Below are 288,358 nucleotides of genomic sequence, written 5' to 3'. Positions count from 1 at the left end.
TCATGGGCCTTGAATCTTCTCATTGTGACCCACTGCATCTCATCCTCCATATTTTTATCTTTAGGAGAAGTTAGTACTGAATACCTTCCTATTGCTTGAGGAAACTTTAGACCAACTTTGTGTGACACTGATTGCCTTCATGCACATGAATTAATTGTCTATAGAGATCCATCGGAACGATTTTATCTGATGGATAACTTGGCAAGATAAATAGAGCACCAGAATAGCAACCAACACGGATATAAGTAAAGGTTGGGAATTGGAGAAAGACACAACCATACTCATTGACCTTGTCATAGGCTTATTGTGAGAGTCTCTTATTTTTTAATTCCTTGTCAAACATAAACTTCCATGCACCAAATAATGCATCATTTATCCTTCTAAAGTGGCTTCTCCAGTTGTGAATGGTCAATTGATAGTAATAATCCCATACCTGTGTCTGCCTCCTATCTCCTCTTGTAGAAAATCCTAGAAAGTGCCTCATGGAGGCAACTGCATACACTAGGTAAGAGGTCATGTAGAATTTGAGAGTAGTTATGACCTCCTTAATTGAGCACAGATTGCATCACTAATATTTTCTCCCCAATCTATCTTGTTAGTCCCCTTCTTGATGATATTCAAGTATAGGAACATCCAGGTCTGAAAATTAATGTGAGTATGGAATGCCTTTGATTCTTGCAAGTAGTGTAACCATACCATTGTACTCTTCATTTAAATCTCTCCTATGGAGAAACTTGGGCCATCTGGATGTTGTGGAGGCTCTAAAAGTTTGCAAGAAAACAATGTTAATTGTTTTCTCACACTTGTTCATATTATTTTCATAATGATCCTGAGCGGACGTAGGTGTAATGTCCACAACTTCATCAAAAAATGGTCATTTGAAAACATTGTTGAAGAATTCACTGTCTAAGTGGATGACTACATTGCCATCAACATCCTTAACCTATCTTGTATTGGCATCAAAGCGGTCGACAATTGCTAACACAAAATCAAGATCTTGGGCTTCCATTGGGAAGGATGCATACTTGTGCAAACCACTAGCAATGAGGTTTGCCATCCTAGCAGGAGATTAATCAACCCACTCCAGAAACTCATACATGTTGATGTGCCCGATCTCAGTATCCTTGATACGTTCCACATTGGACTTTACATAACTCTTGGGGAACATATTCAAGTATCTATGATACTTGCACTTCATCTTTTTTCCTCCAAATTTTCTCAAAGGATCAGACATTTCCAAGGAGTTGAAATTTTGCATCAGAGATCAGTTCATGAGCCAATTACATCATCAAACAAATGACTTTGATAATAAAACAAAGTTAGAGGAACCAAAACAACCTTAGACAAAAAGACAAGAAATCTGATAGATCGGGTTTTAAAACCCAATCTACAGATTAGCGGATCAAAACTGTAGGTCAAACTTTAAAACCCGATTTGTAGTTTTATGGTCAAAAGACTATAGGTTGGGTTTTAAAACCCAATCTGCAGTTTGGGAGGGAAGGATCAACATGTCAGGTTTTAAAACCTGACATGTCAAGGATAAGTCCTGAAAACCCGACCTATACTTTGGCAAATATAAACCAACATGTCGGGTTTTAAATCCCAAAATGCCAAAAGAGTAGATCAAGTCGCAGGTTGGGTTTTAAAACCTGACTTGTCAAAAGGGAAAACAAGGATAACTAGCATGCCAGGGTTTAAAACCTAACATGCAAATGAAAAAGGGGAAACAAAGCACGTTAGGATTTAAAACCTTGGCATGCCCTAGGGTAGATCAAGGTTGCGCATCGGGTTTTAAAACTTGATGTGCGACTGGTTAAAAAAGAAAATGTCAGGGTTTTGTTTTTTTAAACAAAATTGTCATATCACATGAAAACAAACTTGTTAACATGCAAAAACAAACCAAAAATAAAATGAGCAAGGAAAAAATAAAAACAAAAACATGCCATCTTGCATAAAAACAAACAAGAACTCCATCTTTGAACAAAAAGGGAACTCAAAAACCCTAATCACAGAAAGAGATCAAAAGAATGACTAAAAGATCATACTTGAAATCGCCAAAAAACCAAAGAAAAATGAGTTAAGAGTTGAATCCCTGGTAAAACGTGCCCCCCCTGACAAAAATATGCTTTCAGAGCTCAAGGATGAAAATAATTAGCTTAAAAATATTGATTAAAGCTTTAAAAACAAATTATAAACTAACTAATAAGTGTAATAAATGCACTTGAAGTGGCATGGCGCACTGCAGGTCAGGTTTTAAAACCCCATCTGCACTGAGATTAACTTGCAAGTCAAGTTTTAAAACCTGATCTACATATAATGGGGAAAGACCTACAGGTCGGGTTTTAAAACCCAGCTTGCACAAAAGGCATATAGACTGCATTGCGGGTTTTAAAACCCGAAGTGCAAAATAAAGGATTTTTGCAAGATAAGTCAAAAAACCTAAAAGACGCAAAGCAAGGATGAAAATAGACACGACTTATGAGGTAAAATGATCGACCTTGGAGGACGCGGGTTATGAAATGGACAAGTTTCATAGGGGTTGTCCCATGATTTAGGCTAACTGAAATTGACAACAACATGTTGGTGCAAAATTTACTAGTTGGCCTTGTTTGTGGTTATTTGTGCATTATTATGTCTACTTTGAGATTAGAGAATGGGTGATTAGAGTATTTGGTTATTTGTTTGTTGGGACTTGTAGCATGTTTATCATGATGTCATGATAGTTTGGTTATATTTCACTGGTTACGCCTTATATTGAGGGCTTTTGATAGTCATGGATTGGTGGTATAGGATTGATTCGTGTTGGTTTTTTGGTATTTGTATCTTCTTAGCTTGGAGATATTAGTATCACTTGATGGTGCTAATATTTAATTGTGTGCAGACTTGGATGATCTTTATTTAGGTGACAATTTTATCATGATGCCATGTGTGACTTAGTATCACGGTTCAGTAAGAGTTGTTGGATATGATGTGGATTCACCATTGGATGGTTTATGAATTTATTTAGTGTTGCAGATTTTTAGAGGAGCTCTTAGATCTTGTTGTTGTAGAAGGGCATTCCACATTTGTAGGTTCACTATTGGGAGATGGTTATCTTCACGTGAATTGGAGATGTTGACATCTTGGTATGCCATGGAGTTCTTTTAGTCTTTGGTTGAGGTGTCATGACTTGTTGACTGACAAATGTTCCTTGGTTTAGAGGATGATTTGTATTATTTCATTCTATAAAATTGATCATGTGTTAGAGTTTAGACATGATACATGTGTTTGATATGTTCATTTGGTGCATGTGATCTCTTAGGAGGATATGCGAGACCATGTTGTCATGTTTAGAATTCTGATCCTCGAGATTAGAGTTTTGGCATTGATCTTGGTTAGTTCTCTTCATATTGAGTATATGATCATTTTATTGATTACTACATGATTATGCTATCTTGTGTTTTAGAGTTTGGCATGGATTGATTATTTATAGGTACTCATAAATACTTGGAGACTTAGTTGAGATGGATAATCTTGATGAGATTTCAGTATGAAGTCTGAGGAGGCTACACATTGGTTGGAAGTGGGTTAAAAATGAACCTATGGCGAGGTTGTTCTTGGGTGAGTCATGATGACTTGGTTATTTAGATGAGCATTCTAATTCCCCACTCTCGTTCTACTTGACAATTTACAACTTGAGAGGTATTTCCCATTGTTCCTTTCATGTGCATTATGTTTATGCTTTATTTTTCATAGATATGGATCTTGGTCTATGTATAGATGGTTAGTTCTAGAGGATTCATTTGAGAGATGTTCGACATTAGTGTTGGTTGTGAATTTGAGTTGATATTATAATGTCATTATGAGGATTTTAGGAAATGATTATTGGGTTGATTTCCTTTATTGGGAATGGACACTTTGAGTTTGATTTCCTTGGTTAGAGAGGCTAACATCCATGTTTGCATTACACATGATACATATGTTTGTTTGATCTAAGTGTAATGGGTGAAAAATAAGGGTTTCCACCACAAAAAGGATGAAAACCACTAATTTTCGCATAGTGACCTATTACATTCAAAAGAGGGTTGAATCCAATAGATTATGGCACAAACCAACAAAGATAAGGACTGGAAATACTGATTGGATTCAAGGGGGGAATTTGTTTGCCATTTTTTGTGAGTTGAATTGCTGAAATCAAGATAAAGTGCTGAGAATGAAAATAAAAACATACACCAGGATCTGAGAATTATAAGCAGTTTCGGATTTAATCCCCCAAGAAGCTCCAAAAATGCTGAGACCATAGCGAAATTTTCCCTGGTCCCCCGATATTTTCGCACAAAAAAAGGGGTTGATTTGTCTCTGCAAATAATGCTAATTATGAAGATCACAACTTCGTTCCTGTTTCCTGCACACAAAAAGAAAGGGAAACATGTTGGGAATAGGGACTTACCTAAGTCAAACCCCGGTTTTGGAATTACACATGAAATAGAGATAAAAGATAATTGAATTGTTGTAATTGAAGATTCTCCTTTTGAGGGAGATGTTGAATAACGACTGAAAACCAAATGGTATACCTCTTTGTGAGGTTTTGTTTATCTCCACATGGGATTAGGGTTTCATGAAGTCTTTGACAAAATAGAATGTGAATGTCCACTTCAATGCTTGAATCTTGACTTTGTTGCTGCTCCAAGGCTTGAAGGATGGCTGATTACTTGCTCAATTACTTGAATGCTTGAATGCATGTCTGTATCTTATGCTTCTTATTGAATGCATCTCCAAATGAGAGGGGATAGCTTCCTTTTATACTTGCCTGTCAAAAAATATTAATTTTCTGACATGAGCCAACACAGAGCGGGGTTTCCCGCTCAAATTTGAAATAGAAAAAAGGGTTTTAAAAGGGCCCCAATTAGGGAGGACCAATGCATGGAATTAGGAATAGGGCGTGGCTCTCTGGTCCTACCCCCAATTTAGGGCTAGGACAAGGTTCCTAGTTGGTGTAAAAATAAAAAATGTAGTCATACTTGAGTGATATTAGTAGAATCAGGTCTCAGTTAGGCCTAGGGGCATAAACGCTAAGGTAGGAATCCAAATGCGGTCAAAGTTATACAAGGGTGCAATTTTAGAATGCTACATTTAGCCCCCACTTTAGCGAGAGTATGAAGTCAATCATACTCTCAGTAAAGTACAAGGGTTCACATTGAAAAACATTCACCAAGTCACCAAGAAAACAAGGTACACGAAGCCCACAGTGGACTTTAGAATCTTACAATTTCCATGACAAGATAAAAGGGACATCATGAGAGAAAGAGAGAACCATTACTACAGACTAGTAATGTTCTCTTACAATGAGTCATGAAAAGAAAAATACAAAAATTATGAAGCAAAAGACTAAGTTTGCTAAGTAATTTAAGTATCAAGATATGAAAAAGAGAGAGATCATTGAGCGGGGTTTATGCCCCCACGTTAAAGCGATTTAATATGCCTTATCAGGAGAAATTTCTTTAAGGTAGGATACACTAAAAAAGACAAACACATTATCACAATAAAATGCCCCAAAGAAAGGACAAATTAAAGGATAATGATCACAAGACAATGAAAACACAGGGTGGTCTTGCTTAACTCTAGGGTTAGCATAAATGTCTTCATCCCCCAAAGAAATAAAAACCTCCATCGAAGAAGGGCACATGTGTCTTTTGAGTCAACACGAGAACCAAAATAGATCTCAACACTTTGCATCGTTCTTAAGTAGACAACACTAAGGATAACAAATAGAAGAATTGAGAGACAAATAAAAGGTCACAAAAAAGAAAGAGAGGAGAGAGAGAGAGAATCTACGAGACAAATGAAGCTAATCAAGAAAGTCATCCGCTCCCCATTTTGCTAAACATTGTTTTGGTAAGGTGGAGAATATGCAAGATGAACAACACCGAGCATAGTAGATGGAGCTATCACAAGTTCCAAACAAGGACCATTCTCTAATGATGAGTCACTTTGTCTGTTACTAGGAGATAAGATTAATGCTTTTGAAAATTGTTTACATAAATCATTATCAACATCAATATATTCATATTCATCATCTAAATTATTAGCATCAACATTTTCATCATGAACAACATTATCATCTATTTCTTCTTCAAGATTAACAAAAATAGGAGCTCTAATAGGAATAGAACTTTAACCATCATTCGTCTTAATCATTTTATGTCTTGGAGATTTAGGTTGAACCTATTGGTTAGGAGAAGGTTGAGAAAATGTTATTATGTCAATAGTTGGCATCTTCAGAGAAGAAATGGTTTGAGAAGAAAGTTCACGAGCTCTAGCATGACGTCTCTATTGGCGTTCTCTTGCACAACAATTTCTTTTAGTTTTAGCTAAAGTTTGTGAAGGTTTAGGTTCATCAGACATGAACTTATTTTCTTATTTTAAGGAAGGAGGCATAGGAGAAGGTCTCTTAGGTTGAACAATAGGATATGTCAGGCACTTCCCTTTGTAAGATGTAGGAGGCAGAACCACAACATATAAAGGAGGAATATAAGGTGTAGGAAGGAGACCAAGTCCATCACAAGGAGGAGGAATAGGTCTATGATTATGAGGAATAATATGCTTATCCTTAGGAGGAAGATTAGGTTTATCCTTAGGAGGAAGAGGGAGAGTATCCTTAGGAAGAGGAATATGTTCATCACTAGGAGGAAGACTAAGTGTTGCATTTCTAGATTTAATAAAGGATAAAATAATTTCATTTTTCCATTTTTGACATGATTTAAAGACATCATCACTTCTAGGTTGAAGAGGTTGGAATTTTTCGGACCAAAAGTAATCAAGACAAACATCTCCATGCCTCATCGTATGTTGATACATGCTATGATTAAGAGTTATAATTTTATCATCATAAGGAAATTTCAAACATTTATGGACAGTAGAAGAAATATACTTCATGGAAGAGAGCCAAGGATGTCCCAACTTCACACAAAATTGATCGGATGTAGGAATGATAGCAAAGACAACATCTAAGCACTTAGTGCCAACCTTAATAGAATGTGTGATAGAACTAATATCAGGACTAGAGAAACCATCAAATATTTTAATGACCACATTAGATTTATCATGTCACTTGATGCAATTGTATGGTATACAAAAATTCTCTAGTTATCACATTAACCATACAAGCCGAATCAATGAGCACCCCTCGTGAGGGTATGTCTTTGATTCTTGTAGTGATATATAATGGGCCATCAGATGCCTAGTTAATAGTCTCACTACGATCAAATGTAATGCATAAGTCCTCAAGAGGTTCCATTTTATCAATAAGGTTCACCACATTATTAGACTCAAGGCCAAGATCATTAGGAGAGAAGGTAAGATGATCAGTCAATCACATTAGTGGAATGGTAAGGTAAAGGATTAGTGAAAATTTGAAGATTTTGATTAGGAGGAGCTACAAATTTACTTCCTTTATCATTCACACCATCCATAGACATGGTATTGTTATCAATCAAGTATTGAATATTACTCTTTAAGGAATAACACTTTTCAATGTCATGTCCAGGTGTTACTATTTACTAAGTTGTCATTAGTTTTATGTCCAAAGTCATTCTATATACTCTAGTCGGTTACTACTACTGAAATATTCAATCGGTAAGCACAGAGCAGTCGGTTATAGAAGAAAGTAGTCACAGAGCCTAGTATACACCGAGCTGTCTACCGAGTAACACTCTATGTCTACCGAGCAACAAAAATGATATACCGAGTGAACACACACTGAGTGAAACGTGTTACTAGATTCATTGAACCTAGACACACATGGGAAACATGTTACAAGATTGAGGAACAAAGAACCGTTATCACATTGGAAATTGCACTTAAAGATTTTGTATGATCTTGAGGTCATCTATCCAATGAAATATTTTGTATGGTTATTCATTCGATAAATCATGTTTGTAAGATCGAAGCAATGAACGGATTGCCGACATAAGAGATCTATTTATACAACATGAATTAAGGATCAAATAGAGAGATATATGAAGCAAGACATGTGTAATAGATAAGGAAGCACCGATTATTGTGACTGTTAGAGACACAGAGGTCACCAAGAAGGATTTCAGAGAACAGTCAAGGAACAGAGTAAGGAGAAGGGTTTATCGAGTTACTTTATGGATTACTGAGGTATGCTATAAGCAAGGTAATCTCATTTTGAGCACATAGAATCTGCTATAACATTTCAGATGTAAAGTTGCAGATATTTGTAAAGATTTTATTGTAAATTGAGTTGTAAGAGAAACCTTTAACAGGGTAAAAGACTCTAACAAAGTCTATAAATTGTAAAGCCTTTAACCAGGTGCAACATTTAGAATAAGTGTTGTAAAATCCTTTAGCAAGGTAGATCTAACGAGCTTGATACTCCTAATAGGGTAAGCTATCAGAAATAGCTAAACATGTAGCTCTAACCGAGAAACCTTTATTATTGCAGTAGTGAAGTTGTGGGTGCCATCCCCACCACAGTTTTTCTCTCTAACCAAGAGTTTCTGCGTAACCAAAATATATGTGTTATGGTGTGAATTATGTATGATTGTTATTTATTTGTTTTAGCTTTATGTTATGTTACAACAGTTTTTGGTTTATGCATAACAGTAAAGATATTGTTGAAGAAAGGATTTGAAGTACTGATTCACCCCTCCCCTCTCAGTACATTAGCTTTCCATATTGGGCCTAACAATTGGTATCAGAGCTTCAATCTTGGAAAAGGGATTAACATCCTAAAGAGAAAGATCTTATCAATGGAAGGCTATAAAGAATCTCGGAGAATTGTGTATCTGCAAGAAGAGTTGGATCATGCTAATCAAGTGATTGCAGACATGCAAAGACAAATGCAAAAATCACTGAAAGTCAAAAGAAGATTGTTTGATGATTTGTAGGACTCTCAAGAGTTAGTGGAACAAATTGAGACATCATCTGAGAACAGTATATCTGAAGAGACTGAAGAGATGATTGGAGAACTGAAGGAAAAGAACAAAGCACTGACTGATCAGCTAAAAGTAATGAAAAGAGAGCATGAACATTTCAGCACACAGATGACTAAAAATCTTGATGCATTGAGGACAACCAAGGATAAAGTAAGAGATCTAGAAAGAGAAAAACAACAGCTTGAAGCATTAGTATCTGAAAAGAATGATGAAATCACAAGGTTGACTGGGATTCAACAAAATCTGTCAGATCAATTGGGTTATGCACATCATGAAGAAAATTTGAAAGATGATGAGAATCAAGCATTAAAACTTGAGCTATCAAGATTGACCGATGAACTTGAAATAGAGAATAAATCCAAAGAAACACTAAAAAAGAGTTATGAAGCATCAAAGATGTTGGATGAGCAACTTAATACAAAAAGACCCAACAAAGTTGCAGGACTCAGTTACAAAGGAAAAGAATCTATCGAGAAGGGAATCCACACTACCAAGAGAGGAGAATCATCAAAGCAAGCTAGAAACAAGAACATCAAAGGAAAGAAGCCTATTTGCAACTACTGTGGAAAACAAGGACATACTGCCAACATGTGCCAAATCAGAAAAGGTAAGCAACCGAATGTCACTAGGTCTAATGGTTATTGTCACAATTGCAATAAATATGGTCACACATCTAACGAATGTAGGACAAAGTCTGCTAGCAATTATCAGAAGGCAAAATTCAAAGGGTTTTGTAAAAACTGCAATAGATATGGACATAGTACCGAGAAGTGTTGGTTTAAGCAAAAGAACTATATGTGGTTTGCACACCGAGCAAATATTGGAAGCTATCAAACACACACAGATCCTAACCGACAATATTCTACGGTACCATGGGATTACAATACAAGGATATGGTGTGAATGCTATGGAAGATATGGACATATAAGTGCCAACTGCTTTATAAGGTTTGGAATGAACAACCGAAGATCATAGAGAAATCCTGGTATGACATGTTTTCATTGTCACAAAGTTGGACACTTGGCTAGAGATTGCAGAGATCAACCTAGACAAGAAACTAAGGAAATAAAAGGCAAATTACAGATGATTTGGAAAAAGAAGGAAATTGTGTCAAATAAAGAAAGCACCTTATCTACCGAGTTAGGCGCACCTATTCCAAATTAATCGGTAAAGGTATGAAGGGAATGCATTCTCTCAAGGTTAAATCTTAACAGTTCCTATTTTATCATGTACTTAATTCAAAATCTGCATAACTAAAGATGCATTAGGAAATTTGAAATTTTATCAAGTCTTTTGGAAGCCTGTCTAGTCGGTAAATACAGGAAGTCTGGCTACTCGGTAAAAGCATAAAAAGGAAGTGGTACCGAGGGCATTTAATGTTTTTTGACCTAACTGCACGAAGCCTGATAAGGTATATTATGTACTTAAAGCTTTTGCGCAGTCATTTTACACTTACCAAGTTTTCAAGAAATCAGAGCAAAGCGATTCAACGGCGGTCAAACCTCCTCTGAAGCGAAATTCAAGGTATTTACATCAATCACAACACATTGTCAAGCTAGTTTACCGATCATATCAGTTGTGAATATCTGTTTTACATTTGTTAAGTGGAAAGCGTCTGCCATTTAAAATTTTTCAAACCCTAAGGATCTTTTGTTAAGTGATTATTCGAAACTTGAAATGGCACCTAAGATCTAGAAGCCCATTGTTGTTGAGAACATTGAAAAGACCTCACTGAAATACTCTCTAACTCCCAAAGTAGCATCTGAACCGGATGATAAAACTGCATTTTCACTCATTCCGGATAGGGTTTTACTAGTTGAGGATGTCATATTCTTCACTAAGTGTCGTGTTGAGGAACTAGGTCATATTGAGATCAAAGACACATATGATGAATTGTGTACCGATGGGAAATTGGATAGCAAGTATGAACACTTTAAAATCAAGGGATTGACTAAAGCCCTAACCTATCCCCATGTCTTCAAACCCCAATGGATCAAATTTGTTCTGAGTAGAGTTCATGATGATTTCATGTGGTTAGAGGAGCAACCATTCAAAATCACCAAGGAAATCATTCATTTGATCACCGGTTACCCTATTTTTGATCATGCCCGAGCTCAGAAAATGATATGACAAAAGGAATTGATCACTTTAACCAGAGTTGAATTTGATTGCAGAGGACTGAAACTGAACAATGTCACAGATGCAGAGTTGAAGTTTGCCATTAGAGTAATAGGTTATTGTTTGTTTCAATCGGCAAGGGAAAACAATGTACCTTGTGCAGCAGTCGATTTAGCATATAAAATTGTGAAGAAAGGAATGAAAATTGATCTATGCGAAGTATTGTTGAAAAACCTGTTTGAGAATCTAAACACCATAAGGAAGCCAAAGAAGAACAACTCAGCTAACACACTGAAGTTTGGATCACTTTTGGTATGCATGTTTTTCTATTTTGAGAAATTCTTTCCATCAATCGGTAATGTAGTTTAGGAGCTACACTGACCAATCACCCATCAAATCAATGACTTCATCAAATGGCTTGGTGATAACTTTAATGATATTATGGATGATTACTTTAGCAAGTTTCAGGAAAAGATGCATAACAGGTATAGAATTCCACCCAAGTCAGTAGAGAAATACAAGGATGATATATGCTTTGAAGTGGACACCGATTACTGCTATATCAATGCTGTGGAACCGAGAACTCAATCTTTGCCACTGATGGGTTATGAGATTGATTTTGACATCACACAACAACAGATAGATGCTTTTCTTACATTACCAAGGCATGCTACCGAGCTGAGATACGGTACATATGAAGAAGTTAAAGAGAAAGTTAAGATGAGCATTGTAGTACCAAAGGCTACAAGGAAAGCAACAAAAATGATCAAGGCATTAACGGAGAAATTTGGAGAAGGTTCTTCCTCCACACCTATCAAGGTCACTCTAGTCATCACCAAGGAGGAATCTGAAACCCAATAGGCAGCTATTACATTGAGCACCGAGTTGCCTAAAGGGAAAGTTTTGAAAAGGAAGAAACATGATACATCAAAGGTATCACTGACTCCTTCAGTAAAGCGCCCAAACACAAGATCATCTGCAGCATCACCGAGTAAGAAACCAAAGAATGTTGCCGCACCAAAGGTAACAAAAACTTATAATAAATCTACTTGGAGACTCATTTTGACTAAAGAGTCCAGTGACACAGAATTTGAAGACAAAAGTAAATTTCAGATTGTCAAGAGTAAAAAGAAAGATGTACATAGTGTTGATAATTTTTGTGCTAATCTGAAGCAATATGGTGGATTTGGAGCATTCAGATATGTAAAATATGACTCCAGATCTGATGCAGAAAAGAGATAAATTGAAGAAGCCGTAATCTACACTCTTCTGAAATTCCAATTGGTCCCATTGGAAGTAACTAATTCTCTTCCAAAAGAATTGTATTCACATATTGATAATAGGTGGAAATATGCCATGGACTCAGAAAAGAAGATGGGAGAAAGAAGTCTGGTACATCTCTTTCTAGACATGTTGGTAGATGAGATCAACGAACATCTGAAAAACTACCACACAAACTTCTTAGTCAAGCAAAGAGCCTTGAAATTGATGAATGGCCTTTATCTAGATGTAGAGAATGAGACCAAGGAAAAATGGCAGGAAATCTTTCGAATCAAGAATGATGGTGAGCAAGTTAAAGTTGAAATAGTTGATGTCACCGAGCAAGATCCTGATATCACCGAGCAAGACCCTGCTGACACTATACAAATTGATGAGGATATCATGGACATCGAGGCACAAGAACATGAAATGATAGAAGGGAATGCATATGCCGAACTAGTATCCAGTGAGTCAGTTTTGGAACAAGTTCAGCCCTATCCTCCGGTCACTCAACCTATTTCAACCGAGGCCCCTCAGGATACTGAACAGGGAACAAAGGGTCACAAGTCTACAGAAGGAGAAGCTACTTCTCAGGCAACCGGGGAACAGACTTCTCAAGCTCCTTCTAGCATTGGAAATGTTACAACTGAGACCCTGAGCAAGGATTCATCAAAGGCTACATCAGAGGTTCAAGAAATTGACAAAAGTGTTGCCTCTACTGAGCAACCTACCGAGGGTCAACAAGCCTCCCCAGCCATTGTATTAGTTCAATCGGTGAAAACTAAAGAAAAGAAAATGAAAAAGAATAGTTTCAAATTAGATTTGTCAAAACCAATAGTGTTGCCAAAAGTAGACATATCCAAATTAAAAGGGCAAGCACTCATTGAATTTGGTGAACTATGCAAAGCCAAAGCAGAACATGAAAAACAAATGGCTATTCAAAAGAAAAACAAAGTACTTTAGAAGGTGAAAGCACTATTAACAGATATGCTACCTAAAGCTACAGTGACAAAAGATGCAGCCATCCATATTCAACTGGATGAACTCCTCAATCAGATCGAGACATCTAGAGTAGACACATCTGAATATTTGAGCAAATTGAAGGACAAAGAGCTCACTGCAAAAATGATTGAAGAGGTACAGAAAGCCATTGCTATTGGCAAAGTAAAACTTGTCAAATTTATTGCTGAATTGTCCCCTCAACTCAAGCACATTCTTTATTTATTTCAGAAACTCTGTACATTCTCTTTATTCATTAAAGATATCAAAAATAAAATAGAAGTGATTGAGAAAGAGATCACCGATCTCTCAAATAAGTTGACCACTGAGTCAAATTCTATTCAGCATTTCTATACAAAGTTACAAAAGCTCATGGCTCAACAATTGGAACTTAGGAATGAAGAGCACAAAATAAAGATGGACATTATGACTCTTCAAACCTTATTCATTCCACACTTGTCCTCTGTCCAAGAACATATCAACAAGGCCACCTCCCTATCCACTCAACCAGAGGGAAGCACCTTAGATGGACTAATTTCACTGTTAGCTGACATTACAACTAAGAATTCACTCATGGATAGTGTCAAGGATGCCCTCTCTGCCGCTCTTACCGATGCAAAGACAAAGTACAAATCCATTTTTGACCAATTGCCTCCACTGAATGGTAACTAAGTTTTGATGTTTGTCAAAAAGGGGGAGTATAGTATCAAAGTATCAAAGTATCAAAGGGGGAGTGTAGTATACAGGGGGAGTATACTGAGCAGAACAGAGATCCCTATGCATAGTTAATTTTGACAGGGGGAGCAGTGAACCAAGCAGTGACAACCGAGCAGTTAATACAGAATATTGATCACAACGCATGCATAATCAAAGTTTTGTTCAGTATATTGATAAGGGGAGTATATTTGAATATACTATTTTATTGACAAATGCATATACTGTCTGATTAGTCAAATTTTGTAAGTATATAGAGTTTTGAGTTATGACTTTGAAAGAAGTTTTGTCAAACATCTCAACTAATGTCAAAAGGGGAGATTGTTACTATTTACTAAGTTATCATTAGTTTTATGTCCAAAGTCATTCTATATACTCTAGTCGGTTACTACTACCGAAATATTCAGTCGGTAAGCATAGAGTAGTCGGTTATAGAAGAAAGTAGTCACAAAGCCTAGTATACACCGAGTTGTCTATCGAGTAACACTCTATGTCTATCGAGCAACAAAAATGATATACTGAGTGAACACACACCGAGTGAAACGTGTTACCAGATTCATTGAACCTAGACACACATGGGAAACGTGTTACAAGATCGAGGAACAAAGAATCGTTATCACATTCGAAATTCCACTTAAAGATTTTGTATGATCTTGAGGTCATCTATCCAATGAAATATTTTGTATGGTTATTCATTCGATAAATCATGTTTGTAAGATCGAAGCAATGAACAGATCACCGACATAAGAGATCTATTTATACAGCATGAATTAAGGATCAAACATAGAGATATATGAAGCAAGGCATGTGTAATAGACAAGGAAGCACTGAGTATTGTGACTGTTAGAGACACAGAGGTCACCGAGAAGGATTTCAGAGAACAGCCAAGGAACAGAGTAAACAAAAGGGTTTACCGAGTTACTTTATGGATTATCGAGGTATGCTATAAGCAAGGTAATCTCATTTTGAGCACATAGAATCTGCTATAACATTTCAGATGTAAAGTTGCAGATATTTGTAAAGATTCTATTGTAAATTGAGTTGTAAGAGAAACCTTTAACAGGGTAAAAGACTCTAACAAAGTCTATAAATTGTAAAGCCTTTAACCAGGTGTAGCATTTAGAATAAGTGTTGTAAAATCCTTTAGCAAGGTAGATCTAACGATCTTGATACTCCTAAGAGGGTAAGCAATTAGAAATAGCTAAACATGTAGCTCTAACCGAGCAACCTTTATTATTGCAGTAGTGAAGTTGTGGGTGCCATCCCCACCACAGTTTTTCTCTCTAACCAAGAGTTTCTGCATAACCAAAATATATGTGTTATGGAGTGAATCATGTATGATTGTTATTTATTTGTTTTAGCTTTATGTTATGTTACAACAGTTTTTGGTTTATGCATAACAGTAAAGATATTTTTGAAGAAAGGATTTGAAGTACTGATTCACCCCTCCCCTCTCAGTACATTAGCTTTCCATATTGGGCCTAACACTAGGTTGATGATGATATTGACAAAAAGCTTTGGAATCAAAGTAAGGTGACAATATTTTTGATGGATGAAGTGGTTTAATAGTGGGAAGCTTCAACACATTCATTTGTAACAATTGTGTCATAGTACTATGCAAATATTCATTAAGAGGAGTGAATTATTTTCTAAAGTATCTGGATAAAGGAGGCACACCTGTTGTTGCGGCTGCTACTTGAGTGTTGTTGTTGTCATTGAACTTGATGAATCCCTTATTCGGTTTGAATTTCGCAAAAAAATGTTGATCACTTTCAGTTTTATCAATCAGAGCCATTGAAGATGATTGTTCCAATTGAGTTACAGTAAGGTGATAATTGTGAAGTATTGCACACAACTGCATAAAGGATGTAAATTCAGAAAATATAAGTTTATCTCTGGTGTCTTTTTGCAAATTCAAAATGAAAATTCTTTGAATATCTTGATCAGGTACAGGAAAATAAATTTGTGAATACAAATGTTTATATCTACCAATAATATTAGTCGCTTTTTCTTTAACATCTTGCTTACAATGCATAAAATTAGTCAAAGTAATCTTAGGACCAATATTATTGTGAAATTTCAGAATGAAAGTATTATCCAATTGTTGAAATGAAGTAATAAAATAGGGAGGCAAAGAAAAATACCATTGCAAAGTTTTATACCTAAGTGTTCTGGTGAACATTTTAGCCAAAAGTCTTTGGTCATGAGCAAAGTCACTACACAAAGTTTGGAATATTTTAACATGAGTCAAATGATGACCTTTTTAATTATAAAGCTCCAATTGAGGGACTTCTACATGTTTAGGAGGGACAACACTAATAATGTCATTGGATAATGGGCTCTCTACATCAAATGTGGACACATTATACTTAAATCGACTCATGAAAGCTATTTTGTTGTTGTAAGGAAGACACTGTTTGGGATAGATTATTGATGGTAGCTTTGGTTGATGGATTAAAATTGGACATGTTTGAGTGAGATGGAGTAACATTGTTGAATGGACGAGGAACTTGAGAATAAGGAGGTGGGACACTATGATAGGTAGGTATGGGAGATGATTGGGTAACAAATGGAAGACTCAACGGAGGAGGGATGGAGGAATTATGATTAGAGGAATTTCCCCCTTGAATAACATGTGTAGGCATGAAATTTTGTATAGAGGTAGCCATGATATTAGATGTAAAAGTGGGAACACTGGCCATTGGAGTAGTCATATGAATAAAATGATTACCTCGACTAGGAGGTTGTGTATAGCCAAGGAATTCAACACAACTCTTCATAGGCATAATATTAGTATCAACAATATGGGAAATACCACACAACACATTAACACCAAGTTTATCACTTTGAACCATTCTTTTTAATCCTTCAATCAATGGTAGAGATTCACTTTTCGAGTATTGTTGACTCATCCATTGTTGAAGATTTTCAAATTGATTGTCAATCTTTGCCAATTGGTCAACAAACACCCCAGTTAATGATTCATACACATTATGAGTATTAAAGAAAGAATGAGGATAAACAGGTTCATTTGTGGGATTGCTAGAACCACCAACATCCTCATGGAACAAGTTATCCAAATTAGGCTCCATCTCCTCGATAATTAAACTTTGGGAAGCCTTAATTCTACAACTTCTTCTCACGGGGATATTATAGGTTGGACTAACAATAGTAAAACTCATGCACAAAGGAGGGAAATTGAAATTTGAAATTTGAAATTTGAATTTTGTAAAAATGATTGTTCAATTAATTGAGCAAATCAATTTGTGATTTTCAAAAGATAAAGTCATTAACCTCTTAATTTTTAAAACTAATTTGAAATTGGATCTATGATTGCAATTTTGAATTTGAATTAACAATAACAATTAGATCTGAAACAATTAATCCAAAAATTAGACAACCCACAAGCTCAATTTTAAATTTAAAAATCAGGTTTTGAAAAATAACCTCTTAATTTTTAAAATTAATTTGAAATTAAACTTGTAAGTGAAAATTTGAATTGTGAAATAGGAAAATACTCAGATTTGAAATGATTAATCCAAATTAAGAAATTCACAAGCTCAATTTTAAATTTAAAAATTAGGGTTTTATTGAATTTAACCTCTAAATTTTTAAAATTCCCTTGGAAATCAACTTGTAAATGAAATTTGAATTTTAAATTGCATAAATACTCAGAGATGAGAACATAAATCAGAATTGAAGGTGTAAGGAGTCGGGTTCACCAAAATGTAATGGATGAAAAATTAGGGTTTCTACCACAAGAAGGATGAAAACCGCTAATTTTTGCTTAGTGATCTATTGCATTCAAAAGAGGGGTGAATCTAATAGATTTAGTCACATACCAACAAAGATAAGGACTGGAAATACTAATTGGATTCAAGGGGGAATTTGTTTGCCCTTTTTGTGAGTTGAATTGTTGAAATTAGGATACAGTGCAAAAATGAAGATAAAAACACAGAAAGAATGAGCTACAGATGCAAGAATGAGACACACACTTGGATCTGATAATTATAAATAGATTCGGATTTGATCCTGAAAGAAGTTCTAACCGTAGCGAAATTTTCCCTGGTCCTCTGATTGTTTCACACACCAAAAGGGGTTGATTTATCTCTGCAAATAATGCCGATTCTAAAGAGCGCAACTCCGTACTTGTTTCTTGCACATAGAAAGAAAGGGAAATAGGTTGGGAATAGGGGCTTTCCTAAGTCAAACCTCATTTTTGGAATTAAGCATGAAATATAGATAAAAGATAATTGAATTGCTGTAATTGAAGATTCTCCTTTTGAGGGAGATGTTGAATAATGACTGAAAACCAAATATTATTTCTCTTTGTGAAGTTTTGTTTATTTCCACACAAGATTAGGGTTTCATGAAATCTTTGACAAAATAGAATGTGAATGTCCACTTCAATGCTTGAATCTTGACTTTGTTGCTGCTCCAAGGATTGAACAGTGACTGATTACTTGCTTGATTGATTGAATGCTTGAATGTATGTGTGTATATTATACCTCTTATTGAATGAATCTCAAAATGAGAGGGGAAAGCTTCCTTTAATATTTTCTCGTTGAAAAAGACATTAATTTTCCAACATGAGCTGACATGGAGTTGGGTTTCCTACTCAATTTTGAAATAGAAAAAAAGGGTTTTAAAAGGGGCCCAATTAGGGAGGACCCAAGCATGGCACCAGGGCGTGGAGCTTTCATCCTACCCCAATTTAGGGCTAGGACAAGGTGCCCAATTGGTGTAAAAATAAAAAATTGCAATCATACTTGAGTGATATGAGCTAAATCAGGTCCCAGTCAGGCCTAGGGGCACAAACGCTAAGGTAGGGACCCAAATGTGGTCAAAATTTTACAAGGGTGCAATTTTAGGATGCTACACTAAGAGAGTGAATGAGTTGGGTGTTGTTATGGATTTTTATTTATGGTGTTTTGGAGGAGATCATACTTGACACAACATTTCTTCTTTGAGGTGTTGATAGAAGGACAAGCTATGGTTTAGAGGTTTTTTCTCTTCATTTTATGATTTCTTCCATGAGATTCATGATTATATGATTTGGGAGGATGGTGACATATTGTCAGAGAGTATGCAACTATTAGGGTTGCACGTGTGGATCATTTTGATTGTTCTTGGTACTCCATGTTTTGATTACTTATCACACCTTGACATGAGTGTTGATTGGTAGACTTGATGTGCCTTGAGATTATTTTTAGATTTGTTATTACCCATGCAATGGGAGTTTCTAGTTATGTATTTTCTTCATTGATAGGTTTGATATAAGGAATTTAATTTTGGTTCATGGGCTGATATGTCAATGACATGAGTTTACTGATGTTATTCATACCTAAGAGGTTGATGGTTGGATGTATTGGCATGTGTTGTGAATGGCATTTTTAATCATGCAGGGTTTTTGCCTTATGACAACAACTTGGATATGTTGTTATCACATTGGATTTGATGCTTGTATTCTTGGATTGGTGCATCTTCACCCTAGCTCGTTCCTCTTCTTCCTTAGGTCGCATATTGGAGGATGAAATGAGTTCTTGCTTGAGATGGTGGTCACTTTAGTTTTATTGTAGGTATCTTGATTGAGTATGAGAACATGTTGGAGATTCATGTAGTTTCATATATGACTTTGATGATGTATTTCATTCATGAATCCTTATGCAATGTAGACAACAAGTGGGAGAGTGTTAGGAATTAGGTGTTGTACACCTTACATGATGTTTATAATGTTTATTTTATTATTATGTGTGGTACACTTAGGGGGGTGTATAAGTACATGCATCACTAGGAGTTAACATTCTTAGAGCCACTTTATGTGCTGCATGTGTTGGGAAAGTGGAGGAATTGATTGTGTTGCATTTATGTTTTTTCATTGATGGAAACACCGACCGTATTGGTTGTTTACCGGTTTCCGGTAGAGCGGTTGGATTATGATATTGATCCGGTATGATTTTGTTTGTGGAATTGGTTTGGATCTGTCATTCATGCTATTCAGATGTGTATCACGATCAGTTGGTTTGGGATTTGATGAATCGAGAGCTATCATTTGTTCTAGTAAGTCTTTTGGTCATCGTTAAGGGTTTTACTGACAGAGCTTTGTTGAAGATGTTTTGATGCACTTGATAAGTGGTGTTGGTGCAGCTTCTAGATGGCTTTCAGGATGTTGTTGGTTATCTTGTTCGTGTTCCTGTTGATCGATGGTGTTGCATTTAGGACCGAACCTAATGCTATCTTATTCTACTAGGTTATGGACCGATTTATGTAACATGTTGGTGGATGATCCTAATGCATTACTTGTTGGATCTATTGATTGGATTATGTTGTTTTAGTCTTAGGTCGACTTGGTTGATCATTGGATTGCGGGTTTATATTATGAATTTATTGTATTATCTTTTAGGTGTCCGACTTAATTGTTTAGGTCTTGGGTTGGTATAAATATGATGTAAGATCTCTTTGTAGATCATGGTTATGGTTATGGGTTTATGGTTTTAGGGGTTATGCATTTATCTGTGTGCGAATAAGGTTGTAATCATATGCGGTCAATCATAGCTGATCGAATTGAGTTGGTGAAAGAGGTTTAAGAACTCCAGTACTGAGCTTAACTAGAATTGTACTCAAACATAGGAGATTCTATTCTTGCAGTTCACTCTCCTTTCCATATTGTAGTCTACATTTATTTTGTAGTCAGTGAGGCTCCTTTTATGATGAGTAGTGCACTTTAGGTTGTTGGCCTTCCTGCATGTGCAGGCCCCTCTTTTTTTAATCACATACTTACTGCAGAAGTATTATTTGATCGTGGGTAGGCTTCCCACTGTGGTTTTTCCCTTTACCAGGTTTTTAATGTACAAATCTTGGTGTTATCTTTTGTGGATGGTTGGTAAATATTGTGTGGTTTATATTTGTGCTTAACTATTATATCTCCTATTCTGGTATTTAGTTTATGTATTCTGATAAAAAGGTTTTAATGTTTACAGTTCTATAATATGTTGACAACTGATTCCCCCCCGCCTCTCAGTTGTCCACCGATTATCTGAGCTATCTAACAATTGGTATCAGAGCTCAGCAGAAGGTTAATTGCTTGAGGAAGATCCTATGACATCTAATAGTTCAAGTTCATCAAGTTCATCTGCAACTGTTTTTTGGAGAGAAATTCCTAGGCTTGATGGAATAAATTATAGAGTATGGAAGATTCAGATGGAGACTCATCTGAGATGTCTTGGCAAGGAGATTTGGGAGATCACCGTGAAGATATACACCTCATAATCCGACATCTGGCAATCCTCCTTTGATAGGCTTGGATAAGGACATTGAAAATGATTATAGAGCTAGAGAAGTCCTTTTGTGTGCACTTTCTGATCAACAAGTTATGGGACTAACAAACAAATCAACCGCAAAGGCTATATGGGATAAATTGGAGACTTTGAATGAAGGTAACCCTACTGTTAAAATTTCTAAACTTGATGGTTACTGGGTGAGATATTAGAACCTGAAGATGGAAGAAGATGAAATAGTTTCTAATGTATTGAGAGCTTTGCCACCGACTTACAAGATGAAGGCTACTGCAATTAATGAGTTGAGAACAATGGAAAACACTTATGTTAATAGGGATACCTTGGTTGTGAAGTTATTTGCTTTTGAGCTTGAGGAATTTGGTCCTTCTGGAGTTGCAAAATCTAAACCTTCTTTTCATGCATCTACATCATCTACGGGCAAGAGTGATTGGAAAACCTTATAAGCTAAAGAACATGAGGAAATGAAGAGAGAAGATGAAGAGTTTGAGCAACTTGAAGCCCTATTGCTAGAAGAGTACCTAAAGGTCTGATAGGAAGTAAGTATGAAGGACAATCACCTTTTAAATGTTATACATGTAATAAGATAGGTCATTTTGCATCTAGATGTCCTGAAAGGAATTCAAGATTTGAGGAAAGAGAGAAAATATATTTTAGGCATAACCATGATTATCAGAACAAACATAAGTATTGGAGGAACAAAGACAAATCATGCTACTATGCGGATGAGGAAAGTGTGAGTGATTCTGATGATGAACCAACACAAGATTCAGCTAGTGGATCGGGCAATGGTAAGGAATGTGTATTCTTGACTATCAAGGAAGATGATCTAGTACTTGAAGAAAAGGCCCTTGCTACTAAAGTTGAGGACAAGGATGAACGGATGATAGACAATGGATGTTCACATGACTGGAGATAAAATGAAGTTTCTATCTTTGCAAGAATTTGATGGTGGTCTGGTTAGATTTGGAGATGACAAAGCATACATGATCAAGGGAAGAGGAACTATATCAGTGGATGGTAAGCATGATACTGATAATGTTTATTATGTTGAAGGTTTAAGGCATAATCTTTTGAGTGTAGGACAATTGGTGGATAAGGGATTTCAGTTACAGTTCAAGGATGGAAAATGCAAGATTATCAACAGATCTGGATTGGAGATTGCAACCGATACTCAGACTAAAGGTAACATCTTTCATTTCAACTTTGGTGAGAAGACATGTTTGATTGCACAAATTGATGAGAGTTGGCTATGGCATAAGAGGTTGTGTCATGTGAATTTTGATTGCATTGTAAAGATCAGTTCTACTAAGGTAGTTAGAGATATACCTAAGATTGTGAGGCCCTATAATCTGGTATGTAAGGAATGTCAAATGGGAAAGCAAGTCAGAACTTCTTTTAAGAGTATACAAGACAAATCTAATGATATTCTTGATCTTATTCATACTGATTTGTGTGGTCCTGCTAGAATCAAAAGTTTTCAGGGTGATAGATATTTTATGCTAATCATTGATGACTATTCTAGAATGATGTAGGTTACTTTTCTAAGGGAGAAATCTGAAGCATTTGAAAAGTTTCAGATCTTTAAAGCTAAAGTTGAGATAGCCACATGATTGAAGATTAAATGCTTAAGGTCTGATCAGGGTGGAGAATTCACGTTCAATGAATTTAATAGTTATTGTGAAAAGAATGGGATAAGAAGACAATTATCTACACCCTGAACACCTCAGCAGAATGGTATTATGGAAAGGAAGAACATAACTATCTTGGATGCGGATAGAACTATGATGATGGAAGCTAATCTGCCTCATATCTACTGGAGAGAAGCTATGAGCACGACATTATATACATTCAACAAAGTTCATATCAAAGGAGACAACGATAAGAGACCTTATGAGTTATGGTTTGGTCATACACCTATAGTTAAGTATTTCAGAATCTTTGGTAGTAAATGCTATATCAAAGGAGATGATTCCATTGGAAAGTTTTATCCTCGATGTTATGAAGAGATATTTATTGGTTATTCTAATGAAAGCAAAGCATATAGATGTTATAACAAAATATTGCAAATAATTGTGGAGAGCATTAATGTCAAAGTGGGTGAGCTGAACATAAGTCAAAGCAGAACTTATGAGAGAGAACCAACAGTGGAAATGATCATAACTGAACCGATAGCACCTACACTAGAACAAAATATTGAACCATTTACTCTAGTAGTATCAAAAAATTCAGCAGTAACTGAAGATCAGAACAGAGGAACAAAAAATAAGAAGACTCCTAAGTATGTTAGGTTAAATCATTCAGAAGATCAGATCATTGGAGACAAGAATAAAGGAGCAATGACACAAAGAAGGTTGATAGTTGATGAGGTATGTTTAATTTCTCAAGTTGAACTGACATTAGTAATTGAATCATGTAAAGATGAATGTTAGATGAAAGCTATGTAAGAGGAATTAGATCAAATAGAAAAGAATAATACATGGACTTTAGTTCCCCAACCTAAAGATAAGAATGTTATTAGGAATAAATGGGTTTTTAGGAATAAATTGAATGAAGATGGACAAGTTGTGAGGAATAATGCTAGATTGGTTTGTAAAGGATATTCTCAGAAGGAAGGAATTGATTATGATGAGACTTTTGCTCCGGTAGCTAGGATTGAAGCTATGAGATTATTTCTTGCTTATGTTGCCCATAAGAACTACAAGGTTTATCAGATGGATGTTAAGTGTGCATTTCTGAATGGAGATCTTAAAGAAGAAGTTTACATTGAGCAGCCTGATGGATTTTCACTTTTAGATGACAAAAACATGGTTTGCAGGTTAAGGAAAGCTTTATATGGATTGAAACAAGCCCCTAGAGCTTGGTATGCAAGATTGGATAAATATCTTTTGAAGCTTGGTTTCACTAGAGGTAATGCTAACATATAATTTATATTATAAGATCACTGATGATGACATATTGATTGTTGAAGTCTTTGTTGATGATATCATTTTTGGAGGTGAGGATAAGTTATGTATGAAATTCTCTGATAACATGAAGAATGAATTTGAGATGTCTATGATTGGGGAGATGAGATTTTTTGTAGGTTTGCAGATTACTCAGACTGATAAAGGTATTTTCATCTGTCAAACTAAGTATGCTAGGGAGTTTTTGAAGAAATTTGGTATGGAAAATTCTAAACCAGTTGGTATTGCTATGGTTACAAGTGAGAAATTGACTAAGATTGATCCTACAAGGTACAATTTTATGATTGGAGGTTTGTTATATCTGACTCAGATTAGACTGGATATAATGAATGTAGTTTGTATTGTATCAAGATATCAAAGTGATCCTAGAGAGAATCATGAGAGTGCAGTGAAAAGGATTTTTAGGTATTTGCAAGGAACAACTGAATGTGGTTTGTGGTATCCTAAAGATGATGGTTTTATGCTATGTGCATATACATATGTAGATTCGGTTGGAGATGTTGATGACCGAAAGAGCACATCCAATGGAGCTTTTTTTCTTGGAAAGAAACTTGTTTCATGGATCAACAAGAAGAAGTCAGGTATATGGAAATTTTTAGTGGCTAATATTCACCAATTGGCTATTTATTAAAATTTGGCAATCAAAATCTGGCTAATATGTTCAACTTTTAAGGTGACCCGAATCGCCACATTTTTACAAATTTTTATTTTAGTGTTATTTAAATCAACAAATAATTTATTTTCTTGATTTTTTTAACTCAAAGATTCGCCACAATATTCGATACATGATTGGATTAGATTTGCCAACATTTTATAACTTATTGTAGAAATCTAAATTAATTTGCCAATAATGTATCATAATTATTTGTTACTTAGGGTTATATCAACAATTTTAGTTGCCACCATTGATTTAAAATATAATCTAATGACCTTCATTGTATTCCATGAGGTAAATTGTACCTACAAGTTGTAATGCTCGTGGGGGTTTGAAATTGCTTTTGAATTGTTGACCTCAATGAAAATCAATGGTCTAAAAGAAATATTTGGCCGCATGAGTATTACAAACTGTTGGTATATTTTTTCTCACAAAATACAGAAAGGGCTATTAGATTATTTGAAGTTAATGGTAGAAACTAAATAAAGTAGAATCCACCCTTAAACTTATTAATGATTTCCACCTTCAGGCCTTTACTTTTCTTTAAATAAATATTTTTTAAAATGAAAGGATTTGCAATAATGCATACTTGTATTATTTTTCAAGATTCGCCAATAATTTCTACCAAAAAAATTTACATAAAAAAATTGTCCAATAAAATTAATATTTTTCTTTCAAAAAAAGGAAAGATTTGCCATAAAAATGATTACTATTATTATTTAAAATAAATATTTGCCAATATTTAATACAATTTTTTGAGAGGGGGTTTCTTAAATTTATCACTAGTCATGTACCTCTTTATCTACTGCTGAAGTTGAGTATGTTGCTGCTGCTACTAATTGTACACAAGTTCTATGGATGAAGCAAATGTTGAAGGATATAAGGGTTGATTGTAATGAACCGGTAGTTATTCACTGTAATAACTCTGCTGCTATTGACATATCAAAGAATCCAGTATTTCATTCTAAGACAAAGCACATATCTATCAAGTACAAATTTTTGAAGGAGAAGGTGGAAGCAAATGAAGTCAGAATGGTTTATATGAACACTAAAGAGAAGATTGTAGATATCTTCACTAAACCCTTGCCTAAGGAATCATTTGAGTACTTCAGAGACAGATTGGGGGTTTCTGCCCCTCCGGTAGAGACTTGAGTGATGTTGATTGGCATCAATCCAGTATGCATTTACAAAGCTATTATTCATTTCAGATTGATGTGTTGGTGCTACTACTTAGGGGGAGTAGTCAGCTGTGTGGTTCAGTGGATTTATGATTTTTCTTTGATGTTTATCTCAGATTTTTGGCATTGATGTCAAAGGGGGAGATATATAAGTGAAAAAAAGAGCTTCACATAATATCATTCAAAGGGGAGAGATCAGAGGTTAACAAGGGTATCATTCATAGGGGGAGTTTGTTAGCTTCATTGTGATATCATCTTATGAGAGATTGTTGGTTGTCTTCCTTTGGGGGAGACTTGTTTGGCATTTCTTGGCACTTGCATGTTTTTCACATCTAGTGTTGCCATCAATGTCAAAGGGGGAGATTGTTGGAAAATTGGAGGAATGATTATGTTTTGCATTGATGGCAACACTGACTGTTTTGGTTGTTTACTGGTTTCTGGTAGGTTCCAGTAGAGTGGTTGGATTATGATATTGATCCGGTATGCTTTGGTTTGTGGAATTGGTTTGGATTTATCATTCATGCTATTCAAATGTGTATCACGATCAGCTGGTTCGGGATTTGATGACTCAGGAGCTATCATTTGTTCTAGTAAGCCTTTTGGTCACCAGTAAGGGTTTTACCGACAAAGCTTTGTTGAATATCTTTTGATGCACTTGATAAGTGGTGTTGGTGCGGCTTCTAGATGGCTTTCGAGATGTTGTTGGTTATCTTGTTCGTGTTCCTGTTGATCAATGGTGTTGCATTTAGGACTGGACCTAATGTTATCTTATTCTGCTAGGTTATAGACTGGTTTATGTAACATGTTGGATGATCTTGATGCGTCACCCGTTGGATCTATTAATTGGATTATGTTGTTTCGGTCTTAGGCCAACTTGGTTGATCATTGGATTGCGGGTTTATATTATGAATTTATTTTATTATCTTTTAGGTGGCCAACCTAATTGTTTAGTTCCCGGGTTGGTATAAATATAATGTAAGATCTCTTTTTAGAATGGTTATGGTTATGGGTTTATGGTTTTAGGGGTTATGCAATTATCTGTGTGCGAATAAGGTTGTAATCATATGCAGAGGTTTTGGTCGATCATAGTTGATCGAATTGGGTTGGTGAAAGAGGTTAAGACCTCTGGTACTGAGCTTAATTGAAATTGTACTTAGGCATAGGAGATGTTATTCTTGCAGTTCACTCTTTTTTCTGGATTGTAGTCTGGATTTAATTTGGAGTCAGTGAGGCTCCTTTTGTGATGACAAATGCGCTCTAGGATGTTGGCCTTCCTGCATGTGCAAGCCCCTCTTTTTGTAATCACATACTTACTGCAGAAATATTATCTGATTGTGGGTAGGCTTCCCACCGTGGGTTTTCCACGTACAAATCTTGGTGTTATATTTTGTGGATGGTTGGTAAATGTTCCGTGGTTTATATTTGTGTCTTACTGTTATATCTGTTATTCCGGTAAAAAGGTTTTAATGCTTAAAGTTCTATAATCTGTTGACAATTGATTCCCCCCCCTCCTTTCTCTATTGTCCACCGGTTATCTGAGTTGTTTAACAACATGTAACATTGAGATATTTGAATGTAAGTTGTAAAATTATATTTATTTAATACTAAAAGAAGTTATTTAATAAAGTACCCGATATTAAGTGTGGGGTCAATGGTTTTGTGAACTCATGGTTTTGAGTCACATGGTTTTACTTTACCGCTTGTTTGTATTTTGTGTGAGCTCGAGTCTATATAAGCAAACACATGTTTAGTGGTTAAGGTTGGTTGGGTGAGTGGGTTGTCATTGTATTGAATCTTTTTGAGGAGTGCATATATGAAACATGGCATGGGATGTGCAGATTCATGCTTAGACACATGAAGGATGCATGGGAGAGGCTTGATGTTTCAAAAATGTTCATTGTAATTTTGTAAGTGCTTGTATTGTTTATTTGCTAAATAATAAGATGGAGTATGGATGCTTTTGGAGGCTGGCTTTTTCCCTCTTGAGGGTTTCCCAAGGTATATCTTGTGTTATCTTGTGGCTTGTCTATTTGATCTATGCATTATAGTTATTATGTAAGTTTGTATGCATGATTTTCTCTCATGGGTTATGTTGGAAATGGACTAAATGAATTGGATATTGTTGTATTATTTCCTAACAAATGTTCCATCTAAATTTATAATCAACAACAATATTAATTTATAAAATCCTTTCTAATTTACCCTAACATGATTTTTTTCTCAAAGTGGTTGGTGAACACAATGTTTAATATGTGTTAGTTTACTTTATTGTTAGGGTTTCATGAGTGCTATCTTACAATCTATGCATATTTTGTATTCATAAAATAAAAAATATATTGAATTTTCCTATTTATATAGACATGAAGTGTCGGACCGTACTTATGTCAAGTTGTCTCGTCTAGAATAATATTGTAGAGCTCTTATAAACCTTTTAAAATCATTTTAAAACATATAATGGAAGGTGATAATCATTTTAAAATAATAAATAGAAAATATTATAAGATTCTAAGTATATTCCATGAATAAAAGAAGAATAAGTTGTAGAGTGGTAATAAGAAAATGAAAGCATCTTCTATGAGTAATATTCACAACTTTCCTTTATCATTTTTTCATTCTTATAGGAGACAAATTCTTGAAAAACTATTTGCACTTATGTAGTTTGTGGTGGATTTAAAACTACATCATAATGGGAAGTACTTGATAGTTTCAAAGATTTCATAGGATTGAGGCTCAATAAAGAATTTAGTAGTAAGGAAATGAAAGTATCTTCTATGAATAATATCCATCTTTCTTTCATTATATATATATATATATATATATATAATCTATATATATCATTTACTAAAAAAATAAATAGTGGATAAGAAGGTAATGCTTCTAATTGATTGGATTCTATTAATAATAATATCATCAATATAATAAGAGATTCTAATGATAGTGTGAAGAATAAAATCATTCGTGACATGTTTTTACTTTGATATATAATTACTAGAGAGACTAGAGGTAGTGAAATTATATGACTTGATGGTAACAATGCCCTAGAAAATAAAGAAACTATAAAATTGGTAAATTCAACAAAATGACATTGAATCTTAGGCTTCAATCTTTCTCTCTACTATGCCACTCTACTAAATTTTCTATGGTGTATTCTTCTAAGAATACCTCCTTAAATACTAATAAACAAATACTACATATCTTTATTACAAATGCCAATTATTACATGAGAGGCCTTTTCTTCACAGATCTTTATCACAACTAAAATATAGAAATAAGAACATAAGAGGTACTTGGTGTAGGAGATGATTGAATTGAAGTCATTTTGATGGCTTCTTTACAATCAGTACAGGGCAATTTGCATGGTGAACACAGTAGTCACTTGCACTTCCCAATAATGCCCTGTGTAACACATTAAAAAATGAGATTATTTTCTAAGCTGCAGGTTATTCTTACCAGTGACACAATCTTTTATAGTTTTTCACCTTTTGAGTGCACCATATCCATGATTTCCCATGACCAACATATGAGCTCCAAGCTTGTCAACTGCTTGGCAGATGACATCTCTAGCATCACCAACCAGACTGACAGTCTTGGAAGACACCTGCTGGAACTCACAATGCTTAGAACATTTAAAGAACCCCAGAATTCCATTATGTAACATTTCTGTGAATCTGAACTCTCAACACTTACATGTTTTTCATCACACACAAGCTGAGCACGTTGCAGAATCTCCATGGAGGTTTTCTCACGGCTCTTTTTAAGGCTATCCATCATTTCAGGGGTGATGAAATAACCTGCATGAAAAAACATCTATACATGTTAAGAGCACAGTGAAAGATTGGCTCATTTTTTGGCTCAATATGATTGGAATTTTCTGCCCTGTTTGAGGGCTGTGAAATATTGAGATGCAACATCCTTTGCCTTTACTTGTTTTTGAACAAATCCTGCTTAAAAGAGATTCTACATACTAACACACTAATCTACTGTACATCTATAATGAAATGATGGATCTTCGAAATTCCAATCGAAAAATATATAGTTAAAACAAAAACTACTCATTAAGTTATTATATTCTATGTTATTAGATAGAAAGCTCTTCTTGATGATGGATCGAAGTTATTATATATTACTTTATAACATGAAAGTTCTTCTTGACGATTGGATCAAGAAATATGACTGAAACATTTCAAAATGTCGAGGTGGGAGGCACAATTCCTTCCCTCCCAATTTCTAGCTTCTAACCCACCACTATAATCTCCCCACCCTAACTTGTTAGGGTGGGTGAGAACGTTCTTCTTGATGATGGATCAAGAAATATGATTAGAAATGCTTCAAAATATCGAAATGGGGAGGATAAAATAGGTGGGAAGAATAGAAAACTACAATACCCTCCCTCCCAATCTTTAATCTCTCACGGACCATTATACTCCCCCTCCCCCAACCCCAATTCTAACCTGTTAGGGTGGGTGAGAACTAACAGGTTGGGTGAGAAAGTTCTTCTTGAAATATGACTAGAAATGCTTCAAAATATCGAAGTGGGGAGGATAAAGTAGGTGGGAAGACTAGCAAACTACAATACCCTCCCTCCCAATCTATAGTTTCCCACAGACCACTATACTCCCCCTCCCCCAACCGAGAACTAACAGGTTGGGTGAGAACGTTCTTCTTGAAATATGACTAGAAATGCTTCAAAATATCGAAGTGAGGAGGATAAAGTAGGTGGGAAGACTAGCAAACTACAATACCCTCCCTCCCAATCTATAGTTTCCCACAGACCACTATACTCCCCCTCCCCCAACCGAGAACTAACAGGTTGGGTGAGAACGTACAGGTTGGGTGAGAATGTTCTTCTTGAAATATGACTAGAAATGCTTCAAAATATCGAAATGGGGAGGATAAAGTAGGTGGGAAGACTAGCAAACTACAATACCCTCCCTCCCAATCTATAGTTTCCCACGGACCACTACACTCCCCCTCCCCCAACCCCTCTGGATAAGTTAAATGGGAGGTCCAATTATAATTTCTTTCTTCTGCTCAATAGCTATTTCTCCTCTAACTATTTCTTTCATTTCTTTCATGATAGATCATCTAGTATGATCCGAAACGTTGACAGTATCACACAGTTTGAATCAAAAGTAAAGAAAACTAACTGTAGAAATTACATGAACCTAATAATGCCCTTATTGAAAACATTGAGTAAATATATTCAAAACTGATTGGAAATCAGAAAATAGTGGACTTTGATTATCATTGTTTACTACCTGGAGCTGGGTAGAGATTCAAGGTGGGTTCTACATGAAGAATGTAAACTTGGTGTGGATTAGGTTGGTGTAGAATGAGATTGTCCAACACCCATCTCAGTGCAAAAATGCTCTCATCACTTTCATCAACAGCAACCAAAACCTGTCTCACATTTTTCTGTTCTTGTGTTGTTGTTTTTGTTGTCTCTTGTTGATCGGCCATGTCTTCCTACTTCTGTCTTCCACCATTTTACAAACCCAAAAGCTTTTTATCATTTTTCACAGGGCGGTTGGATGGGAATATGTGAAAATGACACATCAATTATCTGGTTTATTACGTGGTCAATTGAGACAGATCATCCCAATTTGCATTGAGATGAGTAGTTCTTGAAATTTGTCTAGATTTGCATTAAGGAGAGTTTCTTTGAAGTTGTCTGAATTGCATTGAGATAAGTTTTTGATATTTGTGTGAAGTAAAACGAACCAGGTGGGTATGACGACAATGACACACCCGATTACGTGGCATTTGGAGGAATTTATTTACATTTGTCTGGTATTGGGATTTAAAATTATTAAAATAAAATGGTTGCTTTCAGTGAGAATTGAACTCACGACCTCCCGCTTACTAAACGGGTGCTCTAGCCAACTGAGCTATGAAAGCTTTATGCTTTGTTAGAATTACAAAATTTTATTCATATACTATATTCATTGGACACATTTCCCACCTCCTCCCCTTTCCCTTTAAGTGGTTTTGGTCTGTACAACCATACATTCTCTATCTTTCTTAGTTTTCTATCGTTCTGAAGATGGATCACAGAAAGTGATCCGAAACGTTGATAAAAAGTTTTCATCATCATCTTTTGCATATGGTGAGATATTATGAGTCCCCAAAGTCCTCATTCGATTAAGTGTTACCTGTTCATTGAACTTTTTCATATGTCAACAATCAACCCAAAAATCCCCCGCATGAGGATCATACCTCTTCTTCTTGTTCACATATTTTTCCATTCTCTGGAAAGGGTAATAATTAGTCCTTGCCAATTGAAAATGCCAAAATAAAGTGATATTAGCTCATTGGCCAACTCCTTGACATTAACTAAAGTGTTGCAGATAAATTACCCCCCCACCCCCCATCTTATATGAAATGTTCAACATTCTTCATGTGATTAAATTATTTTTCTAGTTATTTCCAATCATCATTTAGATTTAGGCCACAAATAGGGTTTTAAAGTGAACTCTTCCTCTAATGTAGGTAAATGTGGAAAATTGGATAAATCAAGTCCCATGAGGATGAAATACTTTTTGTTCATTTAAAAAAATCCTCTTGGTCCTATCACTCTCAATAATTCTTTACCAACAGTGTGGAAAAGACATCATTCACCCTTTTGTAATCTTTTATTGACTCTTCCAATTGCAACTACGGTTAATAATGGAAGACCAAGTTTTTCCTTGGGGTTTCCCCAACACACCAACTCTATTGAAACCTATAAAATTTTCTCTAATTCCACTATAAGAGGTATTAAGAAACTCTCTCTTCTTTATGAATTCAACCATTTGTGAGTACATGGAATTGCTGATAGTTGGGTCCCGATGAATCAATGTTGTCTCACCTTTCATAACACTGATAAATCTATGCAACCATAGTCCAAATGCACCCACCATAGGTAATCCTACAATTCTTCTTAACAATGTGATTTTTGTCATTAATTTTTAAATTGAAATCAAACATGTACAATATTTTTGGTAATTCAGAGACACCCTTTGGTTTCTTTTCATCCAAAATCCACCATGCATATAGGGTTTTCTTACATCTCTCCTCATTTTCTCTATAGGTTTTAGTGAAATACTCTTTCTTAAATTTACTAATTGTGGGTAAATATGTATGTTGAGGGTTCAAGAAATTCATTTCAGGGTCAATTCAACATGCTTCTAACCCTCCTTGGCAACCAACCTACTCTTCAAGTCATAATAGTGTATGCATTCTAGCACCAAGTCAAGGGCTTTTATTGACATGGGGAATACAATAGTCATGTGTAGTCCACTCTAGCAATATTCTATGCTCAATGGCCATGGGTTAACAATCTTTATTGATATCTCTATGTGGAAGTTGTTGGTATCAAAGTGTCCTAAGTTTTTATTTGAGCTAAACTTGTTTGTCAGATAATGTGTGACGACATTGAAGGAGATTAGAACTCATTCCTCATCTCCTTCACCTTCTTACTCAATTTTCCTACATTGGCATTTTGTTACCATAATTACCCATCCATGAGGCTAAGGTTTGGATATTTCTTCCAACTAAGTTCATCTTAGGGTTTGATTACTTCTTTTGCCTCTTGATAAAATACTTTAACATAATTAGTTTTATGTTAGCTAGATGAAACAAAATTGATACAAAAAGATCATGCATTGCAACCTTTATGTTCTGAAATGTGATTGTAATTACATTAGGGTTAATTAGGCACATACTCAGTTTTAATGAATGTTCAAACCTTTGGAGTAGAAGTCTGATAAATTGTGCAAATACCGATTTGTACATTTGGTTATGTTTATGTAAATAATTCACTCTTCAATTACACCTGTCATTGTGTCACCTTTTGAAATTGCTTACCCTTAAACAAATTGTTCTCTATTCAACAAATTTCCTTTGTGATAAAAAAATTGAGTTATTTAAATGTATTATGAAGTTGTGATTTTGCGAAAAAAGAGGCACATTCAATGCTAATTTATGGTATTTGAGTATTAATTACGAACAATACGAATACAAGTTAGTCAAAATTAGTTGACAAGCCTTACAACAATCACCTTAGTTTTAAATTTAATTTGGGTATAGTTTGGGATTGATTTTCTCACAATAGCAAGGATTTCAATATGTAGTGTCATAAATTGTATTCTTTACAATTTCACACTTGTTTTGGGCTCACTTTGGTGGTTGTTCCTTATGCCCCTAATTCATGCATGATTGTGTTCAGTTCATGACCATTTTTGGAAGCTTAGTACAATCCTCTACTCAATGAATGCCATTTGTTTCAACCCAAAATATTGGGAGTAGGGCACCTAGTGCCCCTGTCCAGATATTTTGATACCAAATTTGAAGCTCAATTGGTCAACTTTGGAAGTAGTGAGAAAGTGGTCCCTCATGTTAGCTTTCTTTAAAATTTAGACCTAAAAAGGTGTAAGTTGTGTACAAATACAACTCCCCCTCTTATTTGAACATCATCTTGAAATCATATTGAGTCCACAATCACTCCAATTGAGGATTCAATCAAGCATCTTCAAGATAATTGAGGACAAGTCTACAAATACGTATTCAATCTCCATTCAAGTTCAACAATCATGATCGAGTTATGTGTTTCTCTATGATGAAAGAATGCATCTTTGTGTTTCATATGACATCAAACTAGCAAGAGGTAGGGTAGAGAATCAAAGCCCAGAGTACTATAAAAAAAGAGAAGAAGCATATAACACCAAAACCGTTAGAGTAATTAGGGTATTATCTAATAAATTCTATAATTAAATCCTTTAATTACTTTATTCACTTAAGCTAAACTTAGGTGCTTTTTTATCTTTTATTAATATTAGGTTAATAATAGATTAAGTTCACTTAGTTTAGCCAATCTTTAGTTCTTTGTGCTAATTTTAGTTTCCTATTTTTAGATTACATTTCTCTTTCTTTCTATAAAGGCAAGGCATTGATTCATTGTAAAATATTCGATTTCATTATAGGTTAATCTACATATCAGATTTCTATATGGATCGATTCTTTCTTAAGGTTGCATAGCATTAATTGTGACTTCTTCTTTTCAGATGTGATAAGTATCTTTATTGCAGGTGATTCACGAGCTTGCGGAGTTGAACAAATAACTCCTCCATACACTACCAAGAAAACCGGTATCAAAACCTAAATTGACACCTAATCCCAAACCAAGTTCTCAAGCAATTGACACAACCATTAAGATTCCAATATTCAACACATACATAACTGAAGCAACATAACACTACGTTATGTTAGAATCCATATGGGAAAAATAAGGAAAGTTTGTAGACAAGGACAAATTATTGGATTTCACTAGGTCCCTAAGAAAGGATGAGCTTGAATGGTATATGGAGAATTATCCTACCAATGTTGCTACATGGGGAATATTTTTTAGCAAATTTTGGTATCCTTGTAATTCCTATAGAGAGTGTTACTAAAATGCGAAATTTGACACAAGGGGATAATGAATCTATAAAAAGTTGTGATAGGAAATTCAAAGAAGTATGGGAAAAACAAAAGATTGAATGATTCATATATGAATTAAACAAAGAAATTAGAGCCGGATTAGATGGAAGAGTTTGAAAAGTATGCTAATTTAATCACTATGGCTTACTACATAGAAGCCCAACCATGGAGAAGACCGAAAAAAGATGAGAATTCTAAAATATTGGAAGATTTATAGAAGGTATAAAGGATAGTTGATTAGAAATATGTCAGATTATTAAATATTTTAATCTTTCATTTATTTTTGTCCTCATATAAATGTAATAACCTTTCAGTACTGGATTGTCTTTTTGACTTCTGATTAGGACATAAATGTAGAGGTTGTTCAACTTATTTGAAAGCATATAAATAAGCCCAATTTGAATCCAATTGCAGGGAGTTGGAGAGTTATAGAGTTACAGAGTTATAGGAATACAACTCTTAGGACGAGTTTGCAAAGCTATGACATGCATCTCGTCTATCGAGTTAGCCAATTTGTATCAGCTCTCATGAAGTCCACATGCATACATCTCCTTCACAAGATTGCCTAACTTGTATGGGCTCGGGCATACAACTATCTTTCACAGAGTTTGCCCAAATTGGATGGATTTCGGGCATACAACTCTCTTTCACAGAGTTTGCCCAAATTGGATAGATTCAAGGGCATACAACTCTCTTTCACAGAGTTTGCCAAAAATTGTATGGTTCTTACATATTTTCAATGAAATAATTTTTTTATATGATTTATTATGTGTTTACTATACCGCCAATTCTGCTTTGGGTATTGTCCTCTAAATTGACAAAATAATTCAGATCAATAGTAATACCACAAAAGATTAGAGAAATTGAGCCTAAGAAATTGGCGAGTATATGGTGTCCATATTACAAGTGGGAAGGTCACATTTGGAATGCATTCCCAGAGGATAGAGGATAGAGTAGAGAAAATATCGACAGTAGTGAAAATAGTAAAACATAACTCGATATATCCTGATATATGTTAGGAATGGGACTTGCATTTAATTGAAGATTGTTTGAGCAATAAACCTCCAATCTAGAATGGAGGTACATGATGTTGTCAAAACCATAATTTTAATAATGAAAAAAAAAGGGATGTTGGCTATCAGATCCCACCTTTCTAAGATAACCAAAATTCATATGCAATACAAAACAACCAACAAGGCTACCAGAAAGACAACGAAACAATCAAAGTATCGAGGAAGAGGAAGAGGCCAAAGTAGTAGAAGAAGAAATGATGCCACTTGTTTTAATTGTGGGATTGGGCATTATGCATCATAATATTAGGCCAAGAAGAAGCGAAAGAGTACCTTTTGTGCGCAAGATACTCATTTAATGTTTACATGTGTATTGCCAATTTTTTTTTTTAAGAATTAGACTAATAATCAATCATCTCAAAGTGATGAGTTGTTGAGAGGAGAAAGGGTGATCTAGAGGATGCCACAACAAGGAGTAAGGGGATTTCATAGAATGAATGTATGGACCTCAGACACCTCCCAAGAGGACTCCAGAGAAGAATTAATTATGGAGAAAAAGAAAAATAAAGTGGGAAAGAAGAATAAATCTAATGTTTTTAGTAGATAAGGAACTGACATAGAGAGAAAAAAGAAGAAAGAATTAGTAGAAGAGATATTTAAAGAATACTACAGTTTGGAAGATGAAGAAGAGCTGACACAATTGTAGCCTAACCAAAGATGACATGAAAATGTAGTTGAGCAGGAAAAAAAAACATAATGCATTACAGAAAATGAAGACATGGCTATTGTGGCTAGATAAAAATATCTAGTGTTAAAATTGAAACAATGGGGTAAATACCGGAACAAGAATAAGCAAGTCAATCAATTGTTAGAGGATCAAAACTAGAAGAATGGTCGCTTACTAATCAATGTACAACTAAATGATCACAAGGTGAAGTATGTTATGGTGGATTTAGGAGAAAACCTTAATATTATTCCATCCACCACATGGGAGAAAATATGATGACCAAAATTTGTTAAAACACCCATGAATATAAGCTTGGCTCACAATTCAAGAATGGGGACCTTGCATACTTGGAAGAATGTGAAGGTAAACTTCAAGGGCATCAAACAATATGTTGATTTTGAGGTATTAGAGATGAATAAACCATTGGCACATTTTGAGATTCACTGGGATTAAGGTGGTTTGTGAATTCCAACATAATTATGGACTCCCAAAAAGAGGAGAAGAGGAGATATAATTCACATATATGCTACCAAAATAGTGTGAATCCCCCTAGGAGAACCAAATTACATAAGTTACATAGAATAGGTAACACAAGAATAAGTAGGGGAAGATGTCAAGAATCTTTACCCTATTTCTAACCTTTTGGATGGGTGAGAAGAAGATAATCTAAATAGGGAGGGGGAATTGGAGTTGGAAACTAATAATTATAGCATAGAAAGTGAGGCAGTTTTAAAAGCTTGGATGCATAGTGGACTTGACTTAACATCTCAGAGGGTATATGGATTCTAGAGAGCATTCATGATACATACTAAATCTTACAATACATGCAAAAGACACTGAAAGTTCCCATTATTAAAACTACATAAGAAACCTAAGTGCACTTTGACAAAACAACAATATACTAGACCATGGCAACTCTAGTTAACATAAGAAACACATGTAGTTAAGAATACATACTAGGAAATGAGACATCTTATGAAGAATATACTACGACAATAATACACAATACCTTGGATACAATCTAATAGCCTGGGCATGACAACCCTAACACTAGAACATACACTCCATATATGAATGCCCATGACAAACCATTGCTAAATTCCTCTATAACAACATTATCACTAGATTTGATTGTCCCCTAAGCATCATAAGTGACCAAGTGAAGCATTTTGATAACAAAACCATTAAGGAGTTACTAAAAAACTTTATGATTACTCATAACCGGAGCACCCCCTACCATCCACAAGCTAATGGAGCAAGTGAAGTGTTAAACAAAACCCTCAAAACAAGTCTCGCCAAGATATATAATGCAAACAAAACTAATTTGTATATCAAGATATTGATAATAGTTTGGACATATCATACCACATATAAAAGGGCTACCTCCCATACACCCTTCAATCTAGTTTATGGCACATAAGCTATCTTATTGGTGAACTTCATAGTCAACAACCTACGCATGACCCTCACTCTTAGACTAACTGAAGAAGAATCTATCAAGCACGGGCTAGAAGAACTAGACAAATTGGATGAAGATAGGCAAGTAGTTGAATCACACTTATGGGCAAAACAAAGAAGGTAGAAAGCCTAGCATGACCGGAACCTAAGGACAAAGCAATTTAATCTTGGAGATAGTGTACTTTTATATGGCAACAAATACAAAAATCAAGGCAAACTTAAAGTTCAATGGCTAGTACCTTACAAAATCAATGATATTAAGGATTTGAAAGTATTTTGGTTTGAGACTTTAGATGGAAAGATCCTACAGTGCTATGTTAACAGAGCAAGGATAAAAAAATTCCATCATGATTCTGGCCAAGGTTGACTTGAGGACAAATCCACTTTTTAATGTGGGGATGATGTTAGTTGGAAAATAATATACATACACTAGTCTAGAGATATGCTATTGTAAACTAGAAATGGAGTTTCAAATGTGATCTTTAGAAGATAGGTCATACTTTAGGGACACTATCTAAGGTCTATGTCCCCTTTAGGAAATATACGAAGATACAATAGATCTATTCACTAGAATAGACGAGAGATATAGATGAAATATAGATAAGAGATAGATAAAGGAGATAAAGGAATGTAATGACTATACATTGATATATGAATACAAATACTTTTGATTTTGGGTCTAATACATTTATATGATATATTATTTTGATTTACAACTTAGATAGGATCTAAAAAAGCTTCCTTGATGTCTCAACAAGTCCGAGTCTAGGGTATTAGACTACAACATTAAAAATCATTTGGGTACAAAACTCCAATAAGTATTCCTCAGAAATCATGCTAACAAGTATCATTTGTCATTTCAAGCATTTTTCCTTTGAGATTTTTAGCCTCTTCCCTACCAGGGTTAGCTCTATTTCATCCAATATTGTTGTAGTGAAGGTGGAAACATCACCATAGGGTTTGACTTAGGCAAACCCCTATACATCACGATATTTTTCCCTCTTCTATATGTGTAGGTTACAGATTTGATAGCCAAAAGTTATAAAATTATGTAAAGTAGACTAAGATGCACAATCCTAGATTTTTTAACAAGCGAAAGCCCTATATTATGTCAATTATCTCATCCCTTTGACACTTTTAGGCTAGGAAATTTAGAGGAATATATAAATAAAGCCTCTTGATCCAAAATCTGAGACTTTAGCTGACAAGAAGACCCTTAGGACTAAGGTGCCTATATTAGTGGTCCATCACTTTTACCTCCATATTTTAATTATAGGTTCTTCTCTATACCTCATTTCTAGATACATACTTCCATATTTTCTTCCAACTCTGTATCTGTCTGTTTAAGCCGAATCTTGTCAGTTTTCTATCATCTTGTCTAGATCTTTCATAATAACAACCAAAATCATATCCAATCATATCAAATCAAAAGAGGGAACACTTAATCATAGTATTCAGCTCTCCTTGAGGACTGAAGTTGAACCTAATTGATTTTTCCCTCAACAAAATGACCCTAACTGGAAATGGTAAATGAATAAGTTCCTAGTTTGCATTTCTAAGCCTAAAGACCCCATTTTCAATCCATTTCATTTTGGTGAGCATGACATAGCTTGCATTATTTCTTATTTAGATGTTTAGATCTAAGTTTATTTCCTTAAAATTTTCAAAATTAGAGGCATTAATTTATGAGATTCATCTTTTTAATATGTTCCCATTAATTATTTAATCATCATTTTGTTAGCTCAAATTGCTTAATTAAGTGGTTAATTGATCATATCATTGTGATATCACATAGTTTCATCAATGCTATCATTGAATATCATTGGTTAATTGATTGCATTATCATTATCCACATTTGCAATATATTTATCAATTAATTAAGGGTATTGAAAGCATAAACCAATTCCCCTATCCTTGCCTCTAGCTTTCCTTCTTTGTTTCATAGGAGTAACTATGTGTTGTTGGAGCTTTTACTTGTTTATATTTTTATAACCCATTGTTTTGCATCCAATATTCTTGTGAGAAGAAATTATAGACACATGCTTCTCATGCTATAAATGCTAATGGTCATGAGCTTGAGTTGAGTGTTAACTTATTACTACCTAAGAGATTGGGAGAATCATCTGTACTTAATCTAACACCTATCCTACCTAATATTATTAAAAACCATTCCCCTCATGCTTCTCATGATAAGGACGACCCTTCAATACAACTGTCTAATAAACATTGATGAAGCTTGACAAGGAATTGGAAAGTCTTCAACAACTTGTGAGTCAAGAACACTTGGTTGAAGAGGCTATTGATTGAGAATCTAAGGAAGTTGATACAAGGTGATGAACATGGCATGGATGTTCTATGTAGCATAGCTCACATGGTAGATGGAGACACTATGAAGATAGCTAGTTGCGTGCAAGTGTTTGGATATTTTTCCACTGAAACCTATGTTGAGATACCAATGCCTATGCTTACAACAATACCCGATGTTTCTACATACAATTCTTTTAATCATATATACCACTACACAAAATAGTAATGCTAATGGTATCGAGCCTAAATTGAGTGTTAAATTATTCCCACCTAAGAGATTGGGAGAATCATCTTCTCTTAATCCAAGACCTATCTTGCCTAATATTATTGAAAATAATTTCCTTCATGCTTCTCATGATAAGGATGACCCTTCAATACAAGTGTCTAATGAGGAATTGATGAAGCTTGACAAGGAATTTCAAGGTCTTCAACAAATTATGAGTCAAGAAAACTTGGTTGGAGAGGTAATCCCCTTGATTGAGAATCTAAGGAAGTTGATACAAGGTTATGCACATGGCGTGTATGTTCTACATAGCATAGCTCACATAGTAGATGAAAACAATATGAAGATAGCTAGTTGTATTGAAGTGCTTGTATATTCTACTCCTAAAACCAAATTTGAGATACCAATGCCCATGCCTACAAAAATACCCAATATTTCTACATAGACATATTCTATCATGACTACCACTGCACAAAATGGTAAGGTTATCCATGTTAGTAATTGGGTTAATCCTATCAATCAATATGTTTGTGTTCCATCTTCAACCAATCTTCGATTTGCTTCTCAAAACATGCATCAACCATCTCCTCCACCCACTTACAACAATGTTCCACATACCTACCATAATATCCATTCAAATCCTCCATCACAATCCATTTTTTCACAAGCCAATTCACCTATTGATGCTACCATAAACAATGTGTTGCAAAATGTTTCATCGTTACAAAAAAGGTTGGCCAATACAACACAATCTCAGTCCACTATCCCTTCATATACCACAAGTACTCCAGTTTTCATCTCCATCTTTCCAACCCAAATCCCAGAAAACATTGAGATGCCCCATTTTGAGAAATACAATGGAAAAGGTGACCCCCATACTATTTTGAAAATATTTATCACTTATGGAGTGACTTCTTCTTTGAACATAACACTCTCACAAAATTTTTCCCTAGATCCTTAAAAGAAACTTCTTTGGAATGGTTTTTCTTCTCCCTGCGTAGTAATTCATTTGACGATTTTCAACAATTGGTGGACAAATTTTTGCAACATTTTAAAAATAGCATTGGCCCACAAGTTACGTTGAGTGATTTGGTACATTGCAAATAGGGTGCTAAAGAGAAAGTGGTTGATTTCATTAATAGATATCCAACTTTATATTCACAAATGTCTCATTCTCTTATTGATGTTGATATTCAAAGTTTTTATTGATAATTTACAACCACATATTAGAGAAAAGACTTTGATTTTAGATACCCATCTTTCACACACTTGTGCACAATGCTTCATGAAAATAAACTTTATGTTAATCAATATAAAGGTTCTTCATCTTTGAATCTAGTTGATAAGTCTAAAAATGCTCATCAAACCTACCATGGCTTTAGAAAATAGAACAAAAACTTCATCAAGATAAACAACCATTCTTCCAACAACATTGAAAATCAAGTTGCAAACACAACAACCTTTGTTGTAGGTCACTTTTCATCTAAACCATTCAATAATCACAACTTTGCACAACTTTCTGAGTCCTTACACTCTATTAATATGATTCAATTGATTAACAACAATTTGATGAAGCTTCCCCCTACCCATCCAATGGATACCTCAAAGTCTTTGTCTCCTTCCTTTAATTCAAAGGATTTTTGCCAATATCATTGTCAACCCAAAAATGACATGGAGAGATGTATGCATTTGAAAAAAATAAATTCAAGACCCCATCAACTCTAATTTTATTGTGGTGCATGGTATGAATGATAAAGTAAATAAATCCATGACACCATCTAATCAAAACTTGCAAATGTTTATCAATCCTTTTCCTTCCCATTCCATGAATATTGTTAAGTTTAAATATGATAGTTATATAACCATTGATGACTTAATCAATCAAATAACAATGTTGTGAATTTGATAGAACAAGAGAAACCTAAGCCTAAATAGGAACCCAATATCACCTTTACTTGAAGTGATATATTGAATGCACCCGATGGTCCATTATACTTTACTCCTAGAATCAATAACAAACTCTCACGTGGGAAGATTATTAATCTAATGTATATGGTGAATGTTATTACATAGGAATGTCTCTACATACATGGATTATATCAAGACACAAAAAATATAAAGTCTTGATCAGGGTGCATGATGGATTCACTTGTCCTACCATAGGTTCCATCACCCTTTCTATCAAAGTTTTCTCTAAATGCTTAGGTAATATTTTTACCATTATCCCTACCTCAAACCAATTTCATCTGAAGTCGGGTCATCCTTGTCTTACACCCATGAAACCCCTTCCATAGTCCACAAGTGTTTGAAGTTCCCCTTTGACCAAAAAGTTAAGAGTTATAAATTGTAGTAGTTTTTGACCCTTGTCTAACCATGAAAACTTTACACTCGATTAATTTTAGCCTCAAAAACTTCAAGCAATCAAACCTCATGAAGGTGTCTTATTCCTATCCAACCAAAAATTTAAAGCCAAGGGAATAGCTAAGTTATCCTTAGGTAATCCTTCAGGATCCACTTTGAATGCTACCCCTAAATATCCTTCGACATATATAGATATAGAAGTAGTTCATCTTGGCCCATAGGTAACAAGTGAACCTTCATCCTAGATCTTGGATCCTCCCTAATCCTAAAGTACCTAGCATGTACATTGTGGTTCCACCTCCACTATCATATAAAGGACAAAGAATACAACGTCCAACACCATCTAGAACTCCTCTCATCTCTCAAGCCTTAGTGGTTCGTTTTGTTCCTCCTTTTGTTCCTCGAGAAAAGAAAGAAAGGGAATCAATGTTGAGTGATACCCAACCTCCTTCTTTAGAATATTTCAAATGAAATCGTAGTGTGAGAGAACGTTGATGGAGACATCATGCCAAGGAACATGAGCTTACTACAAGAAGCGAGTCTTCCCCTAAGTAGTCAAATGCTAATTTGGTCCTGCCTTATTAGCCTTCCGTACCTTGCTTAATGTCATCGAAAGATAAATTTGGCAATTCCAAGTGATTCTTCTTCTCCTCCTCTTATCAAATCTCCTATTTGATCAATTTAGATGATAATTTGATAATATGATTGAAACTGTTGAGAATAATAATGACGATTTATCTTTGATGTTTTCAAAAGCGTTAACTTTAGCTCCTAGTGACATGCATTATGATCCATCACTAGAGCATGGTCCGTGCTTAGCACTAGAGAAATTTTTCTGTTGTACTAGTTGCAACTCCTTTAGCATCTTGTCCACCATCTCTATACAAAGATGAACAAGATTGGTAGGCTGATGATTTGCTAGACTAGCTCGTTCATGAAATAATGCTTTGTTTTGTGTGTTTTCTTGCATGTAATGTGCTTCCCTGTAACATGTTGCTCGGCATGTCTTTTGTTTGTTAATCTCTCTTTCGATAACCCTTGATTGTGTTGTTGGAACAAGGATACAGAGTGATAAACCTTGTTATAACATTCCTCTATTTGTATTGTCATTCATCTATATGTCGCATGCATGTGTTGTAAATGTTATTTTTCCTAAATGTGTTTTTGTGTTGTTTTTTAAACTATGTGAAGCATTGAGGCTTTTTAATCTCTTCCATGTTGACCCAAAATGATCCTTTGCTCATCTTATGTGTTGTTCTTCCATTGTGCTTGTAGTTCCACTACATTTAAGGGACGAGTTCAATTCAAAACAATCATATTGATATACATGATTTATCTAATGTGTATATTAACCCCAATGGATCCCTTATGTTCTCTAACATGTCTTTTGACCATCGCCTTTGAGTTGCCTATGTTTGGGGGAATTGCACTATTATGATGTACTTGTCTTTTGAATGTATGTATGCTACCTTGAAGTAATAGCTCTTAGTTGGCATACACAATCACTTTAACATGGGGGCAGACATTGTGCTACACATTTCACTTTGTACACACACCACAAGATTGGTTTGTACACTTTGATCACACACCACAATTTGTTTAGTGTCATTGCATCACCTTTTTTGTAGTCTCATATCAAAATTTTTGCTTGGTTCCACTCCAACACCCATCTTGTAGTCTCATTTTCGGATTAGCTAGAAAACAAAGTTTTTGTTTTATAATCTTTGTTGGCATTAAACTCACCTAGCATAACACACCTTTCTAGAGCTGTGTGAGACCTTCACCCTTGTGTGAGTCACCTAGCATAACTCATCTTACTAGACCCATGTGACTCCCTTTTCTAACATAACTCCTAGTAAGCTTTCCTTACTAGTCCTAAAGTCATTCTTTTTCTTCTTTTAAGGCTCCTAGTAAGTTCCCATAGATCTAACTAGTCCCTAGATGGCATAACCTTCTTTGTTATTGCATGTTCCATGTGTGGATTACTTATGTTGATCATATTATTCCTTTTATCCTAATATTTTATATTGATAAGATCCCAAGTCTTGGGGGCTTGGTATGGTCTTATCTCTTTAGGGTCTTGATTAAAGTCTTTCTTTGTTGTTCTATACTTTACTAAGAGTATGAGCATAATTTCATACTTTCACTAAATTGGAGGCTAAATCTAGTGTCATAAATTGTATCCTTTATAATTTAGCACTCATTTGGGATAACTTTGGTGGTTGTGCCTCATGACCCTGATTCATGCTTGATTATGCTTAGTTCATGGCCATTTTTAGAATCTTGGTACAATCCTCTATTCAGCGACCTTTGTTTCGCCCCAAAATGTTGGGACTAGGGTGCCTACCAGCCTCGTCTAATCATTTTGGCCTCAACTTTGAAATTTGATTGGTTGTCTTTGAAATTAGCGAGAAAGTGGTCCCAATGTTGACCTTATCTGAAAATTAAACTCAAAAAGATGTAAGTTGTGTACATATACAACTCCCTCTCTTATTTGAACATCATCTTGAAATCCCATTGAGTCCACAATCACTCCAATTGAGCATTCAATCAAGCATCTTCAAGCCAATCGAGGACAATTATACAAATAGGTAATCAAACATTCAAGTTCAACAATCATGATCAAGTTACACGTTTCTCTAATGATGAGGACATGAACCAACACCTATCAAGCAACATCAAGCTTTGTATGAGGCTTAAAGGCAAGGAGTTTCACATAAAAGTTATCATTTGTCATTTCAAGCATTTCCTTTAAGGTTTTTAGCCTCTTCTCTACTAGGATTTAAGCTTTTTTTCATCCAACATTGTTGTAGTGAAGGTGGAAACAACAATAGGATGTTTGACTTAGGCAACCCCCTATACATCACAACATTTTCAACTCTTCTATGTGTGTAGGTTAAAGAACGAACAACCAAAAGTTACATAATTGTGCATAGTAGACTAATATACACAATCCTAGATTTTGAATAGGTAAAAACCCTTGGGCTACATTGATTAGCTCACCTGTTCAACACTTTTAGGTTGTTTTTTGGAGGGAAAGATCTATAGAGCCTCTTGATCTAGAATCTGAAGCCTCAACTAATGAAAAAAACAACAAGACTAAGGCACCTAGCTCATTGGTATGACACTTTCAGCTCTAGATTTCAATTACAACCTCTTCTTTGGACCTCATTTCCATATATGTAATTCTATGTTTGTTTCGACTTCTATATTTGTCTATTTATGTTAAATCTTGTCAATTTTCTATCATTTTGCCTAGACCTTAATAATCATAATCAAAATTATATCCAATCATATCAAATAAAAAAGGGAAATTCATAGGGTTCAACTCTCCTTAAGGACTAAAGCTAAACCTAATTGATTGTTCCCTCAATCAAATGACCCTAATTGAAAATGGTGAATAAATAAGTCCTTAGTTTGTATTTATAGGTACAAAGACCCCATTTTCAATCCATTTCACAATGATAACTCCCCCTATGGGTAATAATAAGTGAGTGAGAAGTATCATTCACTCAAAGTTTCAATTCTAAGGCAAAAACTCACTTGTGTCATTGTCAAAATGGAATAATGGTGTCATCAATGAAGGGCCGCTATGAGTTTTGACTTTTCAAATCAATGGTGTAAACATAATGATATGTGGAAATCATCATAATATGGGTGTGGGGAAAAATATGTGAACATGAAATATTCTTTCATAGTTTTTTGGTTCAGTAGGGGGAAAAAGCTTCACATAGGAAGATGACATCATGATGATGTTGGCCCAATGTGGTGAAAGGGGAATCATGTGATCCAAAAGTTTGGTAATCAAAATAAGAAATGTTTGGTATCCAATTGGATTTCCATTAACTATTAAAATTAGCTAAATGTATACATAATGTATATCAGATTGTGGGTGAAGCCAATTAGATTGAAAATTTAGTGCTCGCAATAGTTAAGTGCAAATGGGTTAGAAAAGTTCATAGGACTATATACTTCCTACATAGGCTCTGTACGATTATGAGCAAATGAAAGTGAACCAAAATTTTACGTTGAAATATGTAATTCTATTACAATTCAGATTCTCATGAGAGGATTAATCTTATACTATAGCTAGATCAGGTCCAAGGATGACAAAAGTAACAAGGCTTAGGTGCTCTAGAAAGGACTGGTTCACTAGCATTTATAATTTGCATAATTGAGGGCAAATACAGTGATTCAAACATTAGTGGGGTAAGGTGCCAAATGCTCGCAAGAACATATCTAGTTTGTTTTAAAAATTCTCAACGAACTCTAAAAGGTGATAGGCTATTTTAAAATGATTTATCCATTTTTTTAATGGACTTTTGACATTTTGGGAAAACCAAAATGAAGTTTAAACAACATAGGGGTTTTTCCTTTGACTATAAGCTTAAGCTTAAACAAAAACAAAAGAGGGGCTCCCTATTTTGCTAGGAACAAAATGGGGCATGTTGTGAACAAACACAACACCACCAAGACAAGAGGATGATATGACAACGTATAATTTAGAGTATAGTGCTCTAAGTTCAATAATCCATCATGACATATCCTTCATGGATTACCATGAGATGAAAACTAGAAATGGGCATAAAAGGATATATTCTTGAGTTCAACTCCAAAGGGATATAATAGTGGTTGGGGAAGATCACTATACCTACTTATGATGTATCACATGGCTGTTATGATGGATCGCATAGTTGTATAAGTAAAGCATGGTTGTAGAATATAGATACCTACTTCTCATTTCAAACATCATGTATGAAGAGGTGTTAGCAATGTGTGTTTAGTTTTGTCATTGATGTCAACCTAATATGTGTGTTGTTTGTCACTTACCATTTAAAGGTCCAAAAATGAATGTTCAAGTATTGATATGGTGTCTGATGGTGATATTGAGTGAGTATGTGGTGTTTTTAGAAGGTGACAATAGTAGAAGTTGAAATATGTAGGAAAGACTATTTAAAGTCTTTATGGGAGAATGCTCTTCATTCCTTCACTTTTGTAGTTGATGACTTACAACTTTGGATTTAATGTCTATGTTATGTGGATGTTGCATAATTATGTTTTTAGGTCCTCAACAATTTAGGCATTGAAGTTAGTTGTTGTAGTTTATTGACAATGAGACTATTTGCCAGGACTGGTCTGAAGAATTCTCCACATTGCTCCTATGTGTTGATCAAAGTGTTGTGGCTTGGAGGACATGTTCATATGGCTTGTGCAAATTTCCAGTTCAAAATTTAGGTATTGGTTTACTCTGCAAATGAAGTTATGTGATTCTGTTGTTCAGTGCTATCATTTGTGTTAGTCTTGGACCGACTCAGTTGATTCATCTTATTTGGATCATGCTCTTTAGGTCTAGATATGCTTTAGAGGTTGAGCGAAGGCGTTAATATGGGTCTTATCATGGTGTGTGAAGATTTAGATTTAGTAATTTGTATTGGATAATATATTTGGGTCTATTGGTTAACGTGCTTTACTATTTATCTACACATTTTGTTTGATGTTGACTTTGAGGGATGTGTTGTTGTGTATGGTTTTTTGAACTAATTTAGGAAGACATGTTGTGATATATTTGGGTCTTCTTTATCTCTTGGAGTGGATTGCATTTGGTGCAGTTGTTCACGGTGACCGACTTTGTGCAATTTATGTTTATTCTATTTGTGGTCGATTTAATTGAGAGTTTTGGTGAATAAGGTATATAAATAGATGTGTGGATGTGTGAATCAAGGCGTGAATTGTTTGAATGTGATGTAGAAGCATATGTGGGTAGCAAAAGTGTAAATATTAGTTTGTGATGAGCTTTGATGATATCTTTTATTGTGACAGTGTTTTAAGGCAGCGGATGTGTGTGATGTGTTCACCATGATATTGCTTTCTTGAATCAAAGGTTCAAGAACAATTTCATGATTAGGAGATCTTATTCAATAATTCATCATTCCTTTGTAACAATCGGAAGACAATGAGTCCTTTAGGTAGCTTGTGCAGATCTGTATCTTGCCCCAGGATTGTGCGTCTCAATCTACAAGTCCATTGTATCTTGCCCTAAGGTTGTATACCTTAGCCCATAAGTCTAAACTAGGAGTAGTGAGATTACTTGGTGTTGTGCCTAAAACTTTGTATTCAATTATTCATATAGTGAGTGTGATTCTCACTGTGGTTTTCCCCATATTGGTTTTTCCACATAAAAATCCAATGTTCATGTGTTTGGTGTTTGTTGTTTCATCTTTCTTTGGTGCTTGGTTGGTTAAAGATATTTGATAAGTGTTTGTGGTTGAATTTTTTTAAAGAATTGATCAAGATTGTTTACCCCCCTCTTAGTCTTTTGATGTGTTCAACAATTGGTATCAAAGCAAGGTTCCTCTAGGAAAGCTTAACCACTAGTTGAGGAAGGTTCGGGATAACACAAGATAGTGGTCACAAAGAATTTAAGTTTGATGGTTTAAATTATTCCTCTCGAAAGGAGCAAATGGATTTATTCCATTTGGAGTATGGGAATCTATTAAGGATGGTTATACTCCTTTGATTGGTGGTCCTTATACTTTGGATGGGATCATGTTGCATGAAAACAATGACAAGGCATGAAATGCACTTATCAATAGTTTGAGTGATTTTGTGCTTTTGAAGGTCATGTCCCTTAAGACTGCAAAGGAAGTTTGGGAGAAGTTGGGCAAAATTTATGAAGGAGATCAGAAGATCAGGCAAGTCAAGATGTAGAATCTAAAGTATACATCTGAGACTTTGAGAATGTATAAAGATGAGAACATTGACAATTACTTGCATTGAGTGAATGAGATAGTAAGTGCAATCAATGATATTGATGGAAACATGAAAGAAAATGAGGTTGAGAGAAAAGTGACGAGAGCTTTGCCTATATGCTATATACCTAAGTTGTATGCTACTCGGGAAAGTCAAAATATGAATACATATAACTTGGATCAGCTCTATGGATCAATTTTTTCCTTCGACATATCAGAATATCAACACAATGTTAAGAAGGAAGTTGCATTCAAAGTTGCCAAGGAGATTGGAAATGTACTTGAAACAAGTAATGATTCGAATGACGAGGAAGAAAACTTTGTGAGATGAATAAAAAAAGGATCTAGAAAATACAAAGGTAAGTTGCCCTTTTAAATGTTTAATTATGGAAGAATTGGTCAATATGCTAGTAGATGTACTTTCAAGTAAGATAATTATAAGAGACCCAATGATGATAACAAGAGAAAGGATAATTATAGAATAGATGATAGAAATAAAAGAATAGATGACGGAGATAAGCCAAAGAAATTTTTTTATTCAATTGAGACCCACTCATTTGAGGATAAAGATTGTGATGACTCAAATGATGAATTATTATTTTTAGCCATAAAAGAAAAGGATAATGAAAGGTCTGGTACTCCACATGATGAAGAGAACAATCAAAGATCATTGATTGTAAGGACTACACTATATGCGAAATAAGAACCTAAAGATTGGATAATTGATTTTGGATGCTCAAGTCATATGATAGGTGATAGAAGGAAGTTCCTTGACTTTGAAAAGTATGATGGTGGATCAGTGAAATTTTCTGGTGAAGAGGTTCCACTTATCTATGACAAAGGAACCATATCTATTGATGGTAAGCATAAGATAGATGATTTTTATTATATTAAGGGTTTAAGAAATAATTTGGGTGTGAGTCAACTATGCAAAAAAGGCTACAAGCTTATATTTCATGGGTCCAGATGTGAGATAAAAAAAAAAACATTTAGAAGGTTAGTTGCAGAAGGTATAAGAAAAAATGACAATGTCCATTACATAAAGGAAAACAAAGGAAGTAGTTGTTTGTTAGTGCAAAGCAGTGAATGTTGGTTGTGGCACAAAAGGATGGGACACATTAATTTTGAGAACATGGTGAAAAACAACTCTGTTCTTCCAATGAGATATTTGCCAAAGATTATCAAACCTACCAAAATAGTGTGCAAAGAATGTTTGATGGGAAAGCAAACAAGGAACAAATTCAAGAACAAGGAGTACTCTACTACAAAACCTTTGGAGATGATTCATACAAATTTGTGTGAACCTAAAAGGACAAGATGAGTAAATGGTGAAAGGTATTTTATGTTGCTCATTGATGATTATTCTAGAATGACATGGGTTACTTTCTTAAAAGAAAAATTAGAAGCTCTAGATAGATTTAAAGTGTTCAAACCTATGGTTCAAAAGCAAGTAGAAGCCAAGATCAAATGAATAAGGTTTGGTAGAGGTGGTGAATTCATATCAAATGAATTTGATAGATTTTGTGAACATGGTATTAGAAAATAATAGTCTGCACCTAAGACTCCAGAACAAAATGGAGTTGTTGAAAGGAAGAATAGAACTATTGTTGAAATGGCTAGAACTATGTTTAAAGATGCTAACTTGCTTGATGTGTATTGGAGAGATGATATGCAAACTATTGTCTATATTCTTAATAGGGCACAGGTGAGAGTAAATCACACAAAGACACCTTATGAGCTATGGTATGGAAGATCTCCCATGATCAAATATTTTAGAATCTTTGGAAGCATGTGCCACATTAGAAGAGATCAGGAAGACTTGAGAAAGTTTGATGGAAGATCTAATTAGGGAATATTTTTGGGACGCTCTATAAAGAGAATAGAATACCAGTGCTACAACAAGAGGCTAAAGAGAATTGTGGAAAGTGCAATTGTCAGAGTAAATGAAGAATGAAATCAGGTTGCTTTGGAACTCGTGACTGATATAAAATATACCCCTTTACTTTAGGAGAGAAAGATGTTTTAGAATATAAAGGAAAATCAGGTGCATAGGAGAAGGAACCTGAACAGGCACCTAAAAAACCTGCAAAGTACGTGCAGAGGAATCATTCAGAATCAAATCATTGGAGATAAGACAAAGGAATTCAGACAAGAAGAAGACTAGCTAATTCTAGTGAACAAGCAAATTTATGTTTTTTACCTAAGGTGGAGGCAAAAACCTTTGCAGAGGCTTGCAAAGATTATGGATGGATGAAGGCAACGAAAGAAGAATTGGATTAGATAGAAAAGAATGAGACATGGGAGTTGGTCCCTAGATTGGTGGACAAGAATGTGATAGGTACAAAGTGGGTGTTCTAGAACAAGATGAATAAAAATGGAGAAATCACAAGAAACAAGGCAAGTCTGGTTTGTAAAGGTTATTCTTAAGTTGAAGGTATAGACTTTAAGGAAACTTTTGCTTCAATAGCTAGGATGGAAGCTATAAGAATATTTCTTGCATTTTCTTCTTACGAGAACCTTAAGGTATATCATATGGATGTTAAGTCAACATTCTTTAATGGAGAACTTGAAGAAGAGGTTTACATTGAACAACCAAATGGGTTTCAATTGTCAAAATATTCGAATACAATCTGCAAACTCAAGAAGGCACTTTATGGACTCAAGGAAGATGCTAGAGGTTGGTATGCAAGGTTGGATATATATTTGTTGCAGAAAAACTTCAAGAAAGGTACCGCAGACTAATTTTTATTTCAAGGTTGAAAGTGACAAACTATTGATAGTAATTTTATATGTTGATATCATTTTTGGTGGAGATGATGAATTTGCAAGAGGTTTGCAGAAAGAATTTGAGATGTCTATGATTGGTGAGTTGTCATTTTTTCTTGGTTTTCAAGTAGCATAGTTAGAAAATGGTATTTTCATTTCTCAAACCAAGTATATCAAGGAGATGTTGAATAAGTTTTGTATGGAGGATTGTAAGCCAGTTGGGACCCTATATCCACTGGTTGTCATGGTTGTCATTTAAGCAAAGTTGATGAATCTCTAGAAGTGGATCAAAAACTTTATAGATCTATGATTGGTGGATTGTTGTATTTGACTACTTCAAGACTGGATATTATGCATGCAATTTGTTTGGTTGCTAGATATCAAGCTAATACTAAGCAATCTCATGATACAACAATGAAAAGGATATTTAGATACTTGAAAGTGACTCTGGATTTTGGTTTGATGTATAAGAAAGACAATAATTTCCCTTTGAAAGCTTACACAGATGTTGATTGGGTCAGATGTGTTGATGAGAGGAGTACAAGTGGTGGTGCATTTTTATTGGAAGATAGATTGGTCCCTTGGCTGAGGAAAAAATAGGATTTAGTGTCATTATCTACAACAAAAACATAATATATTGTAGCAGGATGCTCTTGCACTCAAGTAATGTGGATGAAACAAACTCTAAAATATATTAAGGTGATGTATAATGAGACAATTCCTATTAAGTGTGACAATACAAGTGCAGTTAACATCTCAAAAAATTCGGTGATGCATTCAAGGACTAAACACATTTCTATCCAGTATCATTTTAAGAGAGAAGGTTGTAGAGAAGGAAGTCATAATGGAATATGTGCCTTCAAAAGATTAGATTGCAGGTATTTTCACCAATGCGCTGTCAAAGGACACCTTTGAGTATCTCCGACAAAAAATAGGGGTTATTGCCCCTCCTACTTCAAACTAGATGTATAGAAGTGGTGCATGTTTCCAGGGGGAGATTCAAAGTCTATCTTTTGTCTCCTAGATTGATTTGGTGGGTGTTCTCAAGGGGAGCAGTGAAGGTTGTGGTTTCTTGATTGTAGGATAATGATACAGAATAGAGATATCCTTGATAGGGGGTGTGTTGTAGATATAAGAGATATACCCAAAAGGAGAAGACCTATTTAGAAGAGTGTTGGGCCCTTTTTCCTTGATGTCAAATGGGGAGAGAGTTACAATTGGAGAGTTACTTGTTGATTGTTGGTAAAAGTGTTGTCGTCAATGATGGAGGAGATTGTTAACATTGTGTGTTCAATGTTGTCATTGATGTCAATCTGATATGTGTGTGGTTTGTCACCTGACATGTAAAGTTCCAAAAATGAATGTTCAAATGTTATGGTATTTGGTGGTGATATTGAGTGAGTATGTGGCATTTCTAGAAGGTGACAATAGTGGAAGCTAAAATAAACATGAAAAGAGTATTTAAAGTCTTTATGGGTGAATGCTTTGCATTCCTCTGCTTTTGCAATTGATGGCTTGTGATTTTGAGTTTAATGTCCATGTTTTGTGGATGCTGCAGTATTATGTTTTCAGGTCCTCAGTAGCTCAGGTGTTGAAGTTAACAACTGCAATTTGCTGAGAATGATGTTGGCTATGATGATTGGTTTAGAGAATACTTTGCATTGCTTTTCTATGTTGATTTAAGTGTTGCGACTTGGAGGACATGTTCATATTGCTCATGCAGTGTTCCAATTCAGAATTTAAGTGTTGGTTTACTCTGCAAGTGAAGTTATGTTGTTATGTTGTTCGACGTTATCATTTGTGTTGGTCTCTTATCAACTCAGTTAGTTCATCTTATTTGGATCATGCTCTTTTGATCTGAATATGCTTTGAAGGTTGAGTTAAGGTGTTGTTATGAGTCTTACTCTGGTGTGTGAAGATTCACATTACATTATTTACATTGGATAATGTTTTTGGGTCAATTGGTAAATGTGCTTTACTGTTTATCTACATGTTTTGTTTGATGCAGACTTTGGAGGATGTGTTGTGTCTGGTTCATTAGAACCAATTTAGGAAGACATGTGATGTATTTGGGTTCTCTTTATCTCCTGAAGTGAACTTCATTTGGTGCAGTTGCTCATGGTGGTCGGCTTTGTGCGATTTATGTTTATTATGTTTGTGGCTGACCTAGTTGAGAGTTTTGATGAATAAGGTGATATAAATAGATGTGTGGATGTGTGAATTGAGGTGTGAATTGTTTGAATATGATGTAGAAGCATATGTGGGTAGCAAAAGTGTGAATATCAGTTTGTGATGAGCTTTGATGGTCATATAATTTAGTGTGACAATGTTTTGAGTTAGCAGATATGTATGACGTGTTTTCCATGATATTGGTTGCTTGAATAAGAGGTTCAAGAATAGTTTCATAATCAAGAGATCTTATTAAACAATTCATCATTCTCCTATGCCTATTGAAAGATAGTGAGTCCTTTTGGCAACTTGTGCAAATTTGTATCTTGCCCTAGAATCGTGCATCTTAGTTTGCAAGTCCATTGTATCTTTCCCTAAGGTTGTGCACCTTAGCCTACAAGTCCAAATCAAGAGCAGTGAGCTTCCTTGGCCTCGTGTCCAAAACTTTGTATTCAATTATTCATATAGTGAGTGTGATTCTCATTGTGATTTTTCCCATATTGATTTTTCCATGTAAAAATTTGGTGTTCATATGTTTGGTGTTTGTTGTTTAATCTTTCTTTGGTGCTTGGTTGGTTAAATATATTTGATAAGTGTTTGTGATTGAAAATTTTTAAACAATTATTGAAGATTGTTCAGCACCCCACCCTCCCAGCCCTACAGTTTGTTCAACAAGAGGAAGAAATCAAATTCACCACCATTCACTTAGAGGGTGTGGCTCATGAATGGTGGTATACTAACATCGTGACTGAATGATATGGTTTGATTACTACTCTAGAAAAGAGTTCAATCAAAAAATGATGGAGGGATTTGATAGGAAATGTCTAGATATTCATGTAAGAGGGTTAGCATAGTTAAGGCAAGAGGGAATAATTGAGCATCATATGGTAGAATTTCAGAGCTTATCAATGATGTTTCCAAATGTGATAGAGAGGAGGCTCATAGTGTTGTTCTTAGAGAGTCTAACCAAACAACTCAAGGGTTTGGTAAGGGTATTTCATCTACATTCCTTAAAAGATGCCATCAAGAGAGCTTTGAGTTTGAAGGATTCAGAGACTAAGAACAAGTTCTAATCCAAGAATGTATCGTTGGTTTAGCATAAGAAACTTTTTCATAAGAGTTCCCCTCAACCTAAGGCGCTACCTTTGAAGCCAAGTAGAATTAAAGAATCCAAGAATGAACTTCAAAGGAAAACTATGCTTTTATTCTAGAGAGTCGTGGAAGCCAAGACACAAATGTCTGGGAAAGGGATGGTACACTACATAGTGGTGGTTCCTGATTAGAATTTAGGGGCAAGAAAAATTGAACATTAGGTTGTAGTTAATAATGCAACATGAGATTAAGGAGAGGAGTCATTGGGAGGCAAGACTACTACACTTTTTGAAGCCCCTAGGTATCACCATTTTTAAGTTAAAGGGGTCTTACAAGGATGCAAGGTGATGATCTTGATTGGTAGTGGGGCTACCATAACTTCATTAATGAGGGTTTGGTGATTAGGATGGGTTAAAGTATAAATGATTTTGAGGGTTTCAAAATTACAATGGCTAGTGTATTTTCTATTGCAAGCAACAAAAGGATTCAACATCTTGAGATAACTCTAGCCCGAGATATAAAGTGTGATATTTTTTTTATGTGGTTGGCATTGGTGAAATAGATTTGGTTTTGGGTGTGCAATGGTTATATTCACCTTGCAAGTTCACACAAAACCACTAAAGTATAGAGTTGAGATTCAAAATTAAAGGATGGTTCTTTGAGATACATCTAAGAGGACTCTCAAGATCGTTTCAACAAAAAAGATGGAGAGGGATTTTCATAGAGACCAAGTGTCTTGGGCAATAGAGTGTTGAACCACCAATATAGGTTCATCCAAGGATGAGAGGTCTCCTCTTAACATCCAATCCATCTTGGATAAGCGTAATAAGTTGTTTGATGACATCCTTCCATTTTTGCCACCAAATAGAGGTTTTCAACATGTGATTGAGATGAATGGAGAAACAAAACCAACCATCATCCTAGGAAGCACAAGAGATTGATAATGTGATTGAGTTATTGAATATGGGACACATACAAGCTACCTCTAGCTTGTTTGCTTCTTATGTGGTACTGGTCAAGAAGACTGATGGCATTTTGAGGATGTTTAGTCCTTAACAAGAAGACAATTAAGAATTGCTACCCTATTCCTAAGATTGTTGAGTTGATAAATGAACTTCATGATGTAGTGTACTACACTAAGATTGATCTAGGGTATCATCAAATAAGGGTAAGAAAATAGGATGTACACAAAATAAATTTCAAGTGTCATGACGTACATTATGACTTCTTAGTTATGTCATTTGGGTTGACTAATGAACCAACCACATTTAAATCTTGAGGAAATTCATGCTAGTATCCTTTGATGACATTTTAATTTATAGTTAGACATGGGGGGATCTTTTGAGACACTTGATATTTTAGAGTAGCGGTCATTATTTGTGAAAGCATCAAAATGTGAGTTTGGCCTTGTCAATGATATTATATGTAGGGCATAAAATTAGTGCCCAAGTAGTTAATGTGGATGATGAGAAGATTAAGGTGATTGTGCATTATCCCCCACCTTAGAATATAACACACTTGAGAGGAATTTGTTTTTATCTTTGCACCTATTACAAAAGGTTTTCCAAAGGGTTTTCACAAATAGCAACCCTATTAACAAATTTGACAAAGATTACATCTTTCTCTTGGAATGATTTTACATAAAAAGCTTTCACAAAGCTCAAAGAAGTAACGAGTTCATGTCTATTTTAGTTATGATAATATTTAATTTGTGATAGATTTGTGGTAAAACCAAATCATAATAGCTTAAAAGTCTTCCTCAATTAGAAGGATTTTAATAACAGCGGCTTTATGAAAGGGAATTGGAGTGATTTTGATGCAAAATAATCACCTTATAGCATTTGAAGTAGAAATATTGAGGTGTCAAAGAAGAGTTCCTATCTACAACAAGGAGATGCTAGCCATCATGCACACACTAGCCAAGTTTGGAGGATATTAATTTGTGCGAGGTTTGTGGTATAATAAATAATAGCTTAAAGTTCCTCCTTAATAAAAAAAATAATTATCGAAATGATTTCAATAATAGAGAAAAAAAGTAGGTAAGTTATAGGCCTACGATTTTGACATTGAGTATGTTAAAGGGAAAAATAATGTTGTGGTTGATGTGTTATTTGAATAGCCTTATTTGTGTTCCATGACTAATATATCTACTAATTCAAAAAACAATTATAATAGTCGAATATGCCAATAACACATTTGTTGTTATTTTGGATGACAAGTACAAGATAATAGGTATAAGGTGTTTGATGAAAGATGAAGTATATCTTGTCTTAGAATGAAAAGATAAAAGAGAATCTTGAGAGCATGTTATGACATAGTAGTAGTAGGTCACCCTAGGTACTACCACACATACAAGTAGATAAGAGAACATTTTTCATGGAATGGACCCAAGGGTGATGTATTTATGCATGTTCAAGAGTGTTTGACTTTCAACACAACAAAGTTAAACATATATTTCCAATTGGTTTATTGCAACACTTTCCCATTCCAAACAAAAAATGGAAAAGCATCTCACGGATTTTATTATGAGTCTTCCAAAAATACAACGTAAGTATTGTACCTCAGTGGCAATCAATAGACTCACTAAGTATACTCATTTTTATGCTACATTTTCATAATATAAAGCTCCACAAATGGCTAAATTATTTTTTAGAGAGGTATTTAGATTGCATGGACTACTAAGAAATATTGTTATATAGACAATAGATTCATTAATTTGTTTTGACAAAAAACTTTTTTGATTGACAAACACAAAGTTGATTCGAAGGATTGGTTATTGCTCTCAAACATCTGGGCAAACAAAAATTGCGAACAAATCGATGATATTTGAAGAATTATGTTACAAAGCAACAAACAACATGGATTAAGTGGTTTCATCTTCAAGAGTATTGCTAACAACTTCACTCATCATATCTCTATAGGTATCACTCCTTTCAAGGAATTGTAATATGATGCATTATCATTCCTAGATTTCATTTTTTTTAGAGTTCTAAGAGCTAAATATATGGTACAATGAAGTCTAGATATTTTGAATGCACTTGACCCACAAAAATTTGTATGCTGATGGCCACCACTTGGAGAGAATTGAAGGCTAGGGAGATGGTTTTCTTAAGGTTACAACCCTATAAACAATCTTCCCTCAAGAGGACTAGTGCAAAAAAGTTCAAACCACAATTTTAAGAGCCTTATAAATCATTTGTAAGGAGAGGTTGCATATGAGTTGGAACTTCCCAGAAATAGTAAAGTTCACAATGTTTTTCACATGTCATGTCTTAGAAAGCTATTGGACAATAGATCATATCTTCTTCAAAGCTACCACCACATGACGATAAATGGAAATGATTTTAGAGCTTGACACTATCATCAATATGAGAGAAAAACCTAAGCAAGGGCATTCCAAAGTATTTGGTGAAGGGAAAAATCTTCCACTTGAAAATGCCACATGGAAAGGAGTGGGATATTCAACAATCCAAGTCTAAAATTGCTTTGGGGAAAACAACTCTGGGGAGGGAGGACTATCATGTTCCCTCTTCCTAAGCCCAACCTCAACACTATTTACTAAGCATGCCCATTCTTTGTTAAGGTTTGATCAGATTTAGAGGTTATGGTAGTTTAATTTTTCTATATAAGATATTGATCACAAAGTCTTTATAATTTCTTCTTGAATATTAACATATATATATAATCCAACGATTCTAAAATATATATTTTGTTGTAACTTGTTTGACACTTATTGATTACGATACCTCCCAAGTCATATTGAATCGGTTTTATATGTACAACAACGTGGAGACATGTCTCTACGCGAACATAGTTCTCGTAGAGACATGCCTCTACGTAGACATGTCCACGACTTGTTATCGACTGTTTATTATCGATGTTAGTCATCAATACACATTGTGATATAATTAAGTTCGATACACATTGCAATATAATTAAGTTCTATACACATTATTGAATCCTAGTTACATCAAGGCATTACTAATGATATCGGTATCATAGTATGTTGTCATTGATAGCATAGTATGATATCGATATCATTAGTATGGATATCGATACTCAATATCGATGTATGAATTATTATCAACAATGCGATAAGTAGTGTTAGCATGATTATTATTATTAAATAGTATGAATAACAACATGATTTACATCATTAGCAAGATTAACAATGGTTATATTTCAATCATGTATATATGTATATATAATATACATGTACAATATTAAATGTATATATATACATGATAGTTATCTTAGTATTATTAATCATGTATTATGATAATCAATAATCACAGTGAAATACAAAAAAAAGATACTAATCAAATGCTTAAGGCTGATAGGCCACTTATGCATTTGATTTCATTGATAGGAGTAATCTGACCGAAGCTACAAATCATTAACACTCCCTCTTAGCTAGGGATGATGATTACTATCCTGAATTAAACACAATGGATTCATGTATGAGTGAGAGAGATATCACCTCAATGTGATATCAGGAGTAATGACATGTCCACGAATATCAAGTCACATGATATTTGCCATACTCATAATATCCCTTATGATATGTGAAGAGGGGAAAAACCAGCAAGGTGGTATTCAGGTGGTTAGTGCACAAACAAAACACTAAAAGATATTAAAACATGAAACATGTATAAAACCACATAAAAACACGAAGACAAAGCTTATACCTTGCTATTTTTACCTCTCCCTCGGATTGAGCTTAATGAAGTGGATGATGAGGATGCGCCCTTGATGCTCCACTTGATGTGTTGCCTGCTTGATTTGGATGTGGATTGATCTCCTTTGCTCAACAAGAGTAATGGATTTGATTGGATTATTGGATGGATTTTGGATGGATTTGAATTGAAAGAAGAGGAGAAAAGAGCAGCATGACAATGCATGAGAAGTGGATTATTTGTGAGGAGACTAGGCTCCAATTTATAGATTGGATGAGGCCAATGGAGAGCCAAGATTGATTTGATTATAAAGGGTTGAGATTGATTTGAGATAGAAGGCATGGATCAAGGGTGCCTTGGGAAAATAAACAGGATTATAAAATTCCTTGGGAAAAGGGGGGAGAAATTTGAATTTCAAATATGAGGAATTAAAAATTCCAAAATAAGGATGCATTGAGGGATTCAAAGAAATTTGAATTTCTTTGATAGACTCAATGTTGATGTGACATGAGTGGGAATTAAAAATTGATGGATAATGAAAAACATGATTATGAGAGATTCTAGAAGGATTAATTAGGCTAATGAGATTAGGAAAAGTGATTTGTAGGAATCACATGACTAGGTTAATTAATTAGAATTAATCAACTGATGGGTTTAGAGGAAATAATTATTGGAGGGGACTTTAGAAGAATAGGGGAATAATTAATTAATTTGATAAATTAATTATTGGACAATAGTGATAGGATTAATTAAATTAGATTTAATTGATTTTGAGAGGAATCAGGATAACACAATTAAAGTCAATTAATTATGTTGATAGGCTTAAATTAATTAAATATTAATTTTAGGTGTCTACAATATGTGCACAGGCATTAAGTCACACGATGCCTATCATAAGGACATCCGCTCATGGCATATCCACAGATATTATGTCACATAATATCCACCATGAAAATATCTCAGTAATATAACTTATTTTGGTTACTCACAACTTAGTTAATATTGCTTAAGAGATATGAACTATCATGACATGTCCACAGATACCAAGTCACATGATATCCATCATGATAGTAAGGTTTAACTATTGTAAAGTCACCACCTTACAATAGTAACCATAAGAACAAGTGTACATCATTGAAAGATAGTCACCTTTCAATATGTTCACAGGGGCCCATGAAGTCATGTAATCACACACATGACAAAAGACTTTATACATTAAACATCTTTTAAACATTAGAACAATAATATTATATTGTTGAGACTCAATCTCAAAAAAATTACATTTTAATTATACCAAGCTTACCTCTAAAGTATTCCACCTTTGTTTTGGAGAGAGGCTTGGTTAGAATGTTTGTTGTTTGTTCATCTGTACTAATATATCTTAGTTGGATAACATTTCTCTCCACCATGTCTCTAACATAATGGTAAGGGATCTCAGTGTGCTTTGATTTGTCATGGAACACTGGATTCACTGAAAGCTTTATGCAACTCTGGTTATCACAGTGGATGATTGTGGGATCCAAGGATTGTCCAAACAATCCTACAAGAATTTTTCTTAACCATAATGCTTCTCGAGCCCCCATAGATGCTGCAATGTACTCGCCTTTGGTGGAACTCTATGCAACTGAAGACTGTTTCCTGCTACACCAGGAAATCATGGCCGATCCTAGGCTAAAGCAACACCCTGAAGTACTTTTACGATCAACTACACTTCTAGCCCAATCTGAATTAGTATATCCATGCAAATTTAGATCTGCATTGTCATACTTCAATCCAAGTCCAATTGTGCCTCACAGGTACCTCAGAATGTGTTTAGCTGCAACTAAGTGTAATTGTTTGGGTTTACACATAAGCTGAAAGAGCGCATTTGTTGCATAACAAATATCTGGTCTAGTGTTGATCAAATACATCAATGACCCAATCATCTGCCAATAGAGAGTAGAATCTGCTAACTCTGAGTTTGCAGCTGCTTCTTTTAGCTTATGTAAGTTTGTCTCCATAGGTGTAGACATAGGCTTGCAGTCCATCATCCCGAATCTTTTCAAGATGTCAATAGTATATTTTCCTTGATTTAGGATAATGCCATTACCCTGCTACCATACTTCTAAACCAGGGAAGTAGTGAAGGAGACCTAAGTCCTTCATATCAAATTCAGATGCAAGATCTTGTTTACACTTGGTGATGAGGTGGTCTTCTCCCGTGATCAACAAATCATCAACATAAAGAATAAGAATTATCATATCACCATTTATTACCTTGAAGTAGAGGTTAGGATCTGCATCATTTTTGGAGAATCCTAACTTGGAGAGGTAATTGTCTATCCTCTCATACCATGCTCGAGGAGCTTGTTTAAGGCCATATAGAGATTTCTTCAATTTGCAAACATGGGAAGCATTATCATGAACCACAAATCCTTCTGGTTGTTCTAAGTACACTTCCTCTTCTATAATGCCATTAAGGAAAGTAGTCTTCACATCCACTTGGTGAATCTTCCATCCTTTTGATGCGGCAATAGCAATCACAGTCCTGATAGAGGAGTAGCGAGCAACAAGAGCAAATGTTTCTTCATAATCGATTCCTTCCTTTTGTGAGAACCCTCTGGCAACAAATCTTGCTTTATATTTTTCAATCATTCCATCTGCTGCATGTTTGATTTTGAAGAGCCATTTTGAAGAGAAAACTTATTTGTCTTTAGGTCAAGGTACAATGTCCCAAACATCATTCTTGAGTATGGATTGATATTCTTCTGTCATGGCATCTTTCCAAACTTGATGTTGGAGTGCTTCCTCAACACTAAAAGGTTCAGACTTGATGATTTCACTCGTAAGAGCAACATAGATGGAGTATCTATTTGGTCTCTTGCTTTCTCTGAATGTTCCTTTTGGAGCTGCATAACTTTCTGCTTCCTCAATCATTTTTCTAGCCCATAGAGGTCTTTTACGATTTATAGTAGTCTCTGGGTTCGTTAACAGGATCCATAGGTTCATTGTAATTATTATCTTCATGTATCTCCCTCTGAATCTCAGACGCATGATCCTCTTCCATATCTGTAGGAGACTCATCATCAATTTTATTAATCTTTTTTTTATCTTTTGAAAGCAACATCTTCTTCAAATATTACATCCCTGCTTAGTTCAATTAATTTTTGTCCAGGGATATAGATTCTATAGGCTTTAGATGATTCACTATAGCCAACGAATATTCCCTTTTTCCCTGAGGGTTCTAGCTTAGTTCTTTTCTCTTTGGGTATGTGGATGTAAACATGACAACCAAAGATTCTAAAATGACTTATGTCAGGTTTTATCCCTGTAAATGCTTCTTCAGGAGTTTTTGTATCTAGAAGGGAGTGGGGACATCTATTTTGAATGTAAACAACAGTACTAGAGGCTTCAGCCTAGGAGGAGGTATGAAGGTTTGGGTCTTGCATCATAGCTTTGGTTGCTTCTACAATAGTTCTATTTTTTCTTTCTACTACACCATTTTGTTGAGGGTTGTAAGGAACAATAAACTCCCTCTTAATCCCAACATTATTACAAAAGTTTTTGAAGTTATCAAAAATGTATTCCCCCCCATTATTTGACCTTAGAGTTTTGATTCTTTTGCCTAACATATTTTCTACTAGAGCCTTGAATTCCTTAAATCTTACAAGGACTTCATTTGACTCTTTACATTTCAAAAAATATATCCATGTTTTCCTAGAGTAGTCATCTACAAAAATAACATAGTACAAGAATCCTCCTAAGGAGGTTACTGACATAGGTTCACATAAATCTGTATAAATGAGTTCTAATACATTTTTAGACTTACTTTCACTACTATGGAAGGTGCTCTTTTTATTCTTCCCTAAGGCACACCCTTTGCAAGTTCCTTCATGATCTTGTTTTAGTTTAGGTAAACCTGTCACACTTTTCTCTATGAAAGACAATGCTCAAAAGTGTAGGTGCCCTAATCTTCTATGCCATATTTCACTTGTAGTAGAAGATTCATGAATTAAGGCTTGAGAAGGAGGAGTGCAAAGCTTGTATAGGCATCCATGTGGAATTCCTATGGTGTGAGCTTTCTTTATATTTGAGTTCTTAGGCCATGCTAGAACTTTACCATCCATGAAGGTAATTCGGTATCCTTTGTCTTCAAGAGCTGAAATGGAAACCAAATTTTGCTTGATACCTGGTACAAAATAATATACCCGTCAATTGAAGAGAGATTCTAGAATTTAGTTGAATAGTGCAGATTCTGATTCCTTTGATAGGGTAGTTGGAGGCATCCCCAATGGTGACTTCTTCATTTGTATTTTCCACTAGACTGTCAAGATGTTCTCTGAATCCTGTTATATGACGAGATGCTCCACTGTCTATGACCCAAGTATTAAAGCTGGTAGATACTTGGCTTGATAGGGCTGAATAGAATACAAGTCTTTTAGAGTCCTTATCTGAGCTAGCCTTACTAGCCTCAACTAGGGAGGCTTGTGGCTTAGGCCTATCAGGACACTTCATTGCAAAGTGACCATATTTGTCACATCTATAACATTGTACTTTAGACATGTCCCTTCTTTTCTTGAATGAGCGTTTTCCATGGAAGTCCTTCCCTTTCCTTCATTTGGAGTTGCCTTTCTTCCCTTTCTTGTGAGAATTTGAATTTAGGAATTGAATCTCTTCATTAGAGGTATTTACGCCAATTCCTCTAGTGATCAACCTTGACTCTTCTTGAATGCAGTCAGTTTTTCAACGATTGAAAACTTAGGAAGTTTAGATCGAGCACTTATCCCTTGTATGAATCCTTCCCAAGATGTAGGGAGTTCGTTAAGGGCCAACATTGTTAAGTCCTTGCTCTCAATTGTGTGTCCAATGGTGGACAACTGATCTCTTAATTTTGTTATCCTCGTGAAGTAAGATGTGATGGTTTCTCCCTTGTTCATTTTGGCATGGTGGAGTTGACGTTTTAAAGGCAAAGCCTTGCTAGTATTATTTATTTCATACATGTTCTCTAGAGTTGTGAACAATTGATATGTTGTATCTAGTTTGGATATGATTGGAACTATATGATCCTTCACTGCATCCACTAGTATCTTCATAGCTTTGTTGTTGTTCTTTGTCCATATAAGTTTCTCATCATCTTCCTCAGGTATAGGTATTGCCTTCTCCACAAATGTATTCAAATCATGTTCTTTTAGTGCAAGCATGATTCTAAATTTCCAAGATACAAAATTTGCAGCTACTTCAAGTCGGTCCTCAAATCTAACACCATTCACCATTTTGTTTAATATAAAATTTTAGGGAGTTTAATGGTGGTTATATTGCCTCTTTTTATCAATCTGATCGGATCTTTCCTTATGCTAGCTCTGATACCATGTTAAGGTTTGATCAGATTTAGAGGTTATGGTAGTTTACTTTTTCTTTATAAGATATTGATCACAAAGTCTTTATAATTTCTTCTTGAATAATAACACACACACACACACACACACACACACATATATATATATATATATATATATATACATGTCAATTTGCAGAATTTATATTATCAATACTGATGATATGGATAAGTAAACATTATAAAGAGATTGTAATGCAGATCAAAATGGTATATATAATGTTGTCGATGTATGCTTAATCCAACGATTCCAAAATATATATTTTGTTGTAACTTGTTCATCACTTATTGATTACAGTACCTCCCAAGTCATATTGAATCAGTTTTATATATACAACAACGTGGAGACATGTCTCTACGCGAACATAGTCGGCGTAGAGACATGCCTCTACATAGACATGTCCACAAATTGTTATCGACTATTTATTATTGATGACTAACATCTATACACATTGTGATATAATTAAGTTCGATACACATTGCAATATAATTAAGTTCGATACACATTATCGAACCGTTGTTACATCAAGGCGTTACTAATGGTATCGGTATCATAGTATGTTGTCATTGATAGCATAGTATGATATCGATATCATTAGTATGGATATCGATACTCAATATCGATGTATGAATTATTATCAACAATGCGATAAGTATTGTCAGCATGATTATTATTATTAAATAGTATGAATAACAACATGATTTACATCATTAGCAAGATTAACAGTGGTTATATTTCAATCATGTATATATGTATATAAAATATACATGTACAATATTAAATATATATATATACATGATAGTTATCTTACTATTATTAATCATGTATTATGATAATTAATAATCATAGTGAAATACAAAGAAAAGATAGTAATCAAATGCTCAAGGCTGATAGGCCACTTATGCATTTGATTTCATCGATAGGAGTAATCCGACCGAAGCTACAAAACATTAACATTCTTATGGTATAAGTCTTTTGGATGTTGGGCAAGCTATCTAGAGGTTTTGGATGTCTGGGAGTTGTTTCCTAAGATTGAACTTACTAAGATGTAAACCCTAGCAGCTAAGGTTGGGATGAAAACCCTAACCTTACAATTTATTCTCGGGATTGCGTTACCCTTATCAAAATCATTCTTGTTTATACAATGCAAGACTGGTGTCAAGTGTTGTCTGCCATTCTTTGGAGTTGGGAAGGAACCATACAATTGTTTAGGCTGCAAGCCACCTATTTCGTCATTCTGGATGCATGTTCCACCTATGACAGCTAAGGGCATATAGTGTTGCAAACTACCTGCCAGCTTAGGGTACCACGGTATACAGATCTACAACGTTTTTTGGCAATTTTATGGCTAGGAGGTGTTGCCTTTATAGATTTCAATGACAAACTTACAACCACCGAGCACATACAATTAACACAATCACCACTCCACACTCGCTTGGAACCCCCTAGTCTTCCAATGTCTTTATAAGGATCTCAACTTGGGCAACACGAAGGAAGGGCTCATTTAGACTTCAATACTATGGGACGATACATAGTCAATGTTTACAATTGGTGATCAACCAAGGCATAACAAAAGTTCATCCAGCTAGAGCTTGAAAGGGATTTTATAATTTTAGTTTCTTCAATTGGAACATTGAACTGTAAGTCACTGAGCTATTGTGCAGCATCTTCAACTGCTCAAATCCGAACAGTTAATTCAATGATACAATATATATACATACACTCCTTTCCTGGTTAGTTTCGAACACTATAGTTTTCTATTATGTTTTTCATTACCTACAATGAACAATTTAATATGCAAATCAGTGAATAATCAGCGATTAAGGGTAGGAACAGTACAAATTGTAGCAAGGGAATAGATGGGACATACAAACAAAATCGGAGGGAATAAAGAACATATGGAGAATTATAATCTGAATTTGGTCATTGGTTTTAAGATAAATGAAGTTTTCCAAAATAGGTGGGGGCTGGAATAAAGAGACAAGGTGAGGTAATAACAAAATGGATGCAAAATTTTTGATGGGCACAACTATGTAGATGGCTCCATACTTTACTAGAGTGAGAAGGCCACTCTTGTACAATATATTATAACTAAAATTATATAATTTAAAAAAATTGTAATTCGTTACAATTGCATATCAAAGGATCAAAGGGTTTAAATGATGATGGCCATGATCCTTGACTGATTTTATTTAAAATTTATTAATATCATTATTGTATCTTTTAATTTCTATTAGTATTAGAGATATGACATTAAGTTACTCTGTGCACATAAATTATTATTTGCTATATCATTCAACTTTTGAAAATTTGAATTCTGTGATTGTCAGTACTTCACAGCATTGGAGAAGGGAGAAAAAGTTCAAGTGTCTGTCGATCATAATTATTACTAGGAAGGTTATAACACTTCGTTACTCTGCATGCACATAAAGTCTATCTTTTCATTGCAGTTTGATTATTTGTTATATTAGTCAACATTTGAAAATTTGTGCTTTCTGATTGTCGGTACTTTGCAGGAGAGGAGAATAAGACCAAGGCTCTGAAGATTATAATTAAAAAATATGCTGCATAAGATGGAATATTCAATTAGTAAATTGTTCCAACCTGATATTTATAGGGCAGTTAGAAAATGTGCAATCAAATCCTTTAGCTGCAGGAATTTTTACTTGATGTTGAGCATCATAATGCCAAAGAAATGAACAGATTAATCATCGAATCTCTTGATATTCACATGATTATATCATTTTCAATAGAAAGAGCAACAAAGTTGTCTGTAGATGTATATGAGTCTTCAGGTGCCCCCAAGGAGATAACATGTAACTGCAAAAATACAGCCTGTAGTTATTGAGCTTCACTTTTTATCAATATACAATTTCAGATGGAGGTTACTTTGAAATTCAATGAAGTCAAAGAGCATCTGTTAATTATACCTTGGGAATATCCTTCATATACAATGCGACTCAACTACCTATCTGGCAAATGCATTTTCTTGCTATGCATTTGCATAGTCATGAAAACTATAACATGAAAAGTATAGAGACCCAGAAGCCTTATGTTGTTAATTCTATTTTTCCAAGGAAGATTGACACCACTTCTTGACGGAGAGCTTCCACATCTGTTGCAAAATCTCCCCACCGATGATCTAACATCAACTCTTGAAGATGCTGTCCAAGATTCTTCAACACAGACTCAAGGTGGCAATAATCTCTAAAAATTTGAGCGTATGTGTTATTCAGTTGCAGAAGACTTCTAAGCGCCATCAATGCCTGCATGTAGTAGAGTATGCGACAGGATTTTAGCATATTAATCCAAAAGAACCAAGTCACTTCTAATGGCATTTTCATTCTATAAGGAGCATTAGAAGATGCTGAGAGTGGTGGAAACTGTGTGCAATGCCTGTCCTAAACAATTTCTAAACAGTAGAAAAGAAGTCACACAACAAAAAAGATGCAAAAACATGAAGGTCTGAACAAACATGATCGAATAAGTCCTCAAAAAAATGTTCTCATAGCTATTGGTTATTCTTTGAACATAATTAGCATAATCATTTTGATCATCATTGGCATTAATAAATAGATTTCAACAGTTGGTCCTATGGTTTATCCTTTATCTTAATTGTCACGACCGAACCATATCTATTCTGTAATATTTTTATCATGACTTCTGAGTGTTTGAACTTGGGGCTTTTTTATCACTTCCTATTCACCAGTCCACAAAGATTTATATGTTCTGACACATGTCCAGCTTAGTTCTGGTTACTCTTATTTGTTACGTTGCTATTGAGTAATTATGACTGCAGCAGCTAGTTAGAATAATATATTTATTGTCAAGAATTAAACATTTTCATTTATTTTGATTTCTTTCTATTCATATCTTGAATTTTTTAATAAATAGTGAAGATTTAGAGATCATTTTTGCACGTTCTCAGCTTTGTTTTATTTATCTGGTTTGAGCTCAACACTTTTCTTATCTCAGCGTACCATCGTTGTGTATATTTTTATCAATTTGGCATTAAGTTATTAACCAAAATATATTAGTTCTTATGGTCTATAAAATTGGCATTGTAATTCTGAAGAAACTCCTTTGTAACAAAAAACAAAATTAAAACCTAGAATCTAGGAAAATGACCTCTAGCCTTTTACAATATGTGCAAGTTAAATCTTGGGATTCTAAACATGCATTATAAACAAACTAAACAAGTTGTTTGTCCTTTTGTTCTTGGCTAAGGGCACAAGGCTTATCAGCACTTCCACTCAAGACAAAGGATTTCTTTTATCTTTGCCTAAAACTAACCAAATCCAATGACTAACAAACGCTCATGCTCTCTAGCTAAAAGTAGAGAATCAAAGGTGAGGGTACAAATTGAAATTACCTTTAGAGCAGCATACACAAATAAACTGACTAAAGGGGAACCGCATGCAAAGCTACAATTATCTACTTTTGTGAAAACAACAATACAAAGCTTGCAATCTCACAAAGTTTTTCAATCTACCCAATCAACATATGCACAACAATACAAAAGCTTGAATAATCTTAGCAGAAAGTAGGCACTAAATTACCATTTCATCCCAATCTAAGTGCAAATGGTGCTTACAAAGATTTACATGTAAAATGAATAAAAAGATAACTTATGTTCCTTTGCTATCGATAGTTTACTTGCAAACAAAGCCAGCTCAATATAAAATTTGGTCTGCAAATTCAATATCTTAATCAAGAAATCTTGAAATAGATTCTAATAAAACAAATATCTTTATAAATAGACTTTCTAAAAGGTTAGCTAAAAATAGAACATCTATATATAGATATTCCAGAAAATTCTCTTGACATGGCTATCTCTCAAAAATAGCAACATCTAGGCTTGAGCACCATAAAGGACTATCTGCATATCTGGGAGATTTGTGCTCTTAGAGGGGAGGTGGCCCCATTGCAGGAAAATCCTACGAGGTGACAGGGTTGCCCACCTGGTAGCAGAAAGGTGAGAAGGTTAGAAGCTGGTTCCACATCTCAGACAGCATAATGCAGCAGGTGGTTGCGAGCTCCAGGTTTTGCTTTTTGATTTGTTTTGTTGAGCTACTAAGTGTCGAATATCTTGCCCAAATTTGGAGTTGTATTGGTCTATCTAGGAGGGTCATCATGCTCATTTTTGGTCTCTTAGGCTGGTAGGGGACTGTTCCTCCGTATGTGTTTTTTTGTTGTATGGTGGTATGCTCGAGAGGGGCCAGTAGGTGCTCTTGGTTGGATATGACATATCTGTCATCCTACTTTTTTAATCTTAATAAAATATTATATGTTTACTGATAAAAAAAATAGCAACATCTAAAAATAATGCGAGCTAAAAATAACTAGTCCTATAGTTGGCTCTCCGCAATGGTTTTGGTGAAGATCCCTTATTCTAACCATGGCAAATCCTCTGAAGAAGTCATGAAACCCAAATGACCATTTGATGACTCACTGAGCAATCTTGGTGACTTGAATGATGAATCTGACTCCTTTCTCCAAAACTAGTGAAATTCAATGTTAGCATCATAGATATTATCCATGATAAATATCCACTAGGTTGCATTGACATCTTGACATCTAAGCATCTAGGGGCAGACTTGAACGAAGAATGCACTTTTCCTTCCACTTGCACACTTGAAGGACCCTTTTGGATGTGCTTAAACACTTACAGAGCTTTTTGATATATGTTTCTATTAAAACACTTGGCATGACAAGCTTCATGGGTGCCTAGGGACGTCTAATCTCTCAATTCACTAAGGTGTGATTCTTCACCTTGGAGCACTTTTGGCATGTCTAAAATTTGACATTTTGACATTCGAGTCATCTTGAACACCATTTTTCTCTAAGTGCACATTTGTCATGTTTACACTTTAAAAGTTTGATATCTAACCTGTTTGAGTCATTTGGAGTGCGCCTAGTCACTTAGGTGTCAAAACATCATTTTTTCATTCAAATTTGTTGCCGAGGTTTGATCACTTAATTGAGAAAGTGCACTTCTGTTCTAATTCTTCATTGCCATTTGCCACTTAAGTGAAAAAAGTGATTTTTAAATTCTAGTTTCTCATTGACGGTGCACTTTTTTACTTTCTAACTTTAAGCTGATATTGTCACTTAAGCAATTTTTCATGTTTGGAATTTTACCTGAGTGAATGAGGCATATCTTTTGTTGCACTTTTGTAAGTGTTATAAAACTTCACCTAAGTAATTTTTTGTTCTTTTTTTAAGCTAATGATGTCACTTAAGTGAAAAATTGTACTTTCTGTTCTAATTTGTATTTTAATAGCTATATATTAACACTTTAATTTGTCTCTTTCAAGAAAACACAAGATGGTCCAACACAGAAAATAAGCCTCTCTTCAAATCAAAAGGAGAAGCTCCATGGGATCTAAACTAAGCTAAACTAGCCCTAGACTAAGAACTATAGATGAGATATACAAAAATGCACACTTTCTCTAAGTGGGTTTGCATAAAGGAAATGGCTAGATTCATGTGTTTTTTCCTCAAATAAAACCACCAAGCTGTTAATAGTTGTGCCTTACAAACAAGATTATTAGATATTGAAAATAAAACAACTAATCTAAACATACAAACAGCACTTTCCAATTGGCTAAAACAGAGACTATGCTATTTAGTGCTGACAAGATTTGAAAGAATAACAACTTGAACAAAGGACAATAAAATGACTACAGGAAATAAATTGTTCAATTGAATATAAAGATAACACGTAATGAACATATGACATCGATACAAAGCTTGACAAAGGTACTCAGATTCAATTTAATCCATGGAAATACAAACACAAATGAACTAGCTTGAAAAAAATTTGTAGCATGAACATAGCATCCACTATCCTCTAGAATATCTTGTGCCAAACCACTTATTTATATGTTACAATGAATATGCTTTTAGGGATTTGGAAGTTATAATTAATTATCCCCAAAAAAACAAAGTTTCAAACTTTCAAATCAACCCCTCAATGCTAGAAAAAAAGTGAAAAAGGGAACTTTAAGCAAATCTATACTAAAACAACTAATTAAATAAGACTACCTAGAGTGGACTTGAAATAGGCCCTTATCCATCACCCAGAATTCTAACAAAAATAGCCACTGCCAGATATAGATATCACTAAAACTAGCAATTTGCATTTGTATCCCAGGAGATTTGGAAACATTTTTCATAATGAAACCTTGACAAACCTTTTGATGAATTCCTCATAGGAGACTATTGAATCTTCAAACATATTTAACAAGGTCAGAATTCCTCCCTTGAAAATCCTGACTCCAAAATTGGTTATGTTGGAAACACGGTTGCCATTGCACCAAAAGATCGACCTATTAACGCCTGATACAACTGCGTGCCACATAGAATCCACGGGAGGCGGTTAAGCCATGTAGAAAAACCCGTCGCTTGCGCTGCACAACACAAGCATTGTTGTCCCTTTGAAATGTCCTGTTATGGCACTGAAATTCCACTTACATACCTGAGAAAAGACTGAAAAGAGACATTTTTTGCTGCACACACCCAATGGCAAATGGCTTGCATCGATAGGGAAAAATCTTGAAGTTTTAGTGCTTTAAACTCTGATTTATAATTTCCCGGCCAAATATGTGTAGTTACGTCAATTTGAACCCAGCTGAGTGGCGAACCCAGCTGAGTGGCTTTCTTCAATTCAGCACCACCTTTATATGAAGTTGTGGTCAGCTTGCTTGATAGGTGCACATTAGGAGTGCAACTGCCACTTTTTTGGTCTTCGGTGGAGATTTTAAGTGACTTAAACATATTCAGCAATTTTAAAATACAAGGCAGAACTTTTAGTTGGCCAAACCATTGCCAATGTGTGCCTAAGACAGAGCACAACTCTTCAGAGTAAGACAAGCTTCCACCTTATAAACCTAGGTAGAGATCTTCAGTGGGTCAGTCATTGCTGACAAGGACCATTATCAACTTTTTCCACCTTTTATGATCTAACACTAAAACCTGCCAGTTTCCCTTGTGACACGTGCTTATACTGTTAAGAAACAAGGTGGAAGACACAATAGCAACATCAACACATAGCGTTTTAAATCTATTTAGTACATGCGATGAACCATAAATATATCAATGAAACAATGGAGAAAAAAACACCAATAAGCAAACCATATGAACACCAAATGTACATGGAGAAACTCTTGTGCAAAACAAAATTCAACACCGAAGAGACCCAAGCCTGTATTTATCTCAGTACATCAATATAATCACTTATCCCTCTGACAATTCTCTGGCAACATAACAGTACTTGAAAAAGAATTTATGAATCCACTACCCCATGCCTCCAATACATAGAAAAATGGAGAACTAGAAACAAGAGTTAAAATCATGCACCCATAACTAAGCGTCCATCTTCCTCATACAAAAATAAAATGCCTAATAGTCATGGTCAAGCATCTTGGAATAGTAACTCCTCTCATGCTCTTAATGCATCATAGATTCTGTCATAACCATCATATTGACCAATTTCCCTATCCTACGCCCTCCATGATAGCAGCCAATGCCTTGTTATGGCAGCTACCTTGGGAGGTCCTCTATAACTCCAAAGTTTGACATTTTCCAAGTAACCTCCTATTCAATGTCTTCTTACACAATAATCAAAGTATCCCAAAGAATCTAGGTGCCCACTCGATGATGTTTGATAATTATACATTATTTATCGTCTACATAATTTAATACAATAAACAAGACTTAGGATTTGCAAGTTGAATGGCAGAGCTAATCCTAACGTTTACTGGTCTAACCATGTTTTCTTTATTATGACAAACACTTTAAAATGGCTGAACCCCATCAAGCACATGCTTTGCTTGTGTGAACCAAGTTTTTGATCTTTCAAAACATGGTTAAGTTTGTTGCAGCATGCACTTATGACTAGTTTGCCACTTTTCCACTTATTCAAAAACCAAATACTCAGCAACACCATTCAGGAATGTGCTTTGCTTACTTAAGCCAATTTAAGTAGAATTCTCATTCACCCTTGCCACCTTGTAAAACATAGGTGGAAAAATCATGTCATGCTCCCATAGGAATAATTTTCCCATCACAAGAACCAAGGTGGATTTTTTGAACAGCTCAACCATGTAAAGAGTGTGCCACTTTAGTTATGCAAGGCAGAATGAAAAAACACGAGCACAATTGTAAGGTAGAAATTTTGATTGCTCTTGCCATGTTTAAGATGCAAAGCATAAGTTTTAAGTGGTAAAGCTCACTAATAAAGTGCACCTATATCCATGACAGCCATTTTCATATTTTTCCTAGTCATTTTCTGTGATCTCCCCATTTTTTACACAATGTTGTTCCGTAAGCCTCTAGGTGTGCTAGGAAGAACTCCAAAGATCTTGGAGAGTTAGGCTTCAGTTTTCCTTGGCACATGATGATGGCATTGAGCTCAGTTGGTGATTTGGATTGCAGTGACGCTTTTCGAATAAGTTACCGGTTTCCTTGCTTGGACCCCTCAGGTCCTGGTCCTGGGCCGGTTCTTCCTGGGTCCGGACAAGATCCTACCCAAGCCCTATGGGTTCATCCCTGCCGAACCCAGAAGAACCCAAGCAGAATTTGGTGGGAAACACTAAAAAGGTAAAAGCTACTTCATTTTTGCACAATAGAATAAAAAACATAACTACTTTGCTCCATTGCTGAACTTTGTATTTTGCTTGCCATTTCTCAAAGAGAGTTGAAGATTGATTGTTGCTTGTTCCTAGCTGGTTCTTAGCTGGTTCTTCTAATCCACCACGGCACATGGAGGATGATGATGATATTTTTGATGACCCATATGATATTTGATCAGTGATGGCTGATTGTTGTAGCTTGACATTATTATTTTTTAACTAAAACATTAATGTGGTGGTGTATTTACTGTTTTGCTATATTATTTGAACTAAAACTTTAACATATGATGGTGTATTTTGCCATGTTATTTGACTATTAGCATAGTGGTGTATTTTGAATTTAACTACTGCTGCATATATGCATATATTTTTTTTTTATATGTTTTTGTACTAACGAACCCAAAATCCCCAAAAACAATTTGCCGAATCCGCGAACCCGAATTTCAAACCCAAACCTGAGTTCGAACCGGAACCGGCAACTTAGCTTTTCGAAGCATTTTAGCCTCTTGAGTTGTTCTTCACACTTCTTGGAGAGAACATCTATTTGAAGCAATTTTACAAGACTCGGACTCACCTCCTATTTGGCAAGGTGATTTTTGACTTGGATTTGAACTCAATTCCCAAACTCAACAAAGACTCGAAAATTGAAAAAAAGATGCAATATAGAGATTTTTAAGGATTCAAAACTTGCTTCATGCACCCTTTAATAAATAAACTTTAGAGACAATAATGTGGTGTATTTACTGTTTTGCTATATTATTTGAACTAAAACTTTAACATATGATGGTGTATTTTGCCATGTTATTTGACTATTAGCATAGTGGTGTATTTTGAATTTAACTACTGCTGCATATATGCATATATTTTTTTTTTATATGTTTTTGTACTAACGAACCCAAAATCCCCAAAAACAATTTGCCGAATCCGCGAACCCGAATCTCAAACGCAAACCTGAGTCCGAACCGGAACCGGCAACTTAGCTTTTCGAAGCATTTTAGCCTCTTGAGTTGTTCTTCACACTTCTTGGAGAGAACATCTATTTAAAGCAATTTTACAAGACTCGGACTCACCTCCTATTTGGCAAGGTGATTTTTGACTTGGATTTGAACTCAATTCCCAAACTCAACAAAGACTCGAAAATTGAAAAAAACGATGCAATATAGAGATTTTTAAGGATTCAAAACTTGCTTCATGCACCCTTTAATAAATAAACTTTAGAGACAATAAACTAAGCAAATAGAAGCTACTTTGACCATATACACAAGTATACATCGATCACATAAGTGTAAAAATGGATTTTAATTTATAGCTAAAGGAAACAACATTGGTAGATATATAAATTTAATATTATAAACATTGTCAAATGTATAGAAATCTCATGGATTAAAAAATCCATGGCATCAAAACAAATATCAAAACTAAAAATATAAGTCTATGGCTCAGAGGAACCTACACTACTCATCCCAGCATCACGACAAGTCATGGGCTGGTGTCTAAGATAGATCCTGGATGATGATGTAGCCATGATATTTGGTTGTCTCAATGACTAGTGTGTATATTCATGTGACTGATTTATTATTAAAGTTTTCTTGAAGCCTTCAAGACTGCATGTTTTGTTGTCAAGCTCACTAACAAAGAACGGTTAAGTAAAAAGATAAATGGTTATGTTCTAGTTTGACCTTAGCTAGGATACTAATAGATGGGATTGTTCTATGAGTTGTCCATGCAAAGAATGATTGATACATTTTTGCATTATGAAAATGGTATTTCTTGCCAACTATGAATTAACTTGTATTCAGCAATACACTGGCTATAGCATGCCAACTTTGGCAACAGAATTTGTCCAACGTATGAAACAAGATAGTCCTTGATTGTGGCTTTGGCTGTGAAGATGCAATGATTTGCAACAGTGGATATGTATTTGTAGATTTTACGATCATGATTCATCACTGGCCTATTACTTAATTAGACTTATAGTTTGATGGGGGTCAAGGGGCATCGCCCCTTGTGAGGGTTTGGGGGCAATGCCCCTCACAAGGTCCAAGGGCAACACCCCTTTTACATTCCCTATTGCAATGGAAGGTGAGCTCAAGGGGCAGGCCACCAAGCCCAAATGAAGATCTTCAAAACCACACAAACCTTCATGGCACACAACATTTTCATATTTATTTGTAAATCGTAGATGGGCATGTCATAAACCAGACAAGCATTGAAAGTTAAACTAACTAAAATGTCGTATTAACACTTTACATTTATTTTATTATCTTTTTTCAACCTTTTTTCCCTAGATTGTGGCTGAGTCTACCCTATGGGACTCGCCAAGAATGGCAAGTCTGGAAGACTCAATAAGTCTCAGGACTTACTAGGTCCTTGGGTCCCAAGTCGCCAAGACTCGTTTTGAACCCAAAGTCTTGGCGAGTCCAGGTGAGTCTTGTAACTATGATTTATAGTAAGTTCCCATTTTGGTATCAAACATCTTCCCTCAACTTCAGTTACTCCTTAGGTGATCAATTTTGGTTTTCGGGGCCTTGGCAATGGTTTTCCCAATTGGATGGAAAATTTAAATGATGCACTAAAGTTCTAATGTTAGTGTTATAATATTTCACTTTAGTGTTATTTTTATAAAGTAACTTTATGTACCCTCAAGTGGATGCCTAGGGAAAGGGGAATTGAACATAAGTTAATTTTAAATTGTCAAATAGGACATTTGAGTGAAAATAGATTATTTTGAATTTAAAATTGCTCTTCTTTCCCTCCAACAATATCAAAGGAGGCCTTGGCCTCTCATTTCCATTATTAAGAAGTGTACACATAACAAGATGTTGTCGAATTGAACTGAAGAGTTCTTCCAAGGATTGATCGAGGATGAAAACCCTCATCAAATCACTGGTTTTGGATCTGAAAGATGGCCCCCAGCTGGTTGGAGTGATTTCACACAAGAATCACCTTTGTTTTCACACTTTTTGCTATTTGAGGTTTTAGAAAAAATGAAGATTTTCAAGGTCAATTAATTGCAGATTTCTTGGGTTGTTCTCTGAAGATTTTGGCATATATTTGTGATGTTTGAAGTGTTTTCAGATTTCCTAATGATGGCCATACAGTTTTGACTGCTCATGTAATCCTAGCAAGAGTGTATCACTTATTTATGCTTGTGGGTTGTGATTTAAGGGAAGAATTATTAAAAGCTGATTTGGAACAATCCATACATTGTTGGGCAACCTGATTTAGGAAGTTTCTGGTTGGTTTTGCAGCTGATATAATTTATTGGAAGAGGTCATACTTGTCCTTCCTGTTGGGCGTGAGACCTTAAGGGCATCTTCCAGTTCAAGTGTTGCCCTTTCTGAGGTGTTTTAGTGTTGGTGAGAGGCATCTAGGGTCTGGAATCCTATTCTATACATTTTGGAGAACTTCAGTAGTTGGTGGTGTTTGTGATTGATTCCTTGCTGGCCAACCTTGTTTTCTAAGTGTTCTTTCATGTTGGATATGCCTGAAAATGTTAGCAGACCTGGAACCTAATTTTTTCTATCAATTTATGGCAATACTTCAGTGCTGGGTTGATTTGTGTTCTTTGTGGAATCCTTGGTGAAGTTGGAGGGCTCATTGGGGTGATCATCTTGTTGTTTCAGACCTGTTACCATACTCAGAACAATATATTAGACTTGTTCCTTGGTCATCATTGGAAGATTTGAAGCTTTATGGAGGTGCTGGGTGTATACAGGCAGGGTTTGATCAATGGTGGTCCATTCTTGAAGAGATAGAAGGTTATTTCAGAGTTTCTTTTGCTGCTAAAGACTTTAACCAGTCCATTTAAAGACCTGTCATCACTCAGATTTACCATTCATCCTTGTAGAAGAGATTGTGGTGGTGAATTAGACCTGCATCACCACCATTGTCATTAAGTCTGAGGTATTTTTATTTGGGCTATGACTTGAACACCTCATTGATGCACACTTGGACACCAAGAAGACATTTTTTAGTGGTTTTGACCTCTGAGTATGACATTCACAACAAATCACTCATGTACCTTTCCCAACTTGAAATTGCCTTCAAGTACCTTTTCCTTTCTCAAGATGCAATTTGGAAACCCTGATTATGATTTCTCTGTTTTGACACTTCGCTGCCTTTCCTCGTATCCAAACTTCTTGTATTGACCTTGCCTATGCACTTGAAATACTCCTCTTGTAAGCCCTATAAAAGTGTTATAGCTTGAATTGACAATGACAACATTGACAATTGCAAGGAGCAAGAACTTAAATTAGACTTACAAACAAGAAATGATTGAATTGTGGCTTAAAATTTGACTCCTTGCAAAAATATCTGTATGTGTACAACATAGATATGTGGAGTTATAAGTTAAATAGAGAAAACATACATTATGACTTAAAAATTATTTAGACATCCTAAGGCCAGACCAGTTGAAGAATTTGTTCTAGTAACAGTTTCAGCAAGGGACAAAATTGGGTTATTATGAAGAGTTTGTTAGGTACAAAAGCATTCTATAAGGGACAAGTTGAATCAATTCTTAGTTCATCTCTTCATATAGGAGGCATTTAGAATCCTCCATACAATTCATTTGCTCATTCATTAGCATAAATATACCCAAGTGGGTCATGTCAAGGGTTTCAAAGGTTGGTTGCTCAATTCAAGAAGGAATAAAGGCTCTGATTAACAGTTCATGTTGTAGAAAATGATTGTGCATCAGAGAATATGTGACAAAAGCAGTCAAGTATGTTGAATAAGCAAGTTATCCACACAAAATCAAGCACCACAAGCATTGTAGAGGTGCTAACAAAAGCTAGAATGAATGTGAAGGTTCAAATTAAGCAATTGACTTTTAGGAATTTGAGTTTTCCCATATTGAATTTATCTAGGGTAACTCCTCGTGTTTATCTTTTTCCAAGTGCATTTGATTCATTTGCTTGCTTAATTTTCTTCAATGCAACAATCTCACAGGCTCCAGCACTTAAGGAAACATCTAATTGATGTGTCTATCAGATTTAAATCATAGTACTTGTTTATAGCAGCAACTATAAGTTGAAATCAATATCACATAAGTTAAAGAATCAGCATAATCTCTGTTGCATTGTTGCTCTCATGGAATAATTAAGAATCACTTGATGATAGCATAAAAGGGCCAAGAAATATTTTATGCAATGAATGTAGCTATATAGTGAGCAAATAAATAATTTTATAATGGATATAATGTAGATGGTATGTATTGATGGTGTTTTTATGCACTATGCAACAGGGAATAAAATACCAAGGCACTCTATCCTCTCTTAAATGAAAACTTCTCAAATGCTGAAGATTAGCTAAAAGGATCACTTGAGATGACTCCAAGGTTCTCGATATTAGGTCTTGATGTGTTGGATAGCTTCAATGGTATGATGTGATTTGTTGTACCTGCGAGAAGACTTATGTAATGGTTCGATTCAAGCTCAATGGTGTGACGCTCTTCGAATGATATTGCAATGTTGCTCTCTTCTACTTCTACTAATCTTTGACAAAAAAAAAAAGTGAAAAAGGAGTAGGGTTTAGGAATGCTATGTTATTGCTAAGAATGCAAGATAACGGACAATTTTAAGTGAGCTCAACTAAGCTTTGCTTTGACATATAGTAAACATCTCCACAACGCTAGTGCAATCTTCTAGGGATAGCTTGGTGATTTTCAAATCACTATCACAAACATAGACACCTTCAAGATGATGCATATCAATGATGAATAGTAATCAAAGTTAAGCTTTAGCTGAGAATGGATCCAGTTGACTACATGGGGCACTTTACCATCGGCAAGGTGTTAGTAGTATGGATAACGGACTCCACTTTCAATCATGCACATGCATCTTTCAGTCATCTAAAACACTTAAAGCAAATTCTATTCTAATTTTTTTTGTCTTTTCAATTTTAACTCTCATAAAAGGATGAAGAAACAAGCAAATTGCTTCAAAAACTAAATAAATCACCAACACTTCAATGATTTTATTAATTTCTGGAGCATCAAGCAACAATTCTTCAAAACTCTTCTAATTGATCTTCTCTAGTTTCTAATCTCTCATATCTAATGAGATACAAATGAAATGAGTTGAGCTTATATAGAGCTCTCAATTACAATGGATGGCCAAGATTAAAGAAGAATCAAGGGCCCAAATTTTGCCACCTAAACCCTAATTAGGGTTTGATAGAACCAAAATATCTAATTATTGCAAAGTATTAAATACTAACCAATGGGAATATGACATCCATTTGGCACAAAATACGAGGAAAAATCCTCCAATAGGAAAATTTGATGCCACATAGGATCATAACAAACTATCTTCTAGAATCTTGTTGCCTTTATCCTTTTCTCTTTTGGCAAATTCAACGAATCTAGATGTAATTGACTCGATCTCAATTATTGGCACTGCAAGCAGGTTCTTCAATTGCTCTTCCAAGCAACTGACTTCATCCAAGCTTGAGACGAAGGTTGTCTCCCAATCCGGTCCAAAGTCTTTGGTCTTGTTGGCAAGTACGGTGAATGAGTGAATATCATCCAACTATTTCTCAGAAGGCGCTCCATTTGTTCCAAAGAAGATAATCTTCACTCTCTCAGCTTCCTCTTCGGGAACAATATCAATTCCTTCATTCTTCTCCTTCTTAAGAATGATCCCAGCCACTTTTAAGATCTTGTCATGTATCAAATTAACTGCCTAATCAACTTGAGTGCATCCACCATTGATGTCCTAAAAAATGAGCCTTCTCATGTGAAGCAAATTATACCACTGTTGGAAATCAGATGATTGACCATCTTTCAATATTCCTTTGCTTACCAACGTTTGCCTTGGTGTGTTCTTCATTACTTGCAATATGGGTATGGTGAAGTCTCTAGTGTAGACAAAAGTGTCATATGCCACCTTGAGTGCTTGATTTCTCTCAACGATCACCATAGCTCTATCAAATATCTTCACTAACTCTCTTATGAATGCCTTTGCCCTTTTATAAGTCTTGGTGATCCAAGCGTCCATCAACTGTGCCGAGGCTTTCATCCTTTCAAAATCATCAACTATGTCTGGAGGAGGCAATGGCTGTGGTGTGGTTGATGGATCATGTTGCCTAAGTGGTAGCTTAAACCGTCGAAGATGACTTCTCAATATAGTATTTTCTTTTTCTAGCTTCTTGTTTTTCTCCACTTCCAGCTTGAGCATCTCATGAAGTGTTTTCACCATGTCATTCATATCTTCCAATGCTTGATCAGTAGTAGGACCTAAATCAATAGTCTCCAAATCATATTCCTCCGTTGTGATTTCATCTGCGAGCTTGTCTACTCTTGGAGTAGCAATCTGTATTATTCTAGATCCCTCGCCAACTCTTGTCATCTTTGACATCTTGGTTGCCTTTTTCTTTTCAATATCTTGATTTCTATCCAAGTAGCTTCCTAGATCAGTGAGGTTATCCGCCTCTACTACCACTTCTTTCGTCAACCTCTCTCTAAGCCATGCAGGTATAATCAACCTCTCTTCTCCTACTTGTACTTCATTCAATTGCTGATCTTCTCAGGGTGGGAGGTGACATCCTGGTCTTCATCTTCAATGTTCACATATGCATCACTACCTACCTTGTCATTGACCGGCTTAGGTGGAACTGCCTTGTCTTGAATGGTTGTTTTCATTTGTCTATCCTGTTATTCTAAATTGTAGATTCCATAGACTCATTCATACCCTGATCAATGCTTGCTCTAGATGGGTGATCTTCTCGGACAACTGCCTGATTTGTTTCTACTTCATGCACGGATGGAGTACTTGTAGAAGGGCGGTGTTCTAAACTTGGCTTGAGTTTCTTCCTCGGGGGCTCCTCCTTGTTGATTTCTTTCTGCTTAGATCCTTTGGAATGGGCTGACTGGGTGGCACTTCCACTTTGAATTTCGCTTTCAGTTTCATCATCGGAGTTTTCTACTTTTCCCATCAACTCAAATGTCAACTGAGTGCCTTCATTCTTCAACACGTGTTTGTGCATCCACCCATCTCCTTGTGTATGATCGGATTTGCTTCATTAAATCCTTTAAGTTTGTACTCTCTACCTCACTTCAATTGACTTTCAGCTCTTTGTCTTTGTCTTTGTCTTTCTCATACACTGGTTGGAGGCATCTTCCACTATCTTGCGCTTGATCAGGAATGTTGAAGACTTTGGTTGCTCTAACAATGTCAATTGGTAACCTTAAACGCATCCTCTTCCTTATATCTAGATCATCTTTAGCATTGATGAAGTGATCTTCTAATTGTAATTTATACTTATGTCTTCTTCCACTTGAAGTTGTCTCTAGAAAAGTATGGAATTAAAAGGAAGGATTTCAATTCTTCATCCACCTTCTTTGTTGCTTGCAAGGATGGGCATACTTCCAATGATCACCCCACTGAGATGGGAAAGGGAATCCTTGTTCTATGTTTGTTCTTTTGTACTTTGTTGTATGCCATCAATTGCCTCACCAACTCAAGCAATATCAATCTATCGATAGGATACCTCGGTAGCATGTAGGGCGGGCAAGAACATCATTGCACTCTTATGTAGGTGAACTTGGGAAACTGAATGAACCAAGCACCGAATTTCTCTACTAGCTCTTTCGCCTGTGGGGATAGTCTCTAATGAATGCCACCTAGTAATGTTCTTGTGATGTGCATTGTGAAGGCATCATTCACTCTTTTGTAGTGTGTCTTGTATGTATGAGTCAAATGCTCTCAATTCTCTAGTCCTTGTACCAACTGGGCCTCTATATGTTAATCCCGCATATTCACAAGCCCTGGCAAGTGAATATATGACGTATGAACTCATGTAGAATGTCCTAGTTCGCTCAAGCCTCTTGAGTTGTATATCAATGTTGTTGCTGATAATCCTTGCCTAGTTGATTCTTTCTTTTCCAATTGATATGATCTCTATGAAGTAAAACATCTAACTCTCAAACTGGAAGGCATGAGGGATTCCCATAACTCGACTGAGTAGAGTGATCAGGTCCTCAAATTCTTCTTTAAAGTCAATCCAGTGGAGTTTAGCAGGCATCTTGGATAGACTAGGTCCGCTCTTCAATAACCAGTATTTGTTGATTATACTTTTGGCATTTGTTGGGATCATCATCGTAGACTACCTTTGTGTTGATGTGTGTTTTATGCACATAACATTTCAGAATAAAATACCAAAGTAATTTACCCTCTCTTGAACAAAATCACCTTAGATGCTAAGGGTACGATCAACTAAAATGATTCCAAGGTTTCTACATGTCAGGTCTTGACGAGTGGGTAACTCAATGGTTGATGTGAATTGTTGTGTTCACTTGGGGACTTATGCAAATGTTAGGATTATCTTCCTTGATCATGAAATATATGGAATAGGTATGCTGACAACTTAGGATTTAGCAATGTAGTTCTGGACTTAATTCTTACTAAAAAAGGGGCAAAAGGAATAGGGTTCAGGAAATCTATTCTAGGCCTAGGAATGTAGGAAATGATGAACAAGTTTAGTGGAATCAAACTAGGCAAGGTCTCACAAACAGGTATTGACACAAGCTTAGTGCAATCGTCTAAGGTATACTCAAGGATTTTCAGACTATCACCATCAAACGTTGACACCATCCAAGTTGATGCTTGTCAAGGGACGCGTAATAGTTGAAGCTAAGCTTACTCAAATTTCCAGTCGACCACACAAGGCGCGCTTACCAGTGGCAAGAGGCTAGTGGTATGGATTAAGGATTCCACACAAATATATTCAACAAATCTTTCACTCAATCTAATAAACGTGAAAACAAATTCTAATCTAACGTGGAGGAATTGAGAACCATGAATGCAAAGACAACATTTGAAGAGCAAAATCACCAACAATTGAACAATGATTTAGATTCAAATGGCTGCAGTATATACCAACAATTATACAAAAACTCTCTTACAAATGAGAGACAAGGAGGTATATATAGAGTCTCTTAAAAACTGGATGGCCAAGATTAAAACTAAATCAAGGGCCAAGATCATGCCAACAAAACCCTAGAATTGCCCTAATTAGGGTTTACATAAAAAATGGTGCCACCAACATATGGTCCAATAAAAAGATACCTAGTCATCAAATAGGGAATCTTCTAGAAGATTCCTCCCTGTATCTCTCTCTCTCCTCACATCCAATGAATCCGAGCAAGCGTCCAAAGTGTTCTCCCAATTTGGCATGAGCTTCTGCAAACTATGAACATGAATCAACAAAGAGACCAAATCATTCATCTAACTCTTCTTCAAAGAGTCCAACTGACAAAAATACATAAGTTTCATCTTGTCTCTTAATTCGGTTAAGTGTAAACCACTAGCATCACTAACATCAACACCCAATAATTCCTCAATCGAGGCAAGGATCTTCATCTGAATGTCCCGAATCAATCCTTTCATCTCTGTACAACTCAGCTAGGTGTTCTCATAAGTTGATTTCTTCATGGCCAATGAACAGTACCAGCCATGGAAATCGTCCCTGTCTCCACTGTGCAAAATGCTCTCGCTGATCAACGTGGACTTAGGAATCTTCTTCAAAGCTCTAAGGCGTGGAATAGTCCTTTCCTGGATAGGCCATAATTCTTCCCAAATTCCCTCCAAATACTGGATTCTAAACATGAGCCCTGTTGTCCTATCATATGCTTGTTGGACAAACTGAGTAAGGAAATCATTCGCCAGTTTTCTTGCACTCTCAATCCACTTCTCCATCTCCGAGAGTGTATCTCTCGCTGCCTCATAGTGTGAATGTAGTCCATGATCAACCGCAATAGGGGAAATAAGGGTGGGATTCTCATGCCTTATCCCCGCAATATACTCTCTAAGTTTGATATTCTCCTCTGTACTTCTCCTTCTCTTCAATTTCTCTATCCAACCTTGCGTTGATCGCCCTAAGGTTATCACCAACCTCCTGAAACTCTTGCTCTCTTGTAGGACGGCCAAGGGCAACTGAAGTAATCTTGAAATCCATAGGAGTAGCAATGTCCGCCGTCACACCTCCAATAGGAACAGCCACCTGCGCAATCCGCATTCCTGTCTTATCTCTAGCTATGTGCGACAAAATCTCAGCTCTCTTGGGTTCTTTCTCCTTATTGCTCCTAGCTAAGTAGTCATCAATGTTATCAATAGGCTGTACCTCTATCATCTTCTTACTTTTTTCCGTACTTTTCATCAGCCAATTAGGAATAGCGGCCATCTCCATACCATCAACGAGACACATAGCTCAATCAAGTCCTCTCAATGTCGAGATAACATCATCATCAGGATTACTCCTGGTCAAATCATATATCTCATTTCCCAAACTTACCTCCAAAAGGACAGTAGGGGATCTCGACTGATCATCATTCTCATTTGGTGGAGCCGATGTCGTCGTGGCATGTAACTCCTGAATATTCTCTGGTAGTATCACTGTGTTAGAACATTGTTGGGTCTCTTTATTCTATTCTGTTATTTCAATTTCCTTAATTGATGAGACACTGAGAGGTGGTGAAGGAATGATAGGTAAAGGAATGATAGTCTTTTGTTTCTTCTTCCTGACCTCCTCAATCTTCTTCCCTCTGGCCTTGACTCCTCTTGGCATGTTTTTCCTTCTCTTGGGAGCTTGACTCTCTTCATCTACATGAATCCTGACATCACTAATAGTCCTCTGATTATCTTCGGAAGTAGATTCTTCCGGCTTCATCTTTTCATAAGTGAAGGAAACACCCATATCAACTAACTTATTCATCTAAATATCCACCCATGTACGGGAGAAACTCAAGACCTCTCTCATCAATACATTCAAATCAATCTCTTCTGATTCTGACCAATTAGACAATAAGATTGCCTTCTTCATTTCATTTTCATACTGTGGATGCATATGATCCCTGTCATCTAACACCTGATCAGGAATGAGGAAAAGTCCACACTTCCTCATGAAATCCACTGACATTTTGGACCACATTCGTCTCTTCACGTTGCTCGTCCATCAGGTTGGCCCAATAATCTTCTATGTTTGTCTTGTGGATGAACTTCTCTCCCCTGATCCTTCCAACTTTCTTATCTGGATCAAATCTTTCTCTTTTCTTGAAGGTTGCAAATTGATAGAATGCAAGCTCCTCACTCGCAATGCTGGCGGCTAAGGCAGACTGGCAAACCTCCAACGTCTTCCCAACTGAAATAGGGTATGCCATGTTTGTCCTACGCTTCTCTCTTTGAATGGAATCAAACTCTAGAAGTTGTCTCACCACTTCCAACAAGATCATTCTATCGAAAGGATACCTAGGAAGCCTATAGGGTTCGGATTGAAACCCATGAATCCTAAGGTACATGAAAGTGGGAAACTGAATATACCACGATCCATATTTCTCTATTAGCTCTGTTGCCTCCTTGGACAACCTCCTGTGGATTCCGCCTTGCAGCATCCGCGTGATGTACATTGTGAATACATCATTCACTCTCTTATAGTCTTCAATTCTATACATGTTCAGCTGGGGATAGCACTCATGACTCCTAAATTGTCCTTGCCCATTCCCGACTTCACCTCTGCATATCAATCCTTTGTATGTAACAAACCGTGCAAGCAGGTATACCAAGTAGGAAGTCATGGCGAATGACTTGGACCACTCTACATTCCTCAGCTAAAAGTCCAGATTGTCACTTATGATTCTAGACCAATTTATCAACGTCCCTCTAAGACAATCCTGGATGAAGTAAAACATCCATCCATCATATATTGCACCCTGCAGCATCCCCATCACTCTGTTAAGTAGGAATACTATGTCACTATATTCCTCTTTGAAGTCTGTGCACATGAGTGTCTTGGGAGCCTTGGAATGATGAAGCCTAAGCTCGATCATCCACTCTTTGTTTATTATATTCTTACACGCATCCATCTTCTTCGTGTACCAATCTTCATATTCATCCTTAGTTACATTCTTCATATCTGCTCCACGTGGAATTCCAAACACCTCAGCAAGGTAGGCAATGACAACGCCCTTAGGAGTTTTGATCATTCGCGAGCGAGTATCATAACATCGTGCACACTCCAGGATAAGCTCACTGCATTGTATGGATTGTGGGAATCTAGCGGCTTGAAAAATACCACTCTTCATAATGTTTACATACACTGGGGAAGGAATCTTATTTCCAACTCTGAACATCCGCTGTCGCATTAGGTTCAGGCTCAGGAAATGCATGTTTGTATCTGTAATCTCCTTCCATCTGGATGACATCTTGGATTTTGGATAGAATCCAATTTCCAGTATCTTCTGTTGTTCTCTTCTTTCCTTAAATCTGGACTTCGACATCACACTTGTATGAAGCTTGACGTTAGAACTTAGGAAAAATATAACATTCTTAATAGAATTCTTGACTTCTTAATGATTTAGGCTAATTAGGGTATGAAATTAGGAAAATAGTCAACCCTCATGAAATCAACACCTCCTTATACTTAGAAATTTCGTGCAAATCATAGTGCAAAGGAGTATACCGGATCAAGAGTGACTAGGGAAAGGTGTGAAAGGTTGTGTTTTCACAAAAAATTATGTCTGAGGATACCTTCCGCAATCAACAATGGAGGTCACAAATCTGAAGACAACTTGCAACTATATGAATAAACCTCTCAAAACATGTTGCAATTATTCAAAATATGCACAAACTTGATGAAAATGAACTTAAACAATGAAAGCAAGTCAAATCTGGGAATAATGGTATGGCTGGTAAGAGTTAAATTTTCTGAGGACAAGCAGCCATGGCGAAGTTGCAGACCTGTAACAGCCCTCGAATGGTCAAGTAATTGACTGAAAATGACCTCAAAACTCTCCCAAAGGCAAATCGTTGAAGTTGGAGCTGGCTGGCAATGAAAGTTTAATTCTGAAAATAGATGGACAGCCAACAATGGAGGTCACCCCTGCTGCAATAATGGCATTTAGGCAATGACAGCAAGTAGGGGGCAATGGCGGTATCAAGCATGCATGAAATCCATCAAAATATGCCACAAATACATGCCAAATAAAATCGTATTTTCCCAGCTATGGCGCCACCTTCAAATCTGAAACATGTCTTCAATGTGCATACAATCTGCCAACAATGGTCTGAGAACAGCAAAAAACCAAGGCGATATCAAGGAAAATCATCAAAGTTTGGAGTTGAAACTAAAATCGCCCTTCACCAAAATCGTGGATTTCTTCCAAAAATGGCGAACTTCACCAAAAATCGTGGTATGGGGGTCTTCAATGGCAACCAAATCAGTCTGATAACAGCAGGTTGCATGGCAGACTTGAGGAAAATCGCAACAAGAATCCTCTAAAATCACCAAAAGTCGCTGAAGTAGAAAGTCGCCACTTAGGAAAAAATCGCCGTCTCCAAAATCGAAAATCTGCAAACAATGCAGTCAATCAACTCCAATGGCAGCAATCAAGGGAAAATTGCCCAGCTGGAAAAATGGAGGGAAAAGATAAGTCTTCAATCAATCACTCCACCAAAACACTTCATCAAAAATCGCCAATAAGAGGGAAAATCGCCTTGCATGGAGACACATGGCAAATTCAATAATAAAATAATGTTGGACTCCTCTCTTTAAACTTGCTTTCATGACCAACTTTACCACACAAGCAATGTGGGATAAAACACTTGTTCTTATACTTGCTTGGGTAAAACTGATTTGCTTCTAGAAGGTTGAAAACATTAAATGCTTATTGCAAATCATTTAATTCTTTTTTAAATTTATTAAATAATCGTTGCTTTATTGAAAAACAATTAAAACAAGGCTCACTTTATTAAAATATTGCAATTTAAATCAAAATTTGAGCCACTTGGGAAAATCGATCCAGGTAGGGATTAAAAAATCCCATCAAAATTATTTAAAACGTCAAAATATTCCCCATAAGGGAAAATCGATCTTAGTATGGACAAAATTTCCAAACAAAATCCATCAAAATGCACACAAAATGGGGCTAGGGGAAAATCAACCTTAGTTTGGATGAAAATCCGGACTTAAAAATCACTTTATTTACTCAAACTACCCCTTGGTGGAAAATCGACCTCAGTCTGGATGAAAATCCAGACTTAAAATCATCAAAAATACTCCCAGTGGAAAAACGTCTTTAGTCTGGACTGAGGGTCTTCACAAAAATCCTCAAAACTTGTCACGAAAGACCTAGTGGAAAATCGACCCAGGTGTGGAATGTCATCCGCAATCCTATCCATACTTCCCTAGTGGAAAAACGTGGGTAGTCAAGACAAATCCTGACATAGTCAAAATTTAATCCTTCCAGGGGAAAAACGACCCTAGTATGGATTCACAGTGGTAGAAAAATGGAGCAAGTATGGATTTCAAGGGAAATCCATGTCCAGTCTGGATTCTGAGAGGGGAAAACCATGGGTAGTTGTCATGTCCCCTCCTGGATTGTCATATGTATATGGAGAGAAAGAGAGGGACCCTAAAAGAAGAAATTATTATAATTAATTAATATAATAATTACCAATGAATGATTATTTAAAACTTGTCATTGAGGTCAAAGTAATTGCTATGTTTGCTTGTACAGTCCCCATATATATATAATATATATAAGATTCAGCATACAGAAGACTGTAGTATATACAGGTCACAGCATAAAGACGACTCAGAAATATATATTATTATATACAGTATGTGTACGCACACAGATATACAGTTCATGATTATATACACATAAGCCTATGACAATATGCAACAGTTCAGTTGTACAAAACCCAGTCTGATCATACAGAGACAGTATAATCTATACTGAAATATATATATATATATATATATAGACAACAATTCTGATATAGGTCCAGTCTGATCATATCCAGACAGAATACTTTATATTGTAATGTATATAGACAGTATTATTGTCATACCTGTATAAATACATAAACAGAATATTTTATACTCTATATAGAGACAGCCATATATAATACGATGACAATGGCAGGTCATATTTCATATGTATGCAGATTATATTCATGTCCGCAACCAGTGGCAGATCATTTAGAGATAACAATGCAGGTATATTACGGCAAATTGTATTTTTAATACATATGAAGTTCGACATCAAATAATGGATCGTGGTTCTATGTGGTCAAGGTTAATACGATCAAAACATAATAGATTGTCTATGTACAGTCATAAGAGTAAAATGATTGTGGTCAAAGGATAATTTCAGTGATTAAACCAACAACGGTGGTTAACAATTGTTAATATTAAATATTAACAAATCGTAGCAAGTATAAGGGTGCGACATTTACAAGTCAGACAGTCGTGACTTTATATAAGGCGGTGACTGCTTGTATGAAGAAAGGCAACTCTTAAGGGAAGTTGAAAAGTATAAAGTCATTGGTGAATAGGATGTAAAGGGGGGGTGGCACGAGAGTTTTATTTGGGGAGCGGGACCTTGCTACCAGCAGGTAAGAAGTAAGGTATTAAATATGATAATTAATTAATACATATTAATGTTACTTAATTTATATTAGATAAGGAGTATGTTAAGGCAGTTAATAATATGCATTAAATTACCCTTTACTAAATATGATAATTAATTAATATATATTAATGTTAATTAATTTATATTAGATAAGGAATATGTTAAGGCAGTTAATAATATGCATTAAATTACCCTTTACTAAATATGATAATTAATTAATATATATTAATGTTAATTAATTTATATTAGATAAGGAATATGTTAAGGCAGTTAATAATATGCATTAAATTACCATTTACTAAGTATGATAATTAATTAATATGTTAATATTAATTAATGTATATCGTTCATTGAGCATAGGTAAGGAATATGTTAAAGCTATTTATTGTGTGTATTAATGGATACAATTAATTAATACACTAATCTACACACGAAAGAATAATTAAGGAATATAGATGTTATCAAAGAAGATGTAATGCCTATGTTAACAAGGATAAGGTACATTTGATATGTATATATGTTAAAGAATACTTAGGAATACATGTTAACATATAATGTGGATTATGAAATAAAATAGTACTAAATCATCAAAGTGTATTATAAATGCAAATGTAAACACATGTTGGAAGCTATAGGGAGGAAACTCCCTTAGTCTAAAGGAGGGAGTATGAAAATCCCTAGGGCAGTATATATACTGATTATTGATATGCATATGTAGGGCTTGGTTGATTAAGTTCAACCAAGAGGAGATGGATCTGGCCGGTCCACTCCGAGGACTTGGGTGATGGGATGCATCACCCAAGGCAAGGAATGACACATGGTCTTCCTTGGAGGGCTTGGGCGTAAGAGGTTACACCCAAGACAGGAATCGAAATAACGTTCGATTTCCTGGAGGGCTTGGATGTAAGAAATTACATTCAAAACAGGAGTCGAATTCACCTTCGACTTCCTGAGGGCTTGGAACCAAGATGGGTTCCAAGAAGGCAAGCTTCACGGCAGCCTAAGGACATACTTTGTATGGCATTCGTATCCTTTTTATTAGATTAAAATTATGATCATGTTAATTAAGTATTTTAAAATTCGGTTGCAATTTGGATTACATATATATTTATATGTTTGTTGTATTCTAACAATCTGTTTTTGCAGGATAGTGATCCCTAACTAGTAGGGACATTACAGTAGTCAGGAATATGAGGGGAAAAGCACCTCTAGTATGAAATTTTGACCTTTTAATCCTTAGAATATGGATTTTCATCTAGAAAATGATGATTTTCCCACTCATAATCACTTAGAAGCTTCGAAACTTAATAAAACTCAACTGGACTTAGGCAAATTCACCAAAAATTGGAGCGTAACACAAGAGAATTTATCGGGACAAAGTGCAAAATCAACTTGAATAACTCTCTAGGAGCGAGAAAACAACTCCAGAAAGTCCCTGAAACACCTTAGCACTTAAAATCACTGATGAGGACATTTAAAAACACGTTAACGCTCCAAAAAGGGTCAACATTTAGACAAAACTAGGATCATTTAGAAATCTCAATTTTCACGCGCTTGATCCTATAACCTCAAAAACCCTAAACGGCACTAGGCATGATCAAAACTTCGAGACTCGGGCACAAGAAACACAAAATTGCCCACTAAGCAGCCAAAATGCTAACCTAACAACGCAGGAAGCAAGAAAAGAGGGGGGTCCCCGTTAGCAATGGGGCAATGTGTGAAAAGGTCACAACACTTCGCGGCTTCCTTGCTCTTATATATCATGTTGCTGAATTCACGTATATGGAAGGCCTCGCTAATAGCATCGTCGAAAAGGTAGGTGAGCTCTCTGCCATCAGGTGCCACTATCATTCTCTTGCTTGCGTCATAGTGTTTGGCGCATTCCACAATTAGCTGTACTGCTGGAGGGAAGCCGACTGCTTTCACAATGCCACTCTTGATCATTAACTTGGAGTATCTGGAAGGCTTGTTGGTGTATAATGGCCCTTGAAACTTCTTCACGTTGATCTGGCCAAGGTTGGTGTTTCCTACATTGCTCCAATATGATGAAATCTTGGATTCCATTGTTTTTCCTCTCGAATCTTCCTTGATGAGGGCTAGTCATGCTCCTGCCATCCTCTACCTGTGAGAGTTGTTTAAATTAGTCTTATGACAAAAATGTTTGTGTTTACCTTACTGGGTAAACATGAAGAATACAGAAATCGAACAGTAATGCACAATGCAAATACAAAAGAAGTACCAGAATAATCTTTCCATTAATGTCAAAGGATGTTCATATTATATTCTGTCGTCAACATTACATGTCCTCCAACACCCGGAGGTGGTACAATATATGACAGCCGAAGGGGTGCGACACAACCGTCGCGACTCCAACTACCTACCCGTCGGCTAACTAACTGACCGCCTGTTGTGACGTTTTCACACATCGCCCCATTGCAAATGGGGACCCATGTTTTTTTTTTTTTTTTGCTCGTTTTGCTCGTTTTCGCTTTGCTTTTTTAGGGTTTTGTTAGTTTGTTAGTTGTCTGGATTTAGGGTCAAGCCTTAGGGTTCTAATTACCGTCTTTTCGGACCAAAATCCAGTCGGTTTTGGGAGCTTTTTGAATTTCCTTTTCTAGAATGCAAATTTTGAATGAAATGAATTCGCCAGAATGGTCTAATTTTCAATTGGAATGTTGATGCAGAGCTTAAATTTGTCTAAGTGTTGAAGATGAAATGTGAATTTTTGTCCAATTGAATATTTTTGACCAAATTTTGACTTTTTTGATATTTGATCCTGGGCATTGGAAATGATTTGTTTTTGCCTTGTGAAGTGATTAAATGTGTAAAATCATGTTATTTTGGCCTGTAGGAGCAAAATCGCTCCTGTCCCTCAGTGAAGGACGGGAGCTCGTTTTCAAATATTTTACTATTCCTGCAGGGTCAAGATGAATTACGAATTGGAAGTGATGGAGAAAGGCGAGATCTTTCCATTGAATATAAATTGAAGATTTTTGGGACGTCCATAACAGTGCTAATTGCCTAAATCGCTCCTGTCCCTCAGTGAAGGACCGGAGCTACAAATCCAATTTTGCTTTGTCCTTGCAAGATTTTAACGTCTTGACGATGTGAGAAGGTCCAAAGAGGTACATTTTATCAAATGAATATAACTTGAAGTGCTGTCGGGGAGATCAACAGGGTAGCAAGTCCGGCTTGAGTGAGGTCCTGATCCTGAAATTTGGCTAAGTCTGGAATGTCCTGATCCTGAAATTTGACTAAGTCTGGAAACTGAAAAACCTCCAAAAACTAGATTTTGCAATATAACTCCTGGAGGTCTGAAACCACTCTCAAACATCCTGAAAGTATATATGGAATATAACTTAAAGTATAAGAAAGAAGAAACATAGAAGGAAATGTCACTTATACTTAAATGTTATATTCCATTAAAATTGTCCTGATCGAGAGTGCGAAAAGTCAAATTTCGCTCGTGTCCTTCTCCAAGGGTCCAGAGCGAAATGCGCTCGTGTCCCTCTCCAAGGGACCAAGGCGAATCGCTCGTGTCCCTCACCAAGGGTCCAGAGCGAAAATGCTTAGTTGAGCCATTCCTGACCTTGTTTGGACGAATCGAGACATCAAAGGCATGGTGAAGGACGAAATGAGCATGATAGAACATCCAGACTTGATCAAAAACAAGGAAATGATGGAGTTTTGCCTAGAGGGTCAATTTCGCTCCTGTCCCTCACTGAAGGACCAGAGCGAAGTTCTTCATAAGGTACGATCTGGGCAAAGATCAAGCAAATTTTATGTTCGAAGGCAAGAAAGGAGGTCAATCGAACCCGTTGAAGACAAATTGAAGATTATCAAACGTCAACAAAGGACCAAAATGCTTAAGTTCGCTCCTGTCCCTCAGGAAGGGACCAGAGCGATTTTTGTTGTAGATGATTTTCTCGCCAAATTTCAACCGATCTCAAGGCATGAATGAATGAAAGGAGGCATTGCAAATCCGTTGAATATAATTTTCGAAGGTGATGAAGTGAAATGAGGCCCACAAGAGCAAAATCGCTCCTGTCCCTCAGTCAGGGACCAGGGCGATGAGGTACGTATCTTCCCACTTTTTCATTTTTGGGCGCTAAACAAACATTTTTTAAATTTATTTAAATGCTAGAAAAAAATCGATATTTAATTAAAAGCATTTAAATAGCGCATGGTATGTATTTATTAATTATTTTTTGCCTTTGTAAAAAATCGAAATTTATTAATTAAAAATAAAGGCATTTAATAATTAATTATTAATTTAATAAAAATCAAAAGGGAGCGCTTGGGTTTATTTTGTCAAGGTCGGCCTTTATTATTTATTTAAAAATCGTTTTAATTGCTATATTTTGCAAAAAGTCGGCCTAAGGTCAATATGAAGGTGAGCGCCTATAAAGGAAGGTGTTTATTTCATTTTCACATCATCATTTATCATCTCTCATATGCAACTTGGAGAAGGCAAAAGAGGAGCGAATTTCATACAAAGGAAGGGCGAAATTATCATTCAAGAAGAGGAGCGAATTCAATCAAAGGTGGTGCGAAACTACTATCCAAAGGAGAGGCGAACTTGAAGTTTCTATTTGAGCGAAGTTGCCTAGGACGTCAAAGACATATCAAAGATGGCGAAATTGCTAACTTGAAGAGGAAATCACGTCCAAGACTTGAAGGGTGGCGAAGTTGATAAGAGGAACGTTCTTTTGAAGATCACATCAAGACTATCGAATTTTGATTTTTGCCTAGGCAAATTCCTCATTTTGCATTCTAGAGTTAGCTCTCTAGTGAGGTATGGCGATATGGATTTATTGTTTTAATTTTGAATTGTTCATCGTCATTTCCTTAATTTTGAATTTTGGAATTTTGTTTTTCCTAGCTCAAGAGTCGTTTTTAGGAAATGATTAATAAAGGACTTATCATTAAGTTTCCTAAAAAATTGCTCTCTAATTTATGTTATGTATTGCAAAATCATGTTACTAATTTTGAAATGTTGTGTAGGCGTCAAATGGAGGTCTCTTCAAGGAAAATCAAGCCGGATCAAGGACGGTCTTCGCCAGGACGATCAAGCCAAGACATGGGCGACCTCTGTCAATCCAGCGTTCCAAGGCGAGGTACATCGTCATCCTGCACATCAAGGACAAAAGGAGTTAGAACAAGAGTTAATTAAAGATAGCCTCTCAACGACATCAAATTGAATATCTAGCAAGCTTCAAGTGTCAGATGAGGTGGCGTCCTAGTCATCATTTCTCCAATCAGTGAAGTCCATCTCAGCATGTCCAGATTCAATGTACTTAACTCATGGAAGGTGGCACAAACTCCGATGTACCTACCCCGGCTATCCATTGGTCGATTTTTCTAAAAGGGACATGTGTCCAAGCAATACAATTTTATCATTGGTCAAGCATTAAATGTTATGTAATGGTTGTAACAAACCCTAATTAGGGTTTTCATTGTAAAATCTTGGCCATTGATCTTGAATTGATCTAAGCCATCAAATTGTATTGTGGGCACTATATAAGCCCAGGCATTTCATTTTGTAAAGGTGGAATTTTAGAGGATTAGAGAGAGTTGTAAATAGTTGAAAGTAGTTAGTAGACAGAGAGTAGAATAGGAGGACAAGGCAAGAAATTGTTGCCATTGATTGTAAACAAACTCCATTTTCATTGAAGTAATGGTGAAATATGTCGTTTTTCTTGCAATTTGCATGGTTTCTTGTTGAGTCTTCAATCTTAGATGGTAGATGATTAAATGAATGGAGGGAATGTGATTGATTGATGGTGGAATTCGTACATCCATACTACTAGCAGTTTGTTGATTGCAAACTTGCCTTGTGTAGTCGACTGGAACCGTTCAGCTTAAGCTCAATTTCAATTTGTCGCCTCTTCATTGATATGCATCAACTTGGATGGTATCTATGCCTGCGGTGATGATTTGAACATCATAAAGCTCCCTTAGAAGATCGCACTAGTCTTGTGTAGATGTTCCATTGATGTCAAAACAAGATCTAGTTAGAGTTTCACCAAAAATCAAGTCATTGCTCCTACATTCTTCTTATTAAGATTAGATCCTCTCTTCGCCCTTATCCTTTTTCCATTTTTTTAATCTAAGTTAGTCAGAGCCTGTGTCCAGCAAAGCAGATCGGAAGTTCAATGTAAGTCCCCTTGTGATTCCAGCAAATCACATCATACCACTGGAGCTTGTCCACACGTGGAGACCCCACTAAAAGAACCTTGGAGTCTACCTAACTGATCCTTTACGCGAATCTTCAGCAGTTAGAGACTATTTTCTCAAGAGAGGATAAGATGCCTTTAGGTATTTTATTCTGTGTATGATTGTGTACAAAATACACGTCAACACCGCCGTAACTCATTATTACCGACGACAACATAAAAATAATAACATAATGATTATTCCCGACAACATCATCCCCCCCAAGAAAAGAAGTCGACTCCGACGACTTAATACAAAATAGAGATGAACGGCAGGAACTACTGACGCCAGTCGGGCCCGGATCTTATACACTTGCTGCGTCCTCGCCTGAAAACCCTTTTCTACTACCATCCGATGCTCAAGTGCGGATTTCACCAATATTGCTTCCTTTGCCATCACAGTCTGTGCCTAGCCCAAACTTGTCTGCAAAACCTGTTTTTCAGTCTCAGCTTCCACCAACTGCTACTCAAATGATACTGTCTCCCTAGCCAATTTGTCCTCGATAGCCACCCGTGCTGCTCTCCTGGGTACGCTGAACTAAGTCTCACGCGACTAGTGCCTCCAACCTGGTGGTCAGCTCCTCTCGAGCCCTCTATGCATCCACCACGGCAACCTCACGTCCTGCCGAGACATCCTCCGAGTTCCTCAAAGCGTACCAGTCATGCCTAGAGGTGGCCACAATCCACTGGCACAAATGCTAGGAGACACCTGAAATCCTCCATCACACTCCCCAAAGGCTAAAAACTGAACTGAATAACTCCCTGGTGTCATACAACTGCGCGGACCTGCAATGCCTTCCCTCAAACTCTGTTTGTTCGCAACCTCCAAATCCATCTCCCTCTACGGCTTATTTCTTCCTCGCCAATGCTTAGCTACAGGTTTCTTTCTCTGCAGGCTTCTTTCTCACAGTACGGACAAGCAAGCACAACACTTCCCGTGGTATTCTGTAGCTCAAAAATAAACTGGGGGTCTGGGGGCAACGCCCCCAGCGGGGTCGAGGGGCAGCGCCCTCGCGAGGTCGAGGGGCAGCTCGGGTCCCATGTCTCTAGGATTGCCCTTCATCCTTCTCGGTTTTCCTCGCTCGAGAGTCCCCTGTTTTGGTCCTATACCTGGCGAGTCGCTTGCCCGGCCTCTCGAGTCCCCTTCCATCCCCTCGGGTCCCCCTCCGGACTCCCGGGTGTCCTTTCGGCCTCTCGGGTCCCCTACATGCTTCTCGTGGTAGGGTTTCCATTTGAACCTATTGGTGGCAAGTTTATTTTCCATGGCCTTCTGAAGACCTGGAACCACAAATTCTACAGGGACCATAGTCTCCTTCCCGTACATAAGAAGAAGAAGAATAATAAAGATTTTGAAGGCTGCGGCCTTCCACACAGGGTTCCAATCATTGCCGACACTCTTCGGATTATTTACGTCGCCAGGGTTTGGGGCATCTCCCTTCCAATATTCTCTGTATTCCGGCAGGTACACCTCTGTTAGTTGCTCTGGTTCTTCTACTTCTAGCCTGTAGCTTTGGAACATTTCGTAATCCTCCATTTGCCAGTGGAAGAGCCCGTTAGTCGAGCATACCTCATCTTCAGAACATCCCTCCAATTCTAGCACCCCTTCACTATTCGGCTCCATCGCGTTCTTGCCCTTACTTTCATCGGGACCCCCTTCCCCTTTATTAGAGTCCTCCGAGTCGGAAGAGGCGAGCTCTTCGCCGACATTTTGGGTGTGTAGGTCAATGGTATATTTTCGCCCTCCCTTCTCTATGGAAAGTGTATTTTTCTTCCAGTTGTGGTTTACCCTTGCGTTGATCAACCACACTCTCCCCAGGATGGCGTCATAGCCTTTCTTCTTCGAGGGAATGACCACGAAATCTAACAAGAATGGTTGCGTACCAATTGTCACTTGCTGGGCCATCAACAGGCCGAGTGGCTTAATGCCGTGTTGGTCCGCTCCCACCAGGTTGAATGTGGGTAGCCATAGGGTGGGCTTCCCCAGCCGCTTCCATGTTTCTTCTGGTAGTACATTCACCCCAGATCCACCGTCCACAATGGTGTCCTTCAGAATGGTCCCACGAATACCCATTTCTACCACAGCTGGGTGTCTACCACTGCTCACGGCTAGTAACATCGGGTCAGTCGAAGGGCTGACGGAAACCTCCACCTGTGGTGTACTCTTCGTAGCGGTGGCGGGAACCCCTACCTGTGGTGCACTCGACGATGCGGTGCTTTGCACATTGGTGAGGATGGCAGTCCTCAATTGTGGCATAGAGTCTAGAAGGTCTTTTACCTTTATCGGCACCTCTATCTGCAAGATTTGCTCAATGATGTTATTTTCCGCTTCCGTACGGAATGATGTACTCGCCAACTCGTTGTCCCGTCGTTCTGTCGTCATCTCACGTTCAATATTGGCCTTTGCCTCCCATAATCTCTCCTTCTCCGTACGGGGGTCGGGATAAGTGGCTTTTTTCGTCTGGGCACGGGTGATCGCCAGTACTTCTTTCTCACCAGTCTTCTCAGCCTTCTCAATGTTGAGGAGATTAACCCCTGCCTGCGGGCAATTTGCGTCCTCATGGTCGCCTAGCCCACACCAACGGCAGAGGTGCTGAGGGGTGGCTTCCTTCGTGCAATCACGGGCGAAGTGCCCCCACTGATTAGAGGCCCTACATTGGATAATTGGCCGGCCCTTGGCGTCATACTGGAGACGGCTTCCATTATTGTTCGTATTGTTATTATTACCTCTTCCTCGCCTGTTGTTTCGATAGCCGCTAGACGAGGCGTTGTTGCTCGCAGGCTGGGACGTGCCGGCTGACGCAGATGGTTCTGTAAAGAGAACCTGTTGGCTACGGGTCCTCATATTGTACGGACACTCCTTGGTAAGGTGTCCGGCAATCTGGCAAATATCACAAAATGCTTTTTTCGGACAAGACCCCTTGGTGTGTCCGTGGGTACGGCAGTCCGTGCACCATAACTCCCCTTCGTCGCCCTTGCTTGTGCTTCCTTTTGTTGCCTTTATCTCTCTCATCATTCGCTCCATATCTTTTTGGAGAGCCCGTACCTTCCGATTAGAGTCGTCATCACTGCTATCACTTTTGTCAGAAGAGGAATCATCCTCCGACGAGGATTTATTTTTCTTCTTCTTGGACGTCTTCTGTTCACTTTCTAAATCCATTGCCCTGTTATAGGCGTCCAAATATGAAGAAGGAGGTACTATCTTCATTTTTCGTCTAAGGGATTTCTTTAGACCTTCCACGAACCACCGTTTTTTCAGTCCGTCTGTTGGCTGGTTCTCCATCTTTCCTAGCAGCTCTTTGAGCCGCCGGCTGTAGGTTCGGACAGTCTCGTCCTTCCTCTGTTTCGTGCCGTAGATTTCGGCTACGATCTCATTATCGTCTCTTAGGAGACGAAACTCTGCTTGAAATTCCTTCTTCAAGTCTGCCCATGTGCTAATCTTAGCCTTATCCGTATCCGAAAACCAGTCGATGGCTACACCCCTCAGGGTTGCGGGAAACTGTGTTACCCAGTCGTCCTCATCGGTAACACCATTCGCTCCCCAAATTGTTTCACAAGTGCGACAGTGGCGGACAGGGTCTTCTTTCCCATCCCCATGGAACTTTGGAAGTTTTTGTTTTTGTGCCATACCTTGCCTTTTTACTACTAGTGGCTGTTGTCCTACTCCGGATGGGTCAGATCCTATAAGGGGTGCTTGACCGCCGTGCCCCGGTGTCCCTCCGACACTCTTGGCAGCCCCGGTGTCTTCTCCCTCTCCTGCCTCCTCCCCACTCCTTGGAGTTTTGCTAGCCTCTGGTGTGTGTGGCAAGTCCCTCAACTCCCTCAACTGAGTTTTGGTACACTCTATCCTGCGGCGGGTTTCCGCAAGTAACTCCTCCCGACTCCGTGGGTGGCCGCTGGCCTCACCGTCCCCTTCGGAGCGTTCCTCCTCTCTTCGCTTATACCTCTGTCGCCTTTCCGCTTGTTGTTCAAGGATCAAGGCACGTTGGGCTACTGCACGTTCATCTATATATTGTTGCTTATTTTTGTCTTTATTCAATGTATTGGGCATTAATTCCCAGACCGCTTTCTATATACTTGACATAAAAAGTAGAACACTTTTATTCATTCATAATGTGGAAGACAAGTTTATGCCAACAATATGACATAATTATTACAATAAGTGTTCTTTTATTCCGTCCCGTATGGCTCACGGTTCAAATGCCCCTGACCTGGCACCATCTCGTTCTGCTTCCCGTTCCTCGTACTGCTGCAAAATTTCTTGGCGTCGCTCCTCCCGGGCAATCTCCTCCAGGCGAGCTTGTTGTGCCTACGATGCTTGTGCTAGCAATCGGGGGAGATGGTTCATCAACCGATTTACCTCCGGACTCACTTCCAACGCTGTCCACACGGCACTTGGTGGGACTTCCGCCTCCGCCGCCTCTCGTCGCACGTAGGTCTGAATGGCTACTTGGAGTAGAATTGAAAATTCTCTCGTCGCGTTGTCTTCTCCTACGTAGAGTTCTGTTTGGGCATCGTCGACTTCCGGGTTCACCTCACCAACGGGTAGGCCCATTGTGTCTGTGCGCCATCCGTGTCTCCGTGTCTCCTGTTCCGAGTTCGTGTCGGCAACGGCGCCAAATGTTTACCTTACTGGGTAAACATGAAGAATACAGAAATCGAACAGTAATGCACAATGCAAATACAAAAGAAGTACCAGAATAATCTTTCCATTAATGTCAAAGGATGTTCATATTATATTCTGTCGTCAACATTACATGTCCTCCAACACCCGGAGGTGGTACAATATATGACAGCCGAAGGGGTCCGACACAACCGTCGCGACTCCAACTACCTACCCGTCGGCTAACTAACTGACCGCCGTAACTCATTATTACCGACGACAACATAAAAATAATAACATAATGATTATTCCCGACAACAGTTTGCAAGTAGAAGTCAACTACCTAGGCTAAGAAATTCTGCTTTAGAATGATAATCCATCAAAATCTTTCCATATCGCCTTAAACCTTAGGAACCTAAATCAAATCCTTAACTTGCAAAACTTAATTCCAATTGAACATAACCATCTATGCTAACGAACCATGCCTTGAAAATGCTCTTAGATGATTAAAATGCAATGTACAAGACATCCAATGATCAAGATCACATAAAAATGATAAGCTAGAAGCTGGACCAGCGCTTAAACAAAGTCTGATTTTCTGCAAAAATTATCAAATCAACCTATCTCAGACCTGTGATTTGCCTCTAAAACAGACTGGTTACTTCAATCTGATTGCTTCTTTGACAAAATCAGTGGATTCAGTCATACTGTGACATAGTTTAGTAGTCCTTTATAATTTGCTGATAGGTGGATGAATTTGCTGATTCAAGAACTTCTGTCTTATGGATAATAATCAGTTTCAATGCTTCGGATGCCTGAGTCCCAATCTAGGCCAAAATCGCACTTCTTCAGGGTGAATTCGCTGAGGTATGTAATGAATGTCTTGCCAATATTTAATCAAAATTGAGATCGCTGTGCCTGGGACAGATTTGTTTCAGATGAATACGATCAATTTGCTGTATGCAATTAAGAACTTCGCTCTTTTAAATCATTTCGCCTTGATCCCAATCTGAGTCACATTCAGTGGATGACAAGGTTCGCTGTGTCACGAAATTGATTTAATTGACTTTGCCTTTGTTTTGGTGGAGATCGCTGCCTTCAAAAAGCTTGAAATGAATCTGATTGGAAATGCAGTCTATGAAGATGAAAATGTATCAAATTGCTTTAGCTCTCAATATCGATCATGTGTGTTTGATCAACTGAAAGGATCAAACACATCTTTTATTGCCACTGTACTGAGGTACGATTTCCCACCAAAGGCCGACTTAGGATCAAAACATTTAATGCTTGGCATCCAAAATAAGAGGCCGTCTTGGGATCTAAAAAATTCAAAATTAAATGAAACAGCCCTGCATCGTGGAAAGATCCAATTTTGATCAAATCGTGTTTACCAAAATAAATGCCATGGGAGATCGCACACATTTTGCTAAGGGCGGCTTCATTTCTTGCTTATCATGCTCATCACATTGTGGCTCATAGGAAATCGCATACACCTCGTTGCCTAGGACGGCTTCATTTGCAATGTCACACTTCATTAAATTGCATGTCATGAGGCATGATTAACTTAAAATGTGTCTTGTTCTTACCAAGGGAGGTCTTAAATCCCAAGTCGCGGATGTGCTTGGTCAAAGGATACAATATCCTTGGTCAAAGGATGTGTGATTTGCTTAAGTCGTCAATATCCTTAGCTTAAGGATGAAATGTCCTTAGCTCAAGGATGTAATATCCTTGGTTTAGGAAGTCATGAAATACATAGGGCGCTGATATCCTTAGCCTAAGAACGAAATATCCTTGGCTTAAGGATGAAATACCCTTGACTTAGGAAGGCGGTGAATACAAAAGTGTGGATATCCTTGGCTTAGGGATCCCTGAAATTCCATGCTTAGGGATCCCTGAAATTTTCCTCATTTCAATAGGCGATCAACAGATGAATCATTGACTCTCAATCATTGCAAGTATAGGCTTCACCTCCTGCTGATTTATTCTAAAGGAAGACACATAGCAATCTAATCTAAAACCCAAAATGGAAAGCAAAGAGAGGTCCCCATTTATGATGGGGCAATGTGTGAAATGGTCACAACAGTATGTAGTAACATCATTTTGCAGCCTTAGATTTTTGTTTCAAGAGCATACCTATGAATGGCATGTAAGGAAAAGTAAATCCCCATCTGTGAATTGTGCATTAGAACATGCAGGCCAATTAATAGTCATGCATTGCCAATCCTCTACTTCCTTCCAAAAAATAATATATGGGTTGAATGAGGTTTCTAGTATTGTAGATGAGGAAATTCTGGAGCTAAAATGTTTTAAAAGAAAATCAATGCATAAAGTAGGCAAGCATAAAGAGCACCAAACTGGAGAGAAGAAAATAAGGAGGGTCAGAAAACAAAGAAAAATCACAAAAGAATCAGAACATAAGGGAAAAACATATGGTGGATCAGATCATTATTGGATCCAGAATTATTATTGTGGATTCCAATAATTGTCCTTGAAAAAAAAAAAGAGTCAAAGCTATTAATGCAGTTGAGACAACTCTGTAGAATTAGTAGTTGTGAATATTCACAGTCATCACTAGATACCCAATGATCAAGGTGTAAGTATCTGGAAAAATAGAGCAAAAGAATGTTCACAGAGCTTCTACAAAGAAAAGAAACTCTGTTCAAGAAGAGTACATTGAGAGATACAATAGTTATGAAAGCAGATTTTACAATATAAAACAGGATTACCAAAAATTGTTATGCGAAATTTAGAGTGTATTGAGTAGAAACCTTTCAGAGCATAACGTATTTTAAAACATGAGCAGAAGTCACTAAAATAGTGAAATGTATTCTAGCCCAGGCGAAGAATGTACAGAAGATAAACATAATGACAAGATCATAATGTGATTGTAAGTTTAAATGGACAGACGACAACCCACTTTCACAGACAATATAACCTTGGTTGGCTGGCAATATAGAATTGCTGGCACAGAAAGAATAAGGATGACAAATTTTCACAAACAGGGTGACCTTAGCTGCTGTATTAGCCTATGATGGTAAAGAGAGCCAAAAGAAAGTGAACTGAAATTTATTTCCATCTTTAGATGTCCAGTCTGCTTAGAGATACAAGGTAAATATCTCATCTCTTCTGAGATACACATGGTTCTTTAGCAGTTCTAATATAGTTTAGAGATGTAAGGAACTTTCCATGCAGAAGAAACTAACTCTTGCAGTAAGAAACTGCTCAATGTAGGTTCATCCCATAATCCTCTTGTTCTTCCTTTTCAATCTTTGAGAAAAATAATGCTATAAGAAGTCTATGATAAGCCTTGCAGTAATACATCAGGTTGCTATCAGACATCTAACTCCAACCTTTAGGATCAAGAGCAAGATGACTCATTAATCATCACCCTCCTATCCCACTTTAGGTAAAAATCAAAATGCATCAATCCCTGTCCCATATACATAAGAAGAGTAGATGATAGGGTGGAGGTTACAACACACAAATAGAATAGATACAATTTTCTTCAAAATTGATAAACAAATTCAGGATTGGCCAATGTTTATGTACATAATCTTGCTACCATGGTACTTAAGCTTTTGCACACGCTTTTGGAAAAAGTTAACGTTATCATGCTAGGAGAAAAGAATTCAGCTTTCTTATAGCCAAGCCAAGACCAAAATCACACCAAAAGATGTAAAAACGATTGCTCAAATGAAAGTTCTTGTGTCCCATTTCAAGTTCAAAATCGTAGATCTTAACACTTCCTCTCTAAATAATTAAATAAACATTATTCAATAATTATAAAGAAATGGATTGAATTCACTGTACTACACAGGCTCAAGATTCTTTTCATCTAGTCATTTGAAAATGTTCTCTTTTTCAATGGCCTTCTTTCTCCAGCTTGTGAAGATAAGGAGAGGATAAATAAAATACTCTTTACTCCAGATTTTAAGCCATGTTTCCAAGACTGAATAATTAAGAATTATCTCTTTGACCAAAGTCTGACATCTATTGAATCAAATATCTAATTGTAGATAGATACCCAGAATAATTGAAAAAGAGAAACGTATATAAGGTACTGATGTACCCTAATATTCAATGCACTCAAGAAAAGAGACACTTGACGTAAGGTTTCACTTTCACCATAGCATATGTCTCAATTCAAAAGCGAACGCAAATACAATATCTTTATATCTCATGTGATGTTAATGGTCCATATGTGCCTGTATCTATAATCTCTTATCTAATAATATTGGAATGAAAACTATGAGGAACAAAAGTATCGATGAGGAAGAAAAGCTCTGATTTAAAACCATGTTGCAGGGTTCGCCCCCCTAGACCCCTGGTACTGGTCCGGTCCAGTCCTGGTCCGGTGCGCCTGTGGTCTAGACAAGGTCCGTGATTCACGGGCCTGGTTCGGACCAGGTCGAACCCAAGAGGACCCAGGTCAAACCCAAGGGTCTGATGGCCCAAAAATGGTGTTTTTTTGCAAAATTTAAATTTTTTTTGAAATCCACCACATAAAAAATGAAAATATAACCCTAAAAGTGAGTTTTAAAATATTAACTTGCTCATTTCACACAAGCAACATGACTACAAGCAAGGGGAAAGTTGAAACAATGATACTTGAATATTTTGTCATTTTGATTTTAAACTTGATGTATATGATGCTGTTATGGTATAATCAGGATGCTATGATTACAAGTTTATGTTGGTTTTGTTGTTTATATGATGCTATGTGACATGCTAATCTTAATTCATGCTTGTATATATATATATATATATATATATATGTTTTTGTACTAACGAACCCGAACCCGAACCGGCAACTTAGATTTAAAACATATATACCCATCAAGGTATAAAAAGGAGACAAATCTTGGAAATGCACAACCATTGGCTGAATTGCAAGTAGCTATTGAAGGGAATGTGTAGCAAGAAGAGAACACATTGCAATAGTCAAAGAAAGAAAGGCACAGCTTTGCAAATTGAGACTTGGTTCTATCCAAAATGTGAAATAGATGGGCACAATTCTCCAAAATCGACCTAGACAAAGGTAAAGAACCCAAAGATATTCTAGAGGAGCATACAATCACTAATTTTTCTAGCTACTCAACCACAAATCTGAGAAACTCTGAAAATAATCCTCATGTGTATTTCTTTTAATTATCAGTCTAACTTCCTATGTCCTTCCTAAGAAAGGGTATGCTATAAGCAAAATATTATATCTCTTTTTTTTTTGGAAGTTTTTAAGCCTACCTCATGTGGATGACTTGATAATGGCCTTTTTCTCTTGGATGGTACCCTTAAATTGCTTGTACTTTTCTATTTTTTGAAGTATGAATAAAAATTCTATTTTATCCATTTCAAGAAAACTACATGTTTGTATTTATTAGTGCAAAACATAATTATCTATTGAAGATACACAGATTTGTCAGGCCTCAATTTCAGTCAATAAAAGAAGCAATAACTAGCAAAAAGTATAATGTTTAAAACAGAATACAGTAATTTCTGCTCATAAGCTAGAGAAACACATCCAGAGAGTAAAATATATACCTTTTCTTGCATATCCAGATCAGGTAGCACTAAGAGATCCACCACTGATTTCAGATATTCTGCATCAGCTTGAAAAGAGGAAACCGAACCGGCAGTTTCCAACCCATGTTCTGCTAAGTCGGCCACCAAAAATAAAGATTTCTTACGCAATCTTATATCACAGCTGGAATTACGCATGAGTTCCTAACCATAACAAGTCATAACTTGTGTTGATATCTCTTTTATCTTTAAATGAAATTATATTTCAATATCAGATGGAAAGTAATAATTTATAACATATTACCTGTAGCATCAAACCTCCACCTTCCATAGAAAACACTGCTTGACCATCAGGATTGTTTCTAATCACAGCAGAAACTGCATATAAAGCCTTAACTGCTTCCTCAGAACCGCTAGATTGTACCATCCTTACTAGTTTAGGCAAAACACCTATCTCAAGAATCTGCTTTATTTTAAACTTAATAAACATTAATAATAGATGGAATACAGCGAAAACCCTAAATATGATTGACCCATAAAAGTAACCCTCTTATCCGAAATTGAAAAGTAGAGTTGGGAAAAACAATACAACAGCACACATTCAATATAACTTTCAAATGAAAAAATATTTAACTGGACAAAATCTCCAAAACCTGTTTCTGAACAACAGGGTTATTTTGACTAGCTTTCCCAAGAACCCATGCAGCAGTTGTACGTAATTCTTCCTCTTCTCTATAAAGCTCTCTAACAATAGCAGAAAGGCCTCCAAGTTTGTTCAAGTCTGAAGCAGCAAAAGATAGCCTTCAAATAAGCAACATGCATCATATGAAGATTATCAGCTTCTATTAGACAGTCCCGCTATGAATTAAGGATGTTCAAAAAGATCGATTTTAAGGAAACCAAGTATTTCATTTCATTAAAAAAATAATCAAATATAGACTCAGGAGTCTATGTAAACTGAATTAGGTTTAAAATGTCTAAGAAATAAATTACTAGTTGCAAAGGTAGCTCTATCCCATTCTCAAATGATGCTACCTTTGTATCTATTCACTGTCTCAATTGGTAAAGAATTTAATCAACGAAATCATCTTTCTTATCAACTCTCAAGTGCATTGAATCCTTTATCACCTTTTTGAAGTCATGAACCTTTCATTTGAAACTTCACTGCTTATCTAAATTGGATCAGGTTAAGTGTAAATTTGCTATCATGTATGTTGTATCTCTGATGTAAAGACTAAGAAATGGTATGACCCTTAAAGAGAAATTGAAGTCGTAATATAGACTCTTTAGACGTGTTATTAGCTAAGGAAGCCTTGTAAAGATGACTGGACTTGGTAAAGAGGCCTGGAAACAATCTGGAGATGATCAGAGAAACTTGTTTAAGCTTACTGGTAGTCAATTTTGATACAGAAAACTAAAATGACCAGTTTGCCCATGACTAATCTCATCTCAACAAATTTATCCATGGCAGACCGCAGTCAGGAAATATAACTAACAAGGAAGATGCTAGTGTAATTGTAAGTCCTATCCTACCTAGAACTAACACTGTACTATGTACAATAGTCCACGTTTTCTTAGGTACAATACATGTAAAGTGTCTGCTTAACTTGATTAGATAAGGAGGTTCAGGTAATTGTACTTGTACCTATATTGTATTATATACTATTTTCTCTTTTAGGTGTTAAAACATAATATTACATTAAAATTATGGAGTGCCTATTTATTTTCTATGTATATAAAAAAAAAATTCTGAAGCTATTCTCACATTCGTATTAGAGATTGTGGGAGTGGGACTGTTAGCCCCTACTTTTATCATACTTTCAATTTTATCCATCTGTACGTCTTGTAATAAGGTCTGGATGCAGTGCGAGAGGGACTATTGGCCCCTACTTTTATCTCACTTTTATCCATCTGTATGTCTTGTAATAAGGTCTAGATGAAGTGCGAGAATGAATGTATGGAGGATAAACCATTTGGAAATAGTGTCATTTTCAACTAACTCGGGAGAGAGAAAAGATATCTCTCCTAATTTCTTGCCTATGCTAATGGATTTCTGTTTTGAAATGGAGTACAATTTTTGAATGAAAAATAGATTACTTCAAAGTGTATTATGAAGAGCTAATATTAATGTTATGTGCTTTTTACAACCATCCCTCTCAATTTGCTCCTCTGCACACAAGTTCCTTTAACATTATATACCTAATGAACTGCCAATGTCGCCTTGGGTGATATGTTTCATTTCCATCCAACACTGAGCAGCACTGTCTTGTTGAATTGAAGTATATGCATTCTGTATATATTATTATATCATCAATTCAATTAGAGAGGAAGATTTATTCTTCCTTTATACCTATCGGTGGTGCCCCTTCACCAAGGGTCACCACTCTTCCAAGTTGGTCTCCAATAATTATATTATTAATAACAATATAATATTATTATATTATTATACAATATATTTATAATATAATTATATTATCACAAAATAATATAATTATATTATCTCTCAATAATAATATTATCACAATAAATATAATTATATTATATTATCACAATATAATATAATTATATTATCACAATATTATCACAACCTTTATGTTGTCTATGTCGGCCTGAAGGAATCCGACCATAGCATCAACACTCCCCCTTAGTCGATTAAGCCGATTAGGCCACTTACATATTTGTCTTCCTCAGGCTGGAAGTGATGACCGACGCTGCCAATCTTCAACAAGGGGGATGAGATCCAAGGTTTTATTGCAAAGTGAATAAATATAAATTATAAATGGGTAAAGTTTTTTCAAGGGTTAGATAATTTGTTCTTTATTATGACAGTCGGTAGCCAGAAGAAGCAGTGGCCAAAATGTTCAGTATTGGATATTAAACCCATTTGAATTTCAATAATCTGCCCTCTAGACACTCAGGTTGTCATGCTTGCTTACCCTGCACAAATTAATTCTAATGGCAACAAAAACAACCCACCAACCTATCTCTTCAATTTGTCAAAGATTGATTAAGATATTGCAATCATTCTTCAATAGCCAAATAGATTTTAATCATTAATGGTTAAGGAATTTTCAAGGGCTGGATGATATATTCATTTTCACAATGCTTGCTATACAGAATAAGCAACAACCATAATGTTCAGCAGTGAATATCAAACCTATTTCCATAGATTTGCCCTCAACATGCTTGGTTCCCTTACCTGCACAAATCAATTCTAACAGAAGATAATTCAACCACCAACTTTCCTCTTCAATTTGTGAAATATTCATTCAGATATTCAATCCTACAATGATTAGTAGCCAGAAGAAGAAACAGCCACAATTTTCAGTATTGAACATTACATCCTCAGATTATCATTCTCAACCCATCAACCCATCAACCCATCAACCCATCTCTTAATTTGTGAAAGATTCCAACCCATCAACCCATCTCTTAATTTGTGAAAGATTGATTCAGATATTGTAATCATTATCTCCCTCTAGCAATGAAATGAGCATTGATTACATATTACAGTGCCTCTTAAATGACGTAAGCATCTAAGCTCTATGGCTATAAATAGAGGATTAATCTTAAATGCATTCAAAAGAAATACAACTCAGCTCAGCTCAGAGTTTACAATAGTTCAAGAAATCAGAAAAAAGCCAAGTCTAATTCCATTTCAGCAGAAAAAAAAAGAAAAAAGAATAAGTTAATAACTCCAACATCAACCAGGCCATTAATATCAATGAAAGGAAGCCAATCCATTAACAGAAATTGTTGCTGGTCCATGATAAACCTCTCTCCATCAATCAGGTATGCAGTGCCACACTGAGTTAACTTTACTTATATTATGGACTGATCCATAATTTCCCCTTACAATTGGTTAGAAACTACAGAATCAAGCATTTATGCTAGCGTTCAACATAGAAACCAAATAACACTGGGAAATGGAGGTGTTGAAGTGCTGTCCTACACAGAAATGAAATATTATAAGTGTATATGCAAAACTAGCATATATATCTTAAGGATAATCTATATAAAGTACATCAATATATATCTTATTATATTGTAATTTATATTACATTATCATTATAAAAATAAAACTGATTTCACAAATAATAAGAATGTTTTTTTATTTATTTTTTAATCTCATTGTAGAAATAAAAAATTAATAGAAAAATGGTTTACAAATACTTAATGTTTATCTGTTATTTAAAAAAACGAAGATATTTCTTATTTTTTATTTATCTCATTATAGGAATAAAAATTAAAATTAAAATGGTTTACAAATATTTGATGTTTATCTGTTATAAAAATATAAATAAAAATGATTTTACAAATGTTTAATGCTTATCTCATTATAGAAATAAAAATAAAAATAAAATGATTTACAAATACTAGCATATAACATCATAATAATAATAAAACTAAAAAATAATAATAATTATCTACATATCTATTGTGCTTTGCACACACTCCCCGTCGCCGACGGGGTCCTCCCCCTTTCTTTTTTAGGTTTTCGTCTCGCCCCCGGTGTGGGATTTTGATTTTTATTTGCCATGAAGATGTAGCAGTTAGAAGTATGAGGAAATGATCCTGCAGGAGAGTGAGCCCGCCCGCTTCCTTAAGCCCTGAGGAGTTCGTATCAAATGTCAAGCATGATCCTATTCGTGAAGAGAAAGTTGAATCATGAATTGCATCAAGAGATGGGGCGTTTGTTAATTTAGATTGCAGGGCAAAGGGTGAATGCAAAGAAGGAGAAAATGTCAGAAAGTCTCATAATTTAAAGTTCAAAATTCTCACAAAGGAGACTAATTTCGGCATAAGTTTGAATTTCGGCTAAGTTGGCCGAATTGCAAAAGGAGATGCAAATTCGAAAATTGCCTAAGTACCCGACTTGCAAAAACAAAGGGCGCATAAGTTTGAAAAATCGGCTAAGAAGGCAAAAATGTCAGTTTTTCATGAACTTTGCAAAAGTCTCCTTTAGGCCGAAAATGATAAAGAAAGGCGTTTTCATTAAACGCGAACTTGGCGAAATGGCCTCTTGACCCGAAAGTGAGAAGTCGCGTGATTTTTGAAGAGGGTGTTATTCTTTTAAAAATTGCAAAACGGACCTCTCAGCCCGAAATCGCGAAGGTAAGTAAAAAGCTTTTAAACTTTGAACTTTACAAAAGTCCCCCTTAGCCAAAAAATGAAAAAGTAAGTGAAAGGTGATAAAAAAATTTGCAAAAGCCTTTCGTAGGCTGAAAACGTGAACTTGGCAAAAGGCCTCCTAAGGCCGAAAATCGCAAAATTAGTGAAGTAAGGCGTTTTAAATTTTAAATTTGCAAAAGGCCTCTTTAGGCCGAAAGTGAAAGGCGTTAAACTTTAAAAAAATTGCAAAGGCCTTCTCAGGCCGAAATCGCGCAATCGGATGAAGGAGGCATTTACTTTTAAAACTTTGCGAAAAGCCTTCTCAAGCCGAAGTCGCACAAAAGAAGTGTGAGGCGTTTAATCTTTAAAAATTTGCAAAACCCTCCGCAGTCAGAAAATCGCGAAATGCAAATAGGAGGAAGGCGTTTTCATAACATGTCAAACCCCTGAATCTCCTTGCAAGCATAAAGTCACGTTAAACCAAGAAAGGCCGAAGTCGCGTGAGATTTAAGGAAGGCATTTTCAAAGTTTACAAAAGGGCCTTGCAGGCCAAACTCGCATAAAACCCTCCTAAGTCTCAAAGTTTGAAGAAATCGCATGGACAAGAGAAGGGGCATTTTAACTTTGAGAGCTTTGCCAAAATCGCCTAAGGCCGAAGTTTGAAGAAATCGCGGGGTTAACCACCTTATTCACTAGAGCGCCCAGAGTTTCGAAATTGCAAACATCGGCATTTGGCCAAAGGTCATTCTACGTTAGGCAAGGCTTTCCGCCAGGTAAGTTCGATTTTCTCCTTTAAATCATTAAATTTGTGCAAATTAGTCATGATAGTTAGACAAAGGTTAGAGAGCTGGTGAGAGAGTGAATCTTTGTGGGTTATGATTTTAGAAAACATCAAGCACAGCATGCAACAATAACCAGCTAGGGAAATCAGCCTTTAGACTGGAATTTCAGACTTGAGAAATTTTGGAAATTTAAGTCTAAACTTGAACAACACTCTTTTCCAAGTGCATTTTAGATTAGCAATCGTCAAAACATTCAAACCCTGAATCGCAAGCCAGAACGTTTGCTTTTTCCACCGTAATCGATCAGAAGTAGCATTTTTGAAACCCGCTCCAAGTAACAAAATTTAAACAAAACCAACCTGATTTTCAGCTTCAAATAGTATCTAGTATCCGGTTGATCGGGCTCTATTTATTGAAATGTCATGCTTTTAGCAATATGTTCAAATTCCAATTTCCCCGTTGATCGTTAATTTTAAGCGCTAACCCCGTCCTCTGTTTTGACTAACCCGTTTTTGTTGCCTTATCTCATCTCGTAATCCATGTCCAGTTGTGTAGGATAGATGCCTAAATCGGCAGCTGAGTCCTCACAGACACCTGGCGCAACTGGAACGTCTCAAGTTTCCAAAGCTGACATTCCCTGCAAGGTCGAGAAAATGAAGTACCAATACCAAGGGGGAGGAGTTAGGGAGTCGAAGGTCTAGAGTGTATGGGAGAACATAGGAGACACGGACTTGGGCCACATAGATATCCAAGATTTCAGGAACAGGGTGTACTCTCCAAACGCCTATGGTAGGCCCAGACGGATGATGGAGAGTGGTATTGCTCAGGTAGTTGGTTTCCCTCCGGCCGTGTAGAATTATGAATTAGTGGTTGAGGTTGCTAGACATTATCAGCCAGAAACCAGATTAGTGGTGCTAGAGGGGATGGTACTAGCTGATTTCACACCTGAAGCCCTTGGGGAGGCATTTGATATCCCATTTCCAGATAATCCTATTGCTACAACTATTGATGAGGCGCAGGTCGTTTACGACATGAGTCCTGCTAAGTGCAAAACATTGATAAACAAAGAATGGTACAAAGAAAGAAGATCCCCAAGCATTAGAATCAGTAAAAAGACCCCCAGAAGAGAAAGAAAGCAAGGGCCAATAGAGGGACTCGAACATCAAAAAGAACAAGGAGAGAAAAGATCCCCATCAAGAGGCCGAAGGTTAGTTCATCATCCAAGGACCCCAGTTCAGAGGATGATGTGGTTGAACTTAACTACATACCCACTCCGCCTTCACAAAGTGATCTTGCTGCATTTGAGGCAAATAATCCTCAGACACAAAGTAAGCAAGAAGCAGAGGCAAGGGTAGTTGGCCCTGATGAACCTGGAAATCAGGTTGAAGAGGGAGAGATTGCACCTGATCAAGAGACTGGTAAGCATGAGCCCACACAGGGAAGTAGGCATGAATTGCAATTGAATAGCGGCGACAAGGATGACACCACTGTTGAGGGAGAACAGAAAGGGGATGAGACTCAGGAACCCGACAAAACTAAGGAGCAACCATTACAGGAGGATACCCGACAATTGTTCAGCGAGGTAGGAGAGAACTCAGCCATGAGTAAGGGATTGGATTCTGCATCCATTCCTTCTATGACCGATCAATTGCAGGTAGGCAGTGAGCCAACTGAAGCCTCCAAAGAACAGAGTGGGAATCTGGCAATTGCATCTAGACATACCATCCCTCAGGACTAGCTAATTGCTCGTGCGCAGCGGAAAGAAGTTATCGAGCCACCAATTAACCTGGAGGATATCTTCTCTCGAATAGGAGAAATAAAATCCAAAGGCAAGAAAAAGCCAAAGACTTACTCCAGGATCACTAAAGATGAGCAAAGGAACCGCACGATTCATATTGCCACCCCACCTGCAGACAAACTAGCAGATCAGATTGCATTGGCTAATTACACAATGTTGCAACCATCCCAATAGGGTGAGCCACCAAAGAGCAGGAGAGGGAAGAATTCAGAGATGTCGTGCAGAATATGCTCAGACAGCTCGACGAAATGACCGCTAAGAGAGATATGTACCGAGCTCGTGCTGAGCAAGCTGAAGGGTACGTTGATCACCTGTTGAAACTGCTGTAGCAAGCCGTTGAATCCCATGTTCCCCCACTGACACTGGCACAAAAGACTACAACTGAATTTGAAGGAGTGCGTGACACTGCCATGGCTGTCAGGGAGTGGGTCCAGAGCATTAAAAGGAAAGGAAAGAAGATTATTGGTGATGTATTCGAAGTGGCAATGGGAATACAAGCAGCACAGATCAAAATGTTGGAGGTACAAAAGGAGTACGCCAAAATCCAGGAGGTGGTTGCCTTAGCTCAACCAATCATGAGAGCCCTTTTTTGGACTCACGCTCGGATTCCAGTAATCCAGTCTATCCTAAATCCCCATAATATCAATACTTTCAAGGAGTGGTATTGGATTGTTTGCATGAAGATGGACATGGCGGCTACTATTAAGAGGATACAGGAGGAATGTGAGATGGACCTATCCCATATTGAAAATGGCGGTGATGATGTTCACAAGGCCCTGGTCATTGGCTGGACGGATGCCATGAAGGATGCAGATGTATTGTCATGATGGAATGCCAGGTTGAGGCCTGGTAAAACTGCATACTCTATGGAGGACATAGAGTGCATCAGCAAGCTGCATTCAGAGATATCGCGCTTCGAGGATCAGCAATCGGATTGGCGTGAGTGACTAGAGATAGTCGACTCTAATCTTGAAGGAACAAAGTTCAAAATGCGCAATCCTCCTTTTCCCCCTAATGAGGAATTGTTTCCCATTTGTATAAAATTCCAAGAGTACGTTCAGGAGGAACGTGCAACACACCGGGACATTTGGGAAGGTTACCTACATGAAGAGGACGAGTTTGTGGAGAAAAAGTCCATTAAGGGGAAGGAAAAAGTGCTTTCCTAAAATATATGTTTCTTTTAAATTTAAGTGCACTTTTTCAGACATAAAGTTTCTTTCCTAACTACGAAAGTTATTGTAAATTTCGAGCTCCGTGCATGTGCACTTTTTGGAGCAGCTTTATGTTTGGTAGTTATTATTTACCTTTTAGTTGTTGTTAATATTTTGCTTCCCATTTATGGGTATGGGCAGTTTTGATTAGAGGATGAATCTGGCCCACTTGTCTAAGTTTAATCTTGGCCATTCATCCATTTTGAGAACTCTATATAAAGGAGTTAGTTTCTCCTTTATTCCAGGTAGAAAGTTAAAGATTGTTGCAAAAACTCTGGCAAAATATATACAGATTTTAATGGATTTTAAAGTTGTGTCCTTTTTATTGTGAGTGCATGGTCCTCTTCTCCATCTCTTTTATATTTCTACAACTGTATTTACTTTTCAGACAGTTTGTTTATGCATGTATTTGATGGAAATCTTGGTTCATAGTCCAAAGTTCCCAGACTCGAACTCGGCAAGGCTGACTCGGCTCGGACTCGGCAACGACTTGGCAAAATAAGAAAACCCTTGAAATTTAGAGATTTTTAACGATTTAAAACTTGTTTCATACACCCATTATTGAAGTAAGCTTAAAGACACTATAACATCATCAAATAGAAGCTAATTTGATCACATACATAAACATACATCCATCACATGCGTAGAAATGTAAATTGTAGCTGAAGGAATTAGAAAACATAGATATATAGAGTTATAAATGTTGTCCAATGTATATAAAATCCATGACTTCAAATGTTCCCAAACATATATGTAACTGTAAAGTGTAAACAAAAACAAGTCTATGGCTCAGGCTCTGGCTCAGCCTCGTCTATCTGCCTCCTAGAAAGGCATCTAAGGTAGGTCCTGGATGACTGAGTAACCATAGTCTCTGCTTGTGATGTACCAGTCTGAGTAGCCATAGGTGTTGTGCCTGATCGTGCTCTATCCTCCTCCTCTGCCATAGCCACAGCCTCAACCTCTTTGTCTGCCTGGTCAACCCACTCAAGGTCCTCATCAGTGAAGACTGGATTGGTGGACTCAGTGAGCCAATCGGACTTGGGGTCGACTTCATCTAGAGTGATTGGAGAGGAGTCAGCATCCAAAATCTGTCTAGTCCTGAGACGGAGGTTGTAATGAACAAAGACTAGATCATTCAACCTCTCCACAGACAATCTATTTCGCCTCTTCGAGTGGATGTGCTCGAACATGCTTTAGTTGCGCTCACATCAAGAAGTGCTGCATGGCTGGCTCAATATGCTGATGGCAATTTTTTTGAAGGTTTGGGGTTTGAAGGCCCAAACATTTGCCACCATCTATCTGAGATAAGGAAAAGAAAAAAACATTAGTCTCATTTCCAACTTTAAAGTTAGTTTATAAAATGAAAAATTAAAATGCATAAGTCATAAACTTTAGAATTTTCTACCTGGCTGCAATTTTGTCTGACCCTCTTTGCACAATTGGCTGGCAAAGATCGTCCCTACTGCATTATTAAATGCATCCATCTCGAGCAGTGTAGCTGTGGTATCAGTGAATGCCAATCCCTTTTAGGGTTATAAGAAAGGGAAATGGCAAAAAAAATCATTAAAAAATGTTATGTTTTTTTTTTACTGTACTTTTTTAAGTGACGTCGGTCGGGTCATGACCCTTGGACTCGGCGAGTCAAGGGGTGACTCGCTGACTCAGCGAGTCAGGCCAGTCACGCCCCCTGACCCGTCCGAGCCCGGGTCAGGGTCACCATGACCCGGCAGGGGTCACCCGGCCCGTTGACTCGCGTGACTCGCTGCGAGTCACGAAACTCTGGTTCATACCATTAGGAAATAATTGATTATTATTCCCTCTGCATGGTTAGTCTGAGCCCAATTTTGTGCTAAGTTCGGTTGTTAAATGTGAATGAATGGGTGTAAGAGTTTGTTGTGCGTTGCACACGCTCCCTGTCGCTGACAGGGTCCCCCTTCCTGTTTTGAGCCTTTCGTCTTTGCCCTACTGAGTTTCGCGCAGAGTGTCTCGCGTCTTTTCGAGCGAGTATGCAACTGGTCCGTAAAGTGATGATATCAAGGAAGTGAGCCGATGAATCCTCCTGGCTAGTCTAGCCCTCGGGCATGAGTGCCAAGAGTTCGTTCGAAGTTTAAAATTGCCTTGGATAGGCGTAAGGTAGTAGGAATTGGCGAAGCCCGCCAAACAAGGGCAGTGCGCCTAAAGGTCGCACGAGAACCAAAGTCGCCGTTTTTCGCACAAGAGCTACGAAGCGGACTGCATAAGGTTTATTCCCGCAAATGTTTGTAAGGATTTGAATGAAGGATGATTTTCACCTACTGATGAAGGGTCAAACTCCCTGACCAAAATGTTGAAGTCGCGAAACTTGCCCGAATGCCTTGGGATTCCGAAGCCTCCAAAATCCAAATTTGTGGAATCTGGCGAAAGCTGGTCTGAGGTCCGATGTTTTACGTAAGTTTTCAAAATTGCCTTAGGGGCCAAATTTTGGACCCAGAGGCCCAAAGGGGTTAAAATTTCACTAAGTTAAAGTTGCCAAAATCGCCCAGGGGGCCGAATTTGGGATCCTGGGGCGAAAATTTCAAAATTTGATGTTTCCCATTTGGTCCGAAAATAATGTGAAATGCCTTTAAGTGTCGCTAAAGGTAGCTCCAGGTCCGAAAATCACTAAGTATTTCCAAATTCGGACCTTGGGATAAAAACGTTAAAAACGCAAAGTATTCCCAAAAGACCTTCAAGGTCCGCAAACACCCTGAAGCCCCAAATTCAGACTTTAGCTCCGAAATTTAAAAGATGGCAAATCGCAAAAGTGGCGTTGGAGCTCCAAATTTGTAAAAAGAGCGTTTTGGCCCAAAACTCGCCATGAGACCCATTTTCGGACCCTGGAGAGGTAAGTGAAAGTGTATCGAATTTATAAAAGAGAGGCATTTAGGTCCGAAAAGCACGTAAAATCTCAATTTCAGACCCCAGCTTCGAAATTTCGAAAGAAAAGCAGAAAGTGCGAAATCTTGCAAAAGGTGGGCCAAGCCCCGAAAATCGCTTAAGGTTCTCATTTTCGGACCATGGGGTCAAACTGGAGAATGCAAAAGAGGTCAAATCTTGCAAAAGACCTTCAAGCTTCGAAAATCACTATAGTCCTCATTTTCGGACCCCAGGGGCAAAATTTGAGAAATGTGGGAAGTTGAGAAAACCTCCTCCAGGTACGAAAAACACTTAAAACCTCCATTTTCGGACCCTAGCTCCGAAATTTGAAATAATAGCAAATGTGAAAGGTTGCACGAGGATGGTTGAGGTCCGAAATTCACCAAAAGTGGGTCAAGCCCCGAAATTCGCCTTAAGCTTTCATTTTCGGACCCTGGGGGGTAAACCAAAGTGTGTCGAGTTTAAAAAACGCGTTTGAGGTCCGAAATTTGCAAAAGGCGATTCAAGCTCCAAAAATCGCTTAAGTCCTCATTTTCGGACCTTGGGATAAAAATGTAAAACACGAAGTATTTCGAAAAAGACCTTGAGCCCCGAAAATCACTTAAGTCCTCATTTTCGGACCCTGGGGCGATTTTGGAAAATTTAAAAAGCGTCGAAAGTTGCAAAAGGTTCCTCCAGGTCCGAAGTTCGCTGTATAACCCCATTTTCGGACCTGTTGATGTGTTTTTTATGCATATGCAAACACAGAATAAAATACCGAAGTATCTTATCCTCTCTTGAGTAAAGTCTCCGAATGCTGAAGATGTCGCAAAAAGGATCAATCGGGATGACTTCAAGGTTCTTTTCTGTAGGATCTCTACGTTTGGATAAGCTCTCTGTGGTATGATGTGATTTGCTGGAATCACAAGGGGACTTACACTTGATGACCTAAACGTCTGATTTGTTGGAATCACAAGATTTACTAACTAACTGGACGACAAACAAATGGCAAAAGATGCAAGGTTCAGGAAGTCTACTCTACTGCCTAGAATGCGAGAAGATGGATGAATGACTAGGTGGATTCCTACTGGGCTGGGTCTCACCACCAGGCTGAACAATTCAACACCAACTCAGTGCAATCTTCTAAGGGATGCTTCCAATATGTTTAAATTGTACACCATCTGACAATGATCACCATTCAAGAAAATGCATGAAACAATAGACGTGTAACGACTTATGATTAAGCTCATTTCATTCCAGTTGACCACGCAAGGCACACTTACCATCAGCAAGAGGCTAGTGGTTTGGATTAGACGGATTCCACATAGGTGCATTCAACAATTTCCTTCATTCGATCTAATCATCTACCATCTAGAATTGAAGATTCAACAAGAAACCATGCATATTGCAAGAAACGACACACTTCACCATTACTTCAATGAAAATGGAGTTTGTTTACAATCAATGGCAACAATTTCTTGCCTTGTCCTCCTATTCTACTCTAATTGCTACCCTATCAACTGACTATTCACCTTCTAACTACTCTCCATTCACTAACTCCTTTCTATTTTCTCTCTATATTAGCCTTTACAAAATGAAGAGTCGAGGCTTATATAGTGCCCATAATACAATTCGATGGCTAAGATCAATTTGAGATCAATGGCCAAGATTCAATAATGAAAACCCTAATTAAGGTTTGTTACAACCATTACATAGCATTTAATGCTTGACCAATGATAAAATTACATTTTTAGGACACATGCCTTCTCTGGAAAAATCGACCAATGGATAGCTGGGCTAGGTACATCGAAGTTTGTGCCACCTCCCATGAGTTAGGTACATTGAATCTGGACACGCTGAGGTGGACCTATCCGACTGGAGGAGTGATGACTGGGATGCCACCTCGTTTGACACTTGGTTGATGCCAATTTGATGTTGCTGAGAAGCTAGCTTTAATTAACTCTTCTGGAACTATCTGCTTCTTCAACGAACCCTTGCTCTGACTTCTTTTTTCTTTGATGTGCAAGACGATTGATGTACCTCGCCTTGGAATGCTGGATTGGAAGAAGTTATTCCTGATGATGCTTGACCGAAGAAGGCCGTCCTTGTCGATGCTAGACTGGAGGAGGTCGCTCTTGTCCTTGCTTGATCTTCTTGGATGAGAACCTACCAACTTGTAGATCCTTCGGACTTTGGAGTCGCCATCTTGATACCTACACAACATTTCAAAATTAGTAATATATCTTGAAGTCTAGAAATTAAACTTAAAAGGAAGATTTAAGATTTTAATTAGGAAACCTCATGATAAATCTTGAGTTATCATTTCCTAATTAACCATGTAATACTTAGATTTTTCCAAAACAAATGTCCAAAAATCAAACCTTAAAAAAGGGTGTCAAGATGATTTTGCCATACCTCCTCCTGAGTATTAAACTCTAAGAAATGATGTAAAAATAGATGAATTTCGCTAGGCAAAGTTTAAATCATAGCCTCCTCTTGGATGAATCACGCCTACATTAACCTCCAACACTTAGCAAACTTCGCCTCCAATCTTCTGGATTTCGCTCCTCAAATTGCTCCTCAATTAGTAGAATTTTGCCTCCAACATGCTATATTTTGCTCCTCCAATTCGCACTTCAACTTTGCACTTGAAAAAGGATGAATGAATGATTAAAACTTGAACAAAGCATCTCCAATTATATAGAGCGCTTCACCCCTTTTCTCTCCAAGGCCGACTTGCCAAATAAAAGGTGAAATAATAAATAAAACCTCAAAAGAGTAGGCCGACTTGTCAAATAAAGGCAAAATAATGCCTTGTGCGCTCAACTTGTAATCTTTTATTTTTTTTTTAAATTAATTTTAGTGCCTCCAAGGTAGATTTTTTAATTATTTCAAGGCTTAAAATTAATTTATTAAATGCAAAATGCTTTTAAATTAATGCGAATTTTAATTTTCCAAACGTCTCAAATTTAGCAATTTTGATGATTTAGTGCAAACTGGGAAATATCAATTTTTGATCAAGGGTCTCAATGAAGCTTGCTAATAATTTCGCCCTGGACCCTCTCTGAGGGTCAAGAGCGATTTTTCAATTATAGCCTTGAATACTTCGCATCTTGACTTCAAAGTTTCCTGGAAGACAAATTGATATCCAATTAAGGCGTTGCACTTCAAATTTTGACACTTTTCATGAGGAAAATAGGTGGAATTGTCAATTTCGCCCTGGACCCTCTGCAAGGGTCAGGAGCGATTTTTCATTTTCTAGCTGGAATCCACCTTAACTTGTTTGTTGAACTCACAGTGTCACTTCCAAGATCCATTCCCTTACACTACCAAGTTAATTCATCAATAATTTTGAAGGAAATAATGTCCTTGAAGGCAATTTCTCTCTGGACCCTCTCTGAGGGTCAGGAGCGATTTTTCATTTTTTGCTCAAATTTAGCATTTTTCAACCTCCAAAATCTCTTTAAGACATTTCAACTAGGCCCCCTCACTGACTTGCAAACTTAACCTTGTCAAATTTTGGGGAAAAGAAGTGTTTTTGGTGTTTTTCGCTCTGGGCCCTCCCTGAGGGTCAAGAGCAACTTTTTGATTTTGAGCTTGATTATCCACCATTTTTCATTGAAACTTTATTCATCATTTGGCAATGTTCTTCCTTTATCCATCTCATCCAAACTCGCTTTGTTGTTGCAAGGTAAAATGAGGATTTTCAATAATTTCGCTCTGGGCACTCTCTGAGGGTCAGGGGCGATTTTCGCTCTAGGCCCTCTCTGAGGGTCAGGAGCGATTTTTCATTTTCTGACCAAAATCATCAAGTTTCAAAGGCAAAACAATATTCATCATGTTTTTGGAGGTCTCTTCGCCTTATCCTAACCTTGCCTTAGCACCATTTTGAAGAAAACAAGCATTTTTTGAAAATCTCGCTCTGGACCTTCAGTGAGGGTCAGGAGCGACTTTTTGGTTTTAGGCAAATTCCTTTATCTTTTAATCTTCAAATTACCTCCAAGGCATAACACATCACGTTCTCCTCCTGTCCAAGCAAGATTTTATCTCAATTCTTCAAACAAAGGAGAGAAACCTGGAAAATCGCTATAGGCCCTCTTTGAGGGTCCAGAGCGATTTTTGTAATTGCCTTCAAAATTTTGATTCTCAACGATTTCTTTTCACTTCAAGGCTTTTCAAACATCGTTTCAAACCCATGCCTAACCTCAGCTTTCCTCAAACTTGGATGAAAAGTTCCCATATTAGGTTTCTCGCTGTGGGCCCTCTCTGAGGGTCAGGAGCGATTTTTTTATTTTGGGTTGATTTCATTTTTCGTTGATCATCCAAATTATATTCAATGGGTAGAACATGCTTTCCTTCATCCCTTCCAATCATAAAAATCACTTTGATCTTGCAAGAATAATGCATTTTTGAAAATCTCGCTCTGGGCCTTCACTGAGGGTCAGGAGCGATTTTTTGACCTTTTGAACTCTCCGTCAGGATAATTTTATGGAATATAACATTTAAGTATAAGTGACATTTCTTATACTTTAAGTTATATTCCATATATACTTTCAGGATGTTTGAGAATGGTTTCAGACCTCCAGGAGTTATATTGCAAAATCTAGTTTTTGGAGATTTTTCAGTTTCCAGACTTAGTCAAATTTCAGGATCAGGATATTCCAGACTTGGCCAAATTTCAGGATCAGGACTTTCCAAACTTAGCCAAATTTCAGGATAAGGACATCACTCCAGCAGGACCTGCTATCCAGGTGATCCCCTTGGCGACACTCAAAATGCAAAGGCTAACAGACAAAACCCTAAAAGACCTAGAAAACAAACCCTAAAAAGCAAAAAGCAGGGGTCCCCATTTGCAATGGGGCGATGTGTGAATACGTCACAACAGGACCCTAGCCCCAAAATTTCAAAACATATCGAGTTTGTAAAAAGCGCCTTTTAGGTCCGATGTTGGTGCGAGTTTGTAAAAGGCGCGTTTGAAGTCTGAAGTAATCGCGAAGGGCATTTAGGTCCGAAACCCCCTTTTTTTTAGATAGCGAAAACATCTAAGAGCGAAAGTTGCAAAGCGCTTAAAGCTCCGAAGAAGCCTGAAAATCGCGAAATATACTTCAAACGCCCAAAGCCCCAGCTGGTGAAAATCGCAAACTTTCCAAATCGCAAAAGAAGTGTTGAGCTCCGAAGTTTTTTTTTTTCAAGGCTTTGAGCTCCGAAATTCGCCAGAAATCACTAAAATCGCGAAGGGTGCCATGACTCCAAGGTTTTGCGGAGCTTGCAGATAGCGTTAAATTGCCTAAGGTAGGTCCGAAGTTTTCTTGCAAACAGTGTGATTCCTCCGAAAACTTCAGTTCGCCAAAACGTTGAGAGCTCCGAAATTCGCCAGAAACCTGCAAATCGCGAAATGTAAAACGCGAAATTTGCGATCTTGCAAAGAAGAAAGCGTTATTGATCCGAAGTTTGCCCTTGGGATTGAATAGAAGGCAAAATTTAAATTTCAAAGGGGTCCCCAATCTCTCCAAGGTCTGAAGTTGAAAGGTGGCATCATTCGAAATTTTAAAATCCTCCATTTCTCCAAAATAGTTGCGCGCAGGCCCAGATTGGGAAATTCAAAATTTGATATACCCCCTCCATGCTGCTGCATTTCGTTCGGAGGAGATCACGACAGATTTGAAACAAAGACAGAGCCATTTCGTGTAAATCATATTCAAGGTAAGGCATTGTGTAAACTTTTCCAAAGCATCCAAATTTAAATTGCCAATTGCCCAGGGTAAAAACCATTTAAAATGATAAATTCTCTCTCGTCCAACAACCGCGAAAAAATTTAAACCAAAGAGATAACTGTTGGAATTCGAAACTTTGTAGGATCGTCCGTTCATTTCACGCGGCAAGGTCGGGCAATCTCTCGCCATCCGCTCTCATCAGGTAAGTACGCTTTGTCTCGTATGATCATTTGAAAATGCTTAAATCGAATAGACAAATGCGTGAAATTTGATCAAAATGCTTGAATTCTTAAAATCTGCATCTCTTTCGCTCATAAAACGTTGTTCAACTTCAAAGCACTCGAAATTTAGAATTCACCCCTAAGGCTTCGCCAGAAATTGCATCTCTTTTCAAACTTAGGAGAACTTTTCATGCTTTGTCTCTGTTGAAATTAATTCAAAATCCAGAAAGCGTTAAGTATAAATTCGCAATCAAAAATCTTCATGAATGCTGTGGTTAAAATTGATCAAGCCCTTTTAGCTAGAAACGTCACCCCATGTCCAATCTAAATTTTAAATTAATCCCGGCATGCTGGAGCATTTTTCTATCTAAACCGCCTTGCTTTTCTTGTATCACCTCGTAATCCGCATCCGGCTATGCAGGATAAATGCTTAAATCAGCAGTGGAATCATCAAAAACGCCCGCTGCAGCCAAGACCTCACGAGCATCCAAATCAGATATCCCGCGTAAGGTTGAAAGGATGAAGTATCAATATCAGAGGGGAGGATTGAGGGAGTCGAAGGTTCAGAGCGTCTGGGACAATATCAGTGATACCGACCTTGCCCATATCGATATTCAAGACTTTAGGAATCGGGTCTTCTCACCCAACGCATATGGCAGGCCTAGGCAGATGGTGGAAAGTGGCATCGCCCAAGCGGCGGGATTTCCTCCAGCAATACAAAACTATGAATTAGTAGTAGAGGCTGCTCGGCATTATGAACCGAATTCCAGACTAGTGCTCCTCGAGAATATGACTATCGCCGACTTCTCTCCTGAGGCCATTGGTGATGCATTTGACATCCCCTTTCCAAACAATCCCACAGCTACAACTATAGATGAAGCACAAGGGGCATATGATATGAATCCGGCTCGATGCAAAGCACTAATCAACGAAGAATGGTTCAAGGAGAAAAGTCCTTCAAGCGCCAGAATTGTGAAAAAGACCCCCAGGAGTGATTTTCATAATGAGCATGGGGATATGGTCACGTTGCTCAGCCGAGTCATGGGACTTCCTAAGTCCAACTACTTTGAAGAGTGGATGTTCTATTTTACAGAGCAGGTCTTCGCCGGGAAGTCTAAGTTTGGCTGGGCCCAGATCATAAGCGATAACATCCACACTCAGCTGATTGAGCTCGAAACGAAGAAGTACTTCACCATGACCTCTTATTTGGTCTATATGTTCGCCAAGAACCAGCCACTGCCAGGATTGATAATGAAAGGGGAAATCGAGAATGGGCCCAGTCAGGTGAAGGTCTATGATTGTTACCCGCAACTGCACTACCAAGATATAGCTCAGAGGGAAAAGAGCAGCCCGGCTTATGCAGTTGGTCAGTATGAACGCGTCAATGATGCCTTCACAATGCGCCTAGTCAGGCTAATGCAGGGAGGATTACACATAAGGCTCTCAGAGCAAGCTACTACTCTAGTACAGAGGTATGGAGACTGGTTCATTCAGTTCCCAAGGTTTTCCTACATCTGAATAGCTGGCTTCGATGGTGCCCCTCTCCGACTTCCACGGTACCCAACCGACAAAGTAATTCTTATGGAGGTTGCAAGGCAGTCACGCTCGACCGACATCTTACTTCGAGAAAGCAAGCAGGCTGGATTCACATTCCCTATGACCATAGGCAACCATGATGTCCACTTGAAGACCCCTACCCTAGCAGAGGAGTCCCTTGCAGAGCTGGCCTCTTATGGCCTACAAGACCATTTTCCAAGAAAATATTTCGATCATGATAATCTGGCAAAAAGAGCCTATGGTAGAAGGTACTAAGCAAAGGAATCAATTGAAGACTATTGGAAGAATTGCTCTGATGACTGCGAGGTCAGGCAACGAGAATATTCTAGACTGAGTGTGCAGCAGATGCGACTCTTTGAATACTGTCGGGTCCCAGATCAGCTCACTGATTCAGGGAATTGCCTCCAGGTCCAAGAATTTGAAGCAATAAGGCATCTCTTGCCAGGCGTTGATTGGTCCCAGGACCCAATCACTGATTTCGAGGCAGTCATGGCAGCCCCAGCAAGGTACACAGATCATTGGTTGCATCAGCAGATCGAAAGGCTAATCCATGAGGGAGTCCAGTTCACTTACCACTTAATGGGCAGCCTCGATTCTCAGTCTTCAGAAGATGAAGGAACGTCTAGTGCACCCCGGGAAGGAACTGAGAAACCAGAGAAAAGGAAGAAGGCTAAGGCTTGCAGAGGGACTAGGATGTCCAAAAGAACAAGAAGGGAAAAGATTCCTATAAAGAGACCAGAGGTCACTTCATCTTCAAAAGACCCCAGTTCGTCCGAGGATGTAGTAGAATTGGATTGTATACCTGCTCCGCCTTCCAAAAGCAACATCGATGCATTTGAAGCCAACGATCCTCCTGCGCTCGATGTGCTAGACATTGAGCTAAGAGCCCTCGAATTGACTGAACTGGGTAACCAAATAGAAGAAGGAGAGATTCCATCCACCCAGGGGGTCAAAGTGCATGAACCTACTCAACAGAGCCGTCACGAGTTGCTGCTCCACAATACAACCAAAGATGACTCCACCGTCGAAGGAGAACAAAGGATAGATGAGACTCATGAGCTCGAAAGAGCTGAAGAACGACCATCACATGAGGAGGTCAGGCAGTTGTTCAACGAAATAGGGGAGAATTCAGCTGCAAGCAAAGGGCTTCACACCTCTTTCACTCCTCCAGTGGCAGGGCAGCTGCGAATCTGTGGTGAGTCAACTGAGAACGTCAGAGAACAGAATGCTGACTTGACCTTATCATCAACCCAAACAGTGCCTCAAGAGTGGCTGATTGCCAGAGCCCAGCGCAAGGCCGCCACCAAACCACCCATTGATCTAGAGGATATCTTCTCGCATATAGATCAAGCAAAAGCTAAGGGGAAGAAAAAGCCCAGGGCATATTCTAGAGTGATCAAAGACGAAAAAAGGAACCGCACTCTTCATATTGCCACCTGTTATGACCATTTCACACATCGCCCCATTAGAACAGGGACCCCCTCTTTTGCTTTTGTTTTGCTTTCTCTCTGCTTGTTCTTCTCTCTGCCTTTTTGGTATTTTGAGTGAGTGGTTGTCTGTCTGGGCTAGGGCTAATCCTTAAGGGTTCTTTTTTGGCATCATTCAAGTTAAGTCCAATCGAATTTTGGAAAATTGTTAAATGTCTCCCTGAAGAATTGAGATTGTCAGACTGAGGTAAACCTTTCAGGAGAGTCAAATTGGTTAGGTCAGGGGAGTCAAATAGGTCTCAGGTTAGGTCTTGATTGAAAGAAACTTTTTTGGGTAAGGTCCAGTTTGTTTCTAAGTCTAAATTAACTAAGCATGGTCAGTGAAGAAAGGGAATCTAGTCGGCCAAGTTAAATAGGGAATGAAATGGATCAAGAGCCTGAAAATGTCAAGTTTGCTCCTGACCCTTGTTGAGGGTCTAGGGCGAAATTCCTTGTAGAGTGAATTTCCTTCACAATTTTGACTAAGTTTTGACATGTTTGAGGGTGAATTTGTGTGTTCTTGCCTGGAGAGTTTTTGATCGATTTTTGGAGAGCAAGATGATGCCTGAAATAGAAAATTCGCTCCTGACCCTTGCTGAGGGCCCAGGGCGAACTTCACTCTAAACACAGTTTCTTGTTTTGAGAGGATTTGCTAACTGGTTCCTGGCCTTGAAAATGACCTGACTTTGCCTTGTGAAGTGGTTTGAGACTTAAATTTTGAGCAGTTTAGCCTAAAATGGTAATTTCGCTCCTGACCCTTGGAGAGGGTCTAGGGCGAAAATGTTGTTTAAAGTTTATTTGTCACTGATTTTGTCTAACTTGTTTTGTGCAGGGTCTCCCGGAAGGAAGATTGGACGTCACTTGATGCAATTGAGGATTTGAAAACATGAGAATTGATGAATTTTGGGCAATAAAGGCAAATTCGCTCCTGACCCTTGCTGAGGGCCCAGGGCGAAATTTTGAATTTTCCTTATTTTGCAGTGAAAAAAGATCAAGTTTTGAACATGAATGGAAAATGAACAACTCCCTTTACCTGCCTGAGAAAGTTTTAACTTGAAAAGATGAAGAACTTTGTTGAAAACCTAAAATTCGCTCCTAACCCTTGCTGAGGGTCCAGGGCGAAAATTTCCATTAGAGTCATCTCTGGCCTTGTTTGGTCAAATTGAGATGTCAGAGGCGTGATGAATGGTGAAGTGAACATAATAGAACCCCCTAACTTGCTTGGAGATCAAAAGATGAAGGAGTTTTGCCCAGGAAAGGCAATTTTGCTCCTGACCCTTGCTGAGGGTCCAGGGCGAAATTCTTTATAAACACATTATTTTACCTTTCTTGGACATAAAATCCTATTCATAGCATATTGCAAGATGAAATCTTACTTGGCAAAGAGGTTTTAAGGTGAAAAGTGAAGCATTTTGGTCAATATTACAAAATTTGCTCCTGACCCTCTCAGGAGGTCCAAGGCGAAATTCTCAAAAACACCTTTTTCTTGCAACGTCAAAATGATTTTTATGGTTGGAGTGGATGTGAAAAGGTATGTTTTACCCTTTGAAGATAATTTGGATGGTAAACAAGAAGCAACCAAGCCCAAAAAAGGAAAAATCACTCCTGACCCTTGGAGAGGGTCCAGCGCGAAAATTCTAAAACCTGTTTTTTCCTCCAAAGTTTGAGCAAAGCTAAGCCTAGGCATGAGTTTGAAATGATGTTTGAATTGCCTTGAAGTGAAGAAGGATTGTTGAAGATGAAAGTTTTGAAGGCAATTATCAAAATCGCTCCTGACCCTTGGAGAGGGTCCAGAGCGAATTTCCAAGGTTCTCTCCTTTTTTTTGAATTAAGACAAAATCTTGCTATATCTTCCTTGGATAGGAGGAGGACGTGATATGTTATGCCTTAGAAGTGATTTGAAGATAAAAGAAAGAAGGAATGTGTTCAAAATTTAAAATTCGCTCCTGACCCTTGGAGAATGCCCAAGGTGAAAATCACAAAAACTACCTATTTCTTTGAAGATTTTGCTAAGGCAAGGATGCACTAAGGTAAAGATGCCCTTTAAGATCATGATGAGTAGTGGTTTGCTTCAAAACTTGATGATTCTCTTCGCTCCTGACCCTTGCAGAAGGCCCAGGGCGAAAATTTGAAAAACCTCCACTTTGCCCTGCAGAAACAAAACAAGCTTGAATGAGTGGATGAAGGACATTACCTAGTGATGAATGAAAGATTCGAGAGAAGTTGATGATGGATTGAGCCTAATTTGCAAAAATCGCTCCCGACCCTTGGAGAGGGTCCAGGGCGAAAAAACTTGGAAGGAGGATTTTCTTGCTTGGTTTGGAGGTATAAACATGATCTTGCTTGGTGAAGAGGTTTTTAGATAAGGAAATGAGGATTTTTAGTCAAAGTTGCAAAAGTCGCTCCTGACCCTTGCTAAGGGTCCAGGGCGATAATCTTTCAAACACCTATTTTGCCTAACAACAACAAACCAAGCATGCATGGAATGAATGAAGAAGATCCTTGCTTAACCTTGTGAAAAAAGATTGGAGCAAAATGATGGAGGAGTAAGAGCAAATTTGAAAAATCGCTCCTAACCCTTGGAGAGGGTCCAGGGTGAAAAACACCAAAATCACACTTTTTCTCCTAAGTTGGATAGAACTAAGTCTGGAATTCAGTGAGAAGACCTATTTGAGATGCCTTGAAGAGATTTTGAACTTTGAAAAATGTCAATTTTGAGCCAAATTATGAAAATCGCTCCTGACCCTTGGAGAGGTTCCAGGGCGAAATTCCTCTAAAAGCATTATTTCCTTCAAGATTTTTGATGAAGTAACTCAGTGGTGCAAGGAAATGGATCTTGGAAATTGAGTTGAGAGTTCAACAATCAAGCTAAGGTGGATTATAACCTAAAATGAGAAAATCGCTCCTGACCCTTGGAGAGGGTCCAGGGCGAAATCTACATTTCCACCTAAATTCCTCATGCAGAATACCAAAATTTGAAATGCAAGACCTAAACTGGATATGAATTCACCCTCCAAGAGATTTTAGAGTCAAGGTATGAAATATTTAAGGTTAAATTTGGAAAATCGCTCCTAACCCTTGGAGAGGGTCCAGGGTGAAATCATTAGCAAGCTTCATTGAGACCTTGATCAAAAAATTAATATTCTCCAGTTTGCACTAAATCACCAAAATTGCTAAATTTGAGACATTTGAAAAATTAAATTCGCATTAATTTAAAAGCATTTTGCATTTAATAAATTAATTTTAAGCCCTGAAATAATCAAAATTTTACCTTGGAGGATTAAAATTAATTTTTTTTTTTAAATTTAAAATGAGCGCTCAAGGGAATTGTTTTGCCTTTATAGGCAAGTCGGCCACCCTTTGTTGGAGATTTTATTTATTTTTTTACCCCTTTTTTTGCCAAGTCGGCCTTGAAGGGAGTAGGGTGAGCGCTCTATATAATGGAGGATTGTTGCTTCACATTTCAAATCATTCATTCATTCCTTCTAAGTGCGAAATTGAAGAGTAAATGGAGGAGCGAAATCCAGCAGATTGGAGGCGAAATTTTGCTAAGTGTTAAAGGCTAAGTGGGGTGAAGCTCTTTGGAGGCTAAGGGAGGCATAATTCATCCAAGAGAGGGCTATGATTTAAACCTTGCCTACCAAAATCCATTTTTCTTGCATAATTTTCAAAGGTCTTAGAGTTTAGTACTCAAGAGAAGGTATGGACTCGTTTCGATATTCCTTGTCAAGGCTTGTTTTAATAGCATTTTATTGAAAGGGTCTAAAACTTGAGAAGAGTTGATTAATTAATTAGGAAATGATAATTCTAGATTTATCATGAAATTTCCTAATTAATATCTTAAATCCTCTTTTTGAGTCTTATTTTCTACCCGTTAATGTTCAAGGACTAATTTTGAAATGTTGTGTAGGTGTCAAGATGGCGACTCCAAAGGCTGGAGTATCTACTAGTCGCCCGGCTCTCATCAAAGAAGATCAGAAGAATGACGAATTGGAGACCAGGATCATGTCCAAATGGAGTAATATCAGAGACACCAACTTAGGAAACTTCAATGTGAAGAAGTTTCGAGAGGTCCCCTACATTGGCAAGCCATCACCTGTTGCGAAGAAGATAATTGAAAGTGGCATCATCAAGGCTGCAGGTTTCCCTCCCGCAGTCAAGTGTCATGAGCTGATGATCGAGTGTGCCCGCCATTATGACTCACAATCAAGGACGATCGTTTCCAAGGAAGGGAACATCTTAGCTTACCTTTCAGAAGAAGCTATAAATGAAGCTCTTCATCTTCCAGAACATAAGGATATGATTTACAAAAGCCTAGAAAGAGCGAGGTCGATCTATGAAGATGATCCCGATACTTGTCTGAATCTCATCAACAAGAATTGGTTGCTCAAAAGTCGGCCTCGCCTGAACAAGATTCCCAATACACCGCATAGGATCGACTTTCAGGAGGAGTACAGAGATTTGATAACTTTGCTCAATCGAGTTATAGGGGCTCCTCAAGCTTTCTACTTCGAAAAGTGGATGTTTTTCATTCAAATGATAGTCCAAGGAAAAGGAATGCTTCATTGGGCCAGAATTATTAGCAATTGTCTGGATGTGCAGTTGAGAAGGCTAAGACCTACCAAATCATTTCACATGAGCTCATATGTTATATATGCCTTAATCAGGAGTTTTGAGTATGCAGAGCTACCTCATAGAGGAGTGATCAAAAGAGGACCCGGAGAAATGAAAGTTTGTGATTCTTATGTTCATCTGCATCATCCGCCTAGAAGTGACTACAAGTTAGTCAATGACACCTTCACGATGAACATTACTAGGATATTGCAAGATGGGATTCACAATCGACTATCTCTGGATGCACAAGAGCTTGTGAAGAAGTATGGTGCATGGTTCATCCAGTTTCCAAAGTTTACATACATCAGAGTTCATGGGTGTCCTTCATCTCCCTACATGTTGCCGAGGTATCCGACAGACAGGATAGTGCTACTTGAGGTGACTAGACAGTTGGCCGCTTATGCGAAGGCATCCCGACACAAGCATGGAAATGGAATTCCCGTGCCCATCATACTAGGGAATTCACTTGAAGTATGTCCTAACACTCAAACCTCGAAAGATGCAGAGAAGGAATTATCTTTATACTCATTCACATCCTTTGCCTCACGGGAGAATTTTGACCCTCATGGTTATATGGAGGAGACAGTCGGCAGGAAGTACAAGCATGAGTTTCAGGTAGAAGACTTTTGGATGAATCTCCCAAGTGATTTAGAGGTTAAGGGAAAGATGCATTCCAGGCTACCCTTAGATTTCATCAGGAAATGCAAGGTTTATAGAGCAGCTGATCAAGCCCAAGATAATGGTAAATACCTCCAGTCATCCTATGAGAAAGAAGACAAAGGAGTGAAGATAGATTGGAATGAGCCCGAGGTTTTAGACTTGAGAGTTTTGATGGCTCTTGTCTTATCGTGTACTCGCAGATGGGTGGATGTACAGCATCAGAAGTTGAGGGAGCAGAATGTATCAATGACTTTTACTTTGGAGGCAAGACCAGAAGAAGGAGAAGCAAGCGTGAGTGAGAACACTTCTCATCCTAGAGGTGCAAAGAGGAAAGAAAGACCTGAGAAAAGGGAACCTTCCAAGAAGAAACAAGAAGCCAATCTTGGTCACCCATCAAGCACATCTTCTCGACATGAAAAGAAGGCAGATCAGAAGAGGATGGTACATGAAATTGATGAATCTATGGAATCCATGGTACAAAATGACAAGCCAGAAAAGGGACAGACGCCTCAACATTCATCAAGTCAATCCCCTCAAGTTGATGTTAATGAGCTCCATGAAGAGAAAAATGATGATGAAGCGACATCTCCTTTCCGAGAGGATGGACCACTGCTTAAAGAAATACAAGTAAAGGAAACAAGATCTGCCATTCCGGATTGGTTAAAGGAGAGACTAACAAGGGTAGTTGTGGTTGAAGAGGAAGAAGATGTATTTGATTTAGAAAGCCTTATAGGAAATTCTCAAGAGGTAATAGAAAAGAAGAAGGCCACAAAGATGTCCAAGGTACTAAGGGATGAGACAAGATCCAGGAAATTGCAAATAGCTACACCAGTAGTGGACAAGTATGAGGGTGAGATTCTTGCAGATCAAAATGACTTAGAAACATTTGAGCTTGGTCCACTTACCACCGAACAAGCAATGGAAGAGGCAACTGATTCATTTGAAGCACTTAAAGACAAACTTAAAGAAGAAATGGAAAAGAATAGGAAGCTTGAGAGAGAGGTCGGTGCTTGGAGAGGCTATTTTAGTCATCTCAATCAGCCCTTGAGACGTCAGGATCCAGCAGTATCTCCTTTACAAGCACTTCCTCTTGAATCAGTTGGCAAAGCAGAAAGGGTCAAGAGCTTGGTTCAGCTTATGAGCTCTTGGATTGACAAATCTCACACTGTAGCTGTTGAATTTGCAACAAGAATGATGAAGACAATTCATCGAGCTATCCAGGTCCTTGAGATTATCCATAATCTAATGATAACTGTAGCCGCTTTCACTCACACTAGAGATGTTATCATTCTTGTCCTGCAAGTAATAAGACACACACCAAGACGGATCCTGGCACAAGAAAAGATAATGGATGGAGGAACTCATAACCTCCTACAGTGGTCAGCTCTGCTCCAAATGAAAGAGGTTCTTTTTGAAGACATCAACACCAAATGCAATCAAGTTGAAGGTGTCATCCATCCAATTCAAGATAAGGTGTTTGAAGTGTTGCGTACCATTCTTGGCAGGCGGATCGAGATTGAGACAGGTGTGGACATCCAAGAGTTGGAGGAGAGAGTCAAAGTCATCTTTTGCAAAGAGGAGAACGTCATCACAGATGAGCAACGAGATCTGATGTTCACTACCATGTTCCTGATTGAGAAGATCAAAGAACTTGAACCTGGATGGGAGATGGCCCTTCTCACTGCTTTTGATCAAGTCCTTCATTTGGAAGAACGAATGAAAAATCTTCCTGAGATTCCCATTGCTGAGATTGAGGGAATTGTGTCCAGATTCGTTGGATATGCTAAAAAAGAGCATAGGAAAGGGAACAAAATTTTAGATGAAAAGTTGTTATAGGATGATGTGGCAGCTTAATTCCTATTGGTCTATGTTTCCCCGATATTTGTGCCAATTAAATATTTGGCTATGCATTTAATAATGTTCATCTAAATGGCGACCTTTTTGTAACAAACCCTAATTAGGGTTTAGGTGCCAAAATCTTGGCCATTGATCTTCTTTCGATCTAGACCGTTCATTGTATTTGAGGATGCTATATATACCCTCACTCATTTTCATTTTGATAATAGTTAGAAGTTAGAGAAGAGAGGGAGCTTAGAGAAGAAAGTTATTGTGTAGCAAGATTGAGTAGTGAAGAAAGAATTTTGAACAATTGTTGTCTATTTGGCTTTGAGATCAATAAAATATTGAAGTTATGGTGTTTTATTGCAATACTTGTGGCTATCTTCATGATTGTTTATCTTCTTGAATCATTCTCAGTCGAAGTAGTATTTAAGTTTAAAGGACTAAGTGTTGTGCTTGATCTTTGGTGAGATTCATGTTCCAAACCACTAGCTTCTTACTAATTGTAAGGACGCCTTGTGTGGTCAACTGGAGATATTGAGATTGCTTAAACATTCAATCTTTGTTGAAATATTGATATGTATCTCTATGATAGTATCTTTATCCTTGATGATTTGAAAATCACTGAATCACCTTAGAAGATCGCATCAATTCCAGTAGAGTTGTAATTGCTTGGCAATACTGAAATTGGTAGAATCTTACCAAGTCTAGCCTACATTGAATCATTCTTAGGATTAGATTAGTATTCATCCCTTGAAACCCTTATCTTTTGCTATTTTTTGAAAATTTGTTAGTATTAGGAAAATCTTGTTCCTGCAGTCAAAAGAGAGTAACACGGACAAGCTTTCTCAGAAAGTACGTAAGACCCCTTGAAGAAACAGCATATACAACGACCACTGGTGCTTATCCACATGTAGAGATCCTACAACGAAGAACCTTGAAGTAATCCTGGACGATCCTTTTTCGCGATATCTTCAGCATTCAGAGGCTTTAATCAAGAGAGGGTAAGGTACCATTTGGGTATTTTATTCTGTGTTTGGCTGTGTACAAAATACACATCAACACCACCCAGCCTGTAGACAAGCCAGTAGATCAGATAACACTGGCAGATTATAGCATCACAACTGTCCCCATCGGACGAGCCACTAAAGAGCAAGAAAAGGAAGAATTTAAGGATTCAATGCAGAATATACTCAGGCAGCTCGAAGAGATCACAGCTGAAAAGTACATGTATCGGGCCCGTGCTGAGCAAGCCGAAGGATACATCGATCAATTCCTAAGGCCATTGCACAATGCCTCCGAATCCCATATTCCCCCGACAGCATTGGCGCAAAGGACCACAACTGAATTTGAAGGAGTACGGGACACCGCAAAGGCCGTCAAGGAATGGATGCAAGACATCAAGAAAAAGGGAGAGCAGATCCTTAAGGAAGTAAAAGAAATGGCCCTCCATCGAGAGCTCACTCTAGTCAAGTTATTGGAGGTAAAGAAGGAATCCCTTCACATGCACGAAGTGGCAGCCACTACCCTTCCCCTCATGAGAGCTCTTTTCTGGACACACGCGCAAATTCCTACATTGTTCGCCATCCTAGATCCTCATAGCATCAGTGTTCTTAAGGAGTGGTACTGGACTATCACCATGAAGAACGACACCAAAGAAATTATTGACAAGGAAAGTGACGCATGTGAAGTGATTCTAGGAAACATGCAAGAACTAGGTAAGACCATCCTTCGATCAATGGTTTCAGGATGGATAAACGACTTGTCCAATAATGCAATCCAACCAAACTGGGAAGAAAGATTGGGGACGGATAAGATTTCCTATTCCATTAAGGACTTGAGTTTTGCTAGTCAGTTCCATTCAGACATATTATGCTTTGAGCGTAATTGCTCCAGCTGGAAGGACGTTTTAAAACACGTGGACCAGTATCTCGAAGGCATGCAATACAAAATTCGCCATCCTCCCATGCCTCCATTCAGTCTGCTCTTCCAGTTATGTATCAGGATCTAGGAATACGTTCGCGAGGAACAGGCAGCAGGTCGTGATTTATGGCAGGAATACCTGCATGGCGAGGATCAATTTCTAGAAAAGGAGTGTGAGACCGAAATAGAGAAAGTAATTTCTCAAAAGTGCTTTTTTCCCTCTAAATCTTAAAAGTGCACTTTTGCACCAAAAGGTGACAATTGACTTTTGGTCAACAAATGTAAAGCTTTATTTGATGCACCTTTTTGGATTATTTCAAATTGCTGTAATTATCCCTTTTTGGGTAGTTATTGCCCATTTTGAGGTGGTTGTTGATATTTGCCTCCAATTATGGGTATGGGCAGCCATGCTTTATGGATGAATCTGGGCCACTTGTTTAGATTAAATCTAGGCCATTCATCCTTTTTGAAGCCTATTTAAGGGACTGGTTTTCCCTCTTTTTTGTAAGAAGTTCTTGGATTGTTGCGAAAGCTCTGGAGAAATTTACAGGAATTAATGCAAAGAATTAAGACTGTTTTCAAGTTTCCTTGTGAGTGCATGGTCTCCTTCTTCACTTAATTTAGAAATCTTTCAGTTATGTCTATTTATTTTGCATAGCATTTTTCAATCAAGCATCTGATAGAATCCTTGCAGTCCACACCATTAGGGAACGGTTGATTGCCTTTCTTTCTGCATGGTTAATCTGGACCTTTCATGCTTAGTTCGGTTATCAAACACATACTATGAATGTAGAAGTTCTAATATTGTACTTGATAACATGAAAATCTTGTTTCTCCTTTGAAGATTGCACTGGATTTATGCAAACATTGTGCTTGAGCAGCTGGTGATGTTTAATCTAGTTTCCTGGAGGTGTCTGTCTGCTTGACTGAATTTGCTATTTTAGTTAGAATTTACATTTCATGTCTCTTTCTCTCTCTATCCTTCCCTCCTTTTTCCCCTTTTTTATTCATAAAATCTGCAATCCCGTTAAAACAGTATCAAATTAATCGAAATCATCTGATAGAAAGATCATAAAAGTTCTAGGGAACTTGTCTATAAATTACCAGTTCAACATAAGTCTCCCTTGTGTTTCCAGCATAAACACATCAAGCCACTGAAAAATCCCGCAGTCAAGACCTGACAAAAGAAACCTTGAGGTAGTCTCCTTTGATCAAACTTAGAAAACAGCATTGGAGACTTCCTTATCTCAAGAGAGAGTAGGATAATCAATTGGCTATTCTATTCTGCGTTGGCCGTATGGAGTTTGCAGCAATGTGATTTCAGACACGTCAACAGAGTCCAGCATTTGTATTTGGCAGCTTGAAAATTCAAAGTTCCTAGATGATTGCACTGGTTTTTACCTAGTTGTGCTAATTAGCTAGCAAAGTAACTTCTGGTTATTTTAAGATTTTCGTCTATGTGTTCAAATATGTTGTCTTAGTTAAGTTAGCTAGTTGTTCTTATTACTCTTTATCCTCATTCCCCCTTTTCCCCTTTTTTAAAAAGAAACCCGCAAGTCGAGTTGAAGTAGCATCAAGTTAAAAGCAAATCAGATGAAATAAGATTGTAAGATTTTAGGGAACCTGTGTGAAACCAATTCCATCTAATTGTAAGTCCCCTTTGTGTTTCCAGCAAAACACATCAACTGCTGAGCTATCCTACAGTCAAGACCTGACAACCGAAACCTTGAGGTCATCCCCCATTGATCAATTTAAAACAACATTAGGGATTTCCTTATCTCAAGAGAGGATAGGATACTAAGCATTCTATTCTGCGTTGGCCGGATGAAGTCGTAGTTCCGCGATTTTAGCCACGTCAATAATATCTATAGTTAAAATAAAATTGTTTGGCAATCTAATCACTATTTTTATCCCAAAATAATTTTAGTATCTATTGATTTTTTTAGATTAATTTTTAATTTTTGAATTGCTTTTTGTTTTTATATACATGGATGAATGAGGTGCATATGCGATTGTAGACTTACGTCTATCAACATAATAACACAAAGATACAGAAATGAGAAAACCCTTATAAGGGTAAAACCCCAGTTGGTAGGAGCAGATGCTCTCTACCAAAGTGTATTACTCAATAAACCAATACAGGATATTATAATTTTCTTGTCCAGCCTACAGCTACTTCAGCTTCTACTTCTGTATGGTAGAACCTCCAATTGTCCTCCAGCCTTCCCTCCCTTTGATTCGGACTTTCAATTTTCTAAGTGTATATGCAAAACTAACATATATATCTTAAGGATAATCTATATAAAGTACATCAATATATATCTTATTATATTGTAATTTATATTACATTATCATTATAAAAATAAAAATGATTTTACAAATAATAAGAATGTTTTTTTATTTATATTTTAATCTCATTGTAGAAATAAAAATTTAATAGAAAAATGGTTTAAAAATACTTAATGTTTATCCGTTATTAAAAAAAAAAGATATTTCTTATTTTTTATTTGTCTCATTATAGGAATAAAAATTAAAATTAAAATGGTTTACAAATATTTGATGTTTATCTGTTATAAAAATATAAATAAAAATGATTTTACAAATGTTTAATGCTTATCTCATTATAGAAATAAAAATAAAAATAAAATGATTTACAAATACTTAATGTTTATCCCTTATAATAATGAAAAAATAATAATAATAATTATCTACATATCTACAATTAAAATAAAATTGTTTGGCAATCTAATCATTATTTTTATCCCAAAATAATTTTAGTATCTATTGATTTTTTTAGATTAATTTTTCATCTTTAAACTGCTTTTTGTTTTTATATACATGGATGAATGAGGTGCATATGTGATTGTAGACTTACGTCTATCGACGTAATAACACAAAGATACAGAAATGAGAAAACCCTTATAAGGGGTGAAAACCCCAGTTGGTAGGAGCAGTTGCTCTCTACCAAAGTGTATTACTCAATAGACTAGTACAGGATATTATAATTTTCCTATCCAGCCTACAGCTACTTCAGCTTCTACTTTTGTATGGTAGAACCTCCAATTGTCCTCCAGCCTTCCCTTCCTTTGATTCGGACTTTCCATCTTCTTGAAAGTGCTAGAAGAATCCCCTAATATGTGACAAGCCTTCCCCTCAGGACTTGAAAAGACGAGGATGCATGTTCATTCCAAGTTTTGTACATTCTTACAGCTAGTGAAAAACTACCACTAATCAGCCAGAATTGATCACAAATTTGACCTATTAATTACAAGATTGCTACTGTCAATTACAAGATCACAACTTGATCACATTAATGCCCCCACAATCACAGAATTACAACCTGCTTAAACTAGCAATTTTGTCTGTAATAAAACAATGAGAATCTGCACATCCAATATTTGAACCAAATCCTTTTCTAGATGCTATGAACCTACTTGATGCTATGTCTGTATGGTTTTGGCCCTGCAACATACTGAAGTGTCTTTCTCTAGAATGAGTTTTACTCAATCCAATATGGATCATCACCCCTTATTAAAGAGGTTTTGATCCTAAAAAAGCTTACATTTGGGATATAGGATGATCCCTTTCCATGTGTACGGCATCTTAACAACATCCATTGTTTCCATTTCTTTTATAATCCCCTGTGATACACACACACTTGTGCTAAAATTATTGTCTTGTTACAATATATCCTGCAAATGGTCCCTCTTACGAATACCATTTTACAATATTTATACAAGCTATTATAAGGTGGTCCTTCCTATTGCATATTTGCTTTGTACATTGAATGGCCGTACATCTTTATAATGTTCATAAGATTTCAGATCCAACAACTATGTAAATGCTACAGCTATGAAGAAAATTTGTGCAAGTACCGTAATCCAAACCAAAATGTGATGCCCTTGGCTGTCCTCATGCTCATCTATGATGCATAAAGTGTCTCCCTTTTTGTGCACATACAAGAGGAGATTCTTTACATTTCTTGCCATACCAACCAACAAGTGAGACAAGTTACACGCTCCAATGTTACATTGCCATGGTATGAAAATATACATGCTTACAACACCCACAAATGCTTCATACTGCTGTCCATGCACGATACAAAGATGCATTAATGATTTACAACACCCAAAAATGTTTGTGCTGTCCATGCTCAATGCAAAGATACGTTCATGATTTACAACACCCACAAAACTGTCATATTGCCGTCCATGCCATGCAATCAATGGAAATCAACATGACTACAATAACAAATTTCTTCATAGTGATGTGCATGTTCTAACTCAAGAAGTATATATGTTTTGCAGCACCCAAGAACATACTATAGTGCTGCTCATTTACCAAAACTTGCTTATCTTGCTAAAAGTATCTTGTTTTCATCTAACAATGGAGAATACATGAATGCAATACCTAATAGAACTTGCAAATGATGTAGATACTCTCAAAAAAAAAGTGTACATGTTTTACAACGCACAAGAACATGCTATAGTGCTGTCCATGTTATGTGTTGGGTCCCAAAACTGCTGCTCCACTTCCTAGAATAAAATTTCACCATCAAGTCCAAGCCTGTCATCATGAAGGTAAAACTTATTCATCCACAAACCATGGAGGGCTAGAAATCATCAACTCAATGAGAGTGGGTTTTCTCTCCTATGCTTTAAAATCATCTTAAACTCAGGAGGGTGCTCCTAGAGGTAGATTAAATAAAATGTACAATTGAAAAAGCTGATAGCCAAACCCAAACTATTGATTCAACTCCAAAGATTCTCACAAAGTTGAGAGCAACTAGCTATCCTAATACCTTAATATCACTGATTAGACACCATTGCAACAAGTGCAAGGTGGAGGCAAGATACGTGATCCACAAAACATTGGATGTGAAATGTAATATGCAGCCGTATTCTGCCTTGTTATTTTTGGTTTTTGGTTTTTTGTTTTGCAAATGTTTTGATTGATAAAGAAAGTGCAGATAATAGAATACTTGCAAACAACTCACAAAATTGACAATATTTAGAAATTCACAAGGCTGAAATATGTTGTCCTCATTTTTGTTTTTAAAAATATGGACTATTACATAGAAATTTTTGTCAAAAAATGAAAATTTTACTCTATGGCATGCTTCCCGAGGTAGAATTTTGCCCTGCCTCTGGACTGGACTAATCCTCAGTCCATCCTCAAACCACATTTCAAATTTCATCGTGTTTCGAGTTCGTTTGCTTTGTTTTTCCTTCAATTTCGGGGTTTTTTCTCCCTGACTGCAGGTGGGAAATTTTCCTTAAGTTGCAAGTTTGAATTTCCCCCTTGTTCCTTTTTTTCCTTTTAAGTCATTGTAGGAACTTTTTGAACATATTACAAGTGAACTTTAAATTATAAAGTTAAAATAAAACTTGTGATTTATTTAAAAAGAGTTTCACATAAGTGATTTTAAGTTATGGTAGGGGTTTTTCTCCTCCATTAACAAGTTTTATAAAGTCACTTTAAGTTGTAATAGGGATTTTATTTCCCTATTAAAGGGTTTATTTTTAAGTTAAGTTATTTTTTGACTTGTTAAAGGAATTTTATTTTCCCTTTACTAGTCTTTTGTTGAGTTGTTTAAACTTTAAAACTTGTAAAGGGAGTTTTATTTCCCTATTACATGTATTTTAAACTTGTAGTTTTCTCTCACAAACCCGATTTTGCCTTAATGCATGAAAAGTGAACATATTAAAACTTGCAAATGGGTTTTATAAACCCTATTTCATATGTTCTTTGCAAATTTTAAACTTGTTTCCCTTCTCCAAGAACCCGACCAGCTATTGAAGTCAAATTTGTTGAAGGATTCAATCGATTTTTGTGGAGAGATTTTAGGAGGAAGGCGTTTTAAATCCTAAGCTATTTTCATGCATTTTGAAACTCTTTTTGTGCCATATGGTAGTCGTTTTTGCTAGTTCAAAGGCATTAAAATAGCAAACACGTGTTCTTCAAATGCCACGATTTACCTCTTGGAAGTGCCACGAATCCTCCTTCTCCTAAGTTGTTTTGGCTTCTCTTACCTAGGCGTGGGGATTGGAAGCTTCATTTGACCGATTCTTCATGCATTTGTTAGGCGTTTTGCTGCATATGGCATTTTTAAGAAACGTGGCTAGCGTTTGAATTGTCTTCTTTTGTCTATTTAAGAGATTCATTCTCTCCTTTCAAGGATTGCTTCTTGTTCTTAGGAGGTCGTTTTGTTGATCAAGGTATGTTTTCTTCTCTTGTTCTTCATTTCCTTTCTCTTGTTTTAGTTTGTTTTAGTTTCCTTGATTAAGTTGTATATATGTTAGTTTTGTTTTGCTCTTGCCTAAAATCAGTTTTGTGAGAGATTTTCCCCTTTGTTCCAAGTTTGCAAAGCAATTTGCAAATTGCATTATCTTTCCCCATTTTCCCTCTTTGCTTGCATTTGGGATTTAAAAACCCGATTGCAAGTGAGATGAAAATAGTTGATCTACCCCATTGGTTGAAAAATGTTAACCATCTTTTGTTGAAATTCCAAGTTTCAAAGTTGGAAAAATACTCATCCTTTCAAAATCGGGTTCTTAAAACTTGATTACAAGTTGAAAGTTCTTCCCATTTTCATAAAGATGATCTTCCCAAAATCTTTTCATTTTCATTCATATTCATTGCCATCATCCGTACATACCATTCCCGCCATTTCCTACATGTCAAAATCTCATTTTTCACTCACTACTTCATTTTCCTTTTTACAAGTATACTTGCATTTGGGTTTCAAAAGCTCGATTGCACATTTGTTCTTCCCCACTTGTATACTTGTAAAACGTTCCCCAAGATCCGAAATTGGCCAAAATCCAAGTTCCAAGCATCCCTATTTATTTACCATCTTCCTCTCACAAAGTTGTGAAGTGCAAGAATTAGAATTTTTCCCATTTGAAGAGGAAAGATGATAGTTGCAGCTGATCTTGATGTTGCTTTGACACTTTTAAGTCTTCATCGCAGCATACCAGGTTGTTCTTCAATGTCAAATTTACCATCATCTTCCACTTCAAAGAAGATGAAATACAAATTTGATAAGTAGCAGAATGAGGTCTCCCCTTCACAAGTTTCCTCTCCTATGGATCATATCAAGAATACGGAAATAGGGCATGTTGACATGTCAAATTTCATCAAAAGGGTGGAGAATCCAAAGGATAGCAATATGCAGCGATTGTTGGACGGCCACATTCACCATGCTTCTTCTTTTCCGGTGGCTGCCCTAGAACCCGAGTTCGTTCTTGCTTGTGCTCACCATTTTGACAAGGAGACAAGAACCATCAAGAATGATGATGGAGAAGCCATAATCCATCTTGATGCGGACACCATTGAGAAAGTTTTCAGAATCCCATATGCTGTCCTATACATGGAGATTTCCAAAAGTAGTGCAGCTTATTACTATGCCAAAAGGAAAAAGGATTGCAAGCGCCACATTAACAGGTGGATTCATGAACCACAGGTAACTCTCACAAGATGGGCCAAATTGCATCGTTGTGATTTCAAGTGGAAAATCGGAGACACCATCACTCTCCTTAGCAGGATGTTGGGTTTGGAACATTCTAATGTTTTTGAACCCTGGATGTATCAATTTATCATGTTCATAAGGCAGTCCCATCACATCTCTTGGGGAGAAGTAATCAGTGACGCTTTGTGTGAACAACTTGCAGCAGTCCCTACCACTATGAAGTTCTATATGAACTCATATCTTGTGTATATAGCAGCATCACTTAGACATTTCCCTAGTCTTTCTACCAAGGGTGATCGCTCGCTTATACCTGTGTGGGAGTACTATGATCAGTTGCCCTTGGGGCCGAGTAGATTGCATTATAGGAGGGTTCAGGATGCTTTCTTTGGTCACTACATGTGTCAATTTGACAAGACATTGAGAAACAAAAGAGCGTCAGACGAAACATGGGAGAAGGTGAATGAGTATGGCTGTTTGTTTCTTCAGTTCTCAACTTTCACATACATGAGAGTTGGATGTTACGGTGGGCAGCCATACATGCTTCCTAGATACCCAACCGATAAGATTATTCTTATGGATTTGGGAAGATAGATCATGGCTATTCATGCATATCAATCGGTCAAGCATAAGGTTAGAATGGGAATCTCTTCAACTAACCCATTGAAGTTTGGCCGATATTCCCTCATCACGTCTACCAAAGCCAAGGCCATGGAGACCGAGTTGCAGGAGATTAAACTTAAAAGGTTCAAGTCAAGGGCAGATTTTGACTACCGAGGCATGAAAGAAAGGATCAAAAAATCCTTTATACATGCGCATCACATAGAAGACATTTGGGCGGATCTTCGAATAGAAAAGGAGGTTCATAAGATGGATTATTGCAGGCTCACCCTTGAGCAGATTGTTGATTTGAACCTAGTGAACATTCCACAAGGAATGGGAATGTGCTTGATCTAGAGTATGTTTCACGAAGAGTTGATGAAGCCCCACTTCCATTAATTCAGCAGTCACACAAAGAATGCACTTCCATTCTTGAGAGATTTCAGCCTATCCTAGCTAACACCAACACTTGGCTCAAAGGTAATGGTGTTAAACTTATCAAGATCAAAATTGGTAAGGAAGATGACTCTACAAGACTCCTTGGTCATAGGTCCGAGATTCAAATAGATAACAAGGAAGGTGCATCATGTTCAGGCACTAAAATTAAGTTGCGGGTGAGTCGGGCAATGGTACTTCCTCCTGAGGAGGTGACAGTTTGTGGGAAGGAGAAATCCCAGCTTCATATTCAAGTGATTGATCCTGAAAATCAAGAGGAAGAACAACAATCAGATGATTCTCCTAAGTCGCCAACTTCAGAGTCACCTCATGAGGTTCCTTCCTCAATCCCCATGGAGCTACTTTTATCTCCTCATGACACAGATGTGGATGCTTCTTCCACTATTCATGATGTTCCTATAGTAGTGGATGAGTCCCCTCAAAATGCCATTCCCATTTCAGCCATTGAGCCACATCTTGATCATCAACAAGAGAGTTTGCTGGAAATCTTCGAAGATACTCTGCATGTATTCATTTGTCAGAAATTGATACCTCTACTTCCATCTTTGAGGAGTTTATGAGACAATCTTCATGTCCTTTGGTTACCGAGCAAGCCATGGTTGCCATCCAGACAGATACTTTCCCCAGGATGACCATGGTTGTTCAAACAGAAACTGCTTCTCCTTTGCTTTCAGTTGCTACTGAAGGAGAGCTAATGGCTTTACCTCCATGGCTCAGTTTTTCCACTCCCAAGAGAAAGAAGTAGGAAATTTCTCCCAATGTCTTTGATTATCAGCAGCTTAAGCAATCTAAGCCCAAGGTTGCTAAAAGAGCCAAGACAATCTCAAGGGTAACAGTTGACAACAACAAGATGAAGGTGGCTGAAATTGTTGAGCCTCTTGTAGACAAGCCACATGAGGAAATGCAAGTTGTTGATTATAGGGTCACAAGGGTAGAGTTGGGTAAGCAAACACATGAAGTAGTCAAGCATGATGCCCAGCAGTCCGTAGCTTCACTAGTATAGCGATATGATGAGCTTCTAGCGAAGAAGGACAAGCTAGAAGAGGAGAATAGGCAACTTGTTGCAGCTGTTCAAAAGATCACTAAATCCGCTAGTAAAGGGAGCAATCCTTCAAGTTCTTCCGGTCCACGAGAATCAATTCAAGGAGTTGAGAGAGCTGCTCAAAAGGTACAAGCATTGGAATCCTGGGTAGATCAGCTTCATGATTTGTGTGCACAGGTCTTGAAGGAGGTTTTTCAAATGATGGTCAAATTGAAGACCATTGAGGAACAATTGAGCCAGGTTTCTGACACTTTCAAACAGGACTTGAGAAAGGTGGAAGATAGCTTGACAACTTGACTCAAGATTCCTCAACAAAAGTTAAGTGTTCTTCCAGAACATCAAGTTATTCCTTTGAGGGTTGTGCATCTAAAATACCAAGAGCTCTTGGAGAACAAAGCCCTTGTTCTCAAGTCACTTGTTGAAGACATTGATGATGCCATGGGATTGCGAGTAGAAGTATTTCAAGATGTTGTTTCTCGTTGTGAGAAAGCTTCTTGTAATATCATGGATCAGAATGGGGAATTATTATCAGAAGAAAGGGTTCTCTCAGATCTACAGTTGAAGATTCATCATAAGTGGAAGAGTGAACCATTTTCAGCTGCATCTATTCAAGCTTTGGTTACATACCAAGTCTTCTTACAGGAAATTCAATCTTCCTTTGAAAAGAATGATGCCACAATCCTTCGTTGCAGCGATATTATTGTAAAGACCATGATCGTGGCAAAGAATACCCATGAACTGAATCCTAATGAGCTGCAAATGATCATCCAAAAGTTTGAAGGATTCATGTCTACACATGCTGCAACATAAGTGTTTTTCAACACTTAGTTGCATTTTCAGAATTGTAATTTCTTAGTTGTAATTTCTCTTTTGACATGTTTACTTGTAAAAACATTTTTTGTAAATTGCAAGTTAAGTCATTACTTTTCTTTTGTAAATACAAATAGACAAGTTACAAGTCAATTTAGAATAGGACTTATAACTTTGAATAAGTCATAGTTAGTTGTTGAATAAGTCTTGGTGGTTGAGAGAATTTCTCAAGTTAGTTAGGATCCTCCCACCTTTTTCTCAAGGTTCTCCTCCTATAAATTCTAGAGGGGGTCTATTGTATTTACTTATCTTTTGGAAAGCAAGCAAAAACTCTGACAAATTTGCAACAAAAAAGTCTTTGAGCTTTTATGTGTAAATTGAAAAATTGAAAGAAATAGAAGAAGATTGCTCAAGTGTTGAGTCTTTGTGCTACATTCTTGAGTTTGTGCTCCACATTATCTTTCTTGCAAGTGTTTCTTAGAGAGCTTAATCGAATTTGATTTGCAGTCTTTTTGTTGCAAGTATTGGAGGTTAATATCAATTAGAGTAAATATTCTCTTGGGAAGAGTTGTAAGTATTTGTGCTCACACTTATTCTTGAGAGAGAGATTAGAAATAGATTTTGTGATAAGAAATAGTTGTGAGTCTTGAGCTCATACTAGTTCTTACTGTTTTGTGTAGAAGAGAATAAGATATTTCAGACTTTGTGCTGCTATAATTTGTTCTTGATATCATTAGCATAGAAAAGGGTAGAAGGGACGCTCATCAACTTTTAAGTGGCTTCAGGAGGCAACAAATCTTTATAAAATCAATTGATATATCCAACAAAATAAAAAATGAAGAGACCTTGTGCAACATGTTGGAAAAGGTGGTAATGGAGGTGGAAGTGGAAAATGTCATTCAAATAGTGACCAACAATGCAACTACATATGTGGCAACTAGTAGACTTCTATTGATGAAGCACCCAACATTATTTTTGGAGTCCTTGTGCTGCCCACTATCTTGAACTACTCCTTGAGGACATAGGGAAAATAAGTTGGGTAAAGAATGTGGTTGAAGATGCAAGGAATATTATAAAGTACATCGACAACCACACATGGGTCCTAAATCTTATGAAAGAGTACACTAATGGAAAGGATTTTGTGCGATGGGTCCAACACTTTGCCATTAATTTTCACACCTTGCAAACTATAGTAACTACAATGCCCAACCTTAAGCACATATTTGTGATTGAAAGGTGGTTAGAGATTCCTTATTGTAGGAAGGTTGAAGCAAAGGTTGTGAAAGCCATTTTTTATGATAAATTTGCCAAATTCATGGAGATCATCAATGTATGTTTTCAAACTCCAATTTCTTTTCTTTTTTTCTTTCTAATGTTACAATTTTTTTATTTTGTGAAATTTTGATATTTAAGAGTCAAAACCATTGGTTAGGATTCTATGATTGGTGGATGGGGATCAAAACCCGATTGCGTATCTATGTGAGACCTGTTGTCGGGAATAATCATTATGTTATGTTGTTATATTATGTTTATGTTGTCGTCGGTAATAATGAGTTACGGCGGTAAGTTAGTTAGCCGACGGGTAGGTAGTTGGAGTCGTGACGGTTGTGTCGCACCCCTTCGGCTGTCATATATTGTACCACCTCCGGGTGTTGGAGGACATGTAATATTGACGACAGATATAATATGAACATCCTTTGACATTAATGGCAAGATTATTCTGGTACTTCTTTTGTATTTGCATTGTGCATTACTGTTCGATTTCTGTATTCTTCCTGTTTACCCAGTAAGGTAAACATTTGGCGCCGTTGCCGACACGAACTCGAAACAGGAGACACGGATGGCGCACAGACACAATGGGCCTACCCGTTGGTGAGGTGAACCCGGAAGTCGACGATGCCCAAACAGAACTCTACGTAGGAGAAGACAACGCGACGAGAGAATTTTCAATTCTACTCCAAGTAGCCATTCAGACCTACATGCGACAAGAGGCGGCGGAGGCGGAAGTCCCACCAAGTGCCGTGTGGACAGCGTTGGAAGTGAGTCCGGAGGTAAATCGGTTGATGAACCATCTCCCCCGATTGCTAGCACAAGCATCGTTGGCACAACAAGCTCGCCTGGAGGAGATTGCTCGGGAGGAGCGACGCCAAGAAATTTTGCAACGGTACGAGGAACGGGAAGCAGAACGAGATGGCGCCAGGTCAGGGGCATTTGAACCGTGAAGGACGGAATAAAGAACACTTATTGTAATAATTATGTCATATTGTTGGCATAAACTTGTCTTCCACATTATGAATGAATAAAAGTGTTCTACTTTTTATGTCATTAAGTATATAGAAAGTTGTTTGGGAATTAATGCCCAATACACTGAATAAAGACAAAAATAAGCAACAATATATAGATGAACGTGCAGTAGCCCAACGTGCCTTGATCCTTGAACAACAAGCGGAAAGGCGACAGAGGTATAAGCGAAGAGAGGAGGAACGCTCCGAAGGGGACGGTGAGGCCAGCGGCCACCCACGGAGTCGGGAGGAGTTACTTGCGGAAACCCGCCGCAGGATAGAGTGTACCAAAACTCAGTTGAGGGATTTGAGGGACTTGCCACACACACCAGAGGCTAGGAAAACTCCAAGGAGTGGGGAGGAGGCAAAAGAGGGAGAAGACACCGGGGCTGCCAGGAGTGTCGGAGGGACACCGGGGCACGGCGGTCAAGCACCCCTTATAGGATCTGACCCATCCGGAGTAGGGCAACAGCCACCAGTAGTAAAAAGGCAAGGTATGGCACAAAAACAAAAACTTCCAAAGTTCCATGGGGATGGGAAAGAAGACCCTGTCCGCCACTGTCGCACTTGTGAAACAATTTGGGGAGCGAATTGTGTTACCGATGAGGACGAGTGGGTAACACAGTTTCCCGCAACCCTGAGGGGCGTAGCCATCGACTGGTTTTCAGATACGGATACGGCTAAAATTGGCACATCGGCAGACCTGAAGAAGGAATTTCAAGCAGAGTTTCGTCTCCTAAGAGACGATAATGAGATCGTAGCCGAAATCTACGGCACGAAACAGAGGAAGGACGAGACTGTCCGAACCTACAGCCGGCGGCTCAAAGAGCTGCTAGGAAAGATGGAGAACCAGCCGGCAGACGGACTGAAAAAACGGTGGTTCGTGGAAGGTCTAAAGAAATCCCTTAGACGAAAAATGAAGATAGTACCTCCTTCTTCATATTCCGACGCCTATAACAGGGCAATGGATTTAGAAAGTGAACAGAAGACGTCCAAGAAGAAGAAAAATAAATCCTCGTCGGAGGATGATTCCTCTTCTGACAAAAGTGATAGCAGTGATGACGATTCTAATCGAAAGGTACGGGCTCTCCAAAAAGATATGGAGCGAATGATGAGAGAGATAAAGGCAACCAAAGGAAGCACAAGCAAAGGCGACAAAGGGGACTTATGGTGCACGGACTGCCGTCCCGATGGACACACCAAGGGGTCTTGTCCGAAAAAAGCATTTTGCGATATTTGCCAGATTGCCGGACACCTTACCAAGGAGTGTCCGTACAATATGAGGACACGTAACCAACAGGTTCTCTTTACAGAACCATCTGCGTCAGCGGGCACGTCCCAGCCTGCGAGCAACAACGCCTCGTCTAGCGGCTATCGAAACAACAGGCGAGGAAGAGGTAATAATAACAATACGAACAATAACGGAAGCCGTCTCCAGTATGACGCCAAGGGCCGGCCAATTATCCAATGTAGGGCCTGTAATCAGTGGGGAACTTCGCCCGTGATTGCACGAAGGAAGCCACCCCTCAGCACCTCTGCCGTTGGTGTGGGCCAGGCGACCATGAGGACGCAAATTGCCCGCAGGCAGGGGTTAATCTCCTGAACATTGAGAAGGCTGAGAAGACTGGTGAGAAAGAAGTACTGGCGATCACCCGCGCCCAGACGAAAAAAGCCACTTATCCCGACCCCCGTACGGAGAAGGAGAGATTACGGGAGGCAAAGGCCAATATTGAACGCGAGATGACGACCGAACGATGGGACAACGAGGTGGCGAGTACATCATTCCGTACGGAAGCGGAAAATAACATCATTGAGCAAATCTTGCAGATAGAGGTACCGATAAAGGTAAAAGACCTTCTAGACTCTATGCCACAATTGAGGACTGCCATCCTCACCAATGTGCAAAGCACCGCATCGTCGAGTGCACCACAGGTAGGGGTTCCCGCCACCGCTACGAAGAGTACACCACAAGTGGAGGTTTCCGTCAGCCCTTCGACTGACCCGATGTTACTAGCCGTGAGCAGTGGTAGACACCCAGCTGTGGTAGAAATGGGTATCCGTGGGACCATTCTGAAGGACACCATTGTGGACGGTGGATCTGGGGTGAATGTACTACTAGAAGAAACATGGAAGTGGCTGGGGAAGCCCACCCTGTGGCCACCCACATTCAACTTGGTGGGAGCGGACCAACACGGCATTAAGCCACTCGGCCTGTTGATGGCCCAGCAAGTGACGATTGGCACGCAACCATTCTTGTTAGATTTCGTGGTTATTCCCTCGAAGAAGAAAGGCTATGACGCCATCCTGGGGAGAGCGTGGTTGATCAACGCAAGGGTAAACCACAACTGGAAGAAAAATACACTTTCCATAGAGAAGGGAGGGCGAAAATATACCATTGACCTACACACCCAAGATGTCGGTGAAGAGCTCGCCTCTTCAGACTCGGACTCAGAGGACTCTAATAAAGGGGAAGGGGTCCCAATGAAAGTAAGGGCAAGAACGCGATGGAGCCGAACAGTGAAGGGGTGCTCGAATTGGAGGGATGTTCTGAAGATGAGGTATGCTCGAGTAACGGGCTCTTCCACTAGCAAATGGAGGATTACGAAATGTTCCAAAGCTACAGGCTCGAAGTAGAGGAACCAGAGCAACCAACAGAGGTGTACCTGCCGGAATACAAAGAATATTGGAAGGGAGACGCCCCAAACCCTGGCGACGTAAATAATCCGAAGAGTGTCGGCAACGATCGGAACCCTGTGTGGAAGGCCGCAGCCTTCAAAATCTTTATTATTCTTCTTCTTCTTATGTACAGGAAGGAGGTCGTGGTCCCTGTAGAATTTGTGGTTCCAAGTCTTCCGATGGCCATTGAAAATAGATTGGCCATCAATAGGTTCAAATTGAAACCCTACCACGCGAAGCGCGCAGGGGACCCAAGAGGCTGGAAGGACACCCGGGAGTCCGGAGGAGGACCCGAGGGGATGGAAGGGGACTCGAGAGGCCGGGCAGGCGACTCGCCAGGTATAGGACCAAAACAGGAGACTCTCGAACGAGGAAAACCGAGAAGGATGAAGGGCAATCTCAGAGACAGGGGACCCCAGCAGAAGACTCTCTAGCAGAAAGAAATTAAAAAGAAAAAAAAAAAAGTATGGCCGTACGGGTCAGCTGACCGTACGGGGAAAAAAAAAAGGAGAAGAAAGCCACGGTGGAACCACCGTACGGTCGCACCACTGTGCGGTGGCAACACCGACGGTGGAACCACCGTGCGGTGTAACCACTGTACGGTAGCACCACCGTGCGGTGGCAACACCGACGGTGGAACCACCGTGCGGTGGGGCCACCGGCGGTGGAACCACCGTACGGTAGCACCACCGGGCGGTGGCAACACCGATGGTGGAACCACCGTGCGGTGGCACCACCGACGGTGGAACCACCGTGCGGTGGCAACACCGGCGGTGGGACCACCGTGCGGTGGAACCATCGTACGGTAGCACGTCCACCACCATGCGGTGGAAACCACTGCTGTCGCGGAGCACGAACACATAAACACAGCCCCCGCACAAACAAACACAGTCGTACGGTGGAGGGTGTTGACCGCACGATCGGAGGTGCCAGTGCTGTTGCTGCCCCAGGACCCCGCGAGGGGCGCTGCCCCTCGACCCCCAGTTTATTTTGAGCTACAGAAGACCACGGGAAGTGTTGTGGTTGTCCGTCTTGTGAGAAAGAAGCCTGCAGCTAAGCATTGGCGGGGAAGCCATAAGCCGTAGAGGGAGACGGATTTGGAGGTTGGGAACAAATAGAGTTTGAGGGAAGGCATTGCAGGTCCGCACAGTTGTATGACACCAAGGAGTTATTCAGTTCAGTTTTTAGCCTTTGGGGAGTGTGATGGAGGATTTCAAGTGTCTCCTAGTATTTGTGCCAGCGGATTGTGGCCACCTCCAGGCATGACTGGTACGCTTTGAGGAACTCGAAGGATGTCTCGGCTGGACGTGAGGTTGCCGTGGTGGATGCACAAAGGGCTCGGGAGGAGCTGACCACCAAGTTGGAGGCAATAGTCGCGTGAGACTTAGTTCAGCGTACCCAGGAGTTGGATGCTGGGAGAGCAGCACGGGTGGCTATCGAGGACAAATTGGCTAGGGAGACAATATCAATTGAGTAGCAGTTGGTGGAAGCTGAGACTGAAAAACGTGTTTTGTAGACAAGTTTGGGTTAGGCACAGGAGGACTGTGATGGCAAAGGAAGCAATATTGGTGAAATCCACACTTGAGCATCGGCTGGTAGCAGAAAAGGTTTTCAGGCGAGGACGCAGCAAGTGTATAAGATCTGGGCCCGACTAGCGTCAGTAGTTCCTGCCGTTCATCTCTATTTTGTATTAAGTCGTCGGAGTCGACTTCTTTTCTTGGGGGGGATGATGTTGTCGGGAATAATCATTATGTTATGTTGTTATATTATGTTTATGTTGTCGTCGGTAATAATGAGTTACGGCGGTAAGTTAGTTAGCCGACGGGTAGGTAGTTGGAGTCGCGACGGTTGTGTCGCACCCCTTCGGCTGTCATATATTGTACCACCTCCGGGTGTTGGAGGACATGTAATATTGACGACAGATATAATATGAACATCCTTTGACATTAATGGCAAGATTATTCTGGTACTTCTTTTGTATTTGCATTGTGCATTACTGTTCGATTTCTGTATTCTTCCTGTTTACCCGGTGAGGTAAACAAGACCATGGATTCAGCATTTGTATGGGTCAAAGAAGACCAAATATGAACCCATATGGCACATAATTGATCGGCGATGGAAATGACAACTGCACCAACATATTCACAGTGCTACCTACTACTTGAACCCCAATTTTTTCTCCCCTTCTTTCAAAGTATATGTAGAGGTTATTCTTGGTCTCATCATGTATTGAGAGATTAATTGATGATGATAACCTTCAAGACCTCATACTTGATCAGATATAGAGCTATGAGATAGTCGAGGAACATTATTTTCTTCAACTTTTTGCATTTGTAGAAGAGCCACTTTAAAGCTAGATAAACAAAATTGTGTTTACTTTTGATTTACTATTTATTTTAATTTTTAAGTTTATTAAAATCCTTACAAGTTATCAAAAGAAAATGTTATCCTTGTAGATTTATGGTGAGAAGATTACGGTGCCACAATGCCTTTCTTCAAAAGTTTTCCATCTGCATTTTATCCCAACCTTATAATGCTTCTAGTTGTGGGTAGAACTATAGTGTTTTTGAAGCCATTCACACGAAGAAGCACAATAGGTTGACAAAACAATGCCTAATTGACTTTGTATATGTGTCATACAACCTTCGATTGCATGAAAAGAAGATACAAGGGCAAGCTATACATGAAGCACTTGACCTTCATGACTTTGATCCATATTTAGATTGGATTGCCAAGCCTAATGATGTTGATGTGGATTAATGGTTAAACAACAAGGAGTTAGCTAATTTGGAGAGAGAGGTGGCTAAATGGGAAGTGAATGTGGCAATATATGAGATAGAAGATAAGGTTGCTGAGCCATTAGAGGTGGATTCCTTACTACATAGCTCAATCCTATCACACTATAGATGAAGCACCTGTTGATGATATTGCAACTATACCACCCACTTCTGCAACACCCACACAATGGCAACAAACTGTTTTGAGCTTTAGTTGTAGACAAAACTTATGATTTATAATTTTCATTGTTATTGAAACTTGAAGTTCCTATGTATTTAGAGTTTGAACTCTTTTTTTGGTTTATGATATGTATTAAACTCTGATTTTGATTTATATATGATAGAAAATTTAGAAATCAATAATACATTCTACAAATTTAGTAATATATGTGTTTTTGAAGAATTTCTTTAAAACTTTGTATTTCCAAATGTTTGATAAATTTGCCAAGTTTTTTCTCAAGGTTCTTTCAATTCCAAGTTTTTAAAATTTTTGGGCCTGCCAAGTAATTGCTGAGTCCAATTTTTTCAACTATGTTGGATCCTCCTTTCATTTTCCATACAGTTTTTCACTTTGCATGGCATGTATCAGAATCAAGTGAATCAGTCCACTATTTTTGGTATCGATGCAATTCCACTTGTATTCGACCAGTTTGGCTTGATTGGAATTTGTATTCATTATTAGATAGTTTAGCTTGATCAATTCTATGATTGTAAATTACACAACAAGCCACCAATATCTTTGATGTAATTCATTGTACTCATTCTAATATTTGTATGCTCTCACCATGCCCACCTCAAGAACTTAGTGATCAGAACAAATTAGAATTTGAATGATCACAAAAATTTCTTGTGGTTTTGAGCTAATGCCCTTCAGAGGTTACTACATTGCCCTTCACTCATGATGTTTCTGTGCAACATCCCAATGGTCTTCAAAGGCAGTGCTTTTCCAATTTTATCCCCTGTAAATCCATAAATATAGAGAATAAGACTTTATCTCTAGTTCCTTACTTGACTATACCTACTATAAATGTGGGATTGTGTATAGTCACTTGATCTGAGGTTAATAGATTCATGCAAGACTGAATTAATCTGTTCTTTTCTTCAGTAACACAGCAAACTAACCTAGTTACTAATTTGCAAGCCATAACTAGATCGTCTCCAGCATTTATCTGGTCCTAGATATATTATAAATCCTATTGAACCTCTGCATGCGATAATTGTAGTCTAGGGTCCTAGACTATACAGCAAACAAATGTTTCGACAGCACAAAACAATATTACAAGTGTAGGGAGATAAAGATGTTAAGCTATAATTCACAGTAGACTAACAAACATTGTACAAATTCATCTAACAGTGCTGCTTGTTTTTAAAGTATGCATTAAAAACTCCCAAAGAGCAGGAATATTGGAAGAATAACCTAATAGAAAAAGGTCATATAAAATGTCAAGATAATTATTATTGAAATAGGAAACATGCCCTAGCCATAATCACCTTTAAACTTTCAAATTAAAAATTGAAAACCAGAAGAGAAAACATCATTTTTTATATGACAAATTCAAGACAAGTCTTTTCCTTAGCTTTCTTTCACCCAGTAAGTCAAAGCTACTTGAATTCAAAAATCCAAGGTTATTCTCATGCATTTGTATCTAATATGTGTAAGAGTGATAAATCCAGTTATCAAATTTATGACTGAGTTTCAAAATCTAGTCTAAAACACAACAAACGTGTACCATTTGCATTGTCAATGGGTTCTACAAGAACAAGAAGTTCATGTAGAGCTCAGTGGTGATCATCCACAGACAAAGAAGAATTATTGAGATCTGCAATTGCTATCTTCATAAGCTCTGCATCAGATGGCATCCGCAACTTTTCCATTAACTCCTGCTTTCACAATGGATTTGTTAGCACATCTTAAACAAGTTTCCACTCAAAACAACAATTAACAACAAAATCCTAACTATGAACTTAATGACTGGTCTATGTGTAACATCTTACATGAGCTCTTTAAAAATTGTCACCTAAAAGCAGCAGAGATCTAAATTCTCTACAACATTTTAGCCTCTGAAAATATTATAATTAAAAATAACAAATCTCCAACTAATTACTTTTTGATACTGTGATAAGGGAGGCTCAATATCTTGTCCAACACTGATTTTATCTCAGTCTTGTATCCAAAAATTGGTTGAATGAAATTACAACCAATCTTCAAGTAAACCTTCAGCATTGTGCATTACTGTTTTCGATTGATCATTACTTTTCCTTGTTTAATAAAACAGAAAATTTAGTTAGGGAGGTGAAAGAAAATTTACAATAGTGTAAGCCATGGTATAGACTGGACTTGGGGCAGAACATTTGCTTTTGTATTCCCATTAGCTATAAAGGCCAGGGAAAAAAAACTTATGAGCTAGAATTTACAATTTGAGCTTGACTAATTCAAAACAAGACCCCAACATTGGAGATAGAGCTCAAAAATGCCCTTACAATACGAACAGTGGGCATATTAAGGCAGGTATTGCATATGCTGCTTCCACACCAAAACTGATATATTATATAATTATATTGCAGACAGGAAACAATAAGTTACAACAAAAAATACCCATACCCGGTAGCACATTCCATTTCAAGCTTTAGCCCCCACTCAGACCATGGTGCAGCTCCTCCCTTGTGAGTAGGGAAGGTGGCCACTGGGCCTTCATTCTCAAGCGGGAGCCAATAAGCAGCTGCATCACAAGGCAGAGGTTTATAGAGGGAGAAAAATCACTCCCCACCCCAGCAGTGACTTAAACAATTTTTTCTTGGGGCTAGACAAATGGTGTCTGGCATTGGTTTGTTGGCTTCTTTGCTGGATCACCACTGTGGACCAGGAGAACCCGACAATACTAGGTGCCCCAAACAAAAAAAGCCTTATCTAAACATTATGTACTTATTTTTAAAAATCTATACAATATTTTCTAGGGTGGTTCATGCTCATGCCGAATAAAGCTAAAAGTGTCTTTGTATTCACCTAGGGCAAAATCCTAAGTGCTCATCAATCAAAACAACAATTTTTATACTTCACTGAAAAAAATCCTACAATTACTACAAGCTTACATTGTTCAGCTAAAAACAGAGATTGAGCAATGAAATTACACAAAGATTGAATTGGTTTAAAGTTTAAACAATACACAAACACTTTATAATTAAGGAATCGATACAAAGCCACAATCTTCAACTCTAAGTAAGCCTGCCATACAAGCTTGCAAACTTGCTAGAAGCTAATTAATCTATCTCAACACAAAGAGAAAAAACGTCTAGATAGCAATTTAGAAGCGAGATAGGCATTACTAAATATTAAATGAATAATGAATTCTAGATTAGCAATACTCAATGACTAGCAATTTTAACAACAAGAAGGCATGAGAATTAACATTAAAAATCTAAATGCAAAAGGCACTTATTTATAACAAACACAAGATATTACATGAAAATAAATGAAAGAGACTAATTGCACTTCTACCTTAGGAACTAACTACATATGGCAATGCAAGTTTTATTACAATATCTTATCCACTAATTCTAAAACTAAACTCCAACAAACTCAAGTTAAACTACCGTTTAAATTATTACAAATTAGCTCTTAGAACTCACATCTCTCACCTGACAAGAAATCTAAAGACAAACGATCTAATGATAGCTAACCCTAAACTTCAAAAAAAAATGTTAAAAATTAGAAGAAAGCTAAAAATGGAATAAGCTATAAATAGTTATAGCTAAAAATAGCACAACTCAAAATGTGCTCTTTCATTTGAAAAGGATGATGGCATGAGCTAAAAAATAGACTTCTGGTTAGGTAGCTCTAGAGACAATTATGAAAACCTCTTTTCTGATCAAGGTAGATCCTCTAAAAACACTTTGAAACTGTAATGTTTCTTTCATCCACTAAATTCAAACACCTTTTTCTTTGATTGATCTCAAATCTGATTTTGCAGAAAATTGATAGAAGAGAAGAAGATTTTGAAGAATTTTAAATGTTGTCTGATACAATTGCTATTGTGAGTAGTTTTCCTTCAAAAATATTGCTGATTTGAGTCTTGTGCTTGATGACCAATTCTTCTGTTTCTGAAAATGGCATTTTTCTACTGCTAAAAACTGTTAAAACCCTGTTCTACTGTTGATAAAAATCTGATTTTGGTGTACTGCTTTGTTGAATGGAGCTCACTAGGAGTTTGGCCATTTTATCCAAGTTTGGGCAAAACTTTTAAGTGGCAAGACCACTTAGAAAGTGTGCCTTCATAATGTTTTTGAACTTTTTTATTTCCTTTCACATATTAGGCACCTTTCACTAAACCTTTCGCCATTTGTCTTGTATTTGAGGCAGAGAATTAGGGTGGTAAGCACCAAAGAAAGTGTGTCAAGTTCATAATCTGTTATATCCTTGTTTTTGGCACATTTATTTGCTACCATTAACATAGGGGCATTCCGCTAAAGCTTTTGCCAACCTTTTGTTGTTTTCAGACACAGACTTGAATAGTTAGGGCCAAAAAAAACTGTCACATCTAAGTCTCTTTTCTTTCTCATACCAGGCACAAACTTTCATGACCAATTTGTCACTTTTTAGGGCAGAGAATTACATAAGATTTCCACCTAAAAAGGGTGCTTCACTTGCTGGGCGTGGATAACTTAGACTTCTGCCACCTTTCACTGTTATTGGCAAAACTTTACCTAGCTTATGCCACCTAAAAGTGCACTTAGTTTTGTATTTAAAATACTTCAAGCTTTGGCAGAGATTTTGCTGGTTGGTGTAACACAAAAAGGACCTATCTATATGCACATTGACAATGAAAGCAATTCACGTCATTAATTTGTTTGTCAGTTCTCATGTGAAATCTCAATTCAAGTCTAGTGTTATGTATTAAGGTTCTATAATGTGAAAAAAAAAGTAGTCATCCCCTGCCGTCCCCTAAAAATGGCCTAAGAAAAACCAATACAGTCGTCCCCTGCTGTCCCCTAAAAATGGCCTAAGAAAAACCAATACAGTCGTCCCCTGAAAATGGCCTAAGAAAAACCAATACTGGAAAGACATCCCCCTATTCCTTGTCATCCCCATCCCAAAAACTTAGGGGAGCATAGTTTTTAAAAAACAAATAAAAAATGAGATACAAAATGTAGAAACAAAGGATGAGACTAAACATCCAAAACAAATCTATAGTACATCTGAAGCCAATAAACAATAATTTGCAAAAAGGACAAATTGGACAAGGTAAAGTTGATATGCAACCTAAGACACAAGCAATAGATCAATTGTCTGTATTCTAGACTTCGACATTGAAAAGTTCTACCATCTCATGCCTTGATCTAAGGTGGACTCTTAGTGCTAGTAGCCATAAGCAAATAAGATGATGAGGCAAGAAGAGGATTTTGTGATCCAAATAGATTCATTTATCAAACTAAATCCAAGAGTCAATCATATGCCTCTATAAAATTATAAATAGACCAAGGAAGTTCAAAAACCAATCCTCAATTTTGTACTGTTAATGCCTAAAACTACACCCAAAAACTAAGCTATTAAAACCTAGCACTTTTGGTTAACATGGGAACAATCATGAGTCTGTCGGTAAACTATTACTATGATTGGACCTCCGGATTAGGCCGGTTCCTGATATTGATGGATCATCTACTCTAATAAGACCTTAAGAAAACTTTTGAGGAAAAGGGAGAGGGAATAAGAAAATAAGGATGAAAGAAATGCTACAACATAAATAAGGTGATACACCAAATTATCTGAAAGATAACAGAAAACTCTTTTAAATGCACCTGTTCTACACATATGACATCTCTGAATTCATATCACAAAAGTGTTTCATACAAAGAGTTCTTGCTCAAAAAGTTGAAAGGAAATGACTTTCACAAACAATTTTTTTGATAAACTACAATGCATGACCTGTGATTCATGCATGAGACAGAAAAATTCAAGAAAGGTTATTTCACAAATAACACAAAAATGAAAAGTTGCTCTCAATCACACAATAAAAAAAAAATTAACTCAGAAAATGGTAAGGCATGAACTGATATTTTTATTCAAATCTTCTATCAAAAACTGCAAAATGGGTTACAAGATACAATAACTCAGCTAGGCTTGAGAAAAAATCCAGAACCTTTTGAAACTGAAAACCTTTCTTCCTTTATGCAAAAAAGCCTTCCAAAGGCAAGGAAGAGATGACTAGTGTTCAACTGAAAGTCTCCATGAGTGATCTGCAAGTGAAAAATATCTCCATTTCTGAAAAGGGAAAGAAACCCCCACAAAAAGGCTTCAAACTCTGCATGAATGTGTGAAATCAGGTGTAAACTCTTGGTCAACTGAAGGTTGACCCATTAAATACTCAAAATCAGGCTTTAACTGTTGGAGAACTAGCCCAAACTCATGAATAACTGCATTCTAAGCCCAAATTCGCCCCCCAATTTCATGTGATCACTTCACCTATCTAAGGTTCAATATTTTCCTTCCATGTGCATATCCATTGATTTTTAAAACACAATTATAATAAATATTAATTGGATTTATAATCCACCCAATTAAATATTCATTTTACATTGTCTTGTGTCTATGGAAGAAAGGTATTTGAACCTTGGAGTTAAAAGATCCAAGAAATTTTAATTTCCTTTTAATAATATAGCTAGGAAATTAATATGTGCAAAAAATAATTAATTAGATATTTATTAATTATATAAATGTTGTTTTAGAAAATATCCATTTTTTACAACATTTATGTAGTTAATAAATATTTAATTTACATACATCTTTTTACTATTTCATAAGTCTAAAAAGACTTAAGGGTTTTAAAGCCCCCCTACGGCTAGGCAAATTTTATTATTAAACATGTAAGTGGGAGTTTATGAAAACTTCGACCACCATGCAATTATGAACTTGTGTTAATAAAATGCGATCCCATTACATAGGAAAAAGGAGAGATGAAAGGGGGAATAAAGAGATGAAAAACCCTAAAATGATATTCATTTTGCACTTTGAAACTTTGCCGAGGAAGAACTGTCGAGCTACTAGGGTTTTCAGACTGCTGATGAAATTGCATGTTTACTCCTCTTCGACCTGCAGCTATCTGGAACATCACTCGGTCTGCTTCAGCTAGAAATCAAAAGGGTTTTCCTCTAAAACCTACGGCATTCCTTCATTCGCAGATATGAAAAGGTATCTTCAAAGATTCAAACTGCGGACTTGATCTTTTATGAGTTTCGCCTATTTTTTTCTTCTTAGAAAAACTCTACTATCTTCTGCACTCCAAAATTCTGTGAACTGGGCATTTGTTTATGGTGTGAGCTCTGATAGTGGGGTTTTTGTGTTTTTGCATTTTCTGGAAAAAAGAATTCTGTGAACTTCACTTTTGCTTTGAAAATCTGCATTTTTCGAAAAAGTTTTCTTCTGAGAATTCATTTCCTGTTCTTTTAAAAGGAATTTTGGGGTTTTTAAACAACTTGAATTTCAGTCTTAAAGGAAAAATGCCTTGTCTCTGTAAGATCTTATCTTTAGTTTCAAAGGAAGAAACCTACGCATTTTATGAAACCCTGTCTGTTATCTGCATGAAAATTATGCAAATCTTCACAACACAAAATGTAAAAATGGTTTTCTATTATTTCTGCACTTCTGAAAAGAATTCTGTAAATTTCCTGTGGATATAAAAATTGTTGATAGTCTCTTTAACGCACTAATTTTTTGCAAATTTCCTATTCATCAGTTTGCTGGAAAAGTAAATGAGGAATTAGATGGTTTTATTGAACAAAATTTCTGCAAATTTTAAAAGAAACCCTCTCTGCAAATTTTTTTAGTTTTATGTGGTATCTTTGAAGAGGGAATCTCTGAAATTTTGAATGGTAAACTCTGAAATTCCTTTATTATTTCTGAGAAACAGGCAGAAACTGTAAAATCTGCACTTTCTGAAGATGACATTCTTGAATGAAAATCTGTTGATAAATATTGTTTAAGCCCAGCTTGCTATGTACGTCTCACCTTCTTCACGCCTTTGATTGAAAAGATTCTAAAAGCATTCTAATGCCCTTTTACCTTTTGCATTAGAATTAGTTATCACAGCTTCAGCTTTACTTGTGCTTGCAATATAGATATGGTCTTCCTTTCCTTCTGTACATTAGCAATTGCTTGGCATATTCCTTTAGACTCCAAAAACTCGGGCTCTCTTTTTCCCCTCTAGATCTGCCTTCATCTTCATGGCTGCCCATTCAGTGACTTATGCTTCATGTGTATCCCTACAAATATCCTCTGAACAATCAGATAGTTTTCATGAGCTGGGCTCAACCCTTGTGGGAGCCTCATTTAACCCCACTCATAATAAACCCTATGGATTTTTTGCAATTCTTTACCTGTCTCTGCACATTAAACAAACAGTTAGAAAACAATAATTCTCCAGGCAATGAAGACCATCTTTTATTCTTTGTCTTCCAGGATGTTTATTTTTCTGTCAAGGGGCTTGATTTAATGATGCAAATGTATAGGTGAGATCAATAAGCATTTAGTCATTGCTTAGATATTTTGATCTAACCCACTTCACCTTTTTGACTTTTTTTTAGGACCAGGAAGAGACTCGAGGAGAATGGATTTCAAAATTGCAGACCTACAACTTTGAGAGCAGACTTACACCAGCCATAGACCCCCAGGCAAAGGCTGGTTCCTTTCTTATCATATCTATGCATTTGCTTTATTTAATCAGTTTTTCTCCTTTGCATAGGAAAGTAAGGATTACTCACACGGTCTTTGTGTGAGAGAGAATTTATTTTAGATTACTTCTCGTAATCATTTCCTCCTTTCTGTAGATTACTTCTCGTAATCATTTCAACTGTATAAAATATAATGAATTAAATAACAATTGAAAGATTTCACTTATGTGACTGTAATCTTTGCCCAGATACTTAAATTTTCCATTGAGTTATAAATATAATGAAAATTTCAGTAACATTTTTGGCGATTTCTGCTTTATGTCTGCCTACTAGTCATAGGAAAACCAGTAGCCTTAATCAGTCTATTGGGCGGATAGAGTCCTATTTCAGCTTTAGGAATCAATAAAATCTCATGAACTCAAAACACAGCCTGACAGCAAAAATGAAACAGCAGACTAGAAAAACTAGGGAGGTTTTAGGCAAAACTTCAAATGTGCAAGTACACTTTTGGGAAAACAAAAAATGACAAAGCAAGAAAACCAGTTGTATTTCTTTCACATTTATGACTATAAAGGTTTCATGAATTAATCATGTCCCTTTCAAAAGTCATTTTTAACTTTAGGCATCAAAAGAAATCTGTTATATAACCCCCTCTCTATCTTTAACAATTTGACTCTTTTGGTAATTATAAGGTTTCAGAATAACAATCCCGTCCCTTAAATAATTTTGATTAAAACTTTATATCTCTGACTCTACTCAGATCCAATGTTTCTGTTGTGTGATTACACTGATAATTCATCAGTGAGTTATTTAGCAGGAACACTGAACCTGAATGGTTTGAGGGGTAAAGTAACAGATTTTAAAACACAAACAAAGGGCTTTTGCTAAAACAGAACAGAACTGAAAAAACACAAGAAAACAGGGAAAAACGTCCAAAGCACTTATTAGGAAAACCTGGCTCAAAAGCATGCTTTGAGATGGATCCCATTGACTGGGATTGGTAGAATTTCTCCATCCATCTTTGAGAGCTGGAATGCGTTATGCTCCTTACATTCTACAATCATGAAAGGACCAGTCCAAATGTTGTCAAATTTTGTATGGTGTCCTGGTCTGCTTTTGAGAACATCCCACTTGAGAACCACATCCCCCTCTTTAAAGCTTTTGAAATTTGCCTTTTTGTCAAAGGCTCTCTTTGTCTGGAGCTGATGATACTCCATTGTCTTGAAAGACTTTTCTCTCTCTTCCTCTAGCTGAAGTAATTGTGTATATCTTTGTTGTAAGGGGTCTCCTTCTTCAAACAAAACAAGCTGGTTAGCAAGGTCTAATGCTGGAAACTCAGTTGAAATAGGCAGTTTAGCTTCTTTTCCATATACCAACATGTAGGGAGAATTACCTATAATCTGCTTAGGAGTAATTCTATCAAACCATAATGCAGATTTGAGTTTAGAATGCCAATCTCTCTGGTTCTCTTGTAATGTCCTTTTAATAATCCTGATTAAGTTCTTATTGGTAGATTCAGCTAACCCATTACCCTGTGGGTAATAGTTAGAAGAAGTATTCAGAACAATACCATTTTTTAAAGCCCATTCAGTGACTTTAGAACCAACAAATGCCAAAGCATTATCTGATATAATTGACTCAGGTATACCAAATCTGGTTATGATATCTTCAGTCCAACGGGTGAAATAGTCTGTTGCTGTTAAAATCCATTTATGACCAGCACTAGATTTTGGGTTAATGGGGCCTATGAAATCAATTCCCCATCTTGCAAATGGTTGTTCAACTAAAATAGGCTGCAAAGGGAATGCAGCCAATCTTTCTTTTCTTGCAAACATAGCACACTTACCACATTTTCTAACCCAAGAGTGAGAATCTTTGAATAATGTCGGCCAATAAAACCCAACCCTTCTAATTTTCCAAGCTGTGGTTCTTGGATTAAAATGTCCTCCAGAAGACCCATCATGGAATTCAAATAGAATCTTTTGGGTTTCAGCAGTATCAATACATTTAAGAAGCATTCCACTATAATCTTTCCTAATTAAATTTCCATTGATTAAAACATAAGGAACAGATTGGAGACAGAAATACCTTCTCTTTACTCTGTCAAGGCTAGCTGGACACTCTCCAGTCTGAAGGAAATTGGTCATATTTGTTACCCAACTTGCTGATTGATTCTGATCAATAGGATCATCTTGAACCAAGACAACTTCCTTATCAGTTTCTGCATTAGAACCTTCCTCATCAGTCAGTTGCATACATAAACCTTTTCCTCTTACCAATTTAGTAACATGAAAACTGACATCATACTCCATTACTTTAGTGATCCAACCTGCCCTTTTTTCATTTAAATCCCTGCTTAGTAAGAAATCTTTGACACTTGGGTGGGTAACCATTAAATGAATTCTGTTGTTAGAGACCAAATGTCTGAATTTTTTAAGACTTTTAACAACTGCTAGTACATGCTTTTCAATAAAACTATACCTTTGTTCATACTCTTCCAATCCTTTGCTAAAAAAGGCAATAGGCTGTTCAAGTCCATCATCATTTTTCTGAACTAACATAGCAGAAATAGTATCAAGTCCCCCATAAGCATATAAAATAAAATCTTTTGAAAAATTAGGATTTACCAATGTAGGGGCAGCAGATAAGGCCTTTTTAATTTCCTCAAAAGTACTTCTTCCCTCTTTAGACCATCTGAAAATAGCATTCTTTTTCAACATTGTTATCAAAGGCTTTAACAAGTCAGCAATATCAAGTATAAAGCGCCTTACAAAATTAATTCTGCCAATAAAACTTTGTAACTCCTTTTTATGGCTTGGTAAAGGCAGATCCAAAAAAGCTTGAATCCTTTCGGAATCAACTGTAGTACCATATTTGGAGACCTGGTAACCCAGAAGTCTCCCTTCATGCACAACAAATATAGATTTTTTAGGATTTAGAGAAATACCAAACTCCCTGCATCTTTGAAGAACTTGTCTAAGATGATCAATATGATCATCAGCTTGCTTGTTGTAAACAGTGATGTCATCCAAATAAACCAGCACAAAATCATACATAAGATTGTAAAAAGCGATATCCATAGCCTTTTGGAAGATAGCACCAGCATTTGACAGCCCAAAAGGCATCCTTCTGTAAGCCATAGTGCCCCACTTGGTAGTGAAGGCAGTCTTGAATTGATCTTCTTCTTTTACACGGACTTGGTTATAGCCTAAATAGCCATCTAACAAGGAAAACCTTTCAGATCCAGAAACAAACTGCAAGATTTGTTCCATGGAAGGCAATGGGTGTCTATCTTTCAGAGAAGCCCTGTTCAAATCTCTAAAATCCACACAAAGGCGGAGTTCTCCATTCTTCATTCTTTTTCCTAACTGGAACTAAATTAGAAACCCATGAAGTGTGTTTGATAGGAAAAATAATACCACTATCTAAGAGCTTATTCAATTCTTTAAGCATAAGGGGTTCTAATCTGGGATTAATAGGTCTCTGTTTTTGCCTAATTGGCTTGGCATTTGGCTCTAACTCAATGGTATGCTAGGTAAGTTGAGGATCAAACCCTTTTAAGTCAGAATAGTCCCAAGCAAATACATCATTAAATTCTTGAAATAAAGCAATACAAGCTTCTCTTTCTTTATGAGAGTTAATCTTACCAATTTTGAGGAGTTTATTTTGGAATATTTCAACTACTTCATAGTGCTCCTCTTTAATCAGTATGCTGGTTTTATTCTTTTTTGCTTGGTCATCTGGATTAAAGATTGTTTCCAAAGTGACCAATCCTCTTGGCAACTTATTAGATTTCAGTTGTATAATCTGATCACTGAATTGCTGATTCAATTTGTTCTGATCTGCAACTGAAAACACATCCTCTTCTTTGAGAAAATTCAAAATCTGTTCATCACTATCAAAAACTTGCCAATTAAACTTGTTATCAGGAATTGATGACCTAACAACAACTTTCACATGATGCTGCATATTTTCCATACTTTCTAAAATATTGAGCTATGCACCTACAGCAGCAAGTCTATCAGCATGCTGATTCTTGCTTCTAGGAATGGATATCAAGTTAAATGCATCAAAATCTTCTATAATATCCCAAACCCTATTCTTGTACAACTTTAAAACATCATTCTTAACAGTATGCAAACCTCTGACTTGATTGACAATTAACTCACTATCACCAAAGACCTGCAAACATCTGATTTGCCTTTTCCTAGCCCACTCCAATCCTTGAATCAAACCTTCATATTCAACATTATTATTAGAACAAGGAAAAGCAAAGTGATAAGCTGAAAAATATTTCTCACCTTGTGGAGATAAAAGCATTGCACCTCCACCTGCCCCATTTTTGCTTTAGATCCATCAAAGAACAATTGCCACATTTGATTCTGCTGTTCAAAAGCTTGGCTTGTGTCTTTTACAAGATTAGGCATAATGGAATCTAGTTCACAAATCATATAAATCCCGAAACCAGCATCTTCCACCTTGTTGTTTTCTGCATAATGAGCATCTTCAGCTGCCCATTCATCCAAAAGGATGTCTGGAATACCATCAATCTGTGTATTAGGAGATGATGCAGAAAGATCTTTTGGTTCAAAGGCCAAACAATTAGCATTAATCGGACTGGGCACATAAGGTTCAATGTGATCTTTAGCAAGAACCTCGGATTTTATAGTGACCTTTGTACCATATCTGGTTCGAAAAAGCATATGAGACCAGTCTGATGAAAGATATCCCCCTATTTTAGCTGTGAATTCCCTTGATAAACAAAGAGCAAAGTATGCGGGTAAATCAATCACATAAATGTCTTGAGATATGGAGAAATTGGGTCAAGCATGAAGGGTTAAACTTGCTTCTTTTATGAGACCAATTGTATTAACAGATGAGCCATCTAATTGTACCACTCCTTTCTCAAGAGGTTCATATACTAATCCTAACTGATCTGCTACCCTTTTTGGCATTACTGAGCTCGTAGCTCCACTATCCACCATACAATTATGAACCAGCTTATCCCCAATGATCAAAGAGACATAAAAAGGAGGAGGTTTCACATCTTTACCTTGTGTTTTAATCCCTTTCTTGTCGCTGTTCTGAGGTGCAGCTTCTTGATTGATCAACACTACCTTGCGAGGTTCATTTGCAGCTTGTTTGGAAGCTACCTCATCTGATAAGGCCTGCTTCAACAAGTCAGTCTGCCCTGGAATAGCTAAAGAATCCCACATAGACATAGTCACATTCATTTTTTTCATATTTTCAACTATATTGAACAAAACAGTAGCGTGTACCTTAGGCTGGACCTTAGCAACAGCAGGGTGTAATTGTTGTTGTTGCTGCTCATGAGTTGTCACGAGATGAGTTTTTTGTAGAATATGCTGCACTCTAGGCACAGCCGAGTCTGCTACTGTTGTATCTTTATTTTTGTGTGCAGAATCATTATCTAAGGCTCTTTTCTTAGCTCTGTTGTATACAGCAACAGGAGGATCATCTGTGCCTATAGCACAGCACTCATCTCCTTGCCAATTTATGTAAGTAGCATCAGCTGGGATTATATCCTGTTGTTGCTTAGGTTCAGTCTCAGGCACATGTTGTGAAGTTGAAGTACCCTGAACCATTAGAGCCTGATTTATAACTCCATCTGAACACGTAGCTTGATTGTGAGGTTGATTGCAAGGATAACACCAGTCAAATTCTGAGGCTAGATTATTTTGAGTAGGGACGATATCTCTTACTGCATTCAAAGGTGCAAGTGCATAAGGCCTATAAAGTCTTTGATTGACATTCTGCCTATTTCCAGCAGCATTATTATTTTGATATGGTTGCCTATTACCTTGGTATTGGCCTTGGTTTGGTTGCTGGAAAGGCTGATTTACACCTTGATTCTGAGCCTGATAAGTTTGTCTAGGCTGAAACTGCTGTTTTTTAAGGTTTACAAGCTCATTGCTGAAAGTTTGCAGCAACCCTTCAATCTTTTGTTGGCTATTCTTAATATCCTGAAGCTCAGGAGAAGGTCCTGCAACCATTATTTCTTGGCTAGGAACAGTTGGCAAAGGATTGAATGGTGGTATACTTAATGGCATGTTAGACTGGATATTGGGAAAAATAGGCATTGGAGGTCTGGGTGCTATTTTACCCACTTGGATAAGACTATTTTCAGCTCTCACAGAAATACCAAAAGCTTGGGGCAAAGATACACCCCCCATAGACTGTATCATCACTGATATATCACTATTTAAGCTTTTCAGATAATATAAAAAGGCATGATCAACTGAAGGTCTTACCGAAACAGGAATCCTATTCCACGTCCTTTGAAAACGGTTGTTGAAGTCCATCATCTGCTCTTGAGGAGCACGTTTGATGGTGGTCAGTTGTTCTACCAAAGACAAGTGATCTGATTTGTCTTCAAAATTTTTGGTAAATTGTTCACCAAGCGTATCCCATGAATTTATTGAGGCTACAGCCAACGTTCTATACCATTCTAGGGCTTTACCCTTGAATGATGCTGCCAATAATTTAACAGCCACATCTTCTTCAGTGACATGATGTACACTACATAGGGACGCGACATCTCTGATGTGATCAATCGCTGTAGTCTGACTTTCACCAGTAAAATCAGGCAAACTTTTAAGTGTTGCCAATGGCACATCATGATGTTGTACAAAGTTCAAGGGGTTGCCTTGATCAAAAAGAACAAATACATGCACTCTTGGGAGTGCCATTATAGGAAAAACAGGAGGAACAACAGCTGTAAATAAAGAAACAGCAGGTAAAACAGTTGCTGTAGCAGATGTAGTACTTACTGTCAACAATGGAAATGTTGAAATTTGAGGATCAGATGCTGCTGATCTGCAAGATGGACTTGCTGAATGCCTGATTTCCTTTCCTTTGGATGGTCTTTCTCTCCTTCTGTACACCTGAAAATCAGGTGTTGATGACTGAAAACGGTTCAAAGGCTGAGCCCTTGCAAGTGTTCTTCCTTTTTTCCTAGGAGGCTCTAGCTGCAAATACTCAAAAGAACTTGAGCTCCTAGTCTGGATCAGTCTCATAAAATATGAGAAACACTGATCTTCTCCAGTCTTTTAACAAACAGAGTCGCCAGATATAAAAATATATCAATAAAAAATCTCTGACCTTAAGGAAAAGGTCCCACCGAGCGTGCCAAAACTGTTAATGCCTAAAAGTGCACCCAAAAACTAAGCTATTAAAACCTAGCACTTTTGGTTAACATGGGAACAATCACGAGTCTTTGGGTAAACAATTACTATGATTGGACCTCCGGATTAGGCCGGTTCCTGATATTGATGGATCATCTACTCTAATAAGACCTTAAGAAAACATTTGAGGAAAAGGGAGAGGGAATAAGAAAATAAGGATGAAAGAAATGCTACAACATAAATAAGGTGATACACCAAATTATCTGAAAGATAACAGAAAACTCTTTTAAATGCACCTGTTCTACACATATGACATCTCTGAATTCATATCACAAAAGTGTTTCATACAAAGAGTTCTTGCTCAAAAAGTTGAAAGGAAATGACTTTCACAAACAATTTTTTTGATAAACTACAATGCATGACCTGTGATTCATGCATGAGACAGAAAAATTCAAGAAAGGTTATTTCACAAATAACACAAAAATGAAAAGTTGCTCTCAATCACACAATAAAAAAAAATTTAACTCAGAAAATGGTAAGGCATGAACTGATAATTTTATTCAAATCTTCTGTCAAAAACTGCAAAATGGGTTACAAGATACAATAACTCAGCTAGGCTTGAGAAAAAATCCAGAACCTTTTGAAACTGAAAACCTTTCTTCCTTTATGCAAAAAAGCCTTCCAAAGGCAAGGAAGAGATGACTAGTGTTCAACTGAAAGTCTCCATGAGTGATCTGCAAGTGAAAAATATCTCCATTTCCGAAAAGGGAAAGAAACCCCCACAAAAAGGCTTCAAACTCTGCATGAATGTGTGAAATCAGGTGTAAACTCTTGGTCAACTGAAGGTTGACCCATGAAATACTCAAAATCAGGCTTTAACTGCTGGAGAACTAGCCCAAACTCATGAATAGCTGCATTCCAAATTCGCCCCCCAAATTCATGTGATCACTTCACCTATCTAAGGTTCAATATTTTCCTTCCATGTGCATATCCATTGATTTTTAAAACACAATTATAATAAATATTAATTGGATTTATAATCCACCCAATTAAATATTCATTTTACATTATCTTGTGTATATGGAAGAAAGGTAATTGAACCTTGCAGTTAAAAGATCCAAGAAATTTTAATTTCCTTTTAATAATATAGCTAGGAAATTAATATGTGCAAAAAATAATTAATTAGATATTTATTAATTATATAAATGTTGTTTTAGAAAATATCCATTTTTTACAACATTTATGTAGTTAATAAATATTTAATTTACATACATCTTTTTACTATTTCATAAGTCTAAAAAGACTTAAGGGTTTTAAAGGCCCCCCACAGCTAGGCAAATTTTATTATTAAACATGTAAGTGGGAGTTTATGAAAACTTCGACCACCATGCAATTATGAACTTGTTTTAATAAAATGCAATCCCATTACATAGGAAAAAGGAGAGATGAAAGGGGGAATAAAGAGATGAAAAACCCTAAAATGATATTCATTTTGCACTTTGAAACTTTGCCGAGGAAGAACTGCCGAGCTACTAGGGTTTTCGGACTGCTGATGAAAAATGGAAATTGCATGTTTACTCCTCTTCGACCTGCAACTATCTGGAACATCACTCGGTCTGCTTCAGCTAGAAATCAAAAGGGTTTTCCTCTAAAACCTACGGCATTCCTTCATTCGCAGATATGAAAAGGTATCTTCAAAGATTCAAACTGCGAACTTGATCTTTTATGAGTTTCGCCTATCTTTTTCTTGTTAGAAAAACTCTGCTATCTTCTGCACTCCGAAATTCTGTGAACTGGGCATTTGTTTTTGGCGTGAGCTCTGATAGTGGGGTTTTTGTGTTTTTTGCATTTTCTGGAAAAAAGAATTCTGTGAACTTCGCTTTTGCTTTGAAAATCTGCATTTTTCGAAAAAGTTTTCTTCTAAGAATTCATTTCTTGTTCTTTTAAAAGGAATTTTGGGGTTTTTAAACAGCTTGAATTTCAGTCTTAAAGGAAAACTGCCTCGTCTCTGTAAGATCTTATCTTTAGTTTCAAAGGAAGAAACCTACGCATTTTATGAAACCCTCTCTGTTATCTGCATGAAAATTATGCAAATCTTCACAACACAAAACGTAAAAATGGTTTTCTATTATTTCTACACTTTTGAAAAGAATTCTGTAAATTTCCTGTGGATATAAAAATTGTTGATAGTCTCTTTAACGCACTAATTTTTTGCAAATTTCTTGTTCATCACTTTGCTGGAAAAGTAAATGAGGAATTAGATGGTTTTATTGAACAAAATTTCTGCAAATTTTAAAAGAAACCCTCTCTGCAAATTTTTTTAGTTTTATGTGGTATCTTTGAAGAAGGAATCTCTGAAATTTTGAATGGTAAACTCTGAAATTCCTTTATTATTTCTGAGAAACAGGCAGAAACTGTAAAATCTGCACTTTCTGAAGATGACATTCTTGAATGAAAATCTGTTGATAAATATTGTTTAAGCCCAGCTTGCTATGTACGTCTCACCTTCTTCACGCCTTTGATTGAAAAGATTCTGAAAGCATTCTAATGCCCTTTTACCTTTTGCATTAGAATTAGTTATCACAGCTTCAGCTTTACTTGTGCTTGCAATATAGATATGGTCTTCCTTTCCTTCTGTACATTAGCAATTGCTTGGCATATTCCTTTAGACTCCAAAAACTCGGGCTCTCTTTTTCCCCTCTAGATCTGCCTTCATCTTCATGGCTGCCCATTCAGTGACTTACGCTTCATGTGTATCCCTGCAAATATCCTCTGAACAATCAGATAGTTTTCATGAGCTGGGCTCAACCCTTGTGGGAGCCTCATTTAACCCCACTCATAATAAACCCTATGGATTTTTTGCAATTCTTTACCTGTCTCTGCACATTAAACAAACAGTTAGAAAACAATAATTCTCCAGGCAATGAAGACCATCTTTTATTCTTTGTCTTCCAGGATGTTTATTTTTCTGTCAAGGGGCTTGATTTAATGATGCAAATGTATAGGTGAGATCAATAAGCATTTAGTCATTGCTTAGATATTTTGATCTAACCCACTTCACCTTTTTGACTTTTTTTTAGGACCAGGAAGAGACTCGAGGAGAATGGATTTCAAAATTGCAGACCTACAACTTTGAGAGCAGACTTACACCAGCCATAGACCCCCAGGCAAAGGCTGGTTCCTTTCTTATCATATCTATGCATTTGCTTTATTTAATCAGTTTTTCTCCTTTGCATAGGAAAGTAAGGATTACTCACACGGTCTTTGTGTGAGAGAGAATTTATTTTAGATTACTTCTCGTAATCATTTCCTCCTTTCTGTAGATTACTTCTCGTAATCATTTCAACTGTATAAAATATAATGAATTAAATAACAATTGAAAGATTTCACTTATGTGACTGTAATCTTTGCCCAAATACTTAAATTTTCCATTGAGTTATAAATATAATGAAAATTTCAGTAACATGTACATAAGGAGAAAATAGTACTAAATAATAAAGTGGATGGGACATCTGCAACAAGTGGCACAATCAATTTTTGGTAGATTTCAAATTGTAAAAATGTGTTCTTTCAACCTATGTTCCACTAAATTTCCTTTAGTGGGAAAGAGAAAATGCAAGGAAAATAGGGGGTGCCCAAAATACCCAATAACCCTATAAATGGTATTTGAAGATGAAAATAATAGGGGTATTGTTGATGTGTTTTTTAGGCACATGCGAACACAGAATAAAATACCATAAGTATCTTATCCTCTCTTGAACAAAATCTCTCGGATTTTGAAGATTAGCTTAGGGATCATTCGAGAAGACTCCAAGGTTCATATATGTAGGATCACTACGTGTGGGTAAGCTTTGTTGGTCGTTGTGATTGTTGTTTCATCTAGGGGCATTTATGGTTCGAAAAGATCTCATGAAGTGGTTTGCAAATGATATGCAATCAAGTTTCTTCCTAAGACTACTAAATGATTATCAAAAAATGGCAAAAGATAGGGGGTTTATAGAAGTTATAAGCTATCCTAAAATGAATGAATGAAGAATGACACAAGTGAAACTCAACTAGTTATAGCATCGCCATACATGAACAACTCCACTAGAACTAGTGCAATCTTCTAAGGATGTTTAGGGATTTTCAAATCACTACTAATCATAGACAGCATTAGTTGAATGCATATCAATGATTGAGCAATAATTGAACTTAAACAATTACAAAGGTTCCAGTTGACCACACAAGGCTCGCTTACAATCAGCAAAAAAGCAAGTGGTATGGATAACGAGCTTCACGATATATCAAGTGCAACATTCCGTCATTTAATCTAAACACTAAAACTAACATCAAAGATTGACTTGAGAAGATAAAAGAACCATGCAATAAGCTTCGAGGATTGAGCAAAAACACCATAACTTCAATGTTTTATTGATCCAATAGCCAAACAACAACAATTATTCAAGTCTTTCTCTTGTCAATATTCTAACACCTTAGCCTATTTTTCTCCTATTGCTCTTAATCTTATTCTATTGCTATTAACCATTACAAATGAAATGAGGGGAGTTTATATAAGACTCCCAAATACAATGAAGGGTCGTGATCGAATGAAGATCAAGGGCCAAGATATTGCCACCTAAACCCTAATTAGGGTTTGACACAAATGAAAACCCTATCTAGATAATCATCATCATGAAACAACCAATGAGAAAATAGCATGTGTCAGCACGGAAATCGAGGAAGCATCCTCCAATAGGAAAATGGAACGCCAAGTGGGATCATAACAAACTTTCTTCTAGAGCTTTGTCCCCTTTCTCCTTTTCTTTTTTGGCATATTTAATGAATCTGGACGTCATACTCTCAACTTCAGAAATTGGAATCTCGGGTAGATTCTTCATTCGTTCTTCTAGGTGGATCACTTCATCAAAGGCTGCAAGAATTGTTATCCCCCATGCATGCTCAAGTTCTTTTGTCATATCAATAAGGAACATAGTGGTATACATACAATCCAACTGTTTTTCTGTGATTAGTCCACCTTCTCCCTGAAAGATGACTTTTATCATGTCCTCCAATTCTTGAATGTCCACATTTGTTTCAATCTTTGCCCTTTTGTCAAGAATGGCACACATTACCTCAATTATCTTGTCATGAATGGGATGGACGGTATTGTCAACTTGACTACATCTGTTACTAACGTCTTCAAAAGGGAGTTTCTTCATTTGAAGCAAAGTCGAGCACTGTAACAAATTAGGAGTCGATTCCTTTCTAATTATCCCTTCTTGTGCTAGTATCTGTCTAGGTTCTTTCCTTATTGCTTGCAATACTGGGATGGTGACGTCTTTAGTATGAGTGAAGGCATCAGCTGTCACCATGAGGTTATGAACTATCTCAAGAACCCGAATGGCTCTACCAAGTATTTTCATCATATTTCTTACAAACTCATTAGCCATTGTGAAGGATCTATTGACCCATGCATCTAGAAGTTGTGCCGAGTTTGCTATCTTCTCCATATGATTTACCGATTCATGAGGAAGCATTAGTGGAGGCGTGTTTGTTGGGTTATGTTGCCTTAGTGGTTCCTTGAATCGATGGAAATAGTTCCTCCATGCATTTATCAACTTTTCTAACCTTTTGTTCTTCTCTATTTCAGCCTTTAGCTTCTCATTGACCACCTTCACTGAATCGGTTGCTTCCTCCATGGCTTGCTCAGAAGTAAGTGGACCTATGTCAAATGTCTCCAAATCATATTCATCTTCCATAATCTCATCCTCATATTTATCTATTGTTGGAGTGGCAATCTGTATCTTCCTAGAGCCTGTATCATCTCTTATTACTTTAGACATCTTTGAAGCTTTCTTCTTCTCAATGACTTCTTGAGGTCCATTTAGAAGACTCTCCACATCAAATACTTTTTCTTCTTCTTCCACTATTACTTCCTTGGCAAGTCTTTCCTTTAGCCAATCGGGGATAGAAGATCTTCCTTCTTTTACTTGCACTTCTTCTGGCAATGGCTCATTTCTAGGAGGGGAAGTCGCTTCATTATTATCTCGTTGTTCTTCATCATCACAAATCTGGATATGAAGGGTCGGATTTGATGATTCTTGTGTCATCTTTCCTTTATCTTGTCTATCATTCCTGTCATTTTGTATTGTAGACTCCATTGATTCATCTACTCCATGGACCATGCTTTCATCTATCCTTTGATCCTTGCCTTGAATTATTTCTCTCTCAAGCCTAGACGAAGCACTAGGAGGCTGATCAGAATTTGTCTTTTGCTTCTTCTTGGATGTCTCCTTCTTTCCTTCTTCATTCTTCCTCTTTGATCCTTTAGAATGAGAAGTACTCTCACTTGCACTGGCCCTTTCTTCCTCTTTTTCCCTTGTCTCCAAATTGAATGTCATTGTTCCATCTTGCTCCAATTTCTGATGCTGAATATCTACCCATCTGCGTGTGCAAGTTAAGACTTGATTCATCAATTCCCTCAAATCCGTGACTTCCTTTTCATCCCAATTAATTTTTATTTTTTTATCTTCCATCTCATAGGTAGATTGGATATATCTACCACTATCTTGTGCTTGATCGGCCACTCTATAAACTTTGCATTTCCTAATAAGATCAAGAGGTAGCCATGAGTGCATCTTCTTCTTTATCTCGAAGTCATCTTGTGCGTTCATCCAAAAGTCTTCTACTTGAAACACATGCTTATGCTTTCTTCCAGCCATTTCTTCTACATTACCATAGGAATCAAAGTTATCTCTAGAAGCAAATTGTGTAAACAAATAGAGAGATAACTCTTGCTCGGCATTTTCAGCTATTTGAAGAGAAGGACAAACTTCTACTGAATTTCCAAGTGAAATGGAATTAGTGATGACACCTCCATGTTTGTACCTCAATGACTTGGTACATGATAACAATTGTCTTGCCACTTCAAGTAGTACTACCCTGTTTGTTGGATAACGTGGCAACATATAAGGAGGAGAAGGACATCCTTGGATCCTTATGTATGTGAATTTGGGAAATTGAATGAACCATGCACCATATTGTTTGACAAGTGCTTGTGCCTCCAGAGACAATCTCTAATGGATTCCACCTTGTAGGATCCTAGTGATGTGCATTGTGAAAGTATCATTGACTGTTCTATAGTGCTTCTTAGGTAGGTGATGCAATATTTCATATGAATCACAAACCCTTATCTCTCTGTGCCTCCTTCCAACTCTGCCTCTATATGGTAGTCCCGCATATTCATAATTCCTTGCTAGAGAATATATGACATATGAGCTCATGTGGAATGACTTGGTGGGAACTAACCTTCTCAATTATACATCTAGGCTATTACTAATGGTTCTTGCCCAATTGATCATTCCTTTCCCTTGGATGATTATTTGTATGAAGAAGAATATCCATTTATCAAAACAAAAGGCTTGAGGAGCACCTATAACTCGACCAAGCATGGTGATCAAATCCCTGAATTCCTCTTGGAAGTCGATTTGGTGTGGCCATTAGGTATCTTGTTCAAGAAAGGTCTGCTCTTTTGCAACCAATCCCTATTGATGACTGCTAGGCATGCATCAAGATCATCTTCATATAATGATTTAGCTCCTTCCAAGCTTCTATAGATCATGTCCCTTTGTTTTGGTAGGTGGAATGCTTCACTTATAGCTGTTTCTGATAGGTACGCAAGGACGGTTCCAGCCTCAGCCACAATTGTCCTTGAGTGTGAATCATAGTGTTTGGCGCACTCAATCATTAGTTCATGACATCTAACTGCAGGAGGGAAGCCGGCTGCCTTGATGATGCCACTTTCTATTATCCTCTTAGCTATAGGTGATGGTTTGCCAATTTATGGTGCCTCATGAAACTTCTTCACATTGAAGTTCCCAAGGTTTGTATCTCCAATGTTGTTCCACCGGGATGTAATTTTGGTCTCCAAGTCATCATTCTTCTGATCTTCTTTGATGAGAGCTTGCCGGGAGGTAGATCCACTTGCCTTGGGTGCTGCCATCATTCACCTATTAAAAATGTTCAAGTTAAGTCTTGACAAGGTTATGAAAATTATTGACTTCAGGCTTGCAATACCTTAGAATGAAGATGAAATGCTGATTTAAACCAGTCCTACACTCTAATGATTCTAATCAAATGCTTAATAAGACTGATCTGACTCTTTACATGCATCCTAAATTGAATGAATTATGATATTCTGCCTCTAATCAGACCTAATTTTTTATCTTAAATGCAGTCCTTACTTCTGATTTTGATGATTTGCTTAACTAATGAATTCACTATTTGGAATGCAATTCTGAAGTCTACGGCAAATCTGGGCTGTTCCAAGGTGAATTTGCTGTATGATAGGCTCCTAGCTGAGTACAATTCGCTCCCTCTTGATTAATTCAGATGCTTCATGGTGAATTCGCCTTCCTAAAACATCAGATCTGTATCTTTGGTGCTCGAATTTATCTTCTTTGATTAGCAGGTCTGCACTTTCAATGTCCAATTTCATCTTTGCGCTGGAGCAATTCGCCTATATTCTGATGAAATTCGCTTATGTGCTGACAAAATTTGATGCCTAGCTGAAGAAGTTCGCTGAATCTGTTCCCAAATTCGCATTTGGAGAGAAGAAAATGTTTTGAGTTGATGATTAAAATAAATGTTCTAACTTCTCCTTTATAAGCGCCTAGGGTAAAAGTCATGTCTTTTGGGGTGCAAGGACGACTTGATTTAGCAAAAATAAAACAACAAATTACCTTTCTCATGCTGGCCGACTCAACACAAACTTTCTTCATCTCCTTTGCAGTTCGAATTTTGAATATTATTTTGGCACCAAAATGCTTTTCTTTGAGAATTTTGCTTTGGGTTATTGGCAAGGTACACACATGATTCGCTCTAGGACCCTTGGAAGGACATGACTTGGAAATTTGCTCTAGGACCCTTGGAAGGACAAGAAACAAGTTCGCTCTAGGACCTTAGCAAGGACAAGGTCGAAAGTCCGCTCCATGTCCTTAGCAAGGACATGAATCTTGATAAAAATTTCGCTCTAGGTCCTCTCCAAGGACATGACTCAAAAATAAAATTCGCTCTGTGTTCTTTCCAAGGACATGACCTTCAGGAGGTACATCAATTGGAAATAACTCACTCTAGGACCTTGGGAAGGTACGCCATCTTGAAATAAGTTCACTCTATGTCCTTCGCAAGGACATGAATCTCAATAAGTATTTCGCTCTATGTCCTTAGCAAGGACAGGGTCAAGGTGAAAAAGTTCGCTCCATGACCTCTCCAAGGACAAGACTTGGATGAAAATTTTTGCTCTATGTCCTTCAAAAGGTACAAGACTTACTAGGAAAGTTTGATCTCAACAAGGTACATGCTTGAACAAATTCGCCCTTGATCCTCAACAAGGTACTCAACTTAGCAAAATTTCGCTCTAGACCCTTAGCAAGGACATGAAAATTTCGCTTTGGATCCTTTGGAAGGACATGACTCAAATAAAATTTGCTCTATGACCTTTCTAAGGACATGGCTTGAAAATCGCTCTTTCACTTGGTTGATTTTGACCTTGACTTTTCCAATCTGTCCATATGAAAGCATTATCAATTCGACCCTTAAGAACACCTATGGAGGAAATTCGCTCTGTGACCTTTGGAAGGTACATGCCCTTGGTGAATTTTTTTCTCTAGGACCTTGGCAAGGACAAGGTCAAGGGACTTAGGCAAATTCACTCCAATGAGGGAGCAAGGTACACTGTCTTGATGAAAATCTTGCTCTCAAGTTACAAGGTACGTAACCTTATGAACGACTCTTCACTTAACTCTTTCACCTGATTTTGCTTAGTTTGTTCAATCTTGAGTCCTTCATCTTCGAATCATTCTTGCAACGCTTGATAACCTACTCCACTCCATTCACTAGAAAAGAGCATAGAGAGACTACTCCTAGAGAAGACAAAAACCTAGAAAAAAAGGGGGGCTCCCCATCTTGATGGGGCGATGTGTGATGTGGTCACAACAAGTATGAGGGCAGGCAAACAAGAACAAGGACAAGGAATTCATAAGTAGTGATGCATCCCTGTTGAACATAGTTGTAAATCCATTCAAATACTAACCAACAAAAAGTATTGACTGACATATGCAACAGTAAAACAAGAAACACACAAATATATAGAAAAGCACCATACAACAAAAAATATATTGTAGAAGTATAATGGCTATACAATTGCATATAACTTGATAAAATGGAACAATGGTGAAAAATAACACAACCAAAGGATTATTTCACAAGAATCATACCTCTTTGAGGGGCTTTTGCATAGCTACGGCTTCAACAAATCATTAAAGAAGATATAAATCTTCACTATTAATTCATTTTAACCATTGATAAGTAGGAGACATTTTCCATAGCAATTCAATTTATGATATGGTTATCAAGATTCAACTATGTAGTTTTTGAGTCAAGCTCATTGACCCATGTTTCATGAGTAGTGCTTCACAAGAACACATCTTTCATGAGAATGAATGGTACACTTAGCACCTACTGCATCTAGGTGATGCTCGCAGAGATGAAACATTGGGCCTTCCCGATAGGTCACCCATCACAATACTACTCCAACTCAAGTGTGCTTATCCATGTAGTTTTCCCCAAGGTTAAGCCCACTTAGCTTGCTACCCCATTTGCAAAACCTTCAGCAAGTGTTGTGCCTTGTGAACCATTCATTACAGAGCCCCTTTAGCTCATCAATCGATAAGTAGGAGACATTTTCCACAGCAAGTCAAATTATGATATTGCTATCAAGATTCAACTATGTAGTTTGAATCAAATTCATTGACCCATGTTTCATGAGTAGTGGTTCATAGGAACCCATCTCTCATGAGAATGAATGGTACGTGTTGACGTGGCTAAACTTGCGTATTGCTACAACTCTATCCGAGGCCAACACAGAATAGAATTTACTAGCTGAGTATCCTATCCTCTCTTGAAATAAGGAGATCCCTAATGCTGTTTGGATTGATCATTTGGGCGTTACCTCAATGTTTTGGTTGTCAGATCATGACTACAGGATAACTCAACGGTATGATGTGCTTTGCTAGATACACAAAGGGGACTTACGGTTAGGCAGAATTGGTTCCGTTCGTACCGGTTCCCTAGGACTCTACGGTTTTGATTTCATCAGATTTTTTTACCTTAACATGAAGTTGTTTAAACTCCAATTTGATAAAAAAAAAAGGAAAAAAGGAAAGGGAAAGAGAGAGAAAATCTAATTAATCTACCTAAGATAGCATGTTCATAAAAATAGACAGAAACCTTGAAAAAACCAGATTAAACATTATCAGCTAATTAAAGCACAATTCTATAAAATCTAGTGCAATCTTCAAAGGGAGTTGGATTTTCATGTTATTAAACATAAATATAGAATCAGACATCCATTCTTTTGATGTTTAACAACCGAACAAGAGCATAAAATTTGGTTCAGATTAAACCATGCAAGAGGAAATGACAATTAGTCAATCCTTAATGGTATGAACACTAAGGTTTCTATCAAATATTATCCTAAAAGTACCATCTGAAATCAAAATACATAACAGGAAAAGTAAAAGGTGAAGAAGGAGACCATGCACTCATAAGGAAACAAGACAGCTTTAATATCCATTAATTCTACATAAATTTTGCCAAAATTTCAACAACAATCTTAAACTTCTTACAAAATGAGGGAGAAACCATCCCTTATATAGATTTTCAAAAATGGATGAATGGCCAAGATCTATTCTTACAAGTGGCCCAAATTCATCCTACAAAATATGGCTGCCCATACCTATTAATGAGGAACAAAATATCCCCCACCAACTATCAACAAACTAATAACTACCAACTACCCAACATAAAGCTGCTCCCCAAAAAGTGCACCTGCACGGAGCTCAAAATCTGCAATGACTTTGGGTAGTTGGAAAGAAACTTTATCCTGAAAAAGTGCATTTAAAATTTAAAAGAAACAAATACTTTTTAAGAAAGCACTTTTTCTTTCCCTGAGGTAGACTCTTTCTCCAAAAATTCAACTTCCCCTCGCAAGTATCCTTTCTAGATGTCTCGGTTTGCCACACGCTCTTCCCGAACATATTCTTGAAACCTTATGCAAACAGGGAACAACTCCTTATTAGAGGGAAAAGGAGGATTACGCATTTTGAACAGTGTGCCCTCGAGATGAGTGTCCACTATCCTCAGTTGCTCGCGCCAATCAAATTGATGATCACCAAAACGCAGTATGTCTGCGTGCAGCTTGCTGATGCACTCTAAGTCTTCCACATAGTATGTAGTTTTATCGGCCCTCAACCTGGCATTCCATCACAACACTACATCAGCATCTCCCATGGTATCCTTCCAACCAATGACCAATGCCTTAAGGATATCTTCACCAATGCTCTCAATACCAGACAAGTCCTCCTCGCATTCCTCTTGAGTTTTTCTAACGATGTCGGCCATGTCCATTTTCATGCTGACAATCCAAAACCACTCCTTGAAAGTATTGATGTCATAGGGATCCAGGATAGTATTTAGTGTGGGAATCTAAGCGTGAGTCCAGAAAAGAGACCTCATGAGTGGTTGAGCCAAGCCAATTGTCTTCTGGATTTTGGCGTACTCCTTTTCTACCTCCACCATCTTTATCCGAGTTGCATGTATTTTGAGTGTTACTTCAAATACATCATCAATGATCCTCTTTCCTCTTGTCTTGATGCCCCGGATCCATTCTCTAACTGCCTTGGCAGTGTCGCGCACTCCCTCAAATTCAGTTGTAATTTTTTGGGGGAATATGGGACTCGGCGGTATGTTGCAGTGGTCTTAATAGGTGATCTATGTATCCCTCGGCTTGCTCAGCACGAGCTCGGTACATATCCCTCTCAGCAGTTATTTCATCTAGTTGCTCAGCAGTTATTTCATCTAGTTGCCAGAGCATATTTTGTACGGAATCCTTAAATTCTTCCCTTTCCTTCTCTTTGGTTGCTCGCCCTATTGGGATGGACGTGACGCTATAGTCAGCCAATGCAACCTAATCTGCCGGTTTGTCTGAAGGTGGGGCAGCAATATGAATTGTCTGATTCCTTTGCTCATACTTGGTAATCCTGGAGTAAGTCTTTGGCCTTTTCTTTCCTTTAGCTTTTATTTCTACTATCCGAGAGAAGATATCCTCCAGGTTAATCGGTGACTTGACAGTCGCTTTCCGCTATGCCCAAGCTATCAACCAATCATGAGGGATGGTTTGTCTAGAGGTTACTACCAAATCCCCACTCTGTTCTTTGGATGCCCCAGCCGATTCACTACCTATCTGCAACTGATCGGGCATAGAAGGAGGAATGGGTGCAGTGTCCAATCCTTTACTCACCGTTGAGTTTTCTCCCACCTCATTGAGCAACTGCTGGGTAGCTTCTAGTAGTGGTTTCTCCTCAGTTCTACTGGGTTCTTGGGTTCTATCTTCTTCCTTTTCTCCCTCAACTGTGGTATCATCCTTGTAGCCACCTTCCTCCTGCCGCAACTCATGTTTGCTTCCTTGCGTGGACTCTTGTTTGTCAACCCCTTGATCTGGTGCAATCTCTCCATCCTCGACCTGATTTTCAGGTCCATCCAAACCAACGATCCTTGCCTCTATTTCATGCTCACTTTGTGTTTGTGGATCATTTGCCTCTAATGCAATCGGATCATTTTGTGGAGGTGGAGTTGGTAGGTGATCAAGCTCAACCACATCATCCTCTGAACTGGGGTCCTTGGATGAGGTAGTAACTTCTAGCCACATGATTGGTATCTTTTCTCTTCTTGTCCTTTTTGACGTCCGGGTTCCCCTACTGGCCCTTGCCTTCTTTCTTTTCTTTTCAGGTTTTTCAACCTCCTCCCTTGGTGCGCTTGATGTTCCCTCGTCTTCTGAAGAATGGGAATCTAGACTACCCATCATATCATATGTAAATTGGGTTCCCTCATGGGTTAGCCTTTCTATTTGCTGGGCTAGCCAGTAGTCTGTATATCTTCTTGGGCCCTCCATGACGGCTTCAAAGTCCGTGATTGGGTCTTGAGCCCAATCAATGGCTGGCGGGAGGTCCTTGACTACCTTGAACTCCTGAACTTGCAAACAATTCCCATAGTCCATGACCTGATCTAGGACCTAGTGGTACTCATAAAGTCGCATTTGTTGAACACTCAAGCTTGAGTATTCCCACCAGCGGATCTCAAAATCATCTGAACAATTTCTCCAGTAGTCCTCTATGGACGCCTTAGCCCTGTAATGCCTGCCATAGGCCTTCATTCCCAATCCAACAGGATCAAAGTACTTCCTGGGGAAGTGCTCCTGCAAACAATATGATGCCAGCTGGTCGAATGATTCGTTGGCTTGCACAGAATTCTTGAAGTGCACATCAAGGTTGCCTATGATCATAGGGAATGTGAATCCTGACTGCTTTTTGTCCCTGAGTATGCTACCTGTTGGGTGTGCCTGTTGTGCAACCTACATGAGGACCAATATGTCTGATGGGTAACGGGGGAGCCGATACGGTGTTCCCTCAAAGCCTAATATTTTGATGTAGGAGAATCTAGGGAACTGGATAAACCATGCACCGTACTTCCGACTCAGTGTGATAGCTTGCTTTGATAGTCTTATGTGCAAACCCCCCTGCATTAGCTTGACCATGCGCATTGTAAAAGCGTCATTTACACACTCATACTGACCAATCGCATATGCAATGTTATTCTTCTCTCTCTGAGTTATGTCATAGTAATGCAGTTGGGGGTAGCAGTCATATACTTTCACCTGATTTGGCCCATTCCCAATCTCACCCCTTTTGATCAATCTTGGTAGCGACTGGTGCCGAGCAAACATATAGACTAAGTAGGAGGTCATGGTGAAGTACTTTTTCTCTTCAAGCTGAACTAGTTGTGTATGAATGTTATCGCTAATGATTTGAGCCCAGTCAAACTTAGCTTTCCCAACGAAGACTTGCTCGGTGAAGTAAAACATCCATTCCTCAAATAGGTTGGAGTGTGGAAGTCCCATGACCCGGCTAAGCAAGGTAACCATGTCCCCATATTCGTTGTTAAACTCGCTTCTGCGAGTCTTTTTGCCAATCCTAGTGCTCGGGGCTTTTCTTTCTTTAAACCATTGTTAATTTATTAGTGTTTTGCACTGACTAGGATTCATGTCATAGGCAATTTAGGCTTCATCAATGGTTACTGCAGTGGCGCGCTCAGGAAGTGGGATATCGAAGGTTTCCCCAATAGCCTCAGGTGTGAAGTCAGCCATTACCATTCCCTTTACCACCACTAATTTGGTTTCCGGCTGATAATGCTTAGTGGCTTCAACCACCAACTCATAGTTTTGCATGGCCGGTGGGAAACCAACAGCCTGAGCAATACCACTCTCCAACATCTGTCTGGGCTTGCCATAGGCGTTAGGAGAGTACACCATGTTCCTGAAATCCTGAATGTCGATATGCCCGAGGTTTGTATCTCCTATTTTGTCCCACACACTTTGGACCTTGGACTCTTTGATTACTCCTCCCTGGTACTGATATTTCATATTCTCAAGCTTGCAAAGGATGTCAACTCTGGAGGTCTGTGATGCTCCTAGCGCGTCGGGTGCCTTTGAAGACTTTGTTTAGGCATTTATCCTGCACACCTGGACACGGATTACGAGGCAAGCCTTAATGCAAAAATATGGGTTAGTAGTGCCCATAGACGGCGTTAGCATGAGAAATTATTTAAACAGCCACACAATTTTGAAATTTAAAAGTGTTTTGAAACAGACTTTTTAAACAACTGTAATTCTACGCCTGGGACTAAATGCAATTTGAATTTGAAAATCAGTCGGTTTGGTTAATTGGTTTGATCAAATTTTCAAAAAGTTGCTCTTTATGCTGCTGACAACGAAAAGGTCACAAAATGTATTGATTTCGCGACTCGGCATTTAAGTTTTCAATTTTCCTTGTGCTAATCGTTCTGAATGTGCGCTTCGAAAAGACAACTATGTTTGCAGTTTTTGGACCAGAATTGTTAAATTTGCCTAAGTCTGAATTTTTTTGGCTAGAGGGTCGATTTTGACAGTTTACGGTTGAATGTTGCTGCTTGGGTGCTAAGTTGTCAAAACTAATTTGAATTTTACCTTTGCATTTTTAAACCCTAGATCAAGTAACACTATTATTCTGCATAATTTAAATCATTTCAAAGGAGGAATTCAAACTTACCTGGCAGCGATGAGCTTGTCTTGGGTGTCCTTCCTCTTGGTGAAAGAAATCGGCTATCTAGCTAAGAATGAACGATTTTAGAGGGCGTCTTGACTTTGGTCTCCGAATTTTCACCTTTAAAATACGATTTTGACCTTCCTCTCTTGGCTAGAATGAGGGCTTTCAAGCCGATACGATGAGCCTCTTTCCTTTGATATTCGCGGCCAGAATGGGGGAGGTTAAACATTTTACCTTTCGGCCTCCTGATTTATTTGGTGAGATTTCATGAATTCAGTCTTTTGCTTGCCCTCTGAAAAATCAGGTATCTGAAGCAAAACGTGCGCCTTCAACTCAATTTGACATTGGGTTTCTCTGGTCCAAATTCGGCATGGAAAGGAAAGTCGCAATTTTAGCTCCCCTTGAATGATTTTGGCTCAAATCACATATATTGCGCAATTTTCCTCCTTGAATGATTTCGGCTCATATCACATATATTGCTCGATTTTCAGGTGATTACATTTTCGGTCTAGAAAGGCAATTTGTCAACTTAACTCCTTTTCGGCCTTTCGAACTTGTTTGTCATTATATCGGGCCTCGGCTAAAAGACTCGATGTGAAAGTTTTAATCTCCTCTTTTGCGCGATTTTTGGCCTGAAAGACCAAAATGTGTGATTTTCCTTCTAATTTCAATTTCAGCTAAGAAGATACTTTTGTGAGTTTTATTCATTTTCGGCCCATGGGGTCTTTTTGCCCGATTTTGATTGATCGATCAATTTCGGACTATAAACGATTGTGTGTAACTTGGGAGACTTTGAACTTTATCTCACATTTCGGCCTTGGAGGCCGATTTGTGAGCTTCACCTTTTCTTTCGACCTTGGAACGATTTTGGGGTCTTCATCTAGCATTTTGGCCTTTTAGGCCGAATTTTCCTCTTGTGTCTCTCATTTTGGTCCTTTAGGCCGAATTTGTCTTTAAGGGTTATTACCTTTTTTGGCTTATGAAGGTGCTCTAGCGACTTTTCTCTCATTTTGGCATTGGAGGCCAATTTTGAGCTTTAAGATTTTGAATTTCGGGTCTAAAGGCCGATTTGAGATGCCCTTCCTTCACTTCAACCCATTAGGCCGATTTGAGAGTTTTATGACTTTGCATTTTGGGTTAAGAAGCTGCTTTTGGGCCCTCTATGTTTGAATTTCGAGTCTCAAGGCCGATTTGCCAACTTTTGTTTCAAATTTCGGCCCAAGAGGCCGATTTTTTAGACCTTTCCTTCATTTCGACCCTTTAAGCCGATTTTTTTAGTTTTTGACTTGGATTTTGGCCTTAGAAGCCGATTTTAGTAAATGGAGCTCTCATTTTGGCCATTTAGGCCGATTTTGGCTTGGAAAGGGATTTGACTTGGATTCCGGCCTAGGAAAAACGTCCTTACATCTCGCAATTTGGCCTTTGAGGCCGATTGTCCCCTTTTGTCTCTCACTTTGGCCTTTTAGGCCGAATTTATCTTTAAAGACCGAATCTTGAGAGATTAGTTTCAAATATCTTGCTCACAAGTCTTGTTGCCTCGCCAATATTCGTGATTTTACCTTAAGGCTCCTTATTCATCTTCCCTTTAAGAACAGAATCGCGATCGACTCTCAGGTTATGGAATCTCCAGGGCTTAGGACTCAAACCTGGCTCAATTGTAGGTAGGATCATTTCCCTAACACTCCAACCTCTTCAATGTTGCATCTTCTCTTTGCGAATCAACCAAAATTTTCCCACTAGGGACCTCAACGAGGACGTGACCAACAAATTAAAAAAGGGGGGCCCCTGTCAACGATAGGGAGTGTGTGCAAGGCACAACAGTACACTTAGCACTCAATGCATCTAGCTGAAGCTCACAGAGGTGAAGCCTTGGGCCTCCGAAGAAGCCACCCATCCTAGTACTACTCCAAATCAAGCACACTTAACCATGGAGTTTTCCCCAAGGTTAAACCCACTTAGCTCACTACCCCATTTCCAAAACCTTCAGCAAGTGTTGTTCATTATGAACCATTCATTATAGAGCCCCTTTCGCTCATCAATTGATAAGTAGGAGACATCTTCCACAACAAGTCAAACTATGATATTGACATCAAGGTCAATGAGTTTAATTCAAAAACTATACAATTAAATCCTAATAGCAATATCATTATCTGACTTGCTCTAGAAAATGTCTCTTGCTTATCAATTAATGAGTTAAAGGGGCTCTCTAATGAATGGTTAATAAGGCGCAACACTTGCTAAAGGTTTTGCAAATGGATTAGCAAGATAGGTAGGCTTAACCTTGGCAAAAACTCCATGGTTAAGCATGCTTGAGTTGAAGTAGTACTGGGATGGGTGACCTCTTGGGAAAGCCCAATGCTCCACCATTGTGAGCATCACCTAGATGCAATGAGTGCTAAATATGCCATTCATACTCATGAGAGATGGGTTCTTGTAAACCACTATTCATGAAACATGGGTCAATGAATTTGACTCAAAAACTACATAGTTGAATCCTAGCAATATTATAAATTGATTTGTTGTGGAAAATGTCTCCTACTAATCAATTGATGAGCTAAAGGGGCTCTATAACAAATGGTTCATAAGGCACAACACTTGTTGAAGGTTTGCAAATGGGGTAGCAAGCTAAGTGGGCTTAACATTGGGGAAAACTCCATGGTTAAGCATGCTTGAGTTCGAGCTTGACTCGAAAACTATACGATTGAATCCTAATAGCAATATCATCATTTTACCCATGTTAACATAAAATCTAAATATTAAATCCCAACCTATAAGTTTTCAATTTGTAGGCTTACATGTCAAATATATCGCCTCCAAAAGAATCATCAATCTCCTACCTACCTCAATAGAGAGATCTTCAGTAGGTCAATGTAGTTTCATTATGGCTACTAAAGAGATTTCTATATTCCTTTCACAATGTTTTAGCTATTTTTTGCCTTCATTATTATAGTTAAACACTATAAAATTCAATCTTGATTCTAGACACAAACTATGTTAAGAGTGAGCACATCATGCTACACTAAAAAGTGAATTTCATTTTTCATTGTCTTGCAACATAATTAGCTAGAGACTCGTAGGCTAACCCCTAGTACTCATCTCCTATCTCAGAAACACATCTCCATCTTGGAAATGCATATACAAACATCTCCAAACAACATGGGGGCCTTGAGTTAATGTATCTAGATGTCTCCAGAAATATCTCTCAAAAATCAAGAAACTTCTTGTAGGTGACTCTTAAATGTCACATGATATTTTGTTTTCCTCTATGTTAGTAATTGCTTGAAGAGAGTTAAAAGAACAAAAAGCATGTATTTTCCTTCAAAATGTAAGGCCATAATTTGTAGTAGACAATATTATCATCTAATGCCAAATTGTTAATAAAAAGATAATACCAGTAGAGGGTTTAAAGCATTCATGTATAGATTTCTATCAATTGATTGAAGTACAAAAGTGCAGCACTATATACCAATAACTTGTGCTATTAAACAGTACTGTTACAATATTCATATATGTGATTTTGTTTTTTAAATAGCAAAATACAAGATAAGAAATTGTCTATAGTTATCAGCTTCTACAAAAATTGAAAATCATCTTCAAGATTAACCATCCATTGTAAATGATATCAAGATTATCCATCTATAGGTGACAATATATGTTAAGCGGGACTTTTATACAACTAAGTGTAGAAGCAAATATTAAATAGTCACTTTGAACGATTCTAGGTATATGATCTCTAAAAATATAAATTAGAGTTGTGTTTCCAAGAAACTTACTGAACAGATGGATTTTTATTTGATCTTTGTTGAGAGTTTTGAACTCATCTGATTTAATGAAAGCTCTAGGCCATTCATTTATTAGCACCTATGATTTATCCAGCTTTCCCAATATCATGACCATAGATTTGAGTGAGACATATCATGATAAGCCATTTGCCAATGACACAACCTTCTACCAGAATGCCTATTAACTTTGGAGCACTTCTGTACATGGAGAACCATCTCTTTGTCAACTTCAAATTGTCTAACTTAATTAGAGATGCTGCTTACGCTTGATGTTTTTTATTGAGTTAATGCCATAGTACAAGGATTCATCATCAATTTCATAGCACCAAATTTTGTAAAAAAATCATTTATCATGCTGATCCTGTAAGGTCTTGTCTTAATCATGGACATCCTAATAAAGCATCATATTATTTTTAAACAATCAAAGGTGGTTAAGCCCTAGGCTATGGTGAACATATTTGAAGAAGCAAACCCATGACAATGATAAAAGCACTCATATTCCTGCATATCCATACTCCATCACTTGTCCCTTCTTCCCACAAGACTCATCAACTCTTCAACCTAGCCAGGAAGACGCTATGGCCTCCCCGATTAATTAGTCCTCCAAACACCAAAATTCTTCAAGAATGTAACAGCTTCAAAACCAGCAAAACTAAACAATACAGAACTCAAAGGTTTTATGCAATATCAGATCAAAAGACAATTAACCATCCAAATTTTCAGATCAAGGAGAATTATGGCTACTTAAAAATGGAAAATCCTTTAAAAACCAGCTTTTCCCTTGCATACATGGAGAAGAGATCATGATTGTTATAAGCTAATACTGTAATAGCTCTGTTATGAAAACAATACCAGAACTTAGAACACTTAAGACTTTGATTCGAGAAAAATAATGTTCATGTGTATAGTGGAGACTCTTATGATGCCCAAAGGATATCTCTGATTTTATGAGAGTCTTCACCTCAAAACAGGAAAAGAGCGCATCTTCCAAGGAGGACCATGATTCTTCAACACATTTGAGCTCTTCATGAAATATTGGGCTCTTTCCTTCCACCCAACCAAGGATCTCCCAACTACAGATCCTATTGGATCCAGCTACCACTTCTCCCAACTGGAAACTGGCAAGAGAAATCACTACAATTTATATAAGTTGTCATTGGGGAATATTTAACAACCTCTAAGACGACATGAAATTCAAGATTGAACAATGCGCAAATTTGTATTAATCTAGATCTGGAAAAGATACTCCTGAATATGATTATTCTGGAACTAGATAGACTACAATGGGAACCAACATTGGACTATAAGAATATCCCCTTCCAATGCCAAACCTGACACAAACATGGCCATTTGGCAAGAGTGTCTCCACTCCTGATGAACCAGCAGGCCCCAATCTACAGAAAGTAAGCCGTGAGCCAAGCCTAGGTTGGAGCAAGATTTCCAACAAACACTACATAAAATGAGAATTACACCCACAATAGATCAATAAGAACAAGTTTAGTGGAGCTTCTGCCAGAAAAGTAAAGGAGCAAAATATGATAAACTTTTAGATACCAGTAGCGAATACAGCTCGTCTTAAATACAAAGTCCAACCAAAGTAGTGGTAATAGATATCAATTAACTCAAAAATAAAGAAAAAGAGGAAATCTAACTCTGAACTTCATCAAAATCTCCTGTAGAAAACCCTAATGATTAGAGCAAATGTTTGAAAAGCACAAGCTAATGATGACTACCATGGTAAGCCTGCAAATAAAAAATCTCATCCTCTCCCTGCAAACTGCCAAGGGATTAAAGCCGTAATCAATGAACAACATATAGGTCTAAAAGCTTTTTCTGTTTCTATTGAATAAATTGGTTTCTGCTCCATAGGATACAAAAAACTATAGAACTCTAGATCCACAAATACATGATAATTGTTTTCAAGAAAAACAATCTAGAGAAACCATATCATCAATCAAAACCAACAATGAGTATTTTTCAAGCTACATGGATAGAGAGAAGTATAATGAAGATAAACATGAGCAATAGAGCACAGCAGCCAATATGTGTTATGCATTTCCACAAAAATGGGAGGTTATTAACCTCATTTTCCAAACTCATCAAAATGTCACCATTCAGGAACATATAATCCTGACTCAGAAGTCACACAAACTTATTACAACATATAAATTGGACAAATTAAATATCATGAACATCCATATTTATTTGCCAGTGCTGCTTTATCTTTATAGAAAAGAGAAGTTGTATCTATGCTTCAATTCGAAAGTTTCCTTGAAAATTCTTTTGGCAAAGTGACTCTTTACAAATTAATACTTATACGTTGAGAAATGTGATCTCTGTAAACAGATAGAGTGATATTATCTTGTTAAAGTGGATCAGATTTATATATAGGTAATTTTTATAAATTATAATATAGTAATTATGCACAAAGATGTCAACTGCTGTAAGTGCAATGATATTGACTGCTATTCGTTATCACAACAATATTGATTGCTCCCTGTTTGTCACATCAACTTCGTCTTCAATCTGAGTAGTCACAGATTACAATGTATAGAATAAGATGCGATTCACCCACAAGTATTTTATCGCTTCCACGGCTGTCTCTCTTTTTTCACATATATTGGTATATCGATCTGCTATATATTGTCATTGTTACGTTCTAAGTAAATCATATCATCTATACATATGTCATCCACAGGCTTCCTTAAGAGAGTCGTGTCCCTTTAACACGTAGTGGTGGCCACAGAAGACCCGTAACGATTCATTACTGAATCGGAATACTAACTAACACGAATTTTCCATTAGTTAAACATAACTTATTACCATCGGTCATTAACAATCAATTACTATAGAATAGAAATCGATTAACTATTAAATCGATAATAGATGTAAACTGATAGCAATAGAAATAGATGACAAGCAGATAAAGGTTAATAACTAATCCGAAGACAGAGTCTAATGATAAGAACAGCCATTCAAACGTCTAAGGCCGATAGGCCAATTAGACCGTTTGAATTGTATAGTCTTGATCAGTGAATTCCGACCGAAGCTATACACATTCAACATATCTTTCATTTATATGTATGCTTGCATATAAGGACATCACAAACCTTTATTTCTTCTCGACGCCTCTCCAGCTCTTTTGAACTTAACTTCTGAATTTCCTGTGCAGTCACCCTTAACTTCCCTGGATCAGAATGGCCTGAATTACACAGCACATATACTTTCTTGATTTACAGCTAAAAAATATAAAGAATAATTATAACATATACACCACCTTCCCTTCAACTCATTAAGCATATTTATATCCATTGTAAGAAACCTCTAGTAATGTTTTACAATTATTGCAATATAACAATATCTCTATCGGAACTACAAACTCAGAAAAGAGGGTTAATGCTGATCAAAGGCTTAAAGAATAGGAATTTGCATATAGTTAAAGTAGCTCTAAATATATTTATCTACTAGCAATATGTATCATTGTATACCATAAAGGTATTGTACCATTATATGAAAGTGGATGAGCATCTGTCATTTGCACACTGAAGAGTATGTCTGTCATGTTAAAACTTATGAAACAACTCCTATAATAAAAATATTGCAAACTGTAAGGTCAGCCATTATAAATAATCAAAATGATACCCTCCCTAAGGAAAGAAGATTAATGCCGATTGAAGGCTTCAAGAATAGAAATTTGCATATAGTTAAAGTAGCTGTGTTGGAAATATTGTCATTGATGTCAAAGGAGCATATTGTACAAATAATTAGGGTTGTCATTAATGTTGTATTTAATGTCAGAGCTCACTAATATCAATTGATTTTTTCTCTAAGTGAAAAAGATAAATTAATTAAGGGTCTGATCTGGAGCAGGAGGTGCTGGAATGAGCAGAGATGGAAAATATTGAAAATCCAATTTTTTTCAGTATTTCTATGTTCTAGTAAATCAAATTTTTGGAGGCCTTCGGAGCAGAATTCGGCATCAAAATTGTCGTCAGTCCTTTAAACTGACTAGCCTCTAACATGGCTGATTATAGCATTTAATCAAAACATGGCTGATTATAACATTTAATCAAAGCATACAAAATATATATATATATATATATAAGCAATCATATATTAATATCTTTTTCCTAGACTGTATACACATTCTTCAGTACTGAGTAATCATAAACAGATACATTATGTTGTATGTTGATGCGGGAAAAGTAAGCACTAATCCTTTGTCAACACAGAATAGAATGCTAAGTATCTTATTCTCTCCTCAAAATGGAAATCCCTAATGCTGCTCAGACTGATCAAAGGGGATAACCTCAAGGTTCCAACTGTCAGGTCTTGACGACTTAGGATAACTCAGCGGTTATGTGTTTTGTTGGTAAACATGAGGGGGCTTACGAATGCCGCAAGCTGATCTGCATCTGGCGATGTTGTGATTCTCGAACTGAGGAAAAATAAAAGCAAAAGGATAAGGTTTAGGAATCCTATGGACAATTATAGTAATGATTGATGTTGCGGGTAGACAAATTTCTCACAAACTAATCCCTTCTTAGCTAAAGATATACTCACAACTCCACAAGAATAGTGCAAGCTCCAAGGGATAAAAGGGTTTTCAGACTATGGATATCCATTCAGGCACACCATAGTTGAACTACTCGCCGAAAACTCGGCGAGTTGCAAAAACTCGCCAAGTTTTTGTATCCGGCGAGTTCCAAAAACTCGCCGATTTTTTGTATCCGGCGAGTATTAACAATTTTTACTCGCCGAGTTTTGGCCAAAAACTCAGCGAGTCCGAGTCAAAAACTCACCCGCCTGTGCCTGAAAACGCAAAACGACGGAAAGGTTATTCATTTTGTGTTTTTTGATTGGGTTTTGGGCTGAGAAGGGTGAAGGTTGAGTTGGAGTGATTTTTGAGTTATTCCAAGTGGATTTGACGGGGATTTTCAAGAAAAATCAGATTCCCAAGTTTTTTTTTGTTTTTTTTTCCTATGCTTTTTTAAAACATTTTGTTTATATTTTGTTGAATTTAGATGAGTTAAAAATCATTCCTAAGTAGTTTAAAATCTTTTTAACTTATTTGAACAAGATTTAACACTAGTTTTGACAAGTTTTGTAGATTTTTTCACTATTGTTTTGAAGAATATCTAGTTTTCAAAACAAAATCAAACCCTAATAGTTTTTTTTCTTTTTAAACTTTAAATGATATCTAAATGCTTTTCAACTAATTTAGATAGTTTGCTAAATTGTTTAACTAAAATGTTAACTTTTTTTTTCACTTTGTATGTGTAGGTTAACTAAGCATTAAATATGGCAAGTCATGATTGGTCACTAGAACCATGCCCATCCGGTTATATAGGCACCCGTCCTAGAGGTGCTAGAGATAGGGCTTGGAATTATGCATATGAGGGACCCGAACCTGGGGAAGTTATTTGCATAAAGTGTGAAAGAGTACTTCATGGAGGCATCAACCACCTCAAATACCACCTTGCTAGCATAGACAAACATGATGCTAGAGAATGCATAGGGAGAACTCCTGAAATAAAAAGAGAAATGAATGCCCTACTTGCAGCTGGGGAAGAGAAGAAATTGCAAAGGGAGAGGGTAAAGCTAGCCACGAGATCAGCCATAGCTGAATCTCAAGGTGCTTCTATTGATATTGAAGAGGAACAAGATGCACTTTAGAGCATAGTGGGCTCTCGGCGTGGCCCACGTATCCACAAACCCACCACCACCTCGCCCATTGCATCTGGTTCCTCTAGTAGAGTACCTGGCTCTAGCAGTGCCAGTGCCACTATTGCATCACGATCAAGGTCCATAGGTGACTATTTTGTGCCCAAGAACAAACCTAGAGCACAACCATCATTAGATGTCACTGGATGGAATAGGGAGGCACATGAGAAATGCCACATTGCATGTGTTGAGTTTTGGTACTTCAACAACATTCCATTCAATGTGGCGGAAAATCCTTATTGGTTGAATTTGGTGACCGCAATGACAATTGTAGGAAAGGGGTACAAGGCCCCTACTCGCAAGGAGTTGAGTGAGAGGTTAGTAAATTACTAAATAGTCCACTTGATTTCATTTTTAATTTTTTTGTAGATTTCTTGTTTATTAAATCAAAATTGTGTACTAAGAACTAATTTCAGTTTGTTCTTGTAGGTTGCTCACAAATGTTGTTGGTAGGGCAAAGGAAGTGGTAGAGGAACAAAAAAATGAATGGGCAAAATATGGCTGCACCATTCTTTCTGATGGATGGACAGATGGCACGAACCACACCATTATAAAAATTTTGGTTGCTTGCAAGGACAATGTAGTGTTCTTGAAGTTGGTTGATACCTCCAACAAGGTGAAAAATGCAGAAACATTAGCTGGAATGTTGGAGCAAGTTGTGATGGAGGTGAGGCTAGAGAATGTGGTGCAAATCATCACAATTAATGCAGCAACATATGTGTGAGCAGGTAGAATCCTTTTGAATTATCACCTTTAGGCATTACCAATATTTTCATTTGTTGTACTTGTGGCTTTGTTTTACTTGGTTGCGTCTTTCTTAAGAATAACTTCTTTTGCAGGAAGAATCCTCCAAGAGAGGCACCCCACTCTGTTTTGGACACCTTGTGCAACACATGTCCTTGACCTTCTTTTGGAGGACATAGGCAAACTTGAGTGGGTGACTCCAGTTGTGGAAAATGCAAGGAGGATCACCAAATATATTTACAATCACCCTAGGGTTCTAAATTTGATGAGACAGCACACCCAAAGGAGAGATTTGGTGAGAGGTGGTGTCACAAGGTTTGCAATGATTTTCTTGACGTTGCAAAGTGTTCTTGCTGCATTGACTTCTTTGAAACAAATGTTTGTGAGTGGAGAATGGCTTAACTCACCTTATTCAAAGAAGCCTGAAGGAGAGGTTGTGGCATTCATAGTGTTCGACAACCAGTTTGCATAAAGGGCTGCGAAGATTGTGAAGGTAACTTCAAAACTTTAATTTTTACTTATTCTTGATTCAAGTCTCTCATTACTAATTTGTAACTTCATTAATTAATCTTTTTGTAATTTGTATTTTTCAATTGTAGGTGTCAGAGCCCTTGGTTCGAGTTCTCCACTTGGTGGATGGGGATAAAACCACAATGGGATATCTTTATGAGGCCATGGATAGGGCCAAGGAGTCTATCAAAAACTACTACAAGGGGGATAGACTCAAATTTGACCCATTTGGGAAATTGTTGATAGGAGGTGGAACAATCAGCTCCACCAACCCATTCATGCAGCAGGGTACTTCCTCAACCCTTCGGGGGTTCTTACTCAAATCCGAATGGAGAGGTCATGGAGGGCCTCAATACATGCATTGAGAGGATGGTACCCAATGTCCAGGAGAGAGACCTCATTGTGAGTGAGCTCCAAAATTATGAGGAAGGAAGGGGTAAGCTATTCTCTTCAGAGTTGGCTAGGAGAGGAAGAACCACTCAAACCCTAAGTATAACATTTGCCATTTGGATTTTGGGATCTAAAGTGATTGATAAACTGATAAATTATGTTCTCTTTTCTCTTTGCTTTCTATCTTTTCAAAAAAAAATTATTTTGCAGATGCTTGGTGACAAAATTGGGGTGGAAACACCCCCCATCTCAAAAAAAATTCCCTCGGAGTCTTATGTCAACTTTGTAGTTCATCCAATTGTGAGCGCAATTGGAGCTTGTTTGAAGCAATCCACACGAAGAAGAGGAGCAAGTTAGCGCAGAAACGCCTCAATGACCTTGTCTTCGTGCAATATAACCTTCGATTGCGTGTAAGGAAGGTAGAGGAAGTAGAAGGTGGTCCAATTGACTTGGATGATATAGATCCTTACAGTGATTGGACATCGCAGGAGCAGCCTCCATTGTTTTCCGAGGGTGAGATCACTAATTTGGAGAGGCAGGCTATGGAGGAGGGGGGTGGATTTGGTTTCACACTGGATGACATTGAGGAGGAAGAGGATGAGGATGAGGAGTCATTGCCAGTGCCACAAGAAGGTGGAAACATAGCTTCAGCCATGATGGAGGATGAGCCAGCCATACCGAGAGAGGAGGCACAGACACTCACACGCCCACTGCAGACTTCTAGGACTGGACCCTCTAGATCTACCTCTCCCAGTTTTTTTGCTAGAGCTGGGAAGAGGAAGTTGCAATTCTAATTTGTAATGATGTATTTACTTTTGGTTTTACAAAAACTATTTACTATATTGCTTTTAGGCTTCCAGCTATCAACATTCCTCATGAGGATGCGATTTTTTAGACACTTTGCATTTAAATATATCTAGAATCAGCTTGTTTCTTTTGTGTTGTCATTTATTGACTCATTGGATGCATCTTCTCATTAAATTTTGCAAAAAAATGCATTTTTTATTAAATTTAAGCGTGTTTTTAAGTTGTCGAGCTTTTCGCCGAGTTTTTGCCTAGTGGCGAGTAGTTCAACTTTGATGCACACAATTCTGGTGCAGCCTGAAACAAACACCTACAATTGAATTAAGAACAGTATTGAGTTCAGACTAACCATACACATAGGCCTACAATCAGCAAGCCCCCAATGGTATGAACTTGAAATCAAATCAGATACCTTCACATTTCACCATTAAAATCATTGAACTCTAACTCTAATTAACCAGATGAAAAGAAACCATGCAAACAAAAGAGAACAAATGACAAACACTATAATTTAATGTTTATTTATCTGTTTCAACTACCATTACAACAATTTCTACTCAACGGTCCATTCTATTCTACTTCTACTCCTAATCTGCTAGTTGTCTAGACTCTAACTGCTCTAACTCCTAAATCTAACCCTTTACAAAGAGAGAGGGATTCTCCTTTTATAGCTTTTACATTCTAGAATCAAAGGCCAAGATTTAAATCATCCAGTGGTTGTGATATGTCTTCTAGAAGCCTAACGGCTTTAGCCCATACCTAATAATTCCCATAACTTCCCAACTGCCTCTTTCAACCACCTATCCAACTACCTGCAACTCTTCTCAATCAATTTTATAAATCAAGTAGCTGAGAAATAACTAACTCGTGTCCCCTTTGTTTTAAATTGCATTAATGGGGCTCACAAGTAGTTCTTTTACAATAAAGCAATTCTGTTTTTTACAAACAAACTGATTTTTGTAATTTCCTACTCTGTATTCTTTATTTCTGCATATCCTTGTAGCATTCTGAGTGTTTTGTTGATGCCTTCCAAAATTTTGGAATAACATCATTTCGGTCCTACGCTGCAGCACATTCCTCACAAGCACTACTCTGTGATCACCATTTTGATCTTGCATGTTGGATCTTCATCCTCCGGCCTTGGCGACCTTCAATCTATGCATTAAATTTCCCCTTGGCTCCTTCCAGCACCTCATCCTGCATGAACACATGGGTCAAAGATCAATTATCATCTCATATTTCATTTGTTCTATGAAGGATTTGAACAAAAACACCAAACTCTCTTTAAACATTATGGCCAAGAAGAATTTCATCTTGCTGAGGCCTAGCTATTTCTCAATATTATTTTCAGTATTGTGAAGGGAGATAGCAAAAAGGCGCTTTGTTTAAAATGCCCGAGCCTTTACCTATTTCACTTTTGTGTTTGATTAAAAATTTGAACGTTATATCAAACGTCATGACCATGCTCGACATTCTTGACAGGCATATGAAGGTGTAGTATCGACCCGATATTACTTTGCCTTCTTCATTTAGGCTTTCTTTTCAATTTTACGCCCAAGCTTACTTATGAATTTCGACTTATTTTACAACTTAGTCAATCACGGCATTTACTTCAGGCTTTGAAAACAAAATGTTCTCCTTTCATTTTATTCGACTCCCTTTTAATTACTTTGCTAACACTCGGGCGCTTTAGGAAGTTTCGGTATTTTGTTCAATATTTTATGAAGGCATTGTGACACTTTCTCGAGATTTTATGATTATTATTTTTGGCAAAAATAAGTGGCGTAGAAGACAACATTTTAACTTTGCCACCTTCCTTTTAATGTTGACCGACTTTTACTTGCTTTTTTTGATCCTCTTTATAATGACTGAATACCCTTTTTATATTTCCTTGGGCCTATACAGAGCCGACGATAATACCAAAACGACTTTGTTCTTTCTTTAAAACATTTGAACTTCATTATACTTCATTTCAACCTTATTTTATGATAACCTAACATCTCAATATTATTTTTGGGCTATCTAAGGTGAATACAAAAGCACCTTGTTCTAAAAGGCACACGGACTTGGAAGGTGATGACAAAATGACTTGCTTCTTTATAAAAAAGAACGTTGTCATGTCCCCTCCTTGATCGTTAATTATAATCTAAATGAAACAATTATTATTATAAACTAATACAATCAACAAATGATTATTTGAAATTATTAATATTTAATTATTAAATATTATTATTAATATCTATTAATATTTAATTATTAAATATTATTATTATTATTCACAAATTAATATTGAAAATTATTATACAAAAATTATTTAGTAATATGTGAATCACATTTTATTATTAATAGAATTTAATATTGTTAATACAATTAATATTACTAATGCCCTCACAATTAATTTTGACAATTCCTTGTGTTACGAGTATGACACTTTTTGGTATGGCCTCACAACTTCGGAATGTGTAATGTACCCAACTTAACCTTACAACGTTAGTACTTCTTCAATTTTGTGAAATCTCTAAAAGAAACAAAATTGCAAAATGAATCGAAAGGTCATTAAAGGAAGTAGACAAAGAAATGAATGATCTATTACAATCATATCTTTATAATCCAGATTCTCTTGTGTTTGTGGCTCCTTGATTTGAGAATCCTTAATTTGTTGTAATATCCCTTATATTTTGAGCATTCTATTTGAAGAGGATCTAAACTATTTATTTTGTTCATTAATCAATATTCACAATAATTATTAAATAAATACTGATTTGTATTTATAATCACAAGCAATATTTATTAACTAATATTTCCAATAATTATTAATATCCACAATAAATATTAACTTGCATTAATAATAATTACTGTTAAGTAATATCTGCAATATCTATTAAATGTATTGCTAACCGGTGCTTGTCTTGATCACTGATTATATTTGCTAAACTAGGGAGTAAAACACATAATGGCAGACCAGATCTGACGCATGTCAGATCTGTCTGCCTTTGCAAACACTTAATTACCATTACAAGTATAAAAGAGGCAAGCTAAGTTGTGTTAGGAGATATAATAACTAAACAAGAGGGTAGTCTATCATATCCTCGTGTCACTAGTACTTGATTAAATAATAATATTTAATATCATGATTAATAATAATATTTAATTACTTTGGTCATCGATGATTGTTTATTCATTAAATAGAATGAATACCTAAATATTAATAAGACATCAATAAAACAAGATCGTTGCCACTAACCATTGTATCTCTTGAGCGTGGCTATTGACCACGAAAGAAAAGGGATAAATACGTCCAAAAGGAATTAGCAAAACATAAGGATAGAAAACGAGAATAAACTACTTCAATAATCAGACTGGCACTTGGAAGGAAGGCGCCCAGGTATGGACTCTCAGCAATATTCCGCACTATCCATATATATATCTAAATAACTGATTCCGGTAATAGTATTTACAGATCTCATACATATGTGGAAATAATATTCTGTATACTTGAATATAATTATATTATAAGGCTGTAACAAACCAAAGTCTGATATGCTTAGTCATTCTGGATTTCTGTGCACATTAATCTACATTCTGAAACAAATCTGTATAAACACATCACTGTATCAAATGCATATATATTTTTGCATACCTCGTATGGTGAATACCAATTATACTTGGAAATCTTATGTTAGAAAATACACTCAATTCATGTTGGTTACTTAGACTCAAACTATGTTATAATACTGAGAGACTGTTCTGAAGTAAGCATGATGGAAGGGGGAGAAATTATTATATATAGTCTGTGATTATAAAGGGAAGTCAAGTTGCATCACTGATGAGCACCATCAATCACATTAGATCAGAACTGTTATTAAATTACAGGCAGTGACATCCTTGTTCTTGGTGGTATGCATGGGGACGTGCTTAATATATGAAGCACAGTAATGTTCTTACACAAAATTTATTAATAATATAATAATAGAATGATTATAATTATTATAATATTTTATAAGAATAGGTAATTGATAAATAGATAACTAATAGACATATAAATGATTTATAATATAATATAGTTCATTTATGTCAAAATCAGATTAAAGATTATATATAAACATATAATGTCTTAATAAGACACAAATTAAAATAATAGATTATAAAACTGAAAGAGCTAATTAGATAGTGAACGGTAAGAAGAATTATGAATGACAAAAATTAATTACCTAGTATAGGGGATGAACAATTTTATAATTGATAATCCGATTGAACTATGAAATATCCCTGATTTGGTTCATGGTTAAGATAGGTTTACTTCCTAACCAATCTAGTTTAAGTCATAAGAATATGGAAATAGATTAATTATGGTTAAATCAGGGCTAAACCTAGAAGGGGACATTACAAATGGTATCAGAGCTATGATCTTGCCATCCTGTAGGGTAAGATTGAATCAACGAATTATTCTGGTCAATAAACAGAGGCAAGTACCATGACCGATAAGCAACGAAGGTTCTATCTCGTAAGATGAATTTAAAATATATTATTATCAGCCAAATAGATATTGAAATGGTATGACTTCAGAGTAATTTAAATTAAAATAGTGCAATTATCTCATTGATAACAGTATAATCTTAAAGAAATTGACTAATAATAGATGTAGACTTCACATTCACCACTAGTGTGGGAGAGAGATAGAACGATGAGGTCAGCAGGAACTAGGCCTCTGTCAGGTAGCCCACCCACTGCAGTTGACAAAGGGCTTCTGGCAGGAGGGCCAAGGGGGAGTGTACCGCTCTTGGGCCTGATAAGCGCTACGGGCGTCTCGTTGTGTCTAAATCTCTTCTCTCTCATTAATGGCAAATAGGGAGTTAAGCATAGTCCATTTAATACTTGAGGAAAGTATCCAAACATTGTGCTATCTATCCTCTTTGTCGATATGGCTAATCAGACTCATTACATTTATTCCAATTGAAATCCTTAATAATATAAGTTACTACCAAGATAATGAATAAAACAATTGCATATCCAAACCCAGTGAGATAAATGAGGAATTAGGCAACAGGGATAGCAGGAACTAGGCCTCTGTCAGGTAGCCCACCCACTGCAGTTGACAAAGGGCTTCTAACAGGAGGGCCAAGGGGGTATGTACCGTCCTTGGGCCTGATAAGCCAGGAACTAGGCCTCTGTCAGGTAGCCCACCCACTGCAGTTGACAAAGGGCTTCTAGCAGGAGGGCCAAGGGGGTATGCACCGTCCTTGGGCCTGATAAGCGCTACGGGCATCCTAAGGTAGCTTATCCCTTTTATCCCACTAGGAATTAAATATGGAATTGACTTATTGATAACAAATAAACTCAAATGAATTTAGACAAATTACACCCTAAATGAATTAATCAATCATTAAAATTCATCGTTTATATGTTTTCTCTAGATTGCGGAGTTGGGGACATCACAAACTAGATTGGATGTTTATATTTTTGCATCAGGCAAGTGTTGATTTGTGTTTCTACTCATAACAAGAAAGAAATTTCACAATGTGTGTATTCACATGTATACTCCGTGTTTGCATATATGTATGCTTCGTGTTTTCCATGTGTATGCTCTGTGCCTTCCACGTGTATGCTTCGTGTTTCCCATGGATATGCTTTGTGTTGTTTAGACTCATGTTGGTAGATCACTTAGTTGAGGAAATTAAAATAAACATTTGCTTGAGGACAAGCAAATTCGGGAAGGGCGGACTGTCATGTCCCCTCCTTGATCGTTAATTATAATCTAAATGAAACAATTATTATTATAAACTAATACAATCAACAAATGATTATTTGAAATTATTAATATTTAATTATTAAATATTATTATTAATATCTATTAATATTTAATTATTAAATATTATTATTATTATTCACAAATTAATATTGAAAATTATTATACAAAAATTATTTAGTAATATGTGAATCACATTTTATTATTAATAGAATTTAATATTGTTAATACAATTAATATTACTAATGCCCTCACAATTAATTTTGACAATTCCTTGTGTTACGAGTATGACACTTTTTGGTATGGCCTCACAACTTCGGAATGTGTAATGTACCCAACTTAACCTTACAACGTTAGTACTTCTTCAATTTTGTGAAATCTCTAAAAGAAACAAAATTGCAAAATGAATCGAAAGGTCATTAAAGGAAGTAGACAAAGAAATGAATGATCTATTACAATCATATCTTTATAATCCAGATTCTCTTGTGTTTGTGGCTCCTTGATTTGAGAATCCTTAATTTGTTGTAATATCCCTTATATTTTGAGCATTCTATTTGAAGAGGATCTAAACTATTTATTTTGTTCATTAATCAATATTCACAATAATTATTAAATAAATACTGATTTGTATTTATAATCACAAGCAATATTTATTAACTAATATTTCCAATAATTATTAATATCCACAATAAATATTAACTTGCATTAATAATAATTACTGTTAAGTAATATCTGCAATATCTATTAAATGTATTGCTAACCGGTGCTTGTCTTGATCACTGATTATATTTGCTAAACTAGGGAGTAAAACACATAATGGCAGACCAGATCTGACGCATGTCAGATCTGTCTGCCTTTGCAAACACTTAATTACCATTACAAGTATAAAAGAGGCAAGCTAAGTTGTGTTAGGAGATATAATAACTAAACAAGAGGGTAGTCTATCATATCCTCGTGTCACTAGTACTTGATTAAATAATAATATTTAATATCATGATTAATAATAATATTTAATTACTTTGGTCATCGATGATTGTTTATTCATTAAATAGAATGAATACCTAAATATTAATAAGACATCAATAAAACAAGATCGTTGCCACTAACCATTGTATCTCTTGAGCGTGGCTATTGACCACGAAAGAAAAGGGATAAATACGTCCAAAAGGAATTAGCAAAACATAAGGATAGAAAACGAGAATAAACTACTTCAATAATCAGACTGGCACTTGGAAGGAAGGCGCCCAGGTATGGACTCTCAGCAATATTCCGCACTATCCATATATATATCTAAATAACTGATTCCGGTAATAGTATTTACAGATCTCATACATATGTGGAAATAATATTCTGTATACTTGAATATAATTATATTATAAGGCAGTAACAAACCAAAGTCTGATATGCTTAGTCATTCTGGATTTCTGTGCACATTAATCTACATTCTGAAACAAATCTGTATAAACACATCACTGTATCAAATGCATATATATTTTTGCATACCTCGTATGGTGAATACCAATTATACTTGGAAATCTTATGTTAGAAAATACACTCAATTCATGTTGGTTACTTAGACTCAAACTATGTTATAATACTGAGAGACTGTTCTGAAGTAAGCATGATGGAAGGGGGAGAAATTATTATATATAGTCTGTGATTATAAAGGGAAGTCAAGTTGCATCACTGATGAGCACCATCAATCACATTAGATCAGAACTGTTATTAAATTACAGGCAGTGACATCCTTGTTCTTGGTGGTATGCATGGGGACGTGCTTAATATATGAAGCACAGTAATGTTCTTACACAAAATTTATTAATAATATAATAATAGAATGATTATAATTATTATAATATTTTATAAGAATAGGTAATTGATAAATAGATAACTAATAGACATATAAATGATTTATAATATAATATAGTTCATTTATGTCAAAATCAGATTAAAGATTATATATAAACATATAATGTCTTAATAAGACACAAATTAAAATAATAGATTATAAAACTGAAAGAGCTAATTAGATAGTGAACGGTAAGAAGAATTATGAATGACAAAAATTAATTACCTAGTATAGGGGATGAACAATTTTATAATTGATAATCCGATTGAACTATGAAATATCCCTGATTTGGTTCATGGTTAAGATAGGTTTACTTCCTAATCAATCTAGTTTAAGTCATAAGAATATGGAAATAGATTAATTATGGTTAAATCAGGGCTAAACCTAGAAGGGGACATTACAAACGCCAAAATTCATTCCCTTACTACGTTGGCTAATACATTCGAGATTATTTTCGATAGAAAGAAAGGTCATTGGATGAGTAAAAATGAAACGACTTTGTTCCTCCCACTTTCTCACATTAAAACTCCGAATTTCTTTTTGTGTTTTGACTTCAAGCAATGCTTTTTTTTTCTTTTTGAGGCACTTCAATATTTTCCTCAGCATTATCAGGGACGAAACAAATGTATCACTTGCTTTTTTTAAAATATCAACCTCCCACTCAATGGTCAAAGAGCCTTCGATATTTTCAACGAGCTTTGCAGGGTCGGGGAAAGCAACATGATCCGATGCAACATGATAGGCAAGATTGGACATAGTCTAGAGAACACAAGTACTAGAAGTAATAAATCATGTCACTTGTGCTTTTGGGAGTGAGGATCGATTGTAACCTAAGAAACCTATTTCAGAAGGAAAGGACGGGAACAGAAAGAGAAAGGGAGCAATTTGTTAAGTATCACTCTTATTCAAGGCAGACTTGAGCAGACCCTATGAGCAGATTGTTTCAGACTTATGGGCAGAAAGACTTATGGGCAGAAAGATGGGGTTAGACCCATTTTCTGGCTCAAAATGGATTATGGGCAGAAGGATGGGTTAGGCCCACTTTCTGGCTCAAAATGGATTATGGGCAGAAGGATGGGTTAGGCCCACTTTCTGACTCAAGATGGATTATGGGCAAAAGGATGGGGTTAGGTCCATTTTCTAGCTCAAAATAGATTATGGGCAGGAGGATGTGGTTAGGCCCACTTTCTGGCTCAAAATGGATTATGGGCAGAAATATGGGGTTAGGCCCACTTTCTGTCTCAAGATGGATTATGGGCAGAAGGATGGGGTTAGGCCCACTTTCTGGCTCAAGATGGATTATGGGCAAAAGGATTGGGGTTAGTGTAATGTCACGTGTATTTGTGTAATGTCCCCCACTGGGAGTAAGCTTATTTCCCATAATTAAAACATATATCACCACATTTATCATGCCTTCAATCAGATTATTAAAACAAGAGAACAATTAATTATTCATAATACAATCAATAAATATTATATTTAGGCCCCATCCTTACTTCTTTCCTAATCCTAATGAAGGATGGGGATTTACTGTCGTAGGGCACTTGGAAACCAGTCTACAAGTAAGCTCCCTCAAGGTTTCAGAACTCCGTCCATACCCCATCTTGGGCTTACCTATCTTGTGAGGATTTACTCCGCCTCTCCCTATACACACCAACCTTTCCTCTCGCAAGCAATAGAGAATGATTAAACACTAGGCCATTCATATAATAGTCTTTCATGCATTATGAATATATAAGAAATTAAGTATAAATCTGATATATTATTATGATCAAATGCAATCTTATTGACAACGCTTCTTTGCATGTATTTATTACTGAATATACAATAACTTGTACTAAATTTATATATAGAAATGCAGACATAACACAACATAAATGAACCAGTATATGATCATAAGTATGATACAGCATACCAATCTATTGTAATAGCAGTGATTTCCAGTAATTTAATTATTATCTGCCTGTAAATTAATACGATCTGCAGAGAGTATTATCTGTCAGTAATTAAAAATCATTTGCTCCTTCTCCAATCTGCCTTATATACCCTTCATATGGTAATAAAGAGTTATGTCTCTTTCCTCAATCACAATCTTCCCAAAGGTGGCGTCTCTTCTACCTATTCATTGCCTCTTCATTAAGGAATCGTTGTGTTATCACTCAAATTGCACCCGTAATGCACAAGCTGAAAGCTCAAGCAACTTGGTGACACATGGGATAATTCTCAGGGTTGTGGGTTGCCTATAGTGAGAATTAACTCCAGATGAAGGGCTGGTTCCCTGTGAATAAGTCTAAATTCTTTACCAAGAAAAAGGATAAGAAAACTAAAAATGAAACTAGAATGACTTTGCGAATGCTAAACTAAGGTGATGCATCAATATGATATCTCAAAATGACAGAAATACACTCCTAAAAACACCAATTTGCACAAATAGACTTCTGGTTCACAGCACATAAATATTTCATGCAAAGAATTTAAACTCAAGAAATTGAAAGGAAAGAAAAACTTTCACAATCAACCAAATGAACCAATTAATCACAATGCACAACCTGAGACTTACAAATGAGACAGAAAATTTAAAGGTTATCTAGACAATAACACAATAAACTAACTCTCAATCATGAATAAGAAAATGAACTCCAAAGATATAAGGCATAAGCTGATAATTTTATTCAATATTTTGTCATAAAACTGCACAGGAGCTACAAGAATGTATTCTTTGCTAAAACCAGCAAGAGAATGATCAAGAACTAGTGAAGAAAGATAAAACTTTTTCACTTTATACAAAAACCTTCCAAAAAGGTAGAGGAAAGATGACTCCAGAATGACTAAAGATGAACCCCCACTGAAAATATCTTCTCTAAAAACTGATCCTCGAGCAGAAATGAAAAGCCACCAAAATAGGCTTCAAAACATGCAAAAATGTGGGTAGCTCAAACTCTTGGTCACCTAAAGGTTGACCCATGTGGCACTCAAAATCAAACCTTATCACCTCAAAATCATGAGAAAAACTCATGTAAACCTGCACTCAAGCTCAAATCCGACCCCAAACTGCAAGATGACTTCTCATGATGAGTTTGATATTTTAGCATGTATGCATATTAGGAAGATTTCTAAAGTAAATATCTAAGACACATCATAATAAACACTAAGTGGATTCATAATTTATCCAACTTGGATATTTATTTTACAATTTTTCATATTGTGTCTACATGCTAAAGACCAAACTCAAAGTGCCTATTAAGATGCTAAATATTAATTACCTTCACATATATATATAAGGATATAGAAATTAAAAATATTCCTATATATGTGTGTGAAAATAATTAATAATAATAATAATTAATTATTATACTAATATTGGCTCATGATTTGTTGTTTTTATTTGCCAATATTAATATATTAATTAATAATTTACATATGATAAAGGAAAAGCATCTTAATACAGTTAAGTCTTAAAAGACTTAAGGGTTTTAAAGCCACCCCACGGCTTAGTCACGATATCATATGAAAGCTTATTCTTTTAAAAGAAACCTAAGCGAAGTAAAAGGGTTTTCAAACCCTAAAATCGCTCATCGAACACTTGTTGTTCGAGAAGCTTCACGGGAAGCCTAGCTGCCATGCTTGCTATGAGAGCTCAAAGTAGGGCTTGATTTGAGGCTTTGAAAACTAAACTGGACATCAAACATGAAGTTTATTGATCGGGTATGCTTCTCTTTTCATCAATCTTGTCATTTGCAAAGAGATTTGTTGCAAAAGCTTTTTCGTTTTAAATCCATGCATGCATAGGGTTTTCAAAAAATAAATTTTCAGATATGCGCCTTCTGTGCATGATCTTGAACTGTAGCTGTTACTTTCATATTTTGTCTCTATCTCTCCTTTGCTTCGAAAATGTGTAAAGAAGCTGAACCCTAGCCTGTTTGAGGTTTTTGTGCATGGATACACTATTACAAGCTCTATTATTTACTGCAATCTAAAAATGCTCCATACATTCTCCTCTCAGTGATGAATTTCATGATATTGCTCACTGTTATGTTTCTTCAGGCCGCATGATTACTTTGTGTTTTGTGCCTTGTTATAGCTCTTTGTGATGTCGATCTGACATCTCTTCAATCAGATTTCCCCTTTTGCTCTTTGGATATGCTGCATTTATGCATTGCCTTCCCAGCCTTTATCATTTTGTGGTTCATTGAATGCTTTTGGGGTGACTATGAAAGGGCTGTAAGGTTTTGCATCTCCTCTGATTTCTTTCCTGTAGTTGCTTATGTATGCATCTATTTAAGTGAATGTGTATCGCTGCATTTCTGAGATATGTGCTACAAATTCTTAGATGGTTATTCTATATGACTGTCAATCACTGCTCTTTTGGCATGTTTAAATCGGGGTTTATATGAACATTACCTTTAAGATTCTTTTCTGTTGAAAAGGTTGTTCTATCATCATGCTTTGGTACACTAAGTCTGTTGCTAGTAATTCGCAGTAGCTCTTTCTCTATTCTCTAGGTACTATGTTGTCTTTTGGAGTTGTACACATTGATTTGCCTTATGATTTTGTCACTGTGTTTATCTTTCTTCCTTATGATGACTGTAGCTGTTACTTTCTCAGTCATTCTCCATTGTTGACTGTGTCATGCTCACTGTAAAATAAATCTCTTTGCAACTGTTGTTTTATCTTTTGTAAATATTTGAATGTTGTATATGTTGCATTTTTGTCCTTCCTGTCACGTTTTTGGACAGGGATATTCTATTTTGTATTGCAGGTCCTGTCACATTTTTGGACAGGGATATGTTATTGTAGCTCCTTGTCTTAAATTACTTGCACGTTGGGCTCAACCCTTGTGGGAGCCCATTTTACCCCACATGCATAATTCATAAATCAACATCAAGACTTTTCCTATGCCTGCACAATGAACAAACAAATTAGCAAAAACATGATGAAGCTGAAAGCTTTAGTGAATTTGAACTCCTTTTTCCCTTCTAATCTTGATGACTAACACTTAATGGATGCCTCTGATGACTGTATGTGATATGTCTAATTGTGATGTAGAAATGCCGATTGCATTTGCTTCATCATTGCTTGGAGTTTTTTCTCTAACCTTTTCTCTTTTATTCATTTTTATTGTTTGCAGGATTAGGAGAACCTGGAGCTGCCTTCTTTGAGACGTTCAACCACAGCTAGAGGAAGACAGAAATGCAGATATCATCGCGCACGCAATGATGGAACACTTCCCTTCTGTCTTTTTTCATTACAGTTAGCTATACCATTTACATTTATCACATGTATTCTTTACTTGTTTCATGCATCATGAATCAAATGAAGCTAATCCCACGGCTTGTTTGGGATTCTGATTTTTACATTATGAATACAAATACAGAATTTATGAAAATGTAAAATATTCTTTTGTTTTATGTATTTGCACAAAAACTGAAAATGACAACTGTGATCAAAATCTAGATAAATGATGTTCAGTAGAACATTTGTGTACCTTTTCAATATGAATGAATGCAATTCAGCTCTACCTGTTTGAGTTGTGATGAAAAATAGGTAACACGCTGCTAGTGAATGATTTGTTTTGAGACAGCCATTCGTCGATTTACCTAAGTCAACCAGCCTTAATGCATTGCCGATTATATCAAGAAGCATCAGATCGAAGGTGTCTTTTTATTTATTTATTTCTGTTCTTTTCTTGCTCAAAGATGGTTATGAGATTATTAATAGGCGGGGGAGCATGACAATATCGTGGAATGATTAAGTCCTTGGTGTAACTGTCGACTTCAGCATTAGAGGCAATCATGAAATCTTATTTCATAATATGATTTCCTGATATATATCGTCTTCTTTGTGGCGGGGTCATGACAATTTGTGTGTATACTCCGTGTCTGCATATATTCATGTGTATACTTCGAGTATTTATGTACATGCTTCGTGCCTGCATATATTTGTGTGTATAATTTGTGTTGTTATGTGTATGCTCCGTGTTTGGTTCATACTTGATATGTTCTAGATATGAGTATAACTAGAAAGATATGAATTACATTTGAGGTCATAGATGTGTGTCATGCTTCTAATCCTCATCTTAATATATGTTAAGATCACCTTGCTTTAATGCAGAGAGATATCCAAGATTTTGTGCAAACAATGGGTCAACCAAATTAAATAAGGAATACAAATCTCCAAGGATTGATTTTGTGGCCTTCATGATTCGGTTCATAAAAACCTACATTGCTTGAGGACAAGCAATCTTGGGAAGGACGGATTGTCATGCTCCCTAGCTGTAGTAGTTTTAGAACCTTAAACACAGCAATCCTTAACTCTAGTCGCAGAATTTTAAACCCTCGTTGCAGAAGTTTAAACCCAGTCGCAAATTTGTGTAAATAAGAATGAGTGATTAAATGATACAAGGGGCTGACCCAGGATTAAGGCAAATAGGTCTGGAGTGATCAATTATAAGGGGGGCCAACCTCACTCATAACCCTTGGCAAGTTGATAAATAAGTTTGCATTTAATTCTAATAGGCCAACTTGCCTAGGTGGAGCACCACCTTTGGAAATAATAACAATTATATAATTAAACCTGCTTAGCCACCCTATTTAGAAAGGTTGCAACCTTTGATGAAGAGGTGTATTAGAAAGCTATAAATAGGAGGTGCTTATGGATCATTCAAGCATGAATTCAGGGTATAATATTCCTATTTCCAAGAACAGATGCAGAATAGAATAAAGAACCAGATCAGAAAAATTAAAATAATTATAATCCGCATAAATCAAGGAGAATTACATCTGCAAATCAGTCATAAAACATCAACCATCAAGACAGAACATCGAAGAACAGCAAGGATCCTCATATGCAGCAATCAAAACTGATCTGAACCGAGATGCTCTAATCTCTTGTGGGAAAAATATAAGGTGATCCGGAAAGGCGACATTACATCCCATGGAGTGCTTAGATTGGGATCTTGGTCAATTTAACCATTATGACAAAATCTATGATGGAGGAGGTGGGTGCATGGTGCATGGTGCATAAGACGAGTTACTATTTAGAGTATACTGATTGTTTTGGTGAGATGTGATAATCTCCATGAGGATTTAGATGCCTCATTTTGAATGTGGTATTGGCCATCTGTTTTAGGATAACATTTGTCGTGTCTTGTATTCATCTATCCTATATATCGGTGCCTTGAGATTGTAGTATTATTACTAATAGAACGTTTTACAAGTTATTAGAGTGCAATTATATTGTAAGAGTTTAAGGGGATAAGCTAATGTATTGTAACATATTTTATCATTAATGTAAGCTTAGATTTGTTGAACGTAGATTTTTTCCAAAAAAAACTTTCCATGCAAATCTTCTAGTTATTTATAGTTTACATGTGTTTTATGGTTGATTTTCATTTCCATTTGTAATCTATCAATTGTCATTAAATTTGATTGTATCTCATTGTATAGTTACCCCAATTGTCATTAAATTTGATTGCGTTAAAATCAATATCTCATTGTATAATTACACTTTGTTTCATCATTTGCAATCTCCAATTGTTATTTAATTTTGAACATTCTCTCCAAAAGAACAAATCTTGTAGTTCAATTTTTTTCATATATGCTCACTCCATTAGTTTAGATACTATGTGTAGTATTTCTCAACAAGTTTTACCCCAATAATATGAAAAAGATGCCAAGATATCTATTTGAAACGTCAATCGTATTCAAGCTTTATTACAATACATTCACTTTTCCCTGCACAGCCGCTGACCAAACATCTTCATTTTTTTCAGAATTGCAAAACCAAAAAAAATATTCATATTTATTTACTTGAGAAGCTTGGTTAAATGTTGCTTCTTATTTTAAAATATAATTAAACTGGAAATTTGCCCTAATACAGTGAAAAATAACGGTAAGCTTTCATTTTATTCACAGAAAATTGAACCTACCGATCGCCCACTGCAACATGTTATCGAGAGAAGAGAATGAATTTTCTACTGTACGCTTCTGTTCCTTCATTTCCATTTCCTTCTCCAGAGCTTCCACATCTTTGGCTGTTGCCCACGCAAATCCCCCGATGAATGACTTATTATAATTGTATGCACACGCCAAACTGCAAAATGTTGCTAAACTAACAAGAAGTGTGACCAATTTCGACATTCCGATCGTAAATTTTCCTACACTGCACGTAATCATTTTCTCCGCAGTGAAGAATAGCACTCTTTAACACCTGAGGATGTGTCTGATTTATATCTTCGTCAACGCCGTGGGTTCGAAACTTCGAGATGATTGTGAAAAACTCTAACTGCCATTTTCCTTGCCTTCTATATAACATTATGCTTTGTTCGCCGTATCTGCTTTTCCGTTTAAAATGAAAAATAAATTACCTTTTCAAAATATTAATAATAAATAAATGAACACAGAGACATATACAATTAAATGTGCTGATTTTTTATTATTATAATAATATATTTTTGTTTGAGATTTTACTAATATATTTTTTAAAGTAGAGAAAAATAAGTAGAACTAAAAATTATATATCATAACTAAAATTTTATCTTAGTTGAAATTTGATTAAAATTAAATTATACCATGTTTCAAATTTTGAATTTAGTATAATTATTGGTTTCAAAAATTTTGAATTTTGAATTATCATTGGTTTTAATAAGAATGTATTTTAGAAAAAATGTTGGAATTAAAATAAATTTCTTATAGCATTTGAATATTTCCATCATGAGGGTAAGTAGATTAATGGTGAAAAATTATACAGGTTACAAATAGGTTCCAAATGAGGGCAAGTAGATTAATGGTGGAAAATTCTACTAGTTACAAATAGGTTCCAAGTTTGAATTGACCAATCCATCCAATATTCTCATTAATGTACATATAATTCCTTGTAGAAATAAATACAATCCCAATAGAAAAATAGTATAAAATAATTAAAATTAAAATCTACATAAAAATATCTAAAATGGCTCAAATATATCTTGTATACATGATGGTGTGCATACACTCCAAGCTCTTAGGAATGAATCTACACATTTATGTTGTTTAATAATTTTAGCTCCTTCAAAGAACTCCAATTCATTCATTATTTAGGAACGAGTTGGGCTTCATTAATTATCACTTTTTGGTAGGGATGAGGTGTAAAATTGTTATTGATTATTTTGACCATTGAGGAGTGATGTTTAAGGAGAGTGTAGAGTGATTGAAAAAATTTGAACCATAAAACCTTTCTACATAGTCTAGTGTGTTTATATCACCATGGACATAGTAACATGAAAGGACTAAAAAAAAAATGCCCCTAATTGGGAGATTTGTTTAAGCATGAAAATAAAATTTATCATGGAAGTCTAATTAAAGTTGGACTCAATACAAAATTTGAAATATATCAAGCTACCATTTATGTCGCACCTACAAAATCTTTTCACCAAAAGATTAAAAAAAAAAATCTTATAAAAACAATAAAGAAAAAAGACAAGAAAGAAAACTAAGATATTATGTTCCTACTAAAACCAAAGACTTTGTCAGAGTGAAGAGGGATTTTTAACCATCCAACTTATACACAAAATCCTTTCACCAAAAGATTAAAAAATCAATTCTTATAAAGACAATTAAAAAAAGAAAGAAAGAAAGAAAACTAATGCACTCTTTTATTACTAAAATCAAGCACTTTACCATAATAAAGAGAGGTTTTCGACCATCCAACTTATCTTCACGATAGTCTTCCCATCTCTGGTATAGATTGGAAAGTTGCAAAGGGAGATACACAACCTCATAATCAATTAAATAGTAGAATATGCAAAACAAAATATAGAAATGATATACCTTGTAGTGTAGTGTGAGAAATGGTTTGACCTAAGTGTCCATGAGAATAAGGTGGTTGGAAGTGAGGGTGTATATGTCCACTCCAAAGAGTAATCTTTGATTGGAATCAAAGATTGTGAAGCCCTTACCAAAAAATTTACAATTTGATGAATAGAAAATATATTTTCTTGAATCAAATCAAAGATGTCAATTATTATAAAATCACATAACTTATTTTCTACAAAACTAAAATTATACTTGAAGTTTGCTTAAAAACCATAAGACTCCATTAATCGCTTATGCAAAGTTTTTTCTAAAAAATATATATATTTAATAACCAACTTGTCTTAAAAATAAAATGATTAGCCCAAGAAAAGCCATATGTCATCTCATACACATGCACACACACATTTGGTAAGAAAAAACATATGTTTATTTGTAATTTTCTCAATGTGTAAATGATTGAATGGCTATAAGAATTTAATAACTCTCTTACACTTACAAAGAGATTCTTAAACATGGATAACATTATAAAATAAAAGGAAATATCATATTGCATTCTTATAACTATAACACATTTTTTAAGGCTCAACATAGGCCTAGAACATTAATTATTTAAAATCTTTTGATCCAAAAATATTTAGGACATGCACAAAGCATCAAACAATCACAAATTCATCAAACAAATTATGTGAAATAAAATATTAAATACAAGAATTATGAAAATTGCATAAAGTAATATATTCATATTGTGTACAATAGAATTGGGAATTCAAAATATTGTAAAATCTAATAAAATCAAACCACATAAAACCCTAGTTCTACAATGAAATCCACCATACACCAATGAAGAACCTAAACACGTGCAAAACATCAAATATGAAAGACTATACCATTCACATGTTAATTAGGGTTTGATCTTCATTGTTTCCTATCTCCATTGATCTTGCTTTGATTTGTTGGTTGCTCTCAGATTTTATGTGTGCACAAAAGTTCAACAAAGAACAGATTGTGGTTGTGTAGACACTTGATTGCTATGAGGATTCACACGAACATTAGGATTATGATTTGCATTAGGGATTGATAAGGATGAAAGGATCCTCCTTTATAGAGAGCACCCTAGAAATGAAGGGATAGAATTAAGAGGTGAAGGGATAAATGGTCGGCTAGGATTAGAGGGTAGGTATAGAAAATAGGAAAATATTAGGGAGGTGGTTAGACCTAAATTAGGATATGAATGACAATTGTCATGGAGGGAAAAAGCTAATGAATTAATTAAATAAATGAATATTTATTTAATTAATAGAAGAAGTGGGACACATTAAATAAATAAAATATTTATTTAATTTAAAGAAAGGATAATTTAAATAAATAAAAATATTTATTAGTTCCTGCCTTTCAAGAACTATTGGTCAGGGTTGGTTTTTAACTTTTGGATAGTTTTTCCTCATGCAGCCAATCACAATTCATCCAAGAAATTTTATGAAATGCACTCTCTCCATTTTGCAATGTTTAAATTGTTGAAACTAATCAATTTTTAACCAAAATACATTAAAGACAAATTTTGTGTCTTCTAATTGGCTCAAATTATTTGAGTGATATGGTTGGCTTCACATGAAATGAGCTCATATTAAATGCTTGAAGCTTCTCATTAGCTTCTTTTTCGGTTACTCCAGGATTGCAAAGGAGAGAAGGTCGACAAGAACAGTTGGCCGACAGCCAAGAGAAGGCGTGGAAACCTACACTTTTTGAAATGTGTGATATTGCATAAGCTGGTGCAAAGCATATAAATACAAAGGATACGTGGCCATAGGGTTTGTAGAGCTACTTTGCATGCAAAGTAGATGTGTCTATTATGTTTGTAAAGCTAATGTATTCTCAAAAATGTCAAGACAAGTTTTTGGCAAGAGTTATCATACATTGTATAAAATTTACAGAGAAGACAGATATCTGCAATCTTGGGCCAAGTTTAGAATATGCAAGCCTTGTTATCAAGCCAAGGTCGAATTCCACTTGCACCTACAATTAAAGAGCAAAAAAAATTATTTAGGGCTCCTACCGGCAAGAATTATATCATTTTTATTTCACAAAGATTATAATTGCACTAGCAATGGAAGAGTAAGAAGCAGAAAATTTTCTTTAGGGTTTCTACAAAAGAAATATGTCATTTTTATTGAAACAAAGAGCTTTTGCATTGCAAGAATGTTGAGATTCGATTTAGACAATTTTGATTGAAGAGAATTGGTAAAGTTTCATTTTTGAATAAATTATGTACAGTGGAATTGGGTGCATATAGCAGTTCATCTATTTGTATTAATATTTGGTTTTTTTCTTTGTGCTAGATCCAGTCCCAATCGGTTGAAACGTTTTTTTGGCAGATACCCTAACTAAAATCCTCTTGTAAGCTCTGGCTCCTTGTAGTCCTTTAAAATCAATTAATGTCATTTTAGGGTTATGGTTGTTAGCATGAAGTCACTAACATTAATAAAGAACTATGCAGTTGGGTCCAGAAATTCATCATGAAATTCCTCTCTATTGTCTTGTTGAAAGTTTTTTTAACCTATAACTTATCATATTTTTATAAAAGTATGTTTTGCAATGATATGAATTATTTAGAAGAAATTATTTTTTGGAAGTGAACCAGTTGTCTAGTAGAAAACTCATATTCTTTTAATACGGCAATGAAAAAAGCTGGAAACACCATTTTGATGAGAAAGATAGAAATGAAAAAATATCACTCTTTGAGGTTTTTGGTCATCATTTACTTCTGTAAATGAACATTTCATCTAGCACATAGCTCTTTATTCTTGAATGCTACAGCATAACTTTAAAACCTTTTCTGATGGTAATGCAATTTTTTTTTTTTGAACTATCTAATGGATTCCTCTTTCCATTCTTGAACCCATTTTATGGTTGGGTTGTTCAAAAGCTTTTAAGATTTCATTGTGGGACTTCATTTACAATATTTTGTTTGCTCACAGTTTTCTTACTTGCAAGGAATAGACATCAGAATTTTGGTCATTCAAGCTTATTTTTATCTTTACTAGGTATATGTAGAGCCTCGTGTTTCTTGTTATAGTATCAAAACACTGCAATTGGCTGAATCGACCTCCTCGATATTGGCAAGAGATGGACTAATAAACAATTTTTGTATTCCTTCTTTAATCTCAAAAGGAGTCGCTGCCTTTTTCTTTATTATTACTAGATATAGTTTTTGTAAGGGTGACTGTTGTCAAACGAAATTTATTACCAAAATCATTTACTATGGACTAATGGATCATTAATTAACCATCTTACTTTTCAATTAGATATGAAGCAAGGGAAAACTAATGCAAGGTTAGTAGGTTAGTTTATACCCAAATAAACATAAAAAATCAAATAAAGCATAAACCAAGCTTCTTATACCTTACAAGAGAGAATTTTCTCTTGTTTCTCTGATTGAGCTATTGGTGAAGCCAAGGATGCGCCCCTCCTTAACTTGTTTGGATTAGCTCCTTGATTGGGATGTGGATTGTTCTCCACACACAACAAGATTGGTTGGATTTGGGTTGGATTTGATTGATGATGGATATGGATTAGATGAGAGAAGATTTGGGCATTATGATGGCGTGATGGATGGTTTTGATTCTCAAATGGACAACATAAGCTTAGATGAGAACTGGATCAAGGGATGAAATGGATAGCATAAGAATGTATGAAAAGTGGATGATTTGTGAGGAGAGGAGACTCTGATTTGTGGATTGGAGGAGGCCAAAATGGAGGGCCAAGATTGATTTTGGAGTGAAGTGTTGAGATCAATTTGAGAGGGAGCACATAGATTGGGAGGACAAGGTGTGGGATTCAAGAGATATGCAATAAAGGCATTTCTTGTCCCCACACCTCTCAAGGTTCACGGGGAAGATCTCCCAAGCACATTGGGAAGAGAAAAAGGAATAAAAAATTCCTTCGGGGGAGGGAGGAGGAATTAAAAATTCCAAAATATGAGGATGTGTGGGAAGACTAAATGGATAAAGGAATTAAAAATTCCTTGGAAAGAGGATGCATGGGGATATTCAAAGAATTTGAATTTCTTTGAAATGACCAAGGTGATTAGGGATGTGCAAATGATGAAGGCGATTGATTAGGTGGCTTAATGAGTGATTAGAGTGCAAGTGGGAAAGTTAGGAGGATGTGACATGAGGAGAGAGAATGATTGGAGGAATATAAAATTGAGGAATGATGATAATCATGCTTCTAGAAGAATTAATTAGGCTAAGTGAGGATTAGAAGTGATTTGTAGGAATCACTTTAGTTAGGTTAATTAATTAAACTTAATTAACTAAGTGGGTTTTAGAAGAATTAATGGTTGAGGTGACTTTAGAAGAATGGGGAAATAATTAATTTATTGATAATTAATTAATTTATTGATAAATTAATTATTGGACTATAGTGATAAGATTGATTAAATGTGATTTAATTAACCTTAAGAAGAAGGGAATTAACACAATTAAACTGGTTAATTATGTTGACAGGATTAAATTAATTAAATATTAATTTAATTAATTTTAGGTCTCTACAAGAGAAACTCAATATGTAAACACATGCAATGGTGTTATGACTTGGTTCTACTAAACATTGAAACTGGTGTGGCTTTCAAGATGGAAATGTCTTCAGAACTATCTTAGAATTGTGCTATGAATTCTCAAGAGGTGTATTAGTTTGTGTATAGTTTGTCAGGCATCAATGGAAGTTCTTGAAATGTACACAAAGTGATGTATACGATGTAATAATTTGGTATTTGAGTGTCATGACAACAATGAACATAAGTTGCATGTTTTTTCTTTGTCAGAGTTTGTCAAATTTAAATGCCTTTAAAGAATTGTTGTTGTGGTTGAACGTAAGACGTGGATAAGGCCCCTTAAGCATTTAAGCATTTTGCTAGCACTTATTTAAATGGTACTTAGCAGATTTTTGTCGTTAACTGGATGGATTCTTACTATTATTTGAATAAGCTTTACATAATTGAATTATTTTATCTTCATATTAGAGTTTCAGTGTCAAGTATGATTTGTTGTTTCCTAGTTATGCTTGATAATGTCATTACATGTGGAAAATGCATTTGTCTAATATTTATTTGTATTAATGGGTTTCTTCTTTGTCTTACCTTGTAATTGTAATTAGAGAATACACATGATCCTTTACATGTTCTAACTAAGCTTTTTTTGTTTTACTTTGTTGTCTCATTTCTAGGTAAAGACGGGCTCAATGCTATTATTGCCTCGCCAAAAAGAGTTGGCATCAGCATTAGAACCTATTCATGCAAAATTGGTAATGGAGAATGAGCCGTCAGGAAGACACCCTTTGTACAAGTGCAACGAAGTGTAGGTGATGTTAAAAGTTCAAGGCTTTTTTATCAGACCTAATGTGCTCTATTTCCCTTCAAAGTGAACATGGACAATTTGACAAGTTTAATATGATAATTTATCAAGTAGAAAAGCAAATATTGAATCCACAGTGACAGAAGCTAACATTTAGTTAGATAGTTTGTTGGCTAATTAGCTTTTGCTAAGTGTTTGAAAAAATGAGTCCTTTGTATTGTGGCATATTTATGAAGTGACTTTAGGATTTTATTTTTTGATAGTATTATTTTAATCATGATGATTTATCTTCATGCCACTCCATGACAAGAAAGTTTTAGATTATTGTTTGTAAAATGCATATTTTCAAGGAATAAAGAGGGTTAGATAAAAAATATATACATAATTATAGGAAGCTAATAACTAGATCTATAAAACTGAACATGAATTCTTACTCATTGTTGCCATTACCTTCAGAATCATCATTGAACTCTACAATGCAGTGATGAAAAGTATCTAGCACCTAATCTAGCACCTGAAAAGGCGGTTCCTATTTTAGTAATATTACAACATTATATGAGGAGTCGGGATCAACCTATACTCCAAATGTTGGTAAAGAATAACTTTCATTGTGAGAAATTTATCAAAAGAGAATGAGAATAATATATCAATATCAAGTAGAATGATCGATTGAACCTACAAATGCACCCTGAGTCAGTGGTTATCATATCAGATCCTTTTGTTTTTACTTAATCATTAATTCAGGTCACTCAATTATTTGTAGATGTATGACACTGATGTGAATCTTAATGAAACAGAATGGGCTACACCATATACTTAATATTGTAACCACTTCCTCCCTCTGCCTTTGCTTGTTGATATCTAGATTTGTTGTAGGCGATGATGATGTTGAAAGAACAGTCCTTAGAAAATTGTACTGATTATTCTCTTTGAAATCAAACATTTTGTCACTTGAATTATTTGATTATAACAAAAAAAAAAACAAGGCATTTATTTTTTCTTGGCATAGATAACAAACTTTTTCTATTTCATATACATACTACATGACAAAGTTGATTAACAACTAGTGTTGACACTAGATACAAAACCTTTTGCAGATCAATGACAAGTCATAGACCATGCCTATATGTTGAAAAACTTAGAAAAACAAAGCATGTGAGGGAACTAGAAACAAATCCATTTAACAAAAGCTATAGGAAGAGATACATTTCATTTTATTGTTGATAAAAATATATCTTTGATTGAATTAAATACAAATTTTAGGCCTAGTCTAGACAGATCCCTTCAGGTCATATGTGATCCCCTTTATGGCTGGAAATATGGGGACTTTTTCATGATGTGTACTCTAGCTAAGCAGTTGTTTTGTGTTGTCCAATCTGCATTTCCATTGGTGCTATGCTACATAAAGAAACATAATCTATGCATAGAAAATTATAGATGCTTTGCTTTGCCAAGGATGATGAGCTATCATGGAGCCATGTCTCATCCATCTGTTTTCTCTTTGCTTGCTACCGCAACTGTTTGTGTTTCTGTATGTTTGCTAATTGAGGGACTCCCAAAAGTTAGTTCAATAAACGAGAGTGACAAAGAGACCGACAATGGGCAGGATCTTAATACATTTATAAAGGGTTTGGCCTCAAATCTCTTCGATTTTGGTATGAAGTTGAAGCCTTACTATGGAGTCCCATCGAAGGAAAAAATATGTTTCACGCAGAAAAACCCTTTCCTTGCCCACTGTTTTTATCACATATACTTCATAGATGATCTTCAAGAATCTGATGGTTATGAAGGTGTGTCACCCAAAATGTATGACACATTCAAGTAGAGCAGATGAAAATTTACTCCATTGAAAAATGAGGGGAGCCATCTCATTAACAAATTGGTGTATTGTCATCGGTCTTACCAATTCGCCCAACATTAACGTTGTGTACAGTGTGTCATTCATTCCTTATTACATGGGTTGTGTACAATGTGTCATTCATTCCTCATTCCATGAACCCATGTAATAGAATGATTTGTAAAACAAATTTGTGTTTAGATTAACGTTTAACTGTTGATTGGTAAATAGGAGTCTGTAGTCTTGAGACTGTTGATTTGATTAAGTATTGTGATTAGTAGATGACCCACTCCAGTTAAGGTATAAGAGACAAAAGTGGGTGGTGGTATGAGTAGGAGAGAACTCTATATCTAAAGACCCTTTTTTGGGACTTCAGCACAGAAAAAAATTTGTTACCATTTCAGTTATATACCATCAATCTAAGTCACACAGTAGTAGAATTCGAGGGAAATTCTCAACGGAACTCAGACCAATGAGTACAAAAAAGGCCTAAGAACTACCTCACGTTTTTGCCACTATCTTCATACTACCTTGAAAATGGGAGTGTTGATGTCCTCAATGGCGGGTAGAGGACGTAGATTGAGGCGATATTTTCCTTCATTCTGGCAAAGCAAGCAACAAGCACTAGCGCCAGGCTCCCATGACCTCCACATCATTTAAACATATTTAACTGTCTTTCTTGATGTAGAATTGATTGTATGATTGTATCTCTAGATCAAGCTATTTATTTGTTACTTTCCTTACTTTCTTAAGAACTCACATATGTTCTTTTCTTACAAACTGGTATATATCTCGTGGTGGCTACAAGGAAATGAAATTAATATCAAGTTTCAGGTGTCAATAAGGTCCCCTGTTATCCATGGCTACCAGGGATGCTACCCTTGGTAGTTTCTTTGTCTTAGTAGTTTTACTTTGCTTAGTAGCCCAAAAAAATAGTTCTATTTATGAGTTCTTACCAGACCTCAATGTATGGTCACGATATTCATATATACAATGATTTTCTTCTTATCTATAAATTTAATTATTTTAAAACCAAAGCCATCTAGTTTGAAAAGGTTGCTAGTAAGATCATCTTGTGGACAGAAGAAAACATATTTTATTATTATTATATTTATTGATTTTTATTTATTTTAAGGAACCCAGTTGATACTAGACCTTGAATCTATTAAGAAGGATAAAAGGCAGAAATTCAAGTTTGGACAATTGATCATAGGTTTGTTTTTCTATTTTTAGAATTCCTTTCCTAGTATTGGTGATATTCAATGGTCAAATGATACACCGACAATGTTACAGATTAAGAACAACATCAAGATGATCGGTAATGAGTTTACAAAGGTAATTTGGGGATGTTTCAAACATTTTTCTGAAGAGGATGCATGAAAGATAAAGGATACCGGAACAAGTTGTTAAAAGGTATGAAGATACTATTTATTTCACGGTGGATATTGACACATGTCAGATGGAGGCAGCAAACCCTAGGACATCATGGGTGATGTCGATGGGTTATGAAGTTGAAGCTGATTTATTGATTGCTTATGTTGATCATCTCCTAGAACAACCAGTAGATTCTAATGCAACCAGGTTTGGAACCTTTAAATAAAAATCTATTGAGGTGCATTCTAAGCTTGCCAAACCGGTTATTGCTAAGAAGGTAAGAAAAGAAGTGGAACAATTTACAATTGAACAAGGATTTACAAAAGAGGCAATTGCAGAGGCTAGAGGTAAGTTTGAAGCAAGGAAGGTTGAATCCTCTAGTGCCCCAACCAATACCAACACCGGTAGACAAACAAGGAGTATAGTGGTGAAGGAGAAGCCCCCTCCTACTCCTAAGATCCAGATTAGAAGAAAATCTAAAGAAGTTAAGCCTGAAACACCCAAGGTGAAAGAAGTATACAGGAAAAGGAAGAAATAGCAAGCACAAAGGACACTTGAAACTGTTGAGGAAGAAGATACGGATTCTGAAGGTGAGAAGAAGGAATTAAGAGCCAGTGGGAAGAAATCCAAAGTGGTCGAATCTCCTACTGTAAAATATGTAAAGCAACAGGTAAGTAAACTCACTTTACTTGAAAGGATTTTAGAGAAAATAAGAAAGTATGGTATTTTGATTGATGTAAAGAGACATTATAACATTTTTGGTGAAGATGAGCAAATGCAAGTAGAAGATACTTGTGTTTGGTTCATGAATAGGTATTGTAAAGCATTGATAGAATTAGAAGGTTTGATTCCTAATTTTTTGTACAATAAATTGGAGGCAAGATGGAAAACTGCTATAAAGCAAGACAAAGAATTGATTGAATTTGTATTGATGCATCTACAACCGGAAACCTCTAGGGAAGATATTCAAGAAACTATTTCTAAGACAAGGGCATTATTTTTTACAAAGAAAAGGTTGACAAGATTGTTAATTGGTGAATCTCAGCCTGTACATGCTAAAACTAAGCAAATTTTGAAGAAGTTTTTAGGATTAGTACCTGAGGAAAAAAGAAGAGGAACCAACGAGATTAAAGGGAGAAGATTTCCCTGACAATTTGAACATTAATGACATTATTCTGGATGAGATTGTTTTTGTTGACAGAAGCACTAAGAAAGATCCAATCGTTATATTTGATGAAGAGACTGTGTTACCGGGAGCTACTTCAACTGGTACAGGTGAAGAAAGGACAGAAGCAGAGAAAGAAGATGAAGAAAAGACTGATGAAGAAATGATAGAGCAACCAGTGAATGAGCAAATAGAAAATGTACATCCCACTGAGCAACCAGACAAGACAGAAGCACAAGAGACACCAGTGATCACACAAACAAAAGATGTGCAAACCACTGCACCACCGATGGAGGACAAGGAGAAGGAAGAGGAGAAAGTTGAAGAGAAAGTAGAGGAGCATGAGAAGGATGCAAAGAAACAGAAGGAGGAAGAAAAACAGAAGGAAGAGCAAGAACAGAAAGTGACTCCCTAGTCACTTACATCAAAGAAAATTGTTGATGATGAGGAGGAGGATGACATTGTATATCTATACAAGGATCTATTAACATGGACATTTTGAGTCCAGCTGAGCTGATGGAGATTACATCTGCCATGCAATCTTAGGCACAAAAGAAGATTATGAAGGCTCGAAGAAAAGAAGCACAAACTATTCAAAGTGTTGTTGATATTCTATCCACTATATTACCAGAGATTGATATAGACAGTCTTCCTAATCCTATTGGCAAACTGGAGCAACTGGTCACAACAACAGGAGATCAAATGAAAAGCCTGGAGGAAGTTGCAATTAAGAATGTGGAAAAGGAATATGAGAAGAGAAGAATTGAACAATTAATGAAGGCTATTGACAGAGATAGGGTAGGTCTTACTGTCAACATGGACCTAATAAAAGAAGCTTTACTAACTAGAGATAAAATCCTTTCCATGATTTCAAACTTTTCATTATTTTGTGATGATCTTGAGAAGAAGAAACAGGAAGCTCGGTAGGAGCTAAAAGTTTTGAGTGAATCATTCAATCCCTTGAATGATTTTGCAATCAATTTTGGTAGATCAATTTCTGGACTACAGTAAAAGCTTAAGGTTTATGAAGCTGAACAGGTAAAAAGGACAACTTCATTGTAGGAGTTACTGACTTTATTAGTCCCTACGATTGAAATTTTGCAAAGAGGCTACAAGGAGACTGAAGCAATTTTGGCTACACCAGAGATGAGCACACTTGCTGCCATGGAAAAGCTTGCATCTTAGATCTGGACACATACTGAGATAACAGGGACACTTTTGGAGGCTTGGCACAATGATTTGACACTTTTGAAGTCTATTTTTGCAGATGTATTTCATAAGATGACATTGTAAAACATTCTAAACTCCTATATATATTTTGGTAATGCAAATTTTGATACATATTGCATTTATATTTTCATATATTTGTTTACCTTTGTTATTGTTGTCAAAGGGGGAGTAGTATTGGTCAGTTAAAATTTTGTAATAGCATGTAATTACTAAGGGGGAGTTTTGTATGTATTTGAGTCATGAGTCATAATTTTTGTAATCTAACACTTAGTTGACAATTTTTTTCCTAAGTGTTGCCATCAATGCCAAAGGGGGAGATTGTTGGCTTGATGATGATGTTAGAGTTGTAATAGGTTGATTGATGACTTGTTTTGTGTTGTCATTGATGGCAACCATATTTTGCTAGTCATCTAAGTCATTTAGTCCAATCGGTAAAGCCTAACCTGTAGTGGAAGCAGTTAAACAGTGAACTAGTAAACATGACAACAAACCAGTAAATAGCGACAGTGTTATGATCAAGCGACCAATATGGAATATCAATGAAGAGTTAAGTGTTGCGGTTTGGAACGTATGTTCATGACACTGGCATGAGTCTATGACTAGAACTGCATTAGTAGATTCGATGGAATGAGCGAGTTATGATGTACTGAGAAGTCAGTCAAGAAGAACAGTTAACTGGTAGAGCAGAGTTACTTAGATCGGTAAATCGAAGACATAATGTTTTATTTTTGAGTTATGAATTATGTGGCTGACATGTGTAAAGCGTAATGAGGAAGATTGACTAGATACATTGAACCTAGGAAATTGTTCCAAAGGCTTTTAGCCGACTTAGTAGAGTTGTTTATAAAAAGGTGTATATTGTGTGATGATGTATCAGACATGAGATCTATAGTGCGAAATTGATTGTGCGGTGAAAGAAGAATCTTTGTATTGATGTTTAGTCAGTGTTAGAAGCAAATTTGAAGCGGATCTAATCAGGCACAGAGGTGCTAACAATAGATCAGTCACTTGTTGTTCCCTAATAGTTGTAGCAACATAAAATCCTCTAACAAGGTCACTCTTGACAGGATGCAGTAGGATCCTCACAGGTCCGAAGGTTTAAATCCTCTAACCAGGTGACACATTAGCTTGTGTTTTGAAATCCAATAGCTGGATAGCTCCTAACAAGGCTAGTCCTAAAAGACCTTATTGTAATAGCTCTTAACCGGGCTAAGACACTCTTAACCGGGTGTGCTCCTAAAAGATCAGTTGTAAGACCTTAATCGGTCAGATCCCTATTTTGCAGATAGTTGACCTTGTGGGTACCTATTCCCACCATGGTTATACCCATTTGGGTTAAAACATTGTGTTATGAGTTGCATGTTTTCTTGGGTGTTAGCTTATGTGTTTATTTTCCTTGCATGTTTGATAAGCTTCAAGTTGATTAAAGTGGTGATCAGATGTATATTGTTTTTGTTTGCACTGATTCAACCCCCCTCTCAGTGCCTTATAAGTTTATCAATAGTGTGATTGCTCTGTGACAATACTGATGTCCTTTGTAGGCTGCTATAATTCCATTACATTAGATGTTGTCTCATTCCTTTCTTCATGTTATGTTTGTTTGGTAGGTTTATAATGAAAAATTCTTAAGCGTATAAAAATAGATAGGCATTTATTGCATAAATGATAGTGTGTTCATCTTATTATCTCGTGTTCTCTTCAGTGACACAATGTCTCAGTAATATTTATTTTGTTCATTACACTCTTCCTTCTTCCCATCCACCACACCTATCCCTACCTCCTATCAAACTTTATATTGGTTTTACCATTATGCAATTGTGAAATAATGACTACTACCATTTAACACGCTACAAAACTATTCATAGCAGTGTAAACCAAAGGCTCGAGAAATGGCTCATATTTTTGTTTCAGACAATTAAATGCATGAATAGACCTTCAAGACTATGATTTTTAAAACAAAACAATTACACGACCACCTTTGCAGTACTGGGCGAGAACAACCCTCATTTAAATAGGGAAAGGCTAGAAGAGGATAAGTGAATTAATTAAATAAATAAAGATCTATTTAATTAATAAAAGGCTTAAGACAAATAGTATGGAGTGCAGGAGGAGGTTAGGGTTTGCAGGTGGCGGAGAATTTCGAACGCGAGAGCTCGAGAATGGCTCACGGCGTCTTGACAACCATTGGCCTTGGTTTCCACCTCGTGCTAACCAGTTTCAGTGTTATGGTTCAGATCAAAGAAGGGGAGATAGGGGTAGTTTTGGTGATGCTTGCATTTCCTTTGATACAGACAAGAATGTCATGCCCAAAATTTAGGGCAAAAAAAAAAAAACGGAATGATATTTTTTTTTTTAAAATAACTAGGTAACATAAAGTTTGCTAACACGACATGCACTAATGTATTTTGCCCAAATTATATTCGAGCTAATTTTGTTATTAAATCAAGTAACGAAATTAATTTAAAATTTATTGCGGAATACCGTGAGAATATATTTATTAACTCGTCAAGTTGGTTAATAGTTATTTCAAATCAAACTCCCTAAAACATTTGGCGAGGATATTATTAATCTCCAATAAGTCCATGTTCTCTAAAATTCATTTTAAATTAGTAATTAAAATTAAAGTGTCAATTAATTTCTTAATAAATGTCTCCCATAAGTTTATTTTTATTAAAATCAAAAGAACACAATCATTTTCATTTATAGTTCCATGATTGGCAACCAACTCTTAATTAAATAGTTGATTTGCCATTCGTCCTATAAACAACCTTATTATTAATTGTTTAAAAATAAAATAAACATTAATACACATAATGTATCCTAAAATATCTTTATTATATGTAACTAAATTAGATATATTTTTCCTTAGCAAATATTAATACAACGTACTCATTCTCGTTCAAATATTTTAACTCTTAGAAAACCCCATGCAAACCCTAACATTTAAATTATGATACTAAATACCCTATCTACAACTCTCTTTTTTTCCATTAATATCTAATTCGTATCTCCACCATATATATATATATATATATATATATATATATATATATATATATATATATATATATATATATATATATATATATATATATATATATATATATATATATATATATATATATATATATATATTTATTTATTTATTTATGTTTTTATTCTCCATTTAATCCTAACCCTTTCTTTATTTTCTCTTTATATATATATTATTATTATTATTTAAAACATCACACTTCACATATTTACCCTAGCCCGGTTTTTATTTCCTATGTTTTGCAGGGGGGGGTGCTCGGGCATTTTGTGCAGGGTCGAAACCCATCAAGCGGCGGCCATGGTGAAGTTCGCAGGTCAAAGGGGCGACAGGGGCGCCACTGTGGCGGCGCGGCACCACTATGTGGACACACAATGGCGGTCGTTTTGCAGGGGGGGGGTGCTCGGGCGTTTTGTGCAGGGTCGAAACCCATCAAGCGGCGGCCATGGTGAAGTTCGCAGGTCAAAGGGGCGACAGGGGCGCCACTGTGGCGGCGCGGCACCACTATGTGTCCACACAATGGCGGCCGCGGCCGACACTGTGTGTCCACACAGTGGGAGCCGCAACGGCCCACACTGTGTGACCACATAGTGGAAGCCACGGCCCAAACTGTGTGTTCACACAATGGAAGCCGCGAGGCCGACCACTGTGTGTACGCACAGTGGGGTCCGCGGCAATACTAGAAAAAAAATCCCTTTTTTTTTAAAGTTATAATATTTTTATTTTTATGTATTTTTATTTAAAATATATATATATATATATTGATATACACCTTTTTTTTTATATATATTTAGATACATTTATTTTTAAGTATATATATATATATATATATATATATATATATATATATATATATATATATATATATATATATATATATATATATATATATATATATATATATATATATATTCAATGCATTTTATTTTATTTTCTTTTAAACATAGTTATAATGATATACATGCAAACTGCCTTAATACTATATTTGTATGAATTTACAAATTCCATGAGGCATCCAATTAAAATAAATAGGCTCTAGTATTTTGATTTAGATGAAGAGGTTATAGATGGGTTAATTATTTTCAAACTTCATTCTACTATATTGCTTTTACAGAATACAGAAATAAATAATTTATTTTTCGATATACAATATGCATGCAAATCTAACTTATGCCTTTTCTATTTTATTTTTTTTTGAATGCCTAAGAATGGAATAAATTTCCTGCTAAACTATTTATCATAACACATTGGATATATTTTTTTTTTCTGAACTTAGGGAATACTAGTTTAGGAATACATAATTTCTTTCTGCAATAAATACATTTAGTGATTCTATAATTACTATAGCAACTGACTAGATATTTTTATTAAAATCTAACAACAACTACCACTCATATTTTCTGCAATTAAAATGAAGACAAATTCACAGATAAAAAGAAAAACACAGAATTAAATAAAACTGATTTTCATATTTCAATGACTATTGCATGCAATTCAAAAGTAATTCTTTTCAAATAGAATATAGGAATATATCTAGCTTTTTACATTATTAAAGATATTCTGCAAAGTTTACAAGATGTTTCTTTATTTAAACAAAATAACTAATCTCATGTCTATACTTCGAATTTACAATTAGCCTCTCATTCCAACGAATGAGGGTGTATTTCTCCTTTTAAAACTAATAAATACAATTGCAATTAAATTTCTGCAACAATCATCTCCTGCAACTTTTCACTTGTCCTATTCTTTTCTCCCGACAATCCTGCATAATAAATCACAAATATGACCATGAAGTGCTCACCTCCCAGCCTAGGCTAACTGGTAGCCACCCCCGAGCTTGGAGAACCAAGCCCTAGACGGGATACAAACATGCAAACACATAGAAGACAAAAAAATACACATAGATTTCAGACACACTCCCATCCTGGCTACACTGCACCACACTTTGGTGATGACCTTTTTAAGGGTGGTAGTGGACCAATACCCTGAAGAGAACTGCAAGTATGGAAAACATGTAGCCACCTCATGGCACAACAAATACATCAAGAATTTCACCCCCTTATTCCTTATGCCCCCCAAGGAATTCTAGCCTTATATCCCTCCTTATGACCCCCATTGCACAAAAAGGCCATGTAGCAAGGGTCACACAAAAATCCCTTGTGATCGCTCTCAAAACGAGAGTCTCTCACCCGAGGGTTGTCACTGCTACCACCCACAAGATCCTCCTCTCTCCCAAGAGAGAGAGGTCTTGAAAAACTCCCAAAACACATACCAAAACATAATACAAAATACCAAATGAAATTCCCAAAAAGGACATACAAGAAAACAGAGTTCTTACACCAACATACCTCCAAAACACATGCAAACAGAAGTCATTTAAAGAAGAATGTAACCAACCTTAATCTACCCAAAGGTAGGATAGTATTTGGGGAAGAGCTGCCCAATTCCATGGATCTTCTTCTTCTACCCTTAGCCAAATTTTACTATTCAAATCTATTCTATTCTTTTTCAAAAATTCTCTTGTCTCCAAAAATGGAGAGTGGGTGATTACCCTCAAATTTTCAAATTCTTGCTTAAGAAGCTCATTCTCCCAATTCTCACGAGTTTCTAAAAATCTATTCTATTCTTTTTCAAAAATTCTCTTGTCTCCAAAAATGGAGAGTGGGTGATTACCCTCAAATTTTCAAATTCTTGCTTAAGAAGCTCATTCTCCCAATTCTCACGAGTTTCTAAAAACTAAAGAGGAAGGTAAGACAAAATGGGAAAGAGAACTCTCATTCGAAAAGGAAAGTTTACAACTAGGTCCAAACTTCTAATTTCAATTTTCGCACAACTCAGAAAAGTCAAATTTTAGAGTGTCAAAAAGGTCACTTAGGAGTAGAAACTTGCCTAAAATTACCCCTAACCCTTAGGTATACCTTATGGGCTTTAGGAAACCCTATTAAACTACCCCTAGGTGTTCATTTAACCCATTTTAAACCCCTCTGAAGTTTATTTTCAGGTCAAACATATGTTGACCTCTCCAAAGATTCTTTTCCCAAGGTATTTATGACATCACGTTACATTAATTGAAAAAGCTATAGTTGAACACTTTCCCACCAAGAGACAAAAATAAAACATTTAAACTTAAATCCACACATGTGCCAAGTGACACAAATAAAACACTTTTACAATTTAAAACATGAAATCGTCTCTTGTGGATTTTACACAATAAATTCAAATAACACTTAACACACATGCAGCATATACTTGTTACGAATAAAATACAACACAAACGGTGTGTTGTCTCTCCAAATAGACAACCCCTGGCTTACGAACATACATAAGTCTAGGTTTGGTTCTCCGTAAATTTTCCATGGTCACATTGTTAATTTCCTGCGCATCTCAATTTACACATTAGTACTTTCAAATATACACATATAATATAATTCCAAGGAATAATAATACACATCATCACTTGCATACAATTTATATCTGAACAAATTAAATACATCTTTTATCCAGGCAATTTCACATAAGCAATTCATCCTAATTCTCATAAACTTAAACATACATCATAATTCTATTATCCTAGTAAAGTCCTGCAAAATCAATAACGATATTTATCACCGCAATTTCATCTTATTCAAAAATCATGTAGTGTTCTATCTCATAAAACATATAATAAATCATCAATATATAGCAATGTTATCCAAATCCTGAAATCATATAAGTTCTAAGTTTCAAAATGCATCAAAATAAAGTATCCATAATAGTCTCAATATAAAAATCACTGAAATGTCGAACTGAGTCGAGGTGAGGCCTCACACCCTCCCCCTCTAGGCATGAACTTCCTCCTGGAGTTCATCAAAGATGTGGGGGTACTCTGATCTCATGCGTGTTGCGTCCTCCCATGAAGCCGTAACCTCATCATAGCCATCCCACTGGACCCTAACCTGGTCCAGCTCTCGACCTCAAAGGGCCAGTGTCCGGCGTGCCAAAATGCAAATGAGCTCCAAAGCTAGCTGTCCATCCGACTCCACCTGCAAGGCATCCCAATCTAAAATGTGAGACTCATCATAGATATATTTTCTCAAAACTGATACATGAAACACATCGTGGATGCATGACAGGCTAGGCGGCAATGGTAAACAATAGGTAACTGGGCTTATCCTCTCAAGAATCTCAAAAGGTCCTACAAAGCGAGGTGCAAGCTTAGAACCCTTTCCGTAACGGATTGGACTCTTATGCGGTCGCACTCTCAAGAAGACTCTGTCTCCAACCAAGTAGCTACGATCTATCCTCTTTGCATCAACATATTTCTTCTGTCTATCCTGAGCCTCTCTAAGACGTTGCCTAATCAAATCCACCTATTGTTCCATATCCCGAACTATCTCAGGACCAATAGCAACTCTGTCCTCTATGTGATCCCAACTCAAGGGCGTCCTGCAAGGCCTGCCATATAATGCCTGATAGGGTGGCATTCCCAAAGAAGTGTGATGCCCATTGTTATAGGCAAACTCCACTATGGGAAGATACTCCTCCCACTGGGTCTGATGATCCATGACGTACATGCGAAGAATATCTTCTAACACCTAATTGACCCTCTCTGTCTGACCATCTGTTTCCGGGTGATAGGTTGTACTGAAATTGAGCTTAGTGCCCATAGCTGCCTGTAATGACTTCCAAAAGGAAGAAGTGAAAAGAGAATCCTTGTCAGAAATAATCTTGCGGGGCACACCATGAAGTCTAACAATGTCTCGCAAGAACACCTATGCTACTGCTAGAGTTGTGAATGTAGTACGGACTGCTGAAAAGTGAGCTACTTTGGTCAACTTGTCAACTGTCACCAAGATAGCATCATGGCGACGAGAAGACATAGGAAGACCAATGATGAAATCCATGGATATAGTATCCCACTTCCACTCTGGTATAGCATGAGACTGGAGCAACCCACCTGGATGGCAGTGCTCTGCCTTTACTCTCTGACACTCGAGGCATCGAGCTACTATCTCAGCAATGAGTTGCCGCATTCCTGGCCAATGATATAACTGCCTCAAATCAGCATGCAACTTTTTAACTCCGGGATGCACTACATAGGGAGCTCTATGAGCCTCTGTGACAATGAACTCTCGCAACCCTCTGAAGGAAGGTACATAAATGCGCCCTATGTGGCGTAACAGTCCATCGGACTCCAAAGAGTAATCCACATATTTCCCTTCTAGAGTAACATGAGATCGTATTACCTGACCAACCTCTGCATACCATCCATCCTTTGGCAAGTGTTGTAGTATACGGTCTCTCAAATCCATGCCCATAGATATGGTGTAAATCTCGTGACGTCTCCTACTCAAAGCATCTGCAACTACGTTTTCCTTTCCTTTGATGTAGTGAATGTCAAAATCATATTCGCACAAGAACTCCATCCATCTCCTCTGACGTGCATTAAGGTTCGGCTGAGTGAAGATGTACTGAAGACTCTGATGATCTGAATGCAACTCAAAGTGATGACCTAAAAGGAAGTGTCTCCACCTCACAAGTGCATGCACTACTGCTGCGAGCTCAAGGTCATGAGTGGGGTAATTAAGTTCATGAGTCTTAAGTTTCCTAGACTCAAAAGCTATGGCCCTACCATCCTGCATAAGAACTGCTCTTAAACCCTCTAGTGAAGCATTTGTACAAACCATGAAGTCCATTGTGGGATCTGGTACAACAAGGATCGGAGCGCTAGTAAGTACCTTCTTGAGTTCCTGAAAGGCCTTCTTGCACTTCTCTATCCACTCAAATTTCTTCCCTTTACGCTGAAGAGAAGTAATAGGGTGTGCAACTCTGGAGAATCTCTCGACAAAACGTCGGTAATACCCTGCTAAGCCCATGAAACTCCTAACCTCTGTCACACTGGTTAGCGCTGGCCAATCCATAATAGCCCTAATCTTTGATGGGTCAACTAAGATCCCATCACCGGAAATAACATGCCCAAGGTACTTGACCTCTGACCGAAAGAAAGCACACTTCGACAAACTGCCAAACAACTGGTTATCCCACAAACACTGCAATACCTGTTTCAGGTGCTCCTCATGCTCCTTCTCATTCCAAGAATATATCAGTATATCATCGAGAAACACAATAACAAAACGGTCCAGAAATGTATGGAACACCCCATTCATGAGGCTCATAAAAATTGTTGGGGCATTCGTAAGTCCGAATGGGACTACGGTGAACTCATAGTGACCATATCTAGTGCGAAATGCGGTCTTGTGGATATCACTCTCCACTATTCTCAGCTGATGGTATCCTGACTTCAGATCTATTTTGGAAAAGACTTTGGCACCCTGAAGTTGGTCGAATAAATCATCAATTCTGGGCAAAGGATACCGGTTCTTGATGGTTACTTTATTTAGTTGCCAATAATCCATACATAATCAGAGAGATCTGTCCTTCTTCTTAACAAAGATGACTGGTGCACCCCAAGGGGATACGCTAGGACGAATATGGCCCTTCTCAAGGAGTTCCTCAAGCTGTATTTTGAGTTCATTAAGCTCATTTGTGGTCATCCTATAAGGTGCTCTGGAAACTGGCTCGGCTCCTGGTACTAGGTCTATATGAAAATCAATCTCTCTATGGGGCGGCATTCCCGGTAACTCTGAAGGAAATACATCTGAATATCCCTTAAGGATAGGATGGTCATCAAGCGATGTTTCTTTTTCTTCCTCTTCTCCTCTGTCACTGATAGTGATAGCAAAAAGCTAACATCCCTTTCACATGCTCTGCTTAAGCTGCATTGCGGAGATCATACGAAGAGACACAGGCCTCTGAATCCCGGTAATAACTATGGGCGAACCATGATCATCCTCACACTCGATCTTTTTCAGGCGGCAATCCATCCTGACTCTGTGAGCATAAAGCCAATCCATGCCAAGTACGATTCCGTAAGATCCAAGTGGAGTCACTCTAAGGTTTACTAAAGTGGTGGTCTTGCCAATCTGCAGCTGACATGCTCTAACCTCTGATTCCACTGACACTCTAGCCCCTGAAGCTAATTCCACTTCCCAATTGACACCCTGTCTAGTTGCCACTAGCCCGCAACACTCCACAATCAATGGAGATATAAAGGAGTCAGTAGCTCCTAAATCAAACAAAATAGATACATTGTTACCTTTGATCATACCTGTAGATTCGATAACCGTGGCCTGATGCTCAGCCTAGCGGTTGTCAACCGCTACGAATACTCTATGGGACCTGCCCATATCACCAACTGTCGGCTCTGAAGCGGCCATCCGCTGATTCCCTGCCACCTGACCCTAAGGGCAATCCCTCGCCATATGCCCCATGGCTCCACACGTAAAGCAAGCACCCCGTGCCTGGAACTGGGCGCCCTGAGGCCTAGAGAAAGCCTGACCTCCTGTCCTACTGGGTCCGCTGTACCCACCCCTGGAGGACTGCTAAGTCCTCGCCGACTATGTGTACTACCCCTGTGCTCTCTGATCGCGTCTCTGTCCCTGAGTCTGCCACTACTTGGGCTTGGAGCCCTGTTGATACTGTGGGGGCTTCTGCCTCTGGTTCTGTGGTGTCTATTGCAGAGGAGGGGGTTTGGAGAACCCCTGAGAATTTCGGTTGTTTCCTTTCCAATGAGGTTTCTGGAATCTATAAGTCTGAGGTGTGGGATTTCAGTTCTGAAACCGATCCCTATTGTCCTGTGGTCTGACCTGAATTTCCTCAGCAATCAGTGCCTTCTCCATAGCAACTCGAAGGCTCTCTAGAGCAGACATCCTAACAGGCCTGGCTATCCCGGCATTTAACCCTCTAATGAAGCAGTTTACAAGAAGTTTCTCATCCTTTAGATAATCTACATAAGGCAACAACTCAAAGAATTTGCTTTCATATTGGGTTACTGATAAGCCTTTTTCTTGGAGATCGTGAAATTCATCTATACGACACTGCCTGAAGTGTTCTGATAGGTACCTCTCGCGGAACCTCTCTGTGAATATCTCCCAAGTGAGAGTATCAGGAACTAATCTACATTTGTACTCTTCCTGTCTCTACCAAGTGGAGGCCGATCCTCTCAGCAGATGGACTGCGACACTTGCTTTTAACTTGCTCTCGTAAGAACGCAACGCAAAGCACCTCTCAAGACTCAAAAGCCATGCCTCGGCCTCTACCCCGTCGGTAGAACCTCCGAAGGATGGTGGCTGGAGGCACATGACCTCCTTGATAAGATCCCCTGGATCCTAATGAGCTCTCTCAAAATAAACTGGTTCTACCGTTGGAGGTGGTCCTGGCATATGCACAGACTCTGGCTCATTTCCACCCTGACACTCTATAGGAATAGGAGCAGGGCTCCTGCTTCGTTCTCTATCAACAGATCTATGACTCCCAGAGTCATGACTTCTAACCTGAGGGTTCTCTGCTGGGATCCTTTCCTGAACTATGCCAATAAGATTCTGTATTGTTGCTAAGAGGTCTCGGTTAGGTTCATTTGGTTGTTCGCGAGGTGCTCCTGGGTTCTCTTCTGGAACCGATGCCTCCCTCACTACCTCTTCGCATGCTATGCGCACACGTCTAGGACCCCGTCCGCGCTTGCGAGCTTGTCGCATTGTCGGAGGCATCCTAAGAGGAAAATAAGGCAAAATAAATAATTAATTTCTTTTAGAATAATATTAATTCAATTAAATTTAAATGTCTTATAAAATCAATTTAACAAAAATAATTTAAATAATCTAAGCCGAAACGTCAGTGGAGTAAGGTTCCTAGTGTGGAAACCTTGCTCTGATACCAAAATGTCATGCCCAAAATTTAGGGCAAAAAATAAATAAAATGCAATGATTTTTTTTTTTTTTAAAGTAACTAGGTAACATAAAGTTTGCTAACATGACATGCACTAATGTATTTTGTCCAAACTATATTCGAGCTATTTTGTTATTAAATCAAGTAACGAAATTAATTTAAAATTTATTGCAGAATACCATGAGAATATATTTATTAACTCGTCAAGTTGGTTAATAGTTATTTAAAATCAAAACTCCCTAAAACATTTGGCGAGGATATTATTAATCTCCAATAAGTCCATGTTATCTAAAATTCATTTTAAATCAATAATTAAAATAATCGATTAAAATGTCAATTAATTTCTTAAGAAATGTCTCCCATAAGTTTATTTTTATTAAAATCAAAACAACACAACCCTTTTCTTTTATAGTTCCATGATTGGCAACCAACTCTTAATTAAATAGTTGATTTACCATTCGTCCTATAAACAACCTTATTATTAATTGTTTAAAAATAAAATAAACATTAATACACATAATGTATCCTAAAATATCTTTATTATAGGTAACTAAATTACATATATTTTTCCTTAGCAAATATTAATACAACGTACTCATTCTCGTTCAAATATTTTAACTCTTAGAAAACCCATGCAAACCCTAACATTTAAATTACGATACTAAATACCCTATCTACACCTTCTTCTTTTTCCCATTAATATCTAATTTGTATCTCCACCATTCTTATATATATATATATATATATATATATATATATATATATATATATATATATATATATATGCAAACTCTAACATTTAAATTACGATACTAAATACCCTATCTACACCACCTTCTTTTTCCCATTAATATCTAATTCGTATCTCCACCATTCTTTTATATATATATGTGTGTGTGTGTGTGTGTGTGTGTGTGTGTGTGTGTGTGTGTGTGTGTGTTTTTATTCTCCATTTAACCCTAACCCTTTCTTTATTTTCTCTTTATATATATATTATTTTTTATTTTTTTTAAAACATCACACTTCACTTATTTACCCTAGCCCTAACTGGGCTAGGGTTCCATTTTATTTCCTATGTTTTGCAGCAGGGGAGGGGGGGGTGCTCAGGCGTTTTGTGCAGGGTCGAAACCCATCGAGCGGCGGCCATGGTGAAGTTCGCAGGTCAAAGGGGCGACGGGGGCGCCACTGTGGCAGCGCGGCACCACTGTGTGTCCACACAGTGGCGGTCGCGGCCGACACTGTGTGTCCACACAGTGGGAGCCGCAGCGGCCCACACTATGTGACCACACAGTGGAAGCCACGGCCCACACTGTGTGTTCACACAGTGGAAGCCGTGAGGCCGACCACTGTGTGTACGCACAGTGGGGTCCGCAGCAATACTAGAAAAAAAAACCATTTTTTTTTAAAGTTATAAATATTTTTATTTTTATATATATATTTTTTAAATAAATATATATATATACACCTCTTTTTTTTAATATATTTAGATACATTTATTTTTAAGTATATATATATATATATATATATATATATATATATATATATAAATTCAACGCATTTTCTTTTCTTTTCTTTTAAACATAGTTATAATGATATACATGCATACTGCCTTAATACTATATTTGTATGAATTTACAAATTCCATGAGGCATCCAATTAAAATAAATAGGCTCTAGTATTTTGATTTAGATGAAGAGGTTATAGATGGGTTAATGATTTTCAAACTTCATTCTACTATATTGCTTTTACAAAATACAGAAATATATAATTTATTTTTCGATATACAATATGCATGCAAATCTAACTTATGCCTTTTCTATTTATTTTTTTTTTGAATGCCTAAGAATGGAATAAATTTCCTGCTAAACTATTTATCATAACACATCGGATATATTTTTTTTTCTGAACTTAGGGAATACTAGTTTAGGAATACATAATTTCTTTCTGCAATAAATACATTTACTGATTATGTAATTACTACAGCAACTGACTAGATATTTTTATTAAAATCTAACAACAACTACCACTCATATTTTCTGCAATTAAAATGAAGACAAATTCACAGATAAAAAGAAAAACACAGAATTAAATAAAACTGATTTTCATATTTCAATGACTATTGCATGCAATTCAAAAATAATTCTTTTCAAATAGAGTATAGGAATATATCTAGCTTTTTACATTATTAAAGATATTCTGCAAAGTTTACAAGATGTTTCTTTATTTAAACACAATAACTAATCTCATGTTTATACTTTGAATTTACAATTAGCCTCTCATTCCAACGAATGAGGGTGTATTTCTCCTTTTAAAACTAATAAATACAATTGCAATTAAATTTCTGCAACAATCATCTCTTGCAACTTTTCACTTCTCCTATTCTTTTCTCCCGACAATCTTGCATAATAAATCACAAATATGACCATGGAGTGCTCACCTCCCAGCCTAGGCTAACTGGTAGCCACCCCCGAGCTCGGAGAACCAAGCCCTAGATGGGATACAAACATGCAAACACATAGAAGACAAAAAAATACACACAGATTTCAGACACACTCCCATCCCGACTACACTGCACCACACTTTGGTGATGACCTTTTTAAGGGTGGTAGTAGACAATACCCTGAGGAGAACTGCAAGTATGGAAAACATGTAGCCACCTCATGGCACAACAAATACATCAAGAATTTCACCCCCTTATTCCTTATGCCCCCCAAGGCATTCTAGCCTTATATCCCTCCTTATGACCCCCATTGCACAAACAGGCCATGCAGCAAGGGTCACACAAAAATCCCTTGTGATCGCTCTCAAGACGAGAGTCTCTCACCCGAGGGTTGTCACTGCTACCACCCACAAGATCCTCCTCTCTCCCAAGAGAAAGAGGTCTTGAAAAACTCCCAAAACACATACCAAAACATAATACAAAATACCAAATGAAATTCCCAAAAAGGACATACAAGAAAACAGAGTTCTTACACCAACATACCTCCAAAACACATGCAAACAAAAGTCATTTAAAGAAAAATGTAACCAACCTTAATCTGCCCAAAGGTAGGATAGTATTTGGGGAAGAGCTGCCCAATTCCACATATCTTCTTCTTCTACCCTTAGCCAAATTTTACTATTCAAATCTATTCTATTCTTTTTCAAAAATTCTCTTGTCTCCAAAAATGGAGAGTGGGTGATTACCCTCAAATTTTCAAATTCTTGCTTAAGAAGCACATTCTCCCAGTTCTCAAAAGTTTCTAAAAACTAAAGAAGAAGGTAAGACAGAATGGGAAAGAGAACTCTCATTCGAAAAGGAAAGTTTACAACTAGGTCCAAACTTCTAATTTCAATTTTCGCACAACTCAGAAAAGTCAAATTTTAGAGTGTCAAAAAGGTCACTTAGGAGTAGAAACTTGCCTAAAATTACCCCTAACCCTTAGGTATACCTTATGGGCTTTAGGAAACCCTATTAAACTACCCCTAGGTGTTCATTTAACCCATTTTAATCCCCTCTGAAGTTTATTTTCGGGTCAAACATATGTTGACCTCTCCAAAGATTCTTTTCCCAAGGTATTTATGACATCACGTTACATTAATTGAAAAAGCTATAGTTGAACACTTTCCCACCAAGAGACAAAAATAAAACATTTAAACTTAAATCCACACATGTGTCAAGTGACACAAATAAAACACTTTTACAATTTAAAACATGAAATCGTCTCTTGTGGATTTTACACAATAAATTCAAATAACACTTAACACACATGCAGCATATACTTGTTACGAATAAAATACAACACAAACGGGGTGTTGTCTCTCCAAATAGACAACCGCTGGCTTATGAACATACATAAGTCTAGGTTTGGTTCTCCGTAAATTTTCCATGGTCACATGGTTAATTTCCTGTGCATCTCAATTTACACATTAGTACTTTCAAATATCCACATATAATATAATTCCAAGGAATAATAATACACATCAACACTTGCATACAATTTACATCTGAACAAATTAAATACATCTTTTATCCAGGCAATTTCACATAAGCAATTCATCCTAATTCTCATAAACTTAAACATACATCATAATTCTATTATCCTAGTAAAGTCCTGCAAAATCAATAACGACATTTATCACCACAATTTCATCTTATTCAAAAATCATGTAGTGTTCTATCTCATAAAGCATATAATAAATCATCAATATATAGCAATGTTATCCAAATCCTGAAATCATATAAGTTCTAAGTTCCAAAATGCATCAAAATAAAGCATCCATAATAGTCTCAATATAAAAATCACTGAAATGTCGGACTGAGTCGAGGTGAGGCCTCACAAAGAATAAATGGGGCCATTCCAGGATCCTGAATTTCCCTAAGTGGAGTAATAAGCAGACTGAGGAGCGGTTTTGGAAGAAAAAACCAGCAGCTACTAAGAAACCCATCATTGTGGAGGCACCAACGACGATGGAAAAGAGAACCATTAGCATCTTTATTGATTCATCGGCTTGGAAGGAATCGGTTCAAGTTTTGTGGGCTAGAGCCTTCTTCATGAAGTGGGGAGGAGATTGGCCTGCTTTTTAAAAGATAAGGAAATGGGTTGATGAGGAATGGGGGGGCCATTTCGAGATCAAAACCCTAACTAACGGCTTTTTCCTAATCATTGTTGGGTCAAAAGTGGAAAAAACTAGAATCATGTATAATGGGTCTTGCATGATGAAGAGAGTAGGGTTCTACATTAAAGATTGGATCCCAACTTTGATCCCCATTAAGCCTCCATTGAGGAAATTCCAGTATGGATTAGGTTGTACAACTTACCGCATGAGTATTGGAAGGAGGAAGTTTTCAAGATAATCGGTGACAAGCTAGGGAGATTCATCAAATCAGATGAAGCCATTGATAAACTGGACTCATGCATGTATGCTTGAATCTGCATAATGTGGAAACCCCATCCCTTTCTCCCCAAGGCCATTGAAATCCGCTCCCTTGAGGGCTTCTGGCGGTAAGAGATAGAAGTTGAAGAGATCATGGTGAAATGTAAGTCATGTAAAGAGTGGAGGCATGAGGAATTTGAATGTATGGCAGGTCAGTAAGGCAAAGGCAGGGCTGACAGAGCATTGGAGGTCCAGTTGGTAGCATCAACAGAATCTGCAAAGGACGTGTCGGATGTCACGCTCACAGAATTGGCTCTGGCCACCAATTCTATTGTTTGTCTAGGTGCGACAAGCCTAAAATGCGATGCTAAAAAGGATCAATTGTTAGTGTCCACGGAAGTTGCCGAAGATGTAATGGAGACTAAGTTGGTTGACCAATCTCTGGTCATTGTTTCTGCAGTAGGTTTAGATGCTGCAAATTTGAAAGGTGTTGAAGGGGAGGTTGCATTGACACGTGGATTGCTCCTAGCAGGATATGATGGGGAGACCCACGCAGTTTCAGCAAGTGTTGAAGTGCTTAGGGGCGGTCTCATTCCAACGATTGGATCAATCTCGGTGTCGGACCCAGTTTTTAAACCTCAAGCTAGGGTAGGCGGTGTGGGATTTCCTTTTCCTCCCCCACCACCTCCTCCCCTTAGGACTGGAAGGGAGGTACCTTTGGCTGGAATCATGGGAAGACTACTGGTGACACTAATTTCTGACACTGTTGTAGAGTTTGAAGAGTTAAAGGCGGGCAAGTTCAAAGATATTCATGTTTCCCCGGCCAAGCAGAACAATGCGAAATCCAAGGAGATGGAATCTGGAGATGAAGATGACTTAAGTGATGATTCATTGGGGTTGTCTGTGGAGGTAGGGGAGATGGACACAAGGACCACCAAACAGACCAAATCAAAGCCCAATAAGGCGACTAAAGGGAGTATGAGGGGAAGGAAAAATAGACAAAATTTGTTGGAGGAAGCAGGCAATATGAAGGGACAGACCAGACTTCTTAGATCCAGGAGAGACTTGTTCTCTCCTGGGCAGCAATGAAATTCCTAACATGGAATGTCATGGGTTGCAATGCTCCTAACAAGCGTCACATGATCAAAAGAGGATTTGATCAGGCAAAACCAGAGGTAATTTGCATTCAGGAAACAAAGTTAGGTAGTGAAGAGGCGGCTAGGATACTTGGTGTTAGACAGAGGTGGTCTGGTTTTTTTTTATGTGGAGGGGGCTTCAGGTGGCCTGGGAATCTTGTGGAACCCCCAATTAGTGAAAGTGGAAGCAGACTCAAGCTCTAGATACTAGCAGATGGCAAAGGTAAGCTCACAGACTATTAATTTCTCAGGTTTCTTAATCAATATTTATGGCCCTATTAAAACAACAGATAAGTACCAGCTCTAGGAGGAAATTACCAAGACTCTAGAGGAAATTAAGTTTGCCATAACAATTGTAGCAGGAAATTTCAATGCCACCCTTTCCTACTCGGACAAGCGAGGAGGGGTGAGAAGGATGTGCAGGATCCAAATAGATTTTCAGACCTTTGTGGATTCTAATGCTTTGTTTGAAATAGCTGCTAAAGGTGGGAACTTCACATGGACTAATAGGCGTTTGGGTTTCTCTAACATAGCAGAGAAACTAGATAGGTTCTTTTTGGCAGGGGGATGGAACCTGGCTCGCCTTATTTTTGAGGCGGAAGATTTGGCAATCTCCGGCTCGGATCATTTCCCAGTCTCACTAGTTTTGCAGAAGGATGGAGTTCCGCTCAGATGCCCTTTTAAGGTGGAAAAGATGTGGTTAAGGGAGCAGGGCTTCAGCGATCAGGTTGTTCAATGGTAGAAGGAGGCCCCTGTGGCTGATGGAATCTTGTCCTTTCAGTTCTTTAAGAATTTAAGCTATGTCAAACAGAAACTGAAAAGTTGGAATAGAGTGTATTTGGAAATATCTTCGAAGAGAAATGAAAGATTGAAGGAGAGTTGGGGGATCTAAACTCAAAACTCTTAGCAGAGGGAATGAACGAGGTGGACTATCTCACGGAGAAAGACCTACTCTATAGATATGGGGAAGTTTTGCAGAGGGAAGAGATTTTTTGGAGGCAAAAATCGTGCGGGAATTGGATTAGAGCAGGAGATAGAAATACAAAATTCTTCCACAGTTCTATCAAGGTGAAGAGAAGCCTTAATAGAATTTTATCTCTGTGTCTGAAGGATGGAACTTCGACGGATGATTCTGACCGGATTAACCAGGAGGCTGTTGATTTTTTTGGAAATTTATGAAACAAGAGCGAGATTGATCAGGTCAGATTGAAAGAGGATTTTTTGGCTATGATCCCACAATTAGATACTTGGGAGGACAATCAGATGCTTGAGGAGCCAGTTTCTCTAAAGGAACTGAAAGCAACTATTTTTGGTCTTGGTGGGGAGAAAGCGTCGGGCCCGGACGACTTTCAAGCTTTCTTTTACCAGTATTTTTGGGATTTGTTAGGCGGTGAGTTGCTGGCAATGGTTGAAGAGTCCAAGACTAGGGGATTTATCCTGAAAGAATTTAATAGTACTATGGTGGCGCTTATCCCAAATATAGATAAACTGGTGTGCTTTGAGGAATTCCGACCGATCTCGCTGTGCAATACTATTTACAAAATCATTTCAAAAGTTATTGCCAATAGACTCAAATTGATCCTGGAAAAACTTATATCCTGCGAACAGAGTGGCTTCACCCCTAGGAGGAACATTGTTGATGGGATTATTGTGGCTCATGAGGCGATACACACGGCTATGAAGAGAAGACAGAGAAGAATGATGTTGAAGTTCGACATCAGGAAAGCCTATGATAGAGTTGGCAGGTCCTTTCTATTGGTTGTGTTTGCTAAGTTTGGTTTCAATAATGGTTGGATTAAGTTGATTTCTAGTATGATTATGCAGTTCAATGTTTTGGTATTAGTCAATGGCAGCCCCCAAGGTTCTTTTCCTACCTTGCAGGGTATTCCCCAAGGGGATCCCATCTCCCCCTTTCTATTCATCTTGTTGGCAAAATTATTAGGCCAATCGATTGCAAGAAAGCGATCTCAGGGGATGTGGAAAGGCATTGAGAATGCTAAAGGGGTGGAACTGACTACACATTCTCAGTTTGTTGATTATACTTGCCTTTTCAGAGTCGCTTCCATGCAAGAAGCAACGGTGATGAAACAAGTTCTTGATAGATTTAGCTGGGCCACTGGACAGGAGGTCAATTGGCAAAAGTCGGAGATATTCTTTTTTCACATAGAGGTAGGCACTCAGAGGGTCATTGCTAGACTCTTTGGCATTACAATTGGACATCTCCTAGGGAAGTTTCTTGGTACGCCACTCTTTGTTGGAGCTGGTAAGACGGAGATTTAGAAAGGGCTAATTGATCGTTGTAAAGTAAAAATGGAGGGTTGGAAAAGCAAATGGCTCACGTTGGTCGGTCACATTTTAATGTTGAAATCAGTAATCTCAGCAATGCCAATTTTTTCCATGGCTTGCTTCAAACTTCCAAGTATGATCATCAACAACATTCAATAGAAAATGAGGAAATTCTTGTGGAATGGTAACCAGGATCAGGACAAAATTCCTTTAATGGCTTGGGATAGAGTTTGCAAACCAAAAGGGGGTGGTGGTGCGGGGCTCCATGACTGGAAGTTAATCAATGAAGCTATGGGGCGAAGTTGGTGTGGCAGATGTATAGTAAGCCGGAGCAGAGATGGTTACGAATTCTTTAGGCCAAGTATCTGGACAATGAAGATAGGGAGAGAATACTCACGGTTGAAAATCCCACTAGAGGATATGCCCTTTGGAACTTTCTAATGAATTGTAGAAGCCTAGTTACCAATCACCTGACATGGCGAATAGGAGATGGCCATAAGGCTAGTTTTTGGTAGGATTCTTGGGACGGACGCCCATCCTTGGATGTCAGGGTTCCTCCGTGAATTGTTCAAAAGACCACCCAACAATGGGGAGACAAAGTGAGTGATTTTCTGGTCCCAGAATCATTCGATCTGGGACAGAGAATGACTTGGAAGGATCCTAGCAATCTAGATTTGGGGGAGGATGATCAAAGGACGTTGAGGAATATCCTAGCAAGTAGAGAGGTGACGAGTTCCAGGGAGCAAGATGAACTCATTTGGTGTGGTGCGAAGAGTAGAATTTATTTTGTCAAGATGGGGTACACCTTGTTGGAGAAAGATGTCAGGAAGGTGGATTGGGAAGCAAAGATATATTGGAACAATGCTTGTCTACCCAAAGCAGGTGCGTTCTCATGGCTGGCAGGTAACAACCGTATTTTGACCGGGGATAGACTTAAAAGAATGGGGTTTGCGGATCCCTTCCATTGTGTGCTTTGTAAGAAGGAGGAGGAAGATGTGGACCATCTTCTTCTAGGATGCGAATTTGCCCAGGAAGCATGGCGATTCGCGTTGTAGAGGTTGAGTTGGAAGGGGCCGTTGGCAGGGAACCTAAGAGATTGGCTGAAATCATGGCCAGTTTTCAACAATTCTTCAACTTTCACTACAATTTGGAAGGTCATGCCATCAACAATAATGTGGTAAGTTTGGAAAGAATGGAATCGACAGATCTTTGAGGATAAAACAGAACCCATAGAGCGATTTCTGATTAAATTGGAGAGGGAAATTTCAGAATTAGTCTCTAATGCTGCTTCCTAGGTAAACCTGGTGAAGACCCCATTCACTCAGTTTGATGTTGGTATCCTGGTGGGTTGGCCTTTGATCAAGTTCAGGCCTGCTAATGGGATTTTGAGGGCTTATCCTCCTAGGGTTGTTGAAAAAATTCATGTGTGGATGCCGCCAGACAGGGGATGGATCAAAATCAACTTTGACGGGGCATCTAGGGGGAATCTTGGGATCTCCGGTGCAGGGGTCATTGCTCGAGATGAGAAAGGTAGTATTTTAGCATTTGGAGAAAAGAAATTGGTGGATGGCACTAACAATGAAGCTGAGTGTCAGGCGACAATTGAAGCAATTCTTATGGCAAAAAAATTGGAGGTGAAAAAACTACACCTTGGAGGGGACTCCTAGATAGTGGTGAATGGCATCGCTAGGGGTAGGATGGATGCTTGGCACCTAGATAAACATATCAGAAGAATACATGACCTCCTGAATGGGTTCGAGGACTTTAAAGTATCGCATGTTCTAAGGGAAGTGAATGTAGAAGTTGATGTGCTCTCGAACGTAGGTGCAAATGGTTCCTTGGTTGAACATTTTAATTTCTTTGAAGACTTAAGGGATTTTGATCCCTTAGAATTTGTATGAAGAAGCATTGAGTATGAAAGGGGAACCCGAGAAGTTGTGAAAAGCTATGTGTGAACCCATTTTAGATATGCATGTGAGGGTTAGGGAAGGCTTATGTGGAATGACTACATTACGATGGCAACAAGTAGAGAAAATGGCGGCATAGGTGCAATCATGACAGTGAATGGAACTTTGGATTTCCTGGCGATGTGCGGTGTGAGGTGGTGTGTGTGGTGTAATAAATGGAAGGGGTGGCAACGTTTTGTGACATTATGGTCCTCATTTTTTGGCATTTTGAAGAGGGATTGCAATTTCCTTTGCGAGCGTTGTTTCTTGGTTGTGTGGCAGGAGAACGATGGAAGCAAATTTCTTGTTGCTCACTCTGGGCCAAATGCCTGCCTTTCGAGGCCCTATTTCAAGCCATCGTCTGAAGAATGTATTTAGGGTGGACAAGGAAGAATTTTGGAAGGTTGTTTGTTTGATGTTTGGAGACGAATTCTTGGACACTGACTGTCACCCATGAACTAATTTGGACGTATCATTCCTTTCTTTAGCACTGGCACTGATGGTGGGAAGTTCAAGGGAGGAGGTGGTGCGGGTGGCATCTCTAGTTCTGAGACCAAAATGGTCAGTTGGCCTGGCGGAGTTGGTGAAACGTGCGAAGATTGGTGTGGGTTTGTAAATGGAGCAAGGGTCATGGAGGCACTTAGGCGGGCGGAATGATGCAGTGTAGCCTCTGGTGGTGTGGTTGGCCTCTCGCTTGGTTCAAACCTAGTTGGAGGATACAAGGAAAGAGTGGCGGGATCTGCTGGACTTTGTGCGGAACATGGGTCCGACAGAGCGGACGAAACTACACAACAAGCAGACCCTGGTGAAGTCGCAGGCTCTGATTGGTGAGGATGGGCGGCCGATGGTGCGACATCAAATCCCACAGAAGATTGTGAAGATCATGGAACGCAACAAGTTGTGAGGAGGATGACAGGGAACTATGACCAGTGCTAGGATGGCACAGTCTAATGCAGGACCCAGTCATGTCATCCCCAATTTCTCCAAGGAGGAGGCCTTTGGCTAGTTCCGGTAGGATGGTTTCGTGAGGAATTTCTGTTAGTAGGTTGTTGGTTTTTTGGTGGGTTTTCACTGATATAAGGAATGTAACCTTAGTGGTAGGCATAGTTAGTGTTGTTTTTTTGTCTCGGGTTTCATTTTGAGTTTTGTAGGTTCAATACCCCATATAGTCTTATGATAGTGGAAAAGTTGCAAAGCAGCTGAAGGCATGTAATTCTCTCCTTTCAATCAATACAAATATTAAACCTGTTATCGATCCAAAAAAAAAGAAGGCTTAGGACAAATTAATTAAATAAATTAAATATTTATTTAATTAGGCTATGACAATTTTAGGTGTCTATGTGCATACAAATAGTTTTATCTCATTTATTATGCATTCCTTCTAAATATGGTAATCATGAAAAGTTTAAAAATTATCCACTAACTCAAAGTAACAATTACAGTCAATTATTATGTTTTCTTAATGATAATAAAAGGCAACAAATTAACTAAAGAAAATGTGTTTATTTATGTGAAGATTAAATAGAGTTCTTATCTCCATCTAAAGAAATTCAAATTAAAAATGAGAATGTAAGCTCAAGATCTCATTGGTTCCCCATCATTTTATTTTAGAAAATATATTAAATGTAAGTCAAGATTCTTTCATAAAAACACATTTAAAACATGCACATAGGATCAAATGATATGGATTTCACTCAACAACATACCTATGAAATAAACCTTTATAATATCATAAATTGCTTACCCTAATAATTACAAACTCAACTCGGTACTTGTTTTAGTGTGGTTTCCCCTTGTTTGTTTTAAGCCCTTTTATGCTCTATGCTACACTAAAACTTCAACAATGTGTCTACAAGTAAATCATTGTCAAAAGAATTTTTTAAGATAGGTCTTACGTAAACGGCCCCAATACTTGGTTTTCTCTTTTCGAGGGTCGCTTTTGGAAGGACTAGGGTGCCCAGTGTCCCAATACCACCAAAAGGGATTCAAGTTTTGAATATTGCAAGTGTCGGCCTTTAACTTCCATCATATGATCTTGATCTTCATATTTGATCATTATTTGTCAACCTATACTTGAAAGAACCTTGTTATCCATATATAAAGAACATATATTATCATTCATAAAGGCTAGCAGGCATTTTCAATCCAATTCAATCTAGAGCAATCAAAGAGCAGCAAGCTACAAGCACTTTACATCTTCAACATCATCAGAACAAAGCTATAAACAACTGTTTATTCATATTTCTTATGCATCATGTGATGCACTAACATTTTATAAGGCTTCAAGGAACATTGTACATCAAAACTTTACGTGGAACTCCTTGAGAGGGTTTCATAACTAAGGTAATATTGTCATTTTATCATTCATCATTTATTCAACCTTTGTCCTTGCAATTGCACACACTCTGTCACTCATCATTGTTGTTGTGGAGGCGGGAAAATCAATACAAGAGTTGACTTAGGTAAACCCCTATACATCACAACCATTTTTCCCCATTTTCTATGTGTAGGTTCATATTCAACTACGAGAGAGGTACAAATAAGCAAAAAAAATAGTTAAAGAGAATGTTACAGTGGCCCAAATTTTTGGGAGACAAATGTGGAGAGCTTCTCAAGTGATTGCATTTTTTCACAATACCTAATGCTTTTGTCTAACACAGTCAACTCTAGATTTCAAATCCAAGTTCCTCTCTATATCTCCATCTTACACATGCCTTACTATTTATGTTTTTCACTCTGTAGTTGCTATATTTTATCAAATTTAGTCATTTTACCATAGCTAACCAAGTTCATTTATACACACACACACACACACAATCAATTCCAATCACATGTAATCAACAAAAGTGTGAGACGAAGACAACTTGGCTCTTCCTTGTGGATAGTAAGGCAAGCCCACTCACACCTCTACATGTTGTATAGGAAAAACAATAGATCCTAGGTTAATGCACATGTTAGTCTAGATCACTTTTCCTATATTACAACCTTAAATGCAAGAATTATGAAAAATACCTTAAAAGGTAATATCATTCAAATGGGTTTATTTCATTTATTATGCATTTCTTCTAAATATGGTATTCATGAATAAAATTAGAAATTATTTGTCACAACCCTCCTCTATCACTTTTGATTTAAATAGAATTCTATTATGTTTTTGGTTAAATTACTTAAAATGATTGAATAAATGTTATAAAAGAATAAAATGAATACACACACACACCCTTGGAGAATATAATTCAAAAGGCATTATTTTTATTTATTTATTTTTCCACTCCCAATTATGGCACATGTTGTAGGAAGAATAAGAAGCTTCTAGATGAATCTCCACCACCTTGCATGTAACTCCCCCCACTAAGTTTAATCAATTTACATCAAACCATAGAGTAGAAAATGGAACTACATACTTTACGCCTTGATCCCGTGCCGAAGTGGGTATGTAGGCAGTCTTGGGACGGAGTTGTCCCTCGTACTTAGGCGTTCATGGGTGGGGTCTAGGCTTGGTATAGAAGGATTGAATAGAATCATAATTTGAAAGATAATTAAAATGGAAAAAGTAATTCAATGCATACTCGGAAGGAATCCCATATGGATTCGCTTGACTTCTCGAGGCTTTAAGCCAAATTCCGAGTCGGAATTCGAGCTTGTATTATGTTATTTAATTACTCCTAAGGACAGCGACCTCGGTGCACTTCTATTAGAAGAGTGTAGTACTTAGTGAGTGGCTCAGGACCCGAATGGTCCCGATGAGTCTAAGTCTCTGGCCAGAGCACCTCCTATCTCGATTGGATAAATGCCTACCCCGTATGGGTAGATGCCTATCTCGTATTGGATAGATGAAATCTTATGTCCCTTATGGACAAATGCCTAACCTGTATGGTTAGATGCTCATCCCGGATGGATGAATGCCTAATCCAAATGGATGGATGCCCAGAGTATGCGATTGAATCAAACACAACGATTAAACTAAACAAAAAAAAAAGAATGATCAATTTTGTTGAGTTAATTATGGTGGGTTATTACATGTGGTATCAGAGCAAAGGTTCAAATCTACGCCTTGTGCTCACTTCAATTTATACAACTAAGGGAATGTTTTGCAATGGTAGAAATTAAATTTTAAAATCCTAAACCAAGAAACTAACTACATAATTTAACTTTTAGGTAAAAACCTAGAATGGCTAGAGGAAGAGGAAGAGGAAGAGGAAGAGGAAGAGGAAGGGGTAATGGAAGACGTACTACCACTAGGAGTCAAAGGGAAGAAAACCATGAGGAAAACCATGAAGAAAACCATGAGGAAGACCATGAAGGGGATCAACATAACTCAGGAAATAATGAAGATGGGTTCGAGGCTATAATCAACCTTCTAACCAAGCAAAGAGATAAAATCAACTTCTTGGAACAATCAATGCAGGACCTTAGGGCAAGGCAAAATGACTTTGAAAATCGAAGTGGTACTGAAAATGGAAACCCTGGTAGCAATCAAGGGAATATAATGAGTAATAGAAAAGGAAATAACATATTGGAACTCTCCAAGGATCTAAACAAAATCACCCCTCCCAAGTTCGATGTGAGGCAAATTGGTGAAGGAGCTGAGAATTGGTTAAATGAAATGGAAAAGTATTTTGAACTAAGAGATTTTAGCGAAATAACCAATTTCAATTCTAATTGACACTGGGTCATCTGAACGTTTCATCTCACCGGAATTAGTAAGCAAATATGCATTAAAAGTTAATCAAATGGAGTCATCATGGACAGTTCAATATGGGGATAAGGCAACTAGTAACGAAGTGTATGTGGCACCCATAGGATTATATGATGTAATTATTAGAATGAGTTGGTTAACAGGCCATCAAGCTAATGTAGATTGCTATAATAAAGTTGTTGAATGTTTGGATGACGGAGGAAGAAGGTTCAAAATCCAAGGAAAGTTTAATCCCATTAATATAGAAACCATATCAGCCATGCAATTAAAGACGGAAAGAAGAAGAGGAGGCCAAATCTATATGGTTGAAATTGACGAAGGGAAGGAGGAAAATACCCCGACCTTTGAAAGTACCCCTTTCTTAAAAGAATTCAAGGATGTTTTTCCAGAAGAATTACCCGGCTTACCCCCTAAAAGGAAGTTTGCCTTTTCTATCGAAGTACTACTAGGAGCTGAACCAGTATCAAGGGCACCTTACCGAATGAACACAACTGAATTGCAAGAGCTCAAGATGCAATTAGAGGAACTCTTAGCTAAGGGATTAATAAGGCCAAGTGTATCACCATGGGGAGTGTCAGTCTTGTTTGTTAAGAAGAAGGATGGAACCTTAAGACTATGCACCGACTATAGGATGTTGAACAAGGTCACAATAAAGAATAGGTATCCCTTACCTCGCATAGAGGAACTTTTTGACCAAATGAAAGGAGCAGTAGTTTTCTCAAAGATAGACCTCTGGTCAGGGTACCATCAACTTAAAATTAAGGAGGAAGACATTCCGAAGACAACTTTCAAGACTAGATATGGGCATTATGAATTCATAGTAGTTCCTTTTGGTGTAACCAACACCCTAGCTGCATTTATGAACCTAATGAATAGTGTACTCCATGACTACTTGGATAAATTTGCTTTGGTATTTCTGGATGACATATTGATTTACTCTAGGAATGAGGAGGAACATTTAGTACACCTACAAATTGTTTTGCAAAGGTCGAGAGAACACGATTTATATGGGAAATTGTCAAAATGTGCCTTCTTCGAGGAAAATATTCACTACCTTGGGCATATAATATCAAAGGAAGGAATAGCAATTGATCCAGATAAGATAAAGGAAATAGTAGAATGGTCAATCCCTAAAAATGTTTCAGAGGTAAGAAGCTTTATGGGGCTAGTAGGTTACTATAGGAGGTTTGTGGAAGGATTCTCTAAGATAGCAAACCCCATCACCTCATTACAAAGGAAGGGTAAAAGGTTTGTGTGGACAGAACAAAGTGATAAGGTATTCCAAATCTTGAAGGGGAAACTAACTTTAGCACCCATTCTAAAAGTACCAGATCTGAATGGACACTTCATGGTCGTAACTGATGCTTCTATTGAATGTTTAGGAGGAGTACTTGTCCAAGATGAAGGGGTAGTAGCTTACGAATCCAGAAAGCTAAAGACTCATGAAGTCAATTATGCACCCCACGACTTAGAGTTAGCAGGGATTGTGCATGCCCTACAGAAATGGAGACACTTCTTACTAGGGAAGCCCTTTGAGTTGAAGTCAGATAACCAAGGACTAAAGTACATCTTTACCCAACCCCACTTAAATGCCAAACAAAGAAGGTGGTTAGAGTTTCTAAGTGAATATGATTTTGAAATTGAATATATTAAGGGGAAGGAAAATAGGGTGGCAGATGCTTTAAGTAGGAGGAGACACTTGATGACTATAGCAACATTCAAAACTTCTTTCAAAAGACAAGTAATGGATGAGCAGGAACATGACCCATGGTATGAGCAAGTCAAATTGACTTTAGAACACGATCCAACCGATCCTAAGGTTGAAGGGTATACATTAGACGAAGATGGGTTGCTCAGATTCAATAATAGAATCTATATTCCTAATTCAGGAAACTTAAGGGAAGTAGTCTTGTCGGAGGCTCACAATGCCCCTTATTCAAGGCACCTAGGAGTTAACAAACTTTATGCAGATTTAAAGAAGTTATACTTTTGGCAAGGGATGAAGAAAGACATAGTCAAGTATGTGGCTAAATGTTTGGAGTGTCAAAGAGTAAAGGCAAAACATAGACATCCAGCTGGATTGTTACAATTACATGATGTACCTCAACACAATTGGCAAGTTATTAGCATGGATTTTGTACAAGGGTTACCCATGTCACCTTCTAGACATGATACAATAATGGTGGTAATTGACAAACTCACTAAGGTGGCACACTTTATACCAGGGAACCTGACGGATGATGCACCTACCTTGGCTAGGCATTTTGTTAAGGAAATATTTAGGTTGCATGGAATACCAGACAAAATCATATCAGATAGAGATGCTAGATTCACTTCAAGGTTTTGGACAACTCTTCAGTCAACTCTAGGAACTCAACTAAATTTTAGCACTGCATACCATCCTGAAACCGACGATCAGACAGAAAGGACAAATCAGATTATGGAAGACCTACTTCGCATGTACTGCATGGACCAACAGAAGAAATGGGAAGAGTACCTACCTCTGGTAGAGTTTGCTTACAATAATACATATCAAACATCTTTGGGAATGGCACCTTTCGAAGCATTGTATGGTAGACCATGTCGAACACCTTTGAGTTGGGATAGTCTTGAAGATAGGGTAATTATTGGACCAGATATGTTGAAGGAGATGGAAAGAAAAACTAAGGAAATTAGACAGAGATTGAAGGAAGCCTCAGATAGGCAGAAAAGTTATGCCGACAAGAACAAGACACCAAGGGAGTTTGAGGTGGGAGAGAAAGTCTTCCTAAGGGTTAGGCCAACAAGAGTTCCATAAGGTTTGGGAAAAAGACCTAGCTTGCACCTCGTTATGTTGGGCCTTTGAAATATTGGGAAGGATTAATCCAGTTGCATACCGGTTGGCCTTACCTCCCCAGTTGAGCCGAATCCATGATGTCTTCCATGTATCTCTTCTTAAAAAGTATGTACCTAATGAGAAACACATTTTGAATTGGGATGCTTTACAAGTCCAGGAAATGGGAGGAATAATGATAGAGCCATTCAAAATCTTGGAGAGGCGCCAGTGCCAATTGCGCAACAGAGAGGTTGATCAATGCAAAGTACAATGGAATCAATATGATGAAAGGAATGCCACGTGGGAGGATACTAAGGAAATGAAATAGTTGTTTCCTTTTTTTTTTTAAGATAATAATGAACTATAGACTCTTTTGGATGCGTTCAATAAGTGCATCGGGACGATGCACAAGTTAAGGGGGGGTGGATGTCACAACCCTCCTCTATCACTTTTGATTTAAATAGAATTCTATTATGTTTTTGGTTAAATTACTTAAAATGATTGAATAAATTTTATAAAAGAATAAAATGAATACACACACACACACTTGGAGAATATAATTCAAAAGGCATTATTTTTATTTATTTATTTTTCCACTCCCAATTATGGCACATGTTGTAGGAAGAATAAGAAGCTTCTAGATGAATCTCCACCACCTTGCATGGAACTCCCCCCACTAAGTTTAATCAATTTACATCAAACCATAGAGTAGAAAATGGAACTACATACTTTACGCCTTGATCCCGTGCCGAAGTTGGTATGTAGGCAGTCTTGGGACGGAGTTGTCCCTCGTACTCAGGCGTTCGTGGGTGGGGCCTAGGCTTGGTATAAAAGGATTGAATAGAATCATAATTTGAAAGATAATTAAAATGGAAAAAGTAATTCAATGCATACTCGGAAGGAATCCCATATGGATTCGCTTGACTTCCCGAGGCTTTAAGCCAAATTCCGAGGCGGAATTCGAGCTTGTATTATGTTATTTAATTACTCCTAAGGATGGCGACCTCGGTGCATTTCTGTTAGAAGAGTGTAGTACTTAGTGAGTGGCTCAGGACCCGAATGGTCCCGATGAGTCTAAGTCTTTGGCCAGAGCACCTCCTATCCCGATTGGATAGATGCCTTCCCCGTATGGGTAGATGCCTATCCCATATTGGATAGATGAAATCTTATGTCCCTTATGGACAAATGCCTAACCCGTATGGTTAGATGCTCATCCCGGATGGATGAATACCTAATCCAAATGGATGGATGCCCAGAGTATGCAATTGAATCAAACACAATGATTAAATTAAACAAAAAAAAAAGAATGACCAATTTTGTTGAGTTAATTATAGTGGGTTATTACATTATCATATCATTTGATAAAGTACAAACACTAGTATGTTGAACAACATCATCTCCAAACTCCAAATTAACAATTACAAGTTTATTTCACATATTTACTCAATGAAGATATAGTCCAACAAATTACCTAAATGAAATGTTTTTTGTTTATGTGAAGACTAAATACAGTTCTATCTCCATCTAAATAATTTTAAATTTAATATGAAAATAAAAGTACAATCAAGATTTTGTTGGTTCTACAACATTTTTGAGTATTTAAATAATTTTATTTTAAAAAATATAATAAATGTAAAGCCAAGACACTTTCCATACATCACAAATATGGATTTGTTGTAGCATAAAAAGATAATGTCACAATCATAAAACACATTTTAGACAAACACATAGAATCAATAATCGTGAAGTCACTAAAAATCTATGAAATAAAATCTTAAGTACAAAAATTATGAAAATTACATTAAAAAAACTATAATCATTAGAATTTGGTTTTATTGCATTTATCATATGCATTTATAAATATGGTAATTATCAATGTTTAGAAATTCTCATACCATTCCATAAAGTATAAACATCGATTTATTTCGACAACATCTACTGATTCAAACGTAACAATAACACTTTAATTTACATATGTGTTCAATGACGACAAAATGTAACAAATTGGCCAAATGATATGTGTTTATTTGATGCAACACAAAGAAACCAAAAGGAGAGAAGTCATGCTAGGGTATTTTGGTTATCCATGCTATGTTGCATTCTAATGTAGGATCACTTAGCCTTTTCTTGCATTTATTGTGACACACTTTAAGGTACCACACCTATAAATGGTCTCATCCTCTCATATCTCCATAGTTACTACTATTGGAGCTCAAGGATCAATTACCTCTATCAATAGCATCCCTATTGAAGTGCTCTCAAAATAATGTTTCCAAGGTGTATCATGAGGCATGTTGAATTATATCGTCATTGAGGTCAAAGGACAACAGAGAAAACATTAGAAGATAGTAGGATGTCGAATGGTTGAATGGACCAGAATACTAAGAGGGGGGGTGATTCAGTATTCCCAAAACAATAAAAACTTTCCACTAAGCAATCAATCTTATCAACATGAATCAACAAATGTAGAATAAATGGAAAACATAATCACAAGATAGACACCGAATTTTTATATATGGAAAACCCAAATGGGAAAAACCATGGAGAGGGTTAACTCCCAAGATAATATAACTAGTTATATGGTGTTTACAAAAGGGTGGCTCACCATCGGATGGCTCATTGTCTGATAACAACATGGCTTGCTACCAAATTACAACTAGACTTACTATCGGAATGCTCACTGCTATAAAAATAAGTGAACTGATGAAAATTGCATCTTCAAATGCATGAGATCAATTCCAAGATAAGCTCAGGTAGCAAAACAACAGGTTACAACATATCCAGTAAGGGATCTCCGCAACACAACTACTTGCAATAGATCTTGTAAGGGATTACTGCAACAATGTATTCAATTTGTCAATCGAACTACTTGCAGTAGATCCAATAAGGGATTACTGCAACACTATAACTGTACTCGCAATTTCCATGCTTATACACACCTTTGCTCTTGCACACACATCCCACATCACACTCTACAACTCACACTCTCATTAATCATCATATACATGTGTGTGGATGTGTGTGTGCGCGTGTGTGTGTGTAACCAACAAGAAAATATGTCGGCCAAGCACATCAACATGCTACTCAAATATGCCTTGACCAAAACAAGGTAACCAAGTTGGCCTTCACTGATCTTCTACACACTTCCTTTTTAATTACTGGAACAAAACAATGGTCTGTCAGGCCCATAGACACAAATTCCAAACATAACGACTTCCATCATCCAGATAACAATTCAACTATCACAACTAATACCAACACTTGATACAAAATGAAAAAATCAGCCATGACTAGATTCTGGAGCAAAGGATCTTCTAGAAATTACTCCTGTAAACCATACATGCCTCGCTGCTCAATATCACATGCATACCTATCTTCCACTACTACTCAACATGCTACATCTAGTCCTAACCATATCATAGGGTTTGACATCAATAACAACATTCATACAAGTCTAACACAGGTTATATTAAAAAGTATATTTGTGACCCTTTTTATAGGGCTTGCAAATAAATATATAAATAGAATAAACTTGCTATTTTGGCCAACCTAAAAGAGCAGGATTATTAACAAATGAAGAGGTCTATTAAATGATTGGACCAACCTCATGAGTTTAGGTGCCCTATTTTGGAATAAAAATTAAATTAAATAGCTAATTTATGCTCCCTAAAAATAGGGTCAACCCCCCTTAGAACTAGCGCCTATCTTGGGGAAGAGTTTTCAAAGCTATAAAAATTAAATAAATTACTCTTGCTAGCTAAGTTAGGTAGTTGTGTGCCCAAGTTTTTTTTTAAATAACTAAAATAAATGTAGTCACATAAATCTGTCCATTTTAATTAAATGAATATTTCGTATTTATTTGATCAAAAATCCACTAGCCACCAGTTAATTAAATTAATATTTAATTAATTCATCCCCAAACATTCTTCTATTAATTAAATAAATTATTCAATTTATTTTAATTAATTCATTAAATCCAATTCAAATCAATTAATTAAATAAAATCAATTTATTTAATTAAATCCCCCTATTCCTCTTTTAAATAAATTAAATAAAATATTTATTTAAATCATTATCCCCACCCCACTTGCATTTTCCTACAAATGCAACTTGCACACATTTTGAAATAAATGAATTTTTATTTTAAATAAAATCCTATTTTCCCTCACCCACCAAATCCACTTGCAAAATCTAATCCCCTTCTAGATTCTTCTAACCCCTTCCTAATTAGCCTAATCCATCCCCTAAATATTGTCACATTCCTAAGCAAAATGGAGTCACTTCTCAAAGCCTCAAAGTCTTTGATAACCATTAAAGGCTTCAAGTCTTCAACCACTAAATGGCTCAAAGTCTTTGATAACCATTGAAGGCTTCCAACTTTCAACCACTTAATCCCCAAAGTCTCCAATAACCATTAATGGTTAATTCAACCCTCCCACATGGTTAAAACATTTGTTTTGACTCAACATCTACCCAACCCAAGGGTCTCATCAAGCATTTAATGCTTTGACCATGATTATCTCTTAATCATTTGCACAAAGGTTTATCCTTGCATTAACTCCTAATCCAGTGGGTAATCCTACTTTAGACTTGACCCTTAGCCTTTAGATAACCATGAGGTCTTATCAGGCCTTTAATGCCTCCAACCTCTTCTCTCAACCCAATCCTATGTTGACACTTGTCACCATTTCATTGGTGCAAATTGTGCACATGGATCCCCAACTTTCAAGCTTGACCCTTGATTAAACCCTTCAATCCTGGCCATCCATTGCTCCATTTTTCCTATAAATAGAGCCCATTCCTTCATAATCCAGATCCTGAAAACTTGTAAGCATTTAGACTATAGCCATTTTAGAGAGCATTTAGCATAGCATAACTAAATCTTGTCTTTTTGGTTAAAATATATCATTTTAGCATTAGCATTAGCTTTTCATTTCATATTTGAAGCTTAATACTACAATCTCAATCCTCCATAAGCATCCATAGTGCAAAAAGCTGCTGAGAGCTACACTATTTTGGAACTTGGAGAGGAGAGGAACAAGGGAGAAAGGAGCTAATATCATGTTAAGAGATAGTTGTAGATATCTCATTGTCTTACTTCTTTAGTTAGATTCATTAGCATGTTTTTAGTGTCTCCTTTGGAATGCCTTCATAGATTTAGTTTTTGATTGACTAACTCTAACGTCTTGTGTGTTTTGTGTTGTTTGATCTTAAACTAACATTTTGCCATTTAGGAGGGCATCATTTGGTGAACCCGACGTGAATCGAACACGCAACCTTCTGATATTTTTTTTGAAATTAACATTTTGCTTGTTGAAATTGCCACACAGGTCGCGCTTCGGCGCTATTGAACGCGTTTTAGCATTGTTGCAACAATTTCTTTTAGCGCTATTGACCCTAAAATAGCGCTATTGAAAATGTTTCAGCGCTATTGACAACATTCCAGCGCTATTGTCACAGTTTCAACGCTATTGACACACTTCCAGCGCCTTTGTCTTCTCGGATTTTTCTCTTCTTTCAGCGCTACCATTTAAATTAGCGCTTCTGCTCACGCAGACTAGCGCTATTGTATGAATCAGCGCTTCAGCAAAAACACAGAATAGCGCTATTGCGACAGAGTGTCGCCCAAATTGACTTGTAACCAAAAAATCAAAATTTAGGCTTGTGGAAGCCCCCCCCTTTGAGCATTGATTTTATTAACTTGTTTCTTTCCTTTGTGCAGGTTAACAACCCAACAAAAATCACAAAAAATTTCATTTAAGTGCTTAAAAAGAACTTAAAAACACAAAAAACAGTTTTTTTCTTGTTTTCTAGTTAGGCCTCATTTTCTTTGGTGCTTAAAATTAACAACGCAACTTTAATTTCATTTGCATCAATTGGGACTTAAAAAGCACAATCCACACTTCAATTTTTGGTGCAGTAAAAAGAACAATCCACTTGTCTTGATTTATTTTTGACAAACAAATTTTCCTTCAAAGCAAAACGTGTTTTTCATTAAGTTGACCAGGATTTTCAAAATTCTAGATTACAAAACACATTGCCTTTGAAGTTAAAAAGAACACCATGGCTGTTGGAGCAACATCTCCAAATACTTAGATCATCTTTGCAAATGTTGGATTAAAAGGAACAAGTGAATTTCGTGTTTGGCACGCTTGTGCACAAAAGTCAGTCGAGTGGACCTACTTCTAACACACACTATCCTCTCCCTTGGCTCTCGTGGTCCTAGGTGCAAGAGAAAAGTGTTAGTAACACTCAAATTTTATCTTTTTAAGAGAGGCCTACCAAGGGATCGATACTCTTGGGAACGACCTCGAGCGGTAAATCCTTCGAGCCGCTATAGAAATCAGGTGAGAGCAAAAGCTGTAGCCTTGGGTATAGCTGTTCCTACAGTGTAACTGGCCGAAAGGACAAATGGGCCCCACCACCAGTTACAAGGCTCTTAAGTGAGTCACTGCAGAATGAACTTATGTCCAAAGCCATCGAACATGACTAAACACCTTTAAGTAGTAGCCCACCCATTCTATTGATTGAGGATATTTGAGGTATAATTTAGTGCAAGAGCATAGATGGTTTTGCTCCCAAGATACTCACCATACATATTTCCTTGAGTAGAAACATAGCTTTTTGAAAATTCACTTGTGGCTTGATAAAAGTGGTGACTCCCCCATCATAGGGATCATCTATTTGTTATGCTCGTGCAAGACTTAGTATATCACATCCTTACCTGCCACGGCGGGATTCATAAGGTATGTAGTACCAAAGTCGAAGAAATATCAAGATGTGGGCTAAATTTATCACAACTGGCCATTTGACCTTAGGGATAAAAAGTGTTTGAAGTGTGTTCATTTTACAGACCTAGAGCAAATTGAGCCGACTTCAGGCTTTGGAATTACACCTTAAAATAAATCTAAAGGAAGGGTCAAAAACAAGTCCAAGGATTGGGTTAATCTAGACCCATACTCATTCGTGCCTTTGAGGCTACAATTTTGTGTTTGTGTGCTTGCTTTGTTTTCTTGTCAAAGAAAAATCAGAAAATCACTTTCAAAAACAAAGTACTCATCCAACATCTGTCAACACAACCAAAAATACCAAAAACAAAGTGCAAACAACAAAGAGACAAAATTTATGACCATTCTTCACATCTTGCGAAAGAAGAAGTGTCATCAGAATATTACCTTGAAAAGAAGACCATTAAGCTCAAAGGCTTTGATCAAAAGGAGGAAATTCTTCTATCTCAATAGACAAATCTTTGTCTCACATAGAGTCTTTCTACATCGCATGCGTCTCTATCTTCAAGGTAAAACAAACGAGTTTGATTCCAAATCATTGAACCGCAGAGCTTTTATGCAATATAGAGCTCTGAGTTATCACAAAAATCAAGGAGGAAAGATTAATCCCAAATTCTTCCCAAACATTTGTATCACCTACAACACAGCTCGAGAAGTGCCACCAACACCTGAAAGGGAAGAAGAAGAGTTTGTTCCATTTGTGACACAAAGTTTTTATTGAAAGATTGAAGTTGAAAACAAAAACATCCATCATCTCATTCATACATCATTATTCCATCATCAATCCATCCCAAAAATTCTCAAAGCATTAAGAGGTTCTTGTCCCAAATTCTCTTTTTAGATATTGCTTGAAATCAAACACATCACATCACTTTTTAGATTGTTTCTACATCTAGGATAAGCTCATCCTAAGAGACACATCTACGCAGGTTAAAAACTAGTTCATGAGTGAATCCTCTCATTGCTAGGTAGTTAAATCTGTAACACATCTCAGATTTCTCTGCACCTTATCACATCAAATCTTATCAAAACAAACAAGCAGTTCAAAAAAAAAAAAAAAAGAGAATTTCGGTTACATCTACCTTAGAGTGCTAGAGATCTACATACAACAAAAATCCACCAACCATCAATCTTTCATTTCATCACCAACTCATCATCATCTTCAATCAACTTCAAAACAAACTTGCAAACAAAATGGCTCAAACCCGATCACGATCAAGGCAACGAGAAATAGAAATTGAGGAAGAAGAGGACAATCTCAATGAATTTCAAGAAGCACTTGGAGGAAATGGGAATGATGAAAACCCAGGTACACCCACTCCTTCAACAATCGAAAGGGTTCAGCATAATCCTCATTTTAACAGATTATTTGATGAAATACTAAGGAGCAACGCAGATGCTCACTTCTTAAAACTCGCTCAAGAAGGAGCCAAACTCCCCTTAGACTTTGATCTTGCCCAATTAAGACAAGCATCAGAAAGACAAAGTCGCCATGAGGAGGAAAGGCGTAGAGATCACATCAGATATAACATTCCTCGAGGTAACCCACCACCTCCTCCTCCAAATGAAATGGAGATGTTGCGGCAACAAGTCGAGAATCTCGCCCAACAACTTCATAATGGTGTTAAGACCAATCAATTTTCACTTAACGACATCTGTCCCTATCCGTTTGATAGGAATCTTTATATGCCACCCTTTCCACGCGGGTTCGAAACACCAAAATTCGAAAAATATAGAGGAAAGGGAGATCCTCGTGATCATGTCTGAGAATTTCATTCCGCTTGTCTTGAAGTGGCTTATGAGGACACATACCTAATGCACCTTTTTCCCCAAAGCTTGGGAGGAACAACCACATAATGGTTTTCCCGACTACCAGGTGGCATTAGAACATTTGAGGAACTCATCCAGAAGTTCCTATCTCATTACTCTTATAATATTGAACGCGACATCACCATGGCTGATCTATGCAACACCAAACAAAAACCAGGTGAATTATTCTCAGTATTCCTGCAACGATGGCGCCAAATGTCTAGCAGACGTTCTCTTCAGTTACCTGAACGAGAACTAGTGGAAATTTTCATTTCCAACTTAAACGAAGAAATGGAATTTCACCTGGATGTCAAAGATACAGATTCTTTTAACGATATGATCACCAAAGGTATAAAATGTGAAAGGGCACTCATCAAAATCTTTAATGAACCCAAAGATGGTCCTCGCCCGCGCTTCAATAGCGATAAACCGAACTTCTGGAATAAGAATAAGAATATCGTCAACGATGGAGTTGTGGATGCTCGGACTGTCCAAAATGCACAACCTGTGGTTCAGTTTGCAGGACAAAATCCTCCACCTCAAAATAACACAAATGTTCTTCCTAATCAAGGTCGCATCACATCTCATGATGAACCAAGACCCCGTCCACAAAAACAAAAACGCACATACACTCCCTTAGGGGAACCCATTGAAACAGTGATGCGACAACTCATTTCTCAGAATTTGATCACTCTACCTAAGTTATCAAATTATGAGCCTCAGGTCAAACCGGCATGGTGGAGAGATATTGAACATTGTGAATTCCATCAAGGAAGAGGACACAAGACAAATAATTGTCATCGATTGAAAGATCTCATTCAGGATCTTATTGACCGAGGAGAAATTGAAATTGAAGGGCATGACCCAAAATAAACCAATAATGATCATCAGATGTTCAAGAATCCACTTCCATCGCAAGATCAAAGGGGTCCTTCCACGTCCAGACGAGGTCCTGGTACCACTGATTATACGCAAGCTGCGTATAATTACACTGTCAATCACCTGTATGATGCCAGTGAACAAATCGCAACCATAACCTTCAAAAATCCCACCTCAAATTGCAATGTTGTTACACGTCGTGGCAAGGTCACCATCAAGGTAGCTCCACAAGGCACCACCTCCATCCCAAAGCAATACAATCTTGTGGAACAATTAGATAAAACGCCTGTGCTTATATCCATTTTAGAGCTATTACGCCTGTCACCATCTCATAAAACTATCTTGGATCAAGCACTCCAAGAGGCGTCAGTCCCTGCAAACTTGAATACGGACCAATTTCAAGCCATGGTTGGAAATCTAAAGTCATCACCTTGTCTCACTTTTTCTGAAAGTGACAACTCTTCGTTCCAGCAACCTCATAACGCCTCACTCCACATTGAAGGCTTTGTCAACCAACACAGGATCAAGCGAGTCTTGATCGATAATGGAGCAGGCCTAAACATTTGCACACTTCAGTTGGTCACGGCATTGGGATATGCAATAGAATCAGTGGATCCTCGTAAGAAGATCACCATCAAAGCCTATGATGATGCAGAGCGTTCATCCAAAGGAGCTATGGTACTACCAATCCGAGTGGGCCCTGTGGTAAAGCATATCATTTGTCAGGTTCTGGACCTTCCTCTGCCATATAATCTATTGTTAGGGAGACCTTGGATACATGCCATGCAAGTTGTTCCATCTACCTACCATCAATGTATCAAGTTCCCACATAATGGTGCAGAGATCACAATCCTGGGCGATCCAAATCCCTTTGCATTTTGCCATAATATCAGCCATCAACCAGAAATTACTGTTCCTAATAATAGAGAAGCCATTTCCTCCACATCATATGTAAGTCCCGCCTCTCTTGCCAGTTCGAACACCCCTATACCCAAGCAAGAAAAGCTTAAGATGAAAGTAGCAGAGGAAGGTCTGGGAGAATACAACTTGAGTCAGCTCTTTTGTGTGGGACAAATGCCCACTTCTCCTAGAACACATGGTAAACCACAGCAGTTGCTCCGGCAACCACTAATCACGCCAGCATGTGCCTTAACGCCTTTCATCCTTGGAAAGAGTCAAGAGGAAGAAACACAAGATGAGGACCTAGCGGACTGGATCTATAAAGATCCCATCACCACTGACAAACCGCAAGTTACACTTCCTACGGAACAATATGGCAAAGGCCTCCTCATTATGCAAAGAATGGGATATGATGGTCAGAGTGCTTTGGGATACTGCAAACAAGGACGACACGAACCGCTACTGCCGGAATTCAAGCCCAAAGGTAATACAGGCCTAGGTTTTGAAAAAGAGATCCTTCCTAAACTCAGATTCAAAGGAAAACCTAGCAAACCATTTTGCCCACCTACTGCAAAGAGGACACCTTTCATAATCAAAGCACCATCAAACACTATCCCCACTGCCCCATCGAGGCTCACAAACCCACCACAACCATCTACAATGCTAATCATCCCACCAAACGAACCAGTAATCCCATCAATAACATCAATAGCAGCAGCAACTGTATCAGAACCCGCAGCAACATCTATGGCGCCAGTAATTCCAGCAGAAGCCACTGAGTCACCATTACCGATACTTCCAGTAACAAATCCTTTAAACCCCATCACGGTTCCTGCAGCACCGATCACCACAAAGATACATAAACCAATCACACCTGCCGTGTTCAACTCCAAAGACATCCCAGTATGGTATAGCAATCGGATGCTGGAAAGTGATTCAGAGACCGACTCACATGAGTGGGAATTTGATTCTGTACAGCTTAACACTTCAGATGAGGAAGACACATCACCACCTCCGCCACGCAAAGACATTCCTATTTACGAAGAAGCACAGATAAAGACCACTTGGGTACCTGAGCTGGAAACATCTTCCACAGACCCTACGTCTCATCCGACGCCTGATTCTGATAGGGAGAGTACCATCAACAACCTTCACCACACTGTCTTAACCCTCACTGATACCTCTAACGAACTTAATCTAATCGATGAAGTAATGCCCATTGTCCACCCTGAACTCATCGAATGGAACCAACCACATTCCCCATGTCTTGACCTCTTCCAAAACGATGAGGCTATCATTGACTTTTTGGAATTAAGGGATAATCTACCAAGAGGGGATCACAAAGCTGGATTCGCCATTGAACTTAATAGCGCCGCATACTTCGGGGCGGATGCCAAACCCTTCAGCTGCAAAAATATAACATTAAAACATGGATCTTCCAGTGAAAACCACACTGTGGCGCTGTTTGATCCGACAAAAGTAAAAAGAAAGAGCGTATCCAACGGTGAAAACCTCTCTGAGGTGCCTGAGGATGAAGGGTTTGACATTCTCCCTGCTAGTACACAACAGGAATGATCTATGATTCTTATTGAGGAGACCAAAGAATACAATGTGGGGACTCCTGAAAAACCTCATATCATACATCTGGCATCTCTTCTCACTCCAGAGGAACAGCCTCAATTCATAGAGTTCTTCCAGAAGCGTCAGATCAACTTCGTATGGTCATATGCAGACATGCCTGGGCTTGATCCTGATTTAGTCATGCATCACCTCACCATAGCAGAAGGAGCCAAACCTGTCAAGCAGAAGCTTCGTAAGATGCATCCCCAGATTGCAGTGCTAGTCAAAATAGAACTCAAGAAACTCCTAGATGTTGGTTTCATTAGACCAATTGATTATGAAGAATGGATCTCCAACATTGTGCCAGTCAGCAAACCAAAAGGGGGCATCCGCATTTGTACAGACTTCAGAGATCTAAATAAGGCTTTTCCTAAGGATGACTTCCCTCTACCAAATATCGACATCATAGTGGATTTGACAGCAGGACATGCCCTGCTTTCACTCATGGATGGCTTTTCAGGATACAATCAAATAAAGATCGCACCAGAGGACCAACATAAGACAGCCTTCACATGTCCATGGGGCACATACTGCTGGAATGTAATGCCTTTCAGTCTAAAGAATGCAGGAGTGACCTATCAGAGAGCAATGACCACCATCTTCCATGACATGATGCATACTATGATGGAAGATTATGTGGATGACTTACTAGCAAAATCACTTACTAGAGAAGGACATCTCCACATCTTAGATCAAATCTTTGATAGACTGGAACAATATCATGTTCGACTCAACCCAAAGAAATGTGTCTTTGGAGTGACCTCCAGGAAGCTTCTAGGATACATTGTCTCAAGCAAAGGCATTGAGGTCGATCCAGCAAAGGTTAAGGCAATAATGGACATGCCACCTCCAAAGAATATCAGTCAGCTAAGGACACTACAAGGACGGCTTCAATCCATCTGAAGATTCATTGCACAATTGGCTGATAAGTGTCACCCATTCACACACCTGCTACACAAGAACATCCGCTTTCAGTGGGATGACAAATGCCAGCAAGCATTTCAGGAACTTAAAGACTATCTCATGAATCCACCATTGCTGATGCCACCAGATCCAAGTAGACCGTTGTTACTTTATATCTCAGCGACAAGTACAGCATTAGGTGTATTATTGGCACAACATAATGCAGAAGGCAAAGAATGTGTTGTTTACTACATCTCTCGCACACTAGTTGGCTATGAACTCAATTACACACCTATTGAGCGAGCTTGCCTAGCAGTAATCTTAGCAGCCACTAAACTGAGGCACTATCTGTTGACGCACAAGGTACAACTCATCGCAAAGATTGATCCACTCAAGTATTTACTCAGCAAAGCAGCATTGACAAGCCGCTTGGCTAAATGGGTGATGATTCTAAGTGAATTTGACATTGAGTATGTGGACCGTAAAGCTATCAAAGGTCAAGTTATTGCAGATCAGTTGGTCGATGCACCACTCATAGGCGATCATCCTCTCATTTCCAATTTTCCAGATGAAGAGATATTCATGATCACAGAAGCACAGCCATGGAAACTATATTTTGATGGTTCATATACTAGGCATGGCTCGGGGGCAGGCATTTTGTTTATCACACCTCAAGGTGATAGCATCCCGAAGTCTTACAGGCTCACATTTCCATGCACCAACAATATAGCAGAGTATGAGGCCTTGATCATAGGACTCAGATTAGCCATACAATGGAAATTACAAGAACTACAAGTATATGGCGACTCACAACTGGTCATTCGACAAGCAACTGATGAATATCAGACCAAAGATGATAAACTCATGCCATACAAGCAAATGGTGGACACTCTAAAGACATCATTTACTACTATCACCTTTGAGCAGATACCAAGAGATCAGAATCGAGCTGCTGACACTATGGCTACCATCGCATCTCTACTAGATCTTCCACAGAATTCAACACGCTACGAGTTCTTGGTAGAACAGCTTTGGATCCCCGCTTATGATATCCCCGAATCTGAAATGATATGTCACCTTGTTGGTTCCGAATCCCCATGGTACGGTGAGTTCTACACCTATCTTCGCGATCATACCCTTCCTCCCAACCAATCGAATAACCAACGTAAAACCTTCATTCGCCAAACTGCTCGATATACCATTATTGCCGAAACCCTATACCGACGTAGTCTTCATGGTACTCTCCTTCGATGTCTGGAACAAGATGAGATAACAAAGGCTTTGGAAGCAGAACATGAAGGAATTTGCGGGACTCACTCCAGTGGTCCATCACTAGCCAAGAAACTCATGCGAGCTGGATACTATTGGCCATCTATGGAAAAGGATTCCTACTACTTTGTCAGAAAATGCAAGAAATGTCAAGTCCACGGCGACCTGATACATGCACCAGCACAAGAACTGCAACCAATCACAACACCATGGCCTTTTTGTCAATGGGGTCTTGACCTTGTGGGTAAGATTCATCCATCTTCATCCAATGGCCATAAATTCATTATTACCGCCACCGAATATTTCACCAAGTGGATCGAAGCTGTTCCACTTACCCAAGTCATCGGCAAGCAGATCGCCTCATTCATCCTCAACTACATCATCTGCCGGTATGGTGTGCCCATGTCCATTGTCACAGATAACGGTCTTCCTTTTAAAAATCAGGATGTCCGTGAGCTTTGTGAGAAATTTCATATCCAACATTGCTTTTCCACCCCCTATTACCCACAAGGCAATGGTCAGGCTGAAGCATCCAATAAAAACATATTGAGAATCCTAAAGAAGACAGTCAATGATGCCGGTCGTGATTGGCATGTTCAATTGAATCCAGCATTATGGGCATATCGAACTAGCATTCGAACCCCTACAGGTGCAACTCCTTATTCATTGGTCTATGGTGTTGAAGCTATCTTACCTATTGAGGTCGAGATCCCATCACTACGGGTTTCCTTGCACAATCTCATCGATGATGAAGCCTACAGAGTATCCTGTCTTCAGGACATAGAGTTACTTGATGAGAAGCGACAAGCTGCATACAACCATCTCAAAGCCTATCAGCAGCGCATGAGCAGAAGCTACAATCACCGAGTTATACCTCGTACATTTGAGGTAGGTGATCTTGTTCTTCGAGAAAATCCTCGCAACCAACCAAATAGAGAACATCAAGGCAAGTTTGAATCAAACTGGCTGGGCCTATATGTTGTCACTGCTGTATTCGGGTCCGGGGCATATCAGTTGGCTACATCAGAAGGAGAACCGCTTGCAGATCCAATCAACAACATGCACCTCAAACGGTTTTATACCTAAGGTATACAGAGCATCAGGCTCCCCTGCATATCAGAAAATATCAAAAACATTCAGAAAATGTCCTGAAGAAAATACAAAAACATTCACAAAAGTAAAAGAAAAAAATCATGCATCCAAACGATGAACAACCACTCCGGTGGCACCTTGGGTAAGTACGATGGTAAAAACCTGGCAAACAGGTGCCACTCGTAAAGGCAATGGCTCCAGTATCTTTCAGGCTCATTGCGATCACATTCATGCACACATACATCCATCCATCCCAACCATGGCTTGTTATTTGATCTACAATTAAGAAAGTACTCCATGCGTCTAGCATCCCACCTTTTCATAGTCAGGTCTACAAACTGGGGGCAATACCCTTACCCTCGTGATGGAAGTGGATTCTACATTGTCTTATATGTCATTACGCTCTTCATTCAGGCAATCATCAGAAAATATCAAAAACATTCAAAAAATGACTCTCAAAAATCCAAAAACATTCAAAAATGATTCACAAAATCCAAAAACATCAACAAAACCCATCGAAAATAAACAAAAACATGGCAACACCTTGTACATACCCATCCATGCAGATACCAAAATAAACATTGACAAACTACTCACACAATGACCACTTACCAAATGACCACACAATCCACATCAACAATCAAACTGTCTTCAACAAGGATGCATCCTTCCTTACCAAAACAAAGACAAAAGTGACGTTTTCTTTGACAAGAAAATTATGTTAAGCTATCAAATAATTGGTTGATTTGTGAGTACAATCGTTTGTTTATCTGTATCGGCATCTTGCAGCATTGTTTTATATCGTTTGCGCATTAACTCCGATGAAGTTCTGGGGCATGTCCTAATGGTGTCTACGTGGGAAGTTCACCAAGCTACATGATCTTATGCAAAATACAGTCATAGATCACTACGGCTTGCTGACTACAGCGTATACCTCGACCATATGGGCATGAACCATTACCAAGGATCCTTATTCTTTATTCTTTATGTATATATACTGTTTGGTTGCAGGTACAATGCTCATTCTTTGGTTCCTCTTCCTCCAGATTGGATAAAGGTTTTTATTTCTTAGTACGGTATGTACTTGTCTCAGGATCTGATCAAGCCTAAGATCAAGGAGGACGATCCAAGTCATGCATGAAAGGAGATGATCCTTGTCTGTTCCGCAAGCAATACTCTGGTTGACTTGACCCTTATATCAAGTCGTTTGTATTAACTTGCTATATTAAAATCCATGAAAGAAATACTCAGGTCATCTTGAATCATTGTGTCAAGATGCTTGTATTCTCTTTCAACATTTTAAAGCTCAATGATGAAAATAGAGCACTATGGATCGTCATTTCATCTCATCTATTTATATATTGCATTTCGTTGCATATCACCCATCTGTTCACTTATTCATATAGAGGTTTTATATGCAAAAATGAGAAAATTAAGCTAGTCTTGGATACAATCACGACCGAGTACTCTGATACATCATCAGTGCATCATGTAAAGTCTTAAAAACCTTGCATTCCTCATGGCAATATCATCATTGCATTTAGGTGCATCTTGCATTATGTCCATTCATGTCATTTTTTAACTTAAAACATTGCATATAGTTCATTATTGACATTAGTTTTCATTAAAAATCTTTTTCATCATTGCATCAATCATAAATAATTAGATTCATTCATGGGATCAAATTGTCTTTGGTTGTTTTAAATCATTTACTAAAACATTTCATCCAGTATAAATTATCCATTATCATCTTATCAACTTATTATCATCACACACATTCAGTTATCCATTTAGTTACAAAGTGCATTCATTCATTCATTAATAAGCATCTTATTATGTTCATTTTAGGATTCATTTCACATTACATTCATTATCATTACATTTAAGGTACAGTTATTATATCCATTAGTTATTGTATCATCCCATTTATCATTTGTACTTACAAAACATATTTAAAAGCATTTAGATTCATAAGACCATTTGTTTACAAAACATTGATTCATTTACCACATTATCATATAAACATTTGTACTTTACATTTGTTTATCCATTTACATTCATTTACCACATTATCATATAAACATGTGCACTTTACATTTTGTTTATCCATATTACATTCATCTAAACACATCTAGATGCATATTCATACATAACATCATTCATTCAAACATCATCACATAAATCATCTTATCATTGCATCGCAATAGGAAACATCAAAAATCTTGTTCATACATCACAGCATAAGCATATATCATCATGGCATTCCATACATAAAGCATTACATCACAAATCAAATACATCATATATATGTAAACCTGCATTCATATCTCAGTATCTCACATCATAAATCATCATAAAAACATGCATAAAAGAAACATCTCGTATACATCTAAGCAATAAATCATCATCATGCATAAACATCCATCCATCATCACATGCATAATCATCACAAATATGGGATCTCCTCATATATATCATCTCATATATCAGAGTACAATGAAGTCTACAAAATCGGCTACCAAAGAGCCATCCAAGATACAGTCCAAAAAATAGACAATGATACAATACATGTATGCAAAAATGCTCTCTCAAATGCCACTCTGGCCAGATGTTGTACCACCACCACCCCTACCTACTCCACCACTGGTACCTGCACCACCTGATCCATCTCTCCGTGGAGGCCTCATCGAACCCCCACTCCCTCCTGCATCCCCTGATCTCTCCTGCCATAGAGGACCCATCACACCCCCACTGCTCTGCATCCTCTGTGATCGCTCGGATCTGGCCTGCCGCATCTGTGAATAGCTGAGAGCTCGCTGGATAATCGGTACCACCTGCTCATATAACCCATGCCAGTACTCTATCTCCGCCTGTGCTCGCCGCATCTCCCTTATAATCTCCCCTGAAGGCCCCTGTGCACCAGTCCGCACTCTCTCCTGTAGCTCCGCCAATCTCTCCACCGCAGTATCTCTCTCCCGTAGCACCACTGTCAGCTCTGACTCACGTGCAAATAGCTGCACATCTCTAGCTGCTACCTCCGCCTCTAATCTCTCTACCCGGGTCTGCAAATAACCTATCATGTGCTCCCGCAGATCCCCAGTAGCTCCCTCCCCCATGTCCATGGCTGCTGCACCTGTATCACCCCCAGAACCACCCTCCCCTGTACCACCCTCTCCTGCACCTGTATCCATAGGGATCTCTCTCTCCATCCCCCTCCCACTCAGCTGCACTCCTCCCTGCATCAGAGGACCCTGTGATATCTGCAGCGGTAATCCACCTCTCCCTCTCCGCTGTCTCGGCATCCCCAAAGATCCTCCACCTCCTCCACTCCCTCCTCCACCTCCTCCACCACCTCCTCCACCTCCTCCTCCTCCACCTCCTCCACCACCTCCTCCTCCACCTCCACCTCCTCCCCCAACTCCTCCTCCTCGGCCTCCTGCTCTCCGTCCTCGTCCCCTCTCATCCTCAAACGCTGGGATCGGCTCAGCTGGGTCTGATATCCGCAGGATTGGGTGCGCCGCCCGATACTATGTATACTCTGCTGTAACCCCTGCATCCACGACCCTCGGTCGTAAGTCCCATGGCCTCGCCTGCAGTGTCCGGAACTCTGCCAGTGCCTGATCATACGGTAGCACTGGACCCCATGCATACCGCTCTTGGATCACTCGTGCATACTCCCCTGATCCACTCGGCAGTCCCTGCTGCCGTCCAAACTGCCTCATCACCCGTCCCGGCACCTGTCTCTCTACATGATACGAGGTCCTCCCAATGAGGAATCGGGTCATGAAGCAATACGGTAGTGCCTCTACATCATCCTCCCATGGCTCACACTCCAAGTATGGCCGCCAGATCACTGCATCCAAATCATCTAATGCCCGTCGCCACCACTCTAGCTTCCCCAAGTGGGGCTGGCTCATCATACCACTATACATAAACATATAGGGCTGGTCCACGGCTCGAAATCTCAGACTCACTGTTTGAGTCACTGGTAAGTGCTCCCATACCCACACATGCAGCAGCGTCATGCCCACTGCTAGAGACCCCCGCCCTCTGTACACTACCTCGTGTAACTCCTGATACATGTGCACTAACACGCACGGCCCCCAGGCATATCGGGTCCCCTCAGTCACCATCATCTCTATCACCTGTCCCCATCCCACCGCCAATCCATGTGACCGCCTGTCGGGACACAGAAGTCCTCCGACGATCCCTGACAATACTGCTGGAAGGGGCTCATATAGTGCCGCTATATCCTCCCATGCAATCGAGTCATCATCAATGTATACATCCTCATCAAATATCTGCTGACAGGACACTGTCCCCCAGGATCTATCATATGTCACTAGCTGCCCCCGAATCGGAATCCGAAGGATACGCCACACGTCCTCTAAAGTCACCGTCATCTCGCCCTGGGCTAGATGGAACATGCACATCTCACTGTGCCATCGCTCTGCCAATGTTGTGATTAGGTCGTGATTCATCCGAATCACGGGCATATGCATCACCTCGTAGAGGCCAGTAGCTGCAATACAGTCTATCTCTATCTGTGTCAATCGATCCCGCAATCCCTGTGTCGCGGGGTGGCGCTCGCGTAACTGCAACACGCGCAGATCCTCCTGCACATAGACATTCATCACAATCACCATCAATTGTTTTGTTATCAAACTTTCTTAAGTTTAAACCTAGACTATCATCAGATACTTTGATCAAGTATCTTTGGGTCTCAACAGGTAAGCAATCATGGCCGCCTAGACTTCAACAGGCATTTATCCTAACAAATGACCTAAGTCTCATCGGGCTGCTATGGTTCAAAACAACTCCCACTGCACCTCGCCATCCATCAATCGTTAGTCATCCGGAGATTTATTTTGTCCGAAACTGGGGCATCTCGTTATCCTAAGGCAAAAGCGCTATTTTATCTACAATAGCGCTATTTATATACAATAGCGCTACAACAACATCAATAGCGCTCAAACCTCTCTACAATAGCGCTAAAAAACCAAAAGCACTAAAAACGCTATACAATAGCGCTATTAAGGGCCAATAGCGCTCAATTAACCCTACGATAGCGCTAATTTGCCAAATGCGCTAAAACTTGCCTGCAAAAGCGCTAATTAATAGCAAAAGCGCTCAAACTAGCTTACAAAAGCGCTATTGCGGCACAATAGCGCTAATTCATGGAGCAAAAGCGCTAAAAACATAGTTCCAGCGCTCTTGCTCCGACTTGACTTGGACTCAGCTAAAAACATATTAAAAATGCATGAAAAGAAAGTTTTCGAATTTGCGTACCGCTGGTCACATAAATCTGTCCATTTTAATTAAATGAATATTTCGTATTTATTTGATCAAAAATCCACTAGCCACCAGTTAATTAAATTAATATTTAATTAATTCATCCCCAAACATTCTTCTATTAATTAAATAAATTATTCAATTTATTTTAATTAATTCATTAAATCCAATTCAAATCAATTAATTAAATAAAATCAATTTATTTAATTAAATCCCCCTATTCCTCTTTTAAATAAATTAAATAAAATATTTATTTAAATCATTATCCCCACCCCACTTGCATTTTCCTACAAATGCAACTTGCACACATTTTGAAATAAATGAATTTTTATTTTAAATAAAATCCTATTTTCCCTCACCCACCAAATCCACTTGCAAAATCTAATCCCCTTCTAGATTCTTCTAACCCCTTCCTAATTAGCCTAATCCATCCCCTAAATATTGTCACATTCCTAAGCAAAATGGAGTCACTTCTCAAAGCCTCAAAGTCTTTGATAACCATTAAAGGCTTCAAGTCTTCAACCACTAAATGGCTCAAAGTCTTTGATAACCATTGAAGGCTTCCAACTTTCAACCACTTAATCCCCAAAGTCTCCAATAACCATTAATGGTTAATTCAACCCTCCCACATGGTTAAAACATTTGTTTTGACTCAACATCTACCCAACCCAAGGGTCTCATCAAGCATTTAATGCTTTGACCATGATTATCTCTTAATCATTTGCACAAAGGTTTATCCTTGCATTAACTCCTAATCCAGTGGGTAATCCTACTTTAGACTTGACCCTTAGCCTTTAGATAACCATGAGGTCTTATCAGGCCTTTAATGCCTCCAACCTCTTCTCTCAACCCAATCCTATGTTGACACTTGTCACCATTTCATTGGTGCAAATTGTGCACATGGATCCCCAACTTTCAAGCTTGACCCTTGATTAAACCTTTCAATCCTGGCCATCCATTGCTCCATTTTTCCTATAAATAGAGCCCATTCCTTCATAATCCAGATCCTGAAAACTTGTAAGCATTTAGACTATAGCCATTTTAGAGAGCATTTAGCATAGCATAACTAAATCTTGTCTTTTTGGTTAAAATATATCATTTTAGCATTAGCATTAGCTTTTCATTTCATATTTGAAGCTTAATACTACAATCTCAATCCTCCATAAGCATCCATAGTGCAAAAAGCTGCTGAGAGCTACACTATTTTGGAACTTGGAGAGGAGAGGAACAAGGGAGAAAGGAGCTAATATCATGTTAAGAGATAGTTGGAGATATCTCATTGTCTTACTTCTTTAGTTAGATTCATTAGCATGTTTTTAGTGTCTCCTTTGGAATGCCTTCATAGATTTAGTTTTTGATTGACTAACTCTAACGTCTTGTGTGTTTTGTGTTGTTTGATCTTAAACTAACATTTTGCCATTTAGGAGGGCATCAATAAATATATTGATTCTTGTCTTGGTTGACATGATTGAATAGGCATAACTCTTAATGTGAAAGGACACATTTCAAGGTATAAATATAAGTTGCCTTGAGATCATTAAAGCGCCCATTCTTATACATCTCTTCGATTAAGAGCGGACATGAAGAGTCGGTTTGGAGTAGTCATAAAGAGAATTTTTTTTAGCAATCATAAAGAGCAGTTTTGGAGCGTTCATAAAGAGCAGTTTTTTAGCAATCATGAAGAGCGGTTTTGGAGCGTTCATAAAGAGAAATTTTGGAGTTGTCATAAAGAAAAAAACATAGTAGATATATGAAGGAAAATAAAAAGTTGCATACTAGTAACTTATGAAGTTAATTCAATCTCATGTAGAGGGCAAATTTATGCAAGTTGTGTTAGAATGATTTGTGAAGATTATAGTACACTTGGTGTAGATTCATTATGAATGAGGATATTAGATTTATGAGCACAATAAAGGAATATTACTTTTCAAATATAACTAAGGACTTTAAAGCAGGTTCTCAAAAAAGGAGTGGATAAATTATTGAAGCTCTTCAAAGGATCTAGGGTAGATCCATCAACATCATGAAGGTTGGAGTCTATTACTTGGCAATATTTGAAGTTGGAGCCTCTTATTCAAGAGTTTCTTATTCAAGAGCTTCTTATTCAAGAGATTGGGGTTTCTTCCTAAGTTAGAGCTCAGTGGAGGGCATTGGTGTCTCCTATGGGTTGGACTCTATGAAGTTGTAACAAGTTATAGAAAAGAAATATTTTGTCGTGATTTTCTCCCACAAGGATTTCCACGTAAAATCACGTGTGCATCTTGTCTTCTTGTGTTAGATCTTAATTATGTAAATGTTATATTCATTGATTTAAGATTTACAAAATTAAAAATTGATAAAGTTGATCTTATAATGATTCACCCCCCCCCCCCCCCTTCTCAATATGTTTGTGTGTGTGTGTGTGTGTGTTTTCTTCAGTTGGTATCAAAGCGGGTTCCTTCAAAAAAGTCTAACTAATTGAATGAAAGATCTTAAGAACACACATGAAAAGTCAAGAAGGGTTCTCTTCAAGCCAGGCTCCATTGTTTGATACGAACAACTATGATTTTTGGAGTCTTAGAATGTGCATCTATTTGATGGCCCATGGATTGGATATATGCCAAGTAGTTGTGGATGGCTATGTGATGTCTTCTACTCCACCTACTGATCAAGCCAAAAAAAGACCATTTAAGAATAATGCAAAAGCTATGAATGCAATTCTAAGTGGACTAACCAAAAATGAATGTCAAAGTCATGCAATGCACATCAAAAAAAGAAATATGGGAAAAAATTCAAAATAATATTGAAGAATACAACAAAGTGAAGAAGGCTAAGATCCAAACCCACAAGAGACAATTTGAAAGCCTAAAATGAAGGAAGAAGAAAATGTTCTTATTGGCTTTCTCTGTGTGGATGAAGTTGTAAACACTATTTGTGATCTTGGAGAAAATATTGATGAAGATGTTATTTTGCAAAAAAAATTAAGATCTCTTCCCATGAGATTAGATGCAAAAGTTTCATCCATTGAAGAAATGAAGGACTTGAATACCTTGAAGATGGACTAGTGGCATGGCATTCTTATGGCATATTAAATGAGGACCGAGAATGGAACAACATCAAAGCAAGAAGACACCCTTAAAGCATCAAAAAAGAAGACTACTTTGTGAATCAACCAACCACAAAGGTAAGTATACTCTTAAATATTTTAATTGTGGCAATATAGGTCATTATGTGGCCAAATGTCCATGGATAATTAGAAGTATATTATGATAAGAGAAAAGACAAGAAAAATCATCATAGTAAGAAGCAACACAATCAAGGAAAATTCAATAAGTTTTTGAATACACAACAAGGGCCTATATGCCCAAGGACTAATAGTTCATATGAAAGTGATGAATATTTTTTGAGAAGTGGAAGAGAATAAATTGTCTTCATAGCCATGGAAATAAAAGAAGAAGCTCAAGATGTGAAGACAAAGAAAATGAAAAACTTGAAAGTGAGGACAACACAATAGAGGATCTTGAGGAAGAACTTACCGTTGCTATTGAATAAATCAAAAGGCTCAGGAAAAAGAACTCAAAGCTAAAAGATCAAATCTGAGAGGATGGTAAACCATTCGAGAAGACAATAATGGATAAAAGGTTCAAGCTTAAGAGGCCGAACGCATTGAGAATGTCTTGAAAAAATAACTAAAGGCAAAAATTACAAAAGTTGAGAAGATTGAATCAGAGACTGTTTCCCTAAGGAAGGAGCTAGAAAAGATCAAAGACTAGTTGAGCAAAAACATGAAGTTTGACAAGAGTTTGGAAATGTTAGAAGACCTTATTAATTCACAAGGATCACCTTTTGACAAAAATGGTATTGGTTTTAATGGAAAAAGTTTCAATAAGGATGTAAGCAAGGAGGTGAGAAAAGAAGGGAATAAAAAGGAGTTCAATTATTCCTTTCATGGTTTTTTTTTCATGAAATCAATATGGTCATAAAGCAGTAGAATGTAGAATGCATACAAGGAATGATTTCAAATTTTCAAAAAAGAAATTCAACTGATTTGCTCCTCTAATGAATTATAAAGTCATATGTTATAAGTGTAACAATTTTGGGCACAACCAAGTTTTGTAGAATTACTTTTATTGAGCCTCCAAGACAAGAAAATAAAGAAGTTGTTTGTGATAAGAAAAAGAATGAACCAAATAAAGTTCGGAAGAAGGAGAAAGAGACAAAGGAGAGATCTATGCTTGTACAGGATTCTTTACATGCTCAAGATTAGAGAAACCAGTGGTATGTTGACAACAAATGCTCCACTCACACGACTAGTGACAAGAGTAATTTTTTGTCTTTGAAGAAGGTAGAAGAAGGAATGGTAAAATTCAAAGGCAATGATATAACAAATATAAAAGGAAAAGGTACACTCAGTCTCGACAATGGAATAACCAAAACTAAATATGTTTTATATGTAGTAGGACTGAAGCATAATCTACTAAGTGTGAGTCAAATGTGTGACTAACTTCACACCTTTACATTTCATTCCAAAGGATACAAAATTATGAAAGATAAAATTAATAGTTCGTCACCTATAGAAGAATGGGAAACTCTACATTCTAAATGAGCTAAGAAGTGAAAATTGCTATATGGGCTAAGAAGATGAGAATTTTCTATGGCACAAGAGGTTCAAACACCTAAATTTTGACAATATCATGAAGATTAGCAAAAATCAAGCCATAAGAGACATGACAAAATTAGCAAAGCCATCAAATACCATTTGAAAACAATGTCAATATGAGAAACAGACAAGGACAAGATTCAAATCAAAGGATTATTCTACATCAAAGCCTTTGGAACTTATTTACATTGATTTGTGTGGGTCCACGAGGACAAAAAACTTATAAGGTGAGTGTTATTTCATGTTTTTAAATGAATGATTATTCCAGGATGACGTGGGTAGCATTTATAAAAGAAAAATATAAAGCAATATAGAAGTTTAAGGCAATCATAGCCTTAGTAGAGAATGAAACAAGGTTGATCAAGTGTCTTAGATTTGACAAAGGAAGAGAATTTACATCAAATGAGTTTGAAGAATATTGTAGCAGGTAAGGGATAAAAAGACAATATTCAACTATAAGAACTCCATAGCAAAATGGAGTCATGGAGAGAAAGAATAGAACCATCCAAGGTATGGAAAGACTCATGCTCTATGAACCCAATATAGTTGGCACTTTTTGGAAATAAGTGGTTCACACAATTGTATACATCTCCAACTGAGCTTAAATCAAGGTTAACAATAACAAAAATCCATATGAACTTTGGAAGAGAAGGCCTACATCAATAAAGTATTTCACAGTTTTCAAAAGTAAATGTTATATAAGGATGGATGAAGAATATTGGTCAAATTAACTTCCAGAAGCGATGAAGGTAACTTCCTTGGATATTCCACAAGGAGCAAAGCTTACAAGTGCTATAAAAAGAGATTACACAAAGTTGTTGAAAGTGTGAATGTGAGAGTAACAAATAAAGGAATCAAAAGGATATAGAACAAGAGATTGATTATTAGAAGAAAGAAAGTTAAAAAAAAGAAGAAGCAAACGAAGAAAAGGAAATTGAAGAAGTTGAGCAAGGAAATCCAAAAACATTGTCAAAGGCAACACCCAAGAACCATCCAGATTTGTTCAAAATAACCATTCTAGAGATTTGATTATTGGAGGCAAAGACATAGAATTTCAAACAAAAAGAAGATTTGCAACTGTAACAAAACATACAAATATGTGTTTTCTTTCCAAAATTGAACCAAAGAACTTTTCGGAAGCTAGTGAAGACAAACACTGGATCAAATTTATGGAGGAAGAATTGGATCAAATAGACAAGAATGAAACTTGGTAGCTTGTCACAAGACCCAAGAACAAGAATTTTATTGGAATGTATATTTTGTAACAAGCTGAATGAAGATGGGGAAGTCGTAAGGAATAAAGAAAACCTTGTGTGAAAAAGGCTATGCACAAGTTGAAGGAATAGACTTCGAGGAAACATTTGCTCCTAATGCAAGATTAGAAGCCATCGGAATGTTTGTAGCTCTTGCAATTTTCAAGAACTTCAAAGTGTATCAGATGGACATAAAATTAGCTCTTCTAAATGTAAATCTTGTAGAAGAAGTGTATACTAAAGAACCTAAATTATTCATTCTAATAGAATGAGGATTATGTGTTTAGACTAAAGAAACCCCTCTATGGACTAAAGCAAGCCCAAAGGGCTTGGTATTCAATGTTAGATAAATATCTCCAAGAACAAGGCTTCAAAAGTGTAACATGCCACAAATTCTATACTTAAAATAAAATATCTATTGTTGTCTAAATTAAGATAAATTTCAAAGCTTTTCAAAAAAAGCATAACTACTTCACCTGAAATTGAAAACTAACTAACTAACTGCTCTTCAGCATAATAAAAATATAATTGATTTATTTGAAAGGAAGTTAATATTTTAATTGAACATATCATGTTATCATATTTAGTAAGATAAAGAAATCAATACGATAACTTTCATTTCAAAGGAAGAGACAAAATTCAAAGATTACAATCAATAAGCTTCCCAATTGGAGATCTTTTGTATCAAGCCTCGACATATGCTAGGAGAGGGAGAGCATCATCAAGGGCTTTTCCACCCAACCATAGACTTGGCAGTCTCTTGCACCCCTTCCAATTGGAAGTAGCCTGACCCTTCACAACGGTGTAGCTTAAGTATTGGATCTAGATCCCATCTTGCCACCTAAGTTTTATGTTTAGAACCTACACATACCTAGTTGATTATTAACTTTAGATACCCCCTAACTAGTATGACCATTTGACTGGTAGGTGTATCTGGTTCATGTGAACTGGTGGTCGCTTGCATAAAGCAGCACCACCTTGGCCAAGGTTTTAACATTGCAAGCACATTAAACACGATGTCATTATTCACCACCCTTGCTCGACTTGTACATATTGGAGTTCAATTGATTCACTGGTTACATATTGATTCTTTAATCACCAAGTCACAAATTTGTCTCATGTCTATTGACATCATCTGTTTAGAACAACCTTTTTATGATAATAACATGTGCTTGAGCCTAACTAACTCACTGGATAAATAAAGCATTAAGGTTCAGTTGACCCACTGAACCTTTAACCAACTAATTTTGTCACAATCACTTGCCAATAGACAATAACAGTCTTTATTGACCTTCATGGTAACATGACATTAACGGCCAACCTAGTGTTGTCTACCGACTCCTAACAAGCTCAGTTGTCACAAGGATACCTTTAGCTAAGTTATTCATTACACACTGCTCTCCTAAACATGGAAATATAATCCCAATAAACAAGAATACTAAATCAGTTATCTAACCATTCTTGAGCATGACTAAATATTCTTTACTGAATCCGATATTCTTTAAATTAAATCTTTTTCAATAAGATAATGAATTGATTAAGACTAAAATCTAAATGCTATTATTTGTGTCTCTAATATTCTTGTTGGTTAACTAGACCATATCATACTGCCTATTACTTAATAATCTTCATAGCATGAGTAACTATTTTTATTCCTTATAATAGATCAATAAAGCTTACTTGTTGGTGAAATAGTTTGCAGAAGTTACTCATTATACCACGGATCAGGTATGTAAGCAACCCATTGTTAAGCATTTTAGCAACAAATATTTATTGGTTTTAAAACATAAGGCACTTGACATTTCATGATAGAGAAATCACAAATCTAATGCAATGGTATGTTCATTGTTAAGCAACATTCTTGTAGGAAGATATAAGTATGAGATAATTTACTATTGATGATATTCAAACCAAAACATTATGATCGCTATTGTGATCAAATGACCTTTGCAGAATAAGAGATCGCGAAGGAAATTATTCATAAAAAAAAAACCATCCCTAATGCCCTCCACCTTCTTCAATTAAATAATCTCATTCTTCCTTAAGTTGTGCAGTGATAACCACTCCAAGAAAGGTTCAATCAAGAAATTGAAAACAGGATTCAACTCACACATTAGGTGGCGATGAAGCAACATTCCAAAGAATTAAGGCATAGCTAATAATAAGATTTTTACTTTGAATATTCAATTCTTATATTTTATTAAGAAAACATAACCTCATTTAAGTATCATATAACATAGATATATTTATATGTTTTATACATTCTTATCTGAGTTTATATTTATATGTTAAATAAATGAAATTTATTTGTTAGAAAAATAATTATGAATCCATTAATATCATTATAAAATAATTATTAAGCCAAGGGTATCAACGAACACATAACTCCAAAAGACGTCTAAGGTAAAGACCAACTTCCTACTAATTGACAAGACGTATAACCACCCTAAAAGCCAAGGTGACATCTTAACTTCACAATGACCTGACACCAGGTTCAAGGTTCGATGGCAAGTTCGATCAATCCCAAAGTTCACAAACCTCTCCTTGATGACACTCTCCCACAAAGGGGTAAGGTATGTACGCCTCGTTTGTAGTGCAGTTAGGTACCTCCTACAAGGAGTATGAGATAGTCTCATACTGCTCTAGGCCATCTGTAGACCCATACATAGATGACTGGCATCTTGGACTATAAAAGACATTATCATTATCATTATCCCTCCCTTCGAAGGTGTTGTTAATCTTGCATCCACTTGGTAACATAAAAATGGTTAGACCATTCATATATTCTCCAAATTCACAAATATATAAAATATCATTGTCAAATTAAATCATTCATAACTATTGTAGTCACATAAATCTGTCCACTTAATTTAATGAATATTCACTATTTATTTAATTATTTAACCATCAATAATCAGTTAATTAAATTAATATTTAATTAACTCATTCTCAACCTCTTCTCTTATTAATTAAATAAATTATTCAATTTATTTAAATTAATTCATTAAGCCATACTCTAAATCAATTAAATGAATAAAACATATTTATTTAATTTAACCATTTTCCTCCTTTAAATTAATAAATAAATATTTATTTAAATCCCTAAACTACCCCCCCACTTGCATTCTCCTACAAATCAAAGTTGCGCCTATTTAGTTGAAATAAATGAATTTTATTTTAATTAAAATCCTATTTTCTCTCACCCACCGAACCCACTTGCTCTTCTAACCCATTCTAGACTCTTCTAACCCATTCTAGATTCTTCTAACCCATTCTAATTTAGCCTAATCACCCTCCCTAATTATTGTCACATTCCTAAGCAACTTGGAGTCACTTCTCAAA

At 37.2% G+C, this 288,358-nt stretch overlaps 2 protein-coding genes, 1 long non-coding RNA gene and 1 other non-coding gene across 7 annotated transcripts; 1 reads left to right on the top strand and 3 right to left on the bottom strand.

Annotated features, from left to right (window-relative positions):
• Positions 1 to 29,163: 29,163 nt before the first annotated feature.
• Positions 29,164 to 31,777, bottom strand: LOC131040955 (universal stress protein PHOS34). The gene is made up of 4 exons (XM_057973951.2): positions 31,383 to 31,777; positions 29,812 to 29,915; positions 29,604 to 29,722; positions 29,164 to 29,520 (listed from the first exon to the last, which is right to left on the bottom strand). The coding sequence occupies exons 1-4, from the start codon at positions 31,582 to 31,584 to the stop codon at positions 29,439 to 29,441; spliced, it is 507 nt and encodes a 168-aa protein (XP_057829934.2). The 5' UTR covers positions 31,585 to 31,777; the 3' UTR covers positions 29,164 to 29,438.
• Positions 31,778 to 31,948: 171 nt separating this feature from the next.
• On the bottom strand, positions 31,949 to 32,022 carry TRNAT-AGU (transfer RNA threonine (anticodon AGU)). Its single transcript has one exon. It is a non-coding gene; the product is annotated as a tRNA-Thr (tRNA).
• Positions 32,023 to 67,482: 35,460 nt separating this feature from the next.
• LOC131041160 (uncharacterized) lies at positions 67,483 to 175,728 on the top strand. 4 transcript variants are annotated; one of them, XR_009358913.1, is made up of 5 exons: positions 67,483 to 68,225; positions 68,823 to 68,889; positions 163,846 to 163,938; positions 165,330 to 165,426; positions 175,642 to 175,728. It is a non-coding gene; the product is annotated as an uncharacterized LOC131041160 (long non-coding RNA). The 4 variants fall into 4 exon arrangements; XR_009358915.1 differs by lacking the exon at positions 163,846 to 163,938 and adding an exon at positions 69,009 to 69,081; XR_009358914.1 differs by lacking the exon at positions 163,846 to 163,938.
• Positions 69,197 to 216,603, bottom strand: LOC131041034 (hsp70 nucleotide exchange factor FES1). The gene is given in 7 exon segments (XM_057974047.2): positions 69,197 to 69,758; positions 108,895 to 109,077; positions 109,178 to 109,336; positions 109,527 to 109,654; positions 158,486 to 158,636; positions 195,635 to 195,726; positions 216,219 to 216,603. Coding segments are annotated over 7 exon segments (1,176 nt in total). The 5' UTR covers positions 216,466 to 216,603; the 3' UTR covers positions 69,197 to 69,542.
• Between the last annotated feature and the right edge of the window lie 71,755 nt (positions 216,604 to 288,358).

This window comes from Cryptomeria japonica, chromosome 9, assembly GCF_030272615.1.
Source record: "Cryptomeria japonica chromosome 9, Sugi_1.0, whole genome shotgun sequence".
In the NCBI taxonomy this organism is placed as follows: Eukaryota; Viridiplantae; Streptophyta; class Pinopsida; order Cupressales; family Cupressaceae; genus Cryptomeria; species Cryptomeria japonica.
Note: the sequence above shows the minus strand (reverse complement) of the source record. Positions and strands in the feature narration are given on the sequence as shown.

Bases quoted from the DNA above. Each gene is read 5' to 3' on its own strand.
- LOC131040955 (XM_057973951.2), bottom strand. From the start codon at position 31,584: ATGGCCGATCAACAAGAGACAACAAAAACAACAACACAAGAACAGAAA. The intron at 29,916-31,382 runs GTAGTAAACAAT...TTTTTCATGCAG, and splicing joins GAATCTCTACCCAGCTCCAG to GTTATTTCATCACCCCTGAA. The intron at 29,521-29,603 runs GTGAAAAACTAT...TGTGTTACACAG, and splicing joins GGATATGGTGCACTCAAAAG to GGCATTATTGGGAAGTGCAA.